Source organism: Caretta caretta, chromosome 20 (genome assembly GCF_965140235.1).
Source record: "Caretta caretta isolate rCarCar2 chromosome 20, rCarCar1.hap1, whole genome shotgun sequence".
Lineage (NCBI taxonomy): Eukaryota > Metazoa > Chordata > Testudines > Cheloniidae > Caretta > Caretta caretta.
This window is the reverse complement of record NC_134225.1, coordinates 4280581-4540521: the sequence shown is the minus strand read 5'-3', so window position 1 is coordinate 4540521 and position 259941 is coordinate 4280581. Positions and strand designations below refer to the sequence as shown.

Genomic DNA, 259941 nt, shown 5'->3' with positions numbered 1-259941 from the left:
CCTGATGCAGTTTGCTTTGGGGTGAAACGCCCCACTCCGCCACGCACACACCTTTTATCAAGCTAATTCTTAGGCATCTCAATCAACAATTGCATTGCTTTCTCACTGTTTAAGTGAACTTCTCATGAATAATGTACATGGCTACTGATGAATATGCACATCGGTTGCTATGCCTGTGAGGGCTTTATAAATAATTTATGAGCATAAAATGTTCTTCACCTTGTTACTGTACAGGAACTATAAAAAAATATTTACCCTTTAAAGTGGAGGAGAGATCTGTGTAGATAGCTTGAAAGCTGCCTGTATAAAATAGCCCCAGTTTTACAGTGTTAAAAATGTAAGTGGCGAGAAAGAGCGAGGGCGAAAGAAGGAATGAGCATCTCCATCAGGAGAAGTGGCAGGTCGTTTTCCTTTCGGATACTAGGAAACGGTTTCTGAAATGGTGACTGAGTTCTGTCGTCTCTCTGTGAGGGCCCAATCCTGCAAGGTGCTGATTAGAGTTGAAAGTGATGAGTGCCCCCTATGCACACTGAGATTAGTGAGAGAGCTCATCACCTGGAAGGATCGAACCCCAATTTATTTGAAAGAGCGTATGTTATTAATCCTGTTTCTGCTCGCCAGATTTCATTATACAGGAAAAGGGAAAGCGTGCATTCTTTTGGAGGGGTTTTTGATTTGGTTGGTTTGTTTTGAGTAGCCAAATTGATAAACTTTGAGCCTGATGTTCAGACTCCAACTGATGTCACCCGCCCTATAAATCAGGCCCAAAGGGTTTTGAAAAACTGAAGCACTTAAAATCAGAGTCTACTTTTGAACATTTAGCTGTGTGCCAGAGGACCATGCTTCCTGCCCTGGGTAATTCCAAATGGCAACGGGACAGTTTTCTTAGCACAATGATGATACAATACAAATAAAATGCAAAATAGATGAGTATAGGTTCCGTTTGGTTTTGGCAAAGGATAAGTCCAGACCTGAGCTAGAGTTACTTATCTACTTTACTGGATAATATTTAACACTGGCGAACAGTGACACTGAATTGGACTGTTTCTGTTGTTTCTACTTGAAAGAAAGAAAATCATGCCTGTGAAATCCCTGCCCCTGCAAACAGCCATGAGTGTATCTTTACTCATGTGAGTAGTTGAAGGTTAAAAGGAGTTGAGGATACTCAGTACCATGCAGAATTAGGCCCCTAATTAGTGTAAAAATAATTATAACAATACAAATTAATTGTCCATTGCCTTATGGCACCTCCTACTTCCAAAGGACAAAGGGCAAAATTCTAGCTCCATTTAAATCAGTGGGAGTTTTGTCATTGATGGCAATAGAGTGAGAGTTTCACCGCACATGAGTAAGCTAAGCCTCAAAACCAATGAAGTAGGGAAGTATCTGAAACTGCAGTCCAAAATCCTGATCCTATTTACAGCCCTAGAGGAGAAAACTGAGAAGGGCTTGATTCAGCAAAGCATTAAGCACGAGCTTAACTTGAAGCATCTGCTTAAATCCCTCCCTATCCAGCAAAGCACTGAAGCATGTGCTGAAATAGCAAAAGTGCGTAAACCCATGGGATCTTTGTGTTTTGATAAATCAAACAGAAATGCTGGTTTTCTGTTGCTTGGATTTTGTGCTGGCGGGGAAGGTAGGTCTCCCCAGAACCTCTGAGGGAAACGGGTTTATGGCATGATAGTCATCACTTGTGGAACTGAAGGCCTTTCTGTAGAGAGTGAGATATGTCAGAGACCACATAGTCAGGTGCAAACACTGATCTGGTCCAGTGCTGTGTGTGGATAGGGAAGCTAAATCCTTAAGTCAGCGAGAAAGGAAAAGACAAGAGAGGTAAAATACTAATTTGGTCCTCTGTCATGCGTTCCTGTGGCCAGAGAAGGCACTGGAGGAAAGGGCATTTGACAATGATCAGACAGACAGAATTTTATTCCCGCCAGCTATTCTTATCAAACATATGAATATAATTTTTTCCCCCTCTAAACAAGCTGTTTTCCAAAGAAATAGTTCTGGAACTCGCAAAATCAATTCATCTTCAAAATAAATTAAAAATGCAATGTGTACCCTTTCCCCATATGTATTATATTAATAGTATGCCAATGTATGTAAATGAGTCTGAAATTCAACTAGATGGAAGTATTTAAATATTCATAATCACGGTACAGCATATGCAAACCAGATTCTCAACAGAATTGTACTGCGGAGTCTCAAATAGCTGTACTGAAGCAAAGCCATTTTAACATAACTGATTTGGTTATTTTAAAAAATGTTGTCACCATTGGTTGTGCATTTGTTAATATCTGTGCATTGGTATTAACATCTGGATCAAGCCTCAATTCAGGAAGCCATGTAAGCGTGTGCTTAATTTTAAATCCATCCTTAACTCCTGTTGAAGTCAATGTATTTAAGTGCTTTCTTGAATCAGGACCTCAGAAAGAATTGCTTACATAATATCATGTTTACTGAGTTCCTCTACAAAACAGATTTGTTACTAATTAGTACTAAATATCATGTTATGCCAGTAGAGATGGGATAGTCTAGTTTAGCTTATTTTCATTCGAGAAACATTTTTGTATACAGAAATAGGATGCAGAATAAAGGGTAGCCCCCAAAAAAATTACAAATAGTATTTACACATTTAAAAAAATGAATGCATCTCTTGTAAGTTGTGATATATGTAAATTCACATATATCCTGAAATGTATTTTAGAGGCACATTTTGAATATCTTATGGTGAACTCAGAAAGGTGCATTTTAAGGCAACAATTTAAAATTAATCCAATAGCTTCTCTGTGAAGAGAAACAGAAGCTGTAATTCTTTCTAATTGATCCTAGATGTGAAAGAATGAGGTAAAAATAATTCTTCATCGGACCATTTGTTGTTTGTTTTTAAGAGGCACCAGCAACTGAGACATGCCTTCTCCCCCTTACTTCTGCTTAAAGATAAGAAAGAAGTTATAATTTATCCAATTACACATTTTAAAACATGCACAATGCAAGATAATAATATACTTTGTGTTCTTTTGTAACGAGTCAAAACTAGCTGTAATTGGTCCATAAGTTGGCTTGTTTTGAAAAACCGCAAATATTGCATCTGTGCTTTTAATGAGGTATTCAGTTAAAAGAGATCTTTGTGTTCCTTTTATCTGCCTCAAAATTGGTAGGTTAGATCTGAAATGGAGGTAGAATTCTTGTACAAAATTTGAAGTGAACTGGACAAAAGTTTCCTGAATGATCACACTCATAAAATACAGGTGCTCAATAGAATTCAGAAAGTCGTCTTTTATATATATATATATATATATATATATATTGCCACTTCAATAAAAGTAATCAGTGCATCACTTTCCTGAGTATGATTATTATCTATTCACTTGATGATGCCCTTGTTGCTGAGCAAAACAAATAAAGACAGTCCCTGCCTCATATAGCATGCAGTCTCAAAGTCAAAATTCACACCTAAATTGAATGACTGTGAAGTAACATTAAGAATGAATTTGGCTCCATGTGGATTAGAGGTAGCTTGCTATTTTACTAAGGTGCTTATATGGTCACCATTACCGTAAACATGCCACAATCTTTAATGTATTACACAATACCTCTGTGAGGTCAGTTACTATTACTGAGGCTCACAGCAAGGAGACTTGCCCAAGGTTACACATAAAGCCTGTAGCAGAGGTGGGTGGATGTTGAACCCAAGTCTCAGGTTTGCAGCCTAAGCACTGGGCTGAGCCAAGCTATAGCAATGCACTGAGTTAACAACCCAATTCCTTATCCCAACAACTATTAATCCCTAGGGTCTAGCTCCAAAATCCTTGAAGTCAATGTGACTCATTCTACTGACTTCAAGAACTTTGTCTCAAGCCCTAGGAGAAAGCAAGTAACCTGGACAGCTAAGGAATGCAGGGTTGTTTGGCAGGCACATGTCATAGAATCATAGAACTCAAAGTGACCTTGAGAGGTCATCTAGTCCAGTCCCTTACACTCATGGCAGGACTAAGTATTATCTAGACCATCCCTGACAGGTGTTTGTCTAAGCTGCTCTTAAAAATCTGCAACAATGGAGATTCCACAGCCTCCCTAGGCAATTTATTCCAGTGCTTAACCACCCTGACAGTTAAGAAGTTTTTCCTCAAGTCCAACCTAAACCACTCTTGCTGTAATTTAAGCTCATTGCTTCTTGTCCTATCCTCAGAGGTTAAGAAGAGCAATTTTTCTCTCTCCTCCTTGTAACAACCTTTTATGTATTTGAAAACTGTTATCATGTCCCCTCTCAGCCGTCTCTTCTCCAGACTGAACAATCCCAATGATGCACAATGTTTAATTTCCTCGGGACTGCATTGCTTGCGAGGAGTTGATACATTTTATTCTCTTCACCAGGCTTTTTAAGTACACGCACAGATCTCTCCAACAGCACTCGCTGTGTTGGAAATCAAAGCGTGTATGAGCACAGGTCTGCCTCGGGGCATTTAGGCCTGTAGGTAGGTTCAAGAGGCCAGCCAGGATGGCCTTATAAATAATGGTACAACAGTGATACTCAGACAAGGTTGAGGAGCCGCAAGTAGTTCTTTAATGTGTCTCCTGCAGCGCTTTGCAGCATATGATATTAAAACACCCTGTGCTTTAATTATTAACCAATCTAAGTTATTAACCAATCAGGATGTTTTTACTATATTCTTGTTACAGTCTGTATGGTAACACCCATTGTTTCATGTTCTCTGTGTATATAAATCTCCCCACTGTATTTTCCACTGCATGCATCCGATGAAATGAGCTGTAGCTCATGAAAGGTTACGCGCAAATAAATTGGTTAGTCTCTAAGGTGCCTCAAGTCCTCCTGTTCTTTTTACTATATTGTTAACCATGTGTAGGATACTTGATCAGTCTATATAAAGAAAGAGAGAGAGAGAGAGAGAGCGACTACTGTGGTTCTTTTGGGTAATGATCATGAAGTTGGCTCCGGAACTATAATAGTCAGGCCTTGTAGGGCTCCAAGTGGAGGGACAGCCAGGCCACAAGCTGCTTCTGGTCCCACTAGGGGTCCTCTGATTGACTTCAGGAAAGGATGATAAGAACCACAGTTAGTATGGAATGCAGGCTTCTTTGCCTTCTGTGCTTGGAGAGTACTAGTACTGAGAGTAACAGTACTATTAGCTCTTGCAACATTACTCTTGCAAAGTGCGGAAGGGACCTGCAATAATTGTGCTATTCCTCTCCTAGCCAAACCCCTGCTTTAACGTATATCTTCAAGGTTTCCAGTACCGTTAACAGACACCCTGACCCCCGACTGCTAACTAGGCTGGCCCCTTGGAACAGTTTTCATGGTACAGTATAGTTTTGTTTTTATAACCAGGGCGGTGGGTAGGGTTGCTACCTCTGAGGTACAAAAACCAGGACATCCGGGAAGATCCTGATCCCGTAACGCTGGACTGCTGGCAGTGTGTACTGAGGACCCTGACAGCGGCTGTCAGATTCGAAAAAGGAACGATCCTGGGAACACCTGGATGGGAGGCAACCTTAGTGATGTGCAGATTTCCAGGTCCAAGCTATGCCCCATGAGAGAGCCAGATAAGGTGAGGAAACAGTCAGAGTCCTTTGTCCTGTCCCCAGGCGGCTCATGTGAATACTATTCTTAATGTATTAATTTATTATTATGAAATGCTGCATTAGGGTTTTGATGAGCTAGTTGAAGGGAGATGGGGAGGAACGAATCAGCAAGTCAGGCCTACTTCACCCGGCTCTGCTGGTGGTGACTTGCTGTATGACCTTGATGGGGGGCAGTGGTTTCACACACACCCCTCCCACCCATGCCTGAGATTCCCCCCACTGGGCGTCATGAACCAGCTCATGTTTGTCAAGTGCTGGGAGGGGAAACGCAAAGTGTCTGATACCAAAGGGGCACTTTTCAGGTTGGGGTGGTGGTGGTGGGGGGGTTATACAGGGAGATTTGGGGGGCGGAGGGAGGGTTGTTACAGGAGGGGGGGTCCCTGCGCCCCCTCGAGGCCGCGGCCAGCTCTGCAGCCTGCGGGATGCGGCAAAGGCCTTTGCATAAATTATGTTCATGACGCAGCAGCTAAAAAAAATCCAAGTAACCAAAAAAATCCCCTTCCCCCGCCGCAACTCCCCCAGCGGGGGCCCGGGGCTGAGGCGGCTGCAAGCGGGGGTGGCCCGGCGCAGAGCCCCGGGGATCTCGGTGCAAGGGCTGGGCTGGGCAGGCGGAGTTGGGGGGGCTGCCGCCTCCTTCCCCCCCCCTTTGTGTGCAGCAGACTCCGCTCCGCTGCTGTGAGATGAATTGTTAATTATTCCCAGCAAAAAAGCGGCTCGGAGCCCCGGCCCGAGCGGGGGGCGAGCGGCTGCCGGCGCGGTGAGTGCGGGGCCCGGGAGAGGGGGTGCGGTGGGGCGGGCAGGGGGGGCGGGGGGGACCCGGTTCGGTGAATATGCAATGGTCTTAATTAGCATAATTTATATATTTATGATAAAGAGAAAAACCGGGGCCGGGGCCGCTGCAAGCGGAGGAGCCGGGGCCGGGGGAGCCCGGGGAGACTGGGTCGTGGGGAGACGGGGATTGAGGGGGCTGGGGTTGGGGGGGGGGGGGAGACCGAGGAGCCGGGGTTAAGGGGAGCCCGGAGGTCAGGAAGCCGGGGTTGGGAGCCCCTGGGATCGGGGCCCCCAGGGGTCGGGAGCTCAGGGGGTTCTGGGGTTTGGGGGGGAGACCAGGGGAGTCGGGGTGGGGGGGAGCCCCATGGATCGGAGCGACCTGGGCGTCGGGCGCTGAGGGGACCCGGAGATCGGAGGAGCCAGAGGCTGAAGGGGATTGGGGAGCCGGGCTTCGAGAGAGCCCCGGGGATCGGGGGCTGGCGGTGCTCCGGGGATCGGAGGAGACAGGGGTTGGGGGGACCCGGAGATCGGAGCAGCCCCGGGGATCGGGGGCTGGGGGGACCCCCAAGGATCGGAGCCTGGGGGACCCCCGGGGATCGGGGGCTGGGGGGGACCCGGGATTCGGAGCGGATCCGGGGATCGGGGGAGACAAGGGTTGGGGGGACCCGGAGGTCGGAGCACCCCCGGGGATCGGAGTCTGGGGGACCCCCGGAGATCGGGGGCTGCGGGGACCCGGGGTTCGGAGGGGATCCGGGGTTCGGGGGAGACAAGGGTTGGGGGGACCCGGAGATCGGAGCAGCCTCGGGGGCTGGGGGGACCCGGGGATCGGAGGAGCCAGGGGCTGGGGGACCCCCGGGGATCGGGGGCTGGGGGGGACCCGGGGGTCGGAGGAGCCAGGGGCTGGGGGGCAGCGGGGAAGGGACCGCGGTAGGAGCTGCCCGGATCGGGCAGCGGGGGCCGGGCTGTGCCCGCCCCGGGGGGCGCTGTGCTGTAGGCGGCGAGCAGACGGCGGGGCCCGGGGTGGGGTCTCAGGCTGCACTGGGGGCTGCCGAGGCACCGGCCTGGGGGAGCAGCTGCCGGGGCCGGGCCATGGGGCTGAGCTGCCTGATTGGGAGGGAGACGCGTTGCAGGGACTGGGGTACCGGGGCTTCTCCTCCCTGCCGGGCTGTGTCTCATGCCTGGCTGGGTGGGGTGGGGCTGCCCCCTGCCCTTGGGCCCTGGAGCCCCCCTGCGCTGGGGGCTGGAGCCCCCTGGGTGGCTGGGGAGGGGCTGCCCCTGAGGCTGAGGAATATGTTACTGGGGCTAATTGCCACAAACTGGGGGTTTGTATTATCTCTGTCCAGGACCCCTTTAAGCATTCCCTGAGCTAGGTGCCCCTGTAGGGAGAGGGGCTTAGAGTCAGAGAGAAGTGTCTCCCGGGGAAGTGCCTCTATGCCTAACTCTGCTACTGCCATGCTGGTGACCTTCAGCAAGTCACGTCACCTCCCTGCCTCAGTTTCCCTGTCTGTAAAATGGGCACAAACGATACTGACCTCCTTTGTACAGCACTTTGAGGTCTACTGATGAAAAGCGCTAGATGAAAGGTGGGTATTATTGCTAGTGCTAATTTGCACCAGAGCAATGGAGGATAATGGTGAATTTGATGGCACCCCAAACCCACAGGCTGGCAGGCACCCTGGACAGCAGTGGTCAGCACGACAGACACCCCAGTAGCTAAATATGTGTCCCTGATTTTTTACTGGGGTCTTTAGGCATTACTCCGATACAAATAAATAGGAATTACCAAAGGGAATGGAAACAAAAGATTCTGGAGTTGTCTTAAGGCTGCATTGGCTGGGCTTTGTATAGGGAAAGCAGCGAGCTCCATGTTCTCATCCCCTCAGGATGCTAACCTGATACAACTGCCGCTTCTAATGGTAACGATTGTACTTGCTTGTGACAAGGTGTTAAGACGCAGGCTGCCCTTCCCCCAGAGACAGCACTTATATGTTAGAGATGGAAAGAAGGAGCAGGCTGACCCAGAGGCGGATTGAGTAAACGGACTTCTTTATTGCAGTACTTGTTCCCCTCGACCCAGTTGTCGAGTAAGCCCCGAGTTAATCACGTCACACTCTTTTATCTAAGTTCATATGTAAATACCCACGTTTACTACAGCGCCCCCAAAACCTTTATTTAATAATATGAACGCCCATATAATGAATATTAATAGTTATATACTGAATATAATTATACCCTACCCTGTTTACCGTTTACAGCATTAAGCATATTGTACAGACATGTCTTTACCTTGAAGGTACGTTTCTTTGCAGTAATTGTAGCCACAAGTTCCCTTAATCAGCACTTCCCGGGGGAGGGAGGAAGAGGTAGGGTGACCAAACAGCAAGTGTGAAAAATCGGGATACGGGGTGGGGGGTAATAGGAGCCTATGTAAGAAAAAGACCCAAAAATCGGGACTGTCCGTTTAAAATCGGGACATCTGGTCATCCTGGGAAGGGGCCGTGACCCTGAGCTCGTTTATGTAGCTGGGAGAGGGGAGATAACACTTGTTCACACAAAGATCCTTCAGACAACCATATTTCTCATGCAACTGCAAGGCTTATCTATCCTTAACAAGCAGAAGGGAAGGGAAAAGGACAGCAGCTTTATCAAGCGAAGAATCAGTGCTTGCATGTGCCTCCCTCCCTATTACCATGATAGCGGCTACCCAGGTCTTTACTTAACCCTTACATACCCCAACATTATATATTAAAGGCTTTAAATACTAATAGACCTTGGTAGTAAGAGTTGCTTGACCAGGAAACACCTGTTGAGACAGATGTCCTGCCAGTGGGGGGGGGGGGGGGGGGCGCGATCAGGGCCATGGAAGTGCCCGGCAATACTGCATTTGACGCACTGAGCAGTATGACCTTCCATCCTTGTCTCCAAGGAGCTGGCTTTATTCTCTGTCTCACCTTTTGCAGTCAAAGTGACCAAATGTTCTTGGGCATGAAATATTAAGAAGAAACCAGCCGATTTTTCTCATGCATTCCCATCACAATTACGCACATGGTGGTGGTGGTTTTACCACCCGTGCTACATAGGTATTGATTGGTGAGGGAATGTTAGGTTTCTGCAGGATTACTCAGGTGCCACCCTGTTGGAAAGCTGGGAGATGTGCATTTTTTTAGGTTAGGCTTGCTTGGTAGGTGACATATTTTTATGTTGGCAGGACCTGCCGGAATCAATATTATGAACTTCCTTCACAACTGATAGACTGAGTTTATGGTTAATGTACTGGACTGGGATTCAGGAGATCTGAGTTCTGTGCCTGGCGCTGCAGTAGGCTTCTCACCTGACCTTGGGCGATTCACTTAATCTCTCAATACCCTAGCTGTAAAACAAAGATAGTAATACTTCCCGCCCTCTCAGGAGAAAGTAATGAATGTGCGGTCCGGAGATACTTGTAAACAAATACGGCTTCCAAGACCACACTGACCGAATTCAGGAAGATGTCAAGCAAACATATTATTAGGATTTGTATTATAGTAGAACCCTTTGTGCTGAGTGTGGTACGAACCCATAGGGAGAGAGTTTTTGCCCTGAAGAGCTTACAATCAAAATAGACAAAGGGTGGGAGGGAAAACAAGCCACGAGGCAATTAAGTGATTTGCCCCAGGTCATCCAGCAGGTCGAGGACAGAGCTAGGAACAGATCTCCTAATCCAGTGGGTCGCACTGGCTCTCTAATAGAGTATCATCCTTATTTCGAAGGTTGCAGCGATTGTAACAAGGGAAAAGCAGAGAAAACAAACGTTTATTTTAAAGGTACTAACAGGGTTTGGCAAATAACTGGGAGTTAAACCCAGAAATTGGCAGGAGTTATTGAGTCACGTCTGGCTTCTTTGTTTTTTAATGTATTTAGTAAAATGTTCTGGATGCAGATGAAAGCTCCCTGTTCGTTACTCACTGCTCCACTTGCCTTGAAACGGGAATGGCAAGTGTATCGGTAAAGGGATTGGCAGGTTGTCTCTGGCTTTCCTTGAAGTCCCAGTTATGGCAACAGGTTCTGGAGTCTGCCCATGAGCAATCGACTGCAGGATCAGGGCTAAAAAAACTGCCAACCAACTACTGGCAAATGCAAGTGACCTCTAGTTCCTTTGCACAGATGCCAGTAAGTACGTCAACGTAAAATAAGGTTTCAGAGTAACAGCCGTGTTAGTCTGTATTCGCAAAAAGAAAAGGAGTACTTGTGGCACCTTAGAGACTAACCAATTTATTTGAGCATAAGCTTTCGTGAGCTACAGCTCCCTTCATCGGATGTGTGAGCTGTAGCTCACGAAAGCTTATGCTCAAATAAATTGGTAAGTCTCTAAGGTGCCACAAGTACTCCTTTTCTTTTAACGTAAAATAAGGCATTCTTGTGGGTGGGAGGTGCTCTTTAAAGTTTGCAGAAGCTGCACATGCTTTGCAGACATGAATTCCCTCTTGTGATTTCTTCAGTCCTGAAACTCAGCTTGAAGCCGCGGTTCATTACAGGCAGCCCTACGGCCCACTGCTATTTGTCTCAAAGTACATTTAACAGTAACCAATTTGTAATTCTTTCTGCTGACGAAACTGTCATCTTAGGTCAGCAGAGCAGCCTGATCTGATGACAGCCCACTTTATAGCAACTCAGTACAGATTTTCATAGCTTTACGGTAACGTTGGAGCGGCTGTCCTTTATGTGTCACAAATGAGTTTTCATTGGCTTGGCTGGTGGAGTTAGCTGGCCCGGCCCAGCCCTGGCACAAGCTTTCCAGGAAAGAGGCTCACTCCTCTTGTAGGAGATAGTAACCAAGAGCTTTGGGGAGCGGCCGTATGTTCCAAAGTTATCCTGGTGGCAGAAATCTCTGTCTTCGAAGATAGTATCAGAGGGGTAGCCATGTTAGTCTGTGTCCACAAAAACAACAAGGAATCCGGTGGCACCCTAAAGACTAACAGATTTATTTGGGCATAAGCTTTCGTGGGTAAAAAACCCCACTTCTTCAGATGCATGGAATCGAACTCTGATCAGAGGCTGTCTCTGATTTTTCATTACCCCTCCCCCCCATCTTTAGGAGTTTAAAAATAGCCATAAAACTTCACTCTGAAACGTGCCAAGCAGGGTGCATTCCCCGGGGAGCAAATGCACATTTTCAGAAACATTGGATAGGCCATTTTGAAGCTCCCAAGCACAGAACTGAAGTTTCCCCCTATTATATAGAGTGGATTTTGGTTGTGGTTTTATTTTTACCTTCAGAAGGGGGAATCCAGTTTTGTTTCAGCAAACAGTTGGGGGCTGTCCTATGATGGTTACTTGTAGAACAGTTGCACCCTATGTCTGATGCTCAGTTCACTAAGATCACTTTGCACTGTTCTGGTGCAAATGGGGATTTCAAATGAGCATATGTTACATTTACTTGCCTCCTTGGAGAGCCACAGTGATGGGAAGGGGCATTACTGTAAATGAGAATCAAGCCATGCCCGTTGCTCTGGGAATAACTCTTGTGCTACATTAAGGGATGAGTAAGGGTGCTGGAAGTTTGCCCTGCTGTTGTGCCTAGATTTTTGTGTGCATGTTTCTAGCCTTTAACCTCTTTGCGAATCCCAGTCCCAGGGCTCGTCTTAATCACGAGTAAACGTGATTTAGAGTAGTTGAGTTAGGCAACATGCTGCAGAGGAAAGGATGGGCATGCTGTCCACTGGTCATATGCTATTCCTGGCTCCGCCACTGGCCTGCTGGGTGACCGCAGGCAAGTCACGTCACTGCCCCCTGCCTCAGCTTTCCCATCTGTAAAATGGAGATAATGATACTGACCTCCTCTGTGAAGTGAAGATCTGCTGATAAAAAGTGCTGCAATATTATCGTTGTTTTATTATATTAGAGTGTGGCTGGAAAGGACTAATTGGATAAGTACCCAAAATGTGATTTCAGTGGGAGCTAGGTGTCTAAATACCTCTGAGAATCTCAGCCTTAAGTGCTGAAGTCACTTTTTAAAAATGGGGCTTGTGCTCCTAAATGACTTAGGAGCTTTGGAAATTGTTGCTCATAAATCCCCATTTATATAGACTGTAACTGACATGAGCATCTGCCTTCGAGCAAGATTGGCTTGTTTATTTTTATGAATATTTATTTAGAATTACACTAAACTGGGATTTAAGACTGAGGTGCTTTTTCTTTTCTATCTGGACACTGCTTCAGACTGTAAGAAACAATGTGTGATTCAGCCATACTAAATGGGGGCCTGTCCTCTTAGGGGTCTGATGCTGTAATTGAATCTTTCTCTCTGGGGACCTGATTCCAGGATCAGAGCCTAGATCAGAACTGTAGGAAGAATGGGCGAGTGGATTGAGAAGGAGCCCAGGGTTTGTGTGCTCCTGAGTGTTAGTGTTCATTTTGCCAGTGATTCACTGTGTGATGCTAGACAAGTTACTCCTTCTGCCTCAGTTTCCCCTTCAGTAAATGCAGTTGGTAATATTTGCCTTCCTCTGAGAACATTGTGACGTTAATTGTGAAGTACTTTGAGATTCCCAGAGGAAAAGGTTTGGTCAAAATGCAAACAAAGGTTTAGTGTTTAGTGTTTGCATTAGGCTGTTGGGGGGAGGAATTAATTGCAAAACCAGGTTGAAATGTCCTTAATATTCTGAAAACGAATATGAATGGAAAAGAGGGAGATTAAACATGAGGCACAACATTTGTGCTTGGACCCATGTGATGATGAATGGCTTTTTATGATTAAATGCAGGGTTTAATTTAATTAAATTGCAGTTTAGACCTTTAGGTAGCTTCATTGGAAAAGCAAATGTTTGTGGTCTTTGTGAGTTCAAGTTTGCCCATTTAATTGATCTCTCAAGAGATACAAGTGCAACCAGTCTGAAAGATACAACAATCCCTGCAGACCACTTAAAGTCTTAAACAGTGAGAATAAGGACTTGTGTACAGGGAGAAACTGACCAGAATAGCTATTGTGACATAAACTACTCTACAAAAGCAGTTGTGGTCAGTTTCCTCTTGTAGACAAGCATTTAGTCACATACATGTGAAGGAGGGGAGGGATAGCTCAGTGGTTTGAGCATTGGCCTCCTAAACCTACGGTTGTGAATTCAATCCTCGAGGGGGCCATTTGGGGTCTGGGGCAAAAATTGGGGATTGGTCCTGCTTTGAGCAGGGGGTGGGACTAGATGACCTCCTAAGGTCCCTTCCAATCCTGATATTCTATGATTCTAAGAACCTTTAACTCCATGAATTTTGTGCTGAATGGCTTTACAAATTGGGAATACTGATTTAGTTGGGGATCGGTCCTGCTTTGAGCAGGGGGTGGGACTAGATGACCTCCTGAGGTCCCTTCCAACCCTGATGTTCTATGATTCTATGATACTACAAAAATGAGAGGCAGGTTTTCATTTGGCATGAGTCAGCATAACATCACCGAAGTCCGTGACACAATGTCACCCTGCACCAGCCCTAATATGAGCCTGAGTGACTGCGAAATTGCTTTATGGGCTCGATCCTGCAAGATGTCGAGCACTTTGTTCCCAATCTATCAGAGCGCTTCAGCACATGCTTAACTTTAAGCATATGAAATCACCCGCCTTGCTCAACGTTAAAACCACATGATGTTCTTAAGTGTTTTGCTGTATGGGGACCAGAGTGCATGATTGAACCCCTAACTCTGGATGGCAGAAGTGGGAGGCTCAGCAGTCTCAAAGCTTCTGATGCCTCATGTCTTAGTCTCCTCTTGTGCTATTAACCACTGGTGCAGATATCAGCACTGTAATTTCAGCCTTTTGTAACGGGTAACCTCTTTCCCTAGCCCCCTTAATACTGAGCCCCAGTGCATTGTGGCTGCCCATTTTCCATTCAGTGTGTGCATGATCTAACCCACAGTTGTACTTAGGATACACTCCCTGATGGGTTAGCACTGGTGTAACGGGACAGGAAGTGGTGGTCAGCAATGGGGTAATCACAGTCTTGCCTTGGCCTAGTGAAATGGTGCAGTGTCCCAGAAGGTTGGGGGCTAGTTGCCTTACAGTAGAACCCAGGATCCATTTCAGATTGGTAGGGAAGATGGTTCAGATTCTCCATGCCTCAGTTTCCCCATCTGTCAAATGGGGATAATGGTGCTGACTTCCTTTGTAAAGTGCTTCAAAAGCTATGGCTGACAAGAACTATTATCATCATTCGTTACTATTCCCTTTGCTTGCAGGCTCATGGGCCCCTTCCGGTGGGGTCCAAACTTGCTCCCATCGAATCAATGGGAACTTTGTCATTAACTCCAACAGAAACAGAATTTAGTTGGTAATATTGACATTTCTGTGGCACTCCCCACTTTAGTACCTGAGCATATAACACACCTCAGTACAGGAGCCCTCACAGTACTCCGATGAGGATGGGCATTACTTTTTCAAAGGTATTTAAGGCACCTAAAGATGCGGATGGGTGCTTAGTGGGATTTCTAAAAGGCTTATAGCACGTTACTCGTCTAATTCCCATTGATTTCTCTGGGAGTTGGGGGCCCAATTAGCTTAGGCGTTTTTGAAGACAACACTAGGTACCTATCTGTGTCCGTAGATGCCTAAGCACCTTTGAAAATCTGACTCTTCGGACTTCTCACCTGTGGCATGTTTGTTCAAAGTGAGATTCCCACTGGAATGGTATCCAGGCCGTCACATCTCTGACTCATCAACACTAGTAATTAACACATCAGTTATAGTCACAGTGAAAACTGGAGCTTCGTAAATCATCTTCTCCCTCTCTTTTCCAATTCTTTTTTATTATTAGTAGTATAATTTAGTGCATTTCAGTTTCTCGTCACCATCTGTTGTGAAATGGCTGTTTTCGTGCTGCGTGCGCTCAACACCACCATCTGGGCACATGATTTGTCCCATTGATTGCAAAAATGTGCGAAGAAGCAAAATGAAATGGTATGACACACTCGCAGAATATCTGCTCAATGAGCACCAGCCCGTGAGGAAATCCCAGCCATGCCACGGAACTGCACTGAGCTTGACATTATGAAATGTCTGTTTAATCGTCCATCACGCTAATGGGTCTTTTTGCACCACACTGAGAGAGATCTCGGCTTCTCTTCTCTGCCCATTATTTGACTCTGCTGCACTGGGAAGGCCTGAAAAGATGGAAGTATCCTGCTCTGATAAATACAGTAGATAGAACCTGATTAGTGAGTCTTGTTCATTCTTGTTAGACTGTACCTGAGATTCTGAAAGTGGCTCTTCATCTTGTTTTGTTGCTGTAGATCTGTATAGAGATAAACTTCCCATAAGCCGCAAGTATGTTTCCCGTCTCGAGCTGCTCTTTGCTGCAGTTTTTAGTGTAACTTTGATCAGCAAAACTCCAAGGCTCTGTTGAAAGAGCCCTTTTTTTTTTAATCCTCTGCACACTTTGAAGAAGGCGTCTTGCACTGAACTTCATTCTGATTTACACAAAGGCCATTTTATACCTCTCTGGCAGGGCAAAGGCACCTTAAAGTGTGTGTAACTGTAAAGGCTTATGCTGCTTTTTAAACACTCCATTGTGCCTAGGTGCCTCCTTGGGAAAGCGCATGGGATTTTGTTTGTTTTTCACCGTTTCCTGGAGACGTTCCTAAAATGCACAAACAGGAGGGATGTGACTGGGGAGCAGATGAATAACCTTGGGAGGACCAAGAGAGCTGGGGCATTTTCAGCACCAAGCTTTTTTATTTTGCAGCACAGCAAGTGAAATCATAGAAGCTGATCACGCTGAAGCATTTGCCCAGCTCCCTATGGGAGACAAGTGCACAAAACTCTCCCGACTCGTCCCAAGATTGTGCTTTGCCCAAAGCCGAAAAGCAAATGAGTACCCAGCATTAGAACTCAGAATTTCCTGGGTTCTACTCTTGTGATTTTTCTAACAGACCAGCTAATAACTGGTCAGTCCCATCTCCTGCCAAGAATGACACTCACTCAGTCACTAGAGAGTGTGTTTGGAATTATACCTTTCCTTAAACAGCTGTTCCTGGCGTCAGCGTTCACTGCAAAGGAAAGTTGCAGTGAGGCACAGATGTCTGGCTATTTTTTAAATATGCACTGGCTTTTTAGGAATGTGTCCACTGAATATCAAGCAGTCTCCCTGTGGGTGCCCAACACTGCCGCGATTTTTACCATTTTGTTGTATTTTTAAAATTATAGCAATCTTAAATTTTGAAATGAAAAGTCGTTTTGATAATTTCAGAACTTTTTAGTCGAGTGGAAAAATTTGTCGAGACTGGCCCCCCTTTCCTGTGAAAAGTTTTGGCTTCTTTAAATGGGCAACTTCTGATGAAAACGTTTTCCATCAAAAAATTCCCCATCAGCTTTACTACGCTGTGAGATACACATTACCTGGCTCTTGATGGCAGACTCCCAGTGAGGGTTCAGTACATGAAGGAAGGCTCACCAGGAATCAGCAGCTGCATTTCTTTAGCCTCTGAGGGGGTGTCTACACTGGTATAATTTCCAGCTCCAGCAGACACCCCTGCACTAGGTCTGATCAAGCTAATGAGCTAACAATAGCAGTGTAGCCGCGGCTGGGAATGGGCTAGCTGCTCTAAATGCATACCTAGGATTTCAGATGGGATTGTACTCAGGGGGCAGCTACACCGCCCACGCAGGTGTGGCTATGCTAAATGCTGTTTTTCGTACGCGAGCTAGATCAGAGCTAGGGTGGGTGCCTCTGCCCAAGCTACAAGTTACATCTCCAGCTGCAGGGTAGACACACAATAAGGGTCAGTCCGCACACACGTTTTTTACCGATTTAACTGTATCGGTTTAGAAACAGATGTAGTTAAAGCAGTAAAACCCTTTCGTGTGGGCACAGTTATACTGGTCCAAAGGTGCTAAAAAAGGGCTTGTTCAGGCAGAAAAATGATGTGGCTTTATACGGGTATAATTAAAGTGGTACAACCCCCTTAATGTACATGCAGTTCTACTTGTATAAATGTGTTTCTACCTGTATAGTTGGGTCCCATGCGGGAAGGGAACCGGGAGGCCAGTATACACTACAAAAGCTCTGCCGTATAACTGTATTGGCAAAGCCTTCTGGATGCAGCTTATACCGGCAAAAGGACACTTGAAACCACCTCCCCAAGAAACATAAACTATACCAGCAAAAGGACACTTACAGAGATGAGCTGCTTTCTACACAGGGGGATTGCTTGTGTGATGTTTTTACAGTCTTAATCAACATAGCTATGACAGCAAAGATCTGTAGTGTAGACCTGGCTGGGGAATAGGTTATACATACCAGTATATTAATCAGTTTAAAAAAACCAACCCTTAAATGAAGTAGTTAAATCAGTATGAAAACTGTGCGTAGAGCAGACCTAAGGTAAAATGACAGGAGTAAGCTTTACAGGTGTGAGCATCTTTATATTATTTTATGTATTTGTGTTACCATAGCACCTGGAAACCGCAGTCATGGCTCTGGACTCCATTGTGCAAGGTGCTGTACAAACACAGAAGGAAAAAAAGACAGGCTCTGCCCCAAAAGAGCAGACAATCACCAGTATAACCAGATCCCGACCCAGGGATGATCCCACTCTAATGCTGTTGGTGCACAATCATGCCCCAACTCTAAACAGGGAAACGGGTACGCCTGTATGTACACCAGGCTGAAGTATTGTGGACGGGATTTTTAAAGGCGTTCAGCATTGGATGGACCCCGATTCTAATTGAAGTCAGCAGGAAAATTCTCAGTGAGAGCAGGTTGAGTGAATGCTGAAAATTTCCACTCTCTGCTGCTTAGGCTGATGAGGTGATACAACATTTCAGGCTGCTTTTAGAAGGTATTGAACAGAAACCCTCCATAAACAGAATTTGTGCCCGGGCAAACAGTGAACAGCCCAGCTAACAACATCCTTAACCCTTTTATTTTTCAATAGCTAGCTCGATACAGATGTTCCTGCTGAGTTTGTTCAGAAACAGCTTGTTAATTGGTCTCTATACGCAGCAGCCTTGGTATTGCTCATTGCTGTTTATTCACGTCCTGCGTTTGCAAAGCTGGAAGATTTTACTGCAGGTTTCATTATGCCTGTGTGCAAAAGATGTCTCCGTCAAACAGTATTATTTAGTACAGCCGCAGCAGAGAAAGCCGGGACAGGGCTTGTCTTGGGTCTTGTCTGTACGAACAAGCTGAATCTTTGTAACGAAAGGGGTGAATTTCAATCACATTGATGGTGCCAGTGTAAACCCCTGTGTGGACTGTGATTTTTGGTTGAAAACGGGCTTATTTCGGTTTAGCTTAAAGGAATTTAAGGAATTTAGACCAAACTGTTATAAACCACTCTGAAACCAAAACCGGAGTGTCCAGTTTAACAAACCAGTTTGAATTTGCGTGTAGACAAGGCCTGATAAAAAAGATCTCTCCAGTGGACATTTCTCTGCCTTGACTACCTCCTGGGACAAACCAAATTCAGCCCTGGCATAAACAGGCTGAGTTTCCATTGATAAGCATGAGAACTGTGCTGAGTTATTCTGTACCGGGACTGAATTTGGTCCGATGCCTTTAAAAACATTGCAGCTTTAGTTATGAAACCTGTTCTCTAATTGACGGGGGGGCCGATGCTGCCCCCCTACTCCAGTCTCTCTATGCCTCTCCAGCAGCATGGAGGGGTTGTGAATGAGCCGCAAAGGGCAGAGGAGAATTCCCCCAGCAAAGAGCTGCCATGTGCATAATTGTGCTGTTCCCCTCTTACCAGTTCAGGTGCAGGAGACAGAAAGGGGAAGGAGCCATAATGCTCAGTGCTAAGGGGATCCCGGGTGGTGGTACCACCTGAGAAAGGCTGCTTGAGGATAAAACAGCCCCTGGTGCTGCTCTAACTTATCCAGAGAGCCTTTTTGTGGGGTCAACGGTTATTTACGATTTGCATTATAGTAGAACCTGGAAACCCCAGGTGAGATAGTGACCCTATTGTGGTAGGGTCTATAAAGTGAAGGATAGTCCCTGCCCCAAAGAGCTTACAGTCTCCTCCCAGAGACACACAGCAGGTCTTACCGCTGCCAGGAGACCAGCAAACCGGTCACTAGCCACCACCCTGTCCAGCTCACAGATCTTCCCTTCCTGGTGGAATGACTGTACATTCGGCTCATCTCGTCTCTTCGTCACAGGAGGTTTTGCAGCTTTAGTTCTCTGCTTTTTCTTTCCACCGGCACGTCCCTGGCGCAGCAAGTGTCCCTCGCTCCAACTTTTCCTGCCGGTTCCTGTGCTCTGGCTGTAGGAGAACTAATTAACTATTAATAACGCCAGATGCATCGAAGAGCTACCTGATGGCCCCTGACTCTGTTCTCTGTTGCACTGGAATAAATTGTTAATTAAAGCAGGCACCGGCATCCCATGGCGTTTGGCTACTCTGAAGTCAAAGCGGGATTTAAAAACTTTTATCAGATATTACAGATCAGTCACTCGGCTGATCTCAATCAGTTCAGTCGCTCAGGCAGCAGGGTCTAAACCTATTAAAAGCCACCGAGCGTAGCGGAGAAGACGGCATTGGTTCTGGGCCGCGCCCCCTGGGATCTGTTTGAATATTTAGGTTGTGATTCTCAGAGCCAACTAGGGGGATAGTTTTAAAGGGAGCTGGGCAGCTACATTTACAGTTTAGTGTGTGCAGCAGCTAGGAGTTGCGTAGTATCCCTTTAAATAGTTTGTGAGCCTTCTAATGGCGCTCACTGGGTTTTATGTTTCAGAAGCCAACAGACTACTGCCAGTAGCATGTATATGTCTATAGGTTGCTTGTTGTATATAATTAGTAAACACAGTTACTCGGACTCCGCTGTGTTTCTGTGAGGTTCCTTCCTGCAGTAATAATTCCACACACTGTTTAAAGGGATACTACCCAGTTACTACACACTGCATATTGTAGCGGTGTCATTTTGGCCTCATTGCTGTTAACGGGCCAGGATTTCATCCTATATTATTAAAACATGAGTGCACATCATAATAACATACACACCCAACATCTGCTCCAAAGTCCCAGTGCTAATCTTTAAAGCCACCTGCCGATCAGCTGTTTGGTGGGCCCTACCGATCAGCTTTTCCCTTTCCCCCCAGCACCTCCCGCCTGCTGCCGATCAGTTGTTCGGTGGTGGGCGGGAAGTGCTGGGGAGGAGAGAGAGGTGTGAGGGTGGGAAGAGATGAAGTAAAGGCAGGGCGCAGGCAGGGCGTGCTCAGAGAAGGGGTGGGGCCTCGAGGGGAGGGTGCGGGAAGAGGCGAGCGAGGGTGAGGCTTTGGGAGGAGGAGTGGAGTGGGAGTGGGGCCTCGAAGTGGAGCAGAAGAACATAAGAATGGCCATACTGGGTCAGACCAAGGTCTATCAAGCCCAGTATCCTGTCCTCTGACAGTGGCCAATGGCAGATGCCCCAAAGGGAATGAACAGACAGGTTACCATCAAGTGATCCATGCTCTGTCACCCAATCCCAGCTTCTGGCAAACAGAGGCTAGGGACACCATTCCTGCCCATCCTGGCTAAGAGCCATTGATGGACCTATCTTCTGTGAACCTATCTAGCTCCCCTTTGAACCCCAATATAGTATTGGCCTTCACAACGCCCTCTGGCAAGGAGTTCCAGAGGTTGACAGTGCATTGTGTGAAAAAATACTTTCTTATGTTTGTTTTAAACTTGCTACCTATTAATTTCATTTGGTGGCCCCTTGTTCCTGTATTAGGAGAAGGAGTAAATAACACTTCCTTATTTACTTTCTCCACACCAGTCATGATTTTATAGACCTCTACCATATCCCCCCTTAGTCACCTCTTTTCCAAGCTGAGAAGTCCCAGTCTTATTCATCTCTCCTCATACAGAAGTTGTTCTATACCCCTAATCATTTTTGTTGCCCTTTTCTGAACCTTTTCCAATTCCAATATATCTTTTTTGACATGGGGCGACCACATCTGCGCACAGTATTCAAGGTGTGGGTGTACCATGGATTTATATAGAGGCATATATTACTTATATTTATAAAAATATGATATTTTCTGTCATATTATCTATCCCTTTCTTGATAATTCCCAACATTCTGTTCGCTTTTTTGACTGCTGCTGCACATTGAGTGGATGTTTTCAGAGAACTGTCCACAATGACTCCATGATCTCTTCCTTGAGTGGTAACAGCAGGAAAAGCTGAAAGTTGGCATCCATGCCGTCTTGGACCGTCGTAAAGGGACCCTGATTTTCAGAAAGTGCTGAAGGCCCCACTTTGGAAAAGAGGACCTTTTTAGGTCTCTCATGTTAGGCACCCAGGAAAAAAAATCACTAGTCCTTTCAAGCCTTGAGGGTCCTGTGCCCCGGGAAGAGGCAGTGTTCTCTTTGGAAACAGCTGCTCTTTAAGGCTGGAATTTTCAGCGGGTTTATGGGAGTTAGATGCATAACCCCCACGGACAGCGGGAGAGGAAAATGCCAGCCTAAAGAAATGTGTTGGCATGAGTCTGGTTTTCCAAGGAGTGGGAGAATGGTTTGATCCTGAGGGGTGAGTTTCGCTTTTCTGTTGGTGGATTCTCATCTCCTGGGATGATTTCTCCTCCCAAAATCAGTAGACATTCTTGCACTGATCCATTGCTTCGCTTGGGGTGAGGTGGTGCTGGGTATTTCTAGTGGAATCTCCAGCGCCTCTTTCTTCTCTCATTGGCTGTTCAGCCCTTCCACTTTACTAAGTGAATCACACTCACGCACAGACACACACGCCTTGTGAGATATGATCAATATTAGCTCACCCGCCTCCCACACCCAGCATAGAGAAGGGGACTCTGACATACCAACCCCTTCCCAAGGAAGTTAGTGGTAGAACTGGGAGTAGAACCCAGGAGTCCTGGCTCCAAACCATAGCCGCCAACGGTGTGGGTGCTCCGGGACTCAAGCACCCATTGGGGCCACCGATCAACTGTTGGGCGGCTGGTGAGGAAGCGCTCAGGGGAGGACAGGAGACCTCAAGCAGGGGGCAGAGCCGGGCCTCGGAGAGGGGCGGAGTGGGGGCGGGGCCTCAGGGTGGAGCCGGGGGGTGGAGCACCTCCCAGCACTTGACCTTCCATTGCCCTGCATTTGTTGCAGTCAGTGACCCGTCGCAAAGCGGAACTGGTTCGGAAGAGGAGTGTTTTAACACCCGCTTTGCACGGGTGTGAACGGCTCCACAAGGCGTAGTGGTATGGAGAAGCCAGGCTGCCTGTGTCTCGCTCTGACAGCTACCCCACCGTGCAAAGGGAGGCTGGTCTCGGGACAGTTCCCGTGCGGCTACGGCGTGTGAAACGCAAGGGTGCATGTTGTTTCAACTCTCCCAAGATTTGACCCCATGGCAGGTGTGACACCGGTTTAGTAGCAGACGCTCTTGTGACCATTGTCTTCTTGCTTGCAGTATGTGGAGAGTCTGAGTCCACCCCACTCCGCCCAGCGCGCAGTGACCAATCATGGACGTGCAGCCCCAGGAAGCTTCCCTGACGGTTAACGAGCAAGTACGTTGGTTTCTTTCCACAGGTTTGTGGCAGCTGAGCCTGGCGTCGGGCTTGGGACTATCCTGCCGTTCTAACACTGCGGGCGTATGCAGGGCCAGATCCTCAGCGGGTGTAAACCAACATTGGCTCCAGAGGCGCGTCACTGATTTACACCCTTTGGGGCTTCGGCCCATTGATTTCAATATAACGGTGCTGATTCACACCAGTTGAGGGGCTGCCCCGTTGAAGTCAGCAGAGCTATGCGAGCTCACACCAGCTGGAGCTGTGGCCCGGTGACTAATGGAGCTACAGCTGATTTACACCAGCTGAGGATCTGGCCTGGCTGTTTGTGACTAACTGCAATGGTGATGAAAAAGTTACAGCTGAGCCTAGTGTAATTAGACGGACAGACAGATAGATACAGGGGTGGCTGGATAGACAGACAGATGTGTATGGGGATAGATAGAGATAGATAGAGGGGGGTGCATGGGTTAGATAGATAGAGGAGGAGCATGGATAAACAGACATGTATGGCGATGGCTGGATAGATAGATTCGATAGATAGATAGAGGGGGTGCATGGGATAGATAGATAGATTAGATATGGGGATGGTTGGATAGACAGATATATAGACAGATAGATGATGTGTTTGGGATGGATGGATAGACAGCTATGTATGGGGATGGATTATGGATGGATGTGTATAGGGATGGATGGATAGATAGATGGATCCAGTCTAGCTCTGCCTTTTGCTGTGGATGGAGAATGTGAAGCCCAGAGAATCATGCCTTCTTCTTGTTTGTCTCTTTCAGGGTTTGTGCCCGTTGAGATCTTACTTACGCTTTGCTGTCTGCTTCCAGGTCATTGTGATGTCGAGTCATGAGACTATCCGAGTGCTGGAGGTGGGAGTGGACGCCCCACTTCCAGCAGAGGATGATGGGAAAGCTTTGGAACCAACAGCTGGAGAGGTCGCAAGTAGCTGCCCCGTGGAAACAAGTGAACCAGGAAGAGAAGATGTGCAGGCAAACCTAGAGACCACGTGTGGAGGGACAACTGGTACGAGGTCCTCTACACTGTGCTGTTTCACTGTTCCCCCACCCCACACCCATTGATTAGGGCAAATGATTAGGAAAATGCCCAAGACCTAGAAAACCTCCTGAGTCCACCAAAAGCTCCCCTGAAAAATATATTCCCAATTTCAATTCACTTTCTAATCCAGTGGTGGGCAGCCCCAGCCACCCCAAGTCCCAGCCACCCTAGCCCCAGCCTGCTTCTCTGAAGAGAAGCAGCCTGCCTGGGCTGGGGGCAAGGGGGAAGGGCAAGCAGGAGGGGGCTTCTGGGAGGAATATGGGTGGGGCCACGCTGGGCTGTTTGGGGAGGCACAGCCTTCCCCAGCCTATGCGACGTGCTGCCCAGGAATACGTGGGATCAATACACGCTGGTTGTGCAGAAGAAAACACTTCTGCATACGATGCTTGCACCTTCCCAGGTTGCTGCCTGGCTCTTTGTGGAGATCCAAATCCAGTCCACCCCTTTGACAGTAACAGCAAGGAACGCTCCTTGATGTAATCCATAAAAAGGGTTAGAGGGAGTCTCTTTTTCTCCATGTGCCATATTCTTTACCATCCGGACCTTAGAGAGGAGGGTGGGCTGCGGCTTCATCTGCATCCACACTGCAAAATGACAGGAATTGGACCTGAGTCACAGTGGGACCCAAGCAGCGTCTGCGGAGCTGTCGGTGTCCTGAGGGCTTGCCTGCCCCAACTCACACTGATTTGTGTGTGCACACAAGAGGGGCTTGGGCTCAGACCTGAGTCAGAGCTTGGGCTTAGTATGCAGTGTAGACATACCCAAAGCAAACGGCTGAAGCAGTGTAGGGGTGCGGGATTTTTCTTCCCTGCCTGCCCTAGGATGTTCTGGAGTGTTGATATGTGCTGATAAACAGCTTCTGCGTCCCACCCCAGAGGTGGCTGCCTTTCAGTGGTGGGTGAAGTATTCTTGGGTTTCAGTTTGGTAAGTTATGAGTTTGGGCACAGCTGCAAAGATAGTGTTGTTATCCTACAATCGTCAGCTCCTTTGGGCAGAAAATGACTTTGGCCTTAGCGTCCAAGGTGGAGGAGAAGGAGGGTGCATGTAATGTAGCTGTGATGCAGTCTTTCTTACCCAGGGGTAGCAATGGGAGGGTGGTGCTCACTAACGCAGTCTGTGCCAAAAAATGTCGGTGCCTTTTCGGAACTCTACTGCCGTCCCAGGTCACAGGATTGCAATGCCTATGTCTGGCCACAAGGTGTCACCTTGCCTCCATGCACGGCTGAGGTGGCCAGACCAGGGTGGTGGTGACCGAGACTCAGAACAGTGGGTATGTTAGGCATTACCAACTGGGAGGCAGGATGGCCTAGTGGATAGAGCGCCGGCATGGGACTCCGAACGCCTGAGTTCCAGTCCCAGTTCTGCCACTGAGCTCCAGAGTGACCGTGGGCAAGTGGTGTCCCTGCTCTGTGCCTCAGTTTCCCCATCTGCAAAATGGGGGTAAGGATCCTGATCTGCTTTGTAAAATGAAAACACAAGAGCCAGGGGTCACCTGATCTGAAAATTAACAGTCAGCCAGTTTACAACAAACAAAAGGAAGCACTTCTTCACACCACTCATAGTCAGCCTGTGAACCGGGGATGTGGTGAATTCCCAAAAGCATAAGTGGGTTATAGGACAGGTCCATCGATGGCTATTAATCAAGGCGGTTGGGGACCCAACCCATGCTCTGGGTGTCCCTAAACCTCTGACTGCCAGGAGCTGGGACTGGATGACAGAATGGATCACTCGATACATTACCTTGTTCTGTTCATTTACTCCGAAGCACCTGGTACTGGCCACTGTTGGAAGACAAGATACTGGGCTAGATGGACCCAGTATGGCTGTTCTGATGTTCAGCTTCTTTTGGGGTAGGGCAGAGGTTCTCAAACTAGGGGTCGGGACCCCTCAGGGGGCCGCGAGGTTATTACATGGGGGGGGTTGCGAGCTGTCAGCCTCCACCCCAAACCCCACTTTGCATCCAGCATTCCACTAATTTGCTAAGTGACCTTGGGCAGGTCATTTCCCTCCCCCCCCGTGCCTCAGTTTCCCCATTTGTGAAATAAGGGTAATGATGCAGCTCTGGATATCTGTAGTTGAAAAGCCCTATATAATTGTTATTGTCATTACACTTAAGTGACAGGGTCACTTGACGTTGTGTTATTTCCTCCTCTCAAGGTGAAGTAAAGTCACTGCCTGGAATAGCTCCCGCCAGCGTCTCATCTGTCACCACCTTCAGCCCAGCAACGAGCCAGCCGACCCAAACCCTAACTCCCTTGGCAGTGCAAGCCGCGCCACAGGTAACTACCCGGCAGTTACACGGATGGGCGTGGGAAGGGAGCAAATGCGGACGGCGAGCAGGGGGAAGAGCGCGGGGTATTTCTCCTGTGTCCTACATGTGGGATTCACACACGCTCTTCCAACGCTCCCCGGCGTGTATCGGTTGTTAATGGTCCCTGAAACAGCGCTGTGTGTTTTGCACAGAGACTTGCCCAGTGGGATAGCACCCGGTGGTGGGGTGGGGTTTGAATGAAACAACCCGCCTAGGCATGGAGTGTAGGTTCTGTGTCCTGATCCATCCCTGGCCACTCCTCCGTATAGCGCCCGCCACAGAAGGCCCCGTGGCGTTGAGCTGCTGCTGGAAATGATTCTGTAGGGTTGCACTAAGGAAAAAAAAAGTCCCCCTCTGGTGGTGATTTGACAACCAGCCTCCGGGGGGGCTCCACTCAGCTGGAACCCAGCTGCTAAGACGGGAGCGATCCCATGCCCACACATGGCTCAGGCAGGCTCCCCCTGGCTGGGGCAAAGTGTGCCTTTGGAAAGACCGCGTGCGCTCGCTAACGCGGCTGGTGCTGTCTGGAGTGGCGTTGATTTTTTTTTCCTTTTCTTTTTTAAATCTTGTTTACTTTTGCAGGTCTTGACTCAGGAAAACTTAGCAACAGTTGTGACAGGAGTAATGGTTCCAGCAGGGGCAGTTACTCAACCTCTTCTTATCCCCATCAGTATTGCAGGTCAAGTGGCTGGTCAGCAGGGGCTGGCTGTGTGGACATTTCCTACAGCAACGGTCGCTGCCCTTCCCGGACTGACGGCTGCTTCTCCTACAGGGGGAATTTTCAAACCACCTATAGCCAACTTGCAAGGTAACGGCCACTCCTCTGCCTTAGAGCATCCCTGGTCGTGTCAAATGTCATAGAATACCACGGTTGGAAGGGACCTCAGGAGGTCATCTAGTCCAACCCCTTGCTCAAAGCAGGACAAATCCCCAAATTTTGCCCCAGATCCCTAAATGGCCCCCTCAAGGATTGAACTCACAACCCTGGGTTTAGCAGGCCAAAGCTCAAACCACTGAGCTATCCCTGTTCCATGGCTTGTGCTGAGTCAAAGTCCACCTGGCCTGGGAACAGTGTAAAGCTGCAAGCCCCGGGCCTGAATCTGCTGTTCTTTTGCAGGCAAAAGCTCCCATTGGCTCCAGCTGGCTTTGCATGCATAAGGACTGCAGGCTCATGCTGGGCAGGAAAGGTTACACTGATTTCTCTGTGTCTGGGAGGAAGCATGGGCCAGTGCTCTTGAGCACAAGGCCAGGATCTGCATTTAAATTCTGAGTCTACTGCTGGGTCGGTGCGGAAGCCATGCTTGCTCTCTGGGTGAAATCCACCGCGCGCAGGGGGCCAGCATGAGGTCTAGGCACCGCTTCAGTCCACACGGCTCGTATACCACGTAAGCCAAAAGGCTTCAGCAGTGCCGAGGCCTCATGCTGCCACAGGGGTGAACGGTGCCCTCTTGGTTCATCTGGTGCAGAGCTAGGAGACTAACGCTGACCTGTCTCCTGGTAGAGCCGTGTTTAGCTAATGTGTCTAATTGCTTTGAAGCCCCGAAGGGCTGGCTCCCTCACGCTGCCTAATCCTGCAGTTGGTGCTGTGCGTGTTCTCGGCCCGATGGCCAGTTTGGTTCCCTTTACAGAGTTAAGGGTGGATCCAGATTGGACCTTTCAGGCTCTGGGGTTGTTAGACAGACCAGGGTTTTTGATCTTTGCCAGCTCCCTTCCAAAAAGGGGTGCAGGGGGGATGAATCTGCCTCTCAACAAGAAGCTGCTCCTAAATGATGGTCTGGCGGAGAAGGCAGCAGATGGGGACTCTGCGGAACTGGGTTCACATCCTGGTTCACTCATGGATTTCCTGTGCCTTGGTCCCCCGAACTGTAACATGGGGATAATACCGCTGTCTTCCCTCACAGGGAGTTGTGTGGTCAGTGTGTTACAGATTGTGAGATGCTCTGACACTAGGCTGTTGAGGGCCATCTGGATGTCTGGACAGGCAGCACAGAGGGAGGGGAGGGTGGCGTGGATCGTGCCCAAGCCATATGCCAGTTTTGTTGGCCTTCTAGTCGTTAGAGATTTTTTTTTCCCCTTGTGTTGTGATGGCTGTGGATGGAACTCCGGTGCCCTGCACTCCTGGATATCCGTGCAAGCCCTGCCCATGGTCACGCACAGGCCTCGATACAAGAACTGACTTGTGAGATACCTAGAGCATTGGGCTGGGACTCAGGACTCCTTGGTTCTTTTCCTAGCTCGGCCGCTGGCTTTCTGGATGACCATGGGCATGTCACGTCACTGCCCTGTGCCTCAGTTTCCCCATCTGTAAAATGGGGGCGTGATGATCCTGGCCTCCTTTGGGAAATGCTTTGAGACCTACAGTTACAAAGCGCTAGGGATGTTTCCCAGCTTCTCTCTGCAGCCGTGGGGGCTAGAATCATACGTCCAGTTTCTTAGACGAAAGCTGAGATTCTTCCGTAGTTCCGTGACCCCAAGAGCTGGGGCTCCATGGGGTGAATACCCTAAATCATGAGACGGGTGATAAAGCCACCAGAGTTGGCAACTGGTCTTCTGCCAGCCCGCCCTGTGCTGGATTCCATGCACCCTTCTCCTTTGTCCACTTCAAGTGCCAGGCATCCAAAGGACGGAACAGAGGCCAGGGCTGGTGGGTGGATAAGAAGGGCTCGCGCAGGACCGGTGGGGGCTCAGTTTAAAGGCTCTGCATGAGGCTATGTATTACGATGATGATTTGTTGCAGGGACGGGCAGTGGGGGTGCAAAGAGAGAGGCATATTACGGCTATTCAGTGTCCCCTGTGTCTGCTCTGCTTTCAGCTGCTGCGGTGCTGAACACGGCAGTGCCAACTCCCGTGCAGCCTGCCCAGCCACTGCAGGCTCCGCAGACGGTCCAGCCGCGGCCCTCCATCCAAACGCAGGCCGTGTTCCAGCCGCAGCCCTCGCTCCAGAGCCCACCGGCCATCCTGCCCCAGCCCGCTGCCGCCCCACCGCCACCCGCGGGAAAGCCGTTGGAGACGCAGACGCAAATCACAGTCCAGCCTGCGGGATTTGCCTTTAACCCTGGCATAGTAAGGAGCTGGTGTGACGCTCCAGAGAACCTCTGGGAGCCAAGCTGTCTGTCCTGCGTGGTCAGGAATCCCTGCTGGCTGGCCTGACGTCGGGCATTCTTTATTGACGGAGCAGCTCACAAAGGGGCCTGATTCTGGCCCCTTGCATCATCATTTATACCTGCCCAGAACAGGAGGCAGTGTTGCCTAGTGGATAGAACAGTGGACTGGGAGGGAGGAGAGCTGCGTTCCATTCCTGGCTCTGCCACTGACCTGCTGGAGGACCTTGGGCAAGTCGTTTTGCCACTCTGTGCCTCAGTTTCCCCATCTATAAAAGTGGGGCTGATGATACCCCCTTTGTAAAGCACTCTGAGAGCTACTGGTGGTATGAGCCAGGTGTTGTTATTAATCATTCTGACGAGGATTTTTCCCATGCGGGTCGGGAGAAAGGACACGGGCTCTGGTAGGGGAGCAGCTGCTGGGTTGGGCCGGCTGCCGTCACTGACGGAGCAGAGGCAGGCTGGATGGCGAGACCTCCTTGAAGGATGGTACCTGGAAGAGGAGGGATGGTCTAGTGGTTATGGTGCTAGCCTGGGACTTTGCAGGCCTGGGTTCAATTCTTTGCAGTCTCCCAGGCTTCCTGCCTGACTGTGGCTAAGTCCTTGAGGGCACAAATGAAGCGGTGACTGTCAGCGTGCGGAGGTGTCCCTGCGCTAACTTTGATCTAGCTAGCACAGTAATAGTGTAGATGAGGCTGCGTGGCCCAACTGCCCAAGTACAAGCCCGCCGGGAACGCTGGGTACAAATTCAGGTCGCTTGCCAGCCCCAGACTCTGTCCCGCTGCTACGGTTACCCGGGCTAGCTAGCTTAAAGGGGTTTGTGAAGATGAGCACAATAAAGATTGTGAAGTGTCGAGATACTTCCATAATGGGGGCCAGATAAGTACCTAAGGCAGCTAGACCATTCCTCCCTCTAAGAGGGAGCCAGAGTGGGGTTTCCCCACTGAACGAGGCATGGCTGAGTGCGTGTGTTTAACCTCCGACTCCTGTTTTCTCTACAGATCAGTGCGGCTTCTCTCGGCGGGCAAACCCAGCTCCTCAGCTCGCTGGCCGCCGCCCCGGTGATCGCGAACACCATTCCCAGCGTCCAAGGGATAACGAGTCAGATCCTGACCAATGCCCAGGGACAGGTATGTGGGGACGGGCTCCAGAAGACAACAGGAGGATAACCTTCCCTTGCCACTCGTAAAGCCTTCCTATGGGCACCCTCTCCCTTCCCGAGAGCTGTCACTCAGGAGAGTTAGTCACAGAGTTCAAGACCAGAAGGGACCACCAGATCAGCTGGTCTGACCTCTTGTGCATCACAGACCACCCAGTACCCGCACGCTCAACCAGAATTAGATCCACATGTGGCAGCCCACAGGTGACCCAACTGTGCCACCAGTGCCCAGGGCCCATGCGGTGGCGGGGAACCGATTAAGTGAGGTATGCCCAGATGATCCTAGGAAGTGACCGGGCCCCGTGCTGCAGAGGAAGGTGAAATCAAGGTCACCTGGGGGAAATTTCTTCCCGACCCCTCATATGGCCATCAGTTAGACCCTGAGCGTGTGAGCATGAACCAGCCAGCCAAGCCCTTGAAAGAGAAATTCTCAGCACCACCCCAGAGCACTGGCCCACCCCATCCAGTGTCCCGTATCCAGCCTCGGGAGGGGGGGACTGCATCCTGCAGGACGGGAGGTGGGGAAGAGTATTGGTGTGCCACGCACCCAGCTCCCTTTCTTGTCTCCTCTGCAGGTCATTGGGACGCTGCCCTGGGTGGTGAACCCGGCTGGGATCACGACGGCCAGCGCCACCCCAGCTGTTTTGCCAGCCCAGAACCTGCAGGTGCAGGCGGTGACCCCGCAGCTGCTGCTGAACGCCCAAGGGCAAGTCATTGCTACATTAGCCAGCAGCGCCCTCCAGACGGCGGCCATCAGGAAACCCAGCGCCCCAGAGTCCCCAGCAAAGAACGAGGTGAGTTCCGAACGGCGGGTGACGGCTGTCTAACAGGCACCTTCTCGGAGAGCCAGCCGACTGGTGTCTGTGGCTGGCCAGCAGCTCCCAGAAGCCTGGGGAGGTTGGTGACTTGGGCACTGGCCCTTTACAGATCCACGTACTGTGCATTAAACAACGTGTTGAAGCCTCCGCCAGGACCTAGCACCCTGCTGAATTCTCCAGTGCCTCGTTAGGATGTTCAGAGACTGAGCCTGACCTCTCCCCTTGGAAGGAGTCGAGGTGGCAGCTCCATCCAGAGGTCGCCCCAAGGGGGCAGCTCCCGGATCCAATGCCAGAGGTCACTGTTTAGGACACCAATTAGCCAGGTCTGGCGGCCCTGGCATGTTGGAATTGAAGAGACATCTGCTTTGGCTGCAGTTCACTTGTGCAGATTGCCTGTCTACGGGCCAGATTCTGTCCTGCAGCCAAGCTCCATTCAGCCCAGGGGAAGACCGGAGATCCAGTCTGTGCCAGCCGTGACCCTGGCATGAGTTAGAATAGCATGGGGGCAGCTTTACATACGCCACCAATGCATGGGCCATATGCCAACGGGGAATCAGCGTAGCAGAGCTGTGCTCTGTCCCCTATGCAAAGGCAGGGTGGGTGGCCAGGGCTTTACCGCAGCAGAGAGCTTGCCACAACACTCTCCATCCGTCTGGACTATATGCACTTGTATGGCCCTCATCTGAGCCTTGTTTTTTGCTGTGTTACCAGATTCAGCCAATCCAGCCTGCCCCTGCTCTGCCCCAGCCAGCTGTGGTCATCGCAAACCCAGCCCCTGCTGCTAAGCCCTCTTCCGTGCCTGTTCCCATCACTTGCTCGGAGACCCCGACAGTGAGCCAACTCGTTTCCAGTAAGCACCTCTCGGGTCCTGTCCATTTCATGCTGGTTGCGGGGGGAGAGGGCAGGCAGCTTGCACTCCCTTCGCAGGAATTGGAGAGTGTGTGATGTGACCCCTGAGGTTTATCCCTTCCCGGTGATTGTAGGAGAGGAAGCAGGTTCTAATGGTGAGAGTACAGGACACGGAGTCAGTGTTGTGCGCACACACGCTGGGTTGTTATTGTAGGGTCGCTGGTGTGCTGGGTGAAACTTCCGATTTGTTTATAAAACAAAGCAAAGTGGAAGCATTTATTTTTGGTGGGGAGGAAAAAGCCTTTAAAGAGCGAATCAGACATTGCGAAGCAGTGCAATGTTAGTATTGTTATTTCTGTAGTGACGCCAGTGCCCTGCATCAGGCAGATCCCAGCCCCGACGAGCTGCTGCCCGAGACACAAAGCACTCTGGAACGAGTCAAGTCGCATGTTGGACTTGCTTCCCCTAGCATGGCAGTATGGCCCTGCGGATGTGGTGCTGGTCTGAGCCTTGGGAGACCTGGGTTCTCTTTTAGCCTCCTCTGTGCAAGTCACTTCCCCTCTTTCTGCCTCAGTTTCCCCTTCCACTGCTTGTCTATTTAGACTGTAAGCACCCTGGGGCAGAGACTGTCCGTCAGCCCAGTGGGGCCCTAACCATAGGGTGAGGCTACCAGAATGCCGCCAGTCATGGACAGTGTCTGCTCCCACTTCGAGATCTCCCTGGAGGCGAGAGGAGATGGACTGTGGCTGGAGGTGATGATACAGAGCGCACTGCACTTCATAACGGTATTCCCCTCCCTACCCCAGAGCCTCAAACTCCTAATACGGGCATCGAGGAGGATGGAATCAACCTAGAGGAGATTCGGGAGTTTGCCAAGAACTTTAAGATCCGACGTCTGTCTCTGGGCCTGACGCAGACACAGGTGGGTCAAGCTTTGACGGCTACGGAAGGACCTGCCTACAGCCAGTCTGCCATCTGCAGGTAAGCGGCTGTGTTCGGTGCCGGCCCTGTTACGGGGCTCAGGTGTTTGGGGCGGACACTGGCTAGGGCGCCGCTCGGCTGTGTAGCGTTTAGGTGACTCCCTCCCCTGAAAAAGCAAAGAGGAAACTGAGTCAGCCGAAAGGAGAGAAAGCGTTTCTGAACCCACTGACTTCACTGGGAGAATCCCCTGAGCCAGGACAGCAGCACCCGGCCCTGCCCACCCCAAAACCGGTGTTCATAACACTCTCCTTTCAGCCAAGCACTAATGCCCCCAATAGAGAGGGGAACTAGGCACAGATGGAGTGACTTGTATAGGTCGCCCAAAGCCAAATATAGAACCCAGGAGTCCTGACTCCTGGGCCCCTCTGCCTGCTCTAACCACTATACCCCGCTTCTCTCCCAGGGCTGGGAACAGAGCCCAAGAGTTCTGTCTCTCAGTAATCTGTACACCCCAGACCCCATCCAAAGCTATGAATAGAATCCAGGCAGCCTGACTCCCACTCCTTTACCAGTCCTGGCAAATTAACTCAGGATTCACGACTCCCACTCCCCCTCTAACCTTTAGATGACACCAGGGATGCTGGGCTGGGGGGGGGGGGGGTGCGCCATGGCCCCCTGCTTTTTTCCAGCCATAAGGGCAAGCGACACAGGGAAGAGGGGGCAGAGAGGAGTGAGGGGGGGTGGGGTCTTGGGAGAAGAGGCGATGTGGGAGCAGGGCCTCGGGAAGGGGTGGCGCAAGGGATGGGATTCGGGGAGAAGGGGCGGGGTGGGGCCTCGGTTTGGGTGTCAGTGACCCCACCCCTTCCCACAGCTGGTAATAGGACCCTGGAGTCCCGAGTCCCCATCCCCACTGCTGTGACCACTCTCCACCCAGAACTGGGAAAAGAACCCAGGAGTCCAGTCTCCCAGCGCCCTGCTTTGGCCCCTCTTTGTGGGCAGACCTAGATTCCTGAGGATCCCCCAGAACCGTGCGTCCATGCCTGCATCCCATTTCAGAGTCCTCTTTTCTCACTAGCCTCCGTTGTCGTGTTTGTTACCGTACCACCGGCACGTGACCACATAACCGGCTTGATCTTATGCCCCTTCCACCACCCCCCAGAGTTTGGTCACTGCTGCTTCTGTCTGTGCCAGACCCCTGGCGCAGGGCGGGACCCTCACGCCTTCTCTCCCTCCCCGCCGCCCTGCCTGCAGGTTTGAGAAGCTGGACATCACCCCCAAGAGCGCCCAGAAGCTGAAGCCCGTGCTGGAGAAGTGGCTGAGCGAGGCTGAGCTGCGGAACCAGGAAGGGCAGCAGAACCTGATGGAGTTTGTGGGCGGCGAGCCCTCCAAGAAACGCAAGCGCCGCACCTCCTTCACGCCCCAGGCCATCGAGGCCCTCAACGCCTACTTCGAGAAGAACGCCCTGCCCACCGGCCAGGAGATCACCGAGATCGCCAAGGAGCTCAACTACGACCGCGAGGTCGTCCGGGTCTGGTTCTGCAACCGCCGACAGACACTCAAAAACACTAGCAAACTCAACGTCTTTCAGATCCCCTAGGGGGGCAGGTGGGAGGAGAGAACCCTGCCCGTCTCAGCCCGGCCACCCCCAGGATCCTGCCGTGAGCACTTTGTGACTAACTGTTCCCTAGGCCTTGCCCCTGCCCACCTCCTCCCCCAGCCCCACTAGCCCAGCTTCGCTGACTGCAGCCGGGCATTATTTCCCCCCCGCCGTATGCATATATCCGTGCCCTTCATCCTCACAGGATCTGACCATGTACACGTCGGCCATCACACGCCTAGCTCCTTCCTTCTCTTGCTCCTGAGTGTAACATGTAGTGAGTGCTAGAGAATCATAGAATCATAGAATATCAGGGTTGGAAGGGACCCCTGAAGGTCATCTAGTCCAACCCCCTGCTCAAAGCAGGACCAATTCCCAGTTAAATCATCCCAGAAGTGGGAAGTGGGCAGAAGTGGGGCAGGGCACAGGGAGTGCTGTGATCCGTGCATTTCTGTGTCACACAAATATGTCAGCCACACGAACGACTTTCTTCTTTTCTAGAATTTCCTGTTTCTCCAAGGTAGCGTCAGGGCCTGCCAGGAGGCCGGTTGGGTCCGGGAACAGGCAGATGTGAAGCCTGCTTCATTTCAGTCCCTTTTTATTTCGGAACCCTGGCTGTCCCGTGTGAGACACAAGCTCTTGGTATCTAACGGTATCTAGGCAGAGTAGCTTAATTTATATCCCCTTCCCTATGAGTACAAAGCACTATCCATCAAAAGACTTTAAAAGGAAGTTTCTGCATATGATTAGCTGCTAGGGCTTGGGATCACGTGTAAAGAGCCAGTAGGTAGCTCTCTTACTAACCTCATTTGCCAGAGGAGAACCGGCCACCTGCGTCCTGGCATCTCCCCTGCCACCCTTGGGAAACGGAAGGTTCAATTGCACTAAATGGGATTGTTTCTAGAGGAAGAAATGGACAGAACCAGCCGGGCCAGGCAGCTTCTTCACCAAAGTGAGGCCTCTGAAGGTGGACAGGGTGTGAGCCCTTTCATTTGCTCCATCCTCTTTCTTTTTTCGCGTTGGCTCCTGTTGAAGTCAAGCGTTACACGTTCCCCTGCTAGGGCTCGAGCCTGGGGATCTAAAGCATGGGCCTCTGTTAGCTGGGAGGCACAAACCACTCTAAGTGGTCTCACCAGGAGAGGGGGACCAAAGAGCCATGCCGTGGAGCCGGGGCTCTACAGGGTACATTTACCTTCCTCCTGCAGGGTTCTACGCTTACCTTTTGAGCGTGGCTTTTCTGAAGGGGGTAATCTGGAAAACGAAAGGACGGGCCAACTCTTGCTAAGTGCTGGAAGGGGGATGGGGAAGTGGCAGCAGCTGTAAGAGAAGAGACCATCAGCTGATTGTCTTGTTGACTTGCCAAGTGAAGGGGGGGCCGACTCCAAGCCATCAGCGCCAGCCCTCCTCCCTGTGGGAAAGTGGCCAGGCAAAGGACTGAGACTCTTTACAATGGAGACGAACCAGGCCCGGGGTGTGTGTGTGGAAGGAACAGCCTTCAGCTTTGAACTACAAAGTCCCTCCTTGTGCGGCTCAACAATCAGGAGACGCTCTCCAGGGGGCGTCAATGCCTTCTTTAACCAGCAGCCTTTTAGAGCGCGTCGGATGTCGCCTGAACGTGTCGTCCCCTGCCACCGCCTGTGTGGCGTCATGGCAAAGGGCGCCAGAGCCCAGCTCTCAGGCTGGATGCAGGCAGGTGGGATCTGTCCCGAGATCTCTCCCAGGTGCCCTCTTTCTAAGCTGGGTTCAGTGCAAAAGGGGAATAAGTGGAGGAAGCTGTGTGTATTAGGGTCCTTCAGGGAGGGTGGGGCCAGCCTGTTCCTGTCTGTATATGCACTGTGTGTCTTTAACATAAGAAGGGAATGGGAGGTGTGTTTTGATGTCATGTGAAAGCCAAAATATATATATCTATATACAAATGATTTCACAATATCCCTTAACTGTAAACCCAGGAAAAGGTCCTATTTGGTACTGCCTCTTCTGCTTATCTTAAAGAGACAGTGCTGGTTGCCTCGGGCCTAAGCATTTAAAAAAACCAAACCAAACCAAGGTCTAAATTTCAGTCCCAAAGCAGATCATCAGAAAGTAGCTTCTGCTGCTAAGTGGAGTGGGAGGTTCTGTTTGCCTGCATGGTAATGAGAGGTGGTATCAGATCCTGTCACAATTTCATCTGCAGCCAGGGGCCCACCTACGGGCTAGGAAAGCGTCAGGTAGCCCATTAGGATGAGAATCTGGTTTCGGTGTCAGCTGGCCCTATGCTTTATGGGAGCTTCCAGTGTCCCACAAAGTTCTCTTTATCCCAGGAGATATAGGATGGTTATGGGTCTGACATCCTGATCTCCAGGACACATCCCAGAGGCTAGTCGTTATTCCTAGAGGAATCTCAAAAGAGGCTGTGTCCTAGTTCATCGCCCACCTTCCGAATGGCAGCAGGAGTGAGCTTTCTGCTCCAGAAGGGTGGAGCTGGGGGTTCAGCGTAACTCGCTGCCAGGCAAAATGTTTATACGTCACGTTGATTTGGGGACAGCCGACCTGGGCGGGATGGGGGTCAGTTGAGGGTCTTGCTGAACTCAAAAGCTGCTTTGGTTTTACCGCATTTTTATCGGGCAAAGACGGCGTTCCACAGATCTGCCTGCAGGCTGAATGGAGCGCGAGTGTCACCAGCCCAGGACCATGAGACTCAGCCGGGAGAGGAGGAACAGGGGAAAGACTAAGCAGATTAATTTGGAAGCAGCTGCTGCCCCCACAAGCAGACTTCAGTCCCAGCATCAGCAGGGCTATTCTGCTGTGCAGTAGAATTTCTTGGCACCTTCCCTTCCAATCAGGCTTTCGCTAGCATGTTTGGGTGGTCCCCTGCCCTGAGTTGATGCTGCTGTTCCCAAGATGCTACAAGCAAAGCTAGCCATTCCGTTGGCTGCCTGGTGTGGGGGTGATACCAATGCCACACCGGCATTGCTGATTCCCCAAACCTCTGCCCCGTTCAGAGCAGAACGGGGTGCTCGAGGGGCGCATCTGAATCTGTCCAAAGAAGGTTTCTTAGAGGGAGGGTTGTGATTTTTTGTTTTTCAGGAAGTACCTTTCCGGATCTGCTGTCCCTCCACCTCCGTTTGGAATAGCTAGGGCAGGGTTGGCAGGCAAATTCCTCCCTAATAAAGGTGATCCATCTCCCTCTTTCCCTGCCCTAAGAGATGAGTGTTTCAGTGATTTCCAGACACGGCCAGAGTGGTGGGCAGGACTGGGAGCAAAAGCGGTTTCATTATCATCCTTGTAGCAGGAGGTGGTTTAAATGCCGCCGCCCCGGGTCAATCAGAACCCAACATGCTATCACCAGTCCTGTGTCTCCAGCTTCCAATCTCCAGGGCTCCCCGCACTAAGCCAGTCCTCATTGGGCGGGCCATTCCCCTTTGCTTCAGTTAACACCACTGCCTAGTTTCAAGAGAAGCTGGTGGATTTCAGAGTGCCGTGTGAGGTGGTGTAAGTTGTACAAGGAGGGAGGGACAGGCTCCATGGGGGTGGGGAGTCAGTCTGGGGTCTGGCTGTCTTGCTCTGTTAGACTGATGCACTTGATGTAGTTGTGTGAAATAAACAGTATTTTTTCTTTTTCTTTTTTCACTTTCTTTTGTAAAAACGTGTTGTGTGGCTCCCGGACGGTTTATTTATTTGCAATCTCAGGGGAGGAGAAGGGGCATGCGAGGGCGGTCCAGGTGAGGACTGCATGGAGCAACTTCCAGCCATGCTGAGCTTCTTCTGCATCTGCCAGAGTGAGGTAATTGGTTCCTACCTGCTCGGTCCAGGCTGTGATGTCCAGCTCACTGCAACTCCTACCACCTGGGATAGCAGAAGTCAATTCCCAGTTCAGCCAGCTAGTTGGTCAAGAAACCCATGAATGCTGAGTGAGTCCTCAGTCAACTTATGGAGCCAATCTCCATTCTGTCCTCTAACCACAGGCATAACTCTTCAAGGAGTTAGGGTATGTCTACACTACGAAATTAGGTCGATTTTATAGAAGTCAATCTTTAGAAATCAATTTTATACAGTCGATTGTGTATGTCCCCATGAAGCGCATTAAGTCGGCGGAGTGCGTCCTCACTACCGTGGCTAGCATCGACTCACAGAGCGATGCACTGTGGGTAGCTATCCCAGAGTTCCCACAGTCTCCGCTGCCCATTGGAATTCTGGGTTAAGCTCCCAATGCCTGATGGGGCAAAAACATTGTCGTGGAGGGTTTGGGGTACATGTCGTCAGTCTCCCCTCCCTCCATGAAAGCAACGGCAGACAATTGTTTCACACCTTTTTTCCTGGGTTACCCATGCAGATGCCATAGCATGGCAAGCATGGAGCCCGCTCAGCTCACTGCTGCTGTTGTGAGCATTGTAAACACCTTGCGCATTATCCTCCAGTATGTGTAGAACCTGGCTAAGAGACGCCAGCACGAGGACGATTGTGAGGAGGACATGGACACAGACGTTCCTGAAAGCACGGGCTGTGGCAATTGGGACATCATGGCGGCAGTGGGGCTGGTTGATACAGTGGAACGCCGATTCTGGGCCTGGCAAACAAGCACAGCCTGGTGGGACTGCATAGTGTTGCAGATATGGGATGATTCACAGTGGCTGCAAAACTTTCGCATGCATATGGCCACTTTCCTTGAACTTTGTGAGTTGCTTTCCCCCACCCTGAAGCACAGGAGTACCAAGATGAGAGCTGCCCTGACAGTTGAGAAGCGAGTGGCGATAGCCCTGTGGAAGCTTGCAAGGCCTGACTGCTACCCGTCGGTTGGGAATCAATTTGGAGTGGGCAAATCTACTGTGGGGACTGCTGTGATCCAAGTAGCCAGTGCAATCACTGACATTCTCTTATCAAGGGTAGTGACTCTGGGAAATGTGCAGGTCATACTGGATGGCTTTGCTGCAATGGGGTTCCCTAACTGTGATGGGGTGATAGACGGAACGGATATCCCTATCTTGGCACTAGATCACCTTGCCCACCAGTACGTAAACCACAAGGGGTACTTCACAAGGGGTGCTGCAACCACTGGTGGATCACAAGGGATGTTTCACCAACATCAACGAGGGATGGCCGGGCAAGGTGCATGACGCTCGCATTTTTAGGAACTCCGGGCTTTTCAAGCAGCTGCAATAAGGGCCTTACTTCTCAGACCAGAAAATAACATTGGGGATGTTGAAATGCCAATAGTTATCCTTGGGGACCCAGTCTACCCCTTGCTCCCATGGCTCATGAAGTCTTACACAGGCAGCCTGGACAGTAGTAAGGAGCAGTTCAACTATAGGCTGAGCAAGTGCAGAATGGTGGTAGAATGTGCCTTTGGACGTTTAAAAGCTCGCTGGTGCTGTTTGCTGACTAGGTTAGACCTCAGCGCAACCAACATTCCCATTCTTATTGCTGCTTGCTGTGTGCTCGATAATATCTGTGAGAGTAAGGGGGAGACGTTTATGGTGGGGTGGGAGGTTGAAGCAAATCGTCTGGTGGCCGATTTTGAGCAGCCAGACATCAGGGCGATTAGAAGAGCACAGCTAAGTGTGCTGCGCATCAGAGAGGCTTTGAAAACCAGTTTCATGACTGGCCAGGCTATGATGTGACAGTTGTGTGTGTTTCTCCTTGCTGGAAACCCGCCCCCTTTGTTGATTTTAATTCTCTGTAAACCAACCACCCTCCCCCCTTTGATCACAGCTGGCAAAGGAAATAAAGTAACTATTGTTTTGAAATCATGCATTCTTTATTAATTAAAAAAGAAAGTGAGATAACTGACAAGGTAGCCTGGGTGGGGTGGGGGAGGAGGGAAGGACAAGGCCACTTTGCTTATTGTAGCCACACTACAAATCAAAACTGTTTGAATGACAGCCTTCTGTTGCTTGGGCCATCCTCCGGAGTGGAGTGGCTGCTTGCCTGGAGCCACCCCACCATGTTCTTGGGTGTCTGGGTGAGGAGGATATGGAACTTGGGGAGGAGGGCAGGTGGTTATACAATGGATGCAGCGGGGGTCTGTGCTCTTGTTGGCTCTCCTGCAGCTCCACCAGACGCCTCATCATATCCATTTGCTTCCCCATTAGCCTCAGCATCGTCTCCTGCCTCTGCTCTTCGCGCTCACTTAATGCTTTCCTGGCCTCTGCCACCGAATGCCTCCATGCATTCAGCTGTGCCCTATAAGTGCAGGAGGACTGCATGAGCTAGAAAAACATGTCATCGCGAGTGTGGTTTTTTTCGCCTTCTAATCTGCGATAACCTCAGGGAAGGAGATGATGGGAGAGCACAGAAACTTTTGCACCTGTGGGGGGATAAAAAGGGAGAGTAAAAGTTAAGATGATCCTTTTCTTCTCAGAAATGTGAGACTCTTTCACAGTGAATCAAGCAATTCACAGCAGACAGCACATGGGCTTTAGGTACAAGGTCGCATTTTGCCTTTTATATTGAGCGCCTGCCAGTATGGTGACACATCACACATGGCTGGGCAACAGAATTCGGTTTCTAGGCAGCCATGGTAAGCCAAAGGCTATGCGGGTTTGGGTTCTAATGCCTTCATAACTTGTGGGAATGTTTTCAAACTGCAGTGCCCTCCTTTCCCATAGCAAGAACTGGCGGTTGGGTTTGCCATTTAAAAGGAGCGGGGTGCAGTTTTCGGGTGGATGTGCAGCACACATCTCCCCGCACCCTTCCGTGTGGCTGTTTGGGATGATCCCTTCACCCTTCCGTGTGGCTGTTCTCAGGGATGATCCCTTTTAGCCAAGTGCAAACAGCAGCATGAACGGGGTCCTTTTACTGTTCCCTTACAAAAATTCCCCTATTTCAACCAGGTGACCATGAATGATATCACTCCCCTGAGGCTAACACAGAAAGATATAGACCGAATGTTGCTTGAACGTAACCAAAACCCAGGACCATTTGCTGCCATGCTTTGTGCTGCAATGATTCCAGACTACTTGCTACTGACTTGGCGTGATAAAGTGTCCTACTGTGGAGGAGGAAATAAGGCAGCCCTCCCCAGAAACCTTCTGCAAAGGCTTTCAGAGTACCTCCAGGAGAGCTTCATGGAGTTGTCCCTGGAGGATTCCTGCTCCATCCCCAGACACGTTAACAGACTTTTCCAGTAGCTGTACTGGCCACGAATGCATCCCAAGTCTTAAGGGCAAATTAAACACGATTGCTTTTAAACCCTGTACTGTAGTTACAAGTGTGCACTCACCAGAGGTGCCTTCTCCGCCTTCAGGGTCGGGGATCCCGCCTTGGGAGGCTATTGGCTGCAGGGTGAGGGAAAGGTCCTGGCTGCCGAGAACAGATTTCACCGCTTACCTGCTGTGCATTCTCCTCCTCCTCTTCCTCATCCACAAAATCCTCTTCCACGTTGTGTGAGACTCCCCCCTTGCAGGTGTCCACGGTCAGTGGTGGGGTAGTGGTAGGGTCCCCCCTAGAATGCCATGCAGCTGATCATAGAAGCGGCATGTCTGGGGCTCTGACCCAGAGCGACTGTTTGCCTCCTTTGTCTTTTGGTAGGCTTGCCTGAGCTCTTTGACTTTCACGCGGCACTGCTGTGTTTCCCTGTTGTAGCCTCTGTCCATCATGCCCTGTGCGATTTTGGCATCTATATTAGCATTTCTTCTTTTTGATCGGAGTTTGGCCTGCACAGATTCTTCTCCCCATACAGCAGTCAGATCCAGCGTCTCCCGTTCACTCCATGCTGGAGCTCGTTTGCGATTCTGGGGGACTGCATGGTCACCTGTGCTGCTGAGCTCGCCACGCTGACCAAACGGGAAATGAAATTCAAAATTTCCCAAGGCTTTTCCTGTGTACCTGGCTAGTGCCTCAGAGCTGAAAGTGCTGTCCAGAGCTGTCACATTGGAGCACTCTGAGATAGTTCCTGGAGGCCAACAACGTCGATTTGTGTCCACACTACCCAAAATTCGACCCAGCAAGGTTGATTTTAGCGCTACTCCCCTCGCCGGGGAGGAGGACAGAAGTTGATTTTAAGAGCCCTTTAGGTCGACGGAACGGGATTGCTTGTGTGGACGCATTCATTATAAAATCAACCTCATGCGGCTAAATTCGACCTAACCCTGTAGTGTAGACCAGGGCGCAGACACACCCTGTCCCTGTCTTCAGAGCACAATCTGCCAGCGAAGAGCTCTTTAGACCCCTTCTGCTGAAGCATGGAACTGGGCGCGGGGGGTCCACAGTCTTATTTTTCATAAGACTTGCCAGTGGGCCAGGGGGCACAGACAGTGAGTGGTTTGTGCCGTACTATCTCCCCATGCTAGCTTATCCAGTAGGCTCTCAACACATACACATACCGGTCAAGAGAATACTAGAGATGACAGATGTTTGAGATAAAATTGACAGCAGGAACACAGCTGCTTTTGCTGAAATGTATGAGGAAGACCCAAAGAGCCATAGTACCACAAACATAAAGAATCCAAGGGGGAGGTTGATTCTGGATTCAGAGCCTGCTGTCTAAAGGCAAAATGCCCCTGAATTGCCTACCTGGAGCGGTGCTGGATCATTGCTGTTTCTAAAAAACAAACAAAAAACACATACATTAATGTAGATTTGAGGGTGAAATTTGATCTCCTGGTGCTGACAGACAGCACAATGCCTATGGACCACTTAAATTCACCGAACAAACAGGCCAGCGTGCCTAAATTTCACCTGAGGGGAATTAATTTGCTGATCTTTCTGCCAAGGAAGGTGTCGCTGTGGTCCAGAGATGCACACGCAACATTGGCACAAACCAGGCAGCAGGATTTTGGAACCTATTTCAGAGTCCACTGATGATTTCCAAGCCTTTCTGACTGCAGAGCCTGGTGGCCGCCAGGTGGCATTGTTTCCCAAATCCTGCAGCTGCAAGTTGCATAATGGATATAAAATTAGGGCCCCATAAACACCAATTAGGAAGGGCTGGACCGGGAGGGGGAGAAGAGTTTGCACTTGCTTGATGGTTCATAGGCTAGGAGGGCCATGGGCCAGCTACTTTTAAGCAGTGGTACTGTACTAAATATGTCAGAGGGCTGCCTCCAGGAACTATCTGAATTGGTGCCACTGATTGAAAAATTCAAAATGTTCTACCGTTAAGAACACAAAATGTTTTCCCCGAAGCTGCCGGGAATAGGGCTCAGGCAGTGTGTAAGGGAAATAATATGTGCTAATCCTCTCCTGCATCTGGATGAGAGAGGTGCAAGCCCCATTTTTCTGGGAAGAATACGGCCCAAAATAATGGGGAACGAATTCTGCAGGGAGAGAAACTTTTATTGTAAAGGATGGAAAAATAGACAGGTTGAGAGCGGAGGGAAATTACAATCTGCTAATGTGAGCACATGACTGACTGTAAACGCTTTGGGCCAAGGAGTGTCTTTTTGCTCAGTGTTTGTACTGCACCTTGCACAGTGGGGTCGTAGTCTGTGGCTCGGGCTCATAGGTGCTATGGCAATACCAATCATAAATAATAGGTAGGAATTTCCAATGCATATTAATTTTATTTACTCTAGGAAAATAATACAGATGGCGTTAATCATATGTTCCTCCAGTTGGGGCTGAAAACTGATTACTAATGTAAACAAGCCTGACCCCATTTCCAGCAGACATTGGGCTGAGTTTTCATTGCAGAAGGGCTCTCGCCCACTTCCTAGAACAGCAATGCCGGCAGCCATTGGAAATCCACCCTATGAAAACAAGCCCCCCACCCCAGTTTGAATCTATCAGTGCTGATGGTTCCTGGGAAAGAAACTGCCACGCAAATTGTAGGGCAGCAGCCAGCCTGCCATAGTGGTGGGAATGTCAGGCCCCCCATCTGCATGCTGAAGGCTGTGTGGATGGAAGATTCTGTCTGTAGCATCTGGATGGAGTGGGGGAACATTTCAGTCAAAGCCTTACTTTTCTCATTTGAAAAAAAAACAAGGAGTACTTGTGACTAATAAATTTATTTGGGCACAAGCTTTCATGGGCTAAAACCCACTTCATTGGATGCATGCAGTGTTTGAGATGCATTTGAGTTCTAGATCTACCCTGAAAAGGGCATCCAGCAGCCAGATCACCTGGAGAGGACCAGCAGGGTGGGGTGGCGGGGGGAAGCTATGCACAAAGCTGGAGTTCTCCTCTGTTTGCTACAAACACTCAGCTAGCTCCAGGGTTATGTTAAGGCTTAATTGATCCATCTGCAAAGTTGGTGTGTTGGACTGGAAGGATTTTGTCAGGTTTGTACTAAGTTATTTTAAGAAACTCGCTATTGGTTTACACTGGTTTTGCTTTTCCAGCCCATTGGCTGTGAAAACTCAGCAGCTGTTCAGTACATATTTATTGTAATGCATGAAATAAGCAAGTGCACTATTTGCCTTTGCTCCTCACTCAAACCCTCTATTTTTCTTGGAGTCCTCCAGCTCCGCCAATGCCCTTTAGATCTCACCTGGCATTCCAGCCTGGCATTCTCCCTTCCTGCTAATGCCCCCTCAGTCCTTACTTGCAGCCCCCTGCTATCCCAGCCCTGGGCTCATCCCCCAGGACGGTTCTGCCACTGCCCTTCAATCCCAATCCACGCCCCCCACTATCTCTGCCCCCTCCCTCCAGGTCTGCCATTGCTCTCATTCCCGACCCAGAGCCCCCCTGCCATTATCCAGTCCCCTAAGATCCAGGCTGAGTTCACCCCAACTCATTGCACTTAATAGCCAGGGTCAGGAATCGAACCCACAACCCTCAGAAGCACTGGCCTGAGCCTATTCCTACAACGGGAGAGGGAGAGGAATCGGGACTGTACCACGCCGAGCGGTTCCTGCGCCTTAACCCCGCGAGTCCCGCCCCGTCCGGCGCGCTCAGCCTATCGCAAGGGTGCTGCCGAGGCGACGGGCCCGCCGGTGAGAAGTGATTGGCTGGCGCTCGTTTCGGGTCTGGAGGGGTCTGGGAGCCGCTATTGGCCGCGAGTGAGTGAGGGGGCGGGGCTTGTTCCCGGCTGGGCTGGAGGAGGGGGCTGCGGCGCTGCCGCCGCCTCCATATTGCGGGGCCGGACGACGAGGTGGTGGGGTCGTGGGTCGCGCTCGGGGCCGGGCAGCTGAGGGGGTCTAGGTGCCGCTGAGCGGGAAGGGGCGGGGCTCTGGGTGAGGGGGTCCCCTGGGCGGTGCTGTCCCCTGGGAGGGGGGGACTCTGGGCGAGGGGTCCCCTGGAGGGTGCTGTCCCCTGGGAGGGGGGACTGGGTGAGGGGGTCCCCTGGGGGGGTGCTGTCCCCTGGGAGGGGGGACTCTGGGTGAGGGGGTCCCCTGGGGGGGTGCTGTCCCCTGGGAGGGGGGACTCTGGGTGAGGGGGTCCCCTGGGGGGGTGCTGTCCCCTGGGAGGGGGGACTCTGGGTGAGGGGGTCCCCTGGGGGGGTGCTGTCCCCTGGGAGGGGGGACTCTGGGTGAGGGGGTCCCCTGGGGGGGTGCTGTCCCCTGGGAGGGGGGACTCTAGGTGAGGGGGTGCTGTCCCCTGGGAGGGGGGACTCTAGGTGAGGGGGTTCCCTGGGGGGGGTGCTGTCCCCTGGGAGGGGGGACTCTGGGTGAGGGGGTCCCCTGGGGGGGTGCTGTCCCCTGGGAGGGGGGACTCTGGGTGAGGGGGTCCCCTGGGGGGGTGCTGTCCTCTGGCAGGGGGGACTCTAGGTGAGGGGGTCCCCTGGGGGGTGCTGCCCCCTGTGAGGGAGTGACTCTGGGTGAGGGGGTTGCTGGGGGGTGCTGTCCCTGGGGAGGGGTGACTCTGGGTGTTGGGGTTCCTAGAGGTTAGTATCCCCTGGAAGGGGGTCACTCTGGCTCTTGGGGTCCTTGGGATGTGCGGGAGTAGTGGCCCCTGGAAAGAGAGTGTCTGTGGGTGTTGAGGTCTCAGGGAGATAGTATCCCTTGGAAGGGGGTGACTGTGTGTTGAGCCCTCTGGGAGTTGGAAATTGTGGGTCCCTGGTGGGGAAGCAGCCCCTGGAGGGAGCTCCCTCACTATTAGGGTACTATAGGGGGAGATTGTGGGTTTTGGGTGTGCCCGGGGTATTTCTCCTGGAAAGGGTGACTCTGTAGTGAGTACCCTGCTTCCCACTGATCTTGGAGGGGGTGGGGGGTTGTACATTTGCCACGGGGCCTGAGTCACAAGCCACTGGGTGAGGATGGCGTGGGCTCTGAAGCTGCCGCTGGCGGACGAGGTGATCGAATCGGGGCTGGTGCAAGATTTTGATGCCAGCCTCTCGGGCATTGGGCAGGAGCTGGGCGCTGGCGCCTACAGCATGAGGTAGGTGAGAGCCTCCTGAACATCTTGTCCTACACCATGAATTGAGAAGGGTGATGAGAGTAGAATATGGAGGTTGTGTTTGGACCACCGCGGGCTGGGAGACTGCAGAGTCCAGGAGTAGTTGGATATTCCATTGGGCTGGGCTGAACAGACAGCACAGTGTATCACAGGTCTTGCATTTAAGGGCAGATGACTTTCTGGTGGGCTGATTGAAGCCATCACTAGGTTGGAGCAGATCAAGGGGCCATTTAGTGCAGTATCCTGTCTTCAGTTGTGATCCGTAACGGGAGTAATGTAAGTAACGGGAGGACACCTTCCCCCTTGTTTGCTCTGCATGCTGCATTTTTGAATGTGAAAGATGAAGTGAAACCAGTGGCTGGGAGATTTGGACAGCAGTATAAAACGCGAAGATAAGGTAGAATTTAGAAACAAGATGAAAGTGCGTCACTCCCTTCATGAAGTTGGCTTGAGGAGTTAGTGGTTGCTGGGAGTCAGAGTTAAAATTTAGCCACAGAACTCAACAGTCAAGAAGGATAGTTTTATGAGTTTTGTAAATCCTAAAATGGGAGTAATGGGGACTCTGTGCTTGAGAGCATCATCTAAACTCGGGGTCAGGAAGAATTTACAACACCTGCCTTTCTTCCCTTCACATTCAGCGTTGCACAGCTGGTTAGATTTGGGGCAGTTCACCCCCTCTAAAAATCAGGTATTGGCCATGGTGGGAGGCAGGTTCTCAGGTGGTATGGACTGTTCAGCTAAAGGGGATATAGCAAATCCATTCCTCTGGAATTTGTCCTCCTGCTGTTGTCAAGTTATGGATAAATCATCCAGACTTAGGGTATGTATATGCATACAGTGCTGCTGTACTGTTCTAATACAGCTACAACACGTCTGGTGAAGATGCTATATACTTCCTGGAGAGAGCTCTTCCGTGGGCATAAACAAACCACCTCAGTGAGCGGCATAAGTTATGTTGGCGGAAGCAGCTCTCCCACCAACATAGCACTGTGCACATGAATGCTTATTGCAATGTAATTTATGTCGCTTCGGGGGAATATTCACACCCCTGAGCAACATAAGTTTTGCCCTAGTGTAGATATAGTCTAAATCCTGTGCCTCCCATCTGTTGCTGATTAGGAGAGCCTGTTCCATGCTTCTTTGTTCTATGCTCCGTCAACTAATCAGGCCAAGAGTCTCTCTTCCTTAATCATGCCCAAGGGGTAGGAGAAGCACCTTCAGCTCTCTGTGATCTGAGTGCAGGCATTAGTATCTTAATACTTTAATTCAAGAAGGAGGTTGATGAAGTGGAGACGGTTCAGAGAAGAGCCACAAAAATGAATAAAGGATTAGAAAACCTGCCTTAGGGTTGGTCTACACAGGAAAATTACATCAGCATGGCTATGTCTCTTGAGGTGTGAAAAATTCACACCCCTGAGGGATGTAGCTAAACCTTCGGTGTAGACAGGGCTAGGTTGACAGAAGAATTCTTCTGTTGACCTAGCTGCCACCTCTTGGAACTCTTCCCATTGGTGTAGGTCGTGGCTACACTGACCTGTACAGCTTTTCAAGTATAGATGAGCCCTTGTAGTGATAGTCTCAAAGAGCTCATTCTCTTTCACTTAACAAAGAGAAGGTTAAAGGGTGACTTGATTACAGCCTATAAGTATCTACATGGGGAACGAATATTTAATAACGGGTTCTTCAGTCTAGCAAAGAAGAATCTAATATGGTCCAGTGGCTGGAAGCTGAAGCAGGCTGGAAATAAGGTGTAAAATTTTGACCGTGAGGCTAATTAACCACTGGAACCGTTTACGAAGGATTGTGGTGGATTCTCCATCACTGATCAATTTTACAGCAAGATTGGATGTTTTTCTTAAAACATCTGGTCCAGGAATTATTTAGGGGACATTCTGTGCCCTGTGTTGTGCTCATGGTCTGACTAATCACAGTGTTCCTTTCTGGCCTTGGAATCTACGCTTCTCTGAGATTCTGGCTCTCTTCCTTTCTGTGGCCTCGGGGGAAGTCGCTTTCCCTACTTTGCACTGGGGGCTGGGAGGGAGTTTAAGGATCATATGGTTAATATTAAAGTGCCTAATTAATACTTGTATTATGATTGTGACCAACAGCCCTGCTCAGGATCAGGACCTCATTGTGCTGGACACTGTACTGACCTGTTCTTGCTTAGAAGAGTTTGTGTTAACCCACTGCTGAGTGTCTCCTTGGTCCCTCTCTGTACCTGATCTGCAAGGGATAAGAGACGGTCACAGCCCCAGCTAAGCTATAGCAGCTCATGCTTTCAGCTCTAGAGGTCCTCAGTTCAACCCCTGGTGTGGTGGTCATCACCCTTGCAATCAAAGATGACATATGACATGCAGTGTCAGGGAGAATTTAATAGACACATATAGGTTGGCAGTCTGTTTCCCCTCCCCCGCCCAATAATTCAAATATATAAAGTACCACCTATTTCCCTCTGTCTCTCCAGCTGTTATTGACTGGCTGACTTGATGTGGCATTGAGAGGTGATCTGAAGATGATGAGGGTGGTGGCCTCACTTGTCGGGAAGGCATAATACTTAATAAAGCGCTTTGAGATCTACAGATGAAAAGTGCAGTATCAGAGCTCGTATCATGTCATGGATAAGGGGTGGCATGGAAGAAGGTGCAAATGAATCTGGCACTTTTTGGCCCCATGGAGGAGATGGGCAGGAGGACATTACAGTAAGGCAGTGGCAGGGAGGCGTGGAACTGTGAAGGACCTTGATGGGCAGGTTGGTGATGGAACAGGGGGAGCCAGTGGAGAGGTTTAGTTAAGGGGGTGTTGTGGTCAGTGTATGGGCAAAGAGGCATTCTAGAGATCTTAGGGTTGGTCTGCATGAGAAAGTTGCGCTGGTTTAACTTAAGGTGTGATTTTTATTTTAAACTGGTGAAAAAGTGTGTGTACATTCCTGTTTCGACTGAAACCGGGCTTCTTTCGGTCAATCCTAATCAACTGAAGCTGAATCAAAACAAAGCTGGTTTGAAATACAATGGAGGGGAGGGGTCCAAGATGTCTCTTGATTACAGACACGAGTGCCTGGGAGGATGGTGGAGTTGCCGACAGTGATGGGGGAGACAGCTTGGCAGGAAAGTTCTGGAGTTTGGCCACCTTAAACTTAACATCTGGGAGGGGATGTTGGAGAGACAGGCCAAGGGGTGGTGTAGGGTGGAGGGAGATGGGTCAGGACTGGAGAGGTAGAGTGGAGTCACCTGTGGAAAGATCATGATCAAAACTGTCAGTGGAAGCAATCACCCAGAGGGCGGGCGTAATGGGATATGAGTGGGCCAAGGATGAAGTCCTGTCGAAACACTGCCCACAGAGTGACAGAGATGAGGCGGACCATTTGAATGTGACCCTGAAGGGTTAATCAGAGAGATGGGAGGAGAAGACAGGACAAGATTTAAAGGAACTGTGTGTGATCAATGGTGTCATAAGCAGCCGGGAACTGAAGGAAGCTGACTGTGGAGCAGGAAACTTGATGAGAGCGGTTTTGGAGAAGTGAAAACGGAGGAAGCCAGACTGGCAGGACACCCAGGATAGAATTTGAGGAGAGGATTGTGAGGTGGGGAGAGATGGGGCAATAATTGGCAATGTCCACGGTTTCAAGGACATTTTTGTATTTTGAGGAGAACTGGCCAGAAGAGAGCAAAAGGAGAGAGGGAGGAGGGGGAAAGCAAACTTTTTTTTTTCTCCAGGAAGAGCTTCTCCCAGGATAGGTTGACATGAAACTTCACCACCACTAAGTTGTTGCCATCTTAATGCCAGCATTTAAACCATCCCATTGGGTAGAGGTGCACTGTGAAAAGTTCAAGCAGGGGACACATAAGGTGGAGTTTGAAATGTGCTAAAAGTTAAATGACATTTCCTGGAGGAGGACGTGTGCAAATGCCAAGGTGCTTTAAATGCAACAGGCTCGCGTTAATCTAAGGCTGTGTCCACACTACAGTTTGTCGGCATAATTTATATTCCTCAGGGGCGTGAATAAACCACCCTCCCCCATAGCGACATAAATTACACTGACCTAAGCGTTGGTGTGGCCAGCGCCATGCTGGGGGGAGAAGTTCTCCCGTAGCTACCGCCGCTCTCGGAGGTGGTTTTATTATGCTGACGGGAGAGGTATGCACTGTATGTGTTGACATGCCCTTAATCCAGTGGTTCTCAACCCGTGGCAGTGGGCCGCTTGCGGCCAATCAGCACACAGCTGCAGCCTATGTGACATCCTCAGGTCCATACTGGTAGTATATATATTGTGTGGATGGAGCCCACATAACACACACACAGCTGCATATGCAGCCCACAATGGTAATAGGTGGAGAACCACTGCCTTAGTCCATTGTCAACAAGCAGTGAAGGGCTCCTTGCTTTCTGGTACTTCATCTCCTTTAGGGGACAGATGGTGTTAAATAGCAGCTGTTACTGTTCAGGCCTGGTCTTTTATTTAACTAGGTGATGGGGATAGCTAGAGCCTTCTCCTGGTTGCCTCTGAGTGTATGACTGAGACTACTATCAAGGCTATACAACACCGACTTATTCTTGTGGCGTGTCTTACGTGCAAACGGTACCTGCTCTGTTTCAAGCATCCGGGACACGCTCACGTTTATCATATATAACTCTTAAAACCAACTCCTTTAACTATTTTACTGATAACGCTTTCAAATATTAAAATTAGATTGTAAGTTCTTTGGCGCAGGGACTGTCTTTGTTCTGTTTGTACAGCGCCTGGTGTAATGGGGTTCTTATCCATGGCTGCGGCTCCTAGGTGCTACCGCAATCCAAAAAAAACCCCAAAACCAACCTTACAATGAGGTAACATTAGTTGGTGAGTGTGGCTTATTATTTATTTCTATTAATTTGTATTCCCATAGTGCCTACAGACCACAGTCCAGGCTCAGAACCCCTTTGAGCTATCAGCTACACAGGTACATAACTGAAAGATGCTTCCTAACCCAAAGAGCTTACAGGCAAAGTCATGATGCAACATCAAGGGGATTACAACAGACAGACATGGAACGCAAAGCAAACAGATAATTTGTGATGAACATAATAAGCAGCAGTTACAGCACTCCCACTTTCCTAGCTATTATCAAGTGTTTCAGAGCTAAATGGCCTGTCTCCTCCTGAGAGGAAATGCAAGCAGTGAAAATAGACTGGTCAGGTTTGCTGTAGCTCTTTGCCATAAGTTTGGGCTTCAGACTTACAAACTAACACTTCGCTTATTTTATTTTTGCAAAAACGCTAGGTCTGAGCTACCTACTGTTGTTTAGTATTCAGAGTGACTGAGAGGGAGAGAAATGGAGAGGTGTTAGCAAATGGGGAGATGTTTTCAGTTAAAACTTGAAGTGAGATAGAGGAATCCTGTTCTAAGTGGCAGGAATGTTCTGGCACCAACACTCCCCTGCAGTGCGCAAGGAAGGCCGAGCCTAGATAGCTGGTGGAGATGGATGAGATTGGGGAGTGGGGGCGGCAAGGGGCCTGACTCCATTGCCCTGCATCTTCTGGCACCAGTGCAAAGTGCTGCTGATCTGACCTGGTAATGTCTTGCACTTCAGTGGTGGAAACAATGGTACAAGGCGTGGTGCGGTGGAGAATTGGGCCTGAGGGCTGTGAAGTCAGCTGAGCAAGTGCACAGAGCATTTTAAGAATGACAGACTTTGAGCTGGAATGAACAGCCAGCCAGGAGAGGGGTTTGAGAATTGGGAGTGACTGGCTTATACTTCGTACATGTCAGAGGGTGGGCAGCAGCGTATCTTGCCCATATTGAAAGTGGAGTATTGTCTGTGTCTTATCCCCCTTCAGATAGTGGACTTCGTAGGACTATTCCCACCCTCCCATCTGTGAAGGAACATAAATGGCTATTCTGAATTGTAGACAAATTGGAGGTGTCCACAAGAATGTAGAACTCCAGCGTTACAGGATCAGGTCTGACGATGCCCAGATGAGATACAGCGTGGTCCAGTGGCTAGAGTGCTGGTCTGGGAGCTGGGTTCTGGTTTTGCCTCCATTACTGACTTGCAGTGCGACCTTGGAAAAGTCACTTCCCTTCTCTGGGCCCCTTTTCCCCCTCCCGCCCCTCTGTCTGTCTTATCTATTTAAATTGTAAAAATCTGGAGGCAGAGATTCTCTCTCGCTATGGGTTTGTGCTGTTAGGAGCATAATGGAGCTCTTTGCCTTGGTTGTGCTCTCTTGGTGCCACGTCCTGCTATTACTACTTCTTCCTTTATAATCCCCAGTCATCCTCCTCTTTCTGTTCAGTTCAGATGCGTGCCTTTGGTTTATGTGCTTTGTCATCATGCTGCTCGGTTTATGGAGTCATATCCAAATTGTGATGTAGTTTCCAAACAGACGGTTCTGAACCTATTTCAGAGTAACAGCCGTGTTAGTCTGTATTTGCAAAAAGAAAAGGAGGACTTGTGGCACCTTAGAGACTAACCAATTTATTTGAGCATAAGCTTTCGTGAGCTACAGCTCACTTCATCGGATTAGGTTCTAAACCTAATTTGTCAGCCATAGTGAAAAGAGGCTGGACATGAGGCTCCGGAACCAAACTCTGTGACTACATTTCAGCTCTTGTAATCTGGCAGTGCAGGCAGGCCCCCTCCCTTGTAATAGCAGGTGTTTTTTTCCAAAACAGAAACGCAGAGAAATTAATATATTCAAGTGAAACCCTGTTGGCTGCATTTCAGAGCTTGCATTCCATAAAGGCAGCTTTGGTTAGCTTGCAAAGAAATGTGGCGGGGGGTGGGGGTGGATTTTACATCCTTAACTTGTAAAATGACCTTGGTGAAATGGCTTGTCTTCTCCTTCCTCTGTAAACTCAGCTGTGCACTTGATAAAAGCAGGGCAATAGTGCTGAATACCAGCAGTCTGAATGGAGTTTTCCCCAGGAAATAGCTACCCAGAACACCTGGCTCTTCCATACCCTCCCAGCAACATGCACCAACCAGAGGCAGAGCTCTGCTACTGAAATATTACCTACAACTCCAGGGTAAAGAGCATTTAAACACCAAAAAGTTTTCATACCACGTAATAGTAATTGACTTAAGCAAACTCAACTCCCTTCTCCTCCGTGGAAAGCATTCCATGCCTTAGGTCTGAACTCTGTTGGCCTCCTGAAACCTAACTCTCTTTCCCTGACATTTGTTGACCTAAGCTGAACATAAATAGTGCCTGTCCCAATGTAGGTAAATGCCTTCCTGACATCTGACATTTTCTCCTGTGTCATGGCAGTTCCACACGCCAGTCACAGGGAGGAAAGACTTCTATAGCCATTTTGTTTCCTCGCGTGTGGTTGTTTTTCCCCTCCACCACTCCTTGTGGTTTTCAGTTGCTCTTTAATCTCACTATGGAAGAGGCACCATGCTACCCTGGGAATGTACATTGGTAGGTGGGTGTGGAGATGATCTTCACCCTCGGAGATGGACAGTCTCGGCTTTACCTTATGGACATTCTGCAGTATAGGATCAGAGGATGTATTTCTAGGTATACTAAATCCTGCCTTGAAGCAAGGGGATGGAAGGCCCCTGAGATTGTCCCTTTCAGCTGAACATTTCTATGGTTTTGCTAGTGGATGCAATCATTGGTGTTACTGCTAGCTTTATATAACAAAGCAGTTCTAAGAGGTCAGAGACAGCTTTGAAAGATTTCATTAGTAACTGACCATACATTTCATAGAATCATAGAATCATAGAATATAAGGGTTGGAAGGGACCCCAGAAGGTCATCTAGTCCAACCCCCTGCTCGAAGCAGGACCAAATCCCAGTTAAATCATCCCAGCCAGGGCTTTGTCAAGCCTGACCTTAAAAACCTCTAAGGAAGGAGATTCTACCACCTCCCTAGGTAACGCATTCCAGTGTTTCACCACCCTCTTAGTGAAAAAGTTTTTCCTAATATCCAATCTAAACCTCCCCCACTGCAACTTGAGACCATTACTCCTCGTTCTGTCATCTGCTACCATTGAGAACAGTCTAGAGCCATCCTCTTTGGAACCCCCTTTCAGGTAGTTGAAAGCAGCTATCAAATCCCCCCTCATTCTTCTCTTCTTCAGGCTAAACAATCCCAGCTCCCTCAGCCTCTCCTCATAACTCATGTGTTCCAGACCCCTAATCATTTTTGTTGCCCTTCGCTGGACTCTCTCCAATTTATCCACATCCTTCTTGAAGTGTGGGGCCCAAAACTGGACACAGTACTCCAGATGAGGCCTCACCAATGTCGAATAGAGGGGAACGATCACGTCCCTCGATCTGCTTGCTGTGCCCCTACTTATACATCCCAAAATGCCATTGGCCTTCTTGGCAACAAGGGCACACTGCTGACTCATATCCAGCTTCTCGTCCACTGTCACCCCTAGGTCCTTTTCCGCAGAACTGCTGCCTAGCCATTCGGTCCCTAGTCTGTAGCGGTGCATGGGATTCTTCCGTCCTAAGTGCAGGACCCTGCACTTATCCTTATTGAACCTCATCAGATTTCTTTTGGCCCAATCCTCCAATTTGTCTAGGTCCTTTGTCTATTTGTCCATTTGTCTAGGTCCATTTCCCTTTGAAGAATTCCTGGAACTCTTTGTTGCTTGTTTGACTCTGTCAACTGTACAAGAGGGTCTCAGTTGTGAATCACTAGTTGTCTAGGAGCCGTTAATGGGAAGTATAAATTGGCTAATGGGGAATATAATTGTATGTTAGAGTAGTGGTTCTCAAACTTTTGTACTGGTGACCCCTTTCACATAGGAAGCCTCTGAGTGCAACCCCCCGTTATAAATTAAAACACTTTTTAAAATATGTTTAACACCATTATAAATGCAGGAGGCAAAGCGGGGTTTGGAGTGGAGGCTGACAGCTTGCGACCCCACATGTAATAACCTTGCAACCCCCTGACGGGTCCGGACCACAGTTTGAGAATCTCTGTGTTAGAGCTTCTCGATTTTACCAAAATAAAACTTACAACTTATCATCTTCCTGAACTGAGCAGATGAATGGTGACATGAAAGGTCAGAGCATGAGAAGATGGGACTTGGCAGTGTACTGTGTCTTAAAGAAGGTTGGAGATAACACATGAGGTCACAACCTCTTGCTATCTCTTGGTAAGTCATTAAGAGTTTCCACTGGAGATGCTAGTTGTGAGTCCAAGCATTTTTGAGGACCTGTTGAGCTCTTTAAGCTCTGGCTGTCTTAATGATACCATTCCTATAAATATTTAAACTTTTTATTACACCATACAACATGTAAAGCTGACCCTACTACCCGGGTTGCATAGCACAGGAACTTAATGGCCTTTAAATGATTAGAACTCCCAGCCTAGGGGCTCTTAACATAATCCATGACTGCTGTGACTGAGAGGTGAAGAAAATTGCTTTCTTTGGATGCTGTTTGTGATCTTTCTAGTGAGGATAACTCCATGCAGTTAACCATATCAGTATGATCACTGGACCAGAATGCCTGTCTGTATGTTCAGTTAGTAATCAAAGGCTCAGAAGGAGCTGTGCTTCTATAACCTATACAGCCTTGTTAGTAGCTATTAGAGAGCGCACTTATCTTTGGTAGTGATGTATTGCTTGTTTTACACTTAGCTAACAAGTGGGTAACTAGGAATTCTGTGCTTGATTAGACTAATTCTACCAATATGGCAGTACAGTGGTCCAGAACTGACTCTGTGTAGCACCTGTTGGGATGTGTAATATTTCTAACAGAAATTCAGAGTCCAGGTTAAGTAGGGCCCCAAATAGCTGGGGTCCTAACAGCTTTGTCAGCTGCTAAATCGGATCTGTAGCTATTATAGACTTGCTAAATATTTGGTGCTGTGAAAAGCAGTCTGTGACGTAACAGCGAACTGCTTTACTGTCTCTTAACCTGATGTTAGTTCCAAGTTGTTATATAGAACTCCAGATGTTTTCCACCTGTTCTAATGCAGTGATGACTGGATGTTTCGTTATGTAGTGGTAAGGCTGGTGTTCTCAAGGTAGGATGGTTGCATCCAGGGGAATTCTAGCTCAGGGTATCTTTCTGTAGGAAAAATAGCCATCACCGTTTTCTAATGGGATGCCTGAGCTATAGCAAAGATCGGTTCTTCATCTGTCCGTTCTGCAGAGAAACATCAAGCCAAGTCTTTTAACTGGATTATGTAACATGCCCAATTGTGTAAATTCTCTTGCACATTCCTTGATGCAGTAATGCTGTGTTTCCAGCACGCAGGCGTCTCCCTGGTATGTCTAGCTGGTTGTGTGGGGGCAGATGTCTGCCACAGCAATATATCCAACAGTTGATGATGATGTGGCATAAGTTTCTTATATACACTGGGTGTGAGAGAGCCCCTAAAATCTAAGAATTTACTGTAATGTCTTGTGCGTGTTCCTGGCTCTGTTTTTCCCTGGTGCTGCTCCCCCATCCCCTTGGCTTTCTAGTGATACTAAGTACCTTTCATTGTCTTTCTACTTTGTTTCAATGTGAGGGTTAGTATGTATGTTCTATTGGTGTTTGGTATATTCCTGTTTTCAGTTCTCCCCTGATGCACTTACTAGGAGTGTGAGTCCATGAACAAATAGGCACCTGCCCAAGTTAGTTCCATAGTTGACTGGCATCGTTAAATATTATTTGCTTCCCTAAAATTGTCATCCTTTGGGGTTTAATGAGCTGCAAGCTTCTGCGGTCTCATGCTGTAGGGCTGACTCTTGGCACCAAGAGATGGGCTTGTAGTTGTTGGTCTGTAGCAGAAATATGTAATCTATACATATAGAGCCATACCAAATTCACGGCCATAAAAAACTCATCACGGAAATCTGGTCTCCCCCCGGGAAATCTGGTCTTTTGTCTGCTTTTACCCTGTACTGTGTAGATTTCACGGGAAGACCAGCATTTCTCAAACTGGGGGGCCCTGACCCTGCGGGGGGTGGCCTCAAGGTTATTTTAGGGGAGGTGCGGTATTGCCACCCTTACTTCTACATTGCCTTCAGATCTGGGCAGCCGACGAACGGCGGCTGTTGGTTGGGCTTCCAGCTCTGAAGGCAGCGCCCTGCCAGCAGCGGTGCAGAAGTGTGGGTGACAGTGCCGTACCACGCCATCCTTCCTTCTGCGCTGCTGCCGGCTGCGGCTCTGCCTTCAGAGCTGGGCTCCCGGCCAGCAGCCACCGCTCTCCAGCTGCCCAGCTCTGAAGGCAGCACCGCTGCCAACAACAGTGCAGAAGGAAGGGTAGCAGTACCGCAACCCCTCCCCACAATAACCTTGTGACCCCCCCCCCCCCCGAACTTCTTTTTGGGTCAGGACCTCTACAATTACAACACTGTGAAATTTCAGATTTAAATAGCTAAAATAATGAAATTTACAATTTTTAAAATCCTATGACTGTGAAATTGACCAAAATGGACTGTGGATGTCTAACTATATACTTTGCTACATGGCCCTTGACTCTGTAGTATGTGAACATCTAGTGGAAGGCAGGGATGGTGATGCATGTAGAATGGATGATAGAAATCAGGGCATTTAAAAGAAATAAAGATAAGATGTCAATGCATCTTATAGGTTTCAGAGGAACAGCCGTGTTAGTCTGTATTCGCAAAAAGAAAAGGAGTACTTGTGGCACCTTAGAGACTAACCAATTTATTTGAGCATGAGCTTTCGTGAGCTACAGCTCACTTCATCAGATGCATCAAATAAATGCATGCTCATTAATTGCTCATGCTCAAATAAATTGGTTAGTCTCTAAGGTGCCACAAGTACTCCTTTTCTTAATGCATCTTATAGTGAGGGGTGGCTGCAGCCAGCAACTGCCCAACTTGCCTTCTGCATGGGTTTCTCTCTTTAAAAGCAGCCACTTCCTGTTATGATAATGATGGAATCAGATGGCGACTGGTTACTTTTGCAGCATTTTGGGGGGGAGGGGAGCCCATGAATATTTCATCTCCTGAAATCAAAGGGTTAAAACTTTGCTCAGGGGGCAAAATGGTAAATGTTTGACTAGTCCGGTTCTCCCTCAGCAGACTTAATGTTCAGCAAAAAAAAAACCAACAAAAAACATGTTGACATTTAAGGGTCTGGCTTAACCCTCCTTCTCTACCTTTCTTCCCCATACCCCCTACGTTCCCCTAAAGTAGTTGAAAAGTAAAGTAGTTGAAAGGGGTGTCAAGCAAAACTTAATGTGCTTTTAAACTGTTTTTAAATGAACTCCCAGTGTGGTGGAAAATTTCTCAGCCTCTCCAAAGCAAGGTCTGCAGTGGTGTTAAAATCTCCGCTCTAGAGCAGGGCAGCCCCCACTGACATCGATCTGTGTGTGTTGGGCATGGTGGAAATGTATGCCACAATATTCCTTCACTCCTCCTCCAGGCTCCGTTTTTGTCAACAGGGCACAGGGTGAAACTCTAGCTCACGAAAGCTTCTGCCCTAAATGCATCCGATGAAGTGAGCTGTAGCTCACGAAAGCTTATGCTCAAATAAATTTGTTAGTTTCTAAGGTGCCACAAGTCCTCCTTTTCTTTTTGCAAATACAGACTAACACGGTTGCTACTCTGAAACCAAATAAATTTGTTAGTCTCTAAGGTGCCACACGGACACTTTTTTTTTTTTTTTGCTGGTACAGACTAACAGGCTACCACTGAAACCTGTCAAAAAGTCTCCTATCTTACAACCTGCCACATGACCAAACCTGAGATAGGATGGTTCAAAACAATCAGAGCTTATCTCCTGAAAGCAACACATCGTCCCCAAAATCTCCTGTTCCACTAATAAGTAACACTGACTGTTAAATTGGATTAGTGACATTTTTTTTAAAAAAGAAGTAACTCAACTCTCAGGCCCAGATCCTCAGAGGGATTTAGGTGCCTAACTCCAATTGAAATCAGTAGGAGTTAGGTGCCTGAAATACCTTTTGAGTATCTGGGCTTCAGACTCTTTGAAAAGTACAATGTTACATATGATTGGAAGGAACCTCCTGGCTCACTGAGTTGAGTCCCCTGCTTATCGCAGGCAACCCCATCATACAATCCCAATAATAAATTTACCAAGCCCTGTGTTAAAACAAGCTAGCTTGTTGGCCTCCACACCTGTGTTCTGTTAAGTACAGTGACTTCCCTCTAAGAAGAAAAGGAGTACTTGTGGCACCTTAGAGACTAACCAATTTATTTGAGCTAAGGCTGTAGATATTTCTAAGAGCTGACGCGCTCATTGCGGTATGAGAAACAAATAAAGTAGAGCTCTGTGTAAGATCGAAAGCTTGTCTCTCTCACCCACAGACGTTGGTAACTGTAGACTGGACAAAAGTTACAGTAGCATCAGATGATAGATTCACATAGTGCACTGGAGATGAGATACAGGACACTGAGCTGGACTGATGCAAATGGCTGGGCTTTGCCTTGGGTTTATTTTGATTTCACTAGCTTTGTATCCTACAGCTGCAATCTCTTAATGTGGGATTTGTCTGTGCCCAACGTAATCATCCTCCAGCCAAGATAGGAAGTCTGTGCTAAGAGGTGGCGTGTGTGTTTCATGTTTGTGGTCAACAGCATGCTAGGCAAACTGGAAAGAAGCATTAAATAATAAAAACTGTTGCATCCCCCAAGGCATAAGGAAAGTGTGTGAGCCATTGCACGGTCTCAATATTTGCATGGAAGCAAAGTTTTGGAAACTCTCAAATACAACTTAATTCAAAGGAAGAGGTGCATCTGACAGTGGGGCTTCTACAGATGAGCTGCCGTGTGGCCCAGTGGGCATTGGCGTAGGTCTGAGACAACCTTAGTTTTCATCTTGGCTCTGACATTGACTGTGCGACCCTGAGCAAGTCACTTCTCTTCTTTCTGCCTCAGTTTCCCCCAATCCACCCCAACCTTTATCTTGTCTGTTTAGATTGTAAATTCTCTGGGGCAGGGACTGTCTTACTATGTGTTTATACAATGCCTAGTACAGTGAGGGGCCTTGACCTCGGTTGGATAGCTAGGCATTTCTGGAATTCAAATAATGGACAAAGGAGAGAAGCAAATAAGGGCAATCCATCCAAGATTTTTACGCTGGAAAAACTCTCATCCCCAAGTTTGTGTGAATGTGACATATATTTTAATACCCAAAATACTTTGCTTAACCAGGAAATGGACTCTCTGTGTGTGCGTGTGTATGTGGTGTGTGTTCGCTCTGAACTGTCTAGACTATTTTTCCCCCCCTATGTTTGTAATGGTATCGGTGACCTTAGTCTGAATAGGGCCTCGCATTCCATTCAGTCTTACCCTTAGGGGCAAAGTAGTTTCTGGTTACTTTGCTAATCTAGCAAGTTAAAATTCCCTTGTCTCCTCCAGTGCTAGGTGTGACGGGTTTGTCTGTTTATGCAACACTGCCGCCCCGTCTTGTGAGCAGAGCTCTGCTTCTTTCATTGTTTGGTAAGACTTGACTTCCTCTGACCCATAGAACATTCTTTCTTGAGCCCTGCCTATGCAAGGACATTTTCTGGAAGAGCTATTGTGGAATGCGTGACTTTTTTTTTTTTTGCCAGAATGAAGTATTCCCCACTTGGTTCTGTTCCAGAACAGTTTATTCTGCACTAGCTATGCTGGTTGAGGACTCCGTATAGACAAGGCTTTGAGCAGCTGCTGCCTCAATTGCAGTATCTCCTCTGTAAGGTGCTATTCCTGGAGATACCAGTGTATCGCATGGTGGGCAGCTGGTGATTGGCGGAGGGCTTGAGTGGCAGAACTGAACTGAAGGGGGGAAACGTCTTTTCATTTAAAAAAAAAAAGTCCCACCGTTATAGCTGCACTTCAGCGCCCTCCACCTCGAATGCACCATGGTGTGTGTGTGTGTCAGTAACAGTCACGTATTGGCAAAGAATGGTCAGGCTTCTCCAGCAGAGCGCTGTATCAGATTCTGAAACCAGGTCTCCAGAGTGCCCCTCCTGTCAGTGCTATGGACCGCTGATGAAGTCTGAGAGACTTTTAGCGACATCAGCTGGGATTTTCTAGAAGTGCTGAAAGCCTGGTTTACACCCCAGGTTTTTGTAGTGGTAGAACCCTTTCCATTAAGGGCGTATTCCCCCCCACACCACACACCAACTGATGATAATTCTACCAGTACAACCCCTAGTGTGAATGCAGTTTTACCAATATAGCTTATTCCCATGTGGGAAAGGGAGTAAGCTATACCAGTTTACCAGCACTTTGATAGCAGTATAACTGCATCCCTGCTAGGGGCACATATGCTGCTGCAGTTCACTCTCCTTACAGTGTGTATGATAACACCCTTTCATGTTGTGTGTGTATATAAATCTCCTCACTGTATTTTCTACTGAATGCACCCGATGAAGTGAGCTATAGCTCACGAAAGCTCATGCTCAAATAAATTGGTTAGTCTCTAAGGTGCCACAAGTCCTCCTTTTCTTTTTGCGAATACAGACTAACACGGCTGCTACTCTGAAACCTGTAGTTAAAGTGATACACCTTTTGTGTGCTGACAAGGCCTTAGGGCAGCGATTTTCAAACTTTTTTTCTGGAGACCCAGTTGAAGAAAATTGTTGATGCCCATGACCCAACAGAGCTGGGGTGAGGGCTGCGGAGGAGGGCCAGGAATGAGGGGTTCAGGGTGTGGGCTGGGGCTCTGGGCTGGTGCAGGAGGGGGTCAGGGCTGTGGGTGCAGGCTCTGGGGTGGGGCTGGGGATGAGGGATTTGGGGTGCAGGGAGGGCTCCGGCTTTAGGGGGTGCTCAGGGCTGGGGCAGGGGATTGGGGCACGGGCTTATCTCGGGCAGCTCCCAGTCAGTGACACAGCAGGGGTGTTGAGGCAGATTTCCTGCCTGTCATGGCACCATGGACCACACTGCATCCTGGAAGCAGCTAGCAGCAGGTCCAGCTCCTAGCTGCTCTCGCCTGCAGGCACCGCGACCCCTCCCCCCTCATCTCCTGTTGGCCAGGAACCAGAGTGCGGAGCCGGTGCTCGAGGTGGGGGCAACACGCAGAGCCCCATGTGTTCCCCCCCCCCCCCCCCCCCCCACACACACACACATCAGGAGCTGCTGCTGCCCACTTCCAGGGCGCAGTGTGGTGTCAGAACAGGTAGGGACTAGCCTGCCTTAGCCAGGCAGTGCTACTGGCAGGACTTTCAATGATCCGGTCGGCGGTGCTGACCAGAGCCGCCATGACCCAGTGCCTTCCATTCCACGACCCAGTACTGGGTGGTGACTCGCAGTTTGAAAACCACTGCCATAGGGAGTTGGCCTGTTTAAATTCATTGGGACTTGGGATACTTACCTTGGTATCCCTTCTGGGGTCCTACTTGAAATTATTATTGTTTTTTTGGGGGGGGGGGGGGGGAATCCCTGGCTTATTGTAAATCTGACAGGTCAGTGATGTACCCGGATGATATGTTGTGGTACTGTTGGAAAAGGTCACTAGCGCGTGTTGCTTTAGACCCTTCAATGACCCAGCCCCTCGCAGTGGCATCTGAGGCAAACCAGATTTGTAAACGGCCAGTGACACATGAGGTGTAGAAATTGATGGTCTAATAATGATTTACTGGTAATTTCTACTAATTGGAGTTTAAATCTTCTCTATTGGAGTTAAGGGTGCTGAGAAATGTCACTAGCTAATGCAAAGTGCTGTAGTTTTTGTTTTTTGCTTCCTTTTTAAGGTCAAAAGGAACCATTGTGTTGGTTTAGTCTGACTACCTGTGTAACAAAGGCCATAGGATTTCTCTGTAAATTAATTCCTGCTTCAGGTTCAATATGCTTTGGTTCAAGCACAGCTATCTCTTTGAAAAAACATCAGTTCTTGGTTTTTGAAATTTCTTGTGATGGAGAATCCACCACAACCCTTGGTAATTTGTTCCAAAGATTGATTATCGTTACTGTGAAAAATCTGCCCGTTATTTCTAATATGAAGGAATGTCTGGTTGGGTTGCCATCCTCAATTCCATAAAAGCTGCTCCATCTCCATGGCAGCTCGGTGGGAGGATCTTCTCTTCTAGTGACTCCTGGACATGCTTGCTTGCCTGGATGTAGGAGTTCAAATGCCTAGAGCCCTGCAAATCTGCAGAGATCTTCTTTATATCCGTGGACCATGTTTGTGGATCGGATGCGGGTACAAATTTTGTCTCCGCGCAGGACTCTACAAATGCCCAAAGCTCCCACAAGCATGATGGTACCATTCACTCACATGGCTGGCTAGTTGGCGAAGATGGGTTGGTGATTTGTTGTGCAGCATTTATATTGTTGAGTGCTCCCAGTAGATCCAGACTGGGGCTTTGTGCTAGGTGCTCCACAAACTCAGGCGTGGTCCCTGCTCCAAGGAGCACGTTCTAGGGGTTGTATTCATGTTACCATAGCTCTTGTTGGCTGTTCGTTGTTTGAACATAGCAGTGATGGCTCTGAATTTGAAAGGGATTGACTTGACTCAGCTCTCCCAGTGAGGGGGCAGAGAGGGATGAGAAGGGGTTCAAAGACGGTAGGCCCTGAGGGAAAGGCAAGGTGAATCATCCTTCCCACCCCCAAGGTAACCTAGCAAACTGTCTAGCTTTTGGAAAAAATGCTGCCTGCAGCAGATGTCCGTGTTGGGGAGTGGTTTGTGACCAAGCGCGACTCCTTTACGACCTGTCTGCACATTCTTCCTTGAAAAATGTGATGGCGCGTGACAAGTGAGTTCAGTCCTCAGCCTGTCCGATGGAGACAGCTGTCTGTATGCACAGACTGAACACAGAAGCAAGAATTTATCTAACTTTTTGAGCTAATGGAAGGAGCAAAGTTGATACTGGAGCTATGACATACCTCACTTCCGTGAAGGTTAATGGTTTGCTATAGGACGTGCCTTTTGCATGCACGCTATACGTTTTAAAATAAAAAATCAGAATAGATAAAAATCGGTTATTTTTTTTTAAAAAATTAAATTTAAATACTTTTCTTTTTAAAAGAAAACCTGTTTAAAATTGAAATTGCCAATCTGTATTCAAGCTTTAAATTTACTGTAAACTATTAATTATTCGAATGATATTCAAGCAGTATGTGTTTGGTGCTGAAGTTTCACTGAACTGGTGGTAGTTTGAGTGCTAAACTAGCTGTAGGCAGCAGTGGCCTCTTCTGCAGGTGCAGAGAGAGTATTTTCTCCCCTTCGGATTATTCAGCTAGTTCAGTTCAATGACTAGTTTGTTCTTGGTTGAGAAACCAACTGGGAGTTGAAAAAGCAGGGAAGCTTGTTTTCCTCTTCCAATCTATGACTAGAAACAAGGTGTGAAAGGATGAGATCTACTAGTTTTAAGATCTAAAAAGACATGGTGATAGGAAACAATTCAGTTCACTAACTACAGATACTTATTCTGTTTAATAAATCAGTTTGTTTTAAGTGCAAAACATATTTGGATAAAACTTTTTCTTGCCTATCTAACACATTTAAAGTAGTCTTATTTAATTAATAAAAACAAGTTTAGAATTTAAATAAAAATGCTCCCAAAAATATAATTTCCATCTAAATGAAGTTAGACACTAATCAGTTGGTAAACTGTGAATGGTGCATTTCTTATTTTCTAATGCTATAAAAATGTAAAAACTTCAAAATTTAAATTAAAGGTATGTTAAGCTACACAGGTGCTTAATAAATGTGTATAGTTTGTGGTGTTCTCCTAGTTAGCAAAAACTACCAAATATAGTTTGAAGGCTTTATTTAGTTGCAAATCAATACAGTGTAGTGGTTACCAACCAATGAGAATCAGTTTGTCTTTAGGAAAGTTATTAAAAAGTACAACTGCAAAACAAGATTAAAATGGGTTGAAATCGAGGTTTCCTGGTTGCTGATTTTTGAATCTGTGATTGGAATCGGATTTAAATCAGCCCAACCTGAGATACACGTATATGTCTGTACATAGTTCTTATTTTAAACAGGGATCAGCACAAAGTGACCTTTCCAGGAGCAGCATGCTGAGGCATTACCAGTGATTGCTCCCTCGAAGCTCATGAAAGCTCAGTGTTAACAAATTAGTTTGGTGGTATGAGCTCTTGCACCACGGCTTATAAAACAAACCAGTCACTGGAAGCTGGTGCAATTGGAGACCCAGTTTGGGTTGTGGATAGCTGCACGGGTGGATGTTGCAACCTATGGCTCCTGAGGGTCAAGTATGACATTGCAGTATGACATTAATGTCTCTGTTCACTTACCCAACCTCCCATCTTGGAGAATGTGCGCTGCAATGTTGGTTGTGTGCCATGGGGTATAAAGGTAGTAAAATAGGTCTGCTGTTAAAGGGGATATCTCTGCATTTAAGCCACACGCTGATGATGATTGAAGCAGGGAATTGATCGTATTTAGAAGGGCAGGGAGGATAATAATAATAAAAAAACTTGCAAGAATCAGTCTTTGGGTGCTGTTCAGAATCGTTTGCTTCATGCCCTTTTTGTACAGGCTGAAGATGGGTGTTAGATGGAGGGAGGCATGAGGTGTGAAATTGACATCTCTGTGCAGTTGGAGCCAAAACCAACCTGACTGACAAATCTCTGTTGCAGTGATGTTCTAGCCCTGCCCATATTCAAACAGGAAGAATCAAGTTTGCCTCCCGACAACGAAAACAAGATCCTGCCTTTTCAATACGTTCTGTGTGCAGCCACATCCCCTGCAGTGAAACTCCATGACGAAACACTCACCTATCTCAATCAAGGTGAGGCTATTCTGTGGGGGCAGGTGGAAATCGGCTCATTGGCTCACATATATTTATTTATTAAGGGTCTGACTTTCATAACATACTCTTAAAAACTTTCACTCTTCACATGTGAACCATCTTTGTACTAAAACCCAAGCTGCTTCGAGGCTTCCGGCCTTTTCACCTCATTTCTCTCTACCCCAGCAGGTGTGGGATTAGCTGGTTTCCCCAAGGTTCCACCAGAACCAAAAGTCCTAAGGAAAACTGAGCCATCTAACCCTCCCCAGCCTGATTGGCAGAGAATCTACTGCTAACCTTTGTGGTTCTTAGACCAAGGCTAGCATAGGACTGGTTAGTGTCTATAGCAACAAATACACTACATCTTACAGGCATTATAGACAATCTTCATAACCTAAAGTAGACTGTGCTACAGATGCATCTCCTGATCCTACTTGATGCATCAGAAGCATGCCCCTTTCTCCTTACTAGGACTTTGCTCACCTGGCTGCCAGCACATGTTCTTGTGACTGGCTATAAGAGGAAGTAAGTTAGAGCAAGCATATTATTGGGGATAGGAAATTCTTCAACATGTGTATTCTCTTGGAGGAGTGGGTGAGGTTTTGTGGCCTGTAATGCGCAGGAGGTCAGACTAGATGATCATGATGGTCCCTTCTGACCTTACAGTCCAAGTCTATAAATTCCAATCACCTCCATAGGTGGGATTTTGGAAAGATCAGGATAGCTGCTGGTAACCCAATTAAGTCAACGTAATGGGTTTCTTCTCATATTCTTAGTTTGCAAGTAGATGAGCTTTGTTAGTGTGGGCAATTCCTAGAAAGCTACATCTTTGGTTCACAAGGAAGGACAGGAGCTAACATCCCGACAGGGCCCTCTCCCTTGGACAGTGTTCATCTAGTCCCTGATCAACATGTCACTTCTTTGGCATTTAATTTGCCATCTAATACAAGAGTGACAGAAGAGCAGAACGCATGTGCGGCTAACAGTTGTTAGGCCTCTTCCCTAGGTCAATCGTATGAGATCCGGATGCTAGATAACAGGAAAATCGGGGAGCTGCCTGAAATAAATGGGAAACTGGTAAAGGTAAGTGAACGAGAATGAGAGTGTCCTTTTTATACAGACATCCTCACACAGGGCACCCTGCCAATGCAGCAAAACACCAGGCAGTCTGCATGGAAAGGTCCTCTGGGCATAGGGATTGATAGGTGCTTTCAGGCACTCAATGCCACCAACCTGCACAAGGTGCTCCCCAGCAGGTGTGGGCTTAACTGGTCTCCCCAAGGCTCCACCAGAACCAAAGGCCCTACGGAAAATTGAGCCAGCTAGACTCCTCCACCTCCTTGGCAGAGAATCTGCTGTTAACGCTTGAGGATCTCAGGTCCAGACTAAGGTACGACAGTTCAGTGCCAAGAAAAGAGAATGTGGTGGTTACACACATCTCCTGTGGGGTATAGAGGTGAGGGAGAACTTTGTATTGTGCAAAAGGACCCCCTTTCCCCCACAGCTAATGCTTCACCTCATTCCATCTTTGGATGGATCTTTGAACCATTCCCCACAAGCACCCTGATAGGGAAGAGCTGGGATGAGAGGAAATGCTGACTTGGTGGCTTGTCACTCACCTCACAGGGCCTAGTTTAACTCCTTCTTTTGCCCCTTCAGCTTCTGTGTATGGCTCTAGATCTCCCGTATTCTCCCTCCCTGCTCTTTCACTGAGCTGGGGAACCCTACCGCCTGAGCTGCTTAGTGACGGTTGCGGGACGGGACACACAGTGATTCTCTGTTCCCTCTAGAGTATATTTCGAGTGGTGTTTCATGACCGGCGGCTGCAATACACGGAGCATCAGCAGCTTGAGGGCTGGAGGTGGAACAGGCCTGGGGACAGGATATTGGATATAGGTGAGTGTCTGCAGCAGCCCGGATAGGGCATGAAGAACAGATTTGCACGTAGTTTGTCTTAACTGATGCAATTCCCACTGATCCAAACCTCTTCTGTGCTCTAAGTAACCCAAGAATTATTTTTATAGGCAAGAAGAGGGAATAATAATGCTTTGCTGCTCCTAAAATAGAGGGTAAATTATTACATTTAGTACTGACTCATGACTTTAGCTGGCAGTTCTGTTTTGAATATGACCTCCCTCGCCCTTAGCCCTTCAGAAAAAAAGTGACTAACTCATCATTGTAGGTATTAAAGGGTTTAAAAACATTCAGTATCCCTTGTTCCATGTCCCCTGCACAACAGGAGCCTTCACACCACTGTAATACACGTCTTCACCAAGCTGTGGCCGCCATAGTGCTCTGTCTCCCTTGCCACCGCTACGTGGCAGGCTAGGATTGAGGTGCATTATCGAGGCTGGGAGTGGGGAAGCTTGCACAGCATCTGCCTGAACTATGTGGAGCTCTAGCCAAACTCCTCGATCCCTTGATTTCTTGCACACTGAACTTCCTCAAGAAATTCACTCTGCTCTGGTTCCTGCAGGGCAAGTGAAATGGAGACGTTGCCTCTGTCACTGTCCTAGAGCTAATACATCCAGAGGGTCAGGGACTCTTTGTCTTGTGCTTGCCCTCCAAGTGTGTGTTGTGCTTCCACAGATATCCCGATGTCTGTGGGTATAATTGACCCCAGGGCAAATCCAACACAACTAAATACAGTGGAGTTTCTCTGGGATCCTTCAAAGAGGACTTCAGTGTTCATCCAGGTAAGACAGGAGTTGCGGGGAACACCCAGCCCCTGCTGCTCCTTTGCAGCAACCCAGGGAAGGGGAGAAGTTGTCCTAGGAAAAGGGGCTTTCCTGGGTCAATACTCAGAAACAGCAGCCAGCTGGGTTTTACAGGAGCTGGGGGAGGATCTGCACAAGAGCTCCCCCTAGAGCAATGCATGAGGGTGGCATTGTCTTGTTACAATATGAAATAGGAAGTGCCTCTAACTAGCTATAAAACAGTGAAATAACCTGTGCATTTGGGCCAAATTGTCAAGGGTATTTAGGCACCAAGTGGGATTTTTGAAAGCACGTAAGCTAGTTGCTAATTTCCTATTGAAATCAGTAGGACTTGAGTGCTTAACTTGCTTAGCCACTTTGAAAATCCCAGTGGGTGCCTAAATATATTTGAAAATCTGGTCCTTTGGGCCTAGAAGGAATAAACTGGAAAAAGTGTGGGTGGGGTTTGCAGTCTGCTTTCAGTTTTAGTGATCTTGGAGCATCATTTGTAACAATAGTAGGTTGGAAATCTTGTAGGCAGAAAGTGAATTAAACACACACCCCACACACACACTTTAACGCCTTAATGCTCGTGCTATCCGAAGCATTTCCATCTCAGCCCTGCACTGCACGCGTCTCACTGGGATGTGTCCAGCTGAGTGTGAGACTTTCGGGGGAACATTTGGCTTTGAATGTTTACCAGGCATGTTCTCGTTACGCAGTGTTGGCTCTCTACTAATGATGCCCCCTCCTGGGTGACTCTCCTCAGGTGCACTGTATCAGCACGGAGTTCACCATGAGGAAACATGGCGGCGAAAAGGGAGTGCCCTTCCGAGTCCAGATCGACACCTTTAAAGAGAATGAGAATGGGGAGTACACTGAGCACTTGCATTCTGCCAGCTGCCAGATTAAAGTCTTCAAGGTACCATGTGCGCTGTGGGCACATCCTGCTAAAGAGCTAGAACCAGACACACACGTCCCACAGGTGAAACAATCAGGGAGCAGACCCCAGCTGACTCGGCTGCCTCAATGAACTGCAGGGACAGGGCCTTGCCTTTGTATGCCACAGAAGTATCTCCTTGCCTGTCGTGACTGGCTCCCTATAAATACCGGTATATAGGCTGCAAAACGCGTAGGCTGGGAGTAACTTAATGTCACCCAAGTGGACTTTGCCTGTGCCCTCCTAGGCCAAGATATGGAGCCCTCGGGTAGCTTTCTCTGTTTTAGCTTCTAGTTATTGTGGGATAGGTGCTAAAAATTTTGTTATAAATCTAGTCCCTCTCTAGCCCCTGGGTTAGTGCAGGCATGAGTGAAGTGTGTGAATGTAATACGAGGTAAGGATCGGATCAGAGGTTTAATGTCAACATAAGCCTGGGGTGTGACTATCTGATCTGTTCTTAACTTTTGTGGGGGGTAGGTAAAAGATCAAAGCCTAGGGATAGCCCTAGAGGAAAGGCTGCTTGCCAGCAGAACTGCTTGGGTCTGGAATAGATGACCGATGGCACCCCCAGGATGTTTGTGACAAGTGATACCGTCTTAGACAATTTTTGCTCCCGCATAATAATGCAAAACCCTGGGCAACTTCCCTGGCTCCTTTCCAGCTCCAAAGGGGAGCCCAGCACAGAGAGCTGTCAGAATGGCTTGGTCTAGTGGCCTGGGTGCTGCACTAAGAGAGGAGAACAGAGGTTCTGGGCCCAACCCTGCCACTGACTTGCTGTGTGCCTTTGGGCGAGTCACTTCACCTTTCTGTGCTTGTTTCTCCCCCTACCTCTGATCTGTCTTGCCTGTTTAGATTGTGAGCGCTTTAGGGCAGGGACTGTTTCCTAGGCTACGTGTACACTACAGCCTGTGTCAGCAAAACGTATGTCACTCGGGGTGTGAATATTCCAACCTCCTGAGCAACCTAGGTTACAGCAACCTAAGCGTTTGCGTGCACAACTCTGTGTCAGCAGGGGAAGCTCATAAGCTTATCGCTTTTGCCATGCACGAAGGTGGGTTTTTTAAGTGCCGACAGGAGAGCTCTCTCCCATCAGCACAGAGCGTCTTTACCACACCATACACTGTACGTATAGACGTGGCCTATGCTTTGGTACAGTGCCCAGCACAGTGGGACCCTGATCTCAGTTGGGTCTTCTGGGTGCTACTTTAGTACAAATATATAAGGTAAATGTAACCTCTAGCATCCTGAGCTGTGATATGATGGCCTATTGGCCAGCTCGCTGTCAAGAGCAGGATTGCCACTCTCTGGTATTTTTTGCATCTGTTGCCATGTTTCCTGGTGTTAGAAACAGAAGCTGTGCAGAAGTTCAAATTCCCTTTGAAAACAGAGGAAGAACCACTCAGCTATTCAGAAGCAAAGTCCTGCTTGCCAGGCTTCAAGCTGGTACATGTAAGGACAGAGGCATAAACCCTTTCAGAAGGGTTGGCTGGTAGGTAGATCTGGGGGCATCTCCATCTAGTGTCAGAATGATTCATGATCTTCGTGCACTTGTTGCACCCACTCTTACTGACTGTGTGAAAAGCTGTTACCTTGCAACAGGACTTCTAGCTGTTTATCCTACAGGCAATCTTTATATGCTCTGTTTGGGTTCCTGGTGGAAGTAGCTGCTCCCATTTTGAAGTGTAAATAACCCTTCCCTCTCAAGAGCTGATGGGTGACAGAGATCACAGGAAACTCTTTTGAACTCCGAGTGGCTGAGAGCTTGGCAGGGATTCCTGACTACATGGAACCAGGTTAATCTGAAACCTGTCACTAGATACAGCCACTGCAGCTGTAGCACAAGCCCTGTTTGGGCTGCAGATAACATCAGTGCCTGGGGTAAATCTGTGTGCGATCCTTTCACTGCAGGAGATTCTCAGGACATTCTTACCCGCAGGCGTAATATCGACTGTGGGAGTAGAAGTCCAGTGTGGCTGTGTTTTTGAAAGTGGCTTGTGAGGGCTTTTATCAGGTCTTTCCCCGTGTGGAGTTTGGGTCGTCTTCCCAAACCTTTGCAGAGACACTTGACACAGACCCAAACTGAAATATGGGGCAGAGCAGGGACGCAGGTTCTGTTTTGAACCAGCTGATGTCCTCTTTAAAGGGCCTTGTTGCTCTAGTCACTGTTTCTAAGCCAGGGAGGGGAATCTGCTCTGCAGGCTTAACACTTGGGCAGGAAAGAAACTCCAGCTTCGCATTTCAGATCCTTGGTTTTGAGGAGTCTGGGGGAAAGCATGGCGCTCCATATGTCTGCGTTAAGGAATCTGGTACCATTGTAACTACGTCATTGCAAACCGTCCGGCCAGGTCTACACTACAGACTTATGTCAGTTTAACTACGTTGCTCAGGGGTAGCAACATATTTATACCAACATAACCCCCTATCTAGAGAGCCTCTCATGGAGGTGGATTAACTCTGCCAACGGGAGAAGCTCTCCCGCTGGCATAGGAGCGTCTTCACTTAAGTGCTTTTAAGTGTAGACCTGCCCTTTGTGTAGACATGTACCAGGGTTTACACCTGTGCAGCTTACTCTTGTATAGGCCTCGCTTTGCACTGTTGCAGCACGTCTACATTCGGGGTTTGCATCAATGCAACTATATTGGTGTAGTTGGGCCAGAACAAATTTCATTAATGCAGAAATGGCCTGAGGGCCATAGTCCTGGGAAGCACATTAAAGAACCTCCGAATGCAAAGGCAGTTTCTTCAGAATCCTGAACGGGAATTCCAGCCTTCATTTACAGACAGCTTGAGTTATGTTGTCTAACAACTTACACTGAGCTGTGAAAGGGTGTGTGCGCCGCTAACCAGATTACATAGATGAAAATCTAGCAAGGACTTTCACAAAGTGCAGGAGGTGCGATAAAACAAGTTATTTGAAGGCTTAAAAGCAAGCATGGAAAAAGAGATGAACTGAAATAGTCTGTGAAATGTTGCAGGGAAGAGCTTTGTAGCCAAAAGAACTTGGTGACCCTTTCAGTTCACTGCTGATACTGAGCTTATACCAGCACCCGTATGAAATACCGAAGTGTTGGAAAAAATACTCTGGGTGTTAGCATGCAGAACCCAATTCACTGCATGCATCTGATGAAGTGAGCTGTAGCTCACGAAAGCTTATGCTCAAATAAATCTGTTAGTCTCTAAGGTGCCACAAGTCCTCCTTTTCTTTTTGCAGATACAGACTAACACGGCTGCTACTCTGAAACAATTCTCCATCATCTCCCTTCCTTGATCATTGTCAGCTAGTCTATGCCAAGGAGCCAACACAGAATTATTCCCTACAGTAACTGCAAATCTAGCTTTAAATCTCTCCAGAGGTGAGGTAGAAGGGGAATGGGGAATCTTACTAGTCTCCTAAAGGAATAGTCTCCCTGAAGCCCTAAGTCGTAATCCCTAACTCTTTAGTGCTTTTCATCAGGTCTTAGAGCACTTTACAAAGCAGGTCAGTTCCATTATTCCATTTTACAGATGGGGAAACTGAGGTATAGGATGGTGAAGTGACTTGCCCAATGTCGCCCAGCAGGCCAGTGGCAGAGCTTGGAATAGAATCTAGGTGGTCTGATTCACCATCCAGGGTTCTTTCCCTTATGCTGCAGCAGACTTAACCCAGAACAAATCTGCCACCACGCCCCCCCATGTCTTTGCCCTGTTAGAGCTCATTGGCGTGGCATAGCATCCTGGTCTGTGCCTAATTACTTTCTGAAAGATTTTTCACTTTCTAGTTAAGATCTTTTGAAATCTTTTCCTGGGGGAGGGCAGATCGGGTTAGTAGGGATAACAACTAGTAATACGAAGATCTGTCACAGAGAGAGCATTATTCTCTAATTCTCTGCCCATACCAGCCGGGCTACCTTCCCCTAAGGCAGCAGTTTGGAATCTGTCCCCCAGCTCAGTAACTTGAAAGGTTCCCAAGCTCTCTGTCAGCTTTTCTATTCTGTTCCAGTTTCCATCTGTCTCTTTGTGCAGCCAGTGTGAATCTAACTCTCCTTCCTGCATTTGGCTAACTCCCTTCCAAGATGCCAGGCATTTGTGATCTAATAAAAATGTTGGACTTCCAGCCCAAAGGAGCAGATCGAAAACAGAAGACGGACCGAGAGAAAATGGAGAAACGAACTCCTCATGAGAAGGAGAAATACCAGCCTTCCTATGAGACCACAATACTCACAGAGGTAAAGCATCCTGGAGGTGCATTTGGCTGCTGAAATCTGTGTCTTAGCAAATCAGCTTGGCTGGGGGTGACCATATCATTCCATCTCTTGAAGGGTCATTAAATTGTTCGGCTCTTGAGCCCAGATGGTGGGTGTGATAAATAGCTAACCCTATCAATAAGAGGCAGCTCTCTCATTCTTTGGACCCCCATGCTAAACTGATTCTATATCCCTTGGGAAGTGCTTCAGTAGAACAGTTTGAGTATTTGATCTGGTTAGAGTAAATTCTGGGGTATTCCTCAATTTCTAAATTCAGTAACAGGCTGCTTGATGTGTGTGCACGCTCTGCAGCTGGCACAGTGGGAGAATATTAAGCAAACGTATAAAATGCCCAGGAGATCTGACTCCAATCCAAGAGCTCACTGTTTTGAATATTGTAATTTGAAGACTGTCCAGTGTTTCACAGGGTCTGTACTACCCCTATAAATTGTAATGCAGCAGTAAACTAGCTCTTCAGAGCTGCTTTTGCAGACAACTGCTATAGTCTGCATTAAACAGAGCAGATAACAATTTTGCCCTAGTTCATAGAAGCCAGCTTAAAGCTAAATCTAGAGGAAACAGTTTGTAAAAGTTAAAAACAATACTGTGACTTTCCTGGGGATCTCACAGTTGGCTTTTCATTTCTAGTGTTCTCCGTGGCCAGAGATCACTTACGTCAACAATGCACCATCTCCTGGCTTTAACAGCTCCCACAGCAGCTTTTCCATTGGTGAGGGGTAAGTGTGGGCAGTGAGAACTGCTTGGCTGGCTGTCATCCTCTTCTGACTTCCCTGAGGGATGGAAACATTTGAATTGTCTGTTGACCTTATCCTAAATGATTTCCTAGCATTTGAGAACCAGCAGCTAGAGCATCCTATTTAAAAAGCGCCAATGGCAGCAAAAATGGCAGCTCCTGGAGATCTAGACTGTTGCTCATTTTGATCACTAACAAGTACAGCCATCTTTGCCCCTGAAATGAGAACTGAATGTGCATTTGTGTAGCTGTTCTGTCTGCGTTCCGCCATCAGCCTTCCCCTGGCATATCCATTTGCTCACATAGTGCCGTTCGTTGTTCTGCGGGATATTTCATTTCCCTGGCAATGATATTGACGTGGTCACGTTGCTACTTGCAACCAGCCATGCCTACAAGTTTCTGAGCCCACTTTCTAAAACACACTGGGTGACAGTCATTGTGAATCGTGATTCGCAATAGAATACGTGACACCTTTTGTCAGTTGTATTTTAAAGGCATCAGACTGGGAGGTGGGGAAGAGCAGATTCCAACCATGTTTTTGGTTTTTTTTTTTGTTTTTTTTTTTGTTCTTTCTCAAAATCTAGAAATGGCTCTCCAAATCACCAACCCGAGCCACCTCCTCCAATCACAGATGTAAGTCCCACCTCAAATCTTATGCTTGTGGTAAGGATGGTGTTAATCCTATTTTCTAAATTTACTGTTGGAAGTTTGTGGGTTTCTAGGTGTCTATGTTCAGGAGCTTGCTGGTATGCTGCAGTATGGGGTCTCTGGGCTTGTCTACACAAGAAAGTTAATCCGGAATAAGGTAGGGTTTAACTTTAAAGTGGTTTAACTATTCCTGGTTAGCTCCATCTGTGGACACTCTTACTCCAAATTAATTTAATCCACTTTCAGATAATTTGGAATAAAACGCTCTGATTCCAGAATAAGAGCATCCAGATGTTAATCAGGAATAGTTATTCCAGAATAATTCCCCATGTAGACAAGTCATCTGTCTCTGGGCTGTCCAGACTTCCCTTGAGAATAAATTTCATAGACCATTTTAAAGCCAGAAGGGGCTGTTATCGTCTAGTCTGACCTCAAAAACACCGGCCAAAGAAGCTCACTAAGTAACTTCTACATTAAGCCCATAACTTCTTCCTCAATGGCTCCTACTTGGCGAGAGAGGCTCTAGAGTGAAAACTCTCTGAAGCCATACAAAAACTTTGACAGTGGTTGAGCAGCTGGCATGCTGTGACCTCTGCTCTGTTTTGCTGACCAGCATTATCTCATTGTGGTGCTTCTGCCCTCTTACCTGCCCCCCCACCCCCCAAGTCTGTCTGTGTATTTTACCTGCTGTCTCTAGTTTTATACTGAAATTGTAAGCTCTTTGGGATAAGGACTATCTTCATTCTATGTTTGTAGAGGGCCCTGATCCATGCCTTGGGGTCCTAGGTGTTACCATATTACAGTAGTAATCTAGCTGACCTGTGCTATACTTTGAATGCAAGTGGCTTGTGTGTTACCTAGTCTAAGGAAAGTAACCATTTTGTTCCCGTGCCACAGAACCTTCTGCCAACGACAACGCCTCAGGAAGCCCAGCAATGGCTGCATCGAAACCGCTTTTCCACGTTCTCCCGGCTCTTCACGAATTTCTCAGGTTGGTGATGAAAGCCCATCTCTGCTCATTCCTCGCCTCAATAGGCTCCTGCTGCATTCCCTCCTGAGGAGGTATCAATTGCTGGCAGTATTATAGTCTGTGCGAACTCCGCTGTGATGCGTTGTATGAAATTTACCTCCATCTTCTTTAAATAAACCATTCCTACTCTTTTTTTTTTTCCCCCATGGTGATCTGTTGGCTCCTTGTTTTAAATTCCAGGTGCAGACTTACTGAAGCTAACCAGGGAAGATGTTATCCAGATCTGTGGCCCTGCAGATGGCATCAGGCTCTTTAATGCATTAAAGGGACGGTGCGTATACTTGTAAAAGCTGAGAATGAGTGATGATTTTTATACCCCACAGAGCAATGGCCATGGGATGTCTGCTTCTCTATCACTCTTGTAGTTCTGGGCCTTATCGACCCTAGAAAAGGTTGTCAGTATAGCTGTAGTCTTAGTGGAACCCAATGATAGTGGAGATGCAGTTTCTCCCAGCAAACGGACTCTTTTACCAATATAACTACATCTGTATTAGGGCTCTTGCCAGCCTAGCTATGATGGTCACAAATCCCACCTCATCGCAGCCCTGACTGATAGACTAATCCAGCAAAACTTAAGTGTAGACTGGGCCTCTGGTCATCAGTGCATTGCTGTCATGATGCCTAGTGCCTCCGTAAACCCAAGACAAAGGAGGACTTCTGTGGCATGACAGGAAAATGTTGTGGCAGGTTAGAAATGTCAGGGCTGACCTTATTCCAAAAACTTGCAGGAAAAAGCCAGGGATTCCATGGATTTGTTGAAAAGCCTAGCACAGTTAAAAGCAAAATCCTCCTTCAGGATCTGGCCTTAGAGTGATAATCATCCAGTTCAGCAAAAGCAAAGACAATGCAGCTTGAAAGCCAAAGTTAAGTTACTGCTGATGCTTGGGAGCTAGAAGGTCCAGAATTCAGATCTAGGCACTTGTGAATTGCTTGTGACAGAAAGAGGAAACCTGCAAGAAAATTGGTAGGTCATCTGGATGAGTGGGGGGGAAAGGATTAGGAATGATGACAGTGTTCCAGAGGAACTCGATGAGTTCTTTGCATCAGTTTTGGGGTATCATTGAGCAGTCTGCCCTGGATAGAACAAAAACAGAAGGGGTCCAAAGACAGGCAGTGAAAATTATTAGACGGGTCGCTTCCAGGTGAGGAAAGGTTGGGTTTTGTTAAGAGAGGACAACAAGGGGACGCAAGGTGAGTAAAACCTATGGAGTAGAGAAGCTAAACTGGATGCTTCTGTTTATCACTCCTTGTAACATAAAAACTTGAGGGCATTCAGTGACATTGCAAAGCAACCAGTGCATAATAGCTGATGGAAAATAGTTAAACATTTTGGAAAATTAACTCCTGGAACTCTCTGCCACAAAATACCATCGAGGGCAAGAGCGTAGCAGGGCTCAGAAGAGGATTAGATGCTTCTAAGGGCATGTCTACACTACTGCGCTACATTGGTGCAGCTGCACTGACGAAGCTGTGTCTCTGTAGCACATCTGGAGAAGAGGCGGTGGGCCGACAGGAGAGCGTTCTCCCGTCGGCATAATTACTGTATCTCCGCAAAAGGCGGAAGCTACGTCAGTGGGACAGCATCTCCCGCCGACATAGTGCTGGTGTGGACAGCACTTAGGCCGATGTAAAGGCTCGGGGGTGTCATTTTTCACTGCCCTGAGCGACGTAAGTTACGTTGGCTCAAGTGGTAGTGTAGACCAGCCCTAAGAAATACTTTGTCATATTTTTAGGGCATAAGGCCAACCAATAAGGGTCCAGATTTTCAAGAGCTCTGCATATTGGGCGCTGAGCAATTCTGAGACTCCAGACCTTTGTTGAGGTGCCTGAATAAGAGCTGAGCTCTCTAGAAAATCTGGACCGGATCATTAGTGCTGGACAGTCGCAAAATCTGGCCTCGGGTGACAGGGGTAAAAAGAAACTTCTCTTGTGGGCAAGTTCCTCCGTTAGGGAGCTTTCCTTGCATCTCCATGTGAAGCCTCTGGTATTAGCTTGCAGTTCCAATCACCCTGTGCCTGAGATGGAGGATCAGCTAGTGGAGAAACTGTTGCAGGAATTGCAACCAGGCAGATAAGCGTAGAGCCACCAGGAGTGTATTAATATCGGTGTGTGTTTTGGGAGAGCTTGGATTTCTGATAAGGGACGGCAAGAGTCGGTGGTAGTGTGAGCATTCCAGGGAATTAATGTACCAATTCCGATGACTGGTGAGATAGCACTAAAACGTTGTCGCAGCTTTGCATGGGGGTGGGGGAGCAGACATTAGTCATCTCATAGGTCACTCAATTCAGAAAATGCTGTGACAAGCTTCATCTGTTTCTTATGCCAGTGTTCTCCGCTGCTCTTGCCGCAGCCTAGCGTCCCCCTGGTTTAAACCCCAGCCCATCTACTCTCAGTTGCTATTAATCCCACTTAGGAGGGCTGAATGGGATACTTAGCAGCCAGTTGTCACCTCCGTGAGTCTGAATGCTGCCTGATTCCTCCTCCTCCCCACCCCCGCCTCCTTTTGTGTGTGTTGTCTCCATGAAACAAAACTTGCTGTGATCTCCCTCTTATTTCTGCCTGAAGACAGGCCTGTGTGTCTGGTCTTCTGCATCAAGGAGCATGGGACCTGAGCATCAGGGAAACTGGAAACATGCTCATGGTAAACTCAGTGGTATTCACCTGTCCCACCCTCCCTCCCACAGGATGGTACGGCCCAGGCTGACCATCTACGTGTGCCAGGAGCCTCAGCAGCTGAGGGACCAGCAGAAGCATGAGGATGGGGAGCTGGCAAACAGTACTTTCTTTGGTAAGTTTCCAGAAGGGGTGATGTGCTTCCTCCCTTAACAGGCTGCGTTCATGGCTTAGTGCTGTGGGGTCTCTACAAAAGCAGTAAGCAGGGTACCAGTTATCTCAGAGGAGAAGCAACATGGTCCAGTGGATAGAGAATGGGACAGGGACTCCAATGATCTGAGTTCTAATCCTGGTTCTTCCCCTTTGGGCAAGTCCCTTCCCTGCTGATGCTCTGTTTGTCTATTTTAAGCTTTTTAGGGCTTGATATTCTCTCAATATGTGTACAGTGCCTAGTAAAATGGGACTTCAGGCTCAGCTGGTGCCTCCAGCCGTTACCATAATGCACATAATCTCACATAGAGGCATACAGGAATCTTATGCAAGCTTGCCTCCATTTTCGGCTGCCCTTGCTTATGCTAGCCTTCATCATTCTTGCTTTTCTTTTGCTGCCAGAAGGTGGAAGGCTTCCATGGAAGATAACCCAGCATCAGCCTGAAGGCAACAGGGCTCACACAGCCAGCACTTGGGGGAAGGTTGAGTGGGGTTGGAAGGAGGGCTCTGTGCTGACCTGCCATCGTTCCAGTCTGCTGGTTTTTTCCTCCCCAACTAAAACTGTGGCTGCGGCATCTCATTGTTGGCACAGTGCCTGTGCTGGGCTGATAAATTATAGCTCGTGTGAGAATCCAGTGTGGCCTAGACACACTGACTGACCTACTTTCTGGAGCGGCTTGATGCCAGTACGTCCACTTTCTGCTTTCTGGGAGGAGACTGCAAAGCCAGTGGGCTCTGTCCTCCCTTCTTGTTACGACTCCATAACCCGTATGCTTCCCCTAGTCCCCTCCTAGGCGATGGCATTGGTATTCCAAGGGGGCTCGTCAGTTGCACTTTGATTTCTTTTGGCGGAGTGGAAATAGCTGGGGATGGTGCGGGGTCACATTTGGCCACTAGTACTGAGATTGGAAGCTCTTTGGGGTAAGAAGTGTCATTCCGTTCTGTTTATACAGCACCTAGCACAGTGGGGCCCTGTTCCATGACTGGGGTGCTTAAGCACTACCATAATATTTACAGTATTCAGGCAGCTCAGACTCCGTCACAACAGATGATTTGGAAGCTAACTGTAATTGCTCTTGTCCCTGTTGCAGTATATCATGCTATCTATCTGGAAGAGCTGACTGCAGTGGAACTGACAGAAAAAATAGCCCAGCTCTTCAGTATCTCCGCCCGACAGATCAGCCATATCTACAAACAAGGCCCTACAGGAATACACGTGCTGATCAGCGATGAGGTAAGTGCCTCTTGGCACTTAGCCTGGAGGGATCTTCAAGTCATGGTGGCTCAACTACTTTAAGTCTGTTGCAAACCTGGTCTGGTTCTGTGATCTCTGACATGGGGAAACGTGCTAAGGATTCCAAATGGACAGGGGTGGTTTGAATATTGGCCCTTTCCAGGTAAACGGCTTAGGGGCCCTACGTGCCTGTCTGTGGAGCCCAAGGGGCTCGATTTTACAGTTGTGTTTATGCTCTCACCTGTACTACTTGTTGTGTTCCTCAGCTTCAAAACGTTAATCATGAACCACCCAGCCCCATGAGGCAGGTATTATCCCCATTTTACAGTTGCCAAAACTGTGCCCAAGGCCACAGAATTGGCATCAGGGCCCAAATAAGGCCCTCAAGGGAATCCGGGCTCCCAGTTCTGTGCTTAGGCCATGGCACTTAAGATCTGAGCCACCCCATGTTGTCTGTTTTAAAGGGAAAGTTGGAATTACTCATTTAGAGTGGGCTTCCCAGATTGCTTTGTGTGCAGGGGGCCCAAGTCTTAGTGTAAATAAGACCCCTTTTGTACCACTCATGCAATGTAAAGGAGCCTTAAAGTTGGGCACCTTTATATTGCTAGAGAGCTGGGAAGGAGCCGTGGTGTAAATGAGAATCAGGCCCACTAATTCACCTAATATCTGGCCATTCTGTCTATGGGCAAAGTCCTGGATGATCGCCTAGGTCTCTCTAACTCCTGTGGGATCCATATAACCCTCACTTCCCAGTGCAACTGAACTGCTAGGAGAGGCAGTTAGCTGCAGCATGTGTGTGTCCAGCTGCAAGTCCGCTTGAGAAGAAGGGAAGTGAGATGTCCAGCCTCCCAGAGGGGCTTGCCGCCTGCTCAGCCCACTCATCTAGTACTGGCACAAACTGGTGGGGTAGGTGCTGCGACTCCTGCCATAAAGGTTGCAGAGAGGCCTCTAGAAAGGCAAACAAAGCTTTTAGTAATAGCTTCTATGCTGGCTACTAGGACTTGACTTCAGGAACGTGCCACAGGAAACAGAGCCTCTGCATTGAATCTAAAAATAAATGCAAACGTCCTGATCAAACGCTGCCCGTACGGGATGTAACAATATTGCCACTAACGCTTAATTATAACCAGACTGTCACAGGGTGTCTGGCCCCTAATGGGGAGATGAGCCTCAGTCCATCTGCGACCAGCTTGTCTCGCCTCTCCAGGTGTGGACAGAGGGACGTGGGACACAATGAGGCACTGCTGGTCACTGGGGCGGGAAGGGCGCTCGAATGGGAGTGCTGGCTGCAGTTTCTTAGGCTTCTGCCGTAGGCTTTTTCCACAGCTAGGGAGGCAAGTTAAGATTGGGGGGGCCTATCTTTTCTTAAGGGGCCAGCCACCCTCTGAACTGTGCGCTCTCGCTCGCGCTCTCACATTTGAGGATTTGGGAAGGGGCTTCAATATCTGAGGCAGGAGTCCTAAAATCTGTTCTTTTGTTTGATTGGGTGGGAGGGAGGAATAATTATTCCAGGTGGTGCATTCTATACATCCCAAAGCACTGTAGTGTGGCTGAATAGCTTCCAGCTCTTTCAGTGGGCCATGGCTAACTCCACCATTGATTGACTAATTCCTATATGAAATTGAGCCTCGGTCCAAAACTTAAACACTCACTAATGGATTCAACTGATCTCATGGCTTCTTTCAGATGATACAGAACTTCCAAGACGAATCGTGTTTTGTTCTGGACACAATGAAAGGTAACTGCATTCATTCAATGTGCCTTTATAAACAGTGTGTGCTCCCCTCTCCTCTTTGTCTTCCTTCCCCCCAACCACTTGTTTGGCAGTCTTGAGAACTCTTGTATAGAAAGAGGCATGTTGAATTTCAGCTGCTCTCCTTGCGGTTGGGGATGTCTGACGCTGCTCTGCTTTCTTTGCAGCTGAAACCAACGATAGCTACCACATCATCTTAAAATAAGAGGGAACTGGACTAGGAGAGAGCCCGTAGCCACTTCTCGTCTCACACAAAGACCCATCGCCTATTGCACAAGGATGCAAGCAGAGATCAGAAATTCATGGGAGGCTTCTGTAAAGATCCTGATCTTTGTTGTTACTGCGCTGTACCTTCTGGCAGGTGACCCCCCCCCCCCCCCTTCCCTCCTCCCTTCCTCCCTCCCCCCCACCCCTGCCCCGGTAGCTCTTCTGGCATGCAGCCTGCTGATGATGCTAGCGCACTGCTTAACCTCTGGAGTTTAAAATGGAAGTAGTTGCAGATGTGAGGCTAAACTTGCGAGGCTGTGTTGTCCTTCGCTATTGATAGAAACTTGCCTTTGTGTCTTGGGAGCTGCGTATGGTTTAATGAAAAGTGTGTTGGCTCCTGTGTTGTGCTGGAGACTTGCAAGTGAACATCTGTTCTAATAACTCAACCCAGCAACCTCTCTGGCATACACAGCAACCTCTCAAACACGCCCCCCCCCCCCCCCCCCCCCAAATACACCTTCCAACTGCACTGATGGAACTGGGGGAAAGCATTATTTTTTAAGCTTCTCCTTGATGTTGTCGGACAGCTGCATTGTAAAGGTGTTATTCTCATTCTCCCAATCCTTGTTGGTTTAGTTCCTGTGTGTGTGTGTGAGAGAGAGAGTGACTGATTGATCGTAGTTCTGTCCTCCAGGTCAGTGTCAAGACTGTCAGGAACTAACTCCAGTCTCATGGATTTATAAGGTCACCGTCTATATGGACAAATGTGGCTTTACTCTCAAAACTCACGTGACTTTGACAAAAAATGAAATTTGATGAACTAGCTAACTGATGATATGGTCTGTTTCCTGTATGATTTCTTTTTTTTTTTTAAAGAACTAAAATTCTTTGGGGTGGAGGGGAAGTGAAAAGCTTCGGCTGTACCTTCAGTGTAAACATGGGTGGCATTTTATTGGCATGTTGACTTTTATGTCTCATTGGCCTGAAACTCACTTTTGGAGCTGGAACGGTATGGGACCAGCACGGAGAGAGATTTACATAGCAAGAGCCTGCAGGCCGTGCTTAAAGCTACTGAAAACGCCATGGCGACAAAAGGGCCTCCATACAGATTTCCAGGACTGCAGCTGTTGGGTCTCTTGGGGGTGTAAAAAAAAAAAAAAAAAAACGGCTTTCTAAACCAGATGCCTGAGCACGTCCCCTCTTTGCGAGAGCAGCTATTATAGCCTGAAAGAAGATGTCCTAAATAAAAAGCATCTTATAATAAAACGAGGCCTGGATTTATATTTGCCCAGAACGTGAGGTTCTTGGGTAAACAGATGGTTTTTATAAACATACATGAAATACTTTTACAAGAAACATAATACAAAGCAGCTGTGTTCAAATGATTAGGTTGTGACAGTAACCAACACAAGGCAAGAAATGCCAGGTTCTGAGTTGGACCAGGAAAGGCCTAGCTGGGGTGGGGAGTAAGGCTGTGTATGTGACAGTCTGACAATCATATCTCCATAGTTCTAAACAGCTGGTAAGATACTGAATGCTCCTCTTCTAACCCTAAGAGGACGTGTATGAACTCCCCTCTGCCTCCAATTCATTGGAAAGCCCTGAAGATGGCAACCATTATGTATCTATTCCAATCTCTCTCCCCCCGCCCCCCAAAGATGAGGGCTTCTGTAGATGCTATTTAGTGATGCGTCTGAGAGCCTTTCACCTCTAGATTGGATTTGAAATGATGAAATAACTCCGTGACGGCGCAAGAGTTGTTGGCCATTTGATGGCCGCTTGGTAGCCCCTGCGTGAAAGGTGATGGAAATCCTTGCCCCCCAGTTCCCTAGCAAAGGCCTGTCAATGCCATATCATTGGCATCATTGTTGGTGAAGAACTGAGTGAGCCAGAGCTAGAAATAGCCCCTCTGGGTTGATAGTGAGTAATGTTTTGCTGGACAATGTGGGAATGTGCTGTGCTGCTTTGTACCTGTTCTGGGCATAAATAGAGGACTTCAGGACAGCCTCTTCTATCCAGTTTTGTTACCCAGGGCTGAATTTGCTTCAGTGCCAAAGCAGTTGTTTTTTCCTGGGTTTTGCTTAAAAAGACTCTGAAAGCCCCTTTGTATCACAGCCTGATTTGTGGGCAGCAACCTGCCTTGTCCCTCTACCTGGCTTTTTGATGGCTTGTGTCATAAGTTGTCACATTTGAATCTTGAACTGAGATATAAACGCTCTGAAATTGCTGTGGCTCTATGTTCTTTCGTGGATCTTCGCCTAATAAACGTGGAAGCCTCGGCCGCTTAAATTGATGGGGCTAAAGATGCCAAGAAAAGCCTTAGAAAAAGCTGGAGCGATTTCACCTGCTTTCCCTGCTGAAGAACCATGTGCGCTACTGGTGAATTGACAGGACTATGAACTCTGCATACAGAGGTGCTATTCTTTTGGCAGCTGGCCTTTTGTATCTGTTTTACTACATCAGCAATAGATTGGGAAGATACCTGTATTTTAATCTGGGGGGGCCGGGTTCTCAGTATGCAAGAGGCGTAATAGAAAATGTACAATCGTGACAGACTTGTTGAATTTTTTGTATCCATGTTTCTGGGTGCGTACAGATTCTTAATGAATCCATTGTTTGGAAACATAAACTTACTTGTGCGTCTGTGTTGTTGATCTACAACTGCTCGTTAAACAGTCCCTCAGAGAAGGGTTAGAGGGCAGAACAGCCAGAGGTTCACCTCTCCTCCCCCTGAAACTTAATGGCCAGTACTGGAAATAAAAGATAAAATAAAGGGGAAATAGAAATCCTTTTGATCAACTGCTGCTTTGCCTAAACAGCTTCACTAAAGAAATCACTTGACTTCCTTATTATCTAATGTAATGGAGACGAAGACTCTCCCTTTGAATTGATGCCCAAATTTGGATTTTTAGAACAACAATTGTTTGGTAGTTCCATTCCCATCATCAGCTGGTCGAGGTAAGTGACAAAGTTATTGAATATGTGGAAAAAGCTGGTGGCAGGCTGTGTAGAAAATGCCTTAATTGAAACTGGGCTCTTGCTTGCCTCCTGGGTCCTGTCTAATTGCACTTCACATCTATATTGTGAAAAGTTTTCATACAGCACCTTTCAGACCGATTCCTACTGGATGGAAAACAGTGCTGCATGTTGTCTTTCTGCCTGCCCTTTTCAGAGCAAGCATTAGTAGTGTACTTAACAAGCAGAGCTGGAAACAGGATCCCTGGGGACAGAATACAGTAGATGTTAAGTGAACGGCCAGTAATTGAAACTTGCCCCATATAAAGCTGTGGATTGAAAAGAAACTGAATTTAACATGAGAATTGAAATCTGTTGGAAAGCTTTCTGTACTCTATAAACTGCTTCTTGCTTGATCTTTAGCTAGTCTGGGGCTTGGATTTTCCAACTGCTTTTTGACTCAGTTGCCCTTTGACCCCCTACATCAGGCTGCAGCTGCTCACTATTTCTAAAATAAGGTGGTTTTGCCTGTTCCTGCTGGTTCTGGCCTTTCTAATCTCTTGTCTAGACTCCTCTGTAATTCCACTTCTGGCCACCTTATTTCTTCCATCTGGAGCTGTTTACACCCAGAGCTCAGCAGTTGGGCTTCTTCACTGCGGACATTGCACTTATCCCATTACTACCCTTACTAACAATTCAACCTGGAGTTCTGTTGATAACATATGGTGGTGGCTTATCTTAGTGTAAGTGCCGATCTGGGGATTTGTTAACTGGGGGTCCTCTTATCTATCTTTCTAAGTTGATTTTTGCTGGTCTTGTTAGAACTCTTCAATGGGTGGGCTGATTCCATCATCACTATGAGGTTTACGCTTAAAAGTTTTGTGGAGTTACTGTTTGAAATTTCAAACTTTCTCTTCCTTAGATCTGGCTAATCCAGCTGTTGTTTCTCAATTCTTGTTTCTTTTTGTAACTGGTTCATAATTGCCTTGGGGTTTAAACTGTAAAGATTATGTTTAATGATCTGTAAGGCTTGGCGATTGCTGTACATGAGAGAATCGTTTCCATCCTGGAGACCTCAATGACTGAAAATGCACAGAGGCTCCAAGGACCCTTCTGCTAAATGCATCTTTATTGCACATACTCCATCCAGTGGTGATCCAGGATATTACATTACTCAACATTTGTACTCTTTGTAATTGAAGGGTTTCAGAGGAATTGAAGGGTGAGTAATAATATTAAAGCAAAGCTAAAAACCTTTGCAATAAAGGGAATTCATTTTGCAGTGCTGGAGACCACACCAGCCTTGTTCCTAGCAGCTGTCCGTGCAAGCTCTTTCTGCAGGCAAACAAAGAGCTGTGTGGTGCAGAAGATGTGTACTCAAGGACACAAAGCAGGTAGTGGGGGTGGGGAGGGGCAGCAGAGGTAGTGTATATTTGGTGGGTTAGTTTTTGCCCAAATTCCTCCCTTGTTGCCTGCCCTTTTGATACTTTAAATGTGTGGAATAGCAAAAGCTTCACCTTATTCCTCCCTAGGACCTGCTCTGTGTTGCAAACTTTCACACTATGTGATGTTAAAACTGCAGCTGTGTGTGTGTTATGAATGTGACCGTTTACTTTTAGAAAAGCTTATGCGTCTCGCTTTTGCTTTTTAAACAAACAAAACAACCCAAAGCTCCTAGCTGTGGAGCAACTGGAGAAAAGCCTGACCCTGTTCCTCTCAAGGCTCCACTAGCAGAAGGCAAAAAGCAGCAGTGGCTCTTTTACAAAAGGCATCTCTTCCCCCAAGCTCCTCACCAGCTGGCTTGGTTTTTACCCAGCAGGTGCAATAGTGTGTTCTTCCCAAGGCAACTGGGAAACCTGATTTTCCCTTACAGCTGGGAAGCCTTCTGTCTTCCAGGCTTATCCCCCTTGCTTGAGGGCTAAGCATTGGCCTACACCTTCTAGCAAGCTCCTCCTTCCGGACTCCATTTCCCAGCGGCCATTGCGCGGGCAGGGCCCTCAGGACTCCATTTCCCAGGCTGCGCGGGCGGGGGAGAAGGTCACGTGCCCCGGGCTATATAAGGGGAGGCGCTGCGCCGGCAGCCCCATTGTTATCGCCGAGCCGAGCCTGGGCGTGTGTGTCCGGTTAGAGCCCGAGAGCGCCGAGCCGCCTCCGCCCCGCTCCGCCCGGCCGGACCCTCCCCCCCGCTCCCCGTGGCGCGGAACCGCCCGGGAGTCCGGGCCTCGCCCTGCAGCCCCGGCCCGCGCGGCGGGGAGGAGGGAGCGGCGGGGAGGGACCCGCAGCCGGTGAGTGACGCGGGGGCAGTCGCCGCTTCCCGCCCGGGGGGGGGGGGGAGGCGACTGGGGGCCCCCTTGACTCCTACTGGGGGCGGGTGGAGCATGGAGGCTCTTCCCCTCACGTCTCCGGCGGGGTGGGTGGGTGGGGCGAATATTGGGGGGCTCTTTCCCTCAGTCTCATTAGGGGGGCGAATATAGGGGGGCTCTTTCCCTCAGTCTCATTAGGGGGGCGAATATTGGGGGGCTCTTTCCCTCAGTCTCATTAGGGGGGCGAATATAGGGGGGCTCTTTCCCTCAGTCTCATTTGGGGGGTTCTCACATCTCCTGGGGGGGGCTCTTTCCCTCACGTGTCCGGGGGGGGCGAATATGGGGGGGTCTCCTCCCCTCAGTCTCATGGGGGGGTCTCCTCACATCTCCTGGGCGGGATTGGGGCATTTTCCACGTGGGTGGGGAGGCGTATGCGGCTGGAAGGGGTACTGGGGGGGGGGGCAGATAGGGCATCCGCTCCCCCTCGGGTGGGGTGGTCAAATAGTGTTGGAGGATAGATGGGGTAACCCTGCTCCCTTGGGTGTTGGTATGGGGGCTGCATAATGGGGCGTCCCCTCTGCCTGGGATGGGAGGGGGGCAGGTAGACCATCCCCTTCACCGCTGAATGTTCATGGGGGGGCTGTCTTATGGGATTACCATTGGAGGGGAAATGTGGGGCTGTGGGGAATGTATCTGGAGGGGCAGGTGAGGCAGCGCCTCTCCTTGGATGGGGTGTTGTGCTGAGGGTTGCAGTGGGGGGCTTTTGGGGGGGGGAGGACATTTGGGTTATGCTCCTTGAGTTGGGAGCTGGGAGCGATGAGCTGTAGGGGTTATTGTGGAGCATTCCCTGGCCCAGCCTTACTAGAGACATTGTGGGGGGGATATAGGGGGGAGGGGCAGGATGGATGGAAGGTTGTGACTTTCCCCCTTAGGGAAGGAGGTTGGAGGTATTAAAGCATCCTACAACGGGCTCTTGGTGATGTGATGGACCCATTCTCTTGTAGGAGGTGCTGGAAAGCATGTTTCCTCACAGGCATCCAGGCCAAGGGGTCAGTGTGGCATAGCATGCTCCCCTCCCCCACCCCCATTTATAGTAGGAGTTAAGGTCACAGAGGGGATAGAGCTGGCCCTGCTGGAGTCTTGCAGAGCCATGGTAACCTCCATGTGCCCCCTCTTTCCTTCTTACTGACATTATCAGGGGCGAGCTGCCCCCTCAGCTTCACGCTACTCTTTCCACCTCTGTCTGAGTGTGAAATCTTTCCCTTTTAAACCAGGTGAGGAAAACATCAGTAAAGCCCAGCAGAGCTAGCGCAGTTTCTGACTCTGTGACCTTACGCCTGTCCTGTTTGAAGCTTGGCTGGAAAGAAGGTCATGGATGAGTATGGATTTCCCTATCATGTTATCCAGCAGTAACCCTAATATCATCAAAGTCTTTGGAACATGACCTTGATGCCCATCAAGTCACCATTGGTGACTTGGGGCTGATCAAGCCTTAAAGGCCTGATTCTGATATTAAACGGGCCTCTATGAGCATCAGCATGTATTGGGGTTGCACTTTTTGCAGATGAGCTTAGCTGTGCAGAGGAGGTTCGGTAAGAGCTTTAAAAGGTTTGTCTAGCTGTAGCGTTTGTGAAAGATAGTATTTTAGGGTGCATCTACACTAGGAAAATTCAGGCTATGTTTACCTCTGGTGGTAGCAACCATATAAGCTGTAGTGTAGATGTGGGACAGGTATTTCTACCACTGTCATTTTGATACAGTGGTGAATATAAATAAACATGTCTCTTGAGTATGCTATAACTTTCACCATTGCTACCACTGGTGGAGAATGGAGGGTCTGTATCTTCCATGATCTGATGTGAATCTTGTGGCTCACCTGTTGTTTTAATGAACAGACAGACTGAGCCCTGATCTCTGGCATGTCAGCCCTACTAGAGTTAGAGCATTGTGTGTGAAATAAAATAGCCACAAATCTGAATGGCTGACAAAGGATGATAGCTGAACCCAGTGGGAAATCCTTACTGGTTTGTAAACAGCCTGGGCAATAACTGCTGAACTCTTGACATTTACCAGGAAGCTGTCACTTTGTGCATTTTCTTAGGGGTTGTCCCATCACAGTGGCAAGTCTCTAATCTGGTGTGTAATTAACCTATATTCTGTGGCTTGCTGACATGGGTTTTTGATGACACTGCCCTAGTCAGCTATATAGAAGCTATTTGAGGTCTTGACTGGGTTCTCTCTGCTCTCACTACACTTCAGAGGTGAAACTCATGGATATGCATCCAATCAGATGGTGATGGGAACCTTACTGGTTATTCACATTCTTGTTGCCAGCCTCTAGTTTGATACTCTCAACTTCTGGAACCTGCGCAGAGCTTTTCATGCTTTATTCCTCCTCGCCTCCCCCAGTTGAAATGGTTACCAAACACACTGTTCTAGCCCTAGCTAGTGAAATAGAAGTTGATGATTGTACTTCAGAAGCAGTTCCCTCAATCAAACCCAATGCAAATCCCTTTACCATGTGTATATCAAATACATTCCACAGGCTTCTTATTAGGATGCATGCCCTTGTAAAAGGGGTGGGGTGCTTCACTTGCCTTTAGGAGGAATGGTCGACATCGGGTTAGATTCTTTGTGGTTGCTATTTCTTCTCTGGCATTACAATCATTTCATGGTGTTTGTTGTGTTCGGTATTGTGCCTTGGAGTGTTGTATAATCTAGACTCCCTGGTATGCTGGAGATGTGTAGACCACACACACTTGTCTGGCATTCGCCGAAGCAAGCCACTTTACATTTATTCTGAAACAGTTTAGAATATCGACTACTCTGCATGCTGGCACAGGTATAGAATTGTTCGTTTTATATCTAATGCAGCTACTGACACCTGGCCAGTGAGAGCAGCTGTAGTAAGGGCTGCTCTAGTGTATGTGTTGCTTTGTGGCTTTTCCTGGTGTTTGTGGAGGTCTCTAGATGTCGAGTAGTAGGTATTTACGGCTCTTTCCCAGACCCTCAGCATGTTTCACTGTTCTCTCTCTGACATCACCTTACATCAGTGGGGTGTGTTGCTCTGCAGTGATGGTGCCGTGTCATTCTGGGCAATGTTATTCCTGCTGCATAATTGGTAACAAGTGAGATCGTAGTCTGAGATCTTGGGTGAGATTAGCCCACAGCAGAGGGGTGTGAACCCCTTTCTCTGGAGGCTTCAACTTGGAGGAATGTGAGCCTCCCTCACCCATTTGTTTAAAAAAAAAAAAATCCTCCCCCTTAAAATAGCTGCTGGGAGCAGCCTTGCTTCTCTCAAGTAAATGTGAAAGCGCAGGCTAGTTCCTGTTCTTATTGACTATTCCTCATGTCTTAAAGCTGCCTTGACTGAAGAAAATTGGAGTTTAACACTTCACAGCATAAAATGGGGCCTTTCTGAATTTCTGGACTGACCTGATTGAGCATGATCCATTCTTAAAGGTGCCCTGTACCACCCGGTGGGAGGAGGTATTGTTTCATATTCTCTGTGTGTATATAAAGTCTGCTGCAGTTTCCACGGTAAACATCTGATGAAGTGAGCTGTAGCTCAAGAAAGTTCATGCTCAAATAAATTGGTTAGTCTCTAAGGTGCCACAAGTACTCCTTTTCTTTTTGCGAATACAGACTAACACGGCTGTTCCTCTGAAAATTCCATATGGTGATGCTGACATTGATTATCCCAATGTCTGGGGCCTGGTTTGCGGTTATCAATGTGAAAGATGCCTACTTCCATGTTGGCAGTCACCTGACCCACCGGAAATTTCCCTGCTTCTGCGTGGGCCACCACCGTTACCAATTCTGAGTCCTCTTCCTCATCATAGAGACTGCTCCATGAGTCATCACCAAAGTCTTTGCCGTAGTAGCAGCACAAATGCGCTGCCTTGGCTATTCGGTGTATCCCTACCTAAACGACTAGCTCCTTTGTCATGCTGTCCTGACAAGAACTCAACTCTGCCATCCTTGCCCTTTGTGCTCTCCTCACATCTCTGGGTATTTGCATTAACGAGGAGAAGTCAGATCGACTCCGTCGCAGCACGAGTCTTAACTCTGGAGGACCTCTTTGCAACGCGGACAGCTATGATTGCGGGCCTCTGCCACAGCCCGCGCACCATGGTCCACCGTTCTCTCCCTCCTTGGACATGTGGCAGCCTATACCTCCGTGACACCACACACACTTCTACGTATGTGTTGCCTCCAACTGTGGCTCCTCTACAGACCCCAGAAGGACCATTTGGAAGCTGGGGTTGTTGTCCCCCACACGGTTCTGGCCTCCCTTACCTGGTGGGCTTATGGCTCCTCCCTAAGTTCTTCCCAAAGGTGGTGTCAGAATTTCACCTCAGTCAGTGCGTCCACCTCCCTGTCTTCTGTCCTAAACTACACAACTCCCTGCACTCCCACAACGTCCGCTGTGCATTGGCATTCTACCTCCATAGAACCCGTGCCTTTCGTGCATCAATGAATCTGTTTGTAGCCATCGCTGACCGGTCCAAGGGCCAGGCTCTCTCTTCCCAACAAAATCTCCAAATAGGTCTCTAGGTGCATCCGTGAATGCCACATGCTATTCAACATACTGCAACCTGATAGTTACAGCACGCTCTATGCGAGCACAAGCAGACACTTCGCCCTGCTTAGCGGACATCTCGTGGCAAGGCACACTTCGCCCTGCTTAGCGGACATCTCGTGGCAAGGCATCTGTTGTGCAGCAACATGGCACTCCATACACACATTCACATCCCACAATGCCACCGCCCCAGGGGCAGCTGTGGATGCTGCAGTGGGCCACGCCATAGTACAGACTGCACTTCCTCTTGCATCCTCACACCCACCTCCACAATGATCACTGCTCACTACTCACCCACATTTGGAATGCATATAGGGACCCTCGGTCGAAGAAGAGGAGGTTACTTACCTGTAACTGGAGGTTCTGCGAGATGTGTGGTCCTATTTGTATTCCAATACTCGCCCTGCATCCCCTCTACTGCGGACTGGACTACTCAGCAGTAAGAGAGTCACTGGAGAGGCGCCGACCCACAAGGCTAATTCTACTCTCTGCTGCGAGCACGAAGGGATGCACAATGTGTGTGCAGGTCAATGGGCATTGCTAAGAAAACCTTCTGGCACATGGTGTGAATGTGCACCCGCGTTTGGAATACTAGGGACCACACATCTTGAAGAACCTCCACTTACCTGTAAGTAACCTCTCTTTCGGATGCCCGTAGACTCTGAAAGGCAATGCAAGATTTGGGTACACTTGGATCTTGTTTCAAAGGTTTTCTTCTTAGACGTGGGCTAGAAACTGCCTTTTTTTAGTTTTAAAGCTAAAGATCCTGACTACCTCATGCAGCTGACATAAATGCAGCAGGTGGACTGGGTGTTTGACACTCGTGGCCTACAGCAAAGATCTATTCTAGGAGTCATGCGAGAACAGATTTGACTTTTGCCTTTTATCCTTTACAAGCTGCTTATTTAAAGACAAAAAATTAAAAAGACCCAAAGTTGCCATGTTGGTGTGATCAGTGTCTTGTATTCCCACAGGTTTCAGAGTAACAGCCGTGTTAGTCTGTATTCGCAAAAAGTGGTCAGTTTGGATGAGCTATTACCAGCAGGAGAGTGAGTTTGTGTGTGTATGGGGGTGGGGGGGATGTGAGAAAACCTGGATTTGTGCTGGAAATGGCCCACCTTGATTATCATGCACATTGTAGGGAGAATGGTCACTTTGGATGAGCTATTACCAGCAGGATAGTGAGTTTGTGTGTGTGGTTTTTGGGAGGGGGGTGAGGGGGTGAGAGAACCTGGATTTGTGCAGGAAATGGCCCAACTTGATTATCATGCACATTGTGTAAAGAGTTGTCACTTTGGATGGGCTATCACCAGCAGGAGAGTGAATTTGTGTGGGGGGGTGGAGGGTGAGAAAACCTGGATTTGTGCTGGAAATGGCCCAACCTGATGATCACTTTAGATAAGCTATTACCAGCAGGACAGTGGGGTGGGAGGAGGTATTGTTTCATATTCTCTGTGTATATATAAAGTCTGCTGCAGTTTCCACGGTATGCATCCGATGAAGTGAGCTGTAGCTCACGAAAGCTCATGCTCAAATAAATTGGTTAGTCTCTAAGGTGCCACAAGTACTCCTTTTCTTTTTGTATTCCCACAGCTGCTCTATGTGTAAACATGACCAGGCCAGCCACTGCATTCTGCAGGGTGAAAATCTGCCCTAAGCAAAAAGGTTTTCAAAAATTAAGCTGCTGTGTTTTTGGTTTTGTTTTTTTGTTTGTTTGTTTGTTTTTTAAGAAAGAAAGAGATGCAGATACAGTATAAGCTTTCCAGGCAGTTGGGCATGGGGCAACCCCCAGAATCTGAAGCTTAAACAGTCCCTCAGCTGAAACTATGGACTGAGGGAAGGGAAGAAATAGTAAACTTTTTTTCTGAATTAGGAAGTGGCACTATAGTGAGTAGCCAGATACCAATGAGTAGCAGACTTGAGGGATCTGGCTAAGGCTATTCCTACAGCCAGTGTGTGGGGGAGAGGACCAAATAAAAGATTGGAAATCTATCTGATGAGGAAATAGCGAGCAGAGGTACCCAAAAGGCTTGGGGTTGTAAAGAGTTTCCCTTGAGTCACCCCAGGGGCTTGAAGGTTTGGAGCCTTCATTTCCACTACATGTGGTATGAATGAGATTACTCCGTGGAAGTCTTGGCTCAGGCAAAACGAGGTTCAGTGTCTGCCTTATAATGAAGGTTTAGAGAGTCTTACAGCTTGCCTACATAGGGAAATTCACCAGAATAGCTATTGCAGAATAAGCTATTGCTCCCCATGTGGACACACGTTTTTATTCCAGAACAGAAAACTTTATTCTGAAGTAATCACTGTGCTTCCAAAGATGAAGCATTGTCCTGAAATAGTCATTTTTATTCTGGTATATTGTTCCCACAAGGGGCACTATTCCAGAGTAGCTTCTTCTGCAGGAGCTATTTTGGTCAATTTCCCCATGGAGACAGACCCTTAAGCAAGTAGGAAACCAGTCTGTAATTGTATCTCAAGTAGATTAGAAGCTCTCAACCCTTTGTTATGGATGTGCCTTTGTTATGGTCCTGGGTGTCAGCTATACCCAGGTCCCTACAGAACTACTCCATTTTGGTTACAGGAAGAATAGTTTCTCATGTGAACATGGGAGATGAAGGAAGCAGGGAGGACTATGGACATGAAGCTGCTTTTCCTCATTAAAGGAGAAAGCGCTCCCAAGTTCATTCTGGTATCTGGTATTCATTCTGGTATTTGGTCCCAGCCAATGGCCTTAAGGAACAATAGTGATGCCTTTTTATGTGGCTAGTGTTGCATCTAAAAGAATTCACTCACCCGCTTTCCTGGGGATTTTTCTGGCATGTGGACCTGAGATCAGTGAGAATGGATGGATTGGGACTTGCTGTCATATATTCCTCCTCAGGCATTGCTTGGTGGGAGTGCGTTCGGTATTTTCTGTACTGCTTTTGCCCACAGGAAGTCCTTGTGAATGATCTAAGCATTCTTTGACAGCTTTCTGCCTCCAATGGTGATCCGTTGACGGAAGGATTTCTAATTGTGACTGAAAGCTGGAGTCTGGTAATGGGTGCTAAATTTATAATGGATTATGAACAAGTAACTAGGGTCTCCAGCTACAATGTGTTACTGATAGGGCCTCATGGATCTTCTGCTTATTAATCAGCCCAGTACTAACTAGCTTTGAACTGGTAGCCATTAGCTTTCTTGAAGACCTGGGACAAAAGAGATGCCATGAGAAGTTGTGTGCAGCCTTTGGGCATGTTAGCCTCAAACTTCTTCCTGGTATGGACCACATGTTAATGCAGAGGCTACCTTGGAGGCATCCCTGTCCTTGCATTCCTTATCACGCGGACCTCCATCTCCCCTTCTGTTCATGCTAACTACCCTGAGGCAACCACAGCAATTGCTGACATCGAAGACTTAATGTTTTCGGCTTCTTTGTATGCCATTTATTAAATGGAAACAAGAAGAGTTGATATGGTGTGACCAGCCATGGAACACAGTATGGAAACGTTTGTCCTTGGCTGGCTTTTCGTAGTGGAGTTCCCTTGCCAGTTGCCACCTTCAGTGATAGAATTCTTCTCTCATGTTGAATTCACCACCCAAAGAGCAGGCCATGCTCAAAAATCTTGGTGTGCTGGCACTAAGCTTTCCTTCTCCTATCTCTCTGCGCATACCTCCTATCCTCCCCTCCACCCCAAAGTTTATGGACCCCATTCCTTTTAATCTATCTATCTGTGCTCACCATCTTGTCCTGAGTGTCAACCTTTAACTACATCAAGGGCATTGTCTTTGGTCCCCCAAAGTCCCTGCTCTGCAGCATTCTGCATCTACCTTCTCTCCAGTGCGAAACGGGACCATTCTCACCCCCGCCTCCGATCTTGCCTTCCACTGGCACTCTTTATTTTCTCCCTCTGAAAACTCTGCATGGATTTGCTCCAGCTGACTTTGTAGGCCTTGGTCTTCCTGTGCTTTCCCGACTGCTCTGCGCTTTCACGCAAGCTCACCACTCTTGGCATAAGGGCCTTCACCATTGCAGCTTTAACTGTATCCAACTCTTAAAGCCGTTTGTCTTGAAAGTTGTTACCTGAGATGACATTTTATATTTTAAAAGCAGTCACTTTTGGGGTATGAATTGTCCCTTCTTGCTTCTGCTGGAAGTAGCACTTGTCCTGCTCTGATAACATACCAAAATCCTAATCCCACTGAATAGCCCTAGTGAATGTGGAACTAGAGTGTCTCCTAATAGAAAGATGCTATGGGAAAGTTTCTTAAATGTTTCCCTGGTGCCAGGTTTTGGCATACGGTACCTGCCAGCCCTGCCTGTGTGCCCATTCCCTGTAGAGAGATTAGCAGGTGCGTGTCTCTTGGGCTCAAAGGCTCCAGAGGTCTCTGTGCGACCTGCCGCGGTGTGTCTCAAATGTTTTTTACAAGTGCATTTTCTGTAAATTCACGTAGTTTGATACAGTGAATGAATGAAACTGGCTTTTTCCTCTGTCCTGCAGAAAGGATGTGCATGCTGGGCAGGGACAGCTGCCCTCCCCTGCGTACCGGGGAAAGGAATTGAGCTGATGAAGAACAAGCTTATCTGGGTAGGATGATTGGCTAGTGTTCCAGGATTAGCTGGAATTCTCTCACTGCTCTCTCATCCTCCCTGGCACCCTCCTCAAATTCATCTTTGCTCCCCCTCCAAAGACATTTACCACCCCCCCCCCCCCCCCCACACACACACACACAAAGAATCTACTTTGGTTCTGCTGGCCCCTTTGTAAGGAGTCTTTCACTGTTCAGCGCCTGCTGCTCTCTTCTGCCTTTCCCATCAACACTTTGTTCCCAGCACCACGGGGCTATTCAGAAAATACTTGAAATTCCTTCCTGTAATGAGAAGCAGGTGATCTAACCCACCATTGAACCGTGGGTCTCCCTTTTAGGGGACAGCCTTAGAGCCCCCTTCTGTTTCTGCCAGGGTCTGGTGCTGCAGAAGGGTCCAGAGCATATCACATGTGGTTTGCTGTATTATTCCTTTTTTTTATTATTATTATTATTATTTTTTAAAGGCCCTGTAAGGCGAGTCTTGGAGAATGAGTTGTAGGTTAATCCTCTCCACTGTGCATGGGCTTCTGAGTAAACCAGCAGGACTGCAAACAATGGCGTACCAGGGAGTAGCAGACAGGATGCTGCTGTTGACCTCTTAACCCCTCAGTGGAGAAACTCATTAGGATGAGAACCCAAGTGACTGACTTCTGTCAGGCTGTATGCCGGAGAAGGCAAGCTCCACCTACACTAATGTGTTGCTGAGGGAGGCTAATTCAGAGGTGCACTGGAATCCGGAGATTCAGTGGAGTTTATTGTTAGTTAAATTCTTGGCCGTTTGCTTTCCTTTCTCCCCTAAGGAGAAATCAGGTCACTTAATACTCAGCCGAGGTAACATGCTAGCGCCAGACGTGAACAGGGCCATGTGCTGCAAAAAAAAGACTCTGTCTCTTTTAGCACTTGTTACCAGAAGCTTCTTTTCTTTCTTTTGCTCCCTGCCACCCATGAAATATTTTTCAGTGTCTCTCGCCTTCTGTGGGTGATGAGTCAAAGCCAGAGTGGAAAAGGGGGAGAGATGCCATTGGGCCCTGAGTACAGTTTCTGCTAGTTGATGGCGAGGAAGGGAGCTTGATCTGCTTCCGCTGTTGTCTTGTCTTGTCCCATGATGATGATATCGGGGCACGAAGTTTGAGAATGAAGTTGGCAGTTCTTACGGCCCCTTTGTAAGATCTCGATCCAAGGTGTCAAATCTGAAGAGCTTCAACTTCCCCAGTATGGTTCTGGATGCCCATTACATACACATGCATGATGTCCTAGGGGGCAGATGCCTATCTGTTGACAGCTCTGCTAGAAACTGTAAAAGGGGATGGGTCAGTTTCCCTGTATGCAGTAGCATCGTGTTTCTGAACCCTCTTCTGCAACTTCGGGTGGGAATATGATTGCCAGAGCCCCATTAGCCAGAGATTTCTTCTGGAAACACCTCAGTATCGCAATGAGGTTGGTGATGGATTTTACTGTTGAAGGGAGCTTGTTTCTTGGGGGTGGTGGTGACCCCCTTCTTCAAACTCCACCTTATGGTTTTGACTTGACTTCCTCTGCCCTTTGCCAATGTGTCTCTTTGCTCCAGCTGTCTTTGTCCTCCACGCATCAGTGTCATTGCCTCTTACTATCTTCTCCTTGCCCTGTTCCTCTCATTTCCCTTCCTTTCAATGTCCCTTCTTCATTCACTTTCCTTTCCATTTACCCCCCCCCCCCCCAAAAAAAAAAAACTGTGGCACTAACATGCTGTTTGGTGCCATCCCATTGTTCAGTCTGCTGTGTTGTTCTACCCCTTCCCCCACCTCATTTCTGTCTTGTCTATTTAGACTGTGAGATCCTTGGCAGGGACTGTCTACTACTCTGTGCAGTGCCTAGCACGGTGGGGCCCCTGTTCTTAGTTGCTTCTTAAGCACTACTGTAATAAAGAAGACGAAAAATAATTTACCAAATTTGATCACACCCAAGGTCCATCTAGCTTGGTGTTCTGTCTGCCAGCAGTGGCCAGTGCCGTAATTTTCAGAGGCAGGCATAAATACCGCCAGATGTGGGATAATTTGCTCCCCCTCACACACTCCACATGACCTCTAATAGAGATTGGCTCAAGCCCTGAAGCATGATACTTAATATCCCTTCCAACATTTTTGTTGTCATTAAGTAAGATAACACTGGACATTCTCGTAATCCATATAAATTGTATCTCAATAGGCAATATGGCAGGAGTAAGATTTTTGGGAGGGACCTGACTGAGATGGAGGTGGCTTGAAGGGGATGGAAGAAATTTCCTGTGTTGGTGAGAAGATGACGAGGGGGGGTACTGAGGCAGGCGTCGTTAGCATTGCAAAGGGAGGTGGGAATGTGAAAGAAGATCAGGTCAGATGTAGGCAGGAGCTTTGAGATGCAGAGCTTTGGAGGCAAAGGCTGACCATGTGAAGGGGATGCGCAGTGCAAAGGGGAGTGGGTGGAGCATCTCCAAGGGGAGAGGTGATATTCTGGTCAAACAGGTGAGCAGGATGCCTTTGGCAGCAGCAGCAATTTGGAGGGGTTCAGTAGTCCCTTGGAAGCATCTGGACCTCAGTCCAGTTAAATCAGTGCAAACCCTTGTGTAGACACTGAGTTTTGGTTGAAGAAGGGCTTATTTCAGTTTAGCTTAAACCAGTTCCTAATCAGTTTCAGCTAAAATGAAATAAGCTGGCTTAAATCAAATAAGAGCATCCCAGCAGCCTTCGGCACAGGGTTAACTAAATCAGTTTAACATCCCACCTCTTCAACTGGTGTAACTCTGCTTATAGGCAAACCTGAGGATGCTACTGCTCAGCCTCCTGGGAGTAATTTGATATTTGCAAAGTGCTCATTGACTTCATAGCTTCTCCTTTTCTGCTGTGTCAGCTGTATGAGAATCGCAGGTTTTTACTCCGCTTGTTTTTGGGGCGGGGGAGCAGTCTCATTTCCTCTTGATTTTTGAAGAGGTTGGAGGCCCCCAGAACCCTGGAGCAAATCCATGCACTTTTAACTGTTCAGTGCAGGGAAGAGTCCAAAGCTGGAGGCTAAGGGGTGGGGCTGCTCCCCATTTTGTTTGAAGGAATTGAGCGTGGACTCGTTTGATTCCCCCAGGAAGCTCCATCCTGCAGTCAGAAGCCTCTTGCCTCTCCTGCAGTCGGCTGACATGTTTTTCAAACCCATTTGTTCGACTTGTTGTCATGGGAACAGTTGCTAGCTTGTTGAAGGGAATAGACAAGTGCAGAGAAGACTGAGGGGAGGGGAAGGCTGGGTGGGTGGGTGTTGGGCTCAGGATCCCAACCCTGATCTCGGAGAAATTAGTTTAAAAACTATCCTGAACATGTGCAATGGTCTGGGCAAGGTATAAAGGGTAAGATCACTCTCCTTGGCTTGTTCTGATACAGTTGTGTTATGGTTTGAATGGCACTTCCTATAAACTCCAACCTGACTCTCTGAGGAGGAGATCTCAGCATTTGGCTGGCCTTATCACATTCTCCTGCCCGTCAGACCACTTCCCCATCAGACCGCACCTCTGAAGACAAAGGTCTGTATGTCTGGGTCTCTCTCTCTTGGCCCTGGCAAAGATGCCTTATTAAAAAGCATAAAGACTGTCTCTCCTATCTAGCTCTGAGGAGACTGTCAGCTGCCCCAGGTTTCCCCGGGGTATTCTGTATTCATCTGCCTCTGAAGAAGGGCACAGATCAAAGTCATTTTGGTCCAAATCATCTGTATCTTGGTGACCCATGCCTCTAAACATCAGGCACAAGAGAAAGGATGCCTGTTTCACACTGCTCTGCTGTTTCTTGACTTGGCAAGTGAGCACTGCTTTATAATGAATGTCTCTCTGCTTGAAGTGGGGATGAGGAGAGAACTACCCACTTTGAGTCAGTCTCTTCTCCCCACTGAGTTTCTGAAGTGCCCGGTTTGTTAACGAGGCTGGGTGTGTGGCCTTTCCAGGCTTCGCATAGCCTGGGTCCTGTGCCCTCCTGTTAGGGCATGCTGATGGGAAGATGAGGGGGGAAACATGCATGAACCTTTTTTTGGAGCAGAAGAAATACAGCCTCCTGTAGGCTCAACATCTTTCAACTTCTAGGATTTGGACAGAGCAGCTGATCTGACTGGAATTAGTTTAGGCCGCACTCTATTATAGGCAGGGCTAGTTAGTGATTTGTTCCTAGAACAGTCCCCAGCTCTGCTTTTAGTGTGGAAATCAGCTAGGAAGACCGCGCTGAAGCTGAGAACAATGCTGCTGATAGCAGCTGGTTCTAATTTTTTCTGTGTTCAACTCTAGTCCTAGTGTTAATAGCAAATACAGTATAAACCTGTGACCTGTTACACTGGTCTTCTCATGAGAGCACTGGATCCTAAAACGAGAACTTGATATAATCATGGCTGCTTTTGTGTATAGGAGCCCCCGGCGTCCTGTGATGCACTTCTAAACTAAGGCCTTGTCTACATGAGAGAATTGAATGTGTTTTACCTTAAAGGGGGTGATTTTAAACCAGTGTAGTTAAACTGGCACAAATGGCTGTGTGGACTCTTGTATTTTGATTTCAGCCAGGCTTATTTTCATTAGGTTATGTCAATTAGGAATTGGCTTAAACTAAACCAATATAAGTCACTCACTCTTAAACTGAAATAAGAGGGTCTATGCAGGGATTTGTACCAGTTTAAATAGGTTTGACAACTGATCTAAACTTATATATAGGTGTGACTTTCTTACATGTACATCATGAGAAGAGTCACTCAAATTGCAGTAAGTTATTACATAGCTCATGATGTGTGCTGGGAATTGTGTTCTTGGGTATAGTAGAATCACGGTTTATCTATTTTTTTTTTTTTTTTTTGAACACCAATCTTATATACAACCAGTTATATGAACCATTTTTCCCAATGGGGGGAAAAATCACATAATGAAAGGGATGTCAGTGAAGAACAAGTTGACATCCCTTCACATCCCAGTGCCTTCAATGCATTGGAAATTGCTGTGCAGTGGTTTGAAGGACAAGAAGAAAACAATGCAGTGCACCAGATGGCAACTTATGCACTAAACCTATTGTAATTTTGAGATGTCCAATTCCATGAACTCCTCAATCCCCAATTATTTAGTAAAATAGGGGCTCTGTTGTATTTGTGGAGGCTACGGGCTCTTATCTATGGGCTTGATATTCAGCTAAACATGTGCCATATGAACATAAGAACTGCCATACTGGGTCAGACCAAAGGTCCATCTAGCCCAGTATCCTGTTTTTCGACAGTGACCAATGCCAAGTGCCCCAGAGGGAATGAACAGAACAGATAATCATCAAGTGATCCATCCCCGGTTGCCCATTCCCAATTTCTGGCAAACAGAGGCTAAGGACACCATTCCTATTCATCCTAGCTAATGGCCATTGATGAACCTATCCTCCGTGAACTTATCTAGTTCTAAGCCTTTGCCATATGTCTTTCTTTCTACTGTGGGACTCATGTAACGCTCCATTTTTGTGTTAGCTTCATGCTTACAGTCTTCCCCTAGGCCTTGTTTTAAGAGTGAGATTCTCCCATAGTTACAGAGCAGAATAGACAGAGATGGTTAGATAAGAATAGGAAGAATACCTGGGCAGGGTTTGTTGATCCTGTTACCTCTTTTGTGGAATACTTTGAAGTCTTTATAGCTTGTATTCCTCCATATGTGGTAAACATTGTTCACAGTCTAACATATTAGTCACTATTATGTAAAAGCTAGGTGACAGGTCCCTTCTCTCTGTGACAGTCAATGCAGAAACTGAGTAGTCCTAAAGTTAAGAACATAAGAATGGCCATATTGGATCGGACCAATGGTCCATCTAGCTCAGTATCCTGTCTTCCGACAGTGGCCAATGCCAGGTGCTTCAGAGGGAATGAACAGAACTGGTAATCATCAAGTGATCCAGTGATGGGTGGGTTAGTGCTACAATATGTCGAAGTCTCTTCTGAACCCTTCTTGATATGGTTCCTCTGTGCTAATTTGGCCACCAGTTACATTCCATCACCCCAGTGGCTTAGGTCCAGCTGATTCTAAGTATGGAACCTGTTTGATTTAGGCTTCCGGTCCAGCTTCCTTTGGTGGTTTGTGGGCATGCGTTTTTCCTCATCATATCTTCATATGCTACACATAAAGCAGGAACAGACTTTTTTCCCACTCAGCTGAGTGTATGGGACCACGTGTCTGACATGTAACATGTTGAGGAATAGAAAACCCAGCTGGCATCTAAAAGTGTAAATAACTTAAACTCCATGCAGGACTTCTGTCTTGGCAAGTCTGTAGCAAAGGAGGCATTCAACCCTCCCACGGTTCTGTTATGACAACTCTGTATGAGCTTTAGTGTAGTCCTCCCTCTCAGGCCAAGAACAAGTGGTGTGTCGATGGTCCAAATGGTCCCTGTGGGCAGCAGAGTTTGCTGGAGTCCTGGCACAGAGAGTTCTCTTAAGCCAACACCCAAGGCAATAGAAAAGGCTAATAATTTAATGCATAAACATCACTGTAGCACTAAGGGTTTGCCACTGCTGCTTCTCAAACAGTGTGCTGTTACTGGGGCTTGTAACAGCAAGTTTTTGGGGTCTCGATGCCCCAACTTGGAAGAGCAACTGCTAGGAACTCAGCCCAGTACCCCCTTTCCAAGAAGGCGTTTGGCAGCCGTGCATGCTGTGGAGATATGGGGCCTGCTGTACAACAGCCTGTAGATGCATCAGTGTAAGCTCAGGGCTGTAGTAATGCAGACAGAAGCTTGGCTTGGGTGCTGGTGGATTGCTGACTTTCTCTCCCCTATGCTCCCTGTTTATCCCCAGGTACCCGCTGAGCCTCTGCGATAGCCCTGGGGCTGGTGTTGGAGTTCTTGCAGCTGACCTCTCCTTTTTTATGCTCTTTGGCTCTCCATGCGAGCCAGAGACAAATGGATGCAATCGCCAGCGGCAGCCTCAAGAGGAAGTTCGAAGATGTGGATGTGGGCTCGCCCATCTCCAACTCGGACGATGAGATCTCCAACAGCGACAGCGCCGACAGCTGCGATAGCCTCAACCCGCCAAGCACCATGGGCTTCATACGTGAGTGGCTGAGCTGGTAGACTGGGGGGTGTTTCTGCAGAGCCGCTCTGTGGCGTTTTGTTTGTCTGACCTCACGGGTGGACCCAGCATATGGCTCGTTTCACGTCACACAGTTTGGTCTCACCAGCGTGAGACAAGTGCAAATCACACCTAGGGGAATGCTGGTGTCCATGCTTTGTGGGCTGAAAACATAGTCAAATGGGTTCTGTCTGGACAGATCTGGTCTCTGCCCTTTCATCTTCTCACACTTGGCTCAGATAGATGACCTTGCCTGAAATTGGACTGCATGGATGCTAACAAATGGTGTGGGGGGAAGCATGGATTGCGTGACCAACTGTCTCCAACAAAGAGCACAGTTGAGATGCTTTTTTAAATTTCCTTGTGCAGCTAACTCTCTTCCCTGAGACTCTCTAGGGATGCTTTAACATTCAGCATGGAAGCTGAGAAAGCTTACCAACCTGACCCTAAAAGATGATCCCTGCTTAGTGCTCCAGAGGAAAGTGATAATGCTAGGAGTATTGTCAATTACCCACTGGTGGTCGGGAAGGATCGGAGGAAGTAGACATTCATAATTCCCCATTAACCCCAAATTTACCATCCCTTTAAAGAAATCACTATCAATTTAGCTTATTTTAACACTAACTTTAAAAAAAAAATAGTTTGGATTAGAAATTCGCATGCCCCGAATTATTATTAAAAAAAATTGATTTTTAAAGAAATTTGGAAGGGATTTTTCTGTTTCCCCCCATTTGGAAAGATCTCCTGGAGGGGCCCAAAAGCCAAGCCATCAAGCCTGTTTGGCCTTGGCTCTCCCCTCTCTTCAGTTTCAGCCTCGCTGTTCCCAGTGGTAAACCCCTTGCAGTGTCAGAGAAGAGGGGCGTGCTGTCAAAAAAAAAGCCTGGTGGTTCTGACTATGGATGAAGTAAATAAACTGATAAATATGAGCAAGAGTGAATGAGTGTTTCCAGTAAAAGGAATTTTAGGGCTTACTTGCCAGAAATCTTCAAATGGAAATGTGATTTTTTCCCCTTGACACGCTCCCTCTAACCCTATCAGACATTTACAGCCAGAGAGAGGGTCAGTATCCCTGGGACTGGCCTCCCTTCCCCCACTCCCCAAATAGGGTCCTCTTGCAAAGCCCTAGGGGAGGGTAAGGCATTTCCACGCATGAATTCCTCCTCCGTGAGGTCCAGGGTATGGCCTGCTCTGGAAGTTGGCAGCCAGTCCTGATGGACGCAGACATCCCACTTATCCCTCTCCTTCCCGTCCTTGTACCTCTAATCAGCCTTTTCAGGGGCCTGTGCATCAGCAACTCAGAGCAAACCCGCAAGGGTTCGTGCGTCTGCTGTGTCATGGAAGAGCTGGGGGTGGTCGTGGCATGAGTAGGGTCCATCCAGAATCCCATGCGCTCGCCCTGTGTCTGACGCTTCCTTCTCTCTGCTCTCAGCCACATCCATCTTGAAGAGGCAGAAGCAGCTGCGCAGGAAGAATGTGCGTTTCGACCAGGTGACCGTGTACTATTTCGCCAGGCGCCAGGGCTTCACCAGTGTGCCCAGCCAAGGGGGCAGCTCCCTGGGCATGGCCCAGCGCCACAACTCCGTCCGCAGGTACACGCTGTGCGAGTTCGCCCAGGAGCAGGAGGTGAATCATCGGGAGATCCTCCGGGAGCACCTCAAGGAGGAGAAACTCCATGCCAAGAAAATGAAGGTATCACTGACAAAGAGGGGGGAGTGGGAGGGGTAAAGGCGCCTAAGAACTCAGTGACTGCTGTGAGAATCCTCAGTCCAGGATCCTCTGTCTGGCCAATAGCAGCTGCTTTGACGGATGGTGCCTGAAACCCAGCAGCTGGGCAGGCATGTGATAAGTAGCCCCCAGAGGAAGTGTCTTCCTAACCCGCCCCCCACCCCGGTAGCATGAGGGCTTGACTTAAATCCTGAAGTAGGAGGGCTTAGATTCCTGCCAGAGATCTTTTAGTACTTACTCTTATAACTCCGGATATTCCTGTCACTGTAAATGTGCGCTCCTTTTTTAATCCAGTTTGAGCTCTTGGTGTCAATGGCATCTGATTGGAAGGGAGTTCCAGCAGCTGCGTGTGGTGTGAACAGGATTTATTTCGACCTCATTTTAAAGTATGCTGTCTTCCGCCCTCACTTGTCTCTTGTCCTCACGTTCTGAGAGCGGGCGGATAGAGGCGCCTGGTTGCCCTTCTCCAGACCATGCTTGATCCTGCGTTGTTCCGTTGCTATTGGCATAGAGAAGGCAGATCGGACGTTGCTATTCACCCCTTCTTGGAATGCAACTGCCCGGTGGGGGGTGGATCTGTGACAGCCAGTTCTGGAGGGATTGGGACCCAAGTTGGGAAGAGCGAGATGCGGGGACGGGGATGATGACTGAGCTGCTTAAGGAGCAGCCAGAGGTAATTTTTTGTCTCAAGTCATCTACTTTTCTCTGTTGTGGGTATTGACCAGAGTGAACAAATCTGTGATGGGGCATGGCCTGCGGCCTGGCAGAGTTCTACCAGTGGTGTGGCTGCAGCCTGGCATGCTAAGAGACAAGATCCTGGCTGGAGCTAAACGTCCTCACTCAGCCTGGCACTAGGTTTTCTGAAAATTTGCCCAATTTCCATCCAGCTTCTAGAGATGAGGCACAAAGGAGACTTGATCAGTGGGGCATGCTATCCCCAATGGATGGGTACCTGGCCTGTGCCCTGGGGGAAGGAGGATTTGCCTACAGACTGGACTTCCCTTACTGAATGGACGTGTCTGTCTGCAAAGCTAGCCTTTCAAATCAGCCTCTTGCTGCCATGGCAACCTGCTTGGCAAACGGTCACATATCCATCCAGCCTTTAAAGTGCACGCCTCAAACTAGGGCTTTCCCTTACTGGGGCATGTGGCTGCAGGGTGGCTTATGTGGGGCAGATAAACAGGTGCAGAGAGACAGGGCAAATGGTGAGTTGGGGTCTGCAAAGCACCTGCAGCCAATGCAGTCACGAGCAGGAAGCAAGTGGACTTACAGCCACGGGACTTGAACCAGACCCCTGTCCCTTGCCCCAGTGCAGCTGCTGTCCCAGGAAAAAGGACTGTGATCCTGGGGGCCTGGCATGAGCCATCAGTGGGCAAGGGGCAATGTCAGCACTTCCCCAGTGGCAAGCAGGGCTATAGAATTGCCGTCTGTTGCAGGGAACCTCCTGGATTGCGGAGAATGAAGGTGGAGTTGCTCTGACTTCCATGGCTCCTGAAATGAGCATTATTAAGCTGGAGTTATTGCATCATGTCTCTCTCAGGAATTTTCCTTCAGCCTCCGCAAACCTGTGGCTTGTCTGATGAAAGCAGCAGCCTCTAGTGTATTGTCATGTATTCCAGCAGCAGCTTCTCCATCATGCCTACATTAGGAACTCTGATTCTTTGCATTTAAAATATAAATGGGGAGGAAAAAAGCCCCGGCTGTAAGAACACACTGTATTGTCGGTTTCCAAGGGTTTGGGGAGCAGAAGGAATGAAAGAGAAGCTGCTGCTCGGCTCTGTATTCCTGTCGGCCCGATCAGGGAGCGTCCTTCATTTCTGTAATGGAAGAGGATTGGGGGCAGAGGGTTCAGGTTTTCTTCAGCTGCTCTGGGGGACAGGCCTGGTGTGTGGGTGGGGCCCGTGGCAGCCCAGGAGCCTTATCTGTAAGTCGGTTGCCCTGCTAAAGCCACACACGTTGATATTCCTTTAGGATCCCGGGTGCCAGGTCGTGGCACCTTAGCTGCTTTTCAACCACAGCAAGCTGGGAGAGACTTCACTTGCCTGCTCTCCAACAGACGATGCCATGTATGCTGCATCTGGCCCATGGGGGTGCTGCTGCTGCTCCACTCTGTTCCTCTCCTGAGGGGCCAGATATTTTAAGACACGGCAGCCTCCTTTTATCTCCCCACTTGCAGAGGGTGGGGAAGGGCAGCCCGTCTCCTCTGACTTGAGTACAAATTCCTTCCCCAGCACATCTCCAGTGGGTCAGCGCAGATGGTGCCCTGCAGGCTATCACAAGCTGAAGGGTTGAAAGCTGGCCTGGCCTAGCAAGGAGCTGAGGAGGGGAAAACCTGGGGCCTGGTGGAGAATCCACTTGCGCGCGGCAGCTTGTTTGTTCATGCTGACTGGTCGCTCAGATCCCCCTGTGAAGCTGATGTCATGTGGAGGGCTGAGTCCCCTGCCTCCTGCTCCAGTTGTGTTGGACAGCTGAGTGAAATGGCATTTTGGCTGTAATGACCTTGGGGCGAAGGGGAGGGGAGGTGCAGGCCCAGCGGTACAAGAGGCCTCTGCGTGGGTGGGGATGAGGCAGTAGGTGACTGGGTCAGATGATGCTGTGCAGGGGGAAATTGGGAGGAAAAATCTTTTTCAGCATCTGCTGCTGCTGTTGAAGATCCCTAGGTGTGTGGTCCCAACTGAGTCTCCCCTTTCCTGGCAGATCGCTTCTCCAAGAGGTAATGCTAGCGGGTGTCTCACTAGGCATATGCTGGGGTAGAGCGCCAGGCCTTGTGCCCAGGGCCCAAGCCAAGGACTAACTCTGCCCGTGTCTCCCCAGCTGACGAAGAATGGCACAGTGGAGTCGGAGGAGGCGGACGGCCTGACCCTGGAGGATGTGTCAGACGACGACATTGATGTGGAGAATGTGGAAGTGGACGACTATTTCTTTCTGCAGCCGCTGCCCACCAAGCGGCGCCGAGCCCTGCTCCGGGCCTCCGGGGTTCACCGCATCGATGCTGAGGAGAAGCAGGAACTGCGCGCCATCCGCCTGTCACGAGAGGAATGCGGCTGCGACTGCCGCCTGTACTGCGATCCTGAAGCCTGCGCTTGCAGCCAAGCTGGAATTAAATGCCAGGTCTGTTGGGGCAGCTCTAGGTAGCACCTGGGACTGGGCTGATCTGTGCTGGATTGCGTTGGTGCATCTCTCTGGCTTGGTTTGTCTCTAGGCTCAAAGGCTGTGGGTTCAGTTTCTGTGCCAGGTCTCTGGCTTATCCCCAGTGCTGAGTTTGCAGGGCAGGATGGCAGCTACCCTTCAGAGAAGACCTGCATCTGCGTGGTTCCGGGGGCTGCTGTGCAGGGCAGCTCCCAAACTGAAGGTGGTAACAGCCCCTTCTTGCAAATCAGAGGCATCCCAGGGTGTGGGGGAGCTCTTAGGTCTGCAGCATTGGCCTGCACTGAGCGCCTCCCTGCCCTGGAAAGAGCTCTGGGGACCTTAGATAACACATCAAATAACACATCAAATACCTACTCTGGTTAGGTGGGAAGAAGATTCCCCATTAGCTGGGGTGCCGTCCCTTCCCTTCCCTGCCGCCCCCGCCCATGGAGATGAACCCCCTGTTCAGTCTGACAGAGATGATGGCTGCAGCAAAGAGCCAGTAATCAGATCCTGATGGTGTCTGCCGGGTTGAGAGCTGGGTTTGGGACCAGAGACTGCCCAGGTATGTGGCAGGAACTGTGGACTGCACTGGCTCCCCCTGCTGGCTGACTCATGTAGCACACCGATGGCGCCTTCTGGATAGAGGGGAAACCAAAGCAGTGGGGGTGGGGTGGGCAGTTTGGCATTTAAGGGTCAGAAATGGGGACAAGGGAGTAAGAGTGGAGTGACCTCCCGCTCTCCCCATCACCACCAAACACTTGGGGTCCTTGCATCAAAGCAGGGATCCCCTGAATATACTCATGAGAATCCAGGGGTAAAGAGCCAGACCTGCTGTTAGGGTGGCCTGGCCCCTCCTGCTCACTGGGCATTTGAATCTCTGGTTGTTCCCATGATGGTGAGACACAGGGGGGTTGTTCCTGGTTAGCCACACTGTCCTTGGCTGGGTGCATGGGGAGCGGTGCTGGCCATTGTCCACTGATCCCTCCCGTCTGATGAGAGCCACAGCAATGTGCCCTCCTCTCCCCACCCCCGTCACCTGCCAGCCCCTCTTAGCCACGTGCTCAGGGGGGAAGAGGCTGCAGGGTCACCTCACACTCCCCAGGTTTGGCTGGGGATGTGGAGCTCCGAGAAGGACCAGGCTCTGGCAAGGTTAATGGGGGCTGCACTTATGGGCTAGTTAATGGTTTGTTGTAGTGCGGTGGCAGACACAACCCTGTGCATGTTTCCTTCAGCTGAGGTCTGAGCCCGAGTGCTTTCCCTGGAGAGGTGCTCATGCCATGTCACCCTGTTGTTGTCAGCTGCGGTCTCACTGCTCTTCCCTTTACTCCCAGGTGGATCGCATGTCCTTCCCGTGTGGCTGCTCCAGGGACGGCTGTGGGAACATGGCCGGGCGAATAGAATTTAATCCCATCCGGGTGCGGACTCACTATCTCCACACCATCATGAAGCTGGAGCTGGAGAACAAGCGGCAGGTGAGCCGGCCCCAGGCCCTGGAGGAGGAGTCTCTGCACGGCTCCAGCAACGACTGGCTGGGAACACAGCCCTCGGAGACGCAAGACTTCCAGGAGTTCATGGCGGAGAACGAGACAGCCGTCATGCACCTGCAGACGGCAGAGGAGCTGGAGAGGCTGAAGGCTGAGGAAGACTCCAGTGGTGCCAACATAGAGAGCTTAGGAGTGTGCATCCTTGAGGAGCCTCTGGCCGTGCCCGAGGGGTTGTGCCCAGGCCTACCCACGCCAATCCTCATTCAAGCCCAGCTCCCGCCGGGCTCGTCTGTCCTGTGCTTCGCAGACAGCACCGAGCAGGCAGCCTCGGCTGTGGCCGACCAGTCCTACTTGAACAATGGGCCGGTGGTGTACTACCAGGTGGACCAAAGGTCCGTGCTGGGGGTGAAGGGCGAGAGTGGCACGGAGGAGTCGGAGGTGCCCTCTCGTTACACAAATGAGAAAGATCTGAGTGTCTTCTCCGTCCCCGTGGCCTCGCTGGTGCCTTGCAGCAGAGCCGTGGCCCCGAGCAAGACGGAGACGGGGAAAGTAGCCGCCTTGTCTCTGGAGCCCTCCCTGCCCCACGAGAGCTGCAGGGCAGCCGCGTCTCCTCCGTTCCGTACAAACGCTCCGTCGTCTGGACCAGAGCAGGCCCCAGAGAGAGCGTGTGAGCTGCCTTCCCCGGAGGAGCGCTCCCTAGGGCCCGCCCTGGCCGTGTGACCCAGCCCCTGGCCCCTCCACGTGCTTTCTCTGATGTCTATTTATTGACAGATATTTTATCGAGTGGCAGTGGCCGCTGAGGATTATTTAAGTGGGGTAGGGTGGGGTGGGGGAGCCGGGCTGCTTTGTACATATGATTTAAAAGAAAACCAATGAAACCAAGCGCTTGTGGCAGTCTCTTGAGAGGGTGGGGCATCACGTCTAACGCTGGAGGTGCTGCTCCATGTGCCAGATGAGGGAGGAGGCTCAGCTGAGCTCCCTCCCATTTGTGGAACTGGGTGTCTCCCCTCCCCCCACCCCCACAGGGACCATCCTATGTGAATCTGTGTCCGTCTCCTATAAGCAATAGTGCGAAGCTGCCTCTTATTCCTCCCCTTCGAGCACCGGACTTGGTCTGTGGGGCAGCAGGGATGCCTTTCCGTGGTTGCTTCCCCCCCCCGATCTCGAACGTGTTTGTGTGGCAGAGTCTCATCCTGCTTCTCATCCCAGGTGAAACTGACAACATTCCTACAGTACCGTCTGCTTCAGCACTTGCCCTTGGAACCTCCTGTCTGGACCCCTCCCCAGCAGCGGAACAGTCTGGGCTCTCCGCTCTCTCCCCTGGTATCTGCCACCCTTACCTTGCCCCGAAAAGATGGCTTTCTATGGATCAATCATCCTCCACGACTAGTTACGTTTACTCTTTCGGCATGCAACCATTTTATAAACTAACACCAGCTTAGAGTCTCCTGCTTCTCAGTAGCTTTGTCCTGGCCCCGCCCTTACTGCCTCCCAGCACTGCATCACCTGCCCGTTATGGGCTTGATGGAATCCATTCTTTTTTTTTTTTTTTTTAATGTGCTGAATGTTTACTGAGCCATTCTGTGACCCATTGCCTGTAACTGATACTACAGTCCCTGTGCTGGGCTGTAGGCTCCCTTCCCTATGGCAAAGAAGGGAGCTCCCTCTTTGGACCTGGACTACTCCAATGGAATTGATCTTTGTGGAAGTATGAAGGTTGGATGGTAAAGACTGGTAACCTGGTGGAGACAGACGGGAGGATGCCACCTGACTGTTTCCTAATCAAGTCCATGTTTTCTGTTTTAATTGCACAGGAAGTGGAGTGGGGAGGGGGAAGACCAACAACATGATCCACATGCTCACCTAAAAAAAAGCTTCCTGCCACCCCGTCGCTTAATAGTGATCCTCTGTCCTGGCTCGGTCTAAACTGGAGGGCGAGAGGTTTGCATGCAATGGAATTGCAGCTTTGGGTGACTGGGTGAGCAGCAAATATTTCCACTCCTGAAAGAAATCGGCCCTTTCCCTACTAGGGCTGTCTGTGAATTCAGCAGAGATTGCAAAGGTGCAATACGTTGGTGGCAGAGAAGGTGCTGTGCTCTGGGCTTGCATCCCAGCCTGGTGCAGGGAGGCACATAGTCATCATTCTAATAAGCCACAGCATATTCCCAAGACTCTGGGGGAAAGGCGAAATCTTCTCAAAACTGCCACAATTCCTGTCCTAACAGCCCATGAACCCTGCCTTCCAGGCAGGTAGCAAAAGCACTTTTCTCCCTAGCCTCACAGGCATCTTCCTTTCTGTGGCAAAAAGCTGGTACAGACCCCGTCCCCTGAGTCCCCTCATTCTCCTGGCCCAAGGAGAACACATCCAGGACCCAGTTGTATTTCTCTGCACTGTACTTTCTGAAAGACCAGGACCCAGCACAACTGCAGTACTAAATTTCTGCGAAGAGCAGAAATACCTTTCCCTTCTCTTTCAGACTCATGGAACCTGCCGGGCTGCCGAAACAATCTCGTCCATTTCACTTTTCCATTACAGATTTCTCCCATAGTAAGTAGCTACAGCACTTATTTGTGCTGGAAGGATACTAAGCAGTTGGTGGTGGGTCAGCTACATGTTAACGCCTTGCTGGATTTCTAGGGTGAACAGAGCTGTGTTTTGGTGACTGGTATTTAAAATCCCCTTGCTGCCTGACTTCTTCCTGGCGCAGTGAGCAGTTAGAAGTGAATGTTGTGTTCAGCAAACTAGCTTTTCCTCTGTGGTTTAGACTGTGAACCTCCTCTGGCCTCAGTGGCCATGTATCCTTAAACATCGAACACCCAGGCCCATCACCTGCCTGCTGGGGCTATGGCCACAACCCCATCAACATGACTGTGAGAAATGGACAACAGCTCACACTGGTGCAGGTGATGTTTCTTCTCTCCCCCATTTGTTACGGGGCACAAATGAAATCACTAAATTCCCTATTTCCAAATTCCACACTCTGAGCTATAAAGCTGGGTGCTGTAGAATAGATAGATGTCCGGCCCACCCCCAGGGCAGCTGTCTTTTCAAAAGTGGGTCCCTACACAGGATGCTGAATCTTGCACTTGGTGCAGCCACAGCTGGGCATCTCCTGTAAACAGCCCAAACACGCTCCCTGCATTTTTGTTGCCTTAATTCCACAGCCAATCCCCTTCTTCTGGGACAGCAAGAAGCATAAAGGCTTTAAAAGTCATTCTTGCAGTAGGACAGCAACAGAGCGTGTGCTACTGAGCACTTTAAGCTTCACCCCTCGGCCGAACTGTAACCAGCAGAATGTGTGCTTGAGACTGGAATTAACCATTCACACCTTTTCCTAGCAGATCCCTTTGAAGCCTTTAGCAGGGGGAATTCTCCCCCCAACATTCCAAGATGGTGCTGCCAGTGAATAGGAAGAGGCTAGTTGAACCCACAGGTAAAGTCTAAAGCTCTTCTCCTCCTCCCCCCCCATCCCCCATGGAATAATGGTCACCTGTGCCAGTAGGATGATAACTCCCTCCACTTCGCACAGTTAGCTGACCCGGCTGCGTGTGTTGATCAGGTGTTGAGTAACTGGATTGGCCATTTGCCAGACTGACACCGTGTATCCATAAAGGCTTTGGGCACACGGTCTGCTCCTATGCGAAACAGGGCAGCTCTCCTTTGCGAGGGAAAGCAAGTGAGTGGTTCTGCCTGGTGACATTTAATAGGTAAAATCTTCCCTTCTTGATTCGTATCCCAGCCCTTCGATGCTATGGAAGCGAATGAAACTAGGCTGGAGCCTTCTGGTGATGTGTGGAAATACACAGGCTGACCAGAGGCTGGACTGCTTTAAATGAAATTACAGAAGAATCCTAGGGCAGCAGTTAGGCTGGGGGCTCTCACACTAAACAAAGAACTAACAGGATTTACTCTATTTTTACAAAGATAACTATGCTGTTAATAGTGCAATGAAAGTGCATTTTGGCCTTTTCCCTCCCCCCTTCCCCACACACACTTTGTGACACTAATGCTGGTACCACACTGTCTCCTCCTAAACCACTTCTGTGAGCCATGTAGTAAACCCAACAGCCCATCTCACTTCTGGTGCTATTGAGCTGTTGCCTGTTCCCGATCTGAGACATTTTGGTTCTAGCCCTGCTCCTCTTCCTATTTAAATAGTGACTTTGCTACTTCTAACTTCTCCGGTCTCCTCTCACACACTGTATACAGGTGGAATTTTCAATGTGAATCCAAAGCTTGTCAGGTCCTCTGCATTTTTTTTTTTTTTTTTGGCCTTTTAGGTTCTTTTCATTGTGATAATGCTGTATTTAAAGAGAATATTTAAGTGTAAAAATAAAGAAATGCTCAAACTTGCATCCTGTGCCTTGTGTTCTCATCTCAAAGGGGATAAAAGCATATGGTTTAAGCTAGTTAGGGTGAGGTTACCTCTGTGCCACGGGGTAGGAACTCCTGTTGTGGCCTGTTAGACCCTAATTCAAGCAGATTAGAGAAGTGAGGTCTATTTGTGAAGTAACCATTGCACACCTCTGGAAATTGCAGTGTGGTCTGGGTCTATGGTGAAGGCATAAACAAACAAAGGCTGTTTACTCAGACTGCAGCTTAATGTCCTCTGGTTTATTAATGGGACATAGAATAGTGGGGCTTTAACAGCTCGCTTGATCCTCTGGGTTAGTCCTCCTAGACATGCCGTCGTCCTGCTTTAAAATCTGTGAGCAGGGCTCCAGTCTCGGCAATCTTAATCAGAGTTCCAGGTGCTGGGAGACTAATTGGACACCTCACACAGGATCTAATTTTAAAAATACACCAGAGACCTTTCCTTAGCTGTTGTCTTTAATGGAATATTTATGTAAGGATACCACAGATTTAAGACAGACATTTCATGCATTTTTACTGCCATAAATAACTTAAGACACTAGTTATAAGTAACTTTTTTTAAAAAATCCCTTAAACTCAACTTGCAGCCTCTGCCACGAGACATTCAGGTGCACAGGGATGGAGCTCCTGTTGACCAAACTCCTGGCTCCCAAATCCTCACACTGAGCAAAAAGTTCAGGTCTAAAAACTGATTAGGCAGAACTTAAATCACTTCATTGACAAAATGAAGCTGAGACTAAGTCCTTAACAGGTAAGTGCTGTTTAGCATTTATTTCTATGGCAATAGGCTCTAGGCCAGCATTTTCAGATTGGGGTACCAAACAAAGTGACCTGAACTCAGCTCCTACTGATTTCAGAGGAAGCTGCAGATGCTCAGAAACTGAAAATCAAGCTAACTTACAGTGGAGCCAAGTTTGAAAGTGGGAACTGTTCCTATCTGGCCTGTATCTCTTTCCAGCAGTCAGCTAGGGCAGAGAGGAACAGCCACAGTTCAAGCACTAACAGGGCACTGCTGTGAACTAAAAAGACAACTGAACAAATACATGGATCCTCAACATTAAGGCATATCACTGGCCAAAGGGGCAAGGTCACTTACTAAGCCCCAGGCAATTAGGGTGCTCTACTCACAACCCCTCCTAGTAAAATTCACCTTATTCCTAAAACAACATAGTAAATAAAGCTTAACAACTTAACAGGAAAAACAGCAAAGAGCACTGCTCCAGACAGGTGTCTCTTCACAGGTCCTGGAGAACAAGGAACCTAGCTGGCTAATGCCCACTGCTGTAAGTTACCAGTGGGAGCCTCCCGGGGAAGCTTACAAATCCAGGAGAGACTAGCTTTCTCCACTGGACAGGATTACATTTAAAGTGCCACAGTTTGAGGCTATAATAGCAAAGCCAGGGCTCCTGGCTGCGTGCCAACATGGTCTCTTCTGGAAAATGACAGGGAAGAGCATAGACATCTGCATGGCTCAGAATTGCAGAATCACTCCCAACTCCAGCAAGGGCCACTCTTACACATTCAAAAACCATGGAATCTACCACCTAGTGACTGGGAGCCACAGCAGGTTCTTGCTCTCAGGGACTTGACGATGTATCTTAGGTAAATGAGCTTGCAGCTCTCATCGCTGGCAGGGCTGAGGAGGGGTTTTACTCTTCTATGCTGTACTGTTTAGAGGTGGATCGGCAGGCAAAAAGCAAGGTGTTTCTCGCTAAAGTCCAGCCCCCCTCCTGCAATGCAAGCAAAAAACTCTACCCTGCTGCAACCACCAGCACTAGAAATAGGTCGACAGTTGAAGTCGGTGCCTGTACCATCACTCCTTGGCCCCGAGGTAGTTGGTGGACATTAAGACCATGCTGTGTGCCAAGAGCGAGACCTCCGAATCTGAAAACACAAAGTCATGTTTACCTGACACCTCCAGAGCCAGCAAGCGGGAGTCCCCATCTTGAGCGTGCTACTGGTGGCAGGCACCCCCTGGCCCCAGCAGAAGGCATTTCCAGAGGTGAGAGGAAACAGTGGCAGGCGCCAGCTAAAGTACCCAGCCCTTTTATCCTTCATTTACCACAAAGGCTCACTGGACGGCTGGCAGACTGCGACGCAGCAGCAGCAGCAAGCAGTGTAGGCTCACACTTCACCCAGGCCACAGCACCATCAAGAAGGTCTGAATACAAGTTCTCCTGACATCCGGCTCTGGGCTGTACACCTGTTCTGTAATGACCCCTACTACACCCATGAACAATGCAGGGGCTGGAAGGTCAGCCTCCTGTTTCACCAGCACTGTCTGGGCAGAGACAAATCCCTAGTTGGTTCTCGCATCAAATCCTCGAAAGAGGGAAGGGTAACACCTACACAGTGCAGTGATCACAAACCTGCAGCCAGGACAATCCCCCTCCCCACCCACGCCACCCATTTAGAACAGTGCTGGGGACTAGCTGGGAGGAAGAAGCAGCATGTTTGACAAAAGCAAGAGTTGCCTACACCTGCAGTAGCCCAAGGAGAGAACTGCAACCTCCACCACGGCATCTGGGCCACAGATGTATGCCAGGGACTCCACAGGTTTGCCCTGTAAATCTGCAGCGGGACCAGCTGACAGCACTCATGTTAAGCTTTTCTGTGCCATTCTCTGAGTGACAATCCTTGGCCAAGCTGTCGGTCATCTGGCAGCCCTTTTGGACACAGTAGCTCAGTTTTGCCCTGAAGAGAAGCTCTGTATCACCATGATACAGAGTCCTAAACCCTTTGCCTTGTTCCTCGAGGTTTTATAATTCCAGCTCTGCTCCCCAGAGACCTGACAGGTTGTGAGGGGGGAGCTGGCAGCAGGTAACTGGGATTGGCAAACTCCAGCTGCCAGGATGCTGATCAGGGGCCAACAAGAATCAAATGATTCCAGAAGAAAAGCTGTTCATTTGTTCGCAGAGATTTCATGGGTTGAGATACTCTCTAGCCAGCAGTCCTGTCAGAATTTAGTATTTTAACTAAAGCCACCAGTGACACTCAGGACAGGCACGGGGGAGGGGAAATGTCAATCTCGTTCTTGGAAGCCAGGGCAGAGGCCAGCTCCTCTCCAGCTAGTTGTGAGAAGAGAAAGTGAGAGGTTAGAAGCTCCACCGAATGGGCTGATCCCAACCCATTAACTGTGGGGGATGCGGTTCCCCCAGGGAGCCAGCCTGGGAACATACTCCATTTAAACAGCCGTTTTTTAGGTTAGAGACTGCAGTGCTTTTGGCCATGTGCTCCATCGCCGCTCAGCCTCCCTAGCACGCATCTCGGCCAAATAAGCCCAGAAGCTGCAGCTAATGCACTGGCCTGGCCCAATTGGAGCTGTTTGAATGTTTATGTCTCTTCGTATACTGAGAAACTCTTCTTTGGATATCTGTTCCTCTTTCCCCATGTACCTGCACTCAATCAACGGTGCCAAGAGGACACGAGATGGCAATACTATGATCTGCCTCTGAGGGTCCTGCAGCGTGAACTCTTTTTTTCTCTGTTAAAACACACGCATAACCTGGACTCTCCCAAGCCCAAGGATTTCAGTAAGGTCCCACTTCCAGGACACCAGAGCAAGACCATAACCTTACAGAAGGACACCGTGCTCAAGGTTCAGACAGACCAGCCAGAACTTGGTTCAAGGTCTCACCTAAAAGTAAATGGCTCAGAAATCAGCTTATCAACTTCCAAATGCAGAAGGGCTGGAATGTGAACCTGTGGCTGCAGGGAACCTAGGCATTTCAGACCTGAGGTTTGGACCATTATGCCCACCCCTCCCTATTGTAGGCATCTGTAGGGCTGCCATTCAGAAAGCCCCGAAGCTCCATTTGTTTTGAAATGTATAACCCTGTGTGACACGTAACTACAGCTTTGATGTTCACAACCTCGGGTGCATTGCCTGAGGTCAGCTCTACGGGATCTGCACCGCACACAAGAGGAAGAAGCAGCCAAGAGGTGGCCAGCTGGCTGAGCTCTGCCAGTCTTACCTTTCAGTTCACAGGAGAGCTTCACCCACTGCTTCAGCCATTTTTGGCATTCCGATGGGCTGAGGTGGGTGGAGTTCAGGCCCCGGACATAACAAGCCTAACGACCACAGAAGAGAGAGAAGCAAGTGTCAGGGCAGGTGCGTGCAGACTAATGAGCTTTCATTTCAGTGGGGATCACTGAACACAAGGGGCTGGAATCTGGACTGAGACTCCCACGAAGTGCAGCCCAGGAAAGAGGGGACAAAAGTAGCTTTAAACCATGGACTGCCTTGGTCCCCTGTGTAAGTTAGAGCAGCCCCATTGCTGCTCCACAGCTTAGAATCACCAGAGTACTCCATCTGCTTCCCTTTTACCCCCAGCATGCCCCTACACTGGAGAGTGAGGTGCAGGAATAGCACAGGGCCATGTAATCCAGCCCTACTCTGGACCTCCACTAGAAGTGTTCCCCCAGTGGCTGCTTTATACTCCCTCTATTCTGCTGGAAGTGAAGCTCAAACATTCACACTAAGGCAATCTCTTGTGCAGGAAGGATTGCAACTCTAGACCCCTTTAAAGTATATTCAGAGCACTAGTCAATTTCAGAGGCAATACACAGGTGTTACTCCTATGTCCCCTGTACACTAAATCTCTTGAATCCTGACTCCCTGCTGGAAGGTGTATTCACAAGGCAGCTCGTTTATTTCTGATGGGAAGAAACAGGCTTAATTCTCTGGCTCAGTTACTTTTGGGGGGCATTTGGATAAATACAGCTTTAAATGGACCAAAACACCATGTAGTTTCTCTAGTGCAATTGCTTCACACATGAGATGGCATGGGAGAAGTTTCCCCCTCCCCCCAGGAAACATGTATAACCCTGCCTCTCACCTCAAATCCCTGCCCACTCCCTCTGCTGAGGAAGGCTTATTTGTGTGGCCCAGGCATGGCCTAGCTATCCTCCCCCATACATACACTTCAAGCAGGGAAAGTCACTGATTCATGCATTTCTTCTTAGCTCATTGTACATCTCTGGAGCTGAGCAATTTAAACTCAGTGACCCGCTTTCCTCTTTTCCCCAGCCCTAGCTAAGCAGCAGAACAAACAACAGGGCCTAAGCCTGCAATCCTCCCTTGACTTCAACGGGCATTTTGTCTGAGTCAGGAGTGCAGGATCAAGCCCCAAGTTATCGGCCAGGATCTGAGCCTGAATAGTATTTCTTTGATGTAGACACAACAGGAGAAACCGTGACCGGTTCATAACACAGCAAATCATATTCCACCACAGAGACGCTGTCACACAAGGCTTTTTGCTCACGAGTGAGAGAAAAAACCAACTGTGTATCTAGTTCTCCCCAACAGGATTCTGGGAGTCTCGTATTTTTCTAAGCTAGCTGGCACAACATGAAAGGGGAGGACTCAGTCTTACCATTTTCACTTCCTCTTCAGTTAGTTCGCTCACTCCCAGCTTCAGCATGGCTCGGTCCAGATGCTGTAACTCCAACATATGGCTCCGCAGCCGGTATCTCAGGAAGAAGATTGGCAAGTGAGGAGTCAGGAACAGGATACGGCTCAAGGCTTTCTGTGGCAGGGAGTGAAAAGCAGGGCAAGGAAAATCTGTGAAGTCTCAAGGAAACCTGCTAAGATTCAAGGAGAGTATATGGGATAGTGGGCAGAGCCCAGAGAACCCAGGGATCTAATCCAGGCTGAGCTATTGGCGATGATCGTCCCTGATGGGTTCAGACTAGGAGGTGAGGTTAGCCTTGGGTAAGAGCATCTCCCTTGAGAAGGCCTTCAGCAAGCAGTGGGCAGAGGGCATCGTGAAACAGCCGCCGGCTGCTTCGTGACCATTCAGAGTTCAATGAACTGCCTCCATCCTCAGCACTCAGCTGTACGTACAATCCCGGCTATCTCCTTAATCACTAGCACAGACAGCCTCTGCAGGGAGAGGCACTTACCACTTGCCAAACGCGCAGCCTTTGCAGGCCCAGGGGATGTCCCGTAAACAAGCTTCTCACGGCCAAAAGTTTTGCCACCTCTGGATGGGAACCGCTCTGCACCTTGGAGAGCCAGATTTTTTTTGCTCATGATACTTCCCATAAACAGATGACTTGTCTGACCCCAGCTACTGAGGACTCAGCAGGACCCCTGGAAATCCATCTGTGCCCAACAGGTAAGTCGCTAACCTTGTTCCCTCAGCATTTCTAAGTGCCAGGTGTTGTGGCATTAGCATGCTGTGTGGTGCCATATTACTCTCAGCCTACACCAAAGCAGAAATGCCTCTCTGCTTGGATGGTCTCCATTGAATTCCTTTGGACCAGCAACTCCGGGTAACCACACCCCCTCTCCCATCACCGAGGGTTTTCTCGCCAAGCTGATGCAACCTGGGCACTTTTTTGCTTGTCATAAGAGGGTTTTACTTCTTCCACCTCCCAGACTGGTTCCTACCTACCTATTAGCACAAGGGCAGCCTTTCTGCCTCTTAAAGACCTTTGGATTCATCTCTGTAACTGCCTCGGGTGGAACAGATCGAGACTGTTTCCTTTTTATGAGGTTAGAACAATGAAAATTCAGGGGAATTTGTCTGCCCATGGACAGCCAATGAAGCTGAGGAAGCTTGGAGGGCAAGAAATGAGGGATCAGCCCTTCTTTAAAAGGATTTGAGACTTAGGATGACCCACAAGCATAGGCTCAATCCCCATCAGACACAGAATCCTAGACCCGCTGGATGGGATTCCTATTCGAGCAGACAAACTCAACGTTTCAGATGTAAACAATCCCACCAAAACTACGGGCCAAATCCCCCTCTGACCCCAGTGGGGTTACCCAGAGTGCAGTTCAGCATACAATTTGATCCCATGTGCCAACCAGGTTAGCTCAGCAGCCAGTAAGGCTATAACCTAATGATGAGACGCTGCTGACCCTACAGTGTCCCCGAGGAGCCGTCCCCATGGGGGCTTACCCTGTGTTACTTACCTGGGTGCAGAGCTCTTGCATCTGACTTCGGAGCTGCTGATCCGCTACAAAACGAGTCACCTGCTCTAAGCCATCAATGAGTTCTGGGTACACCTCTCTCCGCATACCATGATAAATGTTCAGAAACTCAGACTGCTGCTTTGGGGTCCAGAAGTGGCGTATCAACAGTTGCCTTGGGAACAAGTACCTTGGAAAGAAAAGGTCATCCAGAGGTAACACACTGAGCTTCACAAGCAGGGACACTGCAGCTACACAAAATCTAACACTCCGCAGTCACAGGCCAGGCTTGTGGCCTAGCAATAGTGCCTTGCCTGTCAAACCGGAGACACGCTGTGAGTGTTCTGGGACCTGGCCCCATGGTTACTGCTCTGCCTGTGATGTGGCAAACCAGGGCTTGATTCCCAGTTCCTTCTGTCCAGATCTGGGAGCTCCACAGAAGTGGGTCGCTCAGACCCTTGCACAGCAGCCTCCCCTTCTGGCCAGTTAAGGGGCAGCATCGATGAGCTCCAACTAGTCCCATCTAGCCCTCGGCTGTGACCCAGGACCACCAGTATGCAGGTATAAAGATCTCCAGAGCACCGATGATGCAGAAACCTCACTGATAATAAGTCCATTAAGATACTAGATAAATAATCTGTCAGTCATTTAGCTGTATCAATTAACCCACAGAGCACAACATAGTCTAGTCAGGGCTGTGCAAGGAGCTTGGAGGGGCATTCCAGGTGCTTGGGGGTGGAGGGTAGCATCCGGGAAGGGAACTGGATCACTTATCTGGACGGGGTAGCTGGGAAAGAAGTATGGACACATGTGAGGAGGCCACTTTTACAGTCAAGTGTCCACCGGACTGTTTACTGAAGACCTACTCAGATGCTACAGTGATAAGCACCATATAAATGCCAATAAATATAAAGTTTGCACTGTTCTTAGGGTTAGAAAGAAGGAACTAATGGCATGGGGAGGTACCTAGAATGCAGCAGAAATCTCCTCAGACAAAATCAATGCTGTTTGGTTTGTTCATCTGGATTTCCTTTTTGCTATAAGGGGGCCCAGAACACGCACTAATATAGTGAGAGCAGAATGTCCCAAGAGATCCAAGGCACTGGATTTTTACAGAGGTTAGTACAGAAATGGGAACTTTAATCTGAACAGAAGGGAGAAATCAGTTCGGATAGAAAACATTCAGATTCCATCTAGTTCATGACATCTAGGTGATGAGTTGTCTGCAGACAAACAAGAAGTTAATGATTCTTCCCTCTTGCGCTTACTCAATTTAGACAACTGGAAAACTACATCGGAAAAAACGAATCAGGCCCAGAATCATCATTTTCCATGAATATGAGTGTAGCTTTAACTGCTGCAAAAAATAGTCTCCAGAGGAACAAATTCAGCTGTTCTGTAGCAAACCCTCTCATCAGACAGCCAGGAATAGTACAAGTGTCAGCTGAGAGACGAGAGAAGAAAGGAGCCCAAAGAGAAAGATCAGCTCCACTGACTAATCGCTTCAGTTACCATCTGAGCCTCTGCATGGTGACTATTCAGGGCAAGGACTTTGCAACAAGATGTTCAACAATGTTTTAAAGGCTCGGTAAAAGATATACTTACATCAGCAAAAAGACGAAGTAGTTGGCAAAAGGTGGAAGGGAGAGAAGCCCAATAGGAATGGCCTTGATCAGGTCCCTGCGAAACTGACCAAAAATTAAAACAACACAGTTATGACTTGATAGCAAGTTACAGCAATGCAGTTGAAAACTGATTGATAGACTGTCTCAGATCAGCCAGCAGCATTCTAACCCTGCTCTCAATAAGAAATGCTCTGTAAGTGCCAGGAACATTATAGGCCAGAGCAAACTGCCAAGCTGCCTTGGGTTAAATACCCAACTTTGTAAAGCCACCATGCTATGGTGGCAGGTTCTTTAAAGTGTGTATCTTGACCCTCCCTTCACAGAAAGGATAGAGAGTCTACCCAGTGACAAAAGCAGACCCACCCTCTAAAAGCAGGGCACTCTCTCTCTGTCATGGAATCACAAGAGGTGTAAGTCACTAAACAAGGTTGCCAGTTGCATGGGACAGTGTAGTAAAATGCTTGATCGTTTGAGAAATTCAGCATAACTTACAGATACCAGAGTAAGAAACAGGAACCTGAAAGGTGGCCCCCACCTGTCTTAATCTTTCCATCTCCCTGTATGGAAGCTGATGAAAATCGATCTTTTGAAGGGACATGTTTAACTTTATTCTTCTTATTTCTTTTGCTTCCGAAAACAATGTCCGAAATCCTGTACAGAATACAGATGTTACCTTCAGGCCTGGAGCTGTGCTCTGCCCCAGAGATCCCTTGACAATGTCCTTCACAATCCCTTACATCCTTATTTAGTTTGGCTACTGAGCAGCAGAGTGCAGTACAACACAACTTGATGCATTGTAGATAGTCTCATATAGGCTGTTCTCCACATAGAGTTATTCAGAGAACAGAAGAAGCTGAGAGTGAAACAAGAATAGAGGCTGGAACATGTAGAATCTAACTCAAGCCATCAAAATTTCAACAGCTCTTCCAACTGTTGCAGCCATCCGCAGAATGCGAGAGCAGTTTACCTGACTGATCCAAAACCTTTAGTAGCACAGGCTGCAGACTGGAGTAGCCCATCAAGCTGTATTACAGGATTTTTTGGAGGGATGTGCATGAGGAGGGAGGGCAGTTAGACACAATTACTGCTTCCTCGGTACACATAAAATTCTGACTTCAAATCAAAACAGGAAGTGCCACAGTAGATCAAACCAGTGGTCTATCCAATCTGATCTCCTGTTCCTGAGTCAGCTGGGGACAGATGTTTCAGAGGAAGGTACAAAACCCACAGAATGGACACTTCTGCATTAAGGATTCAAGCATCCGAGAAGTTTCTTCCTCTGCTCTAAAACATGAGGGCTAATATCCCTTACGGGCAAGATTTTTCAGAAGTGCCTAAGGATCTATGTCCCTTCGTCCCTTTAAAAAGCCCACCCTGTACACTCATCCTAGAACAGTAGGCATTCATTATCCATATAAATGTTGAATTGTTTTTTTTGGAATCCTACTAAGCTCTTGGCCTTAGTCTATTATGGCAATGACTTACATGGGTGAATTATGCATTTTGTGAAGGCCATTAAATGTATTAATTTTAAATCCGTTGCTTTTCAGGTAAAGAGGCTGTCCCTTGGTCTTGTATGGAGAATAAATAAGCTTACAAAACTTATCTAATATCTGTCTATTATGTCAGCTTTTTTCTGTCTGCTCTCTAAGTAGTCTGAACCTTTTTATTCTTCCCCATATGGAATTGTCACTTTTGTTCCCCATCACTGAACCTTTCTATTTCTGCTTTATCCTTTTAGTGATAGGGTGACTAAAACTGGATCTTTTTTCAAGGGGAGGGAGCCTCCTTATCACCTCTGACTTGGATATACAAGAGGTCTTTAAATCTCATCGTTAATATCTATTCCCAGTACGCTGGTCCAGCCTTTACAAACAACATATCATAGAGAAGCCCAGAAGGTGACTATTGTGATCATCTTGTATGACACAAGCCATAGAATTTCCTTGAATTAACTCCTGTTTAAACTAGAGCACATCTTTCAGAAAAATATCCAATCTTGATTTAAAAATTGCCTGAGCTGGTGTATCTACTGCAACCCTCTGTAAATTGTTCAAATGGTTAATTACCCTCACTGTTAAAAAAGTGTGCCTTATTACCTGTCTGAATTTGTCTAGCTTCAACTTCCAGTCACTGGCTCTACATTGGATGTTATTGGATATAGAGCAGTTTTCAAAACAACGTTGTCTGGCAGTTCAGATTTAGATTTTGTGAGAAAAGATTTTACAGAGCTTAATAGAAAAGTTTTCATGGTTTTAAGAAGTTTTTCGGGTTTTTTTTAAACATTTGTCTGGAAAGTGTTAATTACCCAAACAGCCTGACCCAACAGAGTGAAACTAGCTAGTCTATTTTCATTGTCCAAACTGAATGAAATGCAAAAAAAAGCCAACACCCATCGTAAGTGATAAGTTAATGCTATGTTACGGCTGAGACTTTCCGTCAATTGCTTAAGGGACTTGAAAAATTGGCTTTGAAAATCCCACCCTAAAAATTCTTTCATGTGCAAAATTCTGAGACTATTCATAAAACACAGAAAAAAATAAGCAATTTTTAGTCTTACAGTGTCCCTTTAGCTAACAAAAAATAGGCTACAATTATTGAGCCTGCCTTTTCTATAATCAGTCAAAGAAACCAGTTCTCCCACTCAAAACCTACCTTTCAGAAAAGTCGAATACAATAGATAGAAGCGGGGGAATGTCCTTTCCAAAAAGCTCTCATATTTCCCATTGGCATATTTGAATTGTGATATGACAGCAGCAAGGAGGGCTTTGGGGTTTGTCTTTGTAGAGAGGCAGCATGCTGGGTGCCTGTAACAGAAAGTAACTCACAGAAAAATCTTATAGGAACCAGGTGATCTTTCCATACCCTGCACAGTGAGGCGGTAAAGAGGAAAGTACATGCACTCCAGCCAACCAGCAAAGCCTTGTGGGGATGTAGGGCTTGAGCTGAAGTGATTTGATTGGATGCAAAGCCTGAGTAGCTGTGAAGGGGGGCGGGGGGTGGAAAAAACCACCACTCACAATGAGGAAGATGGGACAAAACTCTACAGGGATTTCATTTTTGAAGTATGCTGGTAACAAAGGTTCTGCAGGCCAAATTCCATTCTCAGATGAACCTATGTACCACCACTGCCTTCAGAGTCTGTCTTGTTAAATTTGTGCAATGAGGGCAGAATTTAGCCCAATAATCACACCTTAGTTAACAATTCTGTTACTGATGCCAGAGCCAGAATGGAGTCCAACTCTTTTTGATACGGTCTTGGCCACTGCAGGGCCAACAAAAATAATCAGATACTTCTGATTTACACTAATGTGAGTGAGAGAAGAGTTGGATCCATTGTGTCTGAGATGGAAACTTAAGGAGATCATGTTACAAAAGAGTCTCAGGAAGCTTCAATAGCTCCTAAATGTGTTGGCTGAGGTGCTCATCTCCACAAAGTAGCCCTGAGCTAGCTAATGAGCATCCAGCAGCAGCCGCAGGGAGATGCAGCCAAGCAAGAGGCAAAGTCACCTCCAGAATCACCTGGAAAAAAAACTGACATCCAAAGATTCAGACAATATCCGCGGCCCAACCCTCCCCTACCCCCACAACCCAACCCCAGGGTAAACAGGCACAGCTGGTGTGAAAAGGCAGGAGCACAGGTGAACTGGCAACAAGGATCCTCTACAACAGGTGTAGCTGAGCTGACAGTGGGGGGCTGTCCGCACAGAGGAGGAAGGAGTCAGTGGGCGCAGCTGGCATGGGGGGGGCTGGGCAACAGAGGAGGACTGGTCAGTAGGCACAGGTGGCACTAGGAGCCATGCAGGGGGCACAGAGGGGGAAGGGCCCAATGGGCCCGGCTGGCAGGGGACAGAGGGGGAAGGGCCCAGCATGGCTGGCACCAGGACGCACGGCGGGGACGGCTGAGCGGTCACCATGGAGACCAGCAGGAGGCGGGGAAAGGCCAACGGATGCAGCGAGCACCCGCGGGGGGGGAGGAGGGGGGGTCAACGGCCACAACGGGTACCGGGGGGAGGGGCCAACGGACACATCTTCTGTCACCGGGGGAAGCGGCGGGGGGAGGGGCCAACGGCCACGGCTCCCGTCACTGAAGGGGGGGTTGCGGCCCCCGCGCCTGCCCCTGACACCCGGTGGCCGCGCGCACCTCAGCGCCCTCCAGGCGGGGGCCGGCTCGGGAGCGCGCAGGACCCGGCGCAGGCAGCTGGCGGGGACGGTTACGGGCCCTACGCCCAGGAGCCCGCCGTGCAGACCGCCCCGGCAACAGCCCAGCCTGGACAGCGCCATCTTGGCAACGGCGCTAAGGTCATCACTAAGGGCCAAAGGGCAAAGGTTATCGCGCGGCTGGAGTGGCGGGGGGGGGGGGGAGGAGCGGGGCGATGGACAGGCCCGAGGGCTGATTGGCTGGAACTTCCGAGCAGGCGGGTTCTCCCCATCGATTCACACGTGACTATAGGCGGATGTGCTCCCGTGCAGGTCGGGCATGTGACTATAGGCGGAAGTGAGAATTGGGCGGGGCTAGGTCTGTGCCTGGGCAGGCAGCGGAGCCTGGGGATGAGCCACTACCCGCGAGAGGGAGTGAGTAGGAGGAAAGGTGAGGCAGGCCCTTCCCCGGCCATGAAGCAGGAGCTGGGGCTGAGCCACCCTCCCAGGAAAGGTGATCCAGGCCCTTCCCCAGCTGTGGGGTGGGGGTGGGAGTAGTGAGGCAGGATGTGCCCCCCAGCAGGGGGAGGGGTAAGCCAGACGTGGGGTAGGGGGATATAGCCAGGCAAGGCCTTGCTCCCCGCGTCCTCTCATCCTACACAGCAGGAGGAAGGGTGAGAGCAAGGCAAGCCCCGCCCTTGGCATGGGGATGGGTGAGGTATTCCGGCCCGTATCCCCTCCCAAGACAGGAGGAGCACGGGCCGAGCTCCCTCCAGCATATGTGGGACCTGCTGCAGCAGATATTACCCCTGCGGAGTGAAGTGCCAGTCGCTTTTATTCACATGACCCTGGGGTGCATTTGGGAAGAACCAGTCGCTGCCAAAGGGGCAGTGACAGCCTCCTGCCTGCGCATGGATCAGGATGCTCTTGTTGCCGGCACCCAGTGCCGAGAGGCAAAACAACAGCAGGGGTTTGTTACCCGATGTGCGTCACCCAATAATCACAACGCGGTGGAGAAGCAGAAAAGTTTATTTGCAGCTGCAAACAAGGTCCAGGGAGAATAGAATCTCAAATCCTGCACCCAGAGCAGGAAGTTACACAGGCTTTTATACATCCTTCAGCATACTTATCCAATAGCAAGCTGCCCTAAGTATCCATATAGCCAGCCAATCCAGTTACCAGCTAGTTCCCTTGTTTTTTGTATCATTTATTAAACTATACATAAAGCTGCTTCATTCAGCATTGTTCTTCCATATCTGCCCTGTTTGGCCTTGTTTAGTTTCAGGCAGTCTGACTCTGCAATATATTGTTGCCGATCCTCAGCATAACTGCTGCAAGTGCCTCCAGGTGGGGGGGGCCTAGTACGCAGAGCTGCTGCAAGTGCCTCCAGGCAGGGGGGGCAAGAACACTTGGGCCTAGTGTGAGGGGGCTTCATTGACACTCGTGGTCTTCCATCCCCACGAGTTACCTAGTGGCCATCCCCAGTGTCCTCAACAACTCCCTCCTTTGAGAACACTCAACAGCCTTGGCTCTGAGTTTTTTCACTTGGGCTATTTATTTCTTTACAGTAGGACTTTGCATAGGCACTTTGTGATAGCCCTGAAGAGAATGACTTATTAACTTTTGCAAAAGGGCCCTGACATATGATACTGCACAGCATAATACCATTAATACAAGCAATACAGGAAAGAGAAGTTTCAATAACAGGCTAAATAAACCACCAAGCCAAAACGACAAACCCCAGCCTGAAAACAAGGTTTGCAACCAATTGTTCTCTGGGGCAGTATAGGCAACCTGTGCTTCGGCTCGGGCATGGGCCTCAGCCTGTACCACCTTTTCATAGATCTCATAACTGCTATCATTTACATATACACAACATCGGGGCCCGACGAGGGCACAAACCCCTCCTTGGGATGCCAAGAGATAGTCCAAAGCCAGCCTGTTTTGGAGGGAAAAGGTCCTGAGCTGCTGTACCTCTTTATTTAATGTTTTTACTGCTGATCCTAAATCACTAACCGAGTCCTCTAACTCTAAGGCCACTTTCTCAAGTACCATTTGCAGCCTTACAGTATAGCGGCCTATGCATGCCATGGCTGGCCTGGTAAACAGTGGCACTATTCCCAGTACAGAGCACCCTATAAGCTTCTCGGTTGTGAGGGAACTTTTCATATTGCCCTCCAATGCCGTAGTCAGTCGCCGCAGGGTCTTTTCTCGTGACTCAACAGAAGTGTCTTGGGCATTTCTAATCTTTCCTTTGGGCAATGTGGCAGTTATGGACAGATGAGGAACTCCATGAGGTATATAACAGCTACCTGTCCAGTTGGCTGGCAGCACCTTGTAAGCCTTTCAGCCACATACAAAATAGTGACCCTGTAGGGCCCAGTAAGGACTGTTTCTTAAGGGGATTCCTGGGATATTTAAGGCTGCTTTTCCAAACAGTTCATATGCCCCTAAGGGGGCATCCCATCCTCCTGATTGGGTACAAGTGGGGGCATTTCTAATTGTGCCGTTCAAATTACACTCGCCATAGGGACCACTACAAACCCACCATTGGCTTGCTACGTTGGAGATATTAACTGGACGGCAAGTTATATTTCCAAACCTTTCTTTTGTGGTAAGATTATTTGTAAGAGTTTCCCTAAAAGGGGAGGAACCATTACACCCACACTGCTGGCCTCCCCTTTTGGTCTTTATCCAATACCCCTCAGCCCACTGTGTAATAACACAGGACCTGTTTCCCACAGGACACCCATAGTGATCAGACTGGTTTTGCGTAAAACATAACACTCCCTCAGTGAGTACTGCAACTGAATACTCCTGGTCCTATAGGTGGCTTGCTGTAAAGAGGTCTTATTTCAGAACGGCGAGTCCGTTCTTTTCTGCTCTTTGGTGGCGGCTAATTCTGCTAAGGTCAGGGGAAGTACGTCAAGGGGCATTCCCGTTTTGGGGGGCAGTGGAGTTGGATCACATACCCAGCAATCAGTCTAGTTTGTTAAAGTAGCAACATGGTGCGCAAGCAAAACAAAGGAGTTATGTCCCGATATGCACAGTTTGGAAATACCAATACAGAGAATAACAATGTTACCCAATTAATTATCACCAGAGTCTTCCCAACCCAGGGTCTCCAGTACCTGGGTGGGCCCATTTTAGCATTAAGGTGCCCGCTATTTGTGTCCTTTAAACAGTAGCTTTAGCCCGAGATCGTCACTAGATGAGGAGTCAGCAGGTTGGACGGTCCACTGTTCTGCTGACGAGGGGGCGGGTACTGCCTTCAGATGAGAGTGATGGATCCAGTTCTTGTGTCCCTCGATCTTTGCCGCTGTATGGGAGATCAGCAGGACGGTATAGGGTCCTTTCCACCTTTCCTGGAGAGGCTCGTCTTTCCAGGTACGAACAAGTACGGAGTCACCGGGCTGTAAGGAGTGGACGGGAGAGTCCAAGGGGAGAGGCTGGGAATCCTTCGTATACCTGTGAAGAGACAAGAGAACAGCAGACAGGGAACACATACACTGTGACAAAAAACCATTACCCAACTCCCATTCCCCTGACAGAACCGGGGTGCCATTCATAGGCCATGCCCTTCCAAACATAATTTCAAAGGGACTGAGCCCTAATCTACTCTTTGGGAGAACAAATACGAAGTAGGACGAGGGGCAAAGCATCAGGCCATCGCAGTGAGGCTTCCTGGCACACTTTTGAGAGATGCCGTTTAAGGGTCTGATTGGTACGCTCCACTACCCCACTGGCTTGCAGTCTCCAGGGCGTATGGAGTTTCCAGGGGATCTGTAAGGCATGTGAGATGCTTTGGATAATTTTTGAAGTGAAGTGTGTCCCGTTGTCAGATTCCATCCACAGGGGGAGTCCAAAGCGAGGAATGATCTCCTTAACAAACTTGAGGGCCACTGTTCTGGCAGTGCAGTTATGGCATCGGAAGGCTTCTGGCCATCCGCTGAACCGATCCACTATGACAAGGAGATGTTTGAACTCTTGGGTCCGGGGAAACTCAGTAAAGTCTATTTGCTACACTTGTCCGGGGCCCGGAGTGGGTTCTAGGGCAGCTGGTGGCACAGGATGTCCCGGTCGGGGGTTATTCTTTTGGCAGACTAAGCAGTCCGCTTGTACCTGGGCAGCCAGGGGTCGGAGTCCGGAAGTGATAAAATATTTTCCCATTAGTTGGATAAGTGCTTCCCTGCCAGCATGAGTGGTTTGATGTAGTTTCTGCAGCACCAGCTGGATCAGGCCCTTTGGTAAGAGGACCTTCCCTTCCGGGGAATGGAGCCATCCCTCCTTTTCCCAGAGACCGAGTTTGTCAGTTAGCTGTCTCTCCTCCCCAGAGTACTGAGGGGTTGGAAGCTCCCCTACTGATGGGATAAGGGCATGCATATGGGCGTTCTCAGTCTGAGAGGATGGCAGGGTGGCAGCATGCTTAGCCTCTCTATCTGCCCGGGCGTTACCTCTGGCCACATCTTGATCTTCCCTTCGATAGTCTTTACAGTGTACCACCGCCACTTCCGAGGGGAGTTGTACGGCTTCTATGAGCCAGAGGATTTGGGGCCCATACTTGACTGGGGAGCCTTGGGCTGACAGCATTCCCCTTTGCTTCCATAGGCCAGCATGAGCATGTAGCATACCAAAAGCATACTTTGAATCAGTAAAAATGTTGACCCGCTTTCCTTTTGACCGTTCAAGTGCACGGGTCAGGGCTATTAGTTTGGCAAGCTGGGTAGAAGTCCCAGCAGGAAAACCTTCAGCTTCCACAATGTCATGGAGGGTCACAACCGCATAACCCGCCCTCCTTTGCCCATCTATTACAGTACTGCTACCATCAGTGTACCACCCATAATCTGCATTTGGGAGGGGTACATCCTTTAAATCCGGACGGCTGGAGTACTGGGCATCTATGATCTCTAAACAGTCATGTTTTTGTTCCTCTGTTTCTGGCAAGAGGGTGGCTGGGTTAAGGGAGGGGCAAGGCTGTAAGGTGACTTCAGAGTTCTCTAACAGCTTAGCCTGGTACTGAGCAATCCGAGCCTGGATGAGCCAAAGCCCTCCCTTTGCATCCAATAAGGCTCGGACCATATGGGGAGTATAGATTTGCATAACTCCTCCCAATGTTAGCTTCTTGGCTTTCTCAAGCACTAGGGCAGTAGCTGCGACCGCCCGTAAACATGCCAGCCAACTCTTTGCAACCTGATCCAGTTGCTTAGAAAAATAAGCCACGGGACGTCTCCATGCTCCTAACAGCTGTGTGAGCACTCCTAAGGCCACCCCCTTTCGTTCATGTACATACAACTGAAACGGCTTAGAGAGATCCGGCAGGCCCAGAGCCGGGGCTTCCATCAACTTCCTTTTCAAGATTTTAAATGCCCTGTCAGCCTCTGGGGTCCAATAGAAGGGGTCATGATCTGCTCCTTTTACACAGTCGTACAGGGGTTTAGCCCACAGTCCAAACTCTGGGATCCATATCCTGCAAAAGACTGCCATACCCAGAAATGCCCTGAGCCGCTTACGATTACTTGGGGTAGGAACTTGACAGATAGCTTCCTTTCTTTTTTTTTTTTTTTTCCGCTTGAAAGCTGAAGCTCCCCTTGCCTTAGCTGTAACCTGATTCCGCTCTACCTCAGACAACAGGGTTCTCAGGAGGATATTACAGTCGTCTCAATCCGGCTTGTGACTACTGAGGCACCCCTCAAAGACTGAAATAAACCTGCTTGGGTTCATGGAGAATTCCCCAGCCTGTGTTTTAAAAGCTGCTAGGTCTATTGGATTGAATGGCACATGGGTGTAAACTTGCACAGTGGTAGCCTGACGTCCGTCTGCCCCTGGGCAAGCCACAACAGTCTCGGTAATCAAAGGATAGAGTCCCACTGAGGGGGCAATCTCTGTAACCCGAGGCATCCTACCCTTATAAGGTGGGGGTGTGGGGGCCGAAGGGGACACCGGCTCTGCCATTACAGTGGGGGTGGGGGTCTGGGGACTAACATTAGCTACTACCGAACCAGTCGGAGTCAGATTACAGCTTTGCAGAATTACAGCTCTGTTCTGTTTCTTAAAGCCATAAATGCTTGTGCATACAAATGTTCATTCCATTTACCCATTCACTGACAAAACAAAACTAATTGGAGGATCGTGTTGTAATTAATTGACCCTCCTGGTGGCCACCACTCCTGGTCCTCTAGTTGATATTGAGGCCAGTCATCTGTACAGAATCGTTTTAATTGGCTCTTAGTCATGGGATCCGCACCAAATACCTTCCAATTTGCTAGAATGCATTCTAGGGGCATACACTGTGCCCTAACCCCCGAGCTCTGTCCCTGACCCATACCTACAGGGTAACTCTGGGCGTCCCCAGTTCCAACAGAGCATACAATCCGGATTTCAAAAGGTTCCTTCCTACCTCATCCAAGGGACCAGTTCCTCACCGTCGCCTGCAGCTGCTCCTCCCCTATGTCCAAGGGACCGGTTCCTCACCGTTGCCCACAGCTGCTTCTCCACTATATGAGTGCGTTGCACTGTTGTACCCTCCAGGGTTGATCAAATCGCGCCTCCTCCGAGGTCCCCGATGAACTCACCGGTGCGCAGTGGGCGTCGGTTCTCGCCGCAATCCTCGACCTCCAGGAGGAGTCCAGGCAAGGCTAAATAGCAGCCTCATCGCCCACCCAGGGACGCCAAAAGCTGTTGCCGGCACCCAGTGCCAAGAGGCAAAACAACAGCAGGGTGGGGTTCGCTACCCGGTGTGCGTCACCCAATAATCACAACGGGGTGGAGAAGCAGAAAAGTTTATTTGCAGCTGCAAACAAGGTCCAGGGAGAATAGAATCTCAAATCCTGCACCCAGAGCAGGAAGTTACACAGGCTTTTATACATCCTTTTTCCCAGCATACCTATCCAATAGCAAGCTGCCCTAAGTATCCATATAGCCAGCCAATCCAGTTCCCAGCTAGTTCCCTTGTTTTTTGTATCATTTATTAAACTATTCATAAAGCTGCTTTATTCAGCATTGTTCTTCTATATCTGCCCTGTTTGGCCTTGTTTAGTTTCAGGCAGTCTGACTCTGCAACATATTGTTGCAGATCCTCAGCATAACTGCTGCGAGTGCCTCCAGGTGGGGGGGGCCAAGGACACTTGGGCCTAGTGCGAGGGGGCTTCATCGACACTCGTGGTCTTCCATCCCCTCGAGTTACCTAGTGGCCATGCCCCAGTGTCCCCAACATTCTGAGCTCTCCTGTACCCTGATTGCCACCCTGCAATTTTGCTGATGTCAGACTGTGAACACCTCAGGGCAGATGCTGTCTCCTGAATGTTCTGGAAGATGTCCTGCATAAACCCATTCCTATGTGTGCGGAGACCCAAGGCTTCTGACCTCTCTGGACTTTGCCAGCACTTGTACAGCCAGCCAGGCCAAGAGATAACTCATGATTTATGCCTGTGCCACCTGAAGCCACTAGAGGGGGTTATTCCTAGTGTTGTCTTGTAGTGGGATCTTTACACACCATTCCCCTGCCTTCAAAAGATATGTTCTGTCACATCCACATAGGGTGACCAGACATCCTGGCATTAGGGGCTTTGTTTTATATATGCAACTATACCCACCTCACCAAAAAAAAAAAAAAGTGTCCCAACTTTTCACACTTGCTATCTGGTCACCCTATGCCCACATAAGGGCGTGAGACTTTCCTCTCTTGGCACTGGGTGTGATACTGTAAGAACTGCTGAGCTAAATAAAATCTCCAGGAATTTCTGAGACATGTGAGATCTTTCCACTGTCTAACAATTTCCAACCCACCTGTCAAACTCTCTCTTCTCTGGTTTCAGAGTAGCAGCCGTTTTAGTCTGTATCCACAGAAAGAAAAGGAGGACTTGTGGCATCTTAGAGTGCTGTAGCTCACAAAAGCTTATGCTCAAATAAATTTGTTAGTCTCTAAGGTGCCACAAGTACTCCTTTTCTCTCTTCTCTGTTTCTCCATGAGTCCCTCTTCCTGTCCAATTGTGCCTGTCCCTCCCTCCCTCTTTCTCGCACCCTTCCACCTTCCCTCGTTTCTGCCAGGACTCCTCGGTTACCTTAACTCTCTTTAGATGTGATTTTCTTGTTCCCTAAAGTGCCAATAAAGGAAATGGCTAAATGCAGTGGTACAAGTGCCTTGCCTGTAGTTGATGCTATGCAAATAATAACTGTATATCTTACCCACCAAACTTACAAATGTCTTGATGGACAGCTCCTGCTTTTTTCAAATGGGGTAGATTGTGCTGTTCTTGTACAATATCGTTTGACCTGTTGGTACAGTTTTCAGGAACAAACTTGGAAGTGGCATCATGGGAAGAGTTTGGCTTTATTTCTTTTTGCATCATTGTTCTGGGATAGTATTCTTAATATCAATTAATTAGCACTTCAATAATATTTTGTTTTATCTTCAGTGAGCTTTACATTCACTAAGCAATTCACAGACTTCTGGCAAAGTTAGAGAGTGTTCTCCCCATTTTACAAGGCTGAGAGGGGAAATATCTTGTCTGTGGTCACAGAAGAGAATCAATATCAGAGCCAGATGTCACAATTTCAGAGTAACTGTGCCTGGAACTCCCAATCAGGTCTCCAGCCATCACCTGTTTCTTGTCCCATTCCTACTGACCCCGGGGGTTTTAAGGCTGTATTGCTCTCTGCCTTACTCTGTGATATCCTCGGCTAGTCTGCCTAGAGACCAGCACCTATGCTTTGCTTTCTCTCTGAGTGTCATCACACAGCCCTTTCCAAGCAAGCACATTCATTCTTAAGTTAAAAGTATTATAGAGAAAATATAAAAAAACAATCAGCGTTCCTATATGCTAAAAGCTTACCAGAGGTCACCATCAGTTTTCTGGGGCACTAGTAGATCAAAGTCCTTCCAATCCTTCCCCAGGGTTGCCCCAACCGTTGGACAGAAGGTCCTGTCTGTTTGCTGGATCAGAAAGAAGGCCCTGTGTCAGTTCAAGCCAATCTTTTTATAGAAAAAGGCCCTTTCTTTGTCTCCTAATCTATGGAAAACTTAGCTTGAGCCCGTGCATGAGGGCTGATCCCTCTCTAGAGTTGTTTAGTCTCAGTGATTTACCTTAGTGTTTTTTAGCTCCTGGAAGAGCTAAGATTACTCGCCCACATGAAGTAGAACACAATCAGACATCAACCATTCATAAATTTAATACAATGTGGTATACTCATCGACTGATAAATTCAGTCTTTATGAAACTTTCAGATCAGCATTGATCAATGACACTTTGTATCATATTTACCCAGCTGATGCCCTATCAGCGCTGCAAGTACCGTGACACAGCAATGCCCGTTCTGGTTCTAAGCTGTGGGGAAAATGGCCCTGTCAGACCAGAGTCCAGCGTGTCTTATGCATTTAATTGCCAGAGAGCTGCATAACGTTCTCCCAAACGGCTTTTTGATTTAGTTCCCCATATTGATAACATTTGTTATCAATACAATGCCAATATCTGTCACAAGGCTCCTGGCTCCCTTTCCTATACTCAAGCCACTAAACAATGATGTCTGAAAGGCTTTACTGAAACTGAAGGATGTTGGTTTAGTTTCTGTAATTTACAGTGGTTGTCACCCTCCCCTCTCCAAAAATTATTAATGGTAGACTGTTGGGTGCGAGAGGAACATGCCCAACTATTGAGAAGGGGAAGTAAGAAAGGGAATGATCAATATTGCGTCATTCCATCTGTGACATTATCTGATTAAAATATGACCATGCAGATCATTGTTACTATCACTGTTATATAATTGCAACAAATCTTATCCAAAGTATGTCAAGTACAGTGTCTATAGAAAGGTTATGATTTGCTGAATATGATTATGCTATTTGTATGCATGTATCATTTTTGTATCTGAAGTTATGAATATTAACTATGCACCTGTATTTCAAATGTTTGCTCCTGTGGTAACAACAAGGTGTTTAGCCAGCACATTGTGAAGGAGCTATTCAAGTTGGATGGCCCATCAATGAACACTTAATTCACAAAAAGAAAAGGAGTACTTGTGGCACCTTAGAGACTAACAAATTTATTTGAGCATAAGATTTCGTGAGCTACAGCTCACTTCATCGGATGCATGCAGGCTTAACATTTGGGCAGGAAAGAAACTCCAGCTTCGCATTTCAGATCCTCAGTTTTGAGGAGTCTGGGGGAAAGCATGACGCTCCATATGTCTGCATTAAGGAATCTGGTACCATTGTAACTACATCATTGCAAACCGTCCGGCCAGGTCTACACTACAGACTTATATCAGTTTAACTACGTTGCTCAGGGGTAGCAACATATTTATACCAACATAACCCCCTGTCTAGAGAGCCTCTCATGGAGGTGGATTAACTCTGCCAACGGGAGAAGCTCTCCCGCTGGCATAGGAGCGTCTTCACTTAAGTGCTTTTAAGTGTAGACCTGCCCTTTGTGTAGACATGTACCAGAGTTTACACCTGTGCAGCTTACTCTTGTATAGGCCTCGCTTTGCACTGTTGCAGCACGTCTACATTCGGGGTTTGCATCAATGCAACTATATTGGTGTAGTTGGGCCAGAACAAATTTCATTAATGCAGAAATGGCCTGAGGGCCATAGTCCTGGGAAGCACATTAAAGAACCTCCGAATGCAAAGGCAGTTTCTTCAGAATCCTGAACGGGAATTCCAGCCTTCATTTACAGACAGCTTGAGTTATGTTGTCTAACAACTTACACTGAGCTGTGAAAGGGTGTGTGCGCCGCTAACCAGATTACATAGATGAAAATCTAGCAAGGACTTTCACAAAGTCCAGGCAGGAGGTGCGATAAAACAAGTTATTTGAAGGCTTAAAAGCAAGCATGGAAAAAGAGATGAACTGAAATAGTCTGTGAAATGTTGCAGGGAAGAGCTTTGTAGCCAAAAGAACTTGGTGACCCTTTCAGTTCACTGCTGATACTGAGCTTATACCAGCACCCGTATGAAATACCGAAGTGTTGGAAAAAGTACTCTGGGTGTTAGCATGCAGAACCCAATTCACTGCATGCATCTGATGAAGTGAGCTGTAGCTCACGAAAGCTTATGCTCAAATAAATCTGTTAGTCTCTAAAGTGCCATGAGTCCTCCTTTTCTTTTTGCAGATACAGACTAACACGGCTGCTACTCTGAAACTTAACTCACAAAGGAGCATGGAAAATGCCTATCCACATGTAATGGACTTTCCTGTGAACCTTCTAACTGTAGTATGGGATGGCTTCTGCTATGACTAAGCGAAATCATACATGGACATGTGACTTGGCCATGTGACTCCAAACACCATCTTGTTACTTGTGGTTTTCCACAAACTAGAACAGGTTTCCCCTTCACTTGGCAAAAGCTATAAAAGGCCCTGGAGACATCTCCATTTTGCCTCTTTCCTGCTCAAATCTCTGGACTATGAACTTATACTAATGGGAGCATTCTAACCAAGGGACTGCAGACCTTCCAAGGATTTGGAAGCAACCAGAGACTTAACAAGCCAGCAGTTTATTCCATCGCTGCTACAAGCCTGAACCAAGAACTTTGCAATTATTGTATGTATTTGATTCCTTTAGCCAATTTTAATTCTCACCTTTCTTTCTTTTTCTTTTTATACATAAACCTTCAGATTTTAGATAGTAAAGGACTGGCAACAGCATGATTTTTGGGTATGTGGCATGTCCTTTGGGATCAGAAGAACCCTTTTGTTTGATTAAATTGGTTTTAAATAACCACTCATTCATTAAATCTAGTGGTTTTGGTGGCGATACAAGGACTGGAATGCCTAAGGAGACTGCTTCTTGTTAGTCAGTTTGGTGAAACGGAAGTTTACTTTTGTTGCTGGTTTGATATATCTTATGGGAGAATAACCCACCAGTTTTGGGGTGTGCTTGCTCTATTTCTCAGCGGTTTGTCCTGAATTGGTATTCGCAGTTGTGACCCACAGAGGCACGGTCATACCATCCTATCCTTTCAGAAGGCCTGGTGGCTGCTTCACAGTCATCATGAGCCAAATACATTTATGAATTCTACCACCTTTGGGGAAAGGCTGAGGTGGCACGATACCTCCCATGCCCTGTTGGGTGATAAGCCTGTCAAATGAGTATATGGCAGCTCACGTTCTGCATGTTCAGCTTTTGCTTATCAGAAGAAATGCACAGAAGCTTTTATAGGCTTTACTGATAGCTTCCAGGTCATCGATTGATACATTCAGTCTTTACAAAACTTTCAGATCAGCTTCGATCCATGATACTTTGTATCGTATTTACTCAGCTGATGCCCTATGAGCGCTGCATGTACTGCGACACAGCAATGCCCGTTCTGCTTCTAATCTGTCGGAAAAATGGCCCTGTCAGAGCAGAGTCCAGCGTGTCTCACACACTTAATTGCCAGAGAGCTGCATAAAGTTCTACCAAATGGCTTTTTGATTTAGCACTCCATATTGATAACATTTGTTCAGGGGAGTGGATAAGCCACAGCCACTTGAACTAGGGAAAGTCCTCTGGATCAAGGTTTCTGATACCCAATTAATGACCCATTAATAACCCCCCTGTCAGTTCTTTTCACAATGATAAGAGGAAAGCCGGGTTAATTGTGTTTGGAAAACAACATTCCAATTGGTTTCTTAAGCTTCTTTCAAGTAGCTCTGCCCAATGCCAGCCAATTCCTGGGCATATCTGAAGTACCGTTATCTTATCGGAGGGGGGACACTTGTATAAAGACAAGAGCAGAGTGGGCTCCGCTGCTGTGTCCCAGGAGCTGTGGGATAAGTGGCAAACACCGCTTCGGCATAATGACTAAGAAATATATTCTGGACCAGAGTTCTCCGATCAGCGAGCTGGGTAAGTAATCTGAAGAGAGGGGAAGAGCTAGGAAATCCATTCCTAATTATTGGTTTCCTTAACTCAGAGGGGAGTCAAGCTTCCTTGCTATGTTTCGCACCTGTAGAGGTGTTTATTTTCTCAAAGCAATGGAGCATTGTTCAAGTAATAAAGTTTTTTTGTCGCCCTTCCTAGGCACTGTCAATAGCAGACGTTGTCTCATGGGCAGCACCCGCATGTTGATCTTTAACAAGGCTACTGGCAGCTAGGTCAGATTATCAAAACACAAAGCAACCCAAGAGTTTTGGAAGCAACATAAATCTTCCTGTTCCAGGGCATAAATTATTGGGGGGTCAGGAAAAATTTTTCCCTGGGGGTAGGCTACCCCATTACCGCCACTGCGGGGCTTCTAGTACCTTCCTCTGAAGCAACTGGTGTTAGCCACTGTGGGAGACAGGATGCTAAACTAGATGACCTCGGGCCTGATTCAGCATGATCAACCATCTATTCCTAAAAAGAAAAGACGTACTTGTGGCACCTTAGAGACTAACCAATTTATTTGAGCATAAGCTTTCGTGAGCTACAGCTCACTTCATCATATGCATCCGATGAAGTGAGCTGTAGCTCACGAAAGCTTATGCTCAAATAAATTGGTTAGTCTCTAAGGTGCCACAAGTACTCCTTTTCTTTTTGCAAATACAGTCTAACACGGCTGTTACTCTGAAACCCATCTATTCCTAGCAGCTACAACTTCCAGCTCAGTTTGATGATGTCATTTTCAACCTGCCGGAAAGGGGATTTATCTTTCAGGGTTGCAGACATACAGGGGAATTTTTCACTCCGTTGGAAATGCACAATTTGCCCTTTAGCCCAGAGACAACCACAGGGAAACAAAAAGCTCCACACATTCGCTGCCTGGTTATCTGTGCTGGATTCAGTGGTTTTGTTTCCCTGATAACATGTGTAATTATTTTGCTCCTATGTGTTTTAAACAAAAGGAAAGCAGCATTGCAAAACTTGTCTGCTTGTGAAAAGTTGAAGCTTTGGACAAATATAATGAACTTTATTCTCCCCAAACCCCTACAGACATTAACTAAAAGCCAAAGATTAGTCTTGCTTGCTTGTCTACAAAGCTCTCTCCTATTCCAGGAGTACAAGCAAGCATATGCTATGTGCACTGTGGCATATAGTTTAATTTGTTGAGGGTGACATTTCTTATGGTGACTGGCAAGTTTTTCTCTTCTTCATCTGCCCTTAACACATAGCTTGATCTATTTGTCTTGCATTCCCTGATGTGTCAGGGTGAAACAGCATGTCTGTTTCGGTGGATTATAATGAAATTGTGGGGTGGGGAAACGGAGATAGGGGAACATGCGGTGTGTTGTGGACTTTTTAAATGGCCACAGTGATGCACCAGCCACAGCCCAATTCTGTTCTGACTGTATCACAAACTTGGGTGACAAAGGTGACAACATTTCTTTCTTTATTTTTGCATTATAGTTTTCAGAAAATAATTATTTCAAATATTTGATCTCTAGGTTTCCCTGGCCAAAAGTCATTGTGGAGCTGTGTGGGAACCAGAATTTGCCTCCCAAATAAAAGTTTTCATTTCTGAATAAAAATGTCCTTCTGTATTGCAACAAAAAGTCAGACATAGGAAATTTTCCATCGGAGGGACATTTAAAAAAAAAATCCCTTTGGGAAGAACTGAAATGGAACTTGTTCAAAATTTCTGGTCCCGTCTCCCCAGGTGAGCTGCCGAGGATCCAGGGAGGGGCAGGAAACCTGCTGGTTTCCATCTAAATTGATACATTATTGCAGCATTTTTTGACAGAAAAATGTTCTGTTGGAAATTTTCCAACCATCTCTAGAGAACAGAGCACTCAAGCTGAACAGTCTATTCAATAAGGGGGGAAATCACTTATACTTTATGGAGTTAAGTATAAACCAGTGAAGGATAAAACAGACTTTTACATCATGGAATGGATTTTTAATATGTTTTATAAGAACTAGAGTATTCTCCATTAGCCAATCTATATAAAATCCTTGTAGATTTTCTAAAAAAAGCAAAGTCCAGGATACTGCTATAAGCACATATTATAATAGGTAGGAGTAGAACCTAGGAGTCTTGACTTCCAAAGTTCCTGCTCTAACCATTGGACTCCATATTTGTTATTCGGAGAGGCAGTGAGATCCAGTGATTTGGGTACTGGATTGCAAGCTGGGAGCTCTGGGTTCGATAGCCACCTTTGCCACTGACTTGTTGCATGGCCTTGGGAAAGGCATTACCTCTTTCTGTGCCTTAGTTTCCCCCTTCCATCCTCCTCTAAGTGTGAGCTCTTCTCAGGGATTGTCTGCCTGGCATGCTGGGGGCCCACATCTCGGTCGGAGCCTCTTGATGCTACTGTAATACAAATAATCAAGCTAATATAAATATAATCACTTCTCAGTATTTCTCAAGACACTACTGGAACTTAAACAATAATGACATTCTTTTCAGTTCCACGCAGTGTAGTAGTCGGCAATAACGTCAATCTCATAAAAAAAGTCTGCACAGAAGCCCCATTGCTTTGGAAGCAGCTAGGTCAGGGGTGGGCAAACTTTTTGGCCCAAGGGCCACATTGGGGTTGCAAAACTGTATGGAGGGCTGGGTAGGGAAGGCTGTGCCTCCCCAAACAGCCTGGACCCCACCCCCTATCCGCCCCCTCCCACTTCCTGCCCCCCTCAGAACCTCCGACCCATCCAACCCCCCTGCTCCTTGTACCCTGACTGCCCCCTCCCGGGACCCCCCGCCCCTAACCGCCCCCCGGGATCCCACCCCCATCCAACCCCCCTGCTCCCAGTCCCCCAACTCCTATCCACACACCCCGCCCCCTGACAGGCCCCCCGGGACCCTGTGCCTATCCAACCCCCGCCCCCGTTCCCTGTCCCCTGACCGCCCCGCCCCCCTGCAGAACCTCCGCCCCCTGCTCCCTGTCCCCTGACTGCCCCCCAAGACCCCTCGCCCCTTATCCAACCCCCAGCCCCCTTACCATGCCGCTCAGAGCAGCATGTCTGGCAGCCGCACCGCCCACCTGGAGCTAGACACGCTGCCGCTCTGCTCGGCAGGAGCGCACAACCCCGCTGCCCAGAGCGCTGCCCACGCAGCGGTGTAGCTGCGGGAGAGGGGGGACAGCAGGGAAGGGGCTGGGGGCAAGCCTCCCCGGCCAGGAAGGACGGTCCTGCAGGCTGTAGTTTGCCCACCTCTGAGCTAGGTCCTAAAGATCATGCACCAAGTTGTCTTGATCAAATTGTCTGTCTACAATAAAGTCTGCTGCAGTTTCCACGGTATACATCTGATGAAGTGAGCTGTAGCTCACGAAAGCTCATGCTCAAATAAATTGGTTAGTCTCTAAGGTGCCACAAGAACTCCTTTTCTTTTTGCGAATACAGACTAACACGGCTGTTCCTCTGAAACCTACAATAAAACAGAAGGTTTATTGGACAACAGGAACACGGTCCAAAACAGAGCTTGTGGGTACACCCAGGACCCCTCAGTCAAGGCCTTCTGGGGGAGCAGGGAGCTTAGACCCCAGCCCTGGGGTCCCCTGTGTTCCTCCACCCAGCCCCAAACTGAAACTAAACCCCCCCCAGCAGGTTCCCTTCTGCAGCCTGTCTTCACATTCCTGGGCAGAGGTGTTACCTCCCCCTCCCCCTCCCCCTCCCGGCTCAGGTGACAGGCTCTCAGGTCTCCCATCCCCAGGGCACATTCCCAGGTCAACACTCCCTCCTCCCTGCTGCTTCACATCCTCACAATCATGCACCAAGTTGTCTTGATCAAATTGTCTGTCTGACCCCTGAGTTCTCACATGAAGAAGGAGGATTCTGTTTATCAAGGTACTTACATAGGTCCCATCATAGTATCTGAGTGTCTCCCAAATATGTAAATGAGCATTAGGCGACTAGAGACCTCTGAAGATCTGGGCCTTTATTCTCACAGCTCCCTGGGAGGTAGTGAAGTATTATCCCATTTTACAGATGGGGAAAGTGAGGCATGGAGAAATTGAACCCACATTTTTTTCAAAAGTGGCCACTGATTTTAGGTCCCCAACTTGACATACTAAGGTGAAGATCCTCGAAAGTATTTAGGCATCTAACTTGCATTGATTTCAACCTTTGAGGAGGAAAACGGCCTGTGTGCTTGTGTACCCTCTGCTATCACCATGCTCTCGGATGAACTCTCACAGAAAAAAAGATAAATGATAAAAGACAAAAACACCGTATCACCCATGGGTGAACACTTCACAAAGCCAGGTTTCAGAGTAGCAACCTGTTAGTCTGTATCCACAAAAAGAAAAGGAGGACTTGTGGCACCTTAGAGACTAACACACTTATTTGAGCATAAGCTTTTGTGACCAACAGCTCACTTCATCGGATGCATGCAGTGGAAAATACAGTGGGGAGATTTTATATACACAGAGAACATGAAACAATGGGTGTTACCATACACACTGTAACAAGAGTGATCAGGTAAGGTGAGCTATTACCAGTGGGGGGGGGGGGGGGTCAAGACCTTTTGTAGTGATAATCAAGGTGGGCTATTTCCAGCAGTTGACAAGAACCTGTGAGGAACAGTAGGGGAGGAAAATACATGGGGAAATAGTTTTACTTTGTGTAATGACACATCCACTCCCAGTCTTTATTCAAGCCTAATTTAATGGTGTCCAGTTTGTAAATTAATTTCAATTCAGCAGTCTCTCATTGGAGTCTGTCTTTGAAGTTTTTTTGTTGAAGAATTGCAACTTTTAGGTCTGTAATCGTGTGACCAGAGAGATTGAAGTGTTCTCCGACTGGTTTTTTGAATGTTATAATGCTTGACATCTGATTTGTGTCCATTTATTCTTTTACGTAGAGACTGTCCGGTTTGGCCACTGTACATGGCAGAGGGGCATTGCTGGCACATGATGACATATATCACATTGGTAGATGTGCAGGGGAACGAGCCTCTGATAGTGTGGCTGATGTGATTAGGCCCTATGATGGTGTCCCCTGAATAGATATGTGGACACAGTCGGCAACGGGCTTTGTTGCAAGGATAGGTTCCTGGGTTAGTGTTTTTGTTGTGTGGTGTGTGGTTGCTGGTGAGTATTTGCTTCAGGTTGGAGGGCTGTCTGTAAGCAAGGACTGGCCTGTCTCCCAAGATCCGTGAGAGTGATGGGTCGTCCTTCAGGATAGGTTGTAGATCCTTGATGATGCGCTGGAGAGGTTTTAGTTGGGGGCTGAAAGTTTTCACTTCTGAATAAAAATGTCCTTCTGTATTGCAACAAAAAGTCAGAAATAGGAAATTTTCCTAGTTTAGTTAGCTAGTGGCGTTCTGTTGTTTTCTCTGTTGGGCCTGTCCTGTAGTAGGTAACTCTTCTGGCTCTGTCAATCTGTTTCTTCACTTCAGCAGGTCGGTATTGTAGTAGTAAGAACGCTTGATAGAGATCTTGTAGGTGTTTGTCTCTGTCTGAGGGGTTGGAGCAAATGCGGTTGTATCGTAGAGCTTGGCTGGAGACAATGGATCGTGTGGTGTGGTCTGGATGAAAGCTGGAGGCATGTAGGTAAGTATAGTGGTCAGTAGGTTTCCGGTATAGGGTGGTGTTTATTTGAGCATCGCTTATTAGCACTGTAGTGTCCAGGAAGTGGATCTCCTGTGTGGACTGGTCCAGGCTAAGGTTGATGGTGGGATGGAAATTGTTGAAATCATGGTGGAATCCCTCAAGGGCTTCTTTTCTATGGGTCCAGATGATGAAGATGTCATCAATGTAGTGTAAGTAGAGTAGGGGCGTTAGGGGACGAGAGCTGAGGAAGCGTTGTTCTAAGTCAGCCATAAAAATGTTGGCATACTGTGGGGCCATGCGGGTACCCATAGCAGTGCTGCTGATTTGAAGGTATACATTGTCCCCAAATATGAAATAGTTATGGGTGAGGACAAAGTCACAAAGTTCAGCCACCAGGTTTGCCGTGACTTTATCGGGGATACTGTTCCTGACGGCTTGTAGTCCATCTTTGTGTGGAATGTTGGTGTAGAGGGCTTCTACATCCATAGTGGCCGGGATGGTGTTTTCAGGAAGATCACCGATGGATTGTAGTTTCCTCAGGAAATCAGTGGTATCTCAAAGATAGCTGGGAGTGCTGGTAGCGTAGGGCCCGAGGAGGGAGTCTACATAGCCAGACAATCCTGCTGTCAGGGTGCCAATGCCTGAGATGATGGGGCATCCAGGATTTCCAGGTTTATGGATCTTGGGTAGCAGATAGAATACCCCTGCTTGGGGTTCTAGGGGTGTGTCTGTGCGGATTTGTTCTTGTCGTTTTTCAGGGAGTTTCTTGAGCAGATGGTGTAGTTTCTTTTGGTAACCCTCAGTGGGATCAGAGGGTAATGGCTTGTAGAATTTTGATCTATCAGTCCTCATCCTCAAAGGAAACCTGTCCAATACTTTCAAAAGATGAGCCTGGGAGCTTAATTTCATAACTGTTAGACACTAAAAATCATGACCTTAATAAAGACACTGGATTCATGGCTTATTTAAAAATTGTATTAAGAGGATGTTAAAATAAAAAGAAAACAGTAAAGAGTTTAAGAATAGAAGTTTCTGTTTATCAGGGAATAATGTACAGATTATCAAGGGGTGTGAAGTTCGGTTTAGGATTGTATGGCGTAAGGAATACATAATCTGCAATATCCCCAATTGGGGGTAAAATGTTAACGGGTCTATTACAACAACCTGTAACCCACTAACCCCCCTTTTTGTTTTACAACTACAGGGGTGTTAATTGGCCACTTCACCTTGAATGGTCCCTTAGAATATGTGCTAACTACTTATGCTAAACAATCTGTTTGATCTTGTATTTAGCAGGTTTTCACAGACTCATAGACATTAAGGTCAGAAGGGACCATTATGATCATCTAGTGTGACACTCTGGTAAGGCCGGATTAAGACCTTTAGAAGCCCTAAACACTGAAAAGATTATGGTCCCCCACCCCCTATGTAATTCAAAATAAAAACAATACTATACCGTAAAATAAAATTTTATTTTTTGAAATGACATAAAACTTACATGTATGCTGAAATTAAAATAGCTTCTTTCTAGATTTTCTGATTGCAAAATTCTGGGTAAGTTCATCAAAGCTTACTCGACAAAGCATGTCCGCTTTCATACACAATAGGGAAAGTGAATCAAGTCTGCCCTGACACATTGTTGTTCCCTGAGGGTTTTTTTCAGCTGAGAAAAAGAGCATTCTGCGGAGAAGTTAGTAATCATCAATGTTAGAAAAGTACGTAGTGCAATCTCTACATCTGGAAATACACACTGTATTCCCAAAAAGAAAAGGAGTACCTGTGGCACCTTGGAGACTAACAATTAACTGGATACAATTAATTTAGGCTTGAATAGAGACTGGGAGTGGATGGGTCATTACACAAAGTAAAACTATTTCCCCATGTTTATTCCCCCACCGTTCCTCAGATGTTCTTGTCAACTGCTGGAAATGGCCCACCTTGATTATCACTACAAAAGGTTCCCCCCCCTCCACTCTCCTCCTGGTAATAGCTCACCTTAAGTGATCACTCTCCTTACAGTGTGTATGGTAACACCCATTGTTTCATGTTCTCTATGTATATAAATCTCCCCACTGTATTTTCCACTGAATGCATCCAATGAAGTGAGCTGTAGCTCACGAAAGCTTATGCTCAAATAAATTTGTTAGTCTCTAAGGTGCCACAAGTCCTCCTTTTCTTTTTGAGAATACAGACTAACATGGCTGCTACTCTGAAACCTGACATTGTATTCCATCTTTCAATATTGTGTCATGAAGATCAATGTGACTGAATTTCATTTTTCCTGTTTCATTAAACTTTGTGCGCATAACAGTGGACAGGTTTCAGAGTAACAGCCGTGTTGGTCCGATGAAGTGAGCTGTAGCTCACGAAAGCTTATGCTCAAATAAATTGGTTAGTCTCTAAGGTGCCACAAGTACTCCTTTTCTTATAACAGTGGAACTGCCGTACTTCTCCACACAGATTCATGTTCAAGTCAACAGGGTATGAATCAATTAGCTTTTGGGAACTTTGTGAATATTGTTCATCAGATAAGTCCATATCATTTAGAAAAGAAAATCTACTTGATACGTCTTTGTACACTTTACCTCTCCTCTTCATATGAACTTCAAGTGTATCAATTATAGCATAGTAAGTAGATACGCGAAATTTGTCTCTAGGATTCAATGCTGTTTCTGTTGCTCTGCTATCATTTGCTTGTTTTTTCCTAATTCGCTTGCGGGACTAGGCTTCTTTGTAGTTAGTATCAGGCAAGATATCTTTCGATAGGTCTTCAAATCTTTCGAAATCATTCCTCAAAGTGTGTAAGTGGTCTGCTAATGGTTGACAGAGGTCTGCACGTTTGCAAAGCCAATTCTTTTTCTTGGAGAGCTTGACTTGTGTGGTAAAAGTGTTGTAAAATTTCATTCCACATGGTCAACATGAATACAAACTCTAGTTGTTGCATCTTGTTTGCAATGTTTCCTGCTTCGCAGATAGTTTCTCCCTTTTGTGACTGATCTTCAGCTATACTTGCTAATGCATCCACAATCTTTGAGTAGGACTCCAGAATTGCACTTGTTGCCACTGCATGTGCCTCCCAGCGAGTATTAGAAAGAGATTTCAACACACAGTCATTGCCCAAATATGTTTTAAGAACTGCCCATCGGTGTGTTGAGGCAGAGAAAAATGTACAAACTGGACTGTTGAGAAAAAACTTACTGCCACCGGGTAACAATCAACAGCACTGCGGCCAACAAGATTGAGAGAGTGTGCAGCATATGGCATATTTGTTCTGTTCTAAAAGCTTTTTCTGCATTCCTTGATAACGCCCTGACGTGTTGGCAGCATTGTCATAAGATTGACCTCTGTACTTTGAGAAATCTATTTTGCAAACTTGGCACAGATAATGCAGTACTGGATTTGCCATTTCTTCACCAGTGGGGCTTTTCAAATTGAGGAATGTTATAAATCATTCACTGGTTTTCCAACTGTGGGGGAGACATATCTTAGTACAATACTCAATTGACCAATATGTGAAAGATCAGGTGTAGAGTCGACAGATAAACTGAAGTACCCACTTATTTCATCCACAATAACTGAACGAACTTCGTTACTCATTAGACCAATCAGTTCATCACATATTGACTTGGGTAAGTATGATGGGTTACTGTATACAAGTAGTCTGTATTCGCAAAAAGAAAAGGAGTACTTGTGGCACCTTAGAGACTAACAAATTTATTTGAGCATAAGCTTTCGTGAGCTACAGCTCACTTCACGAAAGCTTATGCTCAAATAAATTTGTTAGTCTCTAAGGTGCCACAAGTACTCCTTTTCATTTTTTTTGGTGCCCCCTACTTTGCTGGTGACCTAAGCATGTGCTTAGTCTGCCTATTGGGTAATCCAGCCCTGCACTCTGGGTACATTTCCCAAACCTGAAGAGACGCTCTATGTAGCTCAAAAGCTTGTCTCACTCACCAGGAAAAGTTTCAGAGGAACAGCCGTGTTAGTCTGTATTCGCAAAAAGGAGTACTTGTGGCACCTTAGAGACTAACCAATTTATTTGAGCATGAGCTTTCGTGAGCTACAGCTGATCACACTACATCTGATGAAGTGAGCTGTAGCTCACGAAAGCTCATGCTCAAATAAATTGGTTAGTCTCTAAGGTGCCACAAGTACTCCTTTTCTTTTCACCAGGAAAAGTTGGTTCCATAAAAGATATGGGATTTACCCACCTTGTCTCTCTACTATGGAAGTCAGCAGCAGCAGTGAGCACGCAGTGCCTTTGAAAGTCAGGCCAAGGCCCTTCTCGTGGGGTTCCCAAAAGACAGGCAGCAGTTACCCCAAGTCCACCCTCCTACCCCTTAGGGGTAAATGCTGCTCTGTTGGTTACTTCAGATTTTCTGTTCACAGGGAGGCTTGGGTAATTTTTTTTTTCTGAAAGGGGGCAGAGCTTTAAGGGAATGTCCTGCCACCCTGTGGTCTGATTAGGCTGTGAACTTCCCAGGGCAGAGATCCGTCTTCCTCTGCGATCGGGATGGGACCAAAAAGGGGTTACAGTCACCTCCTCCCTGGAGAGCTCCCCCTCTCATCGATCTCTGTTGATCACTAGGGCCAAAATGCTGCTGGGCTGGGTCTCAGGCGACCTGGGTTCCAGTTTCTGCGCCACCACTGCCCTGCTGGGCATTCTTGGAGAAGCCAGGGCTCTCCGCCTCAGTTTCCCCAGTGCACTAGAAAGCCTTTTGCTCCCAGCACGGAGCGGCACTGGGAGAGGTCCCCGTCCCCACCACGGACCGTGCGGCTCCAGCGCAGAATGGTACCAAGGGGCCCTGCGTCCCCACGGTGGAGCCGCACCGGGAGGCCCTGCCTGCCAACCCCCCCCCCGGCCGCAGCAGCAGCTCGGCTACCCGCAGGCGAGCGCGCCCCCGCCCGTCTCAGTTTGACGGGCGAGCGGCGTCAGCGTAACCCCGCTACGTCAGCACGCAGCGTAGGGGTCAGCCCCCGCGGGGGCCAAAGGGGCGGGGGGCAGGGGCGGGGCCTGGCGGCCAGGGGGGCGGGGCCGAGGGCCGGGGCTGGGGCTGGGTTGGCGGCGCCGCGGCCTGGAGCCGGGCGGCATGGAGCCGGGGCGGCCAGCGGGGCCGGGCGGCGGCGGCGGCTCAGGAGCGGGGCGGTGAGCGCCGGAGCGGGCTAGGAATGGGGCGGAGGCGGCTGGTACCGGGGTGGGGAGCAGAGTATGGGGCGGGGGGAGAGTAGCCAGCGCGGGTGGGACCCGGGAGCTGCCACTGTGGGGAGGGGGGAGGGGGGCGGACAGAGGCCTACGGTGGTTGAGACACTAGCGGGGGGGGCGGAGGTGCCTGGCGGGAGGGAGGAGCTGGCGGGGGGGGGCAGAGGTGCCTGGGGGGGAAGAGAGGAGCTGGCGGGGGGGGGGCAGAGAGGAGCTGGCATGGGGGGGCGGAGGTGCCTGGCGGGGGAAGAGAGGAGCTGGCATGGGGGGGCGGAGGTGCCTGTGGGGGGAAGAGAGGAGCTGGCATGGGGGGGGCGGAGGTGCCTGTGGGGGGAAGAGAGGAGCTGGCATGGGGGGGCGGAGGTGCCTGTGGGGGGAAGAGAGGAGCTGGCATGGGGGGGGCGGAGGTGCCTGGGGGGGAAGAGAGGAGCTGGCATGGGGGGGGCGGAGGTGCCTGTGGGGGGAAGAGAGGAGCTGGCATGGGGGGGGCGGAGGTGCCTGTGGGGGGAAGAGAGGAGCTGGCATGGGGGGGGCGGAGGTGCCTGTGGGGGGAAGAGAGGAGCTGGCATGGGGGGGCGGAGGTGCCTGGCGGGGGAAGAGAGGAGCTGGCATGGGGGGGGCGGAGGTGCCTGGCGGGGGAAGAGAGGAGCTGGCATGGGGGGGCAGAGGCGCCTGTGGGGGGGAAGAGAGGAGCTGGCATGGGGGGGCGGAGGTGCCTGTGGGGGGAAGAGAGGAGCTGTCCTGGGGGGGGGCCGAGGTGCCTGTGGAGGGAGGGGGAGCTGGCATGGTGGGGCAGAGGTGCCTGGCGGGAGTGGGAGAGGAGCTGGCATGGGGGGGGCAGAGGTGCCTGGCGGGAGTGGTATTGGTACCAAGAGAGTAGAGGATTCTAGTGGGGAGAGAAGCTGGCAATGGGGGAGGGCCAGGATCCCGGGTGTGTGTGTGTGTGGGGGGGGCTGAGGTATTAACTGTCACTGCAGGGGCCTCTGGAGTGGTGCATGGGCCCTGGGAGAGGGAGGTCGGTGGGGGGGTGGGGGAGCAGAGGTCACTGGCTAGGGGGATTTGGTGCAGATCCCTGGGATGGGGAAGCAGGTAGCAGCGCACTGGTGTTGGGGGGATGATGTGTCGTCGTCCCCCCCCCCCGTGGGAGTGAGGAGGTGACACCCTGGGGGGTGCAGGGGCTTTTGGAGGAATTGTGGGTGGGTTGAGGGGGTTGCCTACCCGTGTGGGGTTTGGTTAATGTATACACAGGCCATTGTCGCAGGAGGCTTCCACTGCTGTTGCAGCAGCCATATGAGGGGGGGAGGAGGAAGGTGACTTGTGACTCAAGGTATATATTATATTCATCTCATTCTTATGCTCTCTTCTTAGGGCAGTGCCCCTTTGTGGTTTGCTGCATTCAGAACACCAGACACTGACCTTGCATAACAGGACGATGGCAATGCATGCATGGCCTGGCATTCCCCTACGTGCTCTATGACCTTGTGGTGTCCCAGAGCCTGTGGTGTTGTTTGGGTTTATGGAGTTTGAATCTTGCAGCCTGCTTTTTTGTTGTTGGTGGGGTTTTTTTTAAAGTGCCTAAAGTCTGCTTTGTGCTTTAAAGGCCATGGCAGAGAGAAGATTCCTGGCCCAATGAGTTTATAATCTAAATAGCGTTAATTCTTACGTGCTATGGTAATAAGCACTGTACAAAGCCCTTAGGGCCAGGCTGATGATATACAGAGAAATGTGTGCAACACAATATCAGTGACTGTGCCCTGCCCTTCTCCCCAGAATTTTTAATTTGGATCATAATTTGATGTAAGATAAATAATTTTGCATCTCTTTCTTGGTCTAATCTTCTTTCTCCCCGCCCTCTTTACTTCACTTCAAGTGACTCTGCTGTGAAAATTCCTCCTTCCCTTGTTTGCCCTCCCTTACACTACTAATCCATCCTGGCTGAGTCAATATTAACTTTATTTTACAGATGGAGAAACTGAGGTACAGTGGGGATGTGGCTTGCTAAAGTTGTTTGCAGGGATTCAAAGGCAATGATAGAATCCAGGAGTCCTGACTCCAAGTTTCTCCTGCTCTGACCACCAGGCCACACTCCTCTCCTAGTGGTAGAATAGAAACCCAGAAGGCTCGTAGTCACCTGTTCACACCTCCCCTGTTTGTTTTTAAATGTTTGATTACATTGTAAATCAAATGCAGCTTAAACTGTTTCGACTAGCACAAAGACAGCCACATGGAAACTGCTCTTCAGTTGTTCTTGCTGCGGTTGCAGTTGATGCCTCTGTTCTGTGAGAAGGCCGCTGCTACTAGGAAACTCGTTCTGATTCTAATAAAAAGTATTTACGTGCTATACAATTGGTATCTTGTGGCCGGAGAAAGGTTCTCTTGAGAGGTGACTTCCCAGGATCCTATGCTTAGCTTGCAGGGCAAAATGTGCTTAGATAGGCAAGGGTTGGTGCTATATAAATACCTTTGTATTAAAACTGGACATACTGTTTAGGGACACTGAGTAAAACCGTTGATCATGAAACACAGGGGTAGTCAATAGGAAGACCACGGGCCAAATCTGGACCGCCAAACGCTTTTGAATGGACTGCAGCATCTTTTTATTTACTTATTATCATTATTGTCCTTGCAATGTGAAAAACGTTTCTCTGCAATCTGGACCTTGACCAAGAAATCTGGACCGTGAAAAACAATAATTAACTACTCCTGATGTAATGCTTTGTTTGAAATGTGGTGACATCATGTATCTCTGTGCCTGTCTTCACCATGAAACATGGACTATTATTTGACTTAGTATTATCACAAAGCCACATCACGTGTCCAGGAGTCCAAACTCCAGTGTTCACTATGTGTGATGCAAAGTGGGACGAAAAGTGACATCCGTCTCCTAGTGCAGTACTTTTTGGCTAACACAATACAGCATAATGCCAGGCTCAGCCCAGGACAGGTCATTGTAATCCTTCAAAAGTTTATATCCACATCTGGAACTCCTGTGCCTAACCTTCAAGAGCAAATAGTGAAGGTTCAGGTATAAGCAGAACTTTTGGGTGGAGCATTCCCATAGTGAAACCAACACAGGACTCCCACTAAGATCCAGATGCTTGTTGAAAGGATACTAAGATCAGAGAAAGAAAAGGAGTACTTGTGGCACCTTAGAGACGAACCAATTTATTTGAGCATAAATAAAAAACTTATGCTCAAATAAATTGGTTAGTCTCTAAGGTGCCACAAGTACTCCTTTTCTTTTTGCGAATACAGACTAACACGGCTGCTCCTCTGAAATAAGATCAGAGCGGTTTAACCTCTCCCTAAGTCCTTTTGGAACACACCTGGAGCAGGAGACATGCTCTCATTCATTTCCTGATCTCCTTGCTCAACAGATCAGCATCTATGTTTTTCCTCCAAAGCAGCCTGCAATCCTAAAATGAGCGACTCTAAACATAGGATGAGTTCTGGGTTATAACGACAGTTGAATCTGTATGAAGAAGCAGATGTTTAAAGCAGAAGAGATGCATGCATCATGTCTTCAAATACATCAAATGGTGGCCATGACTTTGTAGCTCTCTTAGTGATGAATACTGAAACCATTGTTGAAAAGAGGGTTTCATAACTTAGTTCAGTGAGGGCATTTGCAGTGGGAGGGGCTTTCAACACAACTAAAAGGAAAGGCTAAATCTTAAAATTATATGTCATTACCCACTGTTCTTTTGAGACACGCTAGAGACCTGAGTGCAGAAAGGGTTTGGGATCATTGTGTGTCTGTGTCTCCCAAGGGGTGCGTGTGTGAGGGGTGGATGGCCATTCCCCCTCTTTGCCCCGCTGAGCCTGGGTGAAGGGAGGCGTTCTGCTCTGTTGGTGCTGAAATATCTAAAAAGGGATGATAATGGAAAGTGGGTTTCATTCTCCTATAACTAAAATACTACTCAAGATAGTTAAGTCCTAGGCAGTGTGCGAAGATCTACAAAGGGATCTCTCAAAACTGGGTGACTGGGCAACAAAATGGCGGATGAAATTCAGTGTTGATAAATGCAAATTAATACACATTGGAAAACATAATCCCAACTTTCAGAGTAGCAGCCGTGTTAGTCTGTATTCACAAAAAGAAAAGGAGTACTTGTGGCACCTTAGAGACTAACCAATTTATTTGAGCATAAACTTTCGTGAGCTACAGCTCACTTCATCGGATGTATACTGTGGAAAATACAGAAGATGTTTTTATACACACAAACAATGAAAAAATGGGTGTTTCTCACTACAAAAGATTTTCTCTCCCCCCACCCTACTCTCCTGCTGGTAATAGCTTATCTAAAGTGATCACTCTCCTTACAATGTGTATGATAATCAAGGTGAGCCATTTCCAGCACAAATCCAGGGTTTAACAAGAATGTCTGGGGGGGGGGGGGAAGGAATAAACAAGGGGAAATAGGTTACTTTTTATAATTCAACCATTCCCAGTCTCTATTCAAGCCTAAATTAATTGTATCCAATTTGCAAATTAATTCCAATTCAACAGTCTCACGGTGGAGTCTGTTTTTGAAGTTTTTTGTTGAAGGATAGTCACTTTGAGATCAGAAACCGAGTGACCCGAGAGATTGAAGTGTTCTCCGACTGGTTTTTGAATGTTATAATTCTTGACATCTGATTTGTCCATTTATTCTTTTACGTAGAGACTGTCCAGTTTGCCCAATGTACATGGCAGAGGGGCATTGCTGGCACATGATGGCATATATCACATTGGTGGATGTGCAGGTGAACGAGCCTTTGATAGTGTGGCTGATGTGATTAGGCCCTATGATGGTGTCCCCTGAATAGAAATGTGGACACAGTTGGCAACAGGCTTTGTTGCAAGGATAGGTTCCTGGGTTAGTGGTTCTGTTGTGTGGTATGTGGTTGCTGGTGAGTATTCGCTTCAGGTTGGGGGGCTATCTGTAGGCAAGGACTGGCCTGTCTCCCAAGATTTGTGAGAGTGTTGGGTTATCCTTCAGGATAGGTTGTAGATCCTTGATAATGCGTTGGAGGGGTTTTAGTTGGGGGCTGAAGGTGACTGCTAGTGGCGTTCTGTTATTTTCTTTGTTAGGCCTGCCCTGTAGTAGGTAACTTCTGGGAACTCTTCTGGCTCTATCAATCTGTTACGATACATATAAAATGATGGGGTCTAAATTATCTGTTACCACTCAAGAAAGAGATCTTGGAGTCATTGTGGATAGTTCTCTGAAAATATCCACTCAATGTGCAGCAGCAGTCAAAAAAGCTAACAATGTTGAGAATCATTAAGAAAGGGATAGATAATAAGATGGAAAATACCATATTGCCTCTATATAAATCCATGGTATGCCCATCTGAATACTGCGTGCAGATGTGGTCGCCCCATCTCAAAAAATATATATATTAGAATTGGAAAAGGTTCAGAAAAGGGCAACAAAAATTATTAGGGGTATGGAACAGCTTCCATAGGATGAATAAGGAGGACATATGAGGAGAGATGAATAAAACTGGGACTTTTCAGCTTGGAAAAGAGACAACTAAGGGGGGATATGATAGAGGTCTATAAAATCATGACTGGTGTGGAGAAAGTAAATAAGGAAGTGTTGTTTACTCCTCATAACACAAGAACTAGTGGGTCACCAAATGAAATTAATAGACAGCAGGTTTAAAACAAACAAAAGGAAGTATTTCTTCACACAACGCACAGTCAATCTGTGGAACTCTTTGCCAGAGAATGTTGTGAAAGCCAAGACTATTAATGGTTAAAAAAGAACTAGATAAATTCATGGAGGATAGGTCCATCAATGGCTATTAGCCAGGGTGGGCAAGGATGGTGTCCCTAGGCTCGGTTTGCCAGAAGCTGGGAATGGGCAACAGGGGATGGATCACTTAATGATTACCTGTTCTGTTCATTCCCTCTGGGGCACCTGGCATTGACCACTGTTGGAAGACAGGATACTGGGGAAGATGGACCTTTGGTCTGACCCAGTATGGGCGTTCTTATGACTGGTAACAGTTAGCTGGGAGATTAACTGGCTGTGTGGCCTCATATCATAATTAAGGCTGAGAGTCTGTCACGGAAGTCACGGATTCCGTGACTTTCCAGGACCTCGGTGTCTTCTGCAGTGGTCAGTGAGGCTGGTCCAGGGGCCGCCCGGGCTACTGTGCTCCCTTTCCCCTAGCAGCATCTTAATATTATTATTTGTATTGTATTTGTTGTGAACTGGGACCCCATTGTGTTACAGGCTCTACAAACACAGAACAGTCTCATAGGGGCAGCTGCAGACTACTCTGCTGAGTGCTAAAACCTGGTGGGTTCTGATTTCACGTAGAGAGAAACAGGTATTTTTTTAAAATAGTCTCTATCTTTCTTTCTGCAATAAAAGCACAATTTGGTTAGAACAATGATGAGCAAAATCTGGAACTACAATACAATAATCCCAGCCTAGGGGCTGGGTTGCCCCTTCGCATGGGGCCCATTGGTAACTAACTTATAGTTGTGGTGTTAATAGAAGAGCTCAGAGACCCTTGCTTTTATGGCCTTTGCTCTGAACTGGAAATGGTAGATGGTATTGGCAGTATTTTAAGAAGTGATGTAACTGCCAGGGATGAGGTTAATTTAACCCCCTCAAGGGCAATTTAAGCCACTTGTTCAGGAGAAGCTGATTTTACCCATAGTCAGCTGCCTAGCTGCCTTGCTGAATCATCTTTTCCACTCCACTCCCCCTTATCTCTGGTCATCAGAATGTCTTTGTGTGTTGAAACTGCCCAGATAACAAGGGGGAATGCTATAAAGAAACTGCTTTGGGAGGGCAAAAGCTTTCACAGAGAGGAAAGAGACAGTTCTGTCGTCGGGACATTGACTCTCTCACTTGGTCAAGAAGAACTGACTAGTGAAAACTTCTAGTGATGCAGCAGTGTCGGTCACAGGACATTAGAGAGACAAGGTGGGTGAAGTAATATCTATTTTTGGACCAACTTCTGTTGGTGAGAGAGACAAGCTTACACAGAGCTCTTCTTCAGGTGGTAACTGGCACAGAAAGTTGTAGGTGCTGGGAAGTCCCAGGAGGGCTGGAGAGGGTCATGCTATGGGGGGCTAGCTGTATAATGGAGGGTGAACAGCTAACTGGATATACCAGAGGGATTCAACTGTAAACTTTTGGGGACAGGGACCAGGAATTTTCCTCCAGGGCAGATTGGAAGAGGCCCTGGAAGTTTTTCGCCTTCCTCTGTAGCATGGGGCACGGGTCACTTGCTGGAGGATTCTCTGCTCCTTGAAGTCTTTAAACCACGATTTGAGGACTTCAATAGCTCAGACAGAGGTGAGAGTCTTTTCGCAGGAGTGGGTGGGTGAGATTCCGTGGCCTGCGTTGTGCAGGAGGTCAAACTAGATGATCATAATGGTCCCTTCTGACCTTAGTATCTATGAATCTATGTTTTGGTCCTGTGTTTGGACGGGGCCTAGTACAGTGGAGTCCATGACTGGGGCTCTTAGCTGCTCCCACAGTACAAATAATGAGCTGTAAAGAAGTATAGCTGTTTCCCCCATATAAGTGTGTAATGATGCTGAAAGATGGTGGGATACCACTGTGGGTGAGCACTGTATAAATGCCCAGATAGACAGGATGACCAGTGAGCAAGTGGTTTAAAATCGGGACAGGGGATGGGGGGAATAATAGGTACTTACATAAGAAAAAGCCCCGAATATCAGGGCTGTCCCTATAAAATTGGGACATCTAGTCACCCTACAGATATGGGTAAAATAACCATATGGCCCTGCTCAGAGTTCGGAGGAGGGATCCTCCATTCTGGCTGAAGCCATCTTAAAAACCAGTAACTGCTCCAGCATCGAGAGGTCACATGGCCAGCGGAAAGCCAGGAAAGATCAAAGCCCAGCACCAACTGCAAGAGCCTCTGTAACCCTACATGCTTTTGGTATGTTACTAGACTGGGTTCCCCCTTGTCTAATATACATCCCCATCTTATGATAATGACTGGCTAGCAGTCATCAGCTATTCATGATTTCCAGTTCACTGCTGTTGGGAAGCAGAATTGCAGAACCCTAGAAATGCCAGTAAAAAGGAAGGACTCGCTGGACTGAAGTATGTAACTTGATAAGTAGTGGTTCAGGATTTGTGCAGGAGAATGGTCTGTTGTTTGCTGAAAGAGGTATTGGATGTCTAAACAAAAGAGGTACTGTATTTGCCTTGTGGACTAGAGCACCTTCAGAGGGTGTGGAGAATAATAATCCAGAGTACGACACACCCTCCAATTACCTGTTGGAACTTTTACAGTTCAAGGAGGCGTGCACACAGAAACTGTTGCTCTTCACATTCTAGAGCAAGGTAGTTGGGATAAAAAATTATCTGAAGCAGAAATGCCTGATGGAACTGTGTAACGTAGTAATCAGCCTCAAAAATGGATTCCTCCTTTTGAGGGGAGCTACAGGCTCTAAATCTTTCCTTATTCACCTGACACTGCCTTCCCTGTTGTATTGGCATTCACAGGCCTGACTATCCTTTTGATTTAATTCCAGGGAGTTGTGTGTGATCAGCATGTGGATATGTTGCATTACTGGGAATGTCATACACAAAATAAAACCCACAAATTGTTACTCTGACCCAAGAGGGCAAAAACATGGCTTTCCGCAGAGATCCACAGGACATCACTAAGAATTTGGCTGGAGGGGCTTATCTAAACAAACTCATAGATTTTTAAAGCCAGAAGAGACCATTAGATCTTTTATTCTGACCTAAAAAGAAAAGGCGTACTTGTGGTACCTTAGAGACTAACAAATTTATTTGAGCATAAGCTTTCGTGAGCTACAGCTCACTTCATCGGATGCATTGGGGGGGAGGGATAGCTCAGTGGTTTGAGCATTTGCCTGCTAAACCCAGCGTTGTGAGTTCAATCCTTGAGGGGGCCATTTAGGGATCTGGGGCAAAAATTGGGGATTGGTCCTGCTTTGAGCAGGAGATTGGACTAGATGACCTCCTGAGGTCCCTTCCAACCCTCATATTCTATGATTTATTCAGTGGATAGTCTCTAAGGTGCCACAAGTACTCCTTTTTGCGAATACAGACTAACACAGCTGGTTCTCTGAAACCTGAAAAGGAGTACTTGTGGCACCTTAGAGACTAACCAATTTATTTGAGCGTGAGCTTTCGTGAGCTCCAGCTCACTTCATCGGATCCGATGAAGTGAGCTGTAGCTCACGAAAGCTCATGCTCAAATAAATTGGTTAGTCTCTAAGGTGCCACAAGTACTCCTTTTCTTGTTGCGAATACAGACTAACACGGCTGTTACTCTGATACTCTGAAACCTGTCATTATTCTGACCTGTATCCCAGACAATAGAACTTTATCTAGTTATCTTTATATTGAGCCCTGGTATTTACTAAAATGTGCCTTTCAGAAACACATCCTATCCTGACATCAACAGGCAGAGAATTGACCACTTCCCTTAGAAGTTTATTTTAAGGTGTTTCCTTCATGTATTGCCTATTGTGGCTTGTTAGTACAGATGAATGGAAGTGGTCGAGCATCAGGTGTTGAATAGTATGTTGTAAGTGGTCAGGTTTCAGAGTAGCAGCTGTGTTAGTCTGTATCCGCAAAAAGAAAAGGAGTACTTGTGACACCTTAGAGACTAACAAATTTATTTGAGCATAAGCTTTCGTGAGCTACAGCTCACTTCATCGGATGCATGCAGTGGAAAATACAGTGGGGACATTTTATATACACAGAGAACATGAAACAATGGGTGTTACCATACACACTGTAACAAGAGTGATCAGGTAAGGTGAGCTATTACCAGCAGGAGGAAACCTTTTGTCGTGATAATCAAGGTGGGCCATTTCCAGCACTTGACAAGAAAGTCTGAGGAACAGTAGGGGAGGAAAATAAACATGGGGAAATAGTTTTACTATTACATCCACTCCCAGTCTTTATTCAAGCTTTATTTAATGGTGTCCAGTTTGTAAATTAATTCCAGTTCAGCAATCTCTCATTGGATTCTGTCTTTGAAGTTTTTTTGTTGAGGAATTGCGACTTTTAGGTCTGTAATCGTGTGACCAGAGAGATTGAAGTGTTCTCCGACTGGTTTTTGAATGTTCTAATTCTTGACATCTGATTTGTGTCCATTTATTCTTTTACGTAGAGACTGTCCGGTTTGGCCAATGTACATGGCAGAGGGGCATTGCTGGCACATGATGACATATATCACATTGGTAGATGTGCAGGTGAACGAGCCTCTGATAGTGTGGCTGATGTGATTAGTGGTTTGAGCATTGGCCTGCTTAACCCAGGGTTGTGAGTTCAATCCTTGAGGGGGCCCTTTAGGGATCAGGGGATTGGCCCTGCTTTGAGCAGGGGGTTGGACTAGATGACCTCCTGAGGTCCCTTCCAACCCTGAGATTCTGTGATTCTGTGATTAGGCCCTATGATGGTGTCCCCTGAATAGATATGTGGACACAGTCGGCAACGGGCTTTGTTGCAAGGATAGGTTCCTGGGTTAGTGTTTTTGTTGTGTGGTGTGTGGTTGCTGGTGAGTATTTGCTTCAGGTTGGAGGGCTGTCTGTAAGCAAGGACTGGCCTGTCTCTCAAGATCCGTGAGAGTGATGGGTCGTCCTTCAGGATAGGTTGTAGATCCTTGATGTTGCGCTGGAGAGGTTTTAGTTGGGAGCTGAAGGTGATGGCTAGCGGCGTTCTGTTTTCTCTGTTGGGCCTGTCCTGTAGTAGGTAACTTCTGGCTACTCTTCTGGCTATGTCAATCTGTTTCTTCACTTCAGCAGGTCGGTATTGTAGTAGTAAGAACACTTGATAGAGATCTTGTAGGTGTTTGTCTCTGTCTGAGGGGTTGGAGCAAATGCGGTTGTATCGTAGAGCTTGGCTGTAGACAATGGATCGTGTGGTATGGTCTGGATGAAAGCTGAAGGCATGTAGGTAAGTATAGTGGTCAGTAGGTTTCCAGTATAGGGTGGTGTTTATTTGAGCATCGCTTATTAGCACTGTAGTGTCCAGGAAGTGGATTTCCTGTGTGGACTGGTCCAGGCTGAGGTTGATGGTGGGATGGAAATTGTTGAAATCATGGTGGAATCCCTCAAGGGCTTCTTTTCTATGGGTCCAGATGATGATGTCATCAACGTAGCGCAAATAGAGTAGGGGCATTAGGGGACGAGAGCTGAGGAAGCGTGGTCAGTGAACAATGCTTTCAAGCTTTCATACTTAAGCATTTGCTGTCTGAACAAAGGAGGACAGGCATAGTGAATGAATGTGTCATGAGAGTTTAAACTGGGCCAGGGTTTGTAGCTTGACAGCAGAGATAGGAGGGAAATGGTTTATCTCACACCCAAAGAGAAATGTGTTTTGCAAGGAGATATTTAGGTCAGTGTCTTCCTGTAACGAATGTTTGTCATGTGATCATCTTCCCTTTTGCCTTTATTAACCTCTCTGAGGCTGGTGTTAATAGAACTTGCTGCAGAAATAAGTAATTTCCTTCTGGGGACCTTGTTTTGAGGGAAACACAATGTATTGAAGAATCCGTTCTATTAGGTTTTAGAATTAAGATTTCATCAGAATGGCTTCTAAAAATAAATCTGTAAAGCTTTAAAATTCAGAGGGAGGATGTGTGAGGATTGTGTTCTGTAAATAGGCTTCTGTAGAGCAATGGATAAAATTTTCAAAAGTTCCTAAGTCTCATTGAAAGTCAGCAAGACTTAGGCTTTTAAGTGCCTAAATTACCTTTGAAAATGGGACTTCAGAAGCACCTAAGTGACTTAGGGAGCCTAACACTTTACCCATAGTGACTACATCTACTCCACTGTAAGGTAAACTGTGCTGAAAGCTGTCTCTACTATCCTGTAGAAAATCAGTCAAGATCTCTCTCCAGCTGGTCTGGATGGTTGACCTGACCTACCTGAGCAACAGCAAGCTTTATACTCTGGTAAATCGCATCCATTGTAGTCAGTGACCCTCTCTAAGACAGAACTGTCCTGGCCAGTTTGGGATCACTTGCACATCACACAGTCGCCTGTTTAGCCTCTCTGCCCTGTTCTGGCAAATTACCATGGTATTGGAGTTTTTCAGACTGTTCTGTAGGATGCGCTTGCATTTGTTGCTGGCTTTTGTACACCAACAAAGAGAATTGTTTTGTCGGTGGTGGCTGCTTAAGATTCTAGTATAAAAATCATTTGCAGCTCTTGTTCTGAAAGAGCAGTAAAGAAGACAAGTCACATGCTCACATAACTAAGGTGGGTAAAACTTTGATCTAGCCTTGAAGATGGGTGTCCATCTAGGAGGGAACTGCTTAGGCAAACTAACAACTAAGTCTAAGGCAGAACTACTGTACTCTTGATCTAAAAGAATCTCTTTGGCATCAAATCTTGCTGATGCTATATCCAATCATTCAGTCTTGGTGGTGCTGTTGAAACTGCTGCAGACTGTGGTAGTTTCCACGTCATTGGATCAAGGTGATTATTTCACCTAACTATTTTAATTACCACAACAGCATTCATTTCTGTAACGGATGTGGGTTTCTATGGAATTCTGCTGCTTTTAAGACCACAAGAGTATATTGCACGTGTAACCCACACACCTCCTGAGTGTGGTGTTCTGTCCCATCTAGTGGCACCGAGACCGCTTAGAGAGAGATTGAGTCTGCTCTACAGCCTTAGCTACCAGGCAGTTGGCTTTAGCTCATGCGGTAGAGGCTGTGGCCGTTCAATCATGAGACAGAACCCAGCTTTATGCAAGCAAGCAGGCTGGTCAGCTGAGATGGGCTGTTCTGCCCCCCCACCTTCCACCTTCTCCTTTTATTATATTTCTCCCCCCTAAGCATTACACACTGCTACCGCAAAAGGATACACAAAGGAATGTATGACGTTGATTAATATACTTATTTGCCATCCTTTATTTACTACAATCCTGGTTCTCAGGCCTTGAGCCCAGGCTAAGAAAGCCTCCCACAGTTGCTGTCCCAACAATCAAGTTTTTATGGTTTATATCTAGCCCTTGTCCTTGGATAGAGCAATGTGTGCATTGCTTCTACAGAACAGTCAGGGTGTGCCCTGCCTGCTTCCAGGTGGAATAGCTAAACATGAACCCTTCAAGAGGCTCATGCACTAAGCTCCAGAGATCCCTGGTTTGATCCTGCCCACCGACGACCGGGGTCTGTCAGCATTACAAAACAATAGCTTTCAAACTAGGATCACCAATTGTCTGGTCCTCTTGTGCCTGCAGAGTTGGAAGAGGTGATGATCCATAGGAGGATTTTTTTTTCCACTTGCAGAGCAGGTGAAAGCTAAAGCATTGCACCAAAATATTGCAGCCTTTGTACATTGCAAATGAAATCTGAAGGGCTGTGCAAGGCACTGAAACAGGCAGTCTGAACTTCTGTAGGCCCTCATCTAAAGTGAGCAAATGTGCTTGTCAGTGACGTGAAGAGCAAACAACTAATTTGTCTAAAGTGGCGCTAGCAAATTTCATTGAGAACCGTGAGGTGCATAGAGCTCACAGAACAGTGTTTACTTTGCATTAGTCTGTTGTTCTAGAATAAACCATTTAAAATCTTGAGCATATTTGAGTAGATAAATAGTAGGGTTGCCTTTCCTGCAGAAAAGGAACGGTGACATTTCAACTGAGCAAATTGCTGTGAATGAGCTGAAGTCTGTTCTTTTACAACGTCATCTACACATTAGCTGTGCTGGTTTGTTCAGAATGGAATGTATGAACTGTAATTATGCTTTGAACACCTTAACTATGGCACAAATTCACTTAATGTTAACATCCAACTGGCATTTTCCTTGTATGCCCACATTAAGATGGAATTTAGGAAGATAACATTGCCAATATATGGCATTGTCCCAGGAGCAAAAATACCCTGTTACTATATAACAGGCTTTGAGGACATTAAGTGCTTTACATACCATGCTTAGATGTTATCGGGACTTGAATATATCATTGGGATTTTTTTTAAGTTGACATGTTAATATTTAGGGAGGATGCCAGCTTTCATCTGAAACTCTGCACCCAATTCTGGCCTCCTTCTAAATCTCCTACATTTTCATTTTTAAAAATAGGCACAGGAAGAGGTCCTGACTGGCCATTTAGTGCCATTAGAAGAGCATTCTGATGCCAGGGTGATGAACGTGATCTCAATCCTTAAACCACAGCCCCATAGCGTGGGATGTGTGGTTGCCAGTTCTACACATAAAGGAATTTCCATTCTTTCCTGCTTCCCTGTTGTGGTTTCATTGTTTGTAAGTGTCACAATTCAGGGCAACCGCTTCTGTGTTTCCCTTCTGTGATCCATCAAGTGCACGCATTCTAGGCTTCTGGGTCCTCAGCTGTCACCTCTCTGGGGTGGGTATCCAGGTCTCTCTGCCTCCTGACCAGGGTTTCTCCAGGCTGCACCATTCCCTGCCTACACTGTGACATTCCCAGTAAGCCAGACTGCCTAAAGAGGCCAGTGTCTGCTCTTTACTTTCTGTTTGAAGGCTATGAACAATGTATTGGCCAGCAGTTATGAATTACCACACAGCTCTTTATAAGTAAGCACATTGCTTCTTAAGGTAACAGCATTATAGAGAAAACATTTTAAAAAAAAACAAAACACTACATGCATGCTAATAAGCTTACCAGAGGTCACCCATCAGTCTTATGGAGCCTCTGTAGGCCAAAGTCCTTCCAGACCTTCCCGGGAAGGATTGTGGGCCCCCCTTGAACAGAAGCTCCTGTCTGTTTTCTGGATCAGAAAGAAGGCCTTGAGTCAGTTTAAACTCAGGCTATGTACCCAAAAGTGCTTTCTTTATCTGTTGGTCTCTGGAGAATCTAGTTTGAACTAGTATATGTGAGCCTTTCCAGGAGGTAGTACCCCTCTCTGAGGGGGGTTACAACCTGGTTAAGTTGCCTTAATCACCACCCACTGTTTTAAGTTCTTGTAGGAGCTGTAGTATCTCTCTTCCCCCTCCGCCCCCAACCCCCAGAGTAGAACACACAAGCCATTCATTTAAAACAGTGGACCCCAAAGATGGGGTTGAGATGTCTGTCACAAGCAGCTCTAATCTTGGAGCTGGCACCAGAATCTGCAAGAACTAATGTCCATGTTGATTAGTTTCTCTAGGTGGTCTGCTCACTCCCCCCCCCCCCCACTCCTCCCCAATTCTTGTTTTACGTTCCCAAGGGACTTGTTTTCTTTGTTCAAGCAGGCTTTTTCTAAATCAGGTCCACATGAAAACGTCTATTTCTAATATTTGGTGAAGCCCTTTTAAAGCCGGGAAAGGGCTGTATAAATTCTACGCATGCGGCTGTTGTGCTTTAATCTGTCTGTTGGAAGTTGCTAGTTCTATAGTCCATACTGTAGCCTCTCTTTTTTGTTTTTTCTCCTGGATTCATGCAGTCTCTGTTTGATGTGTTCTTGCCCTAACTATGCCTTTTTCCTTTCTTTTTTGCAGTTAATGTGACCTATTCTAAGGATTCCCCCTCCAGTCAGAGGTCTTCCACCATGGCACCTGGCAAGGAGCGGAAAATATTATATGGTAACACTCCACACTCGTGTGCATGTTAGGAACACAGGAATTTCTATACAGGATCAGACCAGTTGTCCATTTAGTTCAATACCTTGTTTCAGGCCAGTGGTTGGTACCAGGCTCCTTAGAGAAAGATACAAGAATTCCCATAATAAACAATAATAAACAATAACCTCAGGCAATTTCCATCCTTCTCCTGTGAACTGGCAAGGTTATAGATTGGAAACCACTTTAAAATGGGAGAACCAAGGCTGGGATTTTTCAAGACCCTAAGGGAAGTAGGTGGCCATATCCCACTGAAATTTCATGGGGTTTGGGTGCTTAACTCTACTAGGCTTTGGAAATCCCCGTGCAAATTCTTCCCTCTCTTAATCAGAAGGAGATTGTGACTGAATCCAGTCTTAATTGTTATTTGCATGCTACTTGCAGTAGAAAGCAACAGGTTTTGAGATTCCATGAAAAGAGTTTAACAAATCTCTAGACAGATAGGACTGTCTGTCCAAGTGGTCTGGTTACCATCTTTCCAGTTGCACCGTCTGCCACTCTCAAAGAATTACAATAGGCAAGAGGGTGCCTGGCTGTGAGCAGGGAGTTTCAGTGTATTGCATAAAATATGTTGAGAGGTTACCTGGGAAACGACAATCTTACTGCAGTGCTAAAGGGGCCCCCTGCATTGTGGATTGAATTTTGGAGGATGACTTCCTCATGCTCCCTTCCCTTGCTGTGCCACACAGAACATCATCGTCTACACTAGGGGAAACTACTTGGTTTCGACCATGGTTGTCCGCTTTGAGGGGGTTTTCTCCGTGAAGACTGTAAGAAAACAAAGTGGATTTCAGCAAATAAATGACAAAGATGGTGAAAACTCAATCAAAGCCCCCACTGTCAAAGAAGGGCAGAAATTGACATTGGTAAAACTTAGTTGGACAGGCTGAGAATTCTGTCCCTGTTTTCAGTTGCTTCAACCCTGGCAGAGAATGATTTGAAGTAGATAGGATAGGGCTGGGGCCTCTACAATCCACTTACTATTTGTATTGTGGTAGCACCTTGGACCAGGGCCCACTTGCGCTAGGCGCCAAGTGAACACGGAACAGAAAGAAAATCCCTGCCCCAGAGTATTCACAATGTAAGATTCATTTTCTTTCTCTGGTTGCCTCAGCAGAAGGAAGTAAATCATGCTTAGAATATTGTGTAGGTATATTTAATCTGCCTCAGCACAGGGGGATGGACTAGATGACCTCTTGAGGTTCCTTCCAGCCCTATGTTGGCTGCTGTAGATTGCTGTCCTCTGCGGCTAGCTCGTTCTGTGTGTCATTTCCTTCAAAAGTGGGATGGATACTAGAGCGTCAACACCATAACCTGGGTACTAGTCTAGTCAATGGAAACCAGCCTTTATAGTAGGAAATGGTCACTGTTGAGGCAGGCAGGCCTGTTCTGGCTAGTTTTGGCTTGCAGGCCAAAAAAAAAGTGCTAGTTTTGGCTTGCAGGCTGGCCTGTTCTGGCTCTCCAAGAGCAGTATGTGAAATACAATAACCAGCTCATGGAGGAGAAGAGTGGCTCAGCAGCATTCATGCTTGTATCTGTGCTCACAGAGGAAACACTCGAGACTCATTATTGGTGGCTCTCCCGGAACAGGAGCTGGGGTTCTACTGATGTTACAGCTGCTCTGTGGTCTTCAGAATCCGCTTGCTTAAAAACCTAGATGGCTTTAACTTTAGTCCTGTCAGCATTGCCTGTGAACCAGTTAGTGAAAGCAGTGGATAAAAGAGGAGAAACCAGACAGTAACTTTAAATCGGTTTCAGAGTAGCAGCCGTGTTAGTCTGTATTCGCAAAAAGAAAAGGAGGACTTGTGGCACCTTAGAGACTAACCAATTTATTTTAGCATAAGCTTTCGTGAGCTACAGCTCACTTCATCGGATGCATTCATACCATTTAAATCCTGCTTCCTTAGTCTAATTAGAGTAACATTGATCTGGGTTTTGTGCAGTATTTGCTTTGGATAGTGACAGTATCACAGTTGGGTGCAATTCACTTTTAACCTTGAGTGTCCCAAAATGCTTCTGGTATTGCGGCTCCCTGCCTAGGACTTCCACACAGCCAGCATGCTCTTTGTATGCTGTACAGCTTTGATTCAATCACTTGGAATCCAGCAGTCTGCCAGCAGTTATCCCAACCAGTTTTGTCTTTACCAAACTTGGTTAATGTTAGGAGGTGATCACAGCACACCCCTAGTCCCGAAATTCCCTAGACCCATGTGCTCTGCAGCCTCCACCCCTGTTCAAAGGAATAAGATCTGTTTGCTCTTTTAATGAGACAAAACACACCAGTTTGCCCCATTAACTGGAGTTGACATTCACTTTAGTACAGTGCTTTTCAACCTGTGGTCCGCGGACCCCTGGAGGTCTGCAGACTGTCTAAGATTTCCAAAGGGGTCTGCATCTCCATTCAAAATTTAAGGGTCCGCAAATGAAAAAAGGTTGAAAACCACTGCTGTAGTACAAACACAGTGATATTGGTTTAGATTAATAGTAAAACAAGTTTATTAACAAAAGAAGATAGGATTTGAAGTGAGCTCAAGTATAAGATAAAGTTAGAAATGGTTACAAGCAAATAAAAGTGAAAACACGCACCTAAAAGTCTAAAACTTAATCTAGCAAGTTTTGATTCAAGGCTTTGTTCAAAATGGCCTTTCTCACCCATAGTTTTCCAGCAAGATGGTGACTGACCCTCTCCTCAGTCAGGTTTCAGAGTAGCAGCCGCGTTAGTCTGTATCCGCAAAAAGAAAAGGAGGACTTGTGGCACCTTAGAGACTAACAAATTTATTTGAGCATAAGCTTTCATGAGCTACAGCTCACTTTTGCTAGTCTCTAAGGTGCCACAAATACTCCTTTTCTTTCTCCTCAGTCAGGATCTCTTCCAGAGGCCTAAAGGTGCTGGTGCCTTTTTCTGCTTAGCTGAAAGAGAACTTGGGGTTCTCTGCCCCTTTCTTTTATAGTCTATTGAATCTTTGAAGTGTATTCTTCTGAAGTAAAGTTTCACTAAGCTCTGAGGAAGGTGACATGGAGTTTGGTAGAGCATGGAGCTTCCTTCACCTTCTTCCCTCCCCACTGTGTTTGCTAATGTGTGGATTGTTCTACTTCCTGCCATCTCCTCCCCTGCTGTCCTGATGATCCTGTTTACTACTTATGTATATATTGAGGTAAACACATTCCTTTGTTTCGGATTGTTCTCTTTGGCAACTTCTGCCCAAGCAGGGCTGTCTAGTTTTGAACATGTGCATCGTATGGGGGAATTCATAACTTTCCATATAATGTTGCTATGTATATTTCACAATATTATTGACCAGGGAATTATTAGTTTTTAAATGATACCTCACAAGGCATATTTTGTACAAAGATTGTTACAGTACTTTGTAGGGAGTTACTAAAGGGGTTCTTTGGGTCACTCACAGGTAGAACTAAGACTTCTGCTGGCCTGTTTTGGTATGATTTACACCTTTGAGATTAGCTGTTCCAGATGGATGAAAATTGTGGCTGAAGCCAGTTCTCAGGCTGTCACTTTCCAGCACCATTAAGCAACAGATTGACTGTTCATATAACTTCCTTAGTTTGGTTGAACTGGCTGAGCAAGATATTGTGCAACCAAAGCCACTAGGAAAAGAGACAAACAGGTGCTGTTGCTTTAAATCTATTATATAAACAGATCTGCTGGCAGGCCGGTCAGGTATTTAGGAGGCGGGGAAATTAGGAGGAACAACCAGCTTCAGTTTGCTTTGATGATGCAACTGGAAACTGTGTAAGAGCCCAAACCTTGCTTGTACTTCTCTGGTTATAAATGGTTACTTTTGCCTTTAGCAAAGGAGGCAGGACTAATTTGGATGCTGCTTTTCCTCCTCTGAAACAAAAGCATGCCAGGAGGTGGTAGCCAGAGTGAGTATAACATGGGGGCTGAAATCGGCTTTTTATTCTGGGCCGGTGCTGGGAGGAGTGGAATGGAGTTAAAAGACTTGATGTGAAAGTTGTTGGGAGTTGTAATTCTGTCACTGGACTGACCCTGTTTACCTGACTTACAGCCTAAAATTACATACTGTCCAGAGAATTCAGCCGGACTGGGTGTCTGCTGTGTGCTCTCTTTCAGATCCTGGGAGTTGGGAAAATGTTCTTCTAGTCTCCTTTAAAAAGAAAAGGTGTACTTGTGGCACCTCAGAGGCTAACAGATTTATTTGAGCATAAGCTTTTGTGAGCTACAGCTCACTTCATCAGTTGCATGAAGTGAGCTGTAGCTCACGAAAGCTTATGCTCAAATAAATTGGTTAGTCTCTAAGGTGCCACAAGTACTCCTTTTCTTTTTGCAAATACAGACTAACACGGCTACTACTCTGAAACTAGTCTCCTTTAATGTCTCTTACTCTTTGCTTCCAAAGATCTAGCAAAATGTGTATTGTGCCTTCCTGAGGCTGAATTCAGTTCATTAACAGCATCTTCTAGGGGCTTAAACTGAACTTCCAGGCATGCGGCAAAAGATGGTAGGGTTTTTGGACAGGGCTAAGGTTTGTTGAATGAAGGGTGTGGGGAATGCCTGTAGATGTTGGCCCACCTGAGTTGCACTTTCAGCAAAATCCCAGCAGCAGTGAAGTAGTAATTTCATTTATTCTATTGGTAATGATTTGGTAATGAGAGTTTAGGCAGGCATCTTAATATTTGAAATAAAAAATAAACTAAAAAATAAATTTGTCTCGCTCGCATGTGAACACGAGAGCTGGAGAGTGTCAAGTGGAGAACCCAGTCTCATTGCAATAGCTTCTTTTTGTGGATTTGCTGCTCCACACGTTTCATTCCTCCACATGTTTGAAAAAAAACCTGAAACCCCCAACCAACCAATCCTGGCAAGGGAAGGCAGAGGGGCTAGAACACTCGCTTTTTGCTTCACCTATGGCACTTGCTAGGAATGTGGCCGGTTTAAAATGGAACTTGCATCATTTCAGCACAATGACTCCTCCCTTGTTTTACACGTGGCTTTTGTAAATCCAGAAGATGTCTCTGAAGACCATGAGGAGGTCATCAGCACGATCTACAACAGCCCGGTCCCGCAGCAGTCTCCAGAGTCCAATGATGAACCATTCACCACCTACTTCGATGAGAAGATCCCTATCCCTGAAGATGAAAAGGTCAGTGTGGCTGGGCCCCAGACTTAGCAAGCTCACCTTGGTGGGGAAATGGCTTTAATGGAAGTGGTAGTAATCTAGATGACTTGTTTCCCTTTGTGGGCACTGGGTCCCTTTTCAGTTTAAATTGAGGCGCTAGGTAGGAGAGCTGGCTGCTTGTTTCTAACTATGGAGAGCTACGTTGAGAAGGGGGTGAAGTGTCTGCCATGCTTGCATGGGATTCAGTGACCCAACTAAAACAAAACGAGTGACTGTCAGCCAACTAACACAAACCAAGTGACTGCCAGGTTCACTACCTGCTGTGGATGCCAGTTACCCACATGGCTATTGCTGCATTCAGAGTAAACAGGTCAGCTTAATCTGAACAGCAGACGCTCCTCATGCTGCCTCTATCAGAGTTGGCAGACTTTTACAGAACCTTCAAAACAGTTGTCTGTTTCAAGTGAATGCACACTCCTAATGAGGATTGGCGTAGCACTCACCCCAGAGCCACATTGCTTTCTTTAGTTATGTTTCCCAGGACAGCAGTTTCTGCTTCTGCTAAAGAGCAGAGAGACGTCTAGTGTGTGATTCCCAGGTGAAAACTGGCTTTGCTTTTACCAAGAAAAGCAAGTCAGAATAGCTGTTTCAATGCTAAGCTGGGCCCATCAGCATAATGGCTGAGCCATATGTCCTTCACAAGGAGCTCTGTAAGGGATGCAGTTGCTGTCCTCTCTGTAAAGAGCAGGCAAGCCAGCACTTGTCAGAGGATTGCATGCAAAGTTAACTTGATATCATCCTGCAGCTAAAGTGCGGGTGACACTGAAGGTCTCGGAATAAAGGGCTGCACTTTGGATTTCAAAATGAAGAGAGACTGATGAGGGAATGGAGAGATCTTGCCAGGGGCTGGTTATTATTTTGCTGGCAGCTAAAAAAGTTCGTAAGCTCCTCTTACCAATTTTTTTGTCTTAAAAATGGACGGGTTCCTGGAGGCTGAGCTCTGTTTTGTTTGGAACCCACACCAGCCTTTGGTGTAGAGCAGAGTCTTAACCTCTCAATCTTCTCTTCCATTTTAAAGCACTCATGGTTTAGCTTCCGCAAACTCTGGGCGTTCACAGGGCCAGGTTTTCTCATGAGCATCGCCTACCTGGATCCTGGCAACATCGAGTCGGATTTACAGTCAGGCGCTGTCGCAGGGTTTAAGGTCAGTGTGAAGCTTTTTTAGGCTGTACATCCAGGCCCACCACCTCTCCTATCAGGTGCCTAGCACCACTTCCAGATGATAGTGCGGAGCCCGTGTTCAGCTAAGTGCCAAAGGCCTCATCAGTGCTGTTGTGCTGACAGGTTTGGCCAAACTCCCAACTGCAAGGGGTCTAAAGGTCTGCCCCCTGTGTTGCTTGGAAGTTACCCTCTAAGCTTTTCACTGATGACACATTGACTCCAGGCTGGTGTTATGTGCCTTTGATATTGGTGAGGAGTGGGTTTAGCAGATCTTAGGCTTGCAGTATGCCTGAGGGTGAAACTGGGCAACAAAATGGCTTGCAGGTTTATTTGCTTGCAGCCCCTTGTGTATGTCAGTGCCAGGCTTATAAAACCAAGCATGGAATCTCAACAGGACTGCACTTCCAAATGGATCGACTACGTTCCTGGCTCCTATTAACAAGAAGGCCTGTGGAGAGAACTGTAATCTCAGGAGACCCAGATGCTCTCCAGTGCAAGTCCTTGTAATGATGCTGGTTCTGCTGGGACCCAACTGAGAGTGCCAATTCAGGACAAATTGCTTAAAGCAGGGCAGTTACAACCCAAGGCTGGGGTTTCTATGCCCACCAAGGCAAATCAAACCTGCCAAACAGAGAAGACTTTGGTCTTACCCCACTGGCTATACACAAATCACACAAGCAATTCCCTTAGATGCTCCAGTTTCCAAGTATCACCACCAGTGCCACTCGTTATGGGGACAGATGGTTATGAAAACCAATACCCCAGTAAAAGAAAAAAGGTTCCCTCGATCCCAAAGGACCCAAGCCCTAGGCGCAGGTCAATATACAAATCAGATCTTACTCACAAATCACGCTGTTGCCAATCCTTTAGAATCTAAAATCTAAAGGTTTATTCATAAAAGGAAAAAGAGATAGACAAGAGCTAGAATTGATTAAATGGAATCAATGACATACAGTGATGGAAAAGTTCTTGGTTCAGGCTTTTAGCAGCAGTAGAATAAACTTCAGGTTCAAATCACGTCTCTGGAGGACATCCACAGCTTGTTTCATTCCTTTGTTTAGAGCTTCCGTTTGTAGCAAAGTCCCTCCAGAGGTATGAAGCAGGACTGAAGACAAGATGGAGGAGCTGCAGCAGCTTCTTATATTCTCTTGCCATGTGGTCTGTCTTTCTTTGTTCCAAAGTCAAGCTGTCCGTCACATGGCATAGAAAAACATCAGAGTTCTGTCCATAGGCATGTCCCTGCAAACCTTGCTGAGTCACAAGGCGTGTCTGCCTTCTCTCAATGGGTCATTTGTATAGCTGATGGTCCTTAATGGGCCATCAAGCAGGCTAGGCAGAGCTGACACCAACTTGTCTGGGGTGTCACCCACAAACATAGCACAAGTTTGAAATACAGACGGTATAGAGCCAATTCTTATAACTTTAAATACAAAAATGATACATGCATACAGATCGCATAATCATAACCAGCAAACCATAACCTTGTCTTGGACACCTTATTTGACCCCCGTTATACAGGATTTGGTGCCACTACAGGACCATGGTTGCAACCATATTCTATATGGTCCCAGTTCAAGTCAATAACGTGACAGTCCTGACTTGTTCATCTGCCTCCGAAGCACCTCATTACTCAAGGTTTCTTACTGTACATTGTTGCATCTCTTTCAGCTGCTTTGGGTTCTGCTGCTGGCCACTGTCATTGGTCTCCTCCTGCAACGTCTGGCGGCGAGGCTGGGAGTGGTAACAGGACTGCACCTTGCAGAAATGTGTAACCGGCAGTATCAAAAGGTGGGTGACCTAAAGGCCTTTAGATTTGAAATAGTGACTCTGGATGCTGTTCCCATGTACTGGGCTGCTTTGCTCATCTGAGATCTTAGTCGTGTCACTGAAAATAAAGCTTTCTGAATGGCTGGGACCCAGGAATGTTGAGGACTTGAAATTCCAGGAAGGGCTGAGAGGGAGGAGAGCAGACATGGAGCCTCCACTTCCAGACAGTGCCTTCAAAATGGTTCTGAACTGAAGGGCTTGGGGATGGTACAGGTGACACCTCCTTTGGTTTCCACTGTTGGTTCAAAATTGGTGTGAATGGTGCTTCCTCCTTTATCTGAGAGCTAGTCAGCACTAGAATCGCTACAGTGGCATAGCTGTACCAGTTAAGCTTCAGCGCTGCTTGTGCAGAGACACTGTTCCGACGGGAGCTTAGCTACCACCACTCAGGGAGGTGGAGTAATTAAGCCAATGGGAGAGCTTCTTCCACCGACATAGTGCTGTCCACACCGGCACTTAGATCAGTGTAACTTACGTCGCTCAGGGGATGGTTTTTCCATACCCTTGAGTCATTCAAGTTATACCAAAGTAGGCACTAGCGTGTGCTTAGTCTAGGCACCCTCTTAGGGGACAGATTTTTAAAAAGCCAAATACGTCTCTTTAGGGAAAGAGTTCTTGCTTTTCTGCACGCAAAGCAATAAAGGCCAGTAGAGACACGGTCCATCTCAAAAGCCATTCATTGTGTGTGTGACAACTCTTCCTTTTGTACAGTAAAGCACAATGGGTTCAAAGAAAAGCCTTGCTCATTGGTGGGCAGGGGTGTGTGTGGAAAAGCACCCTTGGTTTCCCAGTGACTAGTCTGAAAGGTGGATTGTTGCTGGGCAGTGGCTGGGGGATGAAAGGAAAGATTAGACATGAAGCCCTAGGGTAGATTCAGTGCATCCTCTGAAGGGATAACAAAAAGAAAAGGAAAGGGATAACAGTAGTTTAAATGCCCTTGCTGAGTTTACATTGGTCTTACTCCAATTTCTAGCCTTCGGTTTTACAAAGAAACTTTCTGACGATCTTGTGGGTATGTGTCAGTTTGTGACTCGTCTCAGGCAGTCTGCACCTCTCTTGTGATTCATGTGAATGTTACTGTTGATCAACATATGTTAAATCAGCCTCTAACGGTGGTGTTTTATTTCTAAAAATAGACTTGTGAAGTTCACTTTTGCATAATGCCCATGTAGCTGAGGATTTCAGGATTGACTTCTGCAATGGCCTGTGGTTGAAAGAACGGCAGGGTTACGTGCTGATACGTGGCAAACAAATGCTAATGTTACCCCGGATTTAGCACTAACAAAGTCTCTGGATCTGGCTCACGCTAGCTTCCTTTGATATAGGCTTTATAATACAACTTTACACATATGTTTGAGGGTGTTGATGTACTTTCCAAACATGAAACCTGACAGCATGCCTGCCTACTATGAGGTTGGAGGTATTGTTCCCATCTAGAAAGGAGAGACTGGGGCACAGACGTTGAATGATTTTCCTGTCGTCTCACAACATTGGTGGAGTCAGGCATAGAACCCAGGATTGTCCTGACTCCCTAGTTTCTGGTTCAAACCACTGAATCAGGTTTCCTCTTCAAATGACTGGAGAGATTTAAAACTAGTCTTTGTTTTAAAAAGCACGGGGGGGTGTCATGAAGAAAGAACGCGCATTGCAGTTGGCTGTTGAGGAAATGCTCATGGTTGTGTAAGCATATGGTTATAACTTACTTTTCAGCTGAAAATGAGTAAAGCCATCCAGTGGAAAACATGGATCTCCCCTTAATCAGTATTTCCAGTAATCTTACACAAACCAGTTTAAAGGGACTGAGTCAGACAATCAAGGCCATAAGGTTGGGTTGCCCAAATCTCTCATAAGAAAAGTCATGACAACTTGATTACATTTCTGTTGGGAAGGCATTTTGGGGTGTTGATTTAAACCTGTCACAAATGCACACCTGCCATTCTTGCTGCTCATATGCTGCAGTAAACGCATCTGTCTAGTTTCACTATCCAAACTGAGCAAGGAGCAGAAAATAAACTGTAAAAGCTGACGCGCATAAGGTCTTCAAAACTCGTTAGCAATGCCTGATACAGTATATACTGAAGTCATGGGTGTTTTCCGCTGTCTTCAGTGCTGGAAGAGGAGATGGGTTTCTTAAATGGTGCTGTAAACCTCCATAAATCCGGCAGGAAGTTGGGGAGAAGAAACATCCCCTGTAATAATCTATTCATTATTTCTGGTTTTAATTTCAAGTATCTGAAGCTCAGTGTTTGTATCTAGGTCCCTCGAATTATGTTGTGGCTGATGATTGAACTCGCTATCATTGGGTCGGATATGCAAGAAGTAATTGGCTCTGCAATCGCTATAAACCTCTTGTCTGCTGGGAAGTAAGTTGGCTTTTATCACCTGAGAAACAGGAAATGAATGTCATTCTCCATCTGCTGCCCATAGCCCGTTAGAAAACAACACTCTTTATGCCAAAAAGGACCCTTCTATTTCCTGTAGTTGAGAATCTTAGCAGATCACTGCCCTGTTCTGCTCACCAGGGTATGAGCTCCCTCTTTGCATTGTGTATTACGTAAAAAGCGTTTGAGATTAAAGGTTTTTAAATAAAATGGGTATTTCTGAGCCCACAGTTGGCACCAGCCATTGCTGACGTGACACATTGTAGAACTGTAAATAAGCTTCCCTTTGGCTTGTAGGCCTCATGTTAAACCAGAACCTTACTGTACATAACACCGGAGGAGCTTCTGTTAAATCCGAACTAAAGCTGGAAGGAAATTGGTGTAGAGCAGGGGTCAGCAACCTATGGCACGTGTGCCAAAGGCAGCACGCGAGATGATTTTGAGTGGCACTCAAACTGCCCGGGTCCTGGCCATCAGTCCTGGGAGCTCTGCTGCCAGTCTGGGGTCCTACCACTGGCCCCTGCCACCCAGGGTCCCGTCCGCTGGCCTCCGCTCAGCCCGCTGTCGGCCCTGGTCTCAGGCGCTCTGTTGCCATCCTGGGGTCCCAGCCGTTGGCCCGGGGCTCTGCAGCCGCCCTGAGCTGTGGCCCACTGGCCCCAGCCAGTGAGGCAGTGAGGGGTGCAGACAGGGGCAAGAAGTGGCGCAGCTCAGCACCCTCACCTTAAAAATTGTTCTAGTACCACTGTACTGGGATATTTTTAACTCCTGATTTTCTGCTTACATCACTATCACATCATGTGGAACAGCACATTGCTTTTGACATTGTGTGTGCCGTCTGTTGCGATCTTTTTCCCCGCTGTAAGTTGAGGGGGACATTTGACAAAATGTCAGCTCCTAAGAAAGCAAAGTTAGATGTCCATTCATTTCACTGCACAGCAACATTTGGTGGCTAAGTCATGGCAAGGCTTTGGTGTGCTTTATAAACTGTTTTGATGCAATCAAGGCCTTTTTGTCAGAAAAAGGACAAAACTACCCCAAATTGATGATGACAAATGACTGTGTAAGCTCATGTTTCTAAGTGACCTCACCAGTCACCTAAACGAACTCAACCTCCGTCTCCAGGGTGCAGAGCAAATGGTTCTGGATCTTTGTGAAACCTGGAAGGCATTTGTTGTAAAACTAGCAGTTTTTTCTCAGGATATTTGAACTTCAACTTTCCGCTACTTCCAACACATAAAAGAGCTATCAACATGTTGCACGGTCGGTGTCGATGAGATTGGAATGTACATGCAAGAACTGGAATCAGAATTTTCTGACAGATTTCAAGATTTCCAGCGATTTGGCCCAATGCTTTCTTTTCTAATTAAACCTGAAAAGTTCAACGAAAGCGACTTGGATTTGTCTGTATTTCAGTGGATGGATGTTGAAGATTTCGAAATGCAGCTCATTCAGTTAAAAAGCTCAGAATTGCGAGCATCAGTTTTGGAGATCTGCAGACTGCACTTAAAGCTACCGAGAGAGATCATGGGGCCTCTATTCTGACCTGCTGAACGTCCCAGCCAGTAAAATTTAACTGTTTGTAGAAAATTGCTTTTGCAATGCTTTCAGCATTTGGATCCACATACCTGTGTGAACAGGTATTTTCACACATTAAATCTGTCCTCTGTCCATCTTGGAACTGGTTAACAACTGATCACTCAGAAGCCTGTGTGCATCTTAAACTATCCAAATACGTGCCAGACATTGGAAAACTCAGCAAGGAAAAGCAAGGGCAAGGATCACACTAAAATGATAAGATCTGCATTTTAATTTAATTTTAAATGAAGCTTCTTAAACATTTTAAAAACCTTATCTACTTTACATATAACAATAGTTTAGTTATATATTATAGAGAGAGACCATTTAAAAAACGTTAATATATTACTGGCATGTAAAACCTTAAATTAGACAGGTTTCAGAGTAGCAGCTGTGTTAGTCTGTATCCGCAAAAAGAAAAGGAGGACTTGTGGCACCTTAGAGACTAACACATTAATTTGAGCATAAGCTTTCATGAGCTACAGCTCACTTCATCAGATGCATCCGATGAAGTGACCTGTAGCTCACGAAAGCTTACACTCAAATAAATTTGTTAGTCTCTAAGGTGCCACAAGTCCTCCTTAAATTAGAGTGAATAAATGAAGATTTGGCACACCACTTCTGAAAGGTTACCGACCCCTGGTGTAGACTCTTAGCCTGGAAGTCCAGAGCCCAACTGTTTTTAGCTTGGGTGTTCCCTGCAAGTTAGCCATTTCCACCAGGCAGCATAGAAATGGAAACTTAATCAGAAACTACAGGCTCATTGCCCTACAGTAGATGAGAAGTATGTCTCGCTCCAGAAACTCTTGGCTCGCTGTGCAGAGAAATGTAGGCATGGTTTAAGGTGGAACTCTTATATGAACTGTTTATGTAGAAAACAGAGTTGTCTCTTGTCTTAAGTCCCCAAGCAGCTTGTCAGATTACAAATAAAACCTTGAGATAAGTGTTTGATAACAGCACACACAAAGTGGTCATGATCCCTGCCCTGAATATAGGGGAGCTTGGACTGACATGGCTAGAAAAGCTTATAAAAGCACGATTCTAACTAACCCTTGTTGTTCTGTTGTAGAGTCCCTTTGTGGGGTGGAGTGCTCATCACTATTGCTGACACTTTCATGTTTCTGTTCTTGGACAAGTATGGTAAATTCTTTTATTTTCCTTTTAATTATTTTTAATGTCCCATGAAAGTACATGTAACCGATTAAATCTGACAGCTGCCCCCTCAACATTATGCCTGAGACTTGTCCTCCAGAACTTGCTAATGGCACGTTTCTTCCACAGGCTTGCGAAAACTGGAAGCATTTTTTGGCTTTCTTATTACCATCATGGCGCTTACGTTTGGATATGAGGTAATTCTCACTTGAACATCTTCGAGCTTTGCTTAGCAATTAGAATGACACTCCCTCTCCCCCTTCTTTCTGTTGAACTTGTGTCTTCATTCTCTTCTCTCAAACATTTTAGAAACCAGAAAATCTCATTTCTTCCTCTGAGTTTTGTCCTCTTCTGCCAGGCCCTTGTGAAGTCTCCTTCGCCCGTGGCCCCAATTCTGGAAAGTACTTTAAGCCCAGGCTTAAAGATAAGCATATCAGAGCTGATCCAAAAAAAAAAAAAAAAGTTTTTCCCATGCAGCTTTTTGAGGTTTTAGTCAAAAACCGAAAAATTCTGGTTCAAAAAACAAAAATTGCCATGGAAAGCAGTTTCATTGGAAAATTTTAGACCAGTTCTAAAGCACGTGCTTTAATGCTCCCCTAGATTTATTTATTTATTTATTTTGAGGTGGGGCCCACTTTAACTGCCCTGGGGCTCTATTTGCTTCCTGGCTCAAATCTGGTTGGCACCGAAGGTTAGACCTTCCCAATGATTGTTAGCTGTTTATCTGCCTCCAAATAGCTACCTGGGGGTGTACAACACTCCTGTTTCAGTGCTAGCGGGTAACCAATATCTAAGTTTTTTAAAGGTGGAAGCTATTACCAAATTACCGTAATTTTGAGGTGGGGCAAATCTGGGACCTTCCAAGTTGCCCATCTAAGCAACTGTGTGAACTCTGCCAATCCAGAGGTACTAGTGGCTCTCTTGTATCTGTGCGCAGTATGTTACAGTAAAACCGGACCAGGGAAAGCTGCTGAAGGGGATGTTTATACCTTACTGTGACAAGTGCGGTACCCAGCAGCTAGAACAAGCTGTGGGGATCGTGGGAGCGGTAATCATGCCACACAACATGTATCTGCATTCTGCTTTAGTCAAGGTAAGAGAGGACTGAGTCCCATCTCCCTTCTAGTTCACTCTGCAGGAGTACAATGAGACTATTAGAATGTGATCATGAGGGTTGAGAGGAAAGCGTCTTGCAAGGCCTGGTATGTCTGAATTGTTGTGACTGCCCTTTTCAGAGTGGGTGTCATCAAGGAAGTCAGTGGCAAAACTCCCATTGATTTTAAAGGCTGCAGAGTTAGTCCAAAGTCAGTGGGAGTTTTACCTCTGACAAGCGAATGCCAATGCTGAGCACCTTTGAAAATCCCCTCTATAGTAGCAGTCCCTGTAACCTTTGCGGAGAACTCTCCATACTTTGGAATCAGTTCAGTAAGTGGATTCCGATGTTGACTGTTCTGTGTAAGTTTTCAGAATTAGAATATGCCATGTGCACCTGATAAAGAAATACGGTATTTATTACGTAATTAACAGGGTAAATTGAATACATTGGCTGAACACACGTTAACTATGTGTTTGTGTGACAGAACCTGGGGTCTAGATTAACACTTGGCAAACCCCTGAAAACATATTTCAGACATCTGAACAGTGTTTCCCAGTCTCTCTGCCTTGTGGGATTCATCCATATTTAATTCTGTTGGGGACAAGATGACCAACCCAGTTTAATTTTAAAGCTGAAGGCCAGCAGTCTGTCCTTGCAAACAAGATAGGCTTTTTTCTCTTTCCCCCTCCCTGCAGCAGCATATGTTTAGAGCTCAGGCTGAGGCCGCCCCTTAACTTACTGTATTTTCCACTGAATGCATCCGATGAAGTGAGCTGTAGCTCACGAAAGCTTATGCTCAAATAAATTGGTTAGTCTCTAATGTCCCACAAGTCCTCCTTTTCTTTTTGCGAATACAGACTAACACGGCTGCTACTCTGAAACCGTAACTTACTAGCTCCTGTATCTTGGGGCACATCCCAACATTACAGCAGAAGGCTGGGCAGCCTGTGGGAGCCAGGGTAAACTGGGAAGCATGTCCAGCATAGTGACATTTCATTTGGAGCTGCAGTTGACCATGGGGAAATCCAGTCTGCTGGAGCAATGTGCTCAAACGTGTGGTGTTGCGTACCCATCCACAGGATGGGCTAGCTTGTGTGAATGTGGTCAGTCACAGCCCTGCTTCTTGTATGCACCCCACAGCGTTATTGCATTAGCAGCTGCTCTTGGCTAGCTGGTGTCTAATGTCTCATGGTGTTTACTGCTGTTTGTAAGGCCTAACAAGGGATCCAGTCAGGGGCAGGGCTCAGCTCTTAATATTTGCTGTCAGACAGGATAGATGTATTCTGGCCAAAGTTCAATAGCAATCAGAGGAACCACCTGTTGGAGATACAGCTGATTCCATTGACTAGAGGTTCTGAAATATTTTATCATAACTATCTTTAAATGTTTTCCCTCCAGTCGAGGCAGGTGAATCGTGCAGACAAGAGGGAGGTGCAAGAGGCCAATAAGTATTTCTTCATAGAGTCCTGTGTTGCCCTCTTTGTCTCCTTCCTCATTAACGTCTTCGTCGTCTCTGTTTTTGCTGAAGCTTTTTTTGGGAAGACGAATGAACAAGTGGTGAGTCTGTGGGGTTTGTTGGGGGTTGTGTGCTTGTGTTGTGGAGATTCTGGATTACTGGGAGTAATATACACGATGGGTATATCGACACTGCAGTTGGGAGGTGTGATTTCAGCACATGTTGGCCCACCCTTGCTCGAGTAACAATAGCAATGAAGCCAAGGCAGGCAGGCAGGCAGCAGCATGGGCTAGCCCTGCCCGCGTGGGACCCCAGGTACCTACTCAGGGCTAACCCATGCTGCCACAGCTTCACTGTTGTTTAATCAAAGCTAGATCAGGTATATCTACACATACTTCAGTCGCACCTCCCAGCTGCAGTGTAGACACCCTAAAACACTGTGCACCTGGGTTAATAATAGCTACTGTGTTAACAGTGGGCCTGAGTGTTGCATACACTGAGGGCCTGATTCTCATTTACTAAGGCCCTTTTACAGTGCCCTGGCATGCATAAATGTAGGCACTGATCTCACCCTAGCCTATAAGATGCACCCAACACATTAATGCTACTGCATTTCATCTGGCCAGCTCCTCTACCCCAAACTCTACCAGCCGTGGTTTCTGCTCTCTGAAATCTGTTTACAAAAATGAAACTTCCTAAACTGTCTTGTCCTCTTCTAGAACAAAGTCTGCACAAACAGCAGCAGCCCTCATGCCGGACTCTTTCCAAATAACAATGAAACCTTGGAAGTGGATATCTACAAGGGGGTGAGTGGCTTTATAGTGAGGCTAGGCAGTGTGGTCTTCTCTGAATGACTTTAACATCCTTGATTGAGTTATATGCAGCTGCTTCTTCTGAATAAATGGAGACTATTCAAGGCTTGAACCTTTAAGACTATAAGAGTTGTCCTGTTAGAACAGAACAGCGTTCCTTCCTGTCTCGGCCCATGATCAGTCTGTTGGAGCAGCTGGCTCCAAGAACTCTGCTTTTGACTGAGCATTTAAATCTAGGATTTAACACCAACTGACTTGTGACTGGAAACCCTCTGTGTTTCAGGGTGTTGTTCTGGGATGTTATTTTGGCCCCGCTGCTCTTTACATCTGGGCAGTTGGGATTCTTGCTGCAGGTCAGAGTTCAACAATGACTGGGACCTACTCTGGGCAGTTTGTCATGGAGGTATGTGACTCTACAGCTGTGCCGGCTTATGTCTTGTTTTCCCCCTTCCCCTTGTAATCCTCTGAAGTTGAGATGGTCAGTGGAGGCCTAGGTTCCCTTTCCTGGTCATGTAGTTTGCTGCAGGATCAGACTTTCCTGCTATTGACCCACGTGCCAGACTCTTAAGTCCCCGATTCCCCCTTGGAAAATTCCAGCCTAACTCAGGTTTCTTTAAGAGAAAAAACCCACCCTGCAGTAGATCATTCCCTTTCCCCCTGTTACAGTTTAACTCTGTGGAATGTTGCACTGTAGCAACTGCAGCTCTTCCGCTTCTCTCCTCGAAGGGATTCCTCAACCTGAAGTGGTCCCGTTTTGCTCGAGTGATTTTGACCCGCTCCATTGCCATCACTCCAACCCTGCTGGTTGCCATTTTTCAAGATGTTGAACACCTGACTGGGATGAATGACTTCCTAAACGTTCTTCAGAGCTTACAGGTGAGCGGCTGTTAGCTACTAGCAATTCCTCGTTCAGAACCAACCTCTTAGTCACTACTGGTGTTGGGTTTAGGGCCTTCTGTTGGCCCACTTATAAACATTTCTGTAAAGTGGTTGGCTGAGGGGTCGTGAGTGCAGAGAGCTCAAGTATGGAGGGGAGCGGGAGAGACCTGTAAATGGCAGCAGCTGCCATCAGAATTGGGTTTTCCAGCAGCAGTGAATGTAGGATCTGCCCCTGATCTGTAGCTGCTTGTGGACTGTGGCCAACATTGGTTATAGCAGTGGTTCTCAACCAGAGGTCCAGAGCCCCCTAGGGGGCTGTGAGCAGATTTCAGGGGGTCCGCCAAGCATGGCCGGTGTTAGAGTCATTAGGGGCCCAGGGCAGAAAGCCGAAGTCCTGCTGCATGGGGCTGCAGCCGGGGGCACCAAGCCCCACCACCTGGGGCTGAAGCCAAAGCCTGAACAACTTAGCTTCAGAGTGCCCCCTGTGATGTGGGGCCCCGGGCAATCGCCCTGCTTGCTACCCCCTAATGCCGGGCCTGGGTTTTATATGTAGAAGCACAATTGTTGTGACACAGCTGGGCCGTGGAGTTTTTATAGCATGGTGGGAAGGCCTCAGAAAGAAAAAGATTGAGAACCTCTGAGTTATAGAACAGGTAAATTACTTCTCGGCTCTTATATGCCTCTCACTGGATTATCTGAGCACCACTTGAATATTTACAAAGAGCAAGAACCATATTTAAACAGGGTTACATTTATACCTTGCTTACATTTAAAAGTCATAAAAAAATAACAAGTTTCCTGGCTGGTCCAATTCTCCTCAAGTTTCCAGCTCTGCAACAACCTAGATATGTATTTATGGTGCCTTGTTCCCGTTGTAAAATGGGGAATGGGAACTGTCGAATTAAGTTCTCGGAGCAGAAGAATTTTAGCTTCCAATGGTTCTTGTCTGAAACGTGCTCCTCGCACTCAAGAATGATACAGTCCATATCCCAGCATAGAAAATAACTCCTATTTCAGCTGGACTATGAAGAGAGAAGGAAAAATACTGTGGGGTCATGCTTCTTTAAATAAAGCTTCTGGATTCTTTCACTGAAGAATCTCTTTGTTGAGGGGAGGTGGGAAAGCACCATCTGTGGCTTTAAACTGCTTCCCATTTCTAGCCGTGAGAGGTCTCTTAGGTGACACACTTTCAATAGCTAAAGAGAAAAATTGTGTATAAACAAACTTTGGGTGGGTTTTTTACGTGAACAAAGTCCCAGCCCTAATCTCCTGCATCTTGTTGCCTTATTCCAGCTTCCCTTTGCTTTAATCCCAGTCCTCACTTTCACCAGCCTACACCCTGTGATGAATGACTTTGCCAATGGACTGTAAGTATGGAAAGAATCCCACCTGCCTGACCTTTTCCTGATTTAAAACCATTTGATTTAGCCCTGAATACTGATGTCTATCTTGGGTGCTTGGTCCCAACAAATGTGATATCCGACCCCAATCTTTAATGTATTTATCCTCGCAACACCCTCTGAGGTGGGGGGAGTTTTATCCCCACTTTACATATGGGGAATTGAGAGGCTAAGTGACTTGCCCAAGGTCACATGGGAACTTTGTGGCAAAGTAGAAGAACCAAGTCTCCCAAGTCCAGGCTGGCACCCTAACCACTAGGCCTTTCTTCCTCGCTCAGTTCAGTTAAGCAGAGTTAGCTGTTCACAAAAACGTGTGAATTGTTTTTATTGCCCAAACAGTATTAGTTTTTCTACTTCTAAGCTTCTTCTACATAGCCCAGTCTCCCCAAGACCTGTTTGACAACTCACTCTCCTTGGAGTGGTGCCCGATATGTCACTGCTAGAAACTGGTGTGTGTTTGTTGCTTCCTGAGCTCTGTCTTTACATCTTTTCTTGTCCCTTTATCTAGTCTGTGTTTTGAGTCTAAAAGTAGCAACCCTATTAGAAAAGTGTCAGTGCCGTTCAATGAAAGTTTCTATTCTGGTGACTTTATTTTCAGAGTCTTGGCATTTACATTAGAAGAAGTGTTCCCTCCAAACACCATGGAAAATAGAAACATCCCTCTCCCCCCAAATGCCCCTGTAATCCCGTTTCTTTTGGCTTCCCTTTCAGAGGCTGGAAGATCGCTGGCGGTGTGCTCATTCTCATTGTCTGCTCCATTAACATGTATTTTGTGGTGGTCTATGTCAGCGCATTGGGACACCTTGCCTTGTATGTGGTTGCAGCCGTTGTCTGTGTTGCCTACCTGTGCTTTGTTGCATATTTGGTAAGTATTGTTCTTCCACACTCTTTGGCAAGACCACTGCTGTATAAAATTGTGATTCCAGTAATTATTGGGCTGAGGCAGCTTGTAGGCAGGACTGAGACAATGAACTTGCTTTCCCAGGAGCTGGAAACTTTTTTGTTTATAAACCATAGAACTCTTACAAACACTAAGTAATCCTTACCATCCATGGGGTGCATAATTTCAGATATGTGCCTCAGTTTCCCATAAGTCAAGACCCGCTCAAACTCCACTCAGCCAGGAATTTGTCTCCCCATTCTGTGCTCAGTCCACCACTCCTTGCAACTTCCTCCATCCCAGTTCCTTTTGTGACTCATCTAATAATCTGATGGGGAGAGACCTTCAGAATCATGCAGAATTCCAGATCTGTTTGTGTGTATTCAAATGGTAAGAGGAGACAGTTATGCATTTGTTTAAAAAAAAAAAAGGGGGTGTGGGGGGTGGGGAAATGTCTGTCAACGTGCAGTTTGACTTTCCTTCCTGTGACTGCTCCTGTATCTCCAAGTTTCTGCTGATTGTGAAAAGTGTGCCAAAGTTTAGAACAGCTTATAACCATGCTCAACAATCTATTTAATAGCTTTCACAATCTCAGCAGGCTTAATGTTCTTTAGCATTAACGTTAACGTCCTTAACGTTCTCTGTAGAACTCATTATGAAGAGATTTGGTAACTTGACTTTTGAGTAATTATTGAAAAATAGCACCTAGTAATCCCTCCATGTTTCCATTCAATAAAGTGTGGCTGCTAAAAAGATTGTAACTTGCAGCAATGTTTCTCATAGTCCACTCATTCTTCTTTAATTCCAGAGCTGGCTGTGTCTGATTGCTCTTGGGATCTCCTTCCTGGCCTGTGGGCAAACGGTAAGCGTCACTAGAACAGGGCTTACTGAAGAACCGCCTGTCACTCAAATTAACTAAACACTGGGTCTGTCTGCACACAACAGGTAGCCATCAGAGCCAGTGCGTTTCTATGGTTTACTGTGTGAACATATCCAAATGTATGTGCAATTTGCACAGAGAATACTTGTGTAAATTTGTTGTGTAAAAGCTCAGATGTACGTACTGGGAAATATTTTGTTGCTAAGGTAACTAAAGAGATGAGTAAGTTTCCTTGCTGACCCCCTCTAATCACAAACATAGTGTTACCTTGCTGCTGGAATGTAGGAACTGCCTGTAATTTACCTATTACCCAGACACTAAGTAACATTAACCAGTTTAACAGACTGGCAAAGAGACACTATGTTCCAAAATGACACTTCCATTTAGCTAGTTCTCTGCCTCTGAAGTCTTCCAGTAAATCTGTAATACAAGCTAGTAAACAGAAATCAAGCTGCTTGGACAGTATCTGAAGTATTAATCCTCCTTCTCACAATTAGACAAGCGACGTGTAAAGTCTGTGACACTAAGTGATACAATCTACCTCCAAAGATCAGAACTCCATTGTATTCCGTAATCTCAAATTGACCCTGTTTATCTCACACTCTAAATGCATTAGAAAATAGTTACTGGTTTCAGTTAATCAGAATGAATTTGGGGTGCAGAAATTCCTTCCCAGAGGTGGGAATTGTGTTGGAGAAATCCTAGCACACAAACACTAGAAGTCTAAGCATTAGAGCTGTCATGTTTTTTTCCTACCTAGTATGTGATTCTGGTGATCAGCAAAGGAAAAAAATAAATCCGTGTTTTCAGGTTGTTTGATTCTGTGATTTACTTTGTATGTATGGCATTAACAGAAATGTTCTCTGTGTTTTCTGCAATTTGCTGTATCATGATTCATGGAGTGTAACGTAACAGAATGTGCTAAAAGCCTTCCATGATTTGGGTCTCCATTTTTTTTAAACTTGCTTACTTTCACTTCCCGTCTGGCCCTTTTATACTCCAAAAACTTTCCCCATTGTACTTCCTGCTTCTTCCACCTCCCAAGGCAGTCTTAAATCTAGTATTGCAAAGGTCACAGTGAGAAACATGCATTCCTTTTCTCTGTTTGGAAAAGACTGCACATTTTGTCCTAATTTTATCATGAATCAAGTGGTTATATCCTTGGGGATATAATATTGTTTTTAGGGGAGGGGGCGGGGGGAATGTGTGTTCATGAGTGGATCCTGTAAAGTGACCCTGTAGGGAAACTGAAGTTCTGGATCTTATTGAGTAAGATTTTTCTTCTGTTACTACTTGATGAAGTTTTAGCTGATAACTCTGTGTGTAAGCATTTGTGTTTGCGTTGAGGTATTTTGGTAGGTATTTTCACTAGAATTCAAATGATCTCAGTTCTGTCCTTCATCTCATGTGCCCATCAGATATTTTGATCTTTACTAAATTTTAGTTTGTGCATTAGTTTTTTCACCTTTTTAAGAGAACTGGGTTCAAATCCTGACATGGGTCACAAGTGAAAGTGGCTTGCAAAGGACTTCTCAATCCCTCTGTGTGAACCTCCCAAAAGCATGGCATGATTGCAGTCTGCTCAACAGAGGCTAGGGACTGGAATAGCCAGGGTATTACAAGTCAGGATTGGGGTCCCCTGGAAGATTTGTGTGGGTTGCACATCATCTCCCCTTGCTTTGCCTGACTTAACCCATGCTATTAGTCCTCCACTCTCCTGATCTCTAAAATTAGTCCTCTTTTTTTTTTTTTTTTTAAGTGGGAATATTTTATTGAGAATGGCTAATGTAGGTATGTTTTCAAGCTTAGTTTCTGTAGTTCTAACTGGAGACAAGGCTTTCTCAGGTAATTCATTGTCTTAGCGTTTATCATGCTCACCACAAGAGAGGTGATTCTTCTGTGCAGATGAAGGGGGTTATCCATGGCTTTCAGAGGGTTGGAGAGACAGATTTCACAATGGAATGGTAGCTTTTTCTTTTTATTGTAATGCCTCTTGTTTGGACAAACTTCAGACTGTGAGGGACATCCATCAGATTGATGGGAGGTGAAAGATATGTCCAGACTAAGTGTGGAGAATGCCTTTAAATATTTTCCTGTATGGAAATGGGATGTGGTTCTCACTAGGTGGTGTGAGAACATTCATTTTAGTTCGGGCTTGACCACTTCCATCTTCCTGTCTGTTGTAGCAGTCAGAAACAGATACTGAATGTTACAATTGCTGTCTTGCCAAAGCAAAGGCATACAGCCAGATTCTCCCATTGCCCTGTGACTTGCTGTAGTCCATTATATCTGCTTTGCACTGGGGTCAAAATGCTATAGAATCAGAACTGTAGAAATTTACAACTGCTTTGCCCTAGACTGCACAAGGTGCAGGACAGTGGAGAGTCTAGCTCATTGTCTCAAATTGCTAGAGTAAAGCATAAGCCTCACGGTTTCTCATAGTAGTAAAGAACACCTACATGTGCGGCTCCTGTTATGCTAATAAGTGCAGACGTACAGGAAAGAATAAACTCCCAAGTGTATAAATGAGTTGGTATCATAAATTTGGTAAGGAATTCAGTGTTAGGAAGGCTGTAACTGTGAGCAAGAGACACGATGAATTTGTGATGGCAAAAATTAAAGGTGCTAATCTTTTTTTAATGATCGTTTTGACTAAGCCTACAAAGTTGGCTAATGTACTCTTTGTTAAGATAACTGACAAAACATACTTGACTTAAATATTAATGCTTGATATAAAGAAAAAAATTATTTCACTTAGGGTTTTAGTTCAAAATTCCAGCTAGAAATCCTGAGTATGCATCCTACTTACTGCCAGGGTTTGTAGTTTTATATCTAATTCCGCTGATTTGTGTGTTAATCTGTCTTCCTTTGGCAACAAAATTATATAGACTGTCTAATCAAAGGCATGTTTTATGATCTAGAACTGCTGTTAGGCTTGAATCTAGCTGGTTTCATTCATTTATAAATTCCTGTAGTTTAATTTATATGCCTTAAATTTTCATGCATTTTAAAAATTTCTGGTTTGTAAAAGTGTCAAAAATGCACGACCACTGTGAACATGCATGACTGTCACTGTTGGATATGATGTGAACTGTATATCAACATCACAGCTATATGCAGGAGCTTCTGTATAAAGTCCTCTTAGTGTGCTATAATTTAGCACCTATTCTATTCTTTGTGAAACTTAATTTTTTTAATTGACCATGAATCAATTTGTATTTACTACATTTTCAATTAAAAGGATAGACACTTTTTCAACTTGGTTTCTTGGGTCTTTTTTTTTAAAATTGCGATACCCAGTATGTTGCTTTAAAAGAAACTCATATTGATGCCCAAATGATTGAGATGCTCACCTTAAGTGATCACTCTCGTTACAGTGTGTATGGTAACACCCATTGTTTCATGTTCTCTATGTATATAAATCTCTCCACTGTATTTTCCTCTGAATGCATCCGATGAAGTGAACTGTAGCTCACAAAAGCTTATGCTCAAATAAATTTGTTCGTCTCTAAGGTGCCACAAGTACTCCTTTTCTTTTTGTGAATACAGACTAACCCGGCTGCTACTCTGAAACCTATAGAGTTATTGGCCCTGTACACTAGATTGCATGCAAAGCTTAGTATTTCTATACTAACTCTCTCCAAGCTGTGCATAGTAACGACTCATTAACTGCTGGTGCCAGAAATTGTTACTACTACAGTCCTTGTTCGTGCAAGACATTCAACCAAGAAGCTATCTTTGCTTGATATTCTCCACTCCCTTCAGGGCAGTATTGAGTGCTTCTGCTCCCAGCAATAGCGAAGGATTGATATGCTATTAGTTTATGCAGCCTGACTACCTGAAAAATTTATTGCTAGGGTTCAGTTGAGCATTTTTATAGGTGTCTTTGGGCGGCTCTATATGGAAGACAAACTTACCATTCTACATTTAGACCATTTACTGCTATATTTCTGCATGTCTTTTCACTTCCTGATCCTCAGTCAAAATAGCAAATGCACTAAAACAATCTGGTTTTAGGCTATCTCGCCTACCCACTTACTAACAAAACGAATCAAATGCCAACATGTTTTGGCCAGGAACAACCTTAATAGGGGATAAACTCGGCTTAGTTAGAATAGGAATACAGGTAATTGGGTGAAATTCTGTGGCCTGATCTTATTCAGTTCAGACTCGGTGATCTAATGGTCCCATCTGGCCTTAAAATCTATTTGGGAGTGGGGAGGGAATTCTGATAGAAGCAGGCATTGCACACTCCTTTCTTTTTTTTCTTTTTTTTTTTTTAACAAGCCTGAACTTTTGCTTCTGTTTAGAAATTGATCTTTGTGATATGGGAACTTTCTTTCCCGTTTTTTATTACAAGCTTTCCCTGTCTGCTTTAAGTGAACTGGAAGCTGTAAGTAATGCATATTATTTATTTCTCTTAGAGGAAATACTGAATTTGTAAGCTCACTACAGGCCTTTAATTAAATTAATACCTATTTAGTTTCTTTGTTTCTACCTTGTAAGAAACACTTTTGGTAAGTTTCAGTCCATTGAAAATTCTTGTCTTGCCTTTTGATTTCTAACTGAATTTAACAAATTTTGAATAATTAAGCATGAACTTAAGAGTCACAGAGGAGAATAACTATCTCCTATATACATGGAATCAGTCAAACTTGCATGTTGATGTAACAGGAAATTGTAACTGAGAAAAATACCATCCAGAGTCCCCCCAACAGAAACAGTAACAGGATATTTCATCTGTATCCCTTACATGTTTTTGTAATATGTATTGATGTGAAGTATTGTGTCTATTAAAAAAAACTTATCGACAGCCATTGCTCTCATAAGCTAACTTGTAAATCGGACACAAATCCCTTTTAAAGAGAGTCCTCAAACTACTACAGCTGAAACATAAACTGGATACAAAACAGGATTTTATAAAGATGTAACTCTTGGGTCCTAGAGCATAGCAGCGTATTCTTTGGCTGGCCACTAACAACTGAAGCCTGTTCCGATATAAGATAAATTATTATCTCTGGCTAATTGAGAGTGCACCCTGGCATAGGAAACCTGGTGCACTGAAACAACTTCCACTGTTCGGTTAACTAAACTTTCTGTAACAAATCCACACTACTTGAAAAGGGTGAATCCTGTGTTCTGATAAGTGGAGACTGGGTTTTCCTGTTGGATCACACTCTGCTCCTACTAGTAATTAATGCACAAGATCTACTGAAATAAGTGATAATCAGCATGGAAAGAAGGAAAAATTTGTCTCCTGTCTGTTCTACCAGCTGAATCACTTTTGTTTTTTAATCAGCTCCATGTTGCTTCAATCATTCCAATAACACTTCTTCAGATTAATCAAAATAACTTTAATAAATCTGTTAATTATGGTACAGTATTTATTTATCAGATTTATAACAAGTCAGACTTAGTGCTGCTGATTAAAGAATAAAAATTGATTTAATGCTTTGGTTTTAACATCTAACAGCCTCACAAAACTTGATTTTATTTTATTTTGTATAAGGAAAGTGGCAGGACCAAAGAATCAGTCACCTGTGTTAAATACGATTCTTACCTATCAGATTATGGTTTAGATGACCTTATGAGCTACAGTAGAACATCAGAGTTATGAACATCTTGGGAATGGAGGTGGTTCGTAACTCTGAAATGTTGACTCTGAAATGTTCAGATGCATCTGAAGAACGGGGGGTTTTACCCACAAAAGCTTATGCCCAAATAAGTCTGTTAGTCTTTAAGGTGCCACCGGACTCGTTGTTTTTGTGAATGCAGACTAACACGGCTACCCCCTTATATCTGAAATGTTTGTAACTCTGAACAAAATGTTAGTTCTTTCCAAAGCTTACAGCTAAACATTGCCTTAATAGAGCTTTGAAACTTTACTGTGCAGAAGAAAAATCCTGCTTTTAACCATCTTAATTTAAATGAAACAAGCACAGAAACAGTTTCCTTATTTCGTCAAATATTCTTTAAATTTTGCCTTTTTTTTTTTTAGTGTTTACATTTAACACAGTACTGTACCGTATTCACTTTTTTGTCTCTGCTGCTGCCTGATTGCATACTTCCAGTTCCAAATGAGGTGTGTGGTTGACCGGTCAGTTCATAACTTTGGTGTTCGTAACTCTGAGGTTCTACTGTACTGTGTGGCTTGGAGCTACTTGGCCTTCTGGCAGTACCAGTTCCTAAGGGCTTGTCTATATTGCACTAACTAGCCACAAAGCCCCTGCTTCCGCGCACTAAAAATTCCATAGTGTGATTTGACATACTGCTGTTTCATACTGGCTTGCTGTGCACTAAATCACGGTGTAGGCAAGCCCTTAGTGAAATAAAACTGCAGAGTATGTAGCAGTTAGGAGAGAATAGCACTTAACTGCTGGAAAATAACTTGTTCTTGGTCATGCCTAAGTGCCTGTGGCATGCAGTTGTCTCAAAAACTACCTGCCCTGGAGGAGTATTCTCTACATGCACTCCAGGCGAGCCTGCTTGCACTTCTGGATTGTGCAAGTCCTATGAAACTCATTGTCTGAACAAAATAAGATGTTTCTGTATTACTTCAGGATTTGAAGCATTGATCAAGGACTTTTTAACAAAGTTTTAGGCTGAAGAAAGCCAAAGCACAAAACCCTCTGTTTAGTGATTTCAACCTAATCATCCTTGATTTCACTGTCTTTGGCTTCTGTTTCAAAGTGGTTTCCCTAATTTTCTTCTTTGCCTTCTCTAGTATCGGCTGGGACTTACTACTCACCCTGAACAATTCCTTCTGAACAACGTTGATGCAGACTCAAATGTGACTAGATGATTCCCTGAACTGCAGTAGCAAGAACAAAAACAATTTTGAAGCCCCTTTGTGCTGCGGAAAAGGATTTTCCTTACTTTTGGTTAGTTCAGAAACGGGTATGGTCAAGCATCAAGAATGATGGAAAGATTTCCTCCAAGAAGGAACACGGGATAAAACTGACATCTGCAGAGGAGTGTCAGATGGAATCAACAGACATTGCACCTGACATCAGCCATGAAGGTTCTCATAGGACCAATGAAGAGCCAGAGTCAAACCAGTTCATAATATCACACACCCTATGGGTTTGTCTTCCCTTTAGGTACTCAAAATATTTTCTTTAATCCTTTTTTTAATTGTAAATTATTTGGGGAGTAAATTATAGATATTTGAATATCTTATTGATTTAGATCTAAACTTATTCCGCTTGGTGTTTCTTAGGCCAACTAAATGATGGGACACTAACATGTTTTCCAGCTTTTGGAAGATTGTCCAAATGAGTAATATTAAGATTTTACATTTGATTTTGAATCTCATTTATGAAGTACACTAAGGAGACTACACAATGAGAAATAATTAACTCAAAAGCATGGGCAGATTCTGAAGTGTAAATCCATTGGAGCCTAAGGAAGAAGCGTACAAAGCTTCTGTAAAATGCAGAGTATGTTCTGGGCATTCTCTTCCATTTCTGCTTCCTTCTCTCTAAAAACACCCTCCCTATCTGTCCAGGTACTTAGGTGCTTGGTTACTATAGCAATGAGTCCTATCATCTCAAACCTCTGTAGCCTCCACTGTGGCTATCTCAAGAGGTCTCCTACCAAGAGCATGGCAATCCTCACTTCCCTGCCCACCTCTTCTAAGCATCTGGCCAGTTCTTCAATAATGAGCTACTACTCTAGGATTTTATTTCAAGTGCTTGTCTTGCCCCCCCCCACAACTACATTGCTGACTGCTGCTTAGGAGATGGTAACTAAAGTGTAACTGAAATGGGAGGATAAAAAGAGTTGTATGTTTGTGCATTCAGTCTAACTTTGTTTTCTTTGTCATCGCATCCCAGCTTTTATTTGACCGACTGTGTTGAATTGCTTAATTCTCAATTTCAAAATACAAACAGTTTGCAGAGGCAATGCAAGTTTAGGTTTTACTCCTGACATCAGAGGTGAGGATCTATAGAATCCTTGGTTTAAGTACCTGTCTATACAGTTATAGGAGTGGACACTGCTCTTTTAAGAGTGCTCACCATGGAAAGTGCCTGTTAACTATTAAGTCCTGAAGAGGGACTGTGAAGAAATTCTTCATGTAGTTCTTCCAGCCATAAATGCAACTGAATAAATCCAAAAAACACAGAATGGGGGTAACTTTTCCTGGGACAAGCTTTTATCTGCTTATCTCAAATGGCATTGAACACGAGCTTTGCATTTTCCTGCCATTTCAAGAAGTCTTGAATGATTAGGATAATTTCTGAGAATTGGATGGTTCCAAACTCAGAGCTTGAGGCCATGATATTCTGGGTGGGAAAGTGTTTTGTTTTTAAAAGGATAAATCTTTTGCAGTTGTGCTAAGAACCCTGAGGCAGGAACTGCCTTCACATGGAAGATGCCCTGAATTATATTTTTATATATGTCTATGTGGGCTCAGTTCTGAGGCATCTTATTTCTGTTTTTTAATTAAATCTCTTACCCATGAAGCATTTCTGTCCCTGTGTATTTGGCACTAATTTATTAAATATATTGATTACACTTTAACTTGAGCAAGAAGTTGCTCAGGTACATGATGGGGTGACTCCCTCCCTTTTCATCCTCCTGCATTAACACTGCCCCCAGTCCTCTGTCTGAGGTGTTGGTGAACACCATAAAGGGCTTGTCAAAGTCTGGGTTTGCCAGAACTGGGCCACTGAGCAGAGATGAACATGATGGAAGTCCAGACTGTCAAATAAATGTGTCAAATTCACTTTAGCTTTTTCTGTTCAGGCTTCATTTGCTTAAGAAATAATGCTGATATTCTTCAGATCAGATTACCCAGAAAGTTAATAACTTTCACTGGCTGTTTTCTGTACAAGAACAGACTGTACAGTATGAACAACTGCAAAAACTTGTGGCTATTACATGCGAGGGAAGTAAAACGCCCCCAGTGTGAGTACTGAATGCAATACACCAGAGGATATTCTCTGGCTCCAAACTGTAGAGAGACCCTAAAGTTTGGATTGAAGTGTAGCATGGGCAATGGTGTCCAAGTTTCCACCAGTTAATGTGGAAACACATGCTGTAAATGTTTTTGCAAAATGAGTCTTATTCAGATACTCTCTCTCACACTAAAGTTTTGTCTACACTACCACTTCTGTCAGTAAAACTTTTGTTGGTCAGGAGTGTGTAGAAGAAAAACCACACACCCCTGACCAACATCAGTTTCACTGGCAAAAGTGCTGGTGTGGACAGCACTATGTCAGCAGGAGAGCCTCTCCTGCCAACATAGCTAATGCTGCTCATTGTGGGTGGTTTAATTATGCCAGCCGAAGAGCTGTCTCCTGCTGGCAAAGCACAGCTACACAGGAGACCTTACTGCTTGTACAGCAATGCCGCTGTAAGGCCTGTAGTGTAGACATAGCCTAAGTCTATTGCAGGTGGTACTTGCTTTTGTTTTTAGTAAATCCCATTACAATGTTACCCTTGGCCAGTGTGGATTAGGCATCTAGCAAGCTGGCCTAGTGTCATTTAGATACTGGGCTTCTGCTTGCTGCTGTAGCTACATACAAGGGACACTAAGGAACTTGGTTTAAGGCTGAGGAATAGTACCTCCTCAGCTGATTCCCTCTATAGGCAGGCTGGCTCTAGCCTTGGTCTCTACCCCAGTTGGTGCTAGCTGTAATTTGTTGCCATCTTTCCGTGTCAGGCAAGTCTCAGCCTGTACAGTAACTGAACCAGGAGTCCCTCTAATGTGTTATCTCTGGGGAGTTTTTAAATAGCTGCCAGAGCTTTTGTTTGCAAACACTTGCTTTAGTTGGAAGGAAGAGGCTCTTGTTGTAATCTCATTACTTGTATCACGTTAATCACTGCTGTGGTTTAGAGAGCATCTTTGTTAAACCGAGTCTGGCAGGTGAAGGTCTCAACAGCAATGACATGAAATATGCAGCAGGCCAAAGAGTAGTGACCCAGTATTTCATGGTGAGCACCTGTTCAAAATCTACTTACTGTAACTAAAACCATTGGCTTCAGCAAGTTAAAACATGAGTATTTTATTGTAACCAAGTGGGTTACACTATATATAAAGATTTAATAAATAAAACAGCATAAACAAACAGCAGCCTACTAAATATATTTATACGAAACATTTAGACAACCAGCAGTGGTACAAGACATTCGACTATTCAGGTCTTCTGTTAACTGTCTACTGCCAACCCCAAAGAACAATCTTGTAATGCTCTCTTACCATACTGTAGCCCTCTTTCCTAACTAGGCTGCATGGGAGGAGTACTGCAACATTCTGAGCTTGATGTAGGTCGATGGCTGCCTCTGCCCTAGATAACAGGTCTCCTCCTTGCACAGTACTCTAGCTGGCAGGAAATGCTGAAACATTGATACTGACTGTGCTGTCAGTCACGAAGAGTCTATTGCCTCTAGCATCATAGACATAGATATTGTGAGTTTAGGTATTGATCCCAACAGTTGGCTTTTGCATAGAGCAGCCATTCAATGGCAGAGCTAACAGAAGTCCTGGTGGTGATTACTTAAAATTCTTACAATGTTTACAGAGAGAAATTCTAAATAAATAATTCTGAACATATGCTTTCCTCTCCTGCTTGGTCCTATGGAGTTGGTTCACTTTTTGGCCCCATTCTTGATCTGAGGTTTAACGTAATCCTTATACATAGAGAAGAGAACACCTAACAAAAGAGAGCAGATACTGTTATCTATTGGTGTTTTTCATATGAAAGATAGTTCAGCAATTACTCTTCATGCAAACAGTTTTGCTTCTTTTCATTTAATTATAATGTCTGCAAAGAAGCACAGGTAAAATTATTCAGCAGTAAAAATGTCTTCTCTAAATATCCTAAAAAATAAGTGGTGCAAGGAGGTAACAGCTGGACATTAAATGGTCCAAGACATCCCAGTTTGAATAGCTATATCATGAATCATGAGCTATAGTGATTTACAGAAGATATAGCTGTGAGCTTTGAAATGGGAGAATACTTGCTGAAAGTAGAGGTTAGTCAAGCAGCCTACAAGTAGGCTCACTACAATATGGGCAGAAGACTAACCCACCCACCCCTCAGAAAGAGGCTCAGCTACGGCAAAGGTATCTTAAAAAGGTCTCTGCACAAATCAGTATCTTACCTATTGTTATTGCTCCTACTACAAAGCCTTGTGCTGCAACTCTCATGTGAATGAGATGGACTGACATTTTCTGATCTCCTCTGTGTTTTAGCTTGTAGAGACCGTAGCCCACGACAGCAACAAAGCCTGCCATCCCTATGCATTCAGAAGGAGGGGGAAGTTCAATAAATTTGTACAACCAGAAAATGTAACTTTGGCTTAAAGAATGTCAGATATTATTCTAAGTAATACATGCCTTAAGCTAAAATCTACCAAATAGTGCATAGGGTGAGGAATCAGCATATTAAGGTTTGCAGAATCTGCCCCTTCTGACTTAAAAAAGTAGTGTTTACCAAATGCTAAATTAGACATGCTGTTTGAACAAAGCATCCAACTTTCTGTACCAGGAAATGGTGGTTTTGTTCCCAAAACCATCTAGTATAGCTATAACCACACTCATATTATCTGACTTCTTTTCTTTCTGAAGTAGGGAAGGAAGCATCAGTTAGAGGTTTAATTTTATCTCTACCTTTTTTGCTTTTGAAGTGAAGTCAGGGCCTATAAATCACTTTCAATTACTTTTGTTATTTGGTATATAAATTGAACAACAATTATTCTTTTATCTTTCAATTAATCACCCCCACACTCTGCAAAAAAGCAAGCTGTGTCATCGCAACCTGCTAAATTGACAACAGTGTATACAGATTAACCTGTGTTCATTTAGTCTGGTACATACAAATCACTTTACGGTTTAGAAGAGCTTCTGTTCTGACAGTCCTGCTGTTGCTGCTAAATGTTAGGGAAGCCTAATGAAGTTTGATGGATGAAACTTTCCCAGGCTTCTCCTTGCCTTTCCAGGTCTGCACAGTTCCTGAAAACCTAGTTTTCTGGATGTGATTCATCTCACTTAGTTTATTGGTTTTTAAAGGAAGGTCTGATTCACTGGTGTGTGAATATGGAAACCTGTAAAGCTCTGTTTCTGAGGGAAGAACCCCCATGTAGAAGGTACTATAGGAAGCTGCACAATTACACCTTTTAAAAAGACACCTTTTAAATGAAGGTTATAACAGACTTCCATCAGACTACTGATAAAGTAACAGCCACTTTTGCAACAGATCTATACTCCAGTCTAGCCATCCTATTAGGATAGAGTACGATAGGTGACAGTGGAAGGAGAAAAACCTTTTCACACTATCAATTTTGCTGTTCCATGTTTAACTAGTGTAAATTTTAGCTATTTCTGGAAAAAATCCATTAATCTCCATTACTAACTGAAGAGATTATTTCTGAGGAAAAACAGGCCAGAATTATTACAATAAAACCCTGTCCACAGCACTCTGTGTGCACAGAAAGATTCAACTCACCTACAGGAACAAATGGAGAGTCTCTGGCTTTCCGTGTCAGTTTAGATACTTGACTGTCTTCTTCCTCCGCAGACCAGTGATCATCAGAAGACATTTCTCACGTCTAAAAACAAAACGGGGCTGACAATTCAAATCCAGAGATTCTTTCCTTCTCCGGTGTTTATTTGCTAAGGCACCACTTACTTATGAGACTCCCAGGTGTCAGAGCAGCTAACTTGCAAACTGATCGTGGTCGTACATAAGCAGATTCCCTTTTTCTAGTTGTCGTTCATTTAATGCATCATCTGCTGCTTAATTGCATTTTAGAGGCCCTCTGGTTCCCTGTTAAGGGTTTTATTTTGGCATTACAATTGGGCTGGGTGAAGTTTGTCACTTATACCTGCTCAGTTCTCCAAAGGATAATTCAGCAGGACCTGCTCGGAAATGAAGCTTCCCCTTCGTAGCTGTATCTGTGGAATAAACACATACTTCATTCAAAAAAAAAAAAAATTGGATGTTCTAGAGACCCATTTCCCCTTCCCTAGAGAAGAAGAAAGGGGCAAATATAGTACCTAGCTGTAAAAAGGGGAATAAGGACAACCCAGGGACTTATAGACCAGTCAGCTCATATTCTGTATCTGGAAAAATAATGCAGCAAACAATCAATCAATTTGTAAGCATCTAGAAGAAAACAAGGTATCAGTTAACATGGATTTGTCAAGAACAAATTGAATCAAAATGAACTTAATATCTTTCTTTGACAGGGTAACAAGCCACGGGGAAGGAGTAGATGATACCTTGACTTTAGTAAGGTTTTGATACTGTCGCTTGACCTTCTGATAAACAAACTAGAGAAATATAGCCTTGACAAACCTATGAGGTGGGTGCACAACTGGTTGGAAAATCGACTCAGGGAATAGTTATCAGTGTTTTCACAACCAGGCTGGAAGGGCATATCAAGTGGAGTCCTACAGAGATCTGTCCCAGGTCCAATTCTATTCAATATCTTCATAAATGATATTACTAATGAGATAGAAAGTACACTGATAAAGTTTGTGGACAATACCAAGGTGGGAGAGGTTGCAAGTACTTTGGAGGGCATGATTAGAATTCAAAATTATATTGACAAACTAGAGAAATGGTCTGACATAAACAGGATGAAATTCAATAGGCATAACTGCACAGTACTCCTGTTAGGAAGGAATAATCAATTGCACAAATAAAAAATGGGAAATGACTGTCTAGGAAGGAGTAGGGCAGAAAAGGATGAGTGGTTATAGTGGATCACAAAGTAAATAAGTCAACAATGTAATACTGTTGCAACAAACAAACAAAACAAAAAAACATTGTAAGCAGTACATAAGAAGTAGTTCTTCCACTCCATTCCACACTGATAAGGCCTCAGCTGCGGTATTCTGTCCAGTTCTGAGCACCACAGTTTGGGAAAGATGTGGACACAGTGGAGAAAGCCCATAGGAGAGCAACAAAAAATATTAAAGATCTAGAAAACATGACCTATAAGGAAAGAGTGAAAAAATTGGATTGGTTTTGAAAAGAGAAGATGGGGGAGGGGAGGGAATGATAATTTTCAAGTAGGTAAAAGGTTGTTATGAAAAGGAGGGTGATAAATTGTTCTCATTATCCATTTAGGACAGGACAAGAAGGAATGGTCTTAAACTGAGCAAGGGAGATTTAGTTTAAACATTAGGAAATCTTTCTAACTGTCAGGGTAGTGGAACAAATTACCTAGGGAGGTTAGATTTCAAGAACAGGTGAGACAAACACATGTCAGGGATGGTCCACATAATACTTAGTCCTATCTTAGTGCAGGGGCCTGAACCAGATGACTTATTGAGGCCCCCAGTACCCTCCCCCTATTGCCCTTCCCCCCTACAGCCCCCTCCCCCTCCCCACATTGCCCCTTCCCCTATAGCCCCTACCCTGTACAGCCCCCCCAGTATCCTCCTCCCCCCATTGCTGTCCCCCTTTACAGCCCCCCAGTACCCTCCCACTATTCCCCCTTAGTACCACCCCCCTCCCCCATTGCTCTTTCCCCCTGTACAGCCCCCCCAGTTCCCTCCCCCTATTGGCCCTACTGCCCACCAGCACCATCCCCTCCCTCTATTGCCCCTACAGCCCCCCCAGTATCCTCCCCCTCCCCCATTGCTCTGTCCCCCTGTACACCCCCCCGTTCCCTCCCCCATTGCCCCTACCGCCCACCAGCACCATCCCCTCCCTCTATTGCCCCTACAGCCCCCCCAGTATCCTCCCCCTCCCCCATTGCTCTGTCCCCCTGTACACCCCCCCGTTCCCTCCCCCATTGCCCCTACCGCCCACCAGCACCATCCCCTCCCTCTATTGCCCCTACAGCCCCCCCAGTATCCTCCCCCTCCCCCATTGTTCTTTCCCCCTGTACAGCCCCCCCAGTTCCCTCCCCCTATTGCCCCTACCGCCCACCAGCACCATCCCCTCCCTCTATTGCCCCTACAGCCCCCCCATTGCTCTGTCCCCCTTTATACCCGCTCTCGTACCCTCCCCCTCCCTCCATTCCTCTGCCCCCCTTTACAGGCCCCCCCTTGTTCTTTCCCCTCCCCCCGGGACCATCCTACACGCCCCCCCAGCCCCGCCCCATTTCGCCGTTCCCCTGGCCCCGCCCACCAGCCGCACGAGCATGACTCAACCTCCGGCCAGCCGGCCGCACCTCCGGGCCAAAGCCGCACCCGCTTTGGCGTACGTCACACGAGGGCAGCCAATGGCCAGCGAGGCGGGGGGAGGGGGCGACGGGCGCTGTCGGGCGGCAGCGGCTCGCGCTGCCTCAGAAACGGCGGGAAAGGCCGAGCCGCCCCCTAGCGTGGGCTCAGCCCGCGCGAGCGCGGGGCGGCGGGTGCGCCCCGGGGCTGGCCCCGCCCTAAGGCTAATAATCGAAGCTGCCCTAGTCAGGGGCCTCCCCTACCCCGGGCAGCTCGTCACGGGGCAGGGCTGCGCTGGCCAGGCCCACCTGAGAGCTAGACTAGGAGCCCCCCCGCCCTGTTATAAGGCCTGGCCCAGCTGCGACCTCACACAGACAGCAGCAGCTCGTGCAGTCAGGGTGACCAAACAGCAAGTGTGAAAAATCAGGACAGGGGGTGGGGCGGTAGCAGGAGCCTACATAAGGAAAAGACCCCAAAATCGGGACATCTGGTCACCCTACATGGAGTCCTCAGCTTAATTTCAGGACCCATTTCTCCCCCAGCCGATCACTAGGGTTTTTTTATGTCACAAAAACCGGCTCCTGTTATGGAAGATATTTATAGGCCCTCCCTCCCATGGCTGTAGGAGCTGAGAGTCTCCCTGTCCTGAATGCATTTAATCTCACAATGCCCCTAGGATGTAAAAAAGTGCTGATTTCACAGGTGGGAAACTGAGGCACAGGAAGACTGGAGCAGCTTGCTTAAGGTGAGGCAGGAAGTCTGTCCAGGCAGGGAACTGAAAATAAGCTTCCCAAGTCCTCTGCTTGCGCCCTAACCACTGGGCTGTTCTCCCTTCCAACCCTTAATCGCTTCCACCTGGCTCAGCTGTTTCCTTGCCTGCAGGGAGAGCAGGGCTTGTATTGAGCTAGTGCCCTGTACCCAAGCTCACCACTGGTGCCTGCAATTTTCTTTTGCGGGCCCTGTGGGAAGAAGGTAAGGAAGCAGGCACTTTTGTGGCTCCCGTGGCATCCCTGAGATTGGCTAAAAGGCTGTAAATATGCAGTGGCTGGAGCATCCTTCCATCAGGCAGAAAACATCTGTGTATGGTGCCTGGAAAAAGTATGTGATTTTCAAAAATGGATATGGGTTTTTTTAAGGAGGGGGGGGATGACAGTTTGGTTGTGGGGAAGAATAATAAAAATAACAGGAGGAAGGGAGCGTTTGAGCTGATTGCGGCTCTGTTGTATGGGTCAGGCTGCAAAAGATGCGGGGCTTTTTTGTTTGACCAAAGAAACCATTTCATGTGATGGGAACCTTTAATGAGAGGGACACAGCCCCCAAAATAACACAGCAGGGAGCTTGAAATGAGCTTTGTTGTACACCAGGCAATGTGGGCTACCTGTTAATAGTGAGGACATCTCCCCTCTCAACACCATCCCATTTGCAGTCAGGCATCAGCCCTGTGCAACTACTATAATAGCTTATGTGGAAAAGTAAAATGAGGAAAGTATTGAGGTAGAGTTAATATCTTTAATGCAATGCACGTTTGTTTTTTGTTTTTGTTTTTTTAAACCGATCACACCACAGTTTTCGCTCTACGCTTCTCCCTTTCTCTCACCTCTGGTACCTGGCATATGATTTTCTGTAATCAGGTCCCTTTCTTCTCCACTCCTCTGCACCAGCTGCCCGATTCCCTTCTGCTTTGAACATTCCTTCCCCTATGGAGGTTTCTGGTCCCATTGGCAACTCCTAGTTCCAGTCCTGATGGTGGCTTGTGACTCCCCTTTCATCTCATCCTTCTCCTATGTAGCAGCCTCTCCTAATAGAGATGGCTAGGCTGGCTCCTCCTCCTTGTTTAAGCTGCTTTTATAGGCATTCAGGCAATGGGAAACGAGGAAAAGCCAGCACCCTGTGTCTTTCCAACTCTCTGCAGACTACCAGCATGGACATACTCCATTTTACTTAACCAGTTTCACCATCATGTTCTGTAATAAACAGTGTGATATAAACACTAGGGTAGGAGTGTGTGGGGTAGAAGTAAATTTGGTTATGATTGAGAGATCAAGCCTGTCTGGCTTAAATGTAGCTTTAGCCCATTCTTCACTGTCACTGATGATCCAAATTGTTGTTAAGGATAAATTTGGGTGATATTATGCCTGGTTTTACTGTTAGTGCACCTCCAGCAGGACACACATCAGTCACTAAAGAAAGCCCATTCACAGTGCTGTTCCAGCTGATACTTAAATGTCTGAATGATATATTTAAAATGTTAACATGAACAAGATGACAGCAGTACAAGGAACATTCTGCCAGTAGTGATGACGGGATAATTAGCAATAACTCAGCAACCCAGAAGCAAAAAAACAACCACCCCCCGAATTTATTTTATTTAAAAGGTCTGAAAATGTTACCACTCCATATATATATATATAGAGAGAGAGAGAGAGATACAATAATTAAATATTATTGAAGAACATTCACTGAATCAGGAAAGATGAGTTTGTCTGACACCTTTGGGAGTTCTCAGATTTAAGTACCACTCTAGATATATCCAAACACAGCAGCTGAAAGCACAGAAGTTATCCATATTTTACAAAAAGAAAAGGAGTACTTGTGGCACCTTAGAGACTAACCAGTCTCTAAGGTGCCACAAGTACTCCTTTTCTTTTTGCGAATACAGACTAACACGGCTGTTCCTCTGAAACCTGCCATATTTTACAAAGATAAACGTATTGCAGAAAGGAAGATGTCCAGGAGGGGGAGCAGTTGACAAAGAATAGAGAGAAGAACATACATAGAAGAGAATCCTCACCTATGATTAATGAAATATTTATTCTCTGCCTGTGAACCATATGCTCGCACAGCTTCATCCTCAGAAAGCAGAGGAATTTGGTAGTGCAGATACTAAGAGGAGCTCTCTCTGTTATTATGACTTCCTAGAAAGTATTTCTGGCATAACTAAACACCTGCTGCTGTACCACCTCATGCTGTGATTTTGTCTGCTCTTACAAGTGCTATCTTCCTCAAGGATAATGCTGCAGGAAGTGGGACTGGTGATTCAGTAGGTGTCAGTCTTCCCTCTGAGTGAGTACTGACCCAATGTCTCACCATGATGTTAGGGGACAATGCACTACTGGATATGCTGTTTTGGGTATGATGAACACTCAAGATCCTGATCGTTTGTTGTCATTAAAGATGACATGGCACATTTTTTTTACAGGAGCAGGTATGTGAACCCCGATGTCTTGTCTAAATTCCAGTGCAGCTAATTGAGAACATAAGAACTGCTATACTGGGTCAGACCAAAGGTCCATATAGCCCAGTATCCTGTCTTCCGACGGTAGCCAATGACGAGTGCTTCAGAGGGAATGAACAGATGAGGTAATCGTCAAGTGATCCATCCCCTGCCGCCCATTCCCAGCTTCTGGCAAAGAGGCTAGGGACATAATCCCTTCCCATACTGACTAATAATTACATTCTGCCTGCCTAAATTTCTCTTGCAGTTTAGAGTAATGGCATTAGAATCAGACCCATAGGTATTTCACCCAATACACTGATGAATGATATAAGAAACTGCACCAGCCACATGGTCACATACATTTCCTTTAATCAAGGGCATTTTGTGCTCTTGTGCCAATGGATTTGGACTGCAAATATCTGAACCATGAGGGGAATCAGTTGCCGGATGCCAAATATCTGAACCATGTGGGTGGGGTTTAGAGGGATGTGTTGTTTTCCATCGGAACTAAATATGGTCTCACAGCGGAAACACTACATTGTGCCCCTAGAAGGACTGAACCTGTGATCACAGCTGAAGTTTCTGTTGAGTTTGAAGACATGAAAATATGAGTAGTAATAATTTTAGAGAAAAATATCTGAAATCTGCCAGTCAGGTTAGAGGTGGCTAGGTGGTAGAGTGGAAATTATTTGAATACCCCTTTTAAAAGATTTTACAACAGGTGCCCAGCAGGTGGCATCATCTCCTCAAACAGACTATAAAAAAATGGAATGTCAATCTGCTTTATTTACCCAAGTGCTGCTTTGTTGGTGGTATTTTATGTAATTCCCCTCGTGTTCTAATAAACTGGTTAATGAGAAGAGAAAAGTAATGGCTTTGGATCTTTAGGTTGTTATCCAGAGAATGAGTAGCAAAGGGTTACTGAAGCAAGCAATACATGATTAAAATACAAGTGTAAAAAAAATCTCAGAGCATTAGAAATCTCTAATTTCTTAAACTCCATGTGTTGATCCAAAAGAAAATATGTAATCGTTTTGTAATAGCTGGGACTGACACCTGCCAGAAGCCACAACACACATCTGAACAGGTAAGGCACAGATTCCATATCCAACCCCCAAGGCTCTAGGGAATGAAATAGAAATACAGTAGTTCCAGATTGCTGGCATGGCCCCTCCTGGACTTTTATCTCTGTTACACCACCACCAGATTGATGTGCTGGATTTGGCAGCCTCTCTGCAAGAGAGGCCCAGAATGGGAAGGGTAGAGATGTTACAAATCAGGAGGAGAGGGGGCTCAGAAAGCTTTGTTAAATGCTGACTCTGCCTAATCTGCATCAGACCATACCAAATACAGTGTAATTGTAGCTGTGTCAGTACCTCACCCTTCTTGTCTCTCTCATACCAAATACAACACAGTCAAGCCAAAACTTCTTTGAGCGCTAAGATAAACAACAACAAGAAACTCAAGAAGGATAAAGAGGAGGAGAGGAGAAAGGTTTGAGAAACCTTTTTGTCCTACTTAGCTACATACCCGAGGCTTTATTAGGCAATTGGACTAAAATCTAAAACAGGTACGTAAATCTGAATGAGACAGAATTCCAAAAAGGATAACTTTATTTCAGTTTCAGTAACACCCAGGAACCACAACCAAGATTGGGACCCCCAGTGCTAGGTGTTTGATCAACACATGAGGTCAGGATCCCCATCCCAAAAAGCTAACAGTGTAAGAAAACTAGCAAAATATGAAGGGGGGGAGGGATACAGTCAAATTGTTGTAAAGTGGGCTATCTGATTTGATTTTGACAGCCAGTCACTGCAGTGGTGTTGGGGTTTTTTCTTTCTAAGATACTGTTAAGGTGTGGAAGGGCCAGAATTTCCCACATCTATTGTTTTTGTCTGTCAACAATCTATTCTAATCAAGTTCTTATAGGGTCCCAGTTATTACCATTGTATGAGAGTGGCTGTGTATAGTATGCATATAATTATTTTATTCAAAATAAGTACGTGAGTACTTATTTTAAAATACAGTGCCAGCATTCCAGCACAAAAAGCAGTCCCCAAATTAAAAAGGTGCATATCCCAGCACTCCTGAGTTACCGTATAGCCACGAACCAATGTGTGCAGCCCAACACTCAAGCAACCCTGCAACAGCAAACCAGTTGGTGCAACTCGAATGCTTATAAGCTATCATGAAGTAACAAATCACTGTGCTTATGCAGCTGAAAGAAGCTTTTGTAAGGAAGGGTTTCAGTTTCAAATTTGCAGGTGGTGTTATAAATGAGGAACATTTATTTAAAAATTATGAACAGTAACATGACCATGCCTTTTTAAGTATGGCCGTGTCAACTGTACATCTGCGCATATTTCCTCTAAACTAGTGCGCGCGCACACAAAAAGACTGTGTGAATGAAAAATAAGTTCAACATTTCAAAAATGCCTACTAAAGAAGGGGGACAAGAGGGAAATGCCTAATCCTTTAGAGAAAATGTAAAACACTAAATCCCAGTTTGCTAGTCTGTTTTAAAAAAAAGTGTATATGCAATGCTGATGAAGCTATACTTGTTACACTGTTCTGGGGAACTAGCATGTGAATATGATCTGGCTTGAGTTTCATCTGATTTTACATTAAAATATGAAAATGTGGAAGTTGTGTTGCTATTTTTATGAGAAGTTTTTAATTTTATGCCCTTATTTGACAGGATAAACACAGCTGCTGAAAAATAATGTAATTGCATACTGCTTCAGTGACATGTACTGATACAGGCAAAGCAAAATCAACTGCCGCTTGCACACTGCCAAACCCTGTCATTGCTATGCACAGCTCCACTCAGGTCAGCCATAAGCCCTTCCTTCCCAGAATAAACAAGTCTCTTCACACTCACATTCCTGCCCACTTGTGCACATGCACAAATACACAGGCACACACACCATTGTCTCTACCACAGACACAGTCCATTCCTGCCACGTGCACCACACTTACATGCCTTCCCTCACAAAGCAACACAATAATTTCCCCTGCATACACATATGCACTACTTCTCCCATGCACAGAACACACTCAACACCATTTCCTTCCACATAGAGATTTGCAGCACTCTCCCCCATAGACCCACATGCTCTCACTGCCCTCCTCTGCTGTTACCACATCGCTCATAAGTTCACATCACTTGCTATTAGTTCAGTTGATACTGACGTGCCTAGTCCTTCCCTGAGAAGCAATCTACACCCTACCCTACGAACCTTAGAAGATAAATTTAAAGTCAAATAGAACAGACTGACATCCCAAGATTTACCAAGATTTATCAACAGATTCCAAGGCACTGCAATAAATTACTGTATTTATTGGGACTGCCATATTCTTTTCTGGTGTAACTCATCTGATTTAGTGGAATTACACCAGAGAAGAATTTGGTCCAAGGTGTCCTAGTATGAGATTCGTCACAGGTAATTTTTAAATCCAACAACAGTATATCACTTTGGGTCAGTCCTGACCTTGCTGTTGGGGTGTTTGTAGTGCCTGTATTACCTGGTATTCTTTCTATTGATACTACACTTGTGAATCAAGGCTACTTACCCCTTCCACGCCCACCACACTACTACTGTGGGGGCTGACACCTCTAAAATTTACAAGATACCGTGTTCACAACTGACAGCAACTCTGGCATGCTGGTGGAGATGGTGGTTGCCTAGGAACAGCAAAATATTTGGTGACTTTCTTTCAGAGAATTGTAAGCGGATGGACCCCCTTCAGTGTGCATATGGAAAACAAACAAAAATAACAAAACTGTTCATAGCTTTCCAAAGAAGTAGTTCTAGGAGTAAAGGTGGAACTAGAAAGTTTAAATGGGTTTAAAATGCACTTGATCAGAATCTCCCATCCCTAATTAAAATTTTGGTATTTTCCACTTGCAAATGACCTCTATCTGTTTGAGTGAAAAAGTAATCCATCAAAGCAGTCTTGATGCAGACTCTATCATAGAACTGCCCCTGTCAGCGACAGAGTGATGAGTGCACATGATTGTGCTTTTCCCCAATCCACAGGAAGTTTCGCCTTGTAGGAGCAGGATATTCTTTATGGCAAATACTTGCAGCATGTGGCATTGTGTATATAATCTTCCTGACAGCATTGATGCTATTACGATATAGAGATCTGAGTCCACATTCAGCCCAAGTAAGCAGGTGTAATTTCAGTGAAGCCAATAGAGTCTTCCTACTCCAGGACTGAACTTGACCCAGAATTTTTATGTCTGCTACCTGAATGATGATGTAACAAAGAACAAAAGAGGAAATACTTGTGGGAGGAAAAGGTTTTATATCCCATGTTTTTAGAGTGTTATGAACTTTTATATCTGTGGAAGGATTTTAGCCATTTGAAAAGTCCTGTTTCTCTCTGTCCCTTTTCAGCTTGCTGATTTCCCCCCCCTCCTCCCCCCAGGTAATACAATGTTCTGTGAAGCCCAGCTGCTTCATTATTAGTGTCAGACATTGTGAAGTGTTGCATAAAATAATTCATTATCTCAAGCATCTTGCTGGTTTTAATTCAGTACAGTTACAAATGATATACATTCACCTTATATTGATATATACAAATTAGTTTCCACTAGGGCTGTCAAGCGATTAAAAAAAATAATTGCGCAATTAATCGCACTGTTAATAATAGAATACCATTTATTTAAATTTTTTTGATGTTTTCTATATTTTCAAATATATTTCAATTACAACACAATACAAAGTGTACAGTACTTACTTTATATTTATTTTTATTACAAATATTTGCACTGTAAAGAACAAAAGAAATAGTATTTTCCATTCACCTAATATAAGTACTGTAATCTCTTTATCATGAAATGTGAACTTACAAATGTAGAATTGTGTACAAAAAAAAACTATATTCAAAAATAAAACAATGTAAAACATTAGAGCTGATTTTCTTGTTTGGTGGTTTGGGTTCTGTAGTTTCCACAGCTGAGTGTTGCTCTTTTTAGACTTCTGAAGGCATGCTCCACACCTCGTCCCTCTCAGATTTTGGATGGCACTTCAGATTCTTAAACCTTGGGTTGAGTGCTGTAGCTATTTTTAGAAATCTCACATTGGTACCTTCTTTGCATTTTGTCAGATCTGCAGTGACAGTGTTCGTAAATTAAACAACATGTGCTGGGTCATCATCCGAGACTGCTATAACATGAAATATATGGCAGAATGCGGGTAAAACAGAGCAGAGGACATACAATTCTCCTGCAAGGAGTTCAGTCACAAATTTAATGAGCACATTATTTTTTTAACATCCATCATCAGCATGGAAGCATGTCCTCTGGAATGGTGGCTGAAGCCTGAAGGGGCATACAAAAGTTTAGCATATCTGGCACGTAAATACATTGCAACACCAGCTACAAAAGTGCCTTATGAACACCTCTCCTCACTTTCAGGTGACACTGTAAATAAGAAGCAGGCAGCAGTATCTCCCGTAAATGTAAACAAACTTGTTTGTCTTAGTGATTGCTGAACAAGAAGTAGGACTGAGTGGACTTGTAGGCGCTAAAGTTTTACATTGTTTTGTTTTTGAGCTCAGTTATGTAATAAAAAAATCTACGTTTGTAAGTTACACTTTCAGGATAGAGATTGCACTACAGTACTTGTATGAGGTGAATTGAAACATACTATTTCTTTTGTTTATAATTTTTACAGTGCAAATATTTGTAATCAAAAATAATATAAAGTGAGCACTGTACACTTTCTATTCTGTGTTGTAATAGAAATCAATATATTTGAAAATGTAGAAAAACATCCAAAAATATTTAATAAATTTCAATTGGTATTCTATTGTTTAACAGTGTGATTAATCGAGATTAATTTTTTTAATAGCAGTTAATTTTTTTGAGTTAATCATGTGAGTTAACTGCAATTAATCGACAGCCCTAGTTTCAACATTAGCACCCCCTCCTTAAAATATATAACTCCCCTATCCACCCAAAAAAAAAACCTTGATGAAAAAATACTTCAGCTTTTAAAGAAATATTTTTCTGCAAATGTTAAAGTTTGTCCATTTCCTCTCAGTTTCTGCTTTGTTTCTATGAAAGAAATTAGCACTTGCTCCTCATTTTATTTGTGACAACACAGCATTCACTGGAATGTGGTCTGAAATGCACAACATGACAAATGGAGAAACAGTCTTCTGGCTTCCCATGGTTGCCTCTTCCTAAGTGAGTCCACTCATCTATAAGTCTGCATAGGATGGAAAGAGATCTTAGCACTAATATAGGTGTGTCATACAGAATGAAGGGTAGTTGGAAAACTTCCTAGGACAAGAGGCAGAGATTTATCTGTCTTCTAAAACAGCCACTGGAGACTGAAATGAACATCACAGGTGACACCCTTTGCTTTTCCTCACAAAATCACCTTCAGAGTGCTTTCCAAAATTTGAGCCAGCTTGCCAACTCTTTCTATAGAATGGTTATTTGCACGTACCTTACTTTTGTAGATAATAGCTTTCTAGGTTTGCTATTTGAGACAAGTTCCTGTTTCTTTTTAATAATTTCTTTATCAGTGGAAGCTGAATGTAACCTCCGGACGAATGTAACCATCAGATTTGATATATCTGTGCTCCTCTGGCTGGATTGACTCACCACTTTATTCTTCCATGGTAGATAAACTTGAGTTTCATTCACTTCACTGGTTTCAGAGTAACAGCCGTGTTAGTCTGTATTCGCAAAAAGAAAAGGAGGACTTGTGGCACCTTAGAGACTAACCAATTTATTTGAGCATGAGCTTTCATGAGCTACAGCTCACTTCATCGGGTGCATCCGATGAAGTGAGCTGTAGCTCATGAAAGCTCATGCTCAAATAAATTGGTTAGTCTCTAAGGTGCCACAAGTCCTCCTTTTCTTTATTCACTTCACTGTACATGGGTCTCAAAAATCAAGGCGTTGCCTGCTTTAGGTTGACTTTAAAGATCCTGTGGTGCTTTCTTTGAAGGAAAATGTTTGCCTCAATTGCCAAAATTTCCTTTAGCTGGTGTTGTGCAGCGTGTAGCTCCCTAACTGTCGGCTTTCACCGCAGTTGTGGCTGCATTTCAATGAAGTTGTATATATAGAGCTTATGGCATGCCCTGGGATGTGTGTATTTTTTATTATCACGGCATCAGAAAGTGGAATCTACTGACTTATTCTAATACTGATAAAAGGATCTTAAGGACCTCTCTCCCTGTATATGTGTGTGACACCAGGACTGAGGCCTGTCTTTGAAATGGCCGAACAAGACTCTTCCCTGAAAAAGAGACCCTGTGCCTTTAAATCCCCAGCAAATGGAGAAAAACAAGCTGTGATTTATATAAGCTGGGTAATCATGTGATTTGCAGGAAAGCTCTATCCCTCTGCCCCCTCCCCTTCCCTGTTTCCCCTCCCCACACTGGCCTCCAACTGGCATGCAGCGCAGTTCCAAGAAAGAGGCACCAGCATTGGGGCCTGAGCAGGGGGCGGAAAGGGGAATGGGGGGGTTCATTCAGAAAGAGAGAAAGCAAAACAAACAGAAGAGAGGCGGGAAAGAAGAAGGAGGGGAGGCGGGAAACGGGGGCGGGAGGGGGGGATAGGGGCCTCCGCATTGTTTTCATTTCTGCAATTCTTCGCCCTCCATAGAACTACATATGGGCTATCAGAAAAGCTGGTTTTCCGTCTCTCAGGCATTTACCACAACTCCAAGCCCAATTCACAAACTGATCCCACCAGCAGGTTATTTATATTCATGCTAGCAGGGGTAAAAAAAAAAAAATCTTAGACTGTTTACAGTATTCTGGTAGTATCCAGCACCCGTACAATGCAAAAACATCCCAGCTACCAGCCGTGAAGAAAGGAGAGACATCTTCATGTCTTCTGCATGCCAGCATTCATGTGTGTGTATATGTGTAAATATCCCATATTTACCCTTCGATTTATTTTATTCATTGAGGCCCAGAGACATTTTATGTCATTTAGTAAAGATAAAAAACCCAACTCCTTGTGACCAAGAGCCAAAGCAAGTAGTAGATAATTTTGTACTGAAAAGTAGGAAGAAGTGGCCATTTATAGAGCAGAAAAGACGATGTTGTTCTCTTTTGTGATTAGCACATAGAGTTTAGCTTCTGGTGAATTGAGCATGGCCTTTTAGATCAGTGCCAAGAACAACAGAAACTCAGATTTTTAGATGTCATTAGCTAAAGGGATCGAACAACCCTTTGTTTTACTCCAGCAGTTCTGGTTGGGCAGAATAAAATCTACATATTTCCTGCAACATTTTAGCTCATCTCAAGCATACTTTGGGCTTTAGTTTGTAATTTTCTCTCCCCACAACTCTCAAGATGCATTTGGTGATGAGAATGAAGTACGTGGCAATGACCTGGGGAGGTATCACTGCGTGATATGCTATCAGGAGATGCTGTACCATCAAAATGTCTCTCAGTCTCGTGCCTTTTTTACCCATTGGAAACACAAGCTCAAGTGAGATGATAAAATGTCTGTGAAATTCACAGAAGTATCCCCACATTTGTAAATGGCCTACCAATTTAGTATCAGGAAATGCAGCGTATGTACAGGTTTCAGAGTGGTAGCCGTGTTAGTCTGTATCAGCAAAAAGAACGAGGAGTACTTGTGGCACCTTCGAGACTAACAAATTTATTTGGGCATAAGCTTTCGTGGGCTAAAACCCGCTTCATGGGTTTTAGCCCATGAGAGTATGTACAGCGGGGGTCCCCAACGCAGTGCCCGCAGGCGCAATGGCGCCTGCCGGGGCAGTTGTGTGCACCCGCAGGATACTGCGCCGCCGAAATGCCGCCGCTGAGCACGGCCACTGGAGAACCGCCCGCCAAAATGCTGCCAAGAAGCATTGCTGTTTCTCGGCGGCATTTTGGTGGCGACGCTTCTTGCTGCTGCCGCTTCTCAGCGGCATTTTGGCGGCGACGCTTCTTGCTGCTGCCGCTTCTCAGCAGCATTTCAGCGGCCGGGTGTCTGGCACCCGCCACAGTCTTCTGGGAATAGGAATGTGCTATTCCCACAGAAAGGTTGGGGACCACTGATGTACAGTATGCCTCACTTGCTGGGTACACTGACTCATTGCAGGGAATTAGTATTGCTAGTTTCTCAGTTCTTTAGGGAGAGAGCAAGTGTCTTTTTTCTTCTGGTTTGTTTCTGCGAACCTTGTAGGAAAGAAAGAAAGTGAGTAAGGGGGAAATCCCTAAATATAGAAAAACAGAGCTGCTGATTGCTTATCGGAGGCTCCTCTGAGACATGTTTTGCAGGGCTCCCATCTGCTTCAGTCTGTTACTTTAAGCCCTTGCATTTTGTTTTGCCCTCAGGCCCGTAGGGCAGCCACATCATAGATGTCTTTCCCTCTCTCACTTCAGGGGCCATTTTTCACTCATCTTGGAGTTTGCTGCTGCATATGTTTGTTGTGTTCTGCCAAGAGCTGTCCTGCCAGTTTGCTTTGTCCTGCCAGAAGTTCCATCCCTCAAACTGTTATTTTTTTAGGTGTAAGCAGCATGACTGAGGGCCCAGCATGGGAGATTGGGGAGGGGTGGCCCAGCATGGGAGATTGGGGAGGGGTGGGGGGATAAAAGCATGTAGAAAATTAGTATTACGGCTCAGGAAAAATATGGGGGGTGCTTGAGGTTCTGGGACAAAGCGGCTCCCCCCTTTTATCTTTTTACTCATGTAACAGGAGGAAGCACAATCCATAATTAGCCTTCAGTGACCTCCATTTGAAAAGCAACAGTAAGAGCACAGCTGTAATGTGATACATAAGCAGACTGGTTACTCCTCTCCTAACAGTAGTTGAACTGAAAATCTCATGGCGAGGTACAAGGCCTTTTAGAAAATTCCAGACAGATGGTTCTTTCCCTTCCTACCCCCCACAGTTTGTAACAATTAGGGGTCTTTCCTCCTCCTCATACCTGACTTCAAAGAAATACCCACAGCCGCTTTTCCTGTTGCATTGCTCAGAGATTTGCAAAGGCCAAGAGCATGAGGCCTTCTTGGCCGGTACATGGCGTACACTTCAGAAGCTTCCAGGGCTACAGACAGCTCAATAATGGAAACCATAGACCAGTGAGAACACTGTCAGAGATCACCTTTTCTTTTGGATATGGGGCACTACCAAGTGGAACTAGAGCAGGTACGCCAGCCTAAATACTGCCTAGCCATGAATCACATTAGCAACTTGCCAGGAGCCTAAGGACCGCACCTAACTGGTATAAATGAAGGAGATTGGAGCCGCAGGAGAACTGGTGAAATTAGGCATGTAGGAAGGAGTTGCCAATTTGAATCAGACCACTGGTCCACTTAGTCTGTTATCCTGCCTCCAACAATGGATTCTGCCTGATGTTTCTGAGGACAGAGAACCCCCCATAATACATTGTTATTGGTTCAGTGTTATACATGGAAGGTGGAGGAATGTGGATTCTTTTCTGCTCCTTGAAGGTGATCAGCTGATGTCTTGAAGCAGAATAGTTGATTACTCTTATCATTATCTTAGCATGCACATTTATAAATGTTATTAATGCTCATCCAATTATTCAGCCCTAATCGAAAGTTAGAGACAATAGAAGTTTCTTTGCTCCACCCCCTACTTGCACCTCTTGCTGCTGCTGTTGGATGCATTCTCCTGAATGGAGAAACGTTTTCTTCTGCCACATGAAAGTGTTTCACCCAGAATACACTCCTGCTCTGAGAGGAGTTTGTAAAGAGACAATGAACATGTTCAGAGTAGGCTGTCAGTAAATGACAGGAGAGAATTCTGTCAAAACAACACTCAAAGAGAAATAGAGAAGTGTGCAAAGAGGTTCAGAGCTCTAGCAAAGCACAGTGGAGTCAGGTGTCTAGTGACACTGCCATGTCAGCCAGCCTCACACAAGGATCACAGCTCTGCCTCCTGCCAACTTTTTCTTGCATCTTTACTTTTATATTTTACAGTTTCTTTTATCCTTGATTTCTTAGCTTGAATTTTCCTCTTCTCCCAGATAGCCATGTCAGAGAAGCAAGGAATTAGTAAATGCTGGATAGGACTCTGGAACTAAATGGCACAAGTGAATTGTTAATGCACTGGCTTTTCACCTTTCAAGGGAACTCTCGCATCTGGGTGAGGTTACAACTGAGATGAGTTTAGGGGTCCTCCATTGAATCCCTAGATTTGAGTAAAAAAAAAACGTTACACAAAAAGCATAGTTAGCAGTTTCTGAGTTTTTATCAGTTCCCTAAAAATACAAGAAAATAGTTCCAGTGATTTGGCTGTTTGCTTCACAAATCCTTTTCAGCTGGAATCCACAGCAAATACCCAGCCACATGAAATACCCCTAAATCCAACATTTTTGCAAAACAAAAAAGAAAATATTAGCAACCCATCTCCAATGTTTGGTAGCTCACATAATCATTAGTGCAAAAATTAGGTGGTGTATTAACATTGGGAACTATGTTTAAAGCACCCCCTTTATGTTTTGGTTTGTGTCTCTCTCCCTTTCCCCTCCTCCCATGCATATCTATTCTCCTTCTCTCTTTCTCCAGTTAACTGGAAAAAAAGCAAGCAGCTGCACATTTTAGCCTGCTCCCATCTTGGGCAGGTTCCAGTTTACTAATCTTGGCCATTTGATTTAGGGTTAAGAATTGTACAGGAAGTACTTCTGTTTAGATCAGGCCGCTCTCAGTCTTCTCTCTTGTGGCACCTCTCCTTGTTTACCTTGAATCCAACTGTGCCGTTTTACCATTGTTAACTTTTATTCAGCAACCTGCTTCTCCAGCATGTATTTTACAGGAAAACCAAATGACCAATCTAGGACAGCGTGTTTTTCCCATTAATTGTATAGGAGAATAAAACAATGTCTGTGCGATGTATGGAACTAAATGTTTAAGCCTTATCGGTGGTCTGGAAGCTCACCCCCAAAGCATCAGGTGTGACATGACACAGAAGGAAAATTTAAAAGAAAAAAATGTCCAAAATGTTGTGGGTTATTTGCGTCTGTGAAAACCTGAGTCCGATTGCACAAGCAGCACTTGCAAGCACTGTCTGGATACAGCAGTGCCATTTGTGCACTCAGAGTCAAGCTTTTCAAAGTACATGTTGTGGATTCAAATTTGGAGTTTGGTTTGAGGCCTCTTTGAAAATTTGGTGCAATGTGTAGAATTGACCCTTTTCACTGTTGGAAGTCATTTAGCTTTTTATCCACAAGAAAAGAAAATGTGTAAGAATACCATTACTGCAACAGCTATTGGTTCCATAATTCCCTGAAAGAGAACCAAAAGTCACCCAGAAATTAATGGTACACTTAAGCATCTACTGTTCAGCAGTTTAACAGGTTTCAGAGTAACAGCCGTTGTAGTCTGTATTCGCAAAAAGAAAAGGAGTACTTGTGGCACCTTAGAGACTAACCAACCTATTTCCCCTTGTTTTTTCCTGCCCCCCCGCCCTCCTTCAGACGTTCTTGTTAAACCCAGGATTTGTGCTGGAAATGGCCTACCTTCATTATCATACACATTGTAAGGAGAGTGGTCACTTTAGATAAGCTATTACCAACAGGAGAGTGGGTTTGTGGGGGGGGGGGTGGGGGGGGAGAAAACCTGGATTTGTGCTGGAAATGGCCCACCTTGATTATCATACACGTTGTAAGGAGAGTGATCACTTTAGATAAGCTATTACCAGCAGGAGAGTGGGGTGGGGGGAGGTATTTTTTCATGCTTTGTGTGTATAAAAAGATCTTCTACACTTTCCACAGTATGCATCCGATGAAGTGAGCTGTAGCTCACGAAAGCTTATGCTCAAATAAATTGGTTAGTCTCTAAGGTGCCACAAGTACTCCTTTTCTTTTAGCAGTTTAACAGTTCACTTGGGTGTACAGTAGTTCTACAACATATACAAGGGAGAGACTATGCAATTCTATTTTAACAAAGTACCTTTGTTTGGGAAGCAAAGTGTTCTGGTCTATTTTAAAGCTATTGAAACTTAGGATCCACATCTGGTGACATGCTGTGCTGCAAATTTGTTTTGGGTATTAGAGCAAGTAAAGTTTAGGTAATACAGATCATCAAAGGCAAAATAGCAATGCTTAAGTAGCCAGAGAGATTCTGTAGATTGTAAATATACCAAAGACTCCTTAGGTCAACTAGCACTGATGGAACAGTCTAGTTCATGAAGGATATGCCATCTTGGAAGAAAAACAGGCTTTAAAATCTTTACAATTCTGCTTTGTTTTAGTTACCTTCCTTCTTCCCACCCCCAGGCCAAACAACTCAATGCCACTCCCGGAGAGTGGGTAGACAAATTCTGGTTTGTCCCTGCTAGGAAGAGGGCTAATTCTTGGAGGGAGAAGGTTGCTAGTGGTAAAGGCTATTTAACCACAGTGTTTTCTAAAATTTCTCCTTGTTTTCTCTCTTCAGTGTGTAAAAGTAAAATGTGTGGTAATTCCAGAGCTTCAAGAGATGAAACTAAACATCTAACTCCCTTGTAGCAAAGGGGCCCTCAAGAGGTAAAGCTGCTCCAAGCTCAGGACAGAGAGTCACTCACTAATTCCCAGGGGAACACTCTTGTTTCACAGCAACCCCTGAAGAATTTCCAAAGCTTTTAACCAGAAGAATCGTGAATCGAATATCTGCCAATCTCCTCTGCTGCACCAAGAAAGCCTCTCATTATTGGTGTTTGGTGACTGCAAAATACATCCTCTTTCCCCCGCCCAATGTTCCTTTCTGGATAAGCAGTAAGGAGAGACGAAGCCACTAGTGAAGACTGGACTTTGGCCGAACCCAAACACACATTCAGTGTATATTATTTCACCTCTATCGTCCATGGAAGAGACATGATCTATTAGGTCTCTTCCATCTCTAGTTTCTGTCAGTTGATTAACTGATTTCAGCTCAGAGCTTTAGGCAGGCAAGTAAAGTTTAACTAGTTTTAAAGTACATCTCTGCAGTGCCAAATTCCACATAAACTTTGCCCAGCTTCTCTGCCAAGCTGCATAGGCTACCTGGTGTTCCAACTGGGCAGTATTCTGACTGAAGATGCCCATACATTCCTGAGAATTAGAAATACAAGGGCTGATGTTCAACTGGCAATGTTTGCCTGCCATCCGTCCATTTGAAATATATCTGCTAAAATTATCTTCCTGGTCCATTGAGCTGAACTTGCCACTCCCGCTCTTTGGATCCCTCCATTGGCTTACGCTTGCATCCGATGAAGTGAGCTGTAGCTCACGAAAGCTCATGCTCAAATAAATTGGTTAGTCTCTAAGGTGCCACAAGTACTCCTTTTCTTTTTGCTTGGACACTGCATCAAGTTCAAGCATCTCTATTCTGATTTGATGATGTTTTTGCATCCCTTCATGCTCGAGTAAACAGGTACACAAGGAGCAGAGCTACAGAAAATCAGGTCCCCCATTGTCTCTGTGTCTCTGACTGTGTCTGTGTGACTGTGAGCTCTTCAGGGCAAGGACTGTCTTTGTGTCTTGCACAGTGATGAGCACAGTCAGTGCTTAACTACTAATAAAATACTGATTGACAATAATTACTCACCATAATCACTACATCTTATTGAAAATATCACTGAATATAGGTAACAGTTATGTAGAATATTTTATAAGTTAAATAAGGCTCTGCTTCCTTCCTCGTCTCTCTCCCTTTTTGTCTCAGTGTTATTTCACAGCTCTCAGCAGCTGATTACAGCAACATTACTGTAGAATTTGTACTTGGCTCAGAAAAGCTATACATCTTTGGCATTTGAGTGGCTATTGGCCTTCTTACTCACCCTCTCCCCGGCTCACATTTTAAAGTATATTTGCTTTGATAGTTGTTAATTCCTTTAATCATAAAAATTATACATAGGTAAATAAATGAATAAACTGATCCTCAAACTGAGATTCTATTAAAGGGTTTTGCCATCCAGATGTCCAGAGAAGGAATATTTAACATACAGCTGAAAAGCAGAGGATTCTTTCTAACATAGCTGTTGACATGATGGTAAATTTTGCTGCTGCTGTAATTAATATTTCACATTCAGCTGCCATTTTGTTTTTCCTAAATTATCCAGAAATGCAGAACATAACAATGAATAATTAATAAAATGTAATGTGGGTGCTGAGGCTTGGCAAGCCTGTAAAAAATGTCTGCTTCAGTCACAGGTTCTCTGAATCTATCAATCTGTCATAACTCAGGTATGGGCTAGTTGACAAAGCATTCCTCAGATAGTTTTCACATGAGCAGCTCACCCAGCCAAACCCTGTCTACTCCAGCACATCCTTGCAAGCACTGCACACCTGCGTGAGTTCTGTACATCTGAGCAATCACTGCACAGCACGACAAGCCCTGCCCACTCAGTCAGACCCTACAGAATTGGTCAAATTCCAAAGACCCGTGCAAGCCCTCCCTACAAGGTTTTTCCCTAAACTGCAGGGAGAGATGATGACTAAACCCATACTCAAAGTGCTTTACATGAGAGTGGTAATGAGAGATTTGTGTTTGACTCTTCCTGAGGTTGGCAGTCTGCCATTTTTTTCCCAATTACATGTATAGTTGCTTAATGATCCCCTTTTGTACAGTAGAGGTGCAAGGGGGTGGGAAAGGGGAGGGACAGAGGGAAGGGACCTCCATTGTCTTTTGAAGGATTAAGTAAAGAAATATTTAAGGGCATCAAGTTTTCTTTGTGTAGTTTCCTGCGCTCCAGTGGCAGAAAACACAGATGTCAAGGCTGTGCATGACACAGACAGTCCTAGTGTCTCTCTGATGTAATCAGACTGAATAAACAGTCCTGTTTTTCCTCTCACACCATGGTGTTCTCTGTCCTTAGCATTTTCATGTGTTCATGGAGCTGAATCTAAATCTGATGTGTTATTTCAGGATCCTCAGAAGAAATGCTGAGTTCACTACAGATGGTTTGACATACACATTGAGCCGTGTTCAATTTGGACCATGGCTTCTGGCAAACGTTAACAAAATTGAGGTGCCACTGATCTGTCCTAGGTTGGGGGGCAACCCTGTTGCATGGCACTGCATTACTCCTTCCAGTGCTTTCTGAGGCACTTTGTATTGCTTTCATCAGTGGGGTCTAGTGGATAGAGCACTGGACTGGAACTCAGGAAACCTAGCTGCTATTCCTGCCTCTGCGACTGTCCTTCTGAGTGACCAAAGTTCAGTTGAAATGAAATTAATTGGCAGCAAGTTTAAAACAAACAAAAGGAAGTATTTCTCCACACAACACACAGTCAACCTGTGGAACTCTTTGCCAGAGGATGTTGTGAAGCCCAGCACTATAGCAGGGTTCAAAAAAGAACTAGATACATTCATGGAGGATAGGTCCATCAATGGCTATTAGCCAGGATGGGCAGGGATGGTGTCCCTAGCCTCTGTTTGCCAGAAGCTCGGAATGAGCGACAAGGAATGGATCACTTGATGATTACCTGATCTGTTCATTCCTCTGGGGCACCTGGCATTGGCCATTGTCAGAAGACAGGATACTGGGCTAGATGGACCTTTAGTCTGACCCAGTATGGCCATTCTTAAGACCTTGGGCAAGTCACTTTCCCTCCACGTGCCTCAGTTTCTCCATCTGTAAAATGGGGATAATGATACTGACCTTACTTCATAAAGCACTTTGTGATCTACTGTTGAAAAAAAGGCTATATGAAAGCTAGGTGTTATTGTTTATCACTATTCCTTGGCACTTTTATAAGGCAATAGCAGATGAATCTGCAAGTTTAGAGTTAGAGATTTTAGCTCTAGCTCAGGCTTGAAAAACCACTCTAGAAATTTTACAAGGCCAGGGTTTTTTCCTTTGGTATTACTGAAAATAATTGCTTTTTAATAAGGAGTTTCTCCATTACTGTATAAGATCTGCAGAGGGCGACTCCCAGCTGAGACAAGCTACATATAATTCTTACCAGCAAGCTGATAGAGCTCGGCACAGCACCTAATAGCTCAACCCGGGAAGGTGATTTCCAATAAAGACCAGTTCAACACAACTCCTTCCTGTTCAGCTAGAGATATGTGACTCCCACCTGAATGCAAGGCCAGTAGGGGGTGACTTCCAGAGGAGACTATCTTGTTCCAGCTTCTACCAGCTCAGGCAAGGGTACACTGCCTTCTGGATTACTTCCTATAGCTGCTCCATACAGACCCACACCAGGGTCCCAGTTTGAGTCTTGGCTGTGGTAACACAAAGGCCTCAATCCTCCAAGTCCTTACAGGTTGTGCAAAGTTGTTGGGCTGTAGCACAAGTGTAAGTGGAGGCTATGCATGAGCACAGGTAAGGTGAGGTGATGTGCATAGTCCTTCATACAGACAGGAATTCAGTCCCAAGTCCACTCCCTCATTCTCAAGAATGCAGAGTATATAACATGCAGGCTGTGGAGAAGCTATGGGCTTAAATGCAGTTCTCTTAAGTGTGAGTTACACACTCCCATCTTTTACCTTGCACTTGTGCAAGCAACAGTCTGAAATTGTGATGGATGAAGCCCACAGTGGACTGGTCCTCCAGATTAGATAGGGGACTCTATTGGTTGGTTGTCCGCTCTAGCATTTGACAACCCTCTGGCAATATAGCATTTTCACAGCCCACCTCGCCTGAAATCCTGCACTGAAGTAAATGGAAATGATTGTGATGTGAAAAATTCAGTAGCATGATGTTGCCTTCAGGGTCAAACAAGAAGAGCAGAAGGCAGCCTGAGTTCAAGCCTACTTGAATCATAGTCACATGACTGGGTAAAAAGATAATGAAAAGGGGAAGGTTTACACTTAGATTCGACCAGTTAGAAAGTTTTCTCCAGTATGCAAAAAGAAAAGGAGTACTAGTGGCACCTTGGAGACTAACCAATTTATTTGAGCATAAGCTTTCGTGAGCTACAGCTCACTTCATCGGATGCATTCAGTGGAAAATACAGTGAGGAGATTTATATACACACACAACATGAAAAATGGGTGTTATCATACGCATTGTAAGGAGAGTGATCACTTAAGATGAGAACCAATTTATTTGTGCATAAGCTTTCATGTCAGCTCATCTTAAGTGATCACTCTCCTTACAATGTGTATGATAACACCCATTTTTTCATGTTGTGTGTATATAAATCTCCTCGCTGTATTTTCCACTGAATGCATCCGATGAAGTGAGCTGTAGCTCACGACAGCTTATGCTCAAATAAATTGGTTAGTCTCCAAGGTGCCACTAGGACTCCTTTTCTTTTTGCGAATACAGACTAACACGGCTGCTACCTTGAAACTTCTCCAGCATGGAAGCACTTTAAAAAACAACAACAACAAACACTTGTTTTCTGTAATTTTCAGTATTGTAATATCAGCCTCCAGTAAGGGGTAATTCAGTATCATTGGATCAGCTTTTCAACAATGAACCATCCCCTGCACTGACGCTCGTTCTTTTTGGAGATGGTGTATCTGGGATTGACATTCCAGTCTGGCCAGGGTGTTACCCGCTGTGACAAAGTTCCTCCCCTACCTTGGTGGGTCCTGCACTTATTGGTGGATTTTGCTCGCCTCAGAGATTCACGGCAGCCCTCAGTTTGGCCACTTTCATGGCTCAAATCTGCCGTTCACTCAGATAACCTCATCACTGGCCAGCATGGGCAAAAAGAGTAAGAACAATCCCTGCAGTTTCTTCTGATTCACCATGTGAGTTGGGGACCAGCTCAGAGCCCTTCACCTCTGGTGGAAGCTCCTGTGTTGGGTCAGGAGTTGGGAGATTTGGGGGGAACCCAGGGCCACCCTCTACCCTGGGTTCCAGCCCAGGGCCCTGTGGACTGCAGCTGTCTAGAGTGCCTCCTGGAACAGCTGTGTCACAGCTACAATTCCCTGGGCTACTTCCCCTTGGCCTCCTCCCAACACCTTCTTTGTCCTCACCACGGGACCTTCCTCCTGATGTCTGTTAACACTTGTACTCCTCAGTCCTCCAGCAGCACATCCTCTCACTCCCAGCTCTTTACACACACACATACCTCACTAACTGGAGTGACAGCCTTTTTAAACCAGGTGTCCTGATTAGCCTTAATTAATTCTAGCAGCTTCCCAATTGTCTACAGGTGTCCTAATTAGCCTGCCTGCCTGCCTTAATTAGTTCTAGAAAGTTCCTGAGTGTTCTGGAATAGTCTCTGTTATTTTACCTAGGGAAAAGGGACCTGCTTAACCTGGAACTAATGTATCTACCTTTTACCACTCTCTTGTAGCCATCTGGCCTGACCCTGTCACACCACATAGATTGGTTAGTGATGTAGTTAATAGAATGCCAGCTCTTACCACAGCTGGATGGGCAGCTTGGCAACCCTGTGTTTGGGTTAGCTACCCAAGTCACAGTGCCACTCTTAGGTCTCTCAATGAAACTAAGAAAAATTGAATGCTGCCATTGTTTCACATCAACTTCTGGGGTTTGGATTTCAGGCTGTGTCCATGTCCAAACTTGGTACGAAATTAGGTTGGTTGTTCATGGCATGTTGCATTTGACTTGCAAACAAAGTCGCAGCAAGTTCACTAGGCATTAAGGTTCAGAGTGGGTCAGCTGTTCAGTGTGACCTTAGGCTACATAAGGCTTTGAAAATCCATTATGTGAAGTGCTAGTAGTTTCTCAGATGAAAATAATTGCATGTCACTTTAAATATTCAGTCAGCAGCTGGTTATTCATCCTTTTGGATGCATTTCGCTGTTATGGCTCATTATGAGACAAAATTAGTGATCCGACCGAGTGACAAAGTGATGACCCTACCAATAGAAATGCAAAAGAAAGTGTCTCTTACTTCTTTCTATTAGGACTTTCTCAAGCTGAAAGGAAACGGCCGGTTGCCAATTACATGAATGGGACAGGTGAACAGGACACATAGCGGTCCAGAACCGGGCTTCATACCCTCTAAATATATCTTGGAGAAGCAGTTATAAGACAAGCATCATGAGTGTGGCAACAGCTAGGTCCAAACTCATGCAGCAGCGGAAAGTGGAGGAAGAGCAGGGACTCTGACTTCCCTGTGGTTAATAATTTTGTGGTATGTGTGTGTTTAAATTTGACTTTCCTCTGCTGGCATTGAAGAAAAGAATAAAAAGGCTCCCAAAGGAACTATAAACCTTTTTGTGATCAGTGTTGTGATGCTTGGGGAGAATATGTAACATTTGGTCCCTGCCCTTCAGGCTCTCCCTTTCCCTGTGTGGGGAAGGTGGGGGATGGTTCAAGTTAGTACAGCAGTCTGTCATAAAGACCAGGTTTTTCGCTCTCTGTTTATATCTGTCCCTTACTGTGTCTGCCAACCACTCTGTGTGATTTCAGTACTTTTTAGTAGGCTTGGTCTCTCCTAGAATGTTGTTTCATTTTGTCACTCTCTTTCTAGTTCACAGAAACACTGCGATAAGTACTCCCTGACCCCAGGTACACATCCTCTTATGGGATCTTTAAGCAAGGATCTCATTGTGATCACCCCCACTGCCATATGCTCTCTAGACGTCCTGCCTCCTTTTAAATGGTCAGAGGTGCAATAATTTTAATGGAGGATGGGTATCTAAATCTCCTGCACTGTTTTGAAAATCTCAAACCACATTATGGTCATATTCTACCTTGTAATCCTGGCCTCTCCTTCTTATGGGAAAAGGGGGAAATTCAATCTTTGATAATATAATACCTTGTTCTTTTATAACGCTTTTCTTAAAGCAATAAGGCAATAAGGAGAGATGGAGTTGGGCAAGAAAGGACTCAGATAAACATTTTATCTCTGATAAATATGTCACAAGTGAAATTAAAGACTGGATGTGCTAGGATCAGCTCATTCCATCCTAGATTATATTACACATCATCAACGTTAGTATTAACAGAACTACAGTTGCACCCCGTCACCATGGGGACCTTATTGGAGCAATGATACTGACCTCCTTTGTAAAGTGCTTTGAGATCTATGGATGATAAGCACTAGATGAGAGCTAAGGCTTATTGTTACTATTGTGTTGGATGATGTACAAATGTAAAATAAAATACAGTCCTTGCCCCTCCCAGCTTACAATTTTCAACAGGGCAAAATGTAATTGGGTGTGGAAGGAAGAGGATGAGGATGGCAGCAATAGGAACACAAGAACTCACCAGTCTTCCAGGCATGATGGCTCTACCTTTCCAACAATTACTTTTACAAAAGTAACTGCTGCTTTCAGCCATCATCAGCCTCTCCATCTGTACTAGGCATGTCATCAGCTATTTGAACAGCTTCAAACCACAAGTTATGGTGGAAATACTTTTCATAAAACATGTTGAAACAGAAGCTGCACATGAATAAATGTATATTGGTGCCTGACAAGGCTTAAATGGAAAACAATTTTACACAGAGGGATTCTATTAGTATCATCCACTCCTGGGGATAAATACAGCTTCTTACTGTCTGCTGAGGGGGAGCCAAAAGATAAGGAGATGACAAAACACAACTTTAAATGTTCTCTGAGAAGGTATAAATATAATAATGAGTCATTGGTAAAACAAAGTTTCAGCTGGAAAAAAGGAAGCTGTTGTGATTCTTCGGTCTTAATTGTTCAGAGTTTCTTTGCAAAAAATGCAAAGTATTGGGGATTTGAAGGAGATTCCAAATCTACTCTTCCATTAAAGTCTTGCAAGTTCCATGCAAACATCTACCTGTCCCTCCCTTTTTTTGTCAGATCTCAGATACATGTGTGCAACCCTCATTGGCTTCAGTGGGAATTCAGTCTAGCTGAGAGTATATTTTAGCCCTGAGTCTCTTGCCTTTCTTTACTAAATATTTGCAGCAGAAAACGTGGCCATTTCTAGAAGTGGAGAGACACAAGGCAGCGACAAATTCTCAAAACAGAGCCCCCTGATTAGACACAGACCAAAGCCAGGGATAAGTACTAAGTATTGGACTGGGATGTTAATGATAAGCTCAAATTCTCTGGGCCTGAGTCCGGTGCAAGCAAATCTCTCTTCCTTTGCATTGATATTTTGGAAATCTGTGGTGCTATAGTTATTGGAATGAGGCACCATTGTGTGAAATGTGGCAGCCTTTACCATTAGGGCAGCAAATGTGACTTGGAAATGGATCTCGGCTAATTTTATCTCACCTCTATTGTAATGATATTTCTTTCAGGCCCCTTGGAGGCCAGGAGGAGTTGCGGGTCACAAGGGCGGGGGTCACTGGTGTTACCTATCTTATTTGATGCCCCATAAAGGTTTGAATTGTGGTCTGTGTTCTCCTCACACTATGACAGAAGCCTCTGGGGTTACAAAGTGCTAAAACTGCCTGGCAACAGATGAGAGGTTAGTGAAATCACTGAGGGCAGACAGGGAAGGATAGAGGATAGGCTAACTCATACTGTGTTCTTGCAAGTTAGGTCCCTTTCATGTTTTTTGTCTTGGGATGTAGGATTTGCCATACTCCATCAGACCATTAGTCTATCAAGACTGGCCTCTTGTCTCCGGCAGTGGCTAATACCTGATGCTTCAGAGGAGAATGAAAAACCCCCATTATGCAATTGGCCAATGTACAGTTCTGGGATGGCATGGGGCCCAGTGATATTCTATACCTCTTTGCAATATGGTGAAATGCTTTGTAGTGCATGCCATACCTACTTCAACACTACAGCCCCTGATGGGTCCTGCCTATGGCTTTGTGCATAATGTGTATTGCTTGTCTACATTAGTTCAATCTGGATTGGATTCAGAACTGTTTTCCAAATACAAATTGTACAGTAGATTTTTGGGCCACATCGTCAGCTGGTGTAGACTGTCAAAACTCCATTGAAATCTGTGGAGCTATGCTGGTTTACACCAGCTAGGAATCTGTGGCCCTTAACCTCTCAGGCCTGCCTCTAGAGAGACAGGTTGGGAGGTGGAGAGGAACCACATGCTGGCTTTTGCAGCTGAAATGAGACTTTGGAGGGGAACTCCCAGATTTATATGAGGATTTGAGAGGTCTCTGGTGCCCGGAACTCAAGTGGAATATAAGAACTTGGTCCCTCTCCTGTTCCTAAAAACTATTTGGTATGCATTGCACTTGCTACTGCATTTCCTTACTCTAAAGACTCTAAAATTCCAAATTAAAAAAAGGTACAGTGAAAGCAAAGGCAGGATAAATAGCCGCAGTGATCTGAGCTGAAGAGCTGGAAGCTCTATTCATGTATTTAGAAAGACTCTGAAGGTTCCTCGTAGCAGCTGCAGCACAAAGCCTAGCACATTAATTCGGAGACTGCCAGAAATAGGACTGTCAGGCCTGAAATATCACTGCATTTCATTATTCTTTAATGTACATTACCATTGCCACTTTATTACAGACTAGGATATGTTCTCTATAACTGCTCTGGAGATACAAGGAATCCTTGCGCTCCAGTGAAGTGAGGCAATGGGAGGGGACCCTATGGGCTTTAATGGACATGTGAACTAATCTGCAGTAGCCTGACCTATGAAGTAGAGAGGTTATATTGTATATTTATTACATTGGGAAGGGAGAGCAGTGGGACCCAAGGATCAGAGACTTAACGGCTAAACTGAAGTGATCTTAAAGGGCAGCAAGAAACCCTGGGTCAGAGAGAGTTGGGGGCTTTGAAGTGCTGGGCAAGCAGATGCTTTGCATAGAGACAGTGGACACAGTCTAGTGAATTCAAAGTGTTAGCACCCTGCTGAAATGAAAACCGAGTATGGCACTGGCTGGAGCAAGGTGTTAGGTATCATGAGTACAGGGTGGACTTGGAACAAGGTCTGGGTATAGGGAGGAGGGGAAAATAGGAACAAATGCAGGCAGAAAAGTCAGGAGTAGAGAACTCCGCTATCGATCCTTCCCCTGCAGGGGAAAGCATGCTGGAGTAATCTGCATGTATATAATAAAACTGACACTCAAAGCTGCCGTGAATAATTCAGTAGGAGCTGTGATCTCAATTACAGTGCATGTCCCAGAGGTACAAAGAGAGAGAGAGCCTCAGGACCATCCATCCCATTCTGTGCCATTCTGAAAGGGGCATGACAGATGGGGGCTTGCATCACTGTAATCAAGTCACGCTTCACATGGTTATTGGTTTTAAAAAGAGGGACCGGGTGCGTGAATGAATCCAACTTGCCGCTTGTTGCTTTCAGATGATCCAGCTTGTTTCAATCAGCCAGCCTGGTGCTTCTGTGTGAATGAGGAATTAGAAAGTGGGCGTGGAACAAGAGAGGTGAGTAACCCCACTCCATGTGATCAGTTCATCCACTCACCACAGCAGCACACTGAATAGCACTACAAATGCATTATTTTCCCAAAGTGCAGACACTTTATTTTCACCTGTAGTTTGTGGTTGAGTTTTACAAATATTGCTGCCAAGCTTACAGAAGTGACTCTAAAAATGGTATGCCGCTGTTCCATATCTTTCCCCCTCAGTGATTTTCAGATAAGTAGGCTGCACCATTTATAAATCAAAATCTTCCAGCTGTAGTTGCAAGCTCAGCCTCATCTCAGAAAATCAAGCTGTGCTGTACCTACTTCCTACATCATCTCCAACAGTAAAGATTCTTGGATCTGAGCTTAGCTGACAATGTATTTGAAAACAAGGAGGGACACAACAGACTCCAGTTCGCTCCTTCACATCTTTATTGGCATTGAAGCAATGGTGAGAACAGAAATTTTGCTTTTGTGAATAAATTAAGCGGATAGGACTCAGGAGATATGCAGGGAGCAGATTTGTGCGGAAGAATTTTTCTAATACTAAACCAATATCAAAGCTCTTTTGGAATCTCTCTAACACTACCTGCCTATGTTTCAACTGATGTCCCATCTCAGCAGTGTAGTGGTAACCAGCAAGAAACTCATAAATCTTAGTTTGAATGAACAATTAAAAATCCCTCTCCTGCGTTGCAGATGCATACCTGCACCCAACTATGGGATACTGGCCTTCCTTCCTGCATAGCAGTAATTCTTTTAACTGAATACTATGTAGTCCTTGGATAGAATAATCACAGCAAGCCTAGTATGTATCTGTCTCCTGGTTTCATACAGAGCCCTGAAAATATAGCAATAACAGAGGAAAAGCAATGAGACACTGCTGGTCGGTGTGACAGGCCGCAGCCGCAGCACATTACCAAACTGGTGTCAAGGAAGCGGGGCAGGGAAGGGAATGGCACCAGGTTGGCAGGAGAGCTCACAAGAACCCTGCAAGGAGTAGAGGGGAGACAATGGGCTGAGCGTGAGAAAGGGGTAAACCCCACGGAGGGGAAGGACTGATTTTCACTGGGGGAAGGGAGATGAGATGAAATTGAGCGAAGGGGAATGTCGGTGAATATCAGGAGTGATATTCCCTTTCTCAAAAAGAAAAGGAGTACTTGTGGCACCTTAGAGACTAACCAATTTATTTGAGCATGAGCTTTCGTGAGCTACAGCTCACTTCATCAGATGTATACCGTGGAAACTGCAGCAGACTTTATATACACACAGAGAATATGAAACAATACCTCCTCCCACCCCACTGTCCTGCTGGTAATAGCTTATCTAAAAAAGAAAAGGAGTACTTGTGGCACCTTAGAGACTAACCAATTTATTTGAGCATGAGCTTTCGTGAGCTACAGCTCACTTCAAGTGAGCTGTAGCTCACGAAAGCTCATGCTCAAATAAATTGGTTAGTCTCTAAGGTGCCACAAGTACTCCTTTTCTTTTTGCGAATACAGACTAACACGGCTGTTCCTCTGAAGCTTATCTAAAGTGATCAACAGGTGGGCCATTTCCAGCACAAATCCAGGTTTTCTCACCCTCCACCCCCCCACACAAATTCACTCTCCTGCTGGTGCTAGCCCATCCAAAGTGACAACTCTTTACATAATCAAGTCGGGCTATTTCCTGCATAGATCCAGGTTTTCTCACATCCCCCCCACCCCCATACACACACAAACTCACTCTCCTGCTGGTAATAGCTCATCTAAACTGACCACTCTCCAAGTTTAAATCCAAGTTAAACCAGAACATCTTGGGGGGGGGTAGGAAAAAACAAGAGGAAACAGGCTACCTTGCATAATGACTTAGCCACTCCCAGTCTCTATTTAAGCCTAAATTAATAGTATCCAATTTGCAAATGAATTCCAATTCAGCAGTTTCTCGCTGGAGTCTGGATATACCGGAAACCTACTGACCGCTATTCCTACCTGCATGCCTCCAGCTTTCACCCTGACCACACCACACGATCCATCGTCTACAGCCAAGCTCTGCGATACAACCGCATTTGCTCCAACCCCTCAGACAGAGACAAACACCTACAAGATCTCTGTCAAGCTTTCTTACAACTACAATACCCACCTGCAGAAGTAAAGAAACAGATTGATAGAGCCAGAAGAGTTCCCAGAAGTTACCTACTACAGGACAGGCCTAACAAAGAAAATAACAGAACGCCACTAGCGGTCACCTTCAGCCCCCAACTAAAACCCCTCCAACGCATTATTAAGGATCTACAACCTATCCTAAAGGATGACCCAACACTCTCACAAGTCTTGGGAGACAGGCCAGTCCTTGCCTACAGACAGCCCCGCAACCTGAAGCAAATACTCACCAACAACCACATACCACACAACAGAACCACTAACCCAGGAACTTATCCTTGCAACAAAGCCCGTTGCCAATTGTGCCCACATATCTATTCAGGGGACACCATCACAGGGCCTAATAACATCAGCCACACTATCAGAGGCTCGTTCACCTGCACATCCACCAATGTGATATATGCCATCATGTGCCAGCAATGCCCCTCTGCCATGTACATTGGTCAAACTGGACAGTCTCTACGTAAAAGAATAAATGGACACAAATCAGATGTCAAGAATTATAACATTCATAAACCAGTCGGAGAACACTTCAATCTCTCTGGTCACGCAATCACAGACATGAAGGTCGCTATCTTAAAACAAAAAAACTTCAAATCCAGACTCCAGCGAGAAACTGCTGAATTGGAATTCATTTGCAAATTGGATACTATTAATTTAGGCTTAAATAGAGACTGGGAGTGGCTAAGTCATTATGCAAGGTAGCCTGTTTCCTCTTGTTTTTTCCTACCCCCCCCCCCAAGATGTTCTGGTTTAACTTGGATTTAAACTTGGAGAGTGGTCAGTTTAGATGAGCTATTACCAGCAGGAGAGTGAGTTTGTGTGTGTATGGGGGTGGGGGGGATGTGAGAAAACCTGGATCTATGCAGGAAATAGCCCGACTTGATTATGTAAAGAGTTGTCACTTTGGATGGGCTAGCACCAGCAGGAGAGTGAATTTGTGTGGGGGGGTGGAGGGTGAGAAAACCTGGATTTGTGCTGGAAATGGCCCACCTGTTGATCACTTTAGATAAGCTATTACCAGCAGGACAGTGGGGTGGGAGGAGGTATTGTTTCATATTCTCTGTGTGTATATAAAGTCTGCTGCAGTTTCCACGGTATACATCTGATGAAGTGAGCTGTAGCTCACGAAAGCTCATGCTCAAATAAATTGGTTAGTCTCTAAGGTACCACAAGTACTCCTTTTCTTTTTGCGAATACAGACTAACACGGCTGTTCCTCTGAAACCTGTCATTCCCTTTCTCCCAATCCCAGCCCTAAGCCTTTTCCCCTGCTGGATCCCTCACTCAGAACAGCCTCAAACATCAACCTCCTCTTATCTTTGTCGAAACCAGTCGTTTCACGGTCATTGAAGACACCAAATTATACCAGCAGTTTTTCACAAGACAACCAGGTCATTCTTATCGGTGAAAGAAGAGAGGAATTGAATAGGTGCATTTGGCTGACCACGGTGTGGCATCACCGTGTGCTTACATAGCTGGTCGGAGTTACAGTCCCTTTCTTGTGCAGCAGTCACACCATTTCTTCTGCATGATGTTTCAAATCACATCCTGGACACCACTCTTTTGGACTAGGACTGTTCCAGACAGATTCTTCTATAGAATAATAAAATAATAATAATATAATATAATCCAAAAAGATCAGCAGATTCCTTATGAATGAGGACAGGTCAGTTTCTTGGATGAAGAAGTGTGTGTTCCCTGTTGTCTGAAGAATTCAGATCATGTTTTAATTCTATTTTCCATTGATGGTTTTGGTGAAATGCAAGTAATTAGTCTATGTTTCTTATACGGGCCTTATCACATTTGTATCTGTGCCTCACAAACATTAATACATTTAACACCTTTCAACTCCCCTGGGATTAAGTTTTATTATCCCCATTTTACAACTGGGGGAAGTGAGGTATGGAGAGAATAAGTGACTTGCCCAAGGTCATACCAAAAGTCTGAACCATCACTTTAGGTTCCAGTCCAGTGCCTTAACCCCAGTGCCAGCCACTCACTGGAATGTCTGTGGTGCTGGTCAGGAGGATTGTCCAGTTGAGAAGAGTTTAATGCATTAATACAGACTTTTCCTGTAATGAATGTGTTGAAAGATTGCCAAACTAAACTGCAAGATCTAGAGCTGAGAGAGTGTCTCCAATGCCTCTTCTAATATTACATCTCAGCTTCCTCTTCCTGCTTCCAGCACTATCCTGCACAAGCTCCTTGTGCATGATATATTCAAGCATATATATTCGTGATGGAGAATATGCAAAAATTCCAGTTATGATCCAAATATGGCCAGAACATGTTATCATAGGTCTGTGTTTTACCATATCTTACAGAATAGTGGTTATTCATGAGCGATGTAGGTTACCAGACCTAGGGGGGCGGTAAATCTATGTAGATTTGCATATAATGGGAGCAGGAGACTTTCTCTTATTCAGTGTTTTTACAGTGCCCAAAACAATGAGGGCATCAGCCTGATTGGGGGTGTAACGCAAATTTCATTTAATAATTTGTGTCCTAGGTTACCTCGTTTTTCCCTTAAACATGCAAGTAAAGTTTATTCTTATAGTAGATAGTATGATATTTCAATGCATATCAAAAGCAGGTGAAATAGAAGGAAACATTCATAATATACTGTATAGTGCTTACCCCTTCATGGAACCTAAAACATAGATAGTTGTCCTGCAGAAGTTACATATGGGTAATACCCTTGATTCTATGCATGGAGATACTTCCTGAAAGGCTTTGAGAATCTTACATTGTCGTGTATTTTACATAACTTACTTTTGTGAAATTGTGGCATTATGGGGCTATCCTACATGGCTGTGTGCCCTATATGATTGGATATCTTACAAGATTGTGTGTCTAGCATGGCTGCAAATCAGTTTGAGAGGGAGAGTCCAATGAGACCAAATTAAAGGGGAGAAGAAAAGGTGACATTTTCTTTTCAAGGAATGCCATCGCCATTTTAGATAAGCTGATAACTAAAAGGTGGGGTTTTATGGAAAGTGTACAACCAATAAATTCTATTATACAGTCCTGCTATACTGGCAGGATTATGGTGCCAGGTAGTCTAAGATCCAATGGTGAGTATTTTTATCATGCCAAGAAAATTATTAAGATGCTGCAGACTATAAAAGTCTCTGCACGTTTCTCTCACCACCACCCCTTATAACTGTCAGTCTGTATTATTCAGAACATGATTATTTGAGGTTAATATAATAAAAAATCATCAGTTCTAGGAATTGGAAACATGCAGTCTTTCTAATACTTTTAACACGTTATATATTTCATTTTCAAATTTGAAATGTCTTTTGTGACTGGATATACAGAACCCTTTACCTCACAGGGTCATTTTAATCTCTTTGGTAGTTTAGTGGAGTGGCACAAAGGGAGTGAGCCAAAGGCCAGGAACTGGTCCATTGTTTTTAGAACCTCCAGGCGAGACACTCCAACTTACAACGGCTCACTGGTTTACGTTAACTGATTCAGTAAATCAGAGTGAAAAGGTTACACAGGGATTTCCCAGCCCTGGCCACGTTAAGTACCTAGGGAAAGCAGAAGGATTTTATTCATTGCATATTCCTTCCGCCCTTCTCCTGATGCAACTCAGTATGGATTAAGTCCTTATGACTAGTTGATTAAATGGAGAGGGCCACGGTTCCATGCAGTGTATTTTACGGACTTTAGCCACTGAATTACTAAAAGGCCTAATTAGCTCTGGATGGGGCCCTATAATTGTATCTTTAAAAGTAGAAGAAATAAATACATAAATTTACCCTGCAAATCTGAGCTAACTTCAACAGCATGACATTAATTAGCACTCCAGCTCGCTATTTACACTCTGATAGCAGAGTGATTTAAGAGGTGATCAATAATAATATCTTGGCTTTCTTCATCACAGTGTACTTTACAGACCAAGGGCAAGATTCATTCATTGGCCTCTGGCTACAGAGAGTCTGCTGGAAATGGGGGCTCAATGGTGCAAGCTGCCTGTGAGGATTGGGCTGGAACTGTACAGTGCAGCCTATCAAGTTTGTAGTGCTTGCCAGTAGAGAGAAAGGATGGGAGTAGGCCAGCTTGGAGATGCCCTTATTCAGGGCTTTTCCCAGACAACCTCCAGGGATTTTAATGCTGCCCTTCCTCAGCCAAACCGACCTGAAGAAAGACAATGAGGGTACAGCTATTTGTGATTCACACAGGTGGATCCCTTCTAGCAAGGATGTTCCTGTGGAGGCAGGGGATGAAGTTTGTACCACCCTGTGCCTGCAAGTCTGAATCTGGCCTTAAATGTGCAGCAATCCTTTCAGCAGCTTCTGAGTCAGAGGGAAGTGCATCTACTGAGGCCATGTATACACTACACAATTGTGTTGACCTAACTTATGTCAGCATACAGCCAGCGCAGTTATCAAATCGCTTGTGTGCATGCACACTTGGCTCCTTGTGTCAGCGGTGCATGTCCTCACCAGGAGTTCTTGTATCAATTGTATTGTCAGTGTGGGGCATTGGGGGACAGCTCCTGAAAGCTTGGAACAATTGACATAAGCAATGCAGTGTCTGCACTGATGCTATGTTGATGAGGTGCTTTTACTGGGGCTACATTTACACTACTGCCTATGTCGGCAAAACTTTTGTCTCTTGCAGTGTAAATATTCCACCCCCGGAGCGACATAAGTTACATTGACATAAGCGCTGGTATACACAGTGCTGTGCTTATGCCGCTCGCAGGGATGGTCTTTTTATGCCAACAGGAGAGCTCTCTCCTGTCAGCATAGACCATCTTCACCACACATGCTGCAGCGCTGTACGCGTAGACGTGGTCTTAATTGGCGTAGAGAAGCACTTACATCAGCAGAAGACAAATTTAAGTGAGAACACTTCCACATTTCGATACAAGGTAGTTTATGTCAACCCTGTGTAGTGTAGACCAGGCCTAAGTTACCAATACCACTTTCTGAGACTCTGGAGTGTTCCTTGGAAGTCTCATCCAATGCTACTTAACTTCTGATATCAGACGAGATCATATGGTATGGCTAATGGTGATATCTGACAAGGCCAAGATAGTGTGGTTGCAGGCCATATCTTCTGCCATAGATTTGAGTCTAAGAACTAGGTTTTAGGATGTTGCATTAATAGGAAATATATTTAGAAAGAGAGAGAGAGAGAATGTAGGAAGAAAAGGGAGAGAGATTTCAATGGGGCCTATGCCCCTAAATCCATTCGTTACTTCTGTACATCTCCACGGTGTTGAGCTGTCCTGCTTTTGGTAGATTGACACTGTATCAACATGTAAGAATAATTTGGATGACTCTTTTAACTAACTGTGATGGAGTGTCTACCCCACATAGGACTGGAAGGGGTTAAGATGGCCCGGCAGGCCAACTAACTCCACAGCGTGCACCTGGAGGAAGAGCCAGGGAGCAAGGAACTAATTGGAAGCAGGCTCAGCTGGACAGGAACTGTTGAGTCCTGTATAAAGCCAGGTAGCTGGCAACAGAAGGGGGCTTCAGGGAAGTAGGCTGCAGTCACTCCCTGAAAGCAGGAAATTGGGAGGCCTGCGAACTCAGAGAGTGTGAAGCCAGGAACATAGGAGAAGACTCAGGGGAAAGCAACAAGGTAGGACAGGGCAGGCCTTGGCTGCAAAGAAGGATTATTATGTAAAGAGAAGGATCAATTTCCACATGGAATATTATCCACATGGGGATGGCCAACTTTGCTGAAGCAGACCAAGAAGCAGCGTGGGTGGGGAACGTAGATCTCATTTCCTTATGCAGCACTTGCAACATTTAAAATCACACCCTGGGCATCTCTAGGACTTCCCTGGATAGATTCTTCTATAATCCTCCTCTTCCAAAAAGATCAGCAGATTCCTTAAGAATCAGGACAGTCCAGTTTTTTGGATGGAGAAGGCTAAAGGATGTGCCTCATTCATACAATACGGAGATAGGACTCTGTGTCAAAAAGCATATGAGAGGCACTTGGATTTGTTAATGCAGACAGTCACACAGCAAAGCCACAGTGAAGCAATTAAATGTTAAACATTTCAGAAGAACTCCCCTACTTTAAATTTACAATTCATTATAATTGCCATACTTAGGGTGATCCAAATGCATATAAACACATTGCCAGAATCAGGGAGTTCCCCAGACTGGAAGGGAAATGAGGAAGGCAAATGTATTTAAGTGGCTAGCCAGCTCTTCCTCCACAGCCTTTGAGTCAGAAAGTGGTGAGGCAACTCCCTGGCCATTATGACTGAAATCTCATAAGTACAAAGCAGATACCAAGGATCCGTCCAAAAGGTAGGCGAGAGATACTGTGGGCTGAGCATAGGATTGGGACTCGGGAACTCTACATTTCTAATCCTGCCCTGGCACTGTTTTTCCTCAGTGGCCTTGGATAAGCCACTTTTTGCCTCAGTTTAACCATCTGCAAAAGGAGGATAATATTTACCTAACTCACAGGATGTGTTTGTAAATGCAGACAATGTATAGAACTTAATAGGTGCTGTGATACAGCATGGCCAGAGGGCAGCAGGAGAGTGTTAGAAGGGAGCCTTATTCCCTGTAGAGGGAAGAAAATTTGCTATAGTTTAATTAAAGCACCTGAAGCCACTCACCTGATAAAACCCCCCTGCTTCAATCAGACAGGAGGAGTTGAAGCAGAATGGTTTGGTGTTGGAGCAGAGAGCAGTTTGGAGGGAATCAGAAGAGAGTTTGGAGAAGTGCTACGGTGGGCTAAGAAAACTAAGACCCTAGGTAAAGGGACACCTGGTTTGTGCAGAGGGAGGACAGGAAGCCCCACAAGCTGAGGGGCAGGAGAGGGAAGTAGCCCAGGGGGTTACCGCTATCCCTAGGGCCCCTGGACTGGGACCCAGAGTAGAGCGCGGGCTTGGATCCCTCCCTCTCCCCTCCCCTCCTCCAGTACACTAGTGGGGCAGTTAATACCCCAGTTCAGGAGCAAGAAACAGTGCCCTGAACCTGCGCCCCCAAGAAGAGAGAGAGCGAGACCCATCATAGTTGTGCTAGCAATTTGCCACAGTGCTAAGGAAGAAGGATTTCGCTGCTGTTTCCAGTCATCTTGCAGGTGAGAAAGGAGCCAGTCCTCATAGAGGTTCATCGACAGAGCAGCAGTAGAAACAAGGATTGCCACATTTACAATCCTGCAGATGGGAACTACAGGACAAAAAACAAAGAATAGGCCATTTTCTTGCCGTCTCATTCCCATGTCCAGTTAATCTCAGCAGAGAATAGCCATGGTTTGAAACCAGAAAAACATCCAGAGTCCTCTTCAGGCTATTCTTGCTACTCAGAGTATATAGATTTATGCGAGGCAGTACTAAATTTTCACCAGCGAAGATCCCAGTTAAATTCCAAGTTAATTATTTGTGTCTTGGAATAATCCTAGATTCTCTCCAGAATGGCAGTTGGAGCAAGAGAAATAAATTATTTGTTTCTTGATGGATTGTACTGTGTGTGGATACTTAATTCTACAGTATGACACACACACTAGAACTGATGCTGTGTACTAATTGTATAATGATTCTGGAGGTGAATATTGAGTTTAAATCACTGAGGCCAACATGAGCTTGTTGCCTCCTGGGCAGAACCCCAGTAATAATCATATCAAAACTCATAATCAGTTTCTAATCCCAAAGTTAAAACTCCGCATATGGCCCCAAAAGAATTAGTTTAATGCCTTCTTTCCCAACATATGCCCCTACCGACCAATATAAAATGGGCTTCTTTCAGTTTTCTACTTTTTCTACATATTTCTACACACCCAGGACCAGTCAATATAGCACAATATGTTCTGGAATTCCAGCAAGTTCCTTCCAATTTCTTAGGGCTGGGCCATTTTGACATAGGTTCTGATATAAATCTACTATGATAGAAATATAACAAGCACATAATGAAAAGCCATTAAACTCCCAGTAATAGTTTCTGTATCAGCACAAAGGATTATTTGTATGATCTCCGTGTTAGTTGCAATTTTGAGACACCAGAAAAAGTTGTGATTTCTGTAGATAGTAACTCAGAATTATCAATGAAGCTCATTCAGGCTCAAGGTATAATCGGAAGTGTAATGGTATTTTTCCATTTTGACCTGCGCAATGAGCTGTAAGTCCATAGCATTTAGCAATCTGCTACAACTCCATAACATCTGCCTATGGGGGAAAGCTATTGCTCAACGCCCAGGAATGCATAGCCAATGTGACAGCAATAGGAAATAACCTCAGAGATTATAGTGGGGGCCACGAAGGGGCAACGAATTCAAAACACAGACTGAATGTAAACAACATCTTAAGTGTGCAGAATTCCTGCTTTGAGAGGTCTCCGAATAGTGAGACCTCCGATCGTTACATAAGTAAATAAGATGATGGTTTAAAGATTTTTTCCAGATTCTTTCCCCCCCCCCCCGAACAATGAAAGATAATATTATTTCAAGTCAGTTGCTAATGGCCAACAGTAAAAATGCAGTTAATTGAGAGCTTTCTGCAGAGATTACTGCTCAGTGTTCATTTTGTGTTTGTGTGTGTATGCCTGGACAGATGTGGGAGTTTCTGTGTGTGTGAAGTGTCTTACTGTATATTTTTGAGTGTAGGGTGACCATAATGGGCGAGTGAGTGTGTCCAGTTTTGTGTCAGAGGATGGGTTCTGATGCGCTGACCTGATAGTCACCCAATAATGAAATCTGCACCAGACAGGTTTTTGCTTTTTTTTTAAAGAAAAAATCAAAGGGGAAGAGAGGGAAATATTTTCCGAATAGCAGCACTGAGTGTGTCTTTCAGAATGGAAACAAGTGATATAAAGTGGTGACATCTCATTTAGATTCTTCTTTCTTTCAGCACATATTCTCTGGGCCAAACTGAGGGTGAATCTAAACTGGTCTGACTAACACGTAACTCTGACTCACACCCATTTACCAGCATGCAACTCTTCCCAACGCCTTCCACAATTAGTGGGCCAAACTAAGAGGTAGAGTGAATGTCTGGGGCCTTGCTATTGCACAGACTACTTCTCCTTTAATGATCCAACACAACAGCTGTGGCTGTAGCTAATGAATCTCAGAATAAAGTTCTTGGGAGTCAAGTGTTTTCAGTGGCAGGCTCTCAGCTGAAATTCTCTACTGCTGGAGACCATGATGAGCCAGAATCTTACCACTTTGAGGAGACTTTGCAAGATGCATTCCTTTGCACAGGCCTTTCTCATTAACGGTGTATTTGGAATGCTCAGCAGCATCTTTCCTGGAGACAAAATGAAAACAAACTAGTGAAAGAAGCTGGATCAGTGATGGAGGGGCAAAGATCATGGTGGAAACTGATGCCTTTTTATCTGTGTATATGGCATCTGGAGAATATGGTGATGGGTTTATTAAAAATCCAGTTGATAGAATCCATACATTCCTTAGTTCCATTGCTAAACCCTATCCTTACAGAAAAGGGGTGAAAGGGATAGAGGCCCTGATTCTCTGCTATGTCCAAACTGTGCTCTCTGCCGCTTCCCCTCCCCCTTCCCGAACAACCCTCCTCCTCCCCTTTTGTGCCAAGTGGGAAGGTGTAGGAGGTGGCTATAAGAATGGGAATCTCTGGCCAGTTTGAGGCCATTTTTTACTGCATAAAAGTGCAAAGTGGCTTTAGTGGACTATATATTCCAACTCTTTAATTTCTACTTTGAATTAAAGCAGCCATTATAATCTGAGAGAATGATTCCCCAGACTGTGACACAAAGTAGTCCTTTAGATTCTTGTAAATGGGATCTGTTGGGGAGGGATGACATGTTTTTCCAGATCTGATGGCTTCTTAACGCTCATCACTTATTCTACTGATACTCGCAGAGAGATGACACCAATCAGATTCAGGATTCTACAACATCTTTTGCTTTTTCCACCAGTGTGAAGGTGATTGCAACGTCCAGTGTGGACAGACAGGGAATTTGTAAATTTTCACTTGAATATGCAAAAGAGGCCTTTGACCACAAAGAGTTCATGACATATGTTGGTTGCCAAAACCCCTGAGTTCTGCCATGACTCGCAAGTTATCCACAGAGGACAGTTGGCCATACCTCTGAAATACAAGCCAGAAAGTTTTGAATGGCTTGTTAGTGAGAATGTGGCAGGCAAAAGGAGAGAGCAAGAAAGGTTGCCCAACCCTCTATTCATCTTTAGCCATTTTTATTCACAGGAGACAATGGCTTTCCATGGGAGCTGTGGCTCTCAGTGACCCTATCCACCCATCTGGAGAGGAACAAGGCAGCAGGCTATGCACCTCTGCTAATTCCCCATGCAGTAGTTTGCACTGAGCATGCATGTGTCTGTTACACTCTTAGAAAGCATTCAGTATTTTGGAACTCTAGCCCTGTAAGTCTAACAATAAACTTCTCTCTTATGTGGGATTGTCAGACAAATTACAGAATCAAGAATGCAGACTGCCTCATCCCTCGGTTTACTGATACATGCAGAAAAGTGGTTTGAATGCAGTGTGGCATCCAATAATACTTATCAACCATCAGTAGCTTTGTCGTACTACCTTGCATAATGACAGGTTTCAGAGGAACAGCCGTGTTAGTCTGTATTCGCAAAAAGAAAAGGAGTACTTGTGGCACCTTAGAGACTAACCAATTTATTTGAGCATGAGCTTTCGTGAGCTACAGCTCACTTCATCAGATGCATACCGTGGAAACAGTTTCCACGGTATGCATCTGATGAAGTGAGCTGTAGCTCACGAAAGCTCATGCTCAAATAAATTGGTTAGTCTCTAAGGTGCCACAAGTACTCCTTTTCCTTTTGTCGTACTAAGGGTTCATCTCAAGCACACTTTTGCTCAAAGTGCTGTCAGTCGTAGCAGTGGGCTAAAACCAGTGGAGGGAAAGATTTTCAAAATATAATGTGTAAATCTGCTCACTTTCAATGGTATTAGAATCTAGGTGTCTAAGGCCATTTCTACACTACAAAATTATGTTGACCTAACTTACGTCGGCATCCAGCCACCACAGTTATTAACTTGCTTGTGCGTGGGCACAAGTTGGCCCCTTTTGCTGGCAGTGCGCGTACTCAGCAGGAGTGCTTGTATCATTTGTAATGTCAGTGCAGGGCATTGTGGGATGGCTCTTGAATACCAGTAACAGTCGATGTAAGCAATGCAGCGTCTACAGTGACACTGCATCGACCTAATTACATCGACCGTGACTCTACGCCACTCAGGGAGGTGGTGTTACTAAATCGGTGTAGAGAGGCACTTACATCGGCAGGAGCCAAATTTAAGTGAAGACGCTTCCACAGGCAGGTTGATGCAAGGCCGCTTACATAGACCAGGCCTAAAGAGGTCGATACCAATTTTATGGGGAAGCCTGGTGCGTCAAGTCGTTATATTGTTCTCTAACATCTGGATGTAGCTGAACAATGAAGGTGAAAGGAAAAGAAATCAGGGAGTTCTATACTTCATGCTTTTTTACTGTTAGTGTATTTTCATTGGTTTCTGCCTTTTAACTTTCTGAATAGAGCTAGTAGGTTTTGCTTTGTGGCATCAGCTAGTCTCAGAGTGTGGGTGGCTGTCTGACATCTCAGCTTGACCTGGTTGTAAGAAGAATGCTCTCCATGCCTATTTGGTAACGGGCCCTTTTCACGCCAAGCCAGCAACGGGTAATACATTGTCTGTGTGTTTTTATTTTAATGCAAGCTGTTGAAAACTCCAAGAGAAACTTTGCTGCCCTCCCTTTCACGTTGGGAAAATGAGGACAGCTGGTAACACAAACAGTTTGTTACCAAATTAGCAAATACTGACAAGACCAGTTAAAGACATTCAACTGTGCAAAAGACCAGTATTCCTTCCCTGGGTCTGTTCCTTCCTTGTGTATTTGATAAAAGAGGGTGTCGTTTGTTTAAATATAGGATTGGTTCAGAACATGTGTTCCTTTTAAAAAAGGTCAATTTCTAGGGCATTTCTCTCTTTAGTTTTATTATGTGCTCTAACAGATATTGATTGAAAAGACATTCCTTCTGTGTCTATGTCTAATTAGGGTTAAGTCAATGAAAATAAGCAACAGCTACCGTTATTCTTATGTGGCTTCCACATGAGACTTTGAGCTCATATCAGCACAGGACACTCAATTGCTGGTCACGTGTTCCAAATGTTCAGTGACACTGGATGTGATGAATGAGATCAAAACAAGGAACTCCCCCCGCTTGTTTCTGTTCATATCTATTCTGCCTGCCCTGGGCTAGAGATAAAACTGGAGCTCATCACTTCGGGACAGTCTGCGTTGTGAAACCACCTCTTCAATAGCAGGCACCCCTGTGTGAGCTTGGGCAAATCATTTCTTCTTTCTGTAGTTTTTCCCGTCTGCAAAATGAAGGTGGTGAACCTGCTTCCCTGATGGATCATGGGGATTACATTCATTTATACCTGTAAACAGTGACACAAGGCCTGGAGGAACGACAGCAACTGCATGTGTGAGGACAGAGGGATGCTGTAGGGCTAGAGATGCAAAACCCCAGTGGATGTTACTGGGCCTGAGGCATGCTGCCCTCCTTGGGCCTTTTCTCCTTGACTTTTCTATTGTCTCCTCACTTTCACTCCCTCCTGCTCTGTGCTCAATTATTCCAGTGCATGCCAAGTAGGTGTGACGTTCATATTCCTAGCAGGTTGCCAAAGTGGCCCATCTTCTGGGGCAAAGTTTGGGTGCATCTGAACTGCAGCACAGAGCTCCAAACGGGAGCTCTCGGGGCTCAGGATCTCCTCTTCAAACTCTGGCTGTCATCCTGGGTATTTGGATGTGGTGTGACTGGTCTCCAGAACAGGATCAATACAAGCCAAAATCTGCACTGGAGCCTTCCTCCTTCCCATGTGGCTGGCTGCCTGCCTGGCTGCTTGTGAGAGCAGCTGTCTCCAGGGCACAGCTCTGGCTCCTTAGACTCTGCAAAGCGAGAGGCAGCAGCTGTACTTTTCAGGAATAGCTGCAGCATTCTCCTGGCAGAACAGTTCTGACTGATTCCGTGTCCCAGGCTTTGAAGTGCTGAAGCTGTCGGTGTTTCCTTTCCCAATCCTGCGGGAACTGTCACAAAACCCTTATGGAAGAGTGTGGTAAGAGGAGGCTGGGTGCAGCTGTTAGCCACTGCAACCTGAACTAGGGACCAGATTGCTCCAGTGATGCAAAGCATCCATAAACCCAATAAACCAGCATAAAGTAGCCCTAACATATCGATGAATCTGGCCCTACATGTCTAGTGACTCATATGATGAGGGCTAGGCTCCACTCCTTTCACTTGTAAACTACTTGGAATCATTGTCTTGATTGCTAAATTAGCTCCCTTTATAGGAATTCAAGATCCCAGTGCTGCTGGAAATATAAAATGCAAAGCCACCCCTCCTGTCTGGCTCTTTTTTCAAACCCAAATTCCTTCTGTGGCTGTGATACCTTTTGTGGAACTGACACCGACATCCCCAATCTCTCCTCCAGAATCAATAACGAGCTCATTGGTACCAATCAACACAAAGTCAGGGCTGTGAGGAGCTAGTCCATGTGAAAACTATCAGCATCAGACCCAAGAAAGGGCCTTGTGAAGGTACATTTCTCTAATTTCCATCCCAGCCTCCTTGACAGGGAAGCCATTCTCCTGGCAGTCTGGTTGCATAACAATGACGCTGGATTTGAAGGCCACACAAACAAATGAGTCCTTTGGTGAACCCACCTCACAGTGGGAAAATTCAGACCAGCTGCTTCTTTCTTCCCCCGCCGCCCTCCCCACCCTCGCGTAGCACACACAACTGCTCCATCGCCAAGATCTTTATCCCAACTCATGGAATCAAAACAAAAGGCAGAGTCCAAATTGCTTAATGACCTCTCCTGAATATGGGCTGAAATCTTTATCTCTGAATCCTAAGGGAAGTGGGCCCTTCTCCTCCCAGCCTCCATGATTCAGTGCGATTTTTCTGGGGACAGATAGTAAAGGAAGTGGCCTCAAATGGCCCCTTGTGGTTTCATAAGAGAGCCAAAAGACTGAGAAGGTTTTTAAAATGTAATTATTCTATAGAGTAAATCCAAAATATAGAGGGCTCCGTCAGAACAGAGAGATTAACCAGATTGACTGTGATTCTCATACCAATGTCATATATATGAAACCTATTAGAATAGCTCCTGCCACCTGAAAGTGTGAAATGGAAAATGCTGTTCACAGGCCGGGTTACCATGGACAGACTTTGTGCAATACCCTTCCCTCCTGCCCCCGACACCGCCTGCTATTCCAGTTGTGGGACACTCCTTAAATGCAAATCTACCATTGAACCTAAATCCTAATCTGCAGACACCCCACTAATCCAGTCTCTGAACCCTCCTGAGCAAAGTCTGGTTGTGTCAAATCATATTTTTATTGTGCAGCAATGGGATAAAGAGGGGACTCAGTGAAGTCACTTAATGTGTGACCTGATAATCTATATTCAAATTAAGACAAACAAAGATAAAAGGCTCACCAATTCTCTTCCTCAAATAGCCCCAGTTTGCACAGCACAAGCCAGGAACAGGCCAGGTGAGAGGAGGGTTGTTACTTTTGTATGACCCCCGAAAATTCTGCATTCTCATTAAAAGGACTTTTACACTCTGGTTACTGAACTCCCTATGTGCCCATCATTAGTCTACTTGAGGAAGAATATCTGAGGCAGAAGGTGACCCTAACATTACTGATCACTTTATTGCCTTAAAGGTGGATCTTGCCACATCCGCAGGGTTAGAAACAGTTTCCCAATGCTGTTTCCCTAGTCATTGATTAAACTGCATATTTATTCAGTTCTGAATTATACTAGGGAAACAATAGTTGCTACACTCATGTCACTTGGAAAGAGGGCCGGGGGGAAAAAGCCTATAGCAGCTAAGAAAAATACTGAGATTTTCTTCTCATTAAAAATAGTCTAATCACTCCCAAGTGCTTGAGTTCACAACAGAGGAAAAACAGGGAGCATCTTTAGTTTTGATAGCCTGGTGTTTGGTTGAAGGGAGTGTAGATTTATAACAATAATACTTTGCCTTTTCATGCAAGGATCTCTAAGCATTCTCTAAATAGCAGTTAAGGAAGACTCACAACCTCCTAGAAGATAGGTAATTGTTGTTCTCTCAATTTTACAGATGGGGAAACTGAGGCATAGATGATGACTTGCTTAAATCCAAACAGCAGGTCAGTGATTGAGCCAGGATTAGGATTTAGGAATCCTGCCTACCAGACTTCGCCTCTAAGTGTAAACCCATGGTAATTGCCAGCTGGGACTAGAAACTTGAGTGCAAACTTCCAGTCCTCTGCTCTAAGTGCTTTCATTTTGTAGTCCATGCTGAGGTTGTAAGGGCAGGTTGGAAGCCCCATGTTCCCAGACAAATGCAATCCCAGATAAACCCTAGGACTGGGAGACTTTTTAAAGAACAGAATCTAAACTGTAATTTGCAGACCTGCATTACCAACCCCAATGCTGGGGATCTGTATGGTGCAACAGATAGCATGGCAAGAATCACATGTGAAATACAGGGTCCATTGTGGGAACGGGATTCTCTGCCCTAAAAACTCCCCCACTCTCCTCTGATCTGTGATGGTTTCAGTGACTGGTAAACTACAATCTTGCCTCACTTCCAAGGTTTTTGATTACAGTGTGTGGGTGTTTTTTTAACAGCAGATTTCAGTGCCAATAACAATAGTTTTGTGCTGATTAAAGGGGCAGTTTGCCACTTAGAATTTGTGGTGTGCTTGCCCAGTTGCTGGGCTCACCACACTGCTCACTCTTGTCTCAGTCTCTCTCCCTAACGCTAGCTCTAGAGAATGACTGGGGAGATTTGCCCCAACAAGACTGACTTCAGGCAACCTTAAGTCTCAAAGCTCTGCTCTATCTGCTTTAGCCCTGGGACTTGCTGGAGATTTCCTACCCTGAGTTAAGCCAAGCTCTGGGACAGGAAGCCAGAAAAATCTAACTGGCAAGCATTTGAGTAAGGCTGTCCCCTGGGTCCAAGCACCTGCAGTGGATTGGGTAACCAGAATCAGCAGTCAGGCCAGAGACCAGCTGCACTCTGCGATCTACAGCTGTGACCAAGTAAGGCACTGGGAATGACTTGAGGAGAGGAGATTGGATAGAGTGGATGAGATGGCTCGTGACCTAGCAGCAGACCTGTTGTCACTTCAGAGTCATCAGTGCTTGAATCAGGTCACTGCCTAGGAGTAAAAGATACCCAAAGCAACTGGAGCTTTGAGAGGAGGCATTGCCCAGATACTCCACTGATGGGCTCACTAGAAACACAAAGCTAGATCAGAGTCCTTTACAATTTCCTTTTTCAAATGTTACTTTGTTTTGTTTCTCTCTTCTATTTAGCTGCCTTGGCGGGATGATCTATCAATGACATCTGCCCTGTGATGAGTTGGAGCTGTCATCCAGTGCATTTCATGTGTCCGTACCACACGGTTTGTCTGAACATTAGGTTGTCAGCCCTTTGGGGCAGGGGACATATTTTATATGCAGATTGTGTGCACAGGATCAAGCACTGGCTCACTGATTATCAGTTACTGGTTAAGCATGGACAGCATCATGCTTGGCTCTGTGCAAAACACAAACACAGCAAAAATCCCTACCCCAAAGAGCTTGCAATCTAAAAGACAAACACAGAGAAAGCAGGTGGCACTGGACAGCCCAGAAAAAGGAATAAATTAGAATAGTTGTTTTCTTATTTATTATTAATTCATTTAGCTAATAATGCTTCCCCAAGGGGTAATGGGTGCTGGTCAGTAGCTGAAATCAATCCTGAACCGGTGACATCAGTTTGGGGAGATCAGAGCCATCATTTAAGCCCCAGCTGTACTCAGCCCATGAGAGGAAGCTGCTGCTGCTCTTCCAGGTCAGGGTCTTAGAGCATTGGCAGGGTTGTGAGGGGAAATGCAGGCTCCACAATCATTCTACTGAGCGGAAAGCTTAGAGTATCCTCACTGGCATTGAAACTCACCGTCCAGCCCTGATCCGTGCAGTGGTGACATGATAGCAGAAGGGAGGCCCACCAACCAGGCTGGCTTGGCAAAGGTAGGGACGAGCAACTCAGCTGGAGAAGCTGGAAGTGCGATCAGCCTGTTTTGCTTTGCTGAGGTAACCCGTAAACACAGTGCTTGGTGAAACCCTATCTGCTCCTGTCGTTTCCCTATTTAGGAGAATACACTGGCGTTTGCTGCTAAATTAACTCCTGACTCCTGGGGTATGATGTCACATGACCTTTATGGTATAAGGTTATCATACATTCCAGAGATGTATCCAATGGGAAGACAGGAATCTGATGTCATTTCTGCCTCCCTTTCCTATTTATTTCTGTTTGCCCTTATCTCTAAATAACAGTCAAGCTATAATTTCCCATTTGACATTCTATTGTAGAGGAAAAGTTTCAGATCTGTTTCCTTCCCTACTTCTCTCTCCTCATATCTTATTATTATTTGTTATTTGTATTAAAGTAGCAACTAATTAAGATTGGAGCCCCCTATTCTACACATACATTGTAAAAGACAGTTACTGTTCTGAAAAGCTTCAGCCTAAATAGACAAGTGAAATAACTGGGAGGTCTTAAAACACTTCAATTGGAAGGTTTAAAGGAGATTATCGATAGGGCCCACCGACAAGAAAAGGAGATTCTAAACCTGACCTGGGGAAATTGGAGAGATCGCTATAAAGGATGGGCGTTAGCTCACAAATACCTAGTTGTGTGAAAAGGCAGAGAAGGGGTTCAGCCAGGGACCTTTTTACAGATACCCAGCCTGCCATAATCACAGTTGTTTCTATCTATATCTATCAGAGAACTAGAGTGTTACATGACATGTGACCTCTTTGTTTAGCATCAGCAGAGTCAAGGCACACACCCTCCTGTAATATGTTATGTGTATGGTAGTATAGGTCAGGCATACAAAGAAGAATAGTACTATATAGCGTGTACCTTGCTAACTTACAATGAGCCAATGTTTAGACTTTGCAAATCTGCTGAGTAGAAAGGACAGACTGCACTCCTGTCCTCTCACCTCACAGACACATTCTGGGTCCAGCCAAACTCTCCAGAAGCCGGAACTGTCCTCATCATTGTTGAGTCTGCTGCCCATATACCATGTAATTATAGCTACAAGCTTCTTTTCCTACTGACTGTCAGTTCAAGTATCTAATGAATTCCAACCACCTGAGCCAGCTCTTGTTTAGCAGAGCAACCACTTCCCTCATGTCCCAAGGGAATCCTGGTTTGTTCAGCTCTTGGAAGCTATGGAGTTTTACCAGTCATTCCTGCATGTCAAGAATAGAAAGGGTGTGGAGTGAGGGAATGCGGGGTGTGAGAGGAGAAAAAGGGCGTCTCGTGATTGGTTAAAAGTTCAAGCACTGCCCCAGCTGTGTTCCTGCTTTTGATCTTTGGGAATTGGAGTAATCCTTCCCTACTTGTCTCTTAGGGCTCCTTTTCACCTCTTTGTAAATACCGCACAGGGAAGTGATTTAGGCCTTTAGGAGCACAAGCCCATTGACTTTCAGTAAAAAGTAGGCTCCTAAGTAATTTTGACAGCTTTGAAAATTGTCCCGCGGTCCTTACGATTGACCCCAGGTTGATCCTCCTGAGTCTTGGGAGGCAGTGCACAAGCAGAGGAAATCTCCTATCAGTACAACTCTTAGGCTTGGCAGCATAGGAAGAAACCTCAACAGGATGTTAGCTTCCCGATCACCATCTTCCTAGCTGCCGCTCCGTTAAACCACTCACTGCTGCTGTTGTACCTTAGAGGCAAAAAGGCTTTCCTGAAGTCCTAATAATTCTCTCTGGAAATCCTTTCAGAGCTTGCAGGCCCACACAGCATGTGCAAAGGGGATTGTGAGTGACAGGCCTGGCTGGAAGACCCAGGCTCACCCATTTCTACCTTCCTCGGATAGTCATTTTGCATATCTGTGCTCTTTATTTCACTCACTGCAGAGCTGTGCTCACTCATGGTGAACTTGGATGTGCTGGTGCTGTTTATAATGAAGCAGGATGAGAGTTCTGGTTTGTTTCAATGTATTTGCAAATTCTCATTCTAGTGACACTTATTACAGAAGCACCTGAAGACCCCTATGAGTATGTAAAGCTCCATATGAAGCAAGAGGTTCTGTCCTGAGGAGCTAACATTCAAGACAGTCAAAATGGGAAGCATGATTATCCCCATTAATTCTAAAAGGCACTCAGATCAGGAGTATGAGATTAATATAAGAACCTATCTCTACAGAATAGAAATTCTAGCATGACGCCTTCACTACAAGATCCTCCCTCCCTCTCTAACATCAGCTGAAACTTCCGCTTAGAGTCAAGTGTTCTGCGAAAAGAATAACTTAATTGTTAGAGTCCTGCTGCATATGAAGACTAAGCACACAAGAGCTTGCAAATAGAATCGACACAATATATATTACGTGTTTCAGTATATTCTATGTTGTGCTGATGTCTCTTATGCAAAAACACTACATTATTCCACTGCAAATACTCCAAAGCCTGACATAAGAACGCTGTAGTATTCTGGACATACTGAAATATATATTATATATGTGCACACAAATTACGTATGTGTAGGCATATCACATGTTGTGGTCTAATTTCTTTCAATATTGCATAACTGCTTGGGGAAAAGTAGGTCAAAATAACAGTAAACCTCAATTGGAAAAAGGCCGCTATTCCCAGTAAGAATGTTATCCAAATTAATGAAAGGTTCATGCTGGATGAAAAATCAGACCCATCATCTTTTCCCTTCTTGAATAGGATCCACCTTTTTACTGCTTTCTTGTGCTCTCGAAATGATATTAGGATATAGCGCATGTCACTTAGGGGAAATGCCATCTAAACCTCTAAATGCCAGAAGCTAGGATTGGACGCCAGGGGATGGATCACTCAAAATTGCCTCTCTGAAGCATCTGGTAATGGCCACTGTCAGAAGACCGGATAGTGGGCTAGATGGACCATTGGTCTTACCCAATATGGCCATTCTGACATTCTTAGTGGATACTGCAGTGGGTTGGCAGTCAAATGACCTGGGGTCTGTTCCTGGTTCTGCTGCCGGGTGACCTTGGACAAATCTCTTTGCCTCAGTTTCCCTGTCGATAAAATGTGATTAATGATTCTGACCTCCTCTGTAAAGATCTACAGCTGGAAAGTGCTAGGCATTATTATATGGCTATAGCCGCTGCTGAGGATCCCAGTTTATTTTGCTTTCCAAACTATTGGCTTTCCTTGTCCTTTCTGCTCCTCTCTTGCTGAGCCCACACTTCGCCTCAGAGATGTGAGCCAGGCTACAGGGATGATGTATTCACTATCACACAGCAATAGCCTCATACTTGGAACTGTGTGCTCCTCCCAAGTCCTGCGCTGTCTTACTCAGTGACCAGTATATGATATAAACACAAGAGAGAAAGAAAAGAGAGTGCCATTTCATCCTGCTCTGGGAGATGAGACCTGAGTTTCTACTTGTCTCTCATCATCATAAGAACTCTCTCTTTCTATATGCTAAGTTGACAGACAATTAACAAGAAACTATATCCCTGACACGCACACAAGTTTACCAGCCACATGCAGGGATAGCTGGAACCAAAAGGAAACATGGCACTTTATTGCCCACAGCTCTTGGATCTGCATCAAAACTGTTTTTGAGGCCTTTCTGCTCTGACTTGCTTGAGGAAAGGCCAATATCCAAAGGTGAACTGTGCTGAGGAAGGAGAGCCCTGGCATGGGGGAGATTACATTCTGTCTTACACATCAGACATGAGGGGAATTGTTCTTCTCTTTTTGTGGTTGTTGTGTTGTATTTTTACATTTTTTTAAGGGAAGTTAATGCTGGTGAACAGTGCAAACTTGATAGGCCTGGAGGTTTAAACCCTTCTCTGTTTGTTCCCAGAATAGGTACAACATGAGCAGGGTTTGTGTATAACCCTCCCCAAACTATCCTGCCAATAGGCTTCAGCCCTAACTTGGAGGGACATCTCGACTAGGAATTATTCTCTGACTCATTTCATCCTTGGCTTTGCTGCTGAGACTGCCAGCAAGGGTCCCAGTCATGGTAGTGCTGGTTTTGTGATGTGCTTTCTAGAAACAGTCCTACAACTTGCCAAATAATTTCTCACTGGTAACCAAATTGCCTTCAGATGAGGACAACCTTTGGTTGCTATTGGATCAGGGATTTCTTTGAACCAACATCCTAGATGTTACTAATGATACAGGTGGCATTAAAATGGGAGAAGGGATCAGCAGACAGAACGGACTTGGATGTAAATTAGAGGACCACCTCCATCAGGCTGTCTTCTTCTGCTAGCAGGGACTGAGCTCACCATTAGCAGTGATTTGATGTGAAGTTGGGTGCCCTTTGCAATTTTACCCATGTGCCTCAGATCTACCTATAAACTCACATACAACCTGCAGCACTCCATAGTGTTGGCAAGTCCATCTTCACCTCCTCCAAGAAGATTGTCCTGTCTCCATTAGTTTGTCAGTTCTGTGCTCACAACCCTTAGGGGACGAGTACGCTGCTGAAGCACGAGTGCCGCTGCTCAAGTGCGTCTGTAACTGAAAGAGCCACCATGGGGTAATTAATTCAGCCTAATTTATCATCTGCAATTACAAGTTCATTATTTACCATTCGTTTCTGAATGTGTGTACAACCCAATGTTTATTAAGTATTGTTTGTGTTGGAAATCTCCCATGTGTGTCTAATTGCCCTCTAACGTATGGAGATGAATTCTCCTGAATCTCCCCTGAATGCATCTGAAGAACCAAATCAAGCTGAAACAGGGATTCTTGGGCTCAGATAGAAGCTGTTAATCTACCAATGATACTGATGTCTCAGCAGTAAAATCAAACCCTGGCAAGCCAGAAAGACTAGAGCAGAGAGGTCCCAAACGTGCTGTGGGCCAGTGGTCTTAACTAGCCCAGAAAACAGAGAAGAGCCGATATCCTCTCTCCTCTCAGAATAATCATGACTTTATTCTGCAGCACACACAGGTCTCTACTTTACCGATCTGACTATTAACCACGTCCTGCCCTATGTTCTGTAACATGAATGAACCCTCCTGGTACCTTCTTCCTTCAAACTCCAGTAGCTGACATGGACCTCTGTGGCTTCTCTACACATACTCCATGGCTCTGGGGATCTGCACATTCCACCCACCCCCTGCACTAACTTTCTCCCTCAGCTTGCAGCTACCAGCCATCTCAGCCAGCAATGACCTAATCAGCACTGGTCTTTAATTAACAGAAGGGGGCACTGTGAGGATATGGAATATGCCCTTCTGTAACTGGGTGTGTGAATTCTGGAGCTAACTCAGCACCTGGTCACTCAGGTCCTCTCCAGTGGTGGTTAAAGCACAATAGTGGTTAAGAAGCCCTGGAGTGGTTGTGGTCAGTGACTGAGGCTGGAAATAACTCTCAGGGGACCAAAACCACCCATGACTTTCTGGGACCTTGTCCAGGATTAGCATCCCTCATCTGAGTGGGAAGTTGAAGAGGGAACTGGCGTGAGGTCAGGGAGAAATGGAAGAAATCCTTAAAGGGTGGGTAGAACAACAAAAGGAGCTGCAATGGCCCATGCAGCTCTTTCAACAAGCAGAGCAACGGTCCAGGAGGGAGTGGCAAGCAGAGCAGGAGAAGGCTCTCCAGGAATTTACTAAGGAGCAGATGGCAGCACAACATCAGATGCTGTGGAATCTGATGTGTCCTGCGGCCAGGGGCGGCAGCAGAGCCCAGGGAATCTGGCTGTGTGAAATGGCTCTGACAGACAACTCTGAGGCCTTTCTCTGACCTTTTGAGAGGATGGTGCTAGGTTCTGGCTGGGATAAAGCATCATGGTCTTTGCGAATAGCTCCCTCTATGACAGACAAAGCTGAAGTGGGCCCATGTGTCCCTAAGTGCCAAGGAGTACAGTATAGCCAAGGCAGCCATCGTGGATAGAATGGGTCTGTTGTTGGAGTAATGCTGACAGAAATTTCGAGCTGTGAAATGGACAGAGGGAATATGGCCCAGAGCTTTCACGCACAGACTGTTGGGCTGGGCTGCCTGCTGGATGAGGCTGGAGGAAGAGATGGATGCGGTGAATTTAGAACAGTTTTTGCAAAGTTCCCCCAAGGAGACAAGCTTATGGGTGTGCCGGTACCAACCCACAACTTTGGACAATGCGGTGAAGCTCACCAAAGAGTTCTTGGAAACTGATTTACCCAGGAGAACAGTCTATCCCTTGTGCAGATAGGGAAGAAGACTGTAGATGCCCAAGGGGGGAAAGGGACCAAAAAAAGGTATGGCAGAGATGACCCGTGCCAGCTGATGCCAGCCCCAGTGTTACTGAGCATGCTTAGTACAAGCCAAGCAGCAAATCTGAGGAGGCACGTGACCCCAGATGTCCCCTCCATTCATCGCCTCTGCTAAGGGGCCCTCCTCTTCTGCAAGCAGAGGGGTGTATTATCAATGCAGACAGCCAGTCCATAGAGAGAGACTGTCCGTAGATGGATGGCTGTTGGCAGAATTTTGTGGATGGACTGGGATGCCCGGGGGAAACGAATGGCTACCCTTACTGTTAATGTTGGTAGGAAATGGGTGAAGGGTTAGTAGATTTGGTGGCTGGCTGTTCACTCATGCAGAGGGATGTTTTAAAACCCTATTGGATGATCGCCAGGAAGGGCATTAAAGTTAGAATGCCTACATGGGGAAAGGAGACACTGTCCATTAGTGAAAGTCCCCTTGGAGGTCAAAGGACTGTTTAAATGGAAACTGGTGGGGATGGCAAAGGCTTTGACCCATCCAGTCATGTTGGGATTTGACTGGAAACCCTTCCCCTGGAGTGAATGAGGAAATTCCAGGAGACTATGGGGTTAGTTAGGGTGTGGGGGGGAGGGGGTGATCAAAAAGAAAGATAGATTACAAGCCAGGAAGTTCAGTAGGAGAAGAAGGAATCCTGGGCAGAGTTGGAGATGGTAGAGAAGGAAGGGAAAACAGGTAAAACGGGCTAGCGACTGAGACCTATACCGATTTAGCCACCAAAGAAGGGGAGACCCATGTAGTCCCAAGAACAGACCAATATGAGAATCAGCCTTTAGACAAACAAGGGACAGAACAAAATATCCCGGAGAGTGAAAGGAATACAGAACCAGGAGTAGAACAGCGACAGGTTAAAGAACGAGGTCAGGTAATGGAAGATCCTGCCTAGCGTCCTCAGTGTGAGGATAGATGGGCCAAGACCGAATTGTGAGGCCGGCTCCTACCCACACATTGTTCTTTGTGTGGGTGGACATCAGAGAACACCCATCAAGGGGCCAGGAAGAGACCCAAAGGTGGGGTCCCACACAGAGCAAGGAATGATAAGAAGAGAAAAGCTCAGACCAAGAGAAAACAGCACGGAGAAAAGGAGACCCTGGCTGGGAAGAAGGCGGGGGGGGGGGAGGTGCATAACAGGAGGTGTGGACTCAGGAGCTAACTCAGCACCCTGTCACTTAAATCCTCTCCAGGTTATATCAACTGTTTGAAAGATTGGCATTTGGCAGAAGAGGCCAATTAAATGAATGGAGGTACAGCTAAGGGGCTAATTGGATGGAAGTATCCCCAGCAGCTAGGCCTATATAACCAAATGGAAGGAAGTTGTGGGAGGAAAGTTGGGAGCCTTAAGGAAAGCAGAAGTAGGCAGGACTACTCTCTCGGGGACGGATGAAGTACCAGAGCAGACCTTGTGATGCTTTGGAATTCCTCTCCTTCAGGGAGGTATTACTAATGGCTATGAGCCAGGATGGGTAAGGAGTGGTGTCCCTAGCCTCTGTTTGTCAGAGGGTGGAGATGGATGGCAGGAGAGAGATCATTGATCATACCTGTTAAGTTCACTCCCTCTGGGGCACCTGGCATTGGCCACTGTCGGTAGACAGGATACTGGGCTGGATGGACCTTTGGTCTGACCCAGTATGGCCATTCTTATGTTTTAGAATCTCTACTAGGATGGAAAATCCCCTCCTTTTCCCCCAGTGCACATTTTAAAATTAAATAATAGTTGATGGCTCCAAACTGCAGAGGACTGATGACTTTTTGTCAACATTTAACACACAACTTAGAATTGCTTTAAGGCAGAATTTTATTTGTAACTAGTATATTAGAGATTCTCAGTGTTGGGACCAAGAAGAGTCTCCTTCAACCCTGGTGTAGCTAAAACAACAGCCATTAAGTTGATCTTCACCCGTGCATCCCACATTGCTGCCTGCCGTGGAGCGGATCTGCATACAAACCTTTTTCTACTAGGAACACCGCAGACTAGATTCAGATGTCTGCTGAGAAGTAGGATGTTTTCAAATAGCCTCAGTGAACGATGTGTGTGTTCTTCATGGGATGTGGTGTTGGGGTTTTTTTCCTGGTTCTTTCCAGGGCTTGTCACTAGAAATCTTCGTGAAATTATACACAGAAGGATCCGTTGATTCTGTGTGCAGGGAACAGCTACTTTTAAACCTATCCATAAATGTCTCCACCCTTATTTGTAAGGCATGATATTAGTCTATAAGCCAGCAGAGTCAAACCATGTGGACCAGCAGCAAAATTCTATCACAGAGAGCAGCTTTGTTCTCACTTGCTTATTGTCAGATGTTTGAGTTAAACAGGTGTGAGGGGAATTATTTTTTTTAAATGTTGCAACAAAAGTTTACTAGCCCTTTATAAACTAGTTTGCCAGCCTGCCTCTTCCACAGTTCCCAGGATAGCCTGCTCTCTGCTAATTTCAGTTCTGCTTTCATTTTAAAGGTAGGCTTGGAAAGACTAGATTTTTATCAGTAAATGTTGATAAATGTCAATTTCTCATCCATGCACAAACTGAGGAAAAATATTTCCATTGATAACAATAGAGAATTACAGATAGACAAGTAAGAAAAATGCTGTTTGAGAAGTTATTAGAGTTTGATTTAAGGATGTTTTTACTTTGTATATTTTGACATGTGGTGGTGACAACTTGTCTTTTACCAATTATAAAGCTTTAACTTTTTGAAATCAAAGTCTACTGTCATTAAATAATTGGCTGACCTGGCCTGTCTGAACCCCCACACCATAATTTCCTGCAATTGTGAAAATTGAAATTGATAAACAATGGGGGGGAAGCTTAAAAATTGATATCCCTTGAAATTTATATATATATATATATATAAAATCGAATTCTGACAAGCCTATTTATAGGGCTTAGCTTCTGAATGCATCATCAGTGTCAAAACGGCATTGTGAGGTTTCAGTCACACAGCAGAGTCCCTGCATATCTGAACTTGTGGCTGTCAGCTGGGAAAGAGGTATACTGTATGAAACCAAATTGGTGGCTTCCTCACCTTAGTCTCCTACCCTGTCTCTTGTCCCCAGGGCCTCCCCATTGCCTGGCATCCAGCCTCCTCTTTCTCTCTCTCTCCCTGCTCCTGGCCTGCTGTCTCATTTCATTCTGTTGCTGAAGAGCATGCTTTCCCTGTGGACATCAGAGTCTGCTCTGCCAGAGACACAGTGTTCATAGTGCTCTCTCCCAGCTCAGAGATTTTCCCAGCATTCATTTCAGGGAGCAGTTCATTATTGAACGACAGCCGAGGCTTTAACAAAAACAGATACTCTCCGCCTTGGAGAAGTCTGCACCTTTCGGTCTCCTGAGCCTCACCCTCTGACTTCCTCTTGCAGCCTTTTCACCTGGGCAACCAAGGTGAACAAGACGTGGGCCATCATCAAGAAAGAGAGGGAGAGAATGCTGCTGTACCAGCTAATTCCCAGAAAGCAGAGTTCCCTCTTTGTTGTGTGATTATTACACTGAGCATGGGAAATGCTCTCCAGCCCTGCAGGATGCAGCAGTAGCTGCAGATAGGGTTTATTGCCATGAAATGCTAATATACTGTAAAGATTGAAACATAGTCCTTGCCATCTCTCCCTTTGCTTCTTCTTTCAGCTCTGATTGTGGCTTCCTTTTATTTTCCTGATCCCAGATTGTATCCCTACACCCTTGACTGGCCTGGCCTGGCAGCCTTCCTTTACACCTGTTTTAATTAAATCAGGAAAGATTTATAGGGTGCTGGGTTGGGTCAGGGGTCCCAGGCAGTTTTGATACTTATCTGATAAGTAGGATTCTAATTCAGATGCTGTGTTGGAAGCTGTCAGATATTGTGTAATAAATCCCAGGTGCTGCTCTTAGGGAAAGTGAAAATGTCATTTTTCTTTTGCCCGTTTTTTAAGGGGCTGTGGGGGGATTTTTTTGACCATAGATTCATAGATTATAAGGCCAGACAGACCTGTTGTGACCATCTAGTCTGACCTCCTCCATAACACAGGCCATAGGCCTTCCCTTAATGAGTTACTCTTAGAACTAGAGTGTATCTTTTAGAAAAAACATCCAATTTTGATTTTAAAATTGCCGGTGATTGAGAATCTGCCACAAACTTTGGTAAATTGCTCCAATGTTCCATGATACTACTGGAGTAGTATTCCAGGTGCTCCTTTCAAGCAGTTTTTGCCATGGTGATCTTTAACCAGCCTAACTCAATCGAGCTGGGAGTTATTGAGACACTGCTTATGATCAGGAGTTAGCAGAAATCATGGAATAACTTAACTGCTCAGTGTCAGAGAGAGATTGTACCCAGAAGGTAAAGTCTGGTTATACTATCTTCAGATCAAATTTGGTATATTGGGAAAATTTGAGATAATAAAAATTATTTCTATGAAAGAACTATCATTGAATTAGCACAGTGATTAGCAGGTGTCAGAAAAGCATTTCATGAAGGAGCCTGTAGTTTCTGTAGAGTTGCATCTCTGTATTTAATATGAGTGTGGCTGTTATTGCTCTATTTTATCCAAATTAGTTATGGCGAACAGCTAGGAAAAATTTGGGCAGTTGTTTATGGATGCTGTCTCCAAAAAAAATTATT

At 46.3% G+C, this 259941-nt stretch overlaps 6 protein-coding genes and 2 long non-coding RNA genes across 27 annotated transcripts; 4 read left to right on the top strand and 4 right to left on the bottom strand.

The window, feature by feature from the left end:
- The first annotated feature begins 6078 nt into the window (after positions 1 to 6078).
- On the top strand, positions 6079 to 38252 carry POU6F1 (POU class 6 homeobox 1). 4 transcript variants are annotated; one of them, XM_048831942.2, is made up of 11 exons: positions 6079 to 6364; positions 22733 to 22829; positions 23621 to 23864; positions 26055 to 26176; positions 26791 to 27016; positions 29021 to 29271; positions 30311 to 30439; positions 31044 to 31262; positions 31998 to 32136; positions 32942 to 33116; positions 34308 to 38252. In XM_048831942.2, the coding sequence occupies exons 2-11, from the start codon at positions 22785 to 22787 to the stop codon at positions 34651 to 34653; spliced, it is 1896 nt and encodes a 631-aa protein (XP_048687899.1). In that variant the 5' UTR covers positions 6079 to 6364; positions 22733 to 22784; the 3' UTR covers positions 34654 to 38252. The 4 variants fall into 4 exon arrangements, with proteins under 4 accessions (XP_048687899.1, XP_048687900.1, XP_074977536.1 ...); XM_048831943.2 differs by having other exon boundaries at positions 6082 to 6364; positions 23669 to 23864; XM_075121435.1 differs by lacking the exon at positions 6079 to 6364 and adding an exon at positions 19907 to 19921 and having other exon boundaries at positions 23669 to 23864.
- Positions 38253 to 46349: 8097 nt separating this feature from the next.
- TFCP2 (transcription factor CP2) lies at positions 46350 to 85451 on the top strand. Of its 3 annotated transcripts, none has more exons than XM_075121658.1 (15): positions 46350 to 46887; positions 66363 to 66514; positions 67521 to 67597; positions 68305 to 68410; positions 69104 to 69210; positions 69980 to 70132; positions 74245 to 74355; positions 75022 to 75110; positions 75712 to 75760; positions 76673 to 76766; positions 76986 to 77076; positions 79490 to 79593; positions 80720 to 80862; positions 82549 to 82600; positions 82783 to 85451. In XM_075121658.1, the coding sequence occupies exons 1-15, from the start codon at positions 46766 to 46768 to the stop codon at positions 82818 to 82820; spliced, it is 1488 nt and encodes a 495-aa protein (XP_074977759.1). In that variant the 5' UTR covers positions 46350 to 46765; the 3' UTR covers positions 82821 to 85451. The 3 variants fall into 3 exon arrangements, with proteins under 3 accessions (XP_074977759.1, XP_074977758.1, XP_074977760.1); XM_075121657.1 differs by having other exon boundaries at positions 46351 to 46887; positions 75712 to 75790; XM_075121659.1 differs by having other exon boundaries at positions 46352 to 46891; positions 75712 to 75790.
- Positions 82870 to 114988, top strand: CSRNP2 (cysteine and serine rich nuclear protein 2). 3 transcript variants are annotated; one of them, XM_048831948.2, is made up of 6 exons: positions 87873 to 88062; positions 89355 to 89459; positions 104021 to 104275; positions 105723 to 105982; positions 108833 to 109129; positions 110482 to 114988. In XM_048831948.2, exons 3-6 carry the CDS (start codon positions 104125 to 104127, stop codon positions 111352 to 111354), a joined length of 1581 nt encoding a protein of 526 aa, XP_048687905.1. In that variant the 5' UTR covers positions 87873 to 88062; positions 89355 to 89459; positions 104021 to 104124; the 3' UTR covers positions 111355 to 114988. The 3 variants fall into 3 exon arrangements, with proteins under 3 accessions (XP_048687904.1, XP_048687905.1, XP_048687903.1); XM_048831947.2 differs by lacking the exons at positions 87873 to 88062; positions 89355 to 89459 and adding an exon at positions 82870 to 82976; XM_048831946.2 differs by lacking the exon at positions 89355 to 89459.
- Positions 114989 to 115447: 459 nt separating this feature from the next.
- LETMD1 (LETM1 domain containing 1) lies at positions 115448 to 127986 on the bottom strand. The gene is given in 10 exon segments (XM_048831956.2): positions 115448 to 116893; positions 118984 to 119080; positions 120385 to 120537; positions 120914 to 121015; positions 121932 to 122118; positions 123534 to 123616; positions 124089 to 124204; positions 126209 to 126360; positions 127698 to 127927; positions 127930 to 127986. Coding segments are annotated over 10 exon segments (1248 nt in total). The 3' UTR covers positions 115448 to 116822.
- A 718-nt stretch (positions 127987 to 128704) lies between these two features.
- Positions 128705 to 150988, bottom strand: LOC125627637 (uncharacterized). 5 transcript variants are annotated; one of them, XR_012665555.1, is made up of 5 exons: positions 150294 to 150988; positions 148668 to 149549; positions 142790 to 142904; positions 136525 to 136625; positions 128705 to 135964 (listed from the first exon to the last, which is right to left on the bottom strand). It is a non-coding gene; the product is annotated as an uncharacterized LOC125627637 (long non-coding RNA). The 5 variants fall into 5 exon arrangements; XR_012665554.1 differs by lacking the exon at positions 148668 to 149549 and having other exon boundaries at positions 128705 to 134483; positions 135882 to 135964; XR_012665553.1 differs by lacking the exon at positions 148668 to 149549 and having other exon boundaries at positions 128705 to 134483; positions 135891 to 135964.
- A 148-nt stretch (positions 150989 to 151136) lies between these two features.
- SLC11A2 (solute carrier family 11 member 2) lies at positions 151137 to 196223 on the top strand. 6 transcript variants are annotated; one of them, XM_048832004.2, is made up of 18 exons: positions 151137 to 151228; positions 166713 to 166796; positions 171822 to 171955; positions 173010 to 173135; positions 174821 to 174940; positions 177236 to 177342; positions 180005 to 180075; positions 180217 to 180284; positions 181025 to 181180; positions 182582 to 182740; positions 183359 to 183445; positions 183735 to 183854; positions 184178 to 184327; positions 185624 to 185697; positions 186442 to 186595; positions 187419 to 187472; positions 191851 to 191883; positions 194215 to 196223. In XM_048832004.2, the coding sequence occupies exons 2-18, from the start codon at positions 166763 to 166765 to the stop codon at positions 194290 to 194292; spliced, it is 1725 nt and encodes a 574-aa protein (XP_048687961.1). In that variant the 5' UTR covers positions 151137 to 151228; positions 166713 to 166762; the 3' UTR covers positions 194293 to 196223. The 6 variants fall into 6 exon arrangements, with proteins under 6 accessions (XP_048687961.1, XP_048687964.1, XP_074977550.1 ...); XM_048832007.2 differs by having other exon boundaries at positions 171819 to 171955; XM_048831999.2 differs by lacking the exon at positions 151137 to 151228 and adding an exon at positions 158086 to 158211 and having other exon boundaries at positions 171819 to 171955.
- A 1261-nt stretch (positions 196224 to 197484) lies between these two features.
- On the bottom strand, positions 197485 to 202758 carry HIGD1C (HIG1 hypoxia inducible domain family member 1C). 4 transcript variants are annotated; one of them, XM_048832015.2, is made up of 5 exons: positions 202580 to 202758; positions 200322 to 200391; positions 199943 to 200045; positions 198600 to 198734; positions 197485 to 198148 (listed from the first exon to the last, which is right to left on the bottom strand). In XM_048832015.2, the coding sequence occupies exons 3-5, from the start codon at positions 200034 to 200036 to the stop codon at positions 198084 to 198086; spliced, it is 294 nt and encodes a 97-aa protein (XP_048687972.1). In that variant the 5' UTR covers positions 200037 to 200045; positions 200322 to 200391; positions 202580 to 202758; the 3' UTR covers positions 197485 to 198083. The 4 variants fall into 4 exon arrangements, with proteins under 4 accessions (XP_048687972.1, XP_048687970.1, XP_048687973.1 ...); XM_048832013.2 differs by having other exon boundaries at positions 202603 to 202757; XM_048832016.2 differs by having other exon boundaries at positions 202623 to 202706.
- A 30361-nt stretch (positions 202759 to 233119) lies between these two features.
- LOC142069666 (uncharacterized) lies at positions 233120 to 249143 on the bottom strand. Its single transcript, XR_012665602.1, has 3 exons — positions 249029 to 249143; positions 241226 to 241311; positions 233120 to 233672 (listed from the first exon to the last, which is right to left on the bottom strand). It is a non-coding gene; the product is annotated as an uncharacterized LOC142069666 (long non-coding RNA).
- Positions 249144 to 259941: the final 10798 nt, after the last annotated feature.

What these genes read in the sequence shown, in the direction of transcription:
- CSRNP2 (XM_048831947.2), top strand. Translation starts at nt 104,125, where the DNA reads ATGGATGCAATCGCCAGCGGCAGCCTCAAGAGGAAGTTCGAAGATGTG. An exon ending in AAGCACCATGGGCTTCATAC is followed by an intron (nt 104,276 to 105,722) that starts GTGAGTGGCTGA and finishes CTCTGCTCTCAG; the next exon opens with CCACATCCATCTTGAAGAGG. An exon ending in TCCATGCCAAGAAAATGAAG is followed by an intron (nt 105,983 to 108,832) that starts GTATCACTGACA and finishes GTGTCTCCCCAG; the next exon opens with CTGACGAAGAATGGCACAGT.
- POU6F1 (XM_048831942.2), top strand. Translation starts at nt 22,785, where the DNA reads ATGGACGTGCAGCCCCAGGAAGCTTCCCTGACGGTTAACGAGCAA. An exon ending in TTGCCTTTAACCCTGGCATA is followed by an intron (nt 29,272 to 30,310) that starts GTAAGGAGCTGG and finishes TTTTCTCTACAG; the next exon opens with ATCAGTGCGGCTTCTCTCGG. An exon ending in TGACCAATGCCCAGGGACAG is followed by an intron (nt 30,440 to 31,043) that starts GTATGTGGGGAC and finishes TCTCCTCTGCAG; the next exon opens with GTCATTGGGACGCTGCCCTG.
- SLC11A2 (XM_048832007.2), top strand. Translation starts at nt 166,763, where the DNA reads ATGGCACCTGGCAAGGAGCGGAAAATATTATATG. An exon ending in GTAACCGGCAGTATCAAAAG is followed by an intron (nt 174,941 to 177,235) that starts GTGGGTGACCTA and finishes GTTTGTATCTAG; the next exon opens with GTCCCTCGAATTATGTTGTG. An exon ending in AATGACTTTGCCAATGGACT is followed by an intron (nt 185,698 to 186,441) that starts GTAAGTATGGAA and finishes CTTCCCTTTCAG; the next exon opens with AGGCTGGAAGATCGCTGGCG.
- TFCP2 (XM_075121657.1), top strand. Translation starts at nt 46,766, where the DNA reads ATGGCGTGGGCTCTGAAGCTGCCGCTGGCGGACGAGGTGATCGAATCG. An exon ending in ACTCACCTATCTCAATCAAG is followed by an intron (nt 66,515 to 67,520) that starts GTGAGGCTATTC and finishes CCTCTTCCCTAG; the next exon opens with GTCAATCGTATGAGATCCGG. An exon ending in GCCAGATTAAAGTCTTCAAG is followed by an intron (nt 70,133 to 74,244) that starts GTACCATGTGCG and finishes TTGGACTTCCAG; the next exon opens with CCCAAAGGAGCAGATCGAAA.
- HIGD1C (XM_048832015.2), bottom strand. Translation starts at nt 200,036, where the DNA reads ATGTCTTCTGATGATCACTGGTCTGCGGAGGAAGAAGACAGTCAAGTA. An exon ending in CTCTCCATTTGTTCCTGTAG is followed by an intron (nt 198,735 to 199,942) that starts GTGAGTTGAATC and finishes CTGAATGCATAG; the next exon opens with GGATGGCAGGCTTTGTTGCT. An exon ending in AGTAGGAGCAATAACAATAG is followed by an intron (nt 198,149 to 198,599) that starts GTAAGATACTGA and finishes CTCTTTTGTTAG; the next exon opens with GTGTTCTCTTCTCTATGTAT.